Source organism: Pezoporus flaviventris, unplaced genomic scaffold, assembly GCF_033815535.1.
Source record: "Pezoporus flaviventris isolate CSIRO_AGI_PZ_B2104156 unplaced genomic scaffold, CSIRO_AGI_Pfla_v1 ptg000079l, whole genome shotgun sequence".
NCBI lineage: Eukaryota > Metazoa > Chordata > Aves > Psittaciformes > Psittacidae > Pezoporus > Pezoporus flaviventris.
The window spans coordinates 2,637,308-2,857,794 of record NW_026892627.1 but is presented as its reverse complement, the minus strand read 5'-3'; the positions used below and the strand labels follow the sequence as shown (position 1 = coordinate 2,857,794).

The following is a 220,487-nucleotide window of genomic DNA, read 5'->3' as shown; positions in this document are numbered from 1 at the left end:
AGAGTTGATTGTGAGGAGGAAAAAAGATTGTGTGAAAATAGTCAGCTGGTCCGTACACTTGTCTGGTCATACATCAGACAAGTACACCGGTAGATACATCCTGCACCTGATGAGCACAGTCTGTCCCTATTGTCTTACTAAAATCCTTTCCTTAAAGACCTTGAGTTGGAAGACCCATGTGTCCATGGGGCTGGCAGCTGACACTAGTGTGCAAACAGTGATCAGGCCAGATGAGTTGTCATGTAAGTGAAGTGTCCTGGGAGCCTGGGGGTGAGCCCAGCTTCACACCAGCATTGGGACTGCATTATTGTGTTGCCAGCTCCTTACCAACTAATTTGTTTTCTGCATGAATTATTATTGCAGGATGGCATCAGCTTATAGTAAACCCTTGAAATGGTACAGAACAACAAATATCCTCTCTAGATATGTAAGAATTTCCTTGGGGTTTCAAATTGTCTTGTCTATAGTCCCCTTCTTGTATGAGAGGAGATCCGCAAGGGAGCAGAGGTGGAATGTACTCAGCAATGACATAGCAACAGCTCCTTCCCATTCCATGTTTAAGAAAAGGAGAGATCTTGCCAATTTTGTTTACCACATCCATGGAAGAGAAGGGAATTGCAAGCTGCTAATAACCTACAGTACCATTTCCACATATCTGTGAGAATGCATGCAGTCACCTGCCTTTCCAGGGCTGCAGGAGGCTGTGCATTCAAGCTCTCTGTCTTATTTCTGGGGATAAAAAAAAGCTGTCTGTGTGTGTCTGGTTTCATCCTACTGACTGTAACACATCTGGAGCATTGGTACGTACAGCCGAGGCAGGATCACACCCAGAAGCAAACCAGCCCCTGCTTTAACCCAAATCATTGCACAAGCCCAGAAATTTTGGACTCTGCCTGCTGGCTGGGAACAGGTGTGCTCCTGTGAGGTTGCAGGCTGTCTGGACTGCAGTGCTCGAGCCTTGGTCAGGGGTGAGCTCTTCCACCCTCTCCTTGAGTCACACGGGCTGATGGTGTATCCAGAAAATGCCTATTGAAAAGTGCCTCCCCCCCTCCAAATTGAGACCTCATCCTATGCAAAGGAGGCTATAAGGAATGGAATGGGGTGATGGGAAGAGGCTGGAAAACCAAAGTTGGGCATGACAGAGTCTTGGGTGACATGGTCTAGTGTGAGGTGACCTTTCCCATGGCAGGGGGGTAGGAACTGGATAATCTTAAGGTCCTTTCCAACCCTAACCATTCTATGGTTCTATGAGAAAACAAGCTCACTCCCCTAAAGGCTATAGCCACTGAGACCTTATAAGCCCCCAAACATCTCTTTTAGCCCCTGGATCTAGTGCAGGATAAAATTTTGCTCTACAAGTTCTGTGTCGGCTTTTTTCCCCTTCAATAATCAGGGCTCTGGCAACACCAGTCCTTACAGAAGTTAAATCACAGCCTTAACCACACAGACAACAATGGGTTGATTTTAATGCTGATGCTAACCTTGGACATTAGAGGTTATGTGTGACTACAGAACGAAACTCAAACATTTGCACGTGTGTCCAAACATCACATCCAGATTGTGTTTTGTTCTGCAGAGGACAGGCTTATGTTGTAACTGCATGCCGAGGGCAAACTATCTTGTAATGGCAAACTGGGCATTAGCCCAGACCTTACAGTAGCGCAAATTCAGCCAAAAACTTATCCAGTAGCTGTGGCAAAGCCAAGGAAAACAAAAACTACCTGCGACTGCACAAGCCTTGACTGTGCCAGCTAATATTCCCATTAGCAATTCCAGCACCTTTTCCCGACTTCCATATTCCCTCTCTACAGTTCTTACCTCTTTTTTTGTCAGCTCTGGGTTCAATTCTTTCCTACCAAGAATTAAGATGGAGTTCTTCCCATGTTCTGGTCAATGGTTTGATCTTTGCAAGCTCCAAACCATGCGCAGGAATCCTTGGGATAGCTGGGCAGGTCAGAGCCATAGTGACATCCTGCCCAAGAGACATCCTCACTCCAAGGCTCTAGCAAGAGGATTCTTTGTGTGGACGGTTTGCATGAAGGTTGTTCACTGCTAAGGCACAGGTATCCTTTGTGGTTATCCTTTGTGGTTATCATTTGTAGGGACCCCAGGTTAGAGTTGAGGGATGGGTCCCTTGGGAAAGGGATATAAAAATAATGACTATGACCATGATTCAGCAGAAAAATCTGATTTTACTTTGTTGTAAGAATGGCTTATTTAACCAAACAATATTGAGTGTGTTATGACTTCTGACATGCTCAAATGGGATAAACAAAAGGAAAAAATAAGACTAACTTAATCTGAGTCATAAACAGAAGAGTGTGGAAGTTAATCTGCAATGAAGTTTTATGCTTCGATGGGCTGTCCCAGGCACTGAGTTTTCCACCCCAAAGTGTACCAGCAAGAGTAAAGAACCAGCCTGTGCCAACAGAAACCTTACTGGATTTGTAAAACGTTAAATTAGAAGGAATACAGTCTTGAAAAGCTTACTGGGGAATGGACCTCACTTCAGTGTGTGTCTCGTCTAAGTCATCTATCTCCCCAAGAGAACTGAGCATGGAGTCTGGCCCTAAACCCCTGGTTTTCAGTTATGTAGTGCATAGTGAAGACAATTATTACTTTGGCATTCAAAGCTTTTTGATGTATTGAGTTGGCGTCTGCTCTCTGCAGCACAGTGAAAACTCCTCTGCTGCCAGTTACAGCTCTTCCTAGGCACCCTGTGCAAGGGAAGGAGTCATAATGCTGCATGCTTCAGGTTTGGAACAATATATTTGAAAAGATCACCCCTGGTTAAACTGCACCACTTCTAGTATTAAACTGCAATGCTTTAGGAACTGTGTTCCTGCTCCTCTAAACACAGATAAATACATCATTCACTTCAGAGAAACTCAAAGGAACACTGAGGTTATAAGTACAAAGTAATGACACAGCTAACACCATCCATTGCAAAGGAAAGCAGATTTTGAAGGACAGAGAGAAACATGAAAGTTCAGGATTTTTTATTTTTTTTTAAGAATGAAACCATGCAGCATTTATTTATTTATTTATTTATTTTAAAGAATTAAACCATGCAGCATTTGCCAGTGATGCTGCTGTCACATCTCCTGGTAGATATGCCTCTGCACTCCCCAGAGAAGAGTAGCCTGGCTTCAAAGTGGCAAAGTCTCTTAGTGGCACAGCATCTGCATGTAGTGACTTCATTGTCATTGCTGCCTTTACTGTCTGGTGGCCAGGTTATTTCCACACATTGCTGTCTAATGTTAGCTCCTCAAAAGTGCTTCACTCTTCCCTGTTTTCGCTTCATAACTGGTCACTGAATTCTTTTGGATTGGAGGCAGGTGAGAAACACACTAGTCCCTCAGACCCTGCTGCAGTGGCATGAGCAGTAACGTCTGAAAGCGTTACCATGTCTGGGGCCAGGGGCAGAAGCCAGTGCCCACCATTTGTATGCATGGAGTCTTTCTGACCTCAGGGAAGGGTTTGCAAAGCTGCTTGGGGCTGGTGGCTAGATACATTCAAAAACCTTCCCTGGTTATTCCAAGGGGCGTGACACATGTATCGTCAAGTTACCACGGGGCAGCTGAGCCATGTTAACAGTCTATATTTCTCTTCTTACCTTGTGGCAATGATATGGATTAATTCGTTCAGTTGTGTTAAACTGCATTCACAGAGAGTAGTTACCCCAGCTCAGGCAATGCACAGCAACTCAGCAGGACTATTTGTACTGTCGTGGTTTAAACCCAGCCGGTAACTCAGAACAATGCAGCTGCTTGCTCACTCAACTAAGGTATAACACAAATCACTACTGCTACCACCACTAATAATAATGATAAGGGAAATAACCAGGGAAGAGAATATAACCGCTCACCACCTCCCGACCGATACCCAGCCCGACCTAAGCAGTGATCTAACCTTTGTGGGTGACTGCCCCCAGTTTATATGCTGGGCATGACATGCTGTGGTATGGAATACGTCTTTGGCTAGTTTGGGTCAGGTGTCCTGTCTCTGCTTACTCCCGGCTTCCCCTTCTCCCTGGCAGAGCATGAGACTCACAAAGTCCTTGGTCAGAGTAAATGTTGCTGAGCAGCAACTAAAACCATCGGTGTTATCAGCGTTGTTCCCAAGCTGAAAGTCAAAAACACAGTACTGCACCAGCTACTACGAAGGAGAAAAATGACTGCTACTGCTGAACCCAGGGCAGGTACCAAACACTAAATGCAGAAGGGGAGAGGGAGACATCTGTCGCCGCATCCACGTCACTGTGCAATCATGAGGCCATACTTGGAGCACAGCAGGCCCCTTTTCTTTTCCCGTTCAGTGAGGAAATTCCTTAGTTTGGTAGTGGGGAAGGTCACCAGTGCTTGCTGCCTGTTGTCCAAGCCTGTCTCCTGGAGCCATGGGCTCTGAAGGCACTCTGAGGCTGATGGCCTTCCCCTAGAACGAAGAGAGGTGAGTAGGTCAGCTGGGGATTTGTGCTGGTTGAGGAGGCTTCTTGCAAATGGAGAGAAAAAAAGGGCAATAGCCTGGGTCCGCACCACCTGTGCTGTTGGGAGAGCAGACATCATCTTACCAGGGGTTTGCACACAGTGTGCTCTGGAGAAAGGATACTGCTCCCCCGGAGAGACCCGCGTAGCATCGTGTGAGTTTCACTTTACCCTTCCTGGCCATTCTCAGGAACTCGCAGGCTACGTCGGAGCTGACCGGGTAGTTGGCACTCAACCTGCCCCAAAAGAAGAGAATTGATCAGCATGGAGGGCATCATTTCTTCTCCCAGGAATTCCCACCCAGCAGTGAGAGGAAAATCACAATGATGCACAGAAATATCGTATGGGAAAACAAACCCCCAAAGGCCACTGTGCTTCAGTGAGTTTCATTACTTTGGCTGCTTTTCCACTTGCTGTGATTTAAATTTTCTTGGTAAAGTCAAGGCTTTTCAGATGAGGCTGAGTGAGGAACACCAGCAGCTGCTGTGCTGTAAAACTGTCTCCTTACTCTATGTGGAGATATCTCTGGGACTAGGCATCCTTGCAGCCAGCTCCATACTGTCCATCACACAGCCTTCTGCAGCATTGCCAATGACAGGGTGCACAACTGAGGTTAACACTGAGTCAATGCATCTCCCTTGGTTGATGACTCTCAAGTTGCACTTTTAAAGCCACTTGTAGGGTAGGGAAGGATAGATTGACTTACATGATGAAGGCTGTGATTCCAATGGACCAGATATCAGTCTGTGGGAGGGCTCCTTGCTCTGTCAGCAGTTCTGGAGCTAGAAAAGCAAACTGGTGTGAGCCAAGCTCCTTTTCAATGCACTGAGACCAACACAAAAGCAGTAGGTAATTTTATGCTTTGCTGCTTTCCTAAGAGTGAAGAAGTAAAAGCTTCTAGCACTAGGGAGCTGGTTGAGGTGGACAAGTTCAATGAACATGAGACCAAATGGCGGTAATACTATACCCTGAGCTCTGGGCACATGTATGCCAGCCATGACTTCTAGGTGGGAGGGCTGTCACTCCAAGGTGCTCCCACAAACTCATACAGTTACAGAGAGCAGTACATGGGAGACTGCTTGCTGGGGCCAGCTGCTGCCTTGACCAATGGCTGTGTTTTTCTGTCTACCACAGATTGGATAATACAAGGCCAGGGTTGCAGTGATTGAACTCTACTCACCCATGGTTTCAACATAGTCCGTGCACTTGTCCATGATAATAACTTTGTCTTGTGTGTAGAACTGTGCGTTGCCAAAATCCAGGAGTTTCAGCAGGTTGGGCTCAGTGACGATCATGTTTTCAGACCTGAGATCCAAGTGCAGGATGTTGTGTGCATGGAGGTACTCAATGGCACTGAGGATCTGCCACAGGTAATCTCGGACCTCCACTTCTGAGTATGATGTTCTGGTAGAAGGAACAGAAAACAGAGGTGTCCCATCTACATGCCGAAGAATGTTGTTCTATACCCACTGTCATCCTCCCCTGGATATAAAATCCTATGAGGCCCCTGAGAGTCAAGAAGAAGCAGCTCTATTCATTTAGCAAATCTATTGTATATTTAGAGGCCAGTCCATACTGTGAGTCAGGTTTACAGATGCAAGTCCAGGAGGTTGCAGAGCTGTATGACAGAGAAAGCAATGGTTGTGCAGAAATCAAAATGCAGGTTTGATGCTCACCATTCCCTCTCCTTTAGTCAGAGGATTTCAACAGATCCATTTTCTGCCTCTGTGAGAAACAATGTGGAGGAGAAATGAGGCTTCCTGAGCTACATGTTATGGGACATGGGGGTACATATCAGATACAGTAAACTGCTTTCAACTTCTCTGCTGGGTGGGCCTGAATTGTCCGCTACCCCAACCTAATAAGGAGCTGAAATTATTTTTGTTTATCACAAGAACAACTGCATCGCAAATCCTGTGTGTGATGACAGCACATTGTAACACATGAAGAGAGATGATCCAGTTTGTCAGGCGAAAGCAATAGGTGTTTTGCTCCCTAAGCCAGCCCTAACTGGAAATCTCTTCCATCCACTCGTTATTACCGTAATGCCAAAGAGTGGAGTAGCTCTGGTCCCACACACATCTCCTGTATCAACACTAGGTGCCGTGGGCTGATGTAGGCTCCTTTCAGCTGAGCAATGTTTGTGTGATGAAGCTTCCTCAGGACTTGGTACTCCAGGAGCACATTCTGCTTGTCCTCTTGCCAGTAAGGGATGATTTTGGCAGCTAAGGTCTTGCCACTTTCTTTTTCCCTGCATTGTCGGACGATGCTGAAACGCCCCCTGGTACAAAGGAACACAAAGGCAAGTTAAGCTTCTCTGCTACTCCCGGAAGAGCCAGAAGCTCCTGTTCATTAAAACCACCAGGATCTCGTACTGTATTTTTCATCCATGCATGGTGCAGAATTATCACAACTATTGTCACAGTTTGCACATCCTCCTGAGACTCCTGAGTGTACAGTCACTTTCAGTTGCAGGAGTGAGAACTTCTTTGGAGAGAGATAAGGTGGCTCATTCTGTCTCAAGCAAGAGAACTACCCCCTGTTGGCAATGGAAGTTGATGCCTGTCTTCCAGGCAGAGAAAGTTGGATCCCACCCCCGTGTCTGAAATTAGTGGCTGCAAAGACTGATGAAGAAAGAAAAGGAGCTGTTGACTGCCTTGGGCTTTCTTCATAATATCTGATGCTGCCCAGCACAGAGTGCTCAGAACAGACCCTTTTGCTCTCCCAGAAAATCTGCACCTACCAAACCAAGATGACAACTGCTCAACCAATAAACTCAGGTTTATATGTATTACTGTGGAGGTGTTTTCAACAAAACACCATGACACCAGGTGAGCAGCACGATTATTTAACTGACTTTTCTAAACTCCAGCCACATGCAGCATTCCCCTCTGGCTGTTTGAGAGCTCAGCTGGATTCACTACCTTTTGATCTCTGTTTGGAAGGCATAGGTCTGGTAGGTTGGGAAAGGCTCAGATGGTGTGATTATTTCACTCTCTTCTTCAGTAGCAGCTGATGGAAAGCTCTGCATTGCAGCATGGAGCTCTGCAGAGAAAAAAACAACAGGGATTACAAAGGAAAACATCTCCGTGTGGAAACTGAAGCCTTTCTAAGCTACCTTCTGCTATCTATGAACAATTCCAATGGCTACAGCAGAGCTTTCTCCAGGCTAGCCTGCAGGTTGTCTCCCAGCGGCAGTACCCAAGGCTATTTGAATGCAACAGATTCTGGACTGTCCACCCAGTAATTCCTTGGTGTGACCACTCCAGACTACATGAGATGGATTGTATGTTGTGTGCGATGATAGCAAACATCTTAGCTATGAGTCTCATCTTCTCACATAACAAGTCAGCAACTGAAACATGTTGCTCTGGTTCTGGTATGTGGTTGTGTCCAAGTTCTCCCTGAAATACTAAAGCATCCCATGGCACATTCAAGCATTTGCTTGGAAATGCTAAACACATTGAGATATGTTAATGAATCCTGGGAAAGCAGAGGATTTGGAGTGAGTTAAAAATATCTCTGAGAACTGATTTTTACAGAAAAATCCTCTCCACTGGGAGGAAGTTCCAGTTAGACCATCCTTCCACTTCTTGGCAGAAAGGATGCTTCCCTTGCTACAAGATTATATTTGCTGTGGGGTTACAGATTCCTTAATTTTAAAAACATGTGAATAGTACAAAGTATTCAAACAGGTGAAAAAAAAAAGTAAATCCAGTTCAGAAACAAAATACAGCTGAAAATGCGTCACAGTAGGGTGATAATTCCCAGTAGCAAACATCAGAATGTGTAATTTAACTACCGAACTTAGGACTGAGTCCATAGCAAAGAGCAGGTCCAGAGCTTTCACCTGTGGCAGCTTTATACCAATAGATCAATGCCTTCAGTAACACATTCCTTGGCCCAGACCTGTTTCTTCATGATTTCACATAAAAAAAAATGAGTATGCCTTCAGTGGGTAATTTAGATTTTCCAGATTTCTATTTAATTATTATTTTTATTTTATATATTTACATATTATTTTTATTTACATAGTTATTATTTTATTATGTATTTATTATATATTTGTACTTAGTCCCCTGTGTCCAGAATTAGAAAATAATTTCCTTTTAAATAAGAAAGCCAAAGAGAAGGAAGCCCTAAACTACACACAGCCAAGTAGAATTGGTTTTGATTCACTTCCTCTTCTCTTCTGGACCCACATCCAAAAGGATAAAATTGTTTTGATTTAGGGAAAGCACAATGCTTCCTTGGCATTTGAACTTACCCATTTGATCCTTCCCAGTGATTTTTACTTTGGCAGATGGGTCACTGTAAGGGCTCATTCCAGCTTTACTGGTGCAGGCTATCCTGAAGCAGTAGATAAACCCCTTGGAGAGACTTTTGGCTCTGTAGCAGCAGTCAGCAATGTCAGAAGCAAGGGTTGTCCATTCCCCATCTTAACCAAGGAAAGACAGAAATCAGATTAGGACTCATTTAGTATGGTCACACTGGGGGCTGTGTGTGTTGAGGTTTTGGGTTTTGTTGGTTGGTTGTTTTTCATCAGCTTTATTTATGTGCTGGGAATATGGGGAAACACTGGAGTCTTATAGAGTGAAGGAAAAGTTGACTTGCTATGACCAACTTCTGTGCATGGTGCTGCTTGCTGTACCTGTGCCAAACTCATTTTTTGTGAAATCAGTCCAAGGTGTGGCAATATTGCTTCAGATCAATGGTGAAATTTTCCTGTATAGTTTCTGTTTATCTAATTCATGCCACCAATATCTAATGCAAATATACATCAAGAACTCCAAACAAAAGCCTAGCAAAATAACTGCTTTTTCCCTTTGCCCTTGTCTTGGATCCAATTGAAAGCATGAGGTGCAGGGTTTCAGGACAGAACTACCCACTAACACCCTCCTAGCAAGCCCAGTGTTTAAAACTTGGGCAGGTTTAATCACCTTTTGTGAAACTCAGATGATTTCTCAGGGAACTGAAATTGTACATAGATTCTGGACTCATTACTCATGGAACTAAGGTGTGAAGTAGAAAATCACCAGCAAACATTTAATGATCATTCATTTCACATGATGCTGTATCCCATACTTTGCTGTTGTGGTCAAGGTAAACTTCAATTCCACGAGACTGCCTGAGATTCAGTCCATCCTTTCATTCAAATAAACACTGGTAGAGAGCCTCAAGCCATAGGACAAACAAATATTTGTCATTCAAAACAAAGGTGTCAATGTCTTTGTAGAGTACTGGTTGGATCAGGGTATATGTGTAAGCAGGAGCAGATACAGCTTAGAAACAGAGAAAAGCATCTGCAGAAGCAGCATGCAGAAGCCTACTGTCAAGTAATGGATAAAACAAGGAATTGTTTTTTTGGCGATTATTTTAATCCTGTGTTCAGGAAAGCAGGACTTTGCCTGTTCCTGCCAAATACACAGAATGCAGTGGAAGATTGTAGATGCTGCTTCCTGTTTTTCTTCCTAATTGGAACAACCTGTGTTTGTATCCTCCCCAGAGCCTCTCCTACAGTTGAGGTGAAAGGAATACCAATAGAGAGAGTTGTCTTGGAGGAAAAAAAACCAATAGACACCAGCTCCAGAATGAAAAGGCAGAAAGCTGTTATCCCTGCTCATGCTAATACAGAAAGTTGTGCCTGCATGTTTGGAGAAGTGAAAAAAGGAACATGGCATGGAGCAGTTGAATCCAAAGGGCTGTATATGTGACTGTGGTAGAAATTACCATTAGACATAGCATTCATAATAGTAATAACAGCAAAAGCTACCCCAAGAGAGATGGAACAGGCTTGGGGATTTGAGTCAAAGTTCATGGAATTAAACAAGAAAACATCCACTGACTTCATCAGGCTCTAGACCATATCTTGGAAGAGAACATCAAAGGAATGATGTAGTTTTGACAAACTTTTGTTATCTTGTCCTACATGTTTGCCCTAAGTTTCCTTCCTGTATAATCAATGGAAAAAGAAAGCATGGCTTTTTAGCATAGGATGAGTATGAGAGACCTTCTTTCTCCACAGACTGTACAGAAATCCTGGGTATAGGATAATATTATCTGTTGATTGTTGTTGTTGGCCATTATTAGTTTGTAACATTGACAGGACTGTAACTGGTGAGGATTAGTCAGGACTGTGAATCTGGCTCCAGCCATATATATTCTTCTGCAGCCGTTCACTTTTTGGTAATAGCTTCCATGTAACCCAGTTAGATTCACACAAATGTATACTTACACAAAAGCTTTGCTGATTTAGCCAGCACAACATCTAACTTTTAGATGGCTAAAGGATGGCTGTATTAATTTCATCCCTACATCTAAACTATAGGGCTAAAATCAGGCTGGGGAAGAGACTACACAAATTGAGATTTCTTTGCATAAGGCATAAGGGCAGCATTCCACTTTACCTTCGCTCTTGCACTGGACACTGTAGTGGACAAGGGTGTTGGTTTCCACAGGTCTCCAGACCATCTGCACTCCATCCTTGTAGATCTCCACAATGTCAGGAGGTGAAGGGCTGGGAGGAACCTCTATTGAAAGGAGGCACAAGACCCAGTGACTGTTAGCAATAGCACTGCTGCGATACATAAGCTCTTACCCAGCATTTCTCAGTTATAGATATTCTTTATATATATATGTATAAAATATATTTATTTTTAAATATATGTATGTATACCCACACACCTAGTGGAACAACAATTTAACCATGCCTAATTTAAACTCTGCATTAAGATTTTGGAGTTTAGTTCTAGAACCACATGGTAACTGGAGTGTCTCTGGATCCAGAAGAGAGACTAAACAGAGAAGAAGAGGAAATGAACCCTGCAAAATGTGCCATGCTACCAACACGGCAAGGGCTGTGGACTAGAGCAGATGAGAATTGTCCTCTGAAGCTATCTGCAGAAATCTCACCTGACAGATGTTTACAGTTCACACTTTTGGGCAGAAGTACTTGTAATGTCTTTTTCTGTAGGTACTTTTCTTACCTGCTTTTCTTATGATGCAAGAGGTGGATGTTGAGCCCAGGGAGTTTGTGGCCACACAGGTGTAAACACCAAAATCATCAGCACTAACAGAGAGAATAGTTAAGAGCTGGAAGTTTTTGAGGGTGGCCGAGATGAGGATCCGGCTGCTGCTTTGGACAGGTAACCCATCTGAAAAGCAGAAGATAGGAGAGATAAGTACCCTAAAAATTTATACTAAAGTGTCTAAACTCTTTCCTGCCTGTCTAAACTTGTGTTCTTGATATTAAGGACTCCCTAGAGGGATGCCAACATCACCTCTGAACCAGTTGATGTGCAGGGAGGAGTGAGATGCAGTCCGGCACGACAGCGTCACACACTGTCCGACGGCAGCAGCCTGATCCATGAGATCCTCAATAAACAGTGGTGCTGCAAAAAAAGTGGAAAAGCAGTGATTCAGAGTGGTCAGGAAGGCTATGTGAAAAATAAGTGCACACAGGACATCAGAAAGCATTTTTAATTGGTTCAAGATCATTTTTGATTCAAGTTCTTACATTCCACGGACCACCAGTTGGAGAATCCCCTGGGCATTGGGCACACAGGTGCAGGAGCCCTGTTCAGCCCCATGGGTGTATTGCGACTGCTCATACACAATAACCCAGATGGATCTTGTGGTTCCATGGGAATATTTGCATTTAGCCTGGAGAAGAGAAGGCTCCATGGAGATCTTAGAGCAGCTTCCAGTAACTAAAGGGGCTGGCAAGATATCTGGAGAAGGGCTTTTGACAAGAGCCTGCAGGGATAGGACAAGGAGGAATGGCTTTAAACTGACAAAGGCAGATTTAGCTTAGATACTAGGAAGAACTTCTTTCCTGATTTCTTGACCATATGCAGATCCAATTTGTCTATGCCTGAACAAAGAGTGAAGATTTACAGCTAGCTTCAGCTTTGGAAGTCTTCTACTTTTGACATTTTGTAGTGTTAGCTAACATTTGTTCTTAAAGGACCTTTCCAACCCAAACCATTCTATGATTCTATGATGTTTCCCTCTGAGTATTTCTATTTATATCTAGCAATAAATATATGACACCTGGTTACTAGATAGGAGATGTGAAACATTTGTTCAGCCTGGAGAAGAAAAGGCTCCAGGGCCTGCAAGAAAGGTGGAGAGGGACTTTCTACCAGGGCATGTAGGGGTAGGACAAGGGAGAATGGCTTTAAACTGACAGAGGGGAGATTGAGATGGGATCTGAGGCAGAAGTTCTTCCCTGTGAGAGTGGTGGGGCCCTGGCACAGGTTGCCCAGAGAAGCTGTGGCTGCCCCATCCCTGGCAGGGTTCAAGTCCAAGTTGGACGGGGCTTGGAGCAACCTGGTCTGGTGGAAGGTGTCCTTGCCCATGGCAGGGGGGGTTGGAATGACCTTTAAAGTCTCTTCCAACCCAAACCATTCCAGGATTCTATGGTACTGCTGGTACATCTAAGGCAAGCAGAACAGCTCAGAGGAGAGAGAGAGCATGTCACAGCAAGAGTTTTCTTCTTGACTAGCTTAAATGTGGGGGCAAAACTAAATGACAGTATTTCAAGGACAAGGGGGTCATATCAAGCCAAAACAAAGAAGAGAGAAGGCAGCATAAAGGATGGATATGGAAGGAGGAAAAAGCCCTATGAAGCACCAAATCTGCTGCTAAGTCCAGGTGAAAGGAGAAGCTCAGGTTTTCTGTGTTTGTCCAGGGTTTTTTCTCCACGGTGGCTGGGAGCTGCCAGCCCACACACATGCCCTTTTGCAGTGCTTGGCTGGGCTCTGTTGAATAGTGGGGCATTAACCTGACCTCAGAAAACACTCCTGCTAGAGTCCAGGAGAAGTGTGTGTGGGGAAAAACGAGTTCAGCTGTGCTGACACTGTTTCTGACTGCCCCAACTTTTTTCATTTTATAGCTATACAGTAGCTTGTGTGGCCCTTACATATGGACACAGGACTGGAGCACAGGAATTCACAATTACCTGATTCTGCCGTCTCACCCTTGAATACTTTTTATTCTCTTTCTAGTTTACACATAGATTTTAATCCTTTGCAGTGGCTTACTAGGATGGCTCTAATTCGCAAGCAATACCAAGACAAGGCAGTCTTAACAAGGGCATAGCTATGATGTAAACATAGGAGACTGGCTCATATTGCATGTGTTGGTCCAGGTCATCTCCAGACATTCATTGCAGATCCATCCTTAGAAACTGGCCTCACACAGCACTGTCATGTTCATTACTGATACTTCATAGAATCATAGAATAGTTAGGGTTGGAAAGGACCTTAAGATCATCTAGTTCCAACCCCCCTGCCATGGGCAGGGATACCCCACACTTAACCGTGTCACCCAAGGCTCTGTCCAACCTGGACTTGAACACTGCCAGGGATGGAGCATTCACAACTTCTCTGGGCAACCCATTCCAGTGCCTCACCACCCTAACAGGAAAGAGCTTCTTCCTTATATCCAATCTAAACCTCCCCTGTTTTAAGTTTTAACCAGTTACCCCTTGTCCTATCACTACAGTCTCTAATGAAGAGTCCCTCCCCAGCATCCCTATAGGCCCCCTTCTGACACTGGAAGGCTGCTATAAGGTCTCCACGCAGCCTTCTCTTCTCCAGGCTGAACAGCCCCAACTTCCTCAGCCTGTCTTCATACGGGAGGTGCTCCAGTCCCCTGATCATCCTCGTGGCCCTTCTCTGGACTTGTTCCAACAGTTCCATGTCCTTTTTATGTTGAGGACACCAGAACTGCACACAGTACTCCAAGTGAGGTCTCACGAGAGCAGAGTAGAGGGGCAGGATCACCTCCTTCGACCTGCTGGTCACACTCCTTTTGATGCAGCCCAGGATACGGTTGGCTTTCTGGGCTGCAAGCGCACACTGAAGCCGGTTCATGTTCATTTTCTCATCAACCAACACCCCCAAGTCCTTCTCTGCAGGGCTGCTCTGAGTCTCTTCTTTGCCCAACCTGTAGCTGTGCCTGGGATTGCCCCAGCCCAGGTGTAGGACCTTGCACTTGGCATGGTTAAAACTAACTTTCATGGTAAAACTAATGTAATAACAATACCTTTCTCCCTTGGCATGAGGCTTGGTAACTTGAATGAAGAGAGTGCTGATTTCCTCTTTAGAGATCCTTCAGCCCCTGTTAACAGCTCTTTCTCTACTGCCTCACTTTCCAGCTCACCAAACTCTGTTTTGACAAAGGATGAGAAATCATTCTAGGCCATCCTTTTCCCTGGGGTATCCATTTAGAGCACACAGTTCTGCTCTTAACACATAAATAGCTCAGCAATCACAGGTTTCTTTATTAACAAGCTCTCAGTCAACAGAGAAAGCTATTACAAACAGAATGCTGTCCTGAAACAACAGGGCATATCTAGGGGTGGCAGAGAAGAACAGACAGATTCTGTAGTCCAGTGACATGAACTTAGTAGTCAGGGTGAGCTCACCAGCTTCTCCCAGGAGCTTTAGCTTTAAAGATTTACCATGGTCAGATGATAACTGCAGAAGAAACTGCAGCAAGGAAAGCATCATCCAGCCCTGATCTGCTTTTGTAGAAACTCAGGGGAATTTAAGACACTTCCATCAGCAGATTAACCCAGCTGACTCTGCACTGAAGTGAGCCAGTAACAGAGCTGGTGGAGCTGAAGACCACTGATTTCATAACCTGCAACTGCCAGTTTTGCAATCACAGTCTAACCACAGCCTCAGATATGCTGAGGAAAAGGGAAAAGGCAGATCTAGCAGAGCCCAGTTATAGCAACAAATCTATGAAATCACAGAGTAAAATACTTACCTTCCCCTGCCTCTGGCTCGGGAGATATCTTTCCTTTTAGGATTCTTGAAATATGGGCAACAGAAGCTTTTACTTTTTTCTTCAGACTCTGCTCCACTGGCTGCTCCACTGACTGAGACCTTGCATATGGCTTAAAGAGTCCTGGCTTGCTGTAGACAGAGCTTTTCTGCTTACCACTTGAGTCCTTTTGGGGGCCATACATTTCCTTATGACTCTCTGACCCTTTCCCAGTGGCTAATAAGTTAGTTGCCTTTGAATCCTCAGATATTTCCAAATGGTTCTTCCTTTTCTTGTCCTCTGCCTGTTCTCTGATGCACAGCCTTTTATCCTTATGCAAATGTCCTGCAGGAGGGGATCTTGCCCTTTCCCCAAAAGGAATAAACCGTCTACCAGTTGGTTTAGGTGGAGCCTTCCTATAGTTCATAAATTCAAATGGAAAATAGACAATGTCATACAAGTCAGAGAAATTCAAATAGGCAGGCTCTACTTCTGATATGTCAAATTTTGGAGTTCCACTGCCAAGGCTGGGTGTTTCGTCTGACAGGTCTTTGATTTTCACTAAAGAAACTTCTGGATGTTTAACAGTGTCCTGGCTCACTGACACTTGGCTGCGTCTTTTTCCAGTGTCCAAGCTATCTGTTGAGGAAACACTCGCTTGGCTAGAAGTGGCGCTCTCAAATGCCAAGTCCTCCAGATGCTCACATTCATGAGGAACCATCTGTGTTCCCTGCCCTTCCAGAACCATTGACTCTGTACTCATGACAGGATAGGGTTCTGCAAGGTTCAGCTCAGAGACTTCTCCACTTTTACTTCCTTGTACAGAAGGGAAGGAAGTTTCTGTGGGTGCTTGGCTACCTTGGTAGATCATTTCTGTGTGAGGAGAGATGTTCTTTCTGTTTTCCTCCTCACCAGAAACTGAATCTGCCCAAACATTCATCTCTTCAGAGAGGGAGACCATCTCATCCACTAAGCCCTCCAACGCAGCAGATTCCTCATCACTGTAAAAAGAAGACCTGTGATGTGAGATCTCCTGTCTTCGATCCCTGTGGAGCAATGGTGGGACAGTCTTTCCAGCATCACAGCTTCCCCCTTCTAAGGCAACATCTCTACCCTCCCCATGATTCTTTGGGTATTCCTTATGTTCTAGCTCATAGACTGAAGCTGGAGGAACTTGTGTTTGAGAAGCAGTTAAGTCACCTGGAGGTCCACCTTCCAGGTCATCAGAAACCTTGCCACTGGGACAGAAGGCCTGGTGCTGCTCAGACACCTGATGTTCACTCTTCATGCTTTCATGGTTTTGAGCTGATGATGCAGCTACATCTGAGAACTGGGCAGTTAGAATGGGACTTTTGCCTTCCAAATCATCAATTTCCTCCTCAATATAAGTAGCTTTTGACTTCTTCAGTAAAGGTTTCTTATTCTCGCTCCTATGAGGTGACACTGGAAGTCTCTCTAGCTGTTGCACAAAAACTGTTGGACACCCATTACCCTCACATTGTGTGGAAGGAGGGGGCTTCTCTTCTGAACAATCCTTGCTCACTCTCCTTAAGTCCTCTTGCTTTGAAGCGTCTACAGAACATCCCTTACCAGGCACCACAGAAATGTCACAGTGGCCACTGCCTTCAGGGCAACTTTCCTGTGGCAGTACATCACAGTCTTCTTCCAAAATATCTTCTTCCCTCAGTGATCTTGAGGCTCTCAGCCTGTAGTCATCCAGGGAACGGCTTCGGCTAGCACCAGCAATGGCAGGATGTGGTGGTTTCCTTGCAGTATCAAATGAAGCTGATTTGGTCAAGGAACCAAGCAGATTTTCCCTGTGATCACCTCCATAATCAGACTTTCCTTCTTCTTCTTCTTCCAGTTCAAACTGCTCTAGAAGGGGTTCACGGAGACCACTGAGAGGCACCTTTGAATATCCAGCCTTCCGGAAAGTCCTTCTGGCTCTGTCCAGGTGTCTCCTAAACTCCCTGCCTGGTGAGGAAGGCCCCCTTGCAGGTAGCTCAGCTGCTTGGCTGTAGAAAGTGCTTTTAATCACACTCTGTCTAGGAACACAGATGGATGGCTTTTCTGTCCCATCCTCAGCTTTTTCAACTCTGTCCTTGTCAGGTAAAAATACATCTGTTTTTTCTTTCTGACATAGAGGTAAAGTGCTTTCTGTGGAAGTCCTCACTGATGAAGGCTCAGTACCACCACTTCTTTGGGACTGCTCTGCTCTTTCATCTTGAAGTCCAGGGTGAAGCCCCTCCTCTTTCTCCGTTAAGATACTTGCCATGAGCTCTTTGCTTTCTGTAGGTGATTTTTCCCTCACCTCAGCTTTCACTGAAGCATACTTCCTCCTTATAGGTTTTACTGGAGGGACTGAGTGCTTCTCTTCACTTGCATGTTTTGGAGGCTCCTGGTGGCTTGGTGTGTCAAGTATGGACAAATGGAGTTCGGGTGTAGAGCCAAAGTGCCTCTTCTTGGGGAAATTGGAATTTTCATTGTCTGAAGAGGAGCCACTGGTACTGGATGAAGTGCTTTCTTCAATAAGATGTCGGGAGATGGCCAGGGAGGTGTTATCATGAGTCCTCTCTAGGATTTCTGGGATAGACTGCATTACCAGTATGGATTTATAGCACATCAGAGACCGCTGAAAAGCAGAGCAAAATATAGCACGATCAAATGGAAACGTGGTGGGGGTATGGTAAAGCAAACACACCAAATGGAACTTCTGCACTCTTAAATACCACACATACTAGTTTAATAGCACATTGCCTTGTACACCCTTTTGTACATATCATCAGTCCAGGCAGGCCTCACTGCTCTCTAAGTCTTCCTCTTCTCTCATTCACAGAGGTAAAACTATACTGACTTCAGGGGACATACTTGCTGTTGTTAACAAGGAAGAAGGACCAGGACCCTGCATGAGGTTTTCAAACACAATCTGGCCACTCAAAGCAGCAGGAAATGTGTTTTTAATGGAACATGTCAGAGGAGAGCCTAGCTGGAGTAAATGACCTTTAATCCATTAACTGCAGTACAACCTGAAGTGACTTAGGTCATACTGTGGGAGGTAAGATTCATCTGCTCTACGTTCTGCCATGTAAGACCTCTTAGTTATAGTTGAGCAGCTGGCTTCCCCTTACTGCTAACAGAGAGATACAGGCATCTTCAGAAGGCAATCATTCTGGTTATTTTAGAAAACTTTAGGAAAAGAGGAGTCTTCTTGGGACCTGTCTGTTATTCAGCACCAATTGCAAAGGTGGCTGAGGGTGCCTAACTTAGGCATAACCATGCATTTCACAAGCACCTGCATGAAATCAGATGATTTTCAGGCCGTAAAAGCATAGATAATTTATTCCTGCCACATCCATTGCCTGCTCTCTCCTGGGCTTATTCCCCATTCATAGCCAAGCTGAGATCTCTGCTGTTCATGCTGTTCTAACGTGATAGACTTTAAAAGTACAAATATAATTAAAAATATGTATAACTAAAAAGAACCAGCATAGATTAAGGCCAACTCACCTGCCACTTGCTCCGAGCCACAATGAATTTGAGCTGCTTTGTATTAATGAAATGAGCTGCTTCCAGGGGGGGATTATGCTGCCAGGTGGAAAGATAGGAAACTAAGATTGAAAAATAATTGTTTGAACATCCTGACTGCATTACCTGAGAAGATTTTCTTTTTTAGGATCCCCTTCTTCCAGAATTGTTTATTTCAGGAAAGTTACAGTAGACTAAATGCTACAATTCCCTCTTGGCTAAATTGTAGGCAATCTCAGCTTTTCAATGATAAAAGCAAACCCTGTTGAATGCATGCCATTAAATTATTATTTTTTTTATTGTTATTGTTAGCTTTTAGCTTTTCTTTTTAGGCATTGTAATATAGACCATAACTTTGCTCTGCAAAGCCAGTTTCCTTTCTATACTGAAGTGTTATGTCAGCTCATGTCAGCAGTAACCTTTATCTTTTGAAAGGAAAGATACCTTGGCATGTAAGCACCAATGTATCTTCTCTTTCTGGAGAGCCATGCCTGAGCTTCTCTGTAGGATAAAAAGTAGGAGACCAGAAGAAAAAATGAACTGGCAAATAATATCAAGCAACTTTAAAGGCTGCACTTCCAAAGGTCTCTCTCGACCTCAATATTTCTTATAAGTCTAATAAAAACCCAGGACAAACTTACCATGAACCACTTGTGTGAAAGACAGTCCAAGGCACTAGGCCGGGCTCTGATAAGAGAAAAGATCACTATTTTAGTAGCAAGTCACTTCCAACAGCAACCATAAGATCTTCCTGAAGGTGCTGCTTCATTGGCACACACACATTTTTATGTGTATCCTTAGGCTGCTGTTTTAGAGCTAGAAGCCAAAGAGACAGAGGCTTTCAACCCAAGATTTCCTCCTCTTGAGGTGAAACAATTCTTTTTCAGTCTGAGACTCCCTACAGATGCCCAGGAAGACCCCATGGCACTCTGCAGGGAGCCTGTTCAAGAGTGTCAGGAGCAGCCCTGAGAGTGACTCTGACTTTTTAGGTGGCCAGAGCAAAAAGAGCTTTGGCAGCAGGCAGAAAGAATAGAAATTAAATTAAACAGCAAGTGCCTGCAAACATGCCTTCAAGCTGCCTTTTGTACTTGAAATTACTTAAGGAATGTGGTTAATATTATTTAACTCTCTCATAACTCCCTCTAAACCAGTTCTTGCTCTTTTCACTTCTCTCTGTCATTTCAGAAACTCCTCTGCCCTGAAGACTGAGTGAGTAAGGACATCACCATACCAGAACTGGGCCAATTTCACAAATTGCTGAGTTGTGCTTTGGGTAATGGGGAATAATAAAGAAGTGTTAGAGCATAACACACCACATCTCACTCAGATTTCTACTTTCATAAACAACCACAGCTCTCATGAGCTGAGATCTGCCTGCTGAGACACTAACATCTTTGCACACTGGCTGTAGGAAGAACAAAAGTGCACTCACTTGGGGTGCTGCTGTAGGATCCTTTTCATAAAGTCCTTTGCATCTTCAGTCAAGTGAACAAAATCAGGAATGGTCCATGAAATTTCCCCATTTTGGATATTTAGAAGGGTTGCTCTGTCGTTCTCTCCAGCAAATGGAGACTTACATGTTAGGCTTATTTATCAAACAACATAAAATAAAAGGAGACAGACTTTAGACTTTTATTTGCTAATCAAATGACAGAAGAACAAATGCTTACAAGGGACTTTAAAATGCTTGAGGGACTCCATGCGTAGGACTTGCAATGCATGTGAGCAGTATGTCCACTAACAGAGTATCTTTTACCTCAGCATTACATGGCACTTAACAGAATTATTTATCCCTGTTTCACAGATAAGGAATTAAGAATTTGCTTTTGCACAGCTACAGTAGGGTGTGAGCTAAAACAGTCAAGGGGAAGTCTGAACCTCATCCACTGCTTTCATTGCTAACTGCAAGGAGAGCAACTATCAGATCTTCAGGCAGGGACAGTGACCCAAGCCCTGGGAAACCAGGAAAGAGTGAATTGCCCTTGTTATAGAAGGACTCAGTGCTTCACTCAAGTGCTTCACTTGAAGGTACTGGAGGGCTCTGGCTGACAAAGGGATATTGAATGAATCTTCCCAAGAAGATTTATTTACCTTAAATATGTGATGACTCCAACAGCCCTGAGGAAAGAGGAAACAGAAATGTTTTTGTCACTATTTCTTCATCCTTCTTCATCCTCCTCTCCTTTCCAATCAAAATAAATCCCAAAAGGTATGTTTTTCACCCTTCATTTTTTTTCCATTTAACATTTAAAAAAAAAAAATTGTTCTCAAATAATCCTTCATTTTTAAAACACAGATAGAGGAGAAGACTAAAAATACCTCTTTTGTGTTTGTTTGTCTTTTCTAAGAAACCCCTTAGGATCATTCTCCCTAGTTGCTGCCTCTGATAAAGATCATTCTCTCTAAGATGCTCCTTTCATTAATTAGCTTTCAGAGTTCAATTATGGTTGAATAAAATAGACAGAAGGAGCTTAACAGAGCCCTGGTGGGTTTTGGGTTCTCAGTATTCACTTTCAGTTTCTTGTGTTATTACCACTACTCAATTTACCTATTAAAAACTAATGGATGTTCAGGCTGTCTAGGGCAATAGGTTTTTAGAAAGATGACAAGTTACCAGATATCAGTTGCTTTTGACACTGGAGATTGAGTAACAATTTCTGGGGCAACAAACTCTGGGGATCCGTATTTGCTGAACTGGGGCTCAAAGGGCATGATCTTCTGAGCAAATCCGAAGTCACAGAGCTTAAGGTCTTCCCTTTCAGGATAAACCATGAGGATATTCAGTGGCTAGTAAATGAAATAAAACAAACGGAGAAACTTTCATTGAAAGCAGGCAATATTTTCAGTTGTAAGTAAGAATAACTCAAATAGAGAACACCCATTCCCTGATCAACAAGAAGTTATGACAAGCTAGACCTGCCATTGCATTTTACCTTAATGTCCAAATGAAGGATGTTGTTGTCATGAAGATATTTGATTCCTTCCAAAATTTGCTTAATATACAATTTGACCTAAAAATTAAATCAATTATTAATTAATTGTTAAACATTAATAGTAAATAAGAGGGTTCCTGATTCCAGCAATGTTCTTACTATATGAGAGTGGGAGAGATTGAGCTAGAAATACTTCTAAAACCAGAATGAAATTCTTATATTAGTCTTGCAGTTGAAAGATGTGAACCTAACCTGTGGAATGAAGCTGTGCCTCTTGTGTGATGCACATTATCCTACTGGAACCTTCTACATGTGAAAAATCCTTATTTTTAAAAAAAACACAACCCTACAAACATTCAAAAAAGAGATATGGAAACACTCAAGTTCAATGACCCTTACCAACTGTTCAACTTATCTAACTCAAACTCAGCTCTAGCTTTGTGTAAATCAAACGCATTTAAAACACAAATACATTTTACCATTTTGCAGCTATGTTGTAAACCTGTTTTCTTGACCATATCTAGATCCAATCTATGACTGAAAAAGGAGTGAAGATTTACAGCTAGCTTCAGCTTTGGAAGTCCTCTACCTTTGACATTCTATAAGGTTAGCTGACATTTGATCTTAGAGGTCCCTTCCAACCTGAACCATTCTATGATTCTATGATGTTTCCCTCGGATTATTCCTAAGAAAAATCCATTTTAGCAATAAATACGGTACACCTGGCTACTAGATGGGAGGTTTCAAACATTTGTTCAACCTGGAGAAGAGAGCTGGGGGTTGGAACTAGATGATACTTAGGTTCCCTTGCAACCCAAAGCAGCCTATGATTTTGAACTTTGAGCATGAAGAATCTCAACAAAACTGTAGAAACTGTAATTTCAGCTCCTGGTTTGGAGACTGAAAGGGAATAGATAGAAGTAAAATTGCAAGGGGATAAATTGGTATTAAGCAAGTGAAGGTGCAGGTGCTCCAGGTGATGGCTAGCAAAAAAATTATGCTAATAGAGCAAATGTCATCTGTATTAGGCTGAATGCAATGCTACTGGTCAAAACCACTGTCTCTGTCTGGTTATTCCCCAAAGAAACTCAACTCAGTAATGAACATTGATGGAAAAACCTTTTAAAGTCTGACTCTGTTTTGACAGATTATCAGTGGTTCAAAGACATTCCTCATTCAAAGAGGAAAATGCATCTGGAAGATGCTCTGGTGGTACCCACCAACTCTGAACTTTCAAATGAGAAAGAAGGATTACCTCTGCTTCAGTAACAACACTCTTCTTAAATAAACGGTCAAGGAGCTCTTCGCTGGAGCATCTGACAACAGCATTAAGGGAAAATAGAACTACAGTTAAATGCTTATTTTTACTTTGTAACCACCTCTATCCAGCTAACAGCAGAATTCACAAGGCGATCTCAGGCAACATGATGTGCATGTAATTCATTAAAATCTCTATTACAACCATGTCCTTGCAGAATTAGGCTGCTCTAAACTTGTGCTCCCTGTAAGCAGGAACATGGTGTCACCTGTGCTAACATCTACCTGTTGGCTGTGGGCTTTTCTGCTCTGCAATGCATTTTCCTCACGCTCACCCAGACTGGATCTCATGGAAACAGTCTTTAACTTCCAGACATCTCAGAAAAGAGTTTTGGTGCTTAACAACTCATTTACACTTACATATACAAGTGTATTTTTTTCCTAAAACAGCAGAAACATAGTACTTCGGTGAAGATCTTAGGGAGTTATGCCATTTTATAGTGCAGAGAAAGATTGTGCATGTCCTGTTACCTCAGGCAAAACAAAAAAAATGGTTAATTGCTTAGTTATTTAATAAATGAGCTCTACCTAGTACTCCCCAGACTCCTCAGACAAGCAGCACAGAAAAGGATACAACTCCAGGATCAAAATCAGTGTTTTCCGTGTTTCAAACTGATCCAGGAGCCTGGTTATTCTGTCATGGGACAGAGAGGCAAGAATATCCCTCTCCTGATGTGCTCGAGCCTTAGTTTTGCTTCGCAGAGGTATGAATTTGGCAGCACAAGACACTCTGTTCCCCTTGTGTACAACTCGTTTCACAAAGCTGAAGCAGCCCCTGTGAAAAATCAAAGGACAAGCACTGTTCAGACTCGGTTCAAACCCCAGCATGTGTAGACTTTTCCACATCCCAGCCTTTGAGAGCTCCCTACTGCTCAGGGCTTAAATTCTCCAACATAAAAAGCTTATTTTCCTGATTGTGAGGTGCTATTGCCCTCTCCTGGCTGTCTCCAAATCTAAGCAACGAGCTCACTTCAAGGGAAAAGTTGTTTCAGGTGACAGCCTTGTGCTGACAAAGGCTGATGCTCTTGGATCCCTTGGATGGACTCAGTGTTTGTCCATACATTGGTATAGGCTTGTGATGCTAACACTGTCAAGAAGCCTATTCTGCCAGCCTCTGGTTGGTATTTTTCCTGGCTGGAGCTACCTAGACCTATGTATGGGTTGTATGGACTCTCCCATCCTCTGTCAGAAACTTCAGGGAAGTGTTTCCAGCATACCTATAATGGGTAACCTTCCAGTTCTTCCTTTCACCTTTCCATATTTTATTACAGCAAGGCCAACCACTGGTTACATATATACTCAGCAGCTCATATGGGCAATTATATATTTTCCAGCAGTGATGTCATGAAGTTGGAAAATTCATTTACCTTCCAATCTCCTGCTTAACCTCATACAGGGAATGGAGCTTTCTCCTAGTGGCCACCTTCTTTGCTGCTTGGTCTTTCTTAGCTTTGGAAATGAAGGAATATAAGTGTTACTATTCAGACACCGATGTCTTGCTAATAGCATGCAAAGTTATAAAAGAACAATTTAGGGCAAGTAAAATTACAGGAGTCCTCTAAACTTGTACACAGAATTAAATGGAGCCGTTCAATGACAGAGCCTTTTAATACAAATTCTTTGGCTGCATCTCCACCTAAATAAATAAAAGAGACAGCCTGAAGAGCAGAACACCACCAAAGACATAGAATCACAGAATGGTTTGGGTTGGAAGGAACCTTAAAGCTCATCCTATTCCAAACCCAGGGACACCTTCTACTAGACCAAGTTGCTTCAAGCCCCATCCAGCCTGGCCTTGAACACTGCCGGGGATGGGGCAGCCACAGCTTCTCTGGACAACCTGTGCCAGGGCCTCATCACCCTCACAGGGAAGAACTTCTTCCTCAGATCTCATCTCAGTTTCCCCTCTGTCAGTTTAAAGCCATTCCCCCCTGTCCTGCCCTTATATGCCCTTGTCAAAAGTCCCTCTTCAGATTTTTTGCAGGTCTCCTTTATGCACTGGAAGCTGCTCTATGGTCTCCCTGGAGCCTTCTCTTCTGCAGGCTGAACAACCCCAGCTCTCTCAGCCTGTCATGGCCCCACTTATTTCTGTGGCCCATTGTACCAGTTCATCATGCAGTCTGAAGCAGAGAAAAAAAATCTCAGTATATGTGGGGTATGTATATATGTATACCAGTGCCATACTGGTAATAGACAAATGCTATGCAGGAATACAGAGAGGATACCACATGGGCACCAGAAGAAGCAACTCCTGCAGTGGAAAGAATGACATTACCTTCACGTACGATAAGCTCTGCTTTGCACAAAACCTCCCCTCCTGCATTTTTGGCAACACAGGTGTAAACACCACCATCTTCCAAGACAGTATCATAAATAACTAAGAAATACATTGTTCCTTCATTCCCTTGATGGAGCCTGTTGCTGTCTGTCAGCAGCGAAGTGCCCTGAAATAATGAAATGACAGTTTGGCACTGGAAAAAACAAGATGGAAATGGATGTTTCTTCTCTTCAAGAAACAGGATACATGAGCAGAGCTACAACACAGACCATTTAGCCTAGGAAATCTCACTAACAAAGAGCTGGCTGAAGAAGTCCTCCACATCTAACTTTCTCTGCTTTCACATCACCCAATGATGTTTTCGTTTCATAACCCATTCATAGGAATACAGGCTTGGGAGGAATCTCCAGGGCTATTCTTCAGCTCTCCCAGCACACTGTGCCTGAGCAGTCAGCCCAGGGAGCACAAGGATCAGTTTCTGTGCTCCTGGCTGGTCCCCATGTTGTGCTGGCACTTGTGCTGTTCAATATATGCATAAATGCTATGGAAAAAGGGACAGGAAGGAGAGTGTGTGATACAGTAGATATGAAGATTTACAAAAGGACCTTATGAAACTGCCTTTCTGGGCAGTAAGGTGCCAGATAAATGTATATAATACAATAAATATAAAGTCATGCAACCCTATTCTCCCACATGAAATGCTGGTCCCAGAGCTGTTGCTTATTACACTGGAGCAAAACTTCTAGTTACAGTAAATCGCTCAGTGGCAGCCCCAGCTCAGTGCTTGGTGGCCATCAGAAAGTACCAGATGTTAGAAATCATTAGGGAAGAAATTATGAACAAGACAGAAAGCATTATCTTATAAATCCTTGGTTTGCCCAGTGCGTGGTACTGTTGCAGCGATGTTCTTTCTGTAGTATCTTCAGGATGCGGGTTGACAGAGCAAGTTGAAGCTCTTCAGCCTGGAAGGGGGGATCTACCAATATGACATGATAGAGCTGTGCAGAATTATGAGTAGCTTAGTGAATAGGCAGGGATAACTTTTCCTTGTGCAAGATGTAAGAACCAGCACATGAAGCTGGTGGCAAATATGTACACAACAGCCACAAAGAGGTGGCACTTCAGGCAGCATACTGTCATTGGGCTGAACTCCTTGACAGTGGATACTGTACGTGCAAGGCATTTGCATGGGTGCAAGAGGAAGAGATAAGCATGCAGAGAACTTTACTGTGTAGAAGTTCAGCTTGCCTGCCATAACTCTGAGCTGATAAATGTCAGCTATTGCAAGAATATTGACAAGGTGTATCATACACTGTTGTCTTGTTATTATTCTTTTCAAGCTGTTCAGGTGTGTGCGTGTGGGAGAGGGTTCTTTGTATTTTTGCTTGTGTTTTTAAAGGTTATTTTATTTGTCTGAGTAGCCCATCCTTGTACTTCCCATACAGGAAAAGAAAAAAAAAGGAATAAAACTGTGTGTGTACAAAACAGTTGAACAGAAGAGTTACAGACAACACTGGCTCATTTTAGGGACATGACAACATTCTGAGGAATCATCAGTTACTTCTCCTTCCTTTCTATGGGATATTCATTGTCCTCAGTCACACTTTTCTTACCAATTAGCTGCAGAAAAGATACAGTGCCTGGAAGTCACATTGACAACTGGAATTAACCACTCTAAATCCCTTCCCTGCCCCTCAAGCTACAGCACACATCTCGCTGGCTCTCAGAACAGGAACCAATCTCTTCTTCAGCTCATCTTAGTTCCCAAAATCCTCTTGGTTGCCCACTTGGCAAAAGAAGCTACAGTGTCACTGGAGGCAACACAGGATGAGACACATGGCTGGTGAGGACTGCAGTTGGTTCAATGGAGTCTATATATAGGACCAAGAATCAGTGTAAGATTGTGTGGGATGAAAGAGCAAAAGAAATTCCCCACAGAAGTACAGCCCTACAGTCCTTTCCGCAGTCCTTACTCAGCCAGAGAAAAGTCTGCACTTACCTTAAACCACAAAACAGTGGGCTGAGGGGTTCCTTCAATGACTGCCTGAAATTTGGCACGCTCACCAGAATTCACCTGCACATCCTCTATTGTCACTTGCATATAGGGAGGACCTGGTGAGACACAAGATTTTGCTGCAAGCACGACACAATAACTTTACTCATAGTGTGCTTACATAGGTTGAGTTAATCAAATGGGGTTTATTGGACTGACCATTTATGATATGACATTAGCTTAATGTCAAATCAAGAGATATCACAGTAATATTTTTACATTTCTTTATATCAGCATTACTTTTAGGCTTCTTATATTCATGATGATTTATTACTTTTTGTTTAATAAACAGTTGCTGCTGAAGAAATGGAAGCACTATTAAAAAAACCCAAATCACAACAGTCACCAGAATTTATTACCCAAAAGGAGGACAAAGACAGTTCTTGGAGTGGGAAAGGGAAACAAGGTTTTCTTACTTGTTGGGGTCTTCTCCTCAGTCTTATACACACAAGTTCTTTCTGTGGTCTCAATATAAACTTCACTGTGTACATCCCAGACCACATCTCCTTCTCTTCTGTACCAGTCTCCTGTCCCTGGTGATGTTCTTTCACAAAGCCCAAGAGAAAAGAACATTACATAGTCACATACAACTACAGACATGCAGGATTACACCCTGCCGTTGATCTGTGTGTTTAACCACCACACAAATAATTATTTACTTAAAATTAATGCAAAAGAATTGTGTTTTGGGGGAATTGTTTTCTCTTCAACCTTTTCTATCCTTCTTGCATAACGCATGTGTGAACTCTAAAATAAAAATAACAAACCTACAAGAATCAGTTCAAGTCACCACTTGCTTCCTCCACCACAGAGGATTTGCTTTTCTTACAACAAAGCCTGCCACATTTGGGAATCTGTATATTGAGATGGGTATTTACCTGGTAATAGGAACAGTGTGCTCCTGAGTGCTTTCCTCACCGTCAGCTGTCTTTTCACTGGAAGGACTGGGAGTGGGCTTTGGCACACTCGGTTCTTCAGCTGGAATCTGCCTTTGTGCTTTGTCTGGCAGCAGAAATAGGGCAAGTTATACACATCATCTATGACAGCACACCTGAAACCCAGAGCAAACCTTTGGAGCCATGTCTAGCCTGCCTTGTGTCAGAACCACATCGGTCAGCTGACCACATTAAGCAAAGGGCTTGAATAACACCAGCGAGACTCAACAGTGGCACATTGCTGACTGGGAAAAACTAAATATTCTGTAAGGAAACACACAGAGACAAAAATAAGAAAGGCAGTCAGTAGGGACAAGAACAAATGGGATGACTGGAAGGATAGCATGAGCTCAATGCATCCTTTATAGGAGATAATTTAATGGTACTTGAGTTCCAGCTTATGACTATGATGAAATCATAGAATCATTTAGTTTGGAAAAGGCCCTTAAGATCATCAAATCAAACCCTTAACCCACCACTACCAAAGGCACCACATCTACACATCTTTCAAATACTTCCAGGGATGTCCAATGTTAGCTTCGTACACACGAATGCTTCAGTTAAACGATGCGTTCTTGACTCATTGGTGCAATCACAGACAGCATCAGTGAAATGAGTAGGGTTACATCAGTGTAAAACTGATGTGGTCATGGCGGGTCCTGGGTGGGGATACAACTAATACAGAGATAAGATGGAGGTTTGTTAATGTGGAAGATGTTAGATGTTAGAAAGTCAGCATTGGTGCACCTCTGCTGGGTTCTTTGAAAATACCCTCATACAACTCTTAAGTTACACTAGAACTAGGTTTGGCATTTGGAGCTTATAGGAACAAGAAAACAAAAGGGTGGTGCAGCTTGATGGTAGTTCAGGTATTGTTCTTCTTTTATTATTAATTATTTTATCAGATGTATCTTCAAAACCTGGTTTGTTCTTCCATTCCAGAAGTACCTGATTGTCTTATATTGTTCATTGTAGTTACTCTACAGGATAAAGTGCATCATCTCTTTTTTCATCTGAGGAGAAAAGGTTAAATCAAGAGGAGTCTTGTGCCCAGCAGGAAGGGCCTCTTTAAGTGGCACTTGAGGGATGTTTGGAGCTGTCTGGTTTTGGAAAAAGGGTATCAGTTTTCTAGAAATCATGGAAAACATGGTTATATAAGGCATTACTGGCAGGGTGAGAAATCCCAGGTTGGTGGGATTGTGCTTTTCTATTGCCAGCATGATCAAAATATTTGCCTTCTTTTTATTCAAAGCATGTGATGATAGGGACAATTGTCAAGTCTCCTTCTTATTAAAATAATTCTCCATGTTAATAATATGTTCAGTTTTCTCTAAAACTGAAAGGATGAAAGGACTGCAAAACCACCTCATTCATTGTCATACTATCTCTGTAGTTTTGACTAAGGAAATAATCTGATAGTAGACATATTAATTATGATTTTTGAGTCACCCCGTTTCACAAGAGGATTATTTTCATAGATGATTTCCTACTAGAAAGGAAAAAAGGTTTTAAAGCTCTGCTATTTTTTAATGTTGTTATTTTGTTCCTGATTCCACAAAATCTATTTCTACCCTTGTTAAGTTTTAGACAAGAATATATATATATTTTTTTTTTAAAGCAGCATCTGGAGTTTAAGGGCTGAAGGCTACTTGACATTGTCGTTTTAAGTCAACGCTGGTGAAGGACAGTTACTCTGACTTGACACAGAGACAGCTTAGACAAGTAGGTATGGCAGAAAAGGAGGAAAACTGGAAGGGTTGCTGCTCATTCATGTTTTAGTTTTGTTTTTTTTTTTTGTCAATAATGCCAAGACCAAAGACTTGTTCTGGCAACACAGTCACACGTAATGGCTTTAGTCACACAGAAACTGATGAGTCTACCAAGGCTCCAGAGCCAGTAACATGCAGGTGAACTTGATACATTCAACATCCTATAAAGTCTGAGAGTTGATATAGGAGTGTTAAACACATTTCCAGCTTGTTTATGGCAAACTATAAAAGAAAAGCAACCCCCTTTACCATGCCTACCAAATAAAAAAAACAAATGACTTCTATAAATGGAAAGGTGGAATCCCACCCCTTTTTCCCCCAAAAAAGTTTGAAGCAAGCCCTGGGTCAAAAGCCTAAATGTGGAAAAAAGTCCCCTATCCCTCCATTTTGGTCAGGTGATGAACCAAACTCTACTTCAGATGCAGTTTTCTGTTTCCAGAAAGATCTGCCCCAAACTTGTGTTCAACCTAACCCTAACCCACATTCCCATGTTTCTTTGGGTCTGAATGTCCTCTCTTTATCTTCAACTGCTCAAAACACAACAAAACAGAAAAATGAGGGGGAAAAAATCATTATTGTTTTTTTCTTTCTCTTGATTCCCATGAGACATTTTCCAGATTCATGCCAAACCTACCATGCCCTCCAGCAGTTTGGGTTTGGGTGCTGGCTTCATGAACTACCCCAGAGGGCCGAGCTGCTGTTTCTGAGTGGTCTGAAGGAATGTACCCAGGAAGGCCAAGGCCACCAGTTTCTTCTTGCATGCCTGGGGGAAGAGTCACCAGCATTGATGCTGTGTCCACGAGTTTCTTTAGAGCTTTCTTGATCTCCTTATCAGCACGCTGAAGTGAGGCCTGGACAGAGGTCTCCATCTCTGACTGTGGGGAAGTCATTCCTACAGACAAGAACAATAGCTTTTCTCTCTTTAGGGTAAAAAGAAAACAGCAGTATCATCTAACCAATGGAAATATTTGCAGAAGTATCATTTTCCCTTCCTGGAGCAAAGAGCTGATGCAGAAATGCTTAGTCCAGCAGGAGGGAACACAGCTAAGACTTAAAATAAGAAGGTTGGCACAACACGCTTCAGAAAGACATATCTCACCAGGCTGAGGACACTGCACACACACATACGCACACCCTCTCTCTGACAGCAGAACAAAGGATCCATCTTCTTCAGCACTATGTTGGCTGCTCTGTCAAAAATACCTTTATTAAGATCAATGAAATGAACCCAGCGGTGCCCCATTGCACTGATACATATCCCGTGTGCAAGGAGGATGTTATTCTCACAGGAAAGGAGAAGGAGTTAGCAAGTACCAGCCTCATCAATGACTTTGGAGAAGGGCAGAGCAAAGAAAGGAGGGCTATTCAGCTTTGTGAGCTTACATGTGAGAGAAATGCTACTCCTTGCTCTAATGTATTTTTCCTACTTTACAGTATCTGAATATTTTTGGTGGGATTTGCACTAGAAGGTACTTGGGACTTTGAAATTAGTACCAGACTATGCTTTTAGACTCATGTTGCAAAGTCACCTGGTTTGTACAGTAACTCACAGCAGTTTTGTATAAGGAAGCATGATACAGGGAAAGATATAACTCCTGCCTCAAGAAACTCACTATCTTGAAGGCAGAGAGAAGACAAAAGCTTCCCACACATCAAGATGGATCTTCAAGCATATGTCTTTTCATAATGGCCACCCAGGAGAGAAATACCATGGTCTCATCCCCAGTCAGTACTGGCAGAAGAACCTAGGCTAGGCTAGGATCATAGGAACTCAGGAGCTCATCTCATCTGATCTCCTGCCCAATACGCCTTCTGCAAGAGGCACTACAAAGGGTCAGACAATATCTAGGACAACCCTCAAGTGACCATTAAGACAGATAAATGCATGTCAAACTAAGACAATTTATCATGATCATGATGTGATTGCCTGACAAGAGTGCAAACTGGAGTCATCATGTGGTTCAAGAAGAAATAAGAGCACTTGCACACAAATGGCTCTGACTTAATGTTGTTCACACAGGAGCATGTCTTGTAGCTGTTTTGATTCTGCTGCTATACCAGCCTTAAGAAAGTAAATTCCTATGATATGTTTAGCACATAAAGTTGAAGGTACATTTGGATCAGCTCCCTTTGAAGATATCTCACTTGATTTTTGTTTTCAATGTCCTCCCCGTGAGCATAGTGGTTATGAAATATTTTGGTTCTGGGTTTGTTGATGGAAAAAGCAAGTTTTGCTCACATGATTTCCCAAGTGAGACTGCCCATCAGTGTTCATCAGCACTGGGCTGGGCAGAAGATCTTTAAATATTTTCCTAGATAACTACTTTCATTGTCTAGTGTTCCTGTTATGCTTGCTGTATATGTCCTATGCAGCTGGGCAGCTGCCAACATGTGAACTGTTTGGAAAGGTATAAAACACTCTTGGTATCTCTCAATGAGAAAATATATTCACAGGTATACGTATACAGGTTATACATAACCACGGGTCTCGCCCATGCTGTTTTCCTCCCTGTTTAGAGATGTTGCACACTATGAGTCAAGCTGCTGACCTGAGGAACTTTAAAACTAGCTGAGGTACATCAAAATAATGTCACAGTAATGACACACCTGTGATGGACAGTCTGTTTCCCAATTCTAAAAACCCCACTGACACATATTTTGAAGTTCCAATACAGCCTCAAAGAAGGACCCAAGAAGATGAGCATAGTTAAAAATTATTGACTCATAGATCTGAAAGTATGTCTAATACCAGGCTCTTTCATGTGAACACTTCTGAAGCAGTTAATAAAAAAAGGAACCAGAGCCCAAGTGCATTAATGTTCTTTAGTTTGCCACCCAGATCTTGCTGAAGTCAATGGGAGAAGAGGATGAGAGGACTATCAAGTGCCGTGGACAGAGAAGAACACAGAAACCCAGTGAATTCAGTGACAGCTGATGCAATATGTTTATTGACATAAACTCAGCATCTAACAGCATATTTGATTTTTTGTACGTGTTTTTCCTTTTGTATGTCAAGCAAACTGAAGTTTCCACTTTATCTATACCCATTTACCTGCAGGAATTTTAGTAAAACTGTATTAAAATTTTTAATACAGCTGCATGTTTTCATCTACAAGAAATAAACCCCCACACGTCTCATTAGTTATCTACACAGTTTAATCACTTACAAGCATAATTTTTAACCTCTAGGAAAACATTTTGAAAGTATATGTAATGAACTTTTCATAAGCCTTTCACTTTTTGAACAGTCCTGCATAGAATTTTAAAAATTCCTTTCGATTAAATTTCAACAGAAAATGTAAACAGATGTTAATTGCTTTGAGCTAACAGATGAAACTATAGTTATTTCTTTTAAAAACATCTGAACTGTAACCTTTTAACTTCTTTAGAGAAACCTGAGCATCAACCATAACAGGAGGAAACCGCCACATTCCTTTACACAACTTTATTATCTTTTGGATTAATACTATGTTTTCGAAGTCTATCATAGGGCAAATTCTTTCTCAGCAGTATCTCTAAATCTGAATGAAATCCACTTCCTTCTGTGAAATTATTCTAGATAGATACTGGAATAACTGAGATCAGAATTAGGCCCAATATAAAAGAAATAATTTTAGTTTTGAAAGTATTTCCCTGTTGTATGTCTGTTACTTTCCAATGTACAGTGCAATATACGAAAAAAGCACTAATATATATCCATCATATTGCTTAATTATAAAACAAACAGTATAAATCAAGGAGATGTTATAAAAAAACCAGGAGAGTAACATAAAAGAGGCTTGATTTCTTTCACCATATGTAATCACCGAAAAAGCATCCTTTATCATGAGGGCAGTGAACACGATATTACATGTAATATCTTATTTGGATATTGAAAGTAAAAGGCTGTGAAAGCAATATGTTCATTTTAGTCAACACATTATCAAGGTGCAGCCACAGAAGGAAAAGAAAAAACCCAACTTATTCTTTTCTGCAAGCACCTTTTGTAAATTCAGTCCCTGTTAGTGGGAATATTCCCCATAGGACTCTGTAACAAGCTCCACAGAATTACCTAGCTGGGAAACACTGAGACAACATCACGCATACATTTCCGAGACAGAAACTCACTCAATCCTTTCTCTTTATGCTATTTAGAAATTCAGCTGTGCCTGAGCATTTCTGGTTTCCCTACACCATCTAAATGAAAACATCTTCTATTGCAACAGTATACACAACTCAGCTGGGACAAGGTGTTGGGAATTTTCACCCCATATCTTTGTCAGATAAAGAGGGCCAATGCTTGGTCCTACTGAGATCAATGACAAACTCTTCAGCTGACTTCAACTGGGAGCGATATTTGGGTCTATGAGTTTGCTTCTTTCCAGGGCTGAGCAATTTGAATGTCTGTGCAACATCCATTTTTGGTGAAGCCAACAGGAACGGGCCATGCTCAGTGCATCTTAGCCTTCCCCTCAACCAGTGATCCCACTGAAAAGCTCCAGAGAAACTCAACAGAAGGAAGCACCTCTACAAGACGAGTCAGCCTACATGGTTACAGTAATACGATGCAATTGCAACTGGCAGTGCTTCCAAGCAACCAAATACATTTTGAACAGATGTATTTTTCAACAAGGCATTTATAGTAAAGAATTATTTTCTTTTTTATCTTATCTTTTTTTTTTTTTTTAACTGTCTTTGTGCTCCTGCTACTTTGCTGTAGCTCAGCAGTGAATTCCTCTTAGCATGTACAGCAGACATTATCCCTAAATCTGTTAACAGCAATATTTCACCACTGGCATGTACAGGAGACCAAATATTCTTCTGTTAATAGTTTTTGACAAAGACCGCTTCTGTGGTTCTTTGTGTTAGCATTTGATTACAGATGCAGAAGTAATTTTGTGCAGCACTTTAATCTTTTGCTGCACATTAAGTAAATTGGTATTTTAAGATATATGACTTATAAATCCACTACACTAGAATGCAGAATAATGAAACCTGCATCTTAGGCAACTGGGAAGTGGACTTGAAAATAGCAGTCATTTAAACAAGATAGACTTTCGTTTTTACTTGAAGTAGAAGAGAACAACAAAATCCTTGCTTCCTCAGTCAGTGGATCTTTCACCACTGACTTTAGTCAAATTAGGAATCCAACCAAAAGGTATGAGCAGCCCTTTGCATCCCGAGTAAATGCAGTATTTTCTGTATTTTTCATTCTGTGGCAGAAGCTTAAAATAATGTAACCTGACTATGTACATTGACAGGTTTATGAATAAAATTTGTTAGAGCTAATTGGTGTCAAAAATGCATAGCAGAGTCAAGACAGTGTGAAGCTTCATGTCCTTTGGGCACACACAGTGACAGGAGATTGTTTTAGCTGGAAACAGTCCTCCTATCCTGGGCTGCTGAAGGATGCTGAAAAGCTTAGATACTTTCACCTTCTTGACAAAATAATGTACAAATTGGCACTTGAAATGATTTCTTAGTTCATGGACAAAACCACACTTACTCATTTATATTTCTGTCATAGGCAGGAGAATCAGGCTTTCCCTAAACCTACCATCACTGCTCCACTATGGAATGATATATGTTCACCTTGACCAAAACTTTTAAAATTACAAACTGTTCTGACAGACATGTTCCCTTTAAGACTAGAAAAGCTCAACATGACGTATTTAAATATATTTCCCTCAAAGGTATTCCCTTGTACATGTTACCTTGTAATCTTTGCCATCAATTCCCCTCACCTACAACAATTTTGATCATTACTTTTTCTAAAACACTGCTTTCTTTTGTGTTGAAAATTATGCTTGCATCTGCTCAGCTTTGGGAGAGGTCTTCTGTGCTGATGTGCAAGGTAACTGGCTCGCCAACAGTCCCATAGCTGAGGGTTCTTGTGGAAACTTCAGTTTTAAAGCTTGACTGTCCATTGTCTGCTGAGAGTTGGACTTCAGTGCAGAAAGATGGTTTCACTGTGAAGGTGGGACCAGGAGAAGCTGCTGCTGTTGCTGCATGCACTCCGGGTGCCACTGACATGCAGGTATCACTCACATGGAAAGAGATGTTTGAGGCGCCTACAGACTGCACACCGGTTACTCTAGACGCTGACGTGAACATGCCCCCAGGAATGTGCTCCTCCAACTGGCTGAAAAACCTTTGCCTGGGCTTGGACACCACAGGTCTCCCCAGATTCAGCAGCACTGGCTTCCCAATTGTTGGCTCATTAATCTCTGTCTGGAGCACGGAGATCTCGCAGGGTTTCTCTGCCGTACGGTTCTTGTCATCACACCTGAAGGTCTCACCTTCTTCAGGAACATAATCTTCAAGATCCTCCAAAGTTAATAATTTTCCATTGTGGGTTAAGATTTTGCGGTCCCGGGTGCTAATGTCATCTGCCTGTAGTTCGTCTGGTTCATCTACTATAATGACATTATCCTCTTCTGGAAGGACATCTTGTATTACTTCAGGTACCTCCTCTTCAACAGGCCAAGATATGTCTAATTCATCTGCCTCTTCCTTAACCTCTGGACTTGCTAGTGAGAACAGAAGTTCATGCTGGTCTGCAGCAGTTGTCTTAAATCTGAAGATCAAAGGCTCACCCCCACAGGCAAGCAGTGGGGAAGCGACGTCTGACCTGCAGTGAGCACTTGTTTCCTGTGGGAAGCTCTTTCCTTCTGTTCCATAATCTATAAATGAATTATTCCCTAGTTGTTCGGACCCACAAGGGAAGCTTCTGTCCTCGTTGCTGACTTGAGGTTCTTCCTCTTCAGTTGCGTACACCAAGGGCTGGATATCAGCTTCAGAAAGGCTGTCACTAGGCAAAGATTTTGACTGCTCCACCAATTTATTGTTGGAATTGTTTGTGTTTGGATCATCTTCTGGGGAATGCCTGGGCCTTGAGCTAGGAAAAGTGAATGTTAACACTCCTGATTCATCTTTTTCTTGTTTTACTGGGGAAGAGCCTCTTTTCCTTGCAGGTTTTGGTGATTTTTTCACCTTGAATTCAATTATTTCTTCCACTTCAACCCATTTGGGCTTTTTCTCTTCTACCTTGGTCTCTTCAGTGAAATCTCTTGCTGCTGCTCCTTGCCTGTCCTCTGGTTCTGTGACAAAAAGCATGGGGACAGCAGACTTTGGTGTTGCCTCCTGTTCATATCTGTGAACAGGCTGCCTGATCTTTGAAACATAGACTGGCTCTGGAGTTGGCTCCGCTCTTGGGGAGCGGGAAGGCGAATGACCTGAAGAAGAACGTGCAGGAGAAACCCTTCCCCTTTGTCTTGGGCTCTTCACCACAGTGGTTATCGTTTCCTCTCTGATGACAGAAAGGGTTGGAATGGAGTTGGCAGGAAGATGAGACTTTTTGGGGAGCCACACTCCATCAGCACATGCTATTGTTGGTCAAGGCGCTACAGTGGGGTTAGTTTTGTGAGCACTATAGCTTTTGGTGAAGCACGTCATTTTTGGAAGGGATACACACGCAACACACACACATGCCCATCTCCACTTACTTTTTGATCCAGTGAAAACATCAGTGCCCTTACCCCAAAAGGAACTGTAGCTCCGTTAACCTCCTTTAGTGCATGAACACGCAATGAGTATGTCCATCTAAGGAATGTTCTTCTGGGTGTTACTATATTTCATGCGACTTCTGCTTACCACCCACTACACTACTTTGTACCCATATAGCAGTTTCAGTCAAAGATTTTAAACACTCAAAGAATTTAATCTTTTCCTGAGTATTCTTGGTTGAAATCCTGATTTCATCAAACTCAATGGCAAAATGGCCTTCATTACAGTAGGGTCAGCATCTTGTCTTTTTAATTAACGCAATGTATCTCTAATTTGTTTATTAAAGACTTTTGAGACTAGAGATCTGCATTTTCACATGAAGAACAGTTATATTTAAAGGGCATTCCTAAAAACAAGTCATCTATACCCAAATACACTTATTTTTCATCTTCATAATATCATTATTGCAGACACAGCCTGACCTATTACCGCTGATTGACATAGGAGTACCAAACCAACATGGGATGCACAATTATAATTTCTAAGTATATTTCTGCTGAGCTCACTTTAAATGTTTTGACATATTCAAAGCAGCTGGGGCTTCTCAGCATCCGTGTACACACATCTTGTGTCGAAACAATCTTCTGCTCCCATGGCAGGACAAACTTTGACTTTAAATGAGCTACAGATGAAGTTGGATCAAATAGCTTTAAAATATGGGGACAAGAACACCTCAGCTTAGACTTCAGTCCTTCTAATTTATATGTTTAACATTCAGTGTTTCCTGCAGGTTTTTCAGTGGCATTTCTTACATGGAAAAGCTTGAAGGTAAAGACAGTGTTTGCTTTGCAAGCACAAGTAAGCTCTACAGCATAGGTAGCTGGTTCAGTGAATCTAACAGGCAAAGCTGATTTTGTTTCCGTGTTGAGATTCTGTCGCTACCTTCAAGCAATAGGATTAGCTGAAGTGTAAAGACAATGAGCTAGGCTGGGATTATGAATCAAGAGAACAGCTTTTTCATTTCTCTCTTTCTCCTCACCAGCCTCTTATCACAGCACACAGAGCTGAAAGTCACCAGCTACCTCTGCTCTGCCTTTTGCACTGAGATACAGAGAAGGTGGAAGGAGTCCTTGTGCAAGGAAAGCCTGTTTCTCCTATTGCATTTGTCTAGCCATCATGGAAGACTAATCCTCTTAGATATATTGTAGCCTTTCTCATCTGTTGGTCTAATTTTTGACACTATTATTGTCTTCTCCTGTGGAGATCAGATTTCTTTACATCATCACTCTCTCCCTTTGAGGATGCAGTGAAGTTCAGGGCTGGAGCACCTACAGTCAGATTTTGTCCAGAGCACTCTCTCTGCCACTGCTCATTTCCACTGCTTTATTCTTCCCCCCAAGTTTTCTACAATTTTTCTATAGAGCTTTAATGTATATGCAGAGCCTTCATTATGCCCATGGTGCCTTTCTGAATTACACAAGTTAAACCATTTTAGATAAAGACAAGAATGAATCCATGTGTGCTTGCACTTGACTGCTCTACATTGCAAAATTACAGTGCATTTTGGGGTCTGGGATTTGCATATGTAGACACTGTTAAATCCCATCTCTAAATTATCCATTATTTTCTGCTAGTGGTTTCAAAGCTGCTTCTGTTTCTCAGCTCACTACATATTAAGGAGAACTGGGATGTGCCCTTAGAGAGTTATTCCCAAACTTTACCTCTACCACACCACTATGCTAATTCCAGCTGAGGTCCATTCTAATAAGTTCATGACCACATCCACTAGCAGAAGGAGGGGAATTTGTGTTGTTCTGAGATCCCACTCATAAATATACCAATCTCCTTTAAGACTGCAGCCTTCAATTTAGGAATTACTTCTTGAGCTGTCCAAAGCAATAGTCTGTGGTATTTATGTGTCAGAAATTTAAAAATCAGCTTAATTGATGATATTTTATATTAGTTTAATATTATTTCATCAACTGTAATGTCGCTGCTTGTTATTTGAAATCATGAAGCTGACCTGAGAAATGTAAAATAAAAGTATCTCTCCAGGTGACTTACAGGCACACGGATGTAGATAGATGAGATTCACTAAGCTTTAGACATGGTCTGACTCTGAGCGATCCGTTGACTTTCTCAGGATGTTTCTGAATGTTGCATCAAAGAACATTTTTCTGTTTAGCTACCCCACTGGTATCTGAATCCTGATCCTTGAGACAGTAGAGACAGTACAGAAACACCTTTATTTTCTGGTCTTTGCAAGGTCAAAAAAGTCTAATGACTAGAGATGTTAACTGAAATGAGGTGGAAAGGAGAGGGGCAAAGGCAGAACCCCTTCCTGCCTCTCCTGTCTGCTTAGGAGAGGGCAATATGTCTTCTTATAAGCCACTGGCTCCAAATGGGTTAAGTGTATGTATCATAAGAAATAGTCATAATAGAGAATTAGATAAAAGTTAAGCAACTCTTAACCACATTATAGTTGTCATTTTACACATCCTCTTCACCATCCAAAAGGAGTTAATTTTAGCATCGTGTCCAAGTCAAGGACTGATCTTAGCAACAGTACAACTCTTGAGGGAGTGCATTGCCCCAAAATATCTGTTTATAGTCACCCGCTACCATTTGGTCATGATTTGAATAGCTTAGAGGTGCTCTGAAGGCCTGCCACAGAAGGACAATGTCCCCTTTCCAGCACATGAAATAATTTTGTTATGTATTTGTCTATGATACTTAAGAAGATGCATAAAGATTTTCATGGCTGATCAGCTGTTGGTCTACATATGGCTGAGAAAGTACTGCTCTTTGCTGAAATTAATCTTTCTATGTTATAGGCACCCACCCAATATAAACCAGGCTCAAAGTATGCAAGAAGAAGAAGGAGTCATTATCAGGGCAAAATTTCATATTAGAAATACAGAGGCAGAAGGAGATAAAAATATATATCTTCCTTCTGCTTCATCATAAAAAGCTTTCCTCAAGAATTAAAAATAGAAAGCCAGAAGAAATTGCTGTATATTATGATATACTTATTAAATTTGTACAGTTTTTCAAGTAGCCACTTCTCAAAGCTAGTTTTTTTCAACATTGAGAATCAGACTCTACTTCTTGAAGTCTTGTGCAACTCTTATCAGCATTCTGTGTACTTTTTCCACGTGTACTATCATAAAAAACCTGACCCAGACTGTATCTAACACCAGTGCTGCTGTGTTTTAAAAGGGATAGCAAGATTTTTTTCAGGTGGTCACTTTGCATAGCATAGAATACCATGAGATCTGGTGGGATGGGAATGAACACACTTGCATGGCCAATAAACACAAGCTTGTTATTGGATCATGCATAGGCAGCAAGGCAAAACACAAATGTTACAAAAAAAAAAAAAATAATTAGCACTTACATGATGATGGTTTTCTTGGGCACTTTAGTCTCTTGTTCAGTGACTACAAAGAAAACAGTATGAACAGCATGGGGTTAAAGAAAGGCAAAAGCTGAAATGATTAAATTAACTTTGCTCAGTTAATCAAAACAAACTGGAGTGAAAAAAAACTCAACTGTACCATCCCATCCATGCTTTCTGTGGTTACTTCCAGCATCGTCTTAGTGTTTCTGACCAAGAATGAAAACTGCTTTCTGAACAGTGAATGATTTTAGCTTTGAAATCAAGTATTTTGTGGAGAACAATATTGCTAAGTCTGTTTATTGTACCATGAGATTCTGACATTTTTGTTTCACAGGTCAAAGCTATTTTTTTCTCTAATAATGTAGTGATGGTGTGAGAAACTTGGAAGTGCATTAATTTGGATAATCCTGGAGAGCTGAAATACTTTAAACTGTGATTTCACTTACTAGAAAAACAGTTTCCCCAAACACAGAACAGTTTCCAAGCTTTTGTGGACTAGATGCAAAATCCAAGCTGATAATATGAAAACTAAAATCATTATCATCAGTACAGAAAATCAATATAAAAAAAAACCAACAACTAGGAAGCCCAGGAGAGCCCTGTAATATATCTATGTCTACTCCTTCTCTTTTTTGCTATAATTTGCAATTTTTTCTGACCCTTGCCCAATAGCAAACTAGAAGCTGTTGATGCATATCAAGATCATAAGAAAAGTAATAATTTCATGATTTTTTTAAAATAGTTCTTAAAATTAACATTTAAAAAAAATAAGAAAGATACCATTTGAAGAGCTAATAGATATTTTTGACAGGTTCCCATCCTATCTGCTGAAATAAAATTGAGACACCGCTTAAACCAGACTGCTTTGAACACACTCTAAGCTGCTGAACCTATCTGAGATCTAGAAAAAACAGCAACAAGCCCCACTTTTTATTTAATAAACTCGTGAAGTTTAAAAATACCCCTGAATTTAATCTTAAAGTAATTTGTCGAACATTAGGTTTTCAGTCTTCCAGCCTATCTTTCTATAATAAATAAGCTTTGGTAATTTTCAGTTGGTAAGTGAACGGCAACTTAAAAATGTATCTATAAAATCACAAACAGTTCTTGCCCAGGGAACTTGTAGGATCTGTATTATTTGTTAAATAACTCATGATTAGTGTTTATGTTTTCAACAGTGCTCCAAAACTGCACTGACTGAAAATTAAAAACACATTTACAATATTAGATGGAATAATTTAACCTAATTTTCTTTCCACTTAACTTCCAAGGGCTCTCTTCTGTTGCTAGGCATAACAACAAATCCCAACATAATGAAAACTAATTTTGTGCAAATGTAGATGTTAATATCTGATGTAGAGCAACACGTTTTCTTTGCAGGGCCTTGTCTCATTTATGTATGTAAAAATCTTGAATAATTTCTAATAGAGTCAAAGGAATTACTGTAGAATTAGGTGGTTTTAAACAAAGTCTCTTTTGAAATTAGAGTTTATAGCTTACTGGCAAAGTCAAGGGCATGTTTATTCTTGAACACAATTACAAGTGTTTACATATCCTTACCATTTTTTAAATAATTCAAAACCATTTTAAATGGTACAATAATAATTATACAATGATGGAAGATGAACTGAGTGCTTGAACAATTTAATGCACCCAGGTTAGAAATTTTTACTAAATTTTTAAACTCTTAATATAGAGACATTTTTAGAAAATATCATCAAATAATATCATAGGATTCAGCCATAAGCAGCAAGAGTATCAGTTCTGATGTAAATAAGAATGAATTTGATTAGGCACATAAACATAGGCGTTTTGTACAATTATATTAACAGCAACTGTATTTAGATGAGAGTGAAATATGTATTTAATGAAATATGTTTTGAATTAAATCTCCCAACCATCTTTAATGTTTACTCAATGTTCTGAACTCCTCTCAAATGACATGGATCAAAATATTTCTATATGTAGCACATGTCAAAGGGGTTCAGTATACAAAAGTTCAGCTGGCATGGGATTACAAAGCCATAAATGGCATATAGTGAATGGGTCCTGATGACTTGCAATTTAGTGCATGACAGATACATTTTATATGTGCTATCCAAAGTGTGAGGGAGGATTTAAACGATCCTATATGAAGGATAGAACCACATGAAAGTAGGATGAGAGAATTTGGGTTTCTTTTTCTTTTTTATTTTTTTTTTCCCCTGATAGGAAAATATTCTGCATCTGTTTTAACACTGGATTTATCATTTCAACTTGTTTGGTAGCATTTTAGGAAAACAGCTTTGCAAAGCAGGAGCCCCTGATAAGCAGGTTAAAAGCTATAAGCATTAGGATCAGCCAGTGCTTCTGTAGGACCTGACTCCGTTTTGGTTAATACATAAAATCATTCACTTACAAGTGATTAAACATTTAGGGTAGGTCAGTTCTTGGAGCCCTGAAGGATGAAGGGTGATTTATGGCCTTTATTACAAAATTAAAGTCTGCTTTCTCCACTCGGAGAAGCATAAACCTGTTTTTCCTGCCCAGCACATGCTGCTGGCATAAGCAATGGGAACACTGCTCTGCTTTCACCCATCTTCTGCTATGCTCTGGAGGTTAATCTTCAACAGGGGATGCACAAATCTGATGTGAATTGCTAAAGCTGCTCTTAAGATGAGCAAGTCATGGCCAGAATGCAGTTTGCTAAATTGTGTGAATGAAATTTGCAATTTGTGTGAAAGTGGTTTGTGTGAAAGTGGTTTGCACTCTCTCTAAATAAAAGGCTCCACTCCTGCAGCCACTGAGATGGTTTTAATGGCAGATTGTGCTCTCTTAAATTTGCACTGAAAACCAAATGGCCAGGACAAAAATAAGACTAACCGATGATGACAACAGAAAAAAAAAAAACCAAGATAAATATCCTAATTATCAACCTAGCCAGGGATCTTCAAGGACAGAAATGTAATGTTCCTCTGTGTTTTAAAGAATCTTCCATTTGAAAGCCTCAAAATATTTGAGAGCTCTGTAATGCTTAGCTTTTCCCTGAAACGTGGATATCACCAAACAAGGCAACTAAAGTTGCCCAAAGCTCTGAATGAGATCTAAGTTAAACTGTGAAGAGACTTCTCTTCTGCAATTGCATGTGCTCTTTTTCTTTGTAAGTTTTGCTTATCTCCCATTGTGGAGCTGACTTCTTGCTCTACTGTTGACTGTCTCATGCTATGTCCTGGATCTGCCCAACAAATGAAAATGCAACAGTTTTCAAAAACACTGGGCTTTATTTTTCTTAAAAAAAAATGAGCAAGTTAGTGAGCCTGGGATGAATGAATGACAACAGCAACATGTTAAAAAGGGATGCCAGAGCACATCAACCCAGATCTGCCATGTGTATGTTAAGCAGCGAGGAGCAAAGCAGTCAAGACAACTTCAAGTCAAAGAAGAAGATCTTCTTTCAGTTACATTTTTTAAAAACATCTAAAATATTTCCAATGTCCATAAAAAGGGATTTTTAAAGCAACCCTCCATTGACTTCAGTGCAGCGACAGTATAGCTGAAGGCAGATCTCAGCATTTCAGGCTGGCAGCTCAGGCTGCAGCTGCTCACAAGGAGACCCCTTAGTCCAGTGATTTCCGTCCTTTTCAGATTTGGTCCTTCCAGTGGATCTGCAAATTCCATAGTGTGAATTTCATAGAATCACCTAGGTTGGAAAAGACCTTTAAGATCATCAAGTCCAACCACTTAAACATAATGACAAGCAGTTCGGTTTTGAGACCCATGGTGCTGGACTGTGGACCACCACTAACTGCAGGTCAGGGCTCGAAAACCACTGTACTAATGGTATCCCCAGATCGTGACAGTAGGTTTGGTTCAGCATAATAAAGAGTACAGAAAGGCAGGATGACAAACACTAAAATAGTTGCAAGTAGAGCCACTTGGGTGCTTCAGAAGACTGACAATAGAGAGCCAGTGATAAACCAGGTAAAACTTGGACACACCAGATTGGTGAACTAGGAAAAAGACACAGTATCAATTTCCTGTTGTAATTACACCACAGCAGTAACGTTGTCCTCTTGGTGAAGTTACAAATAATCCCATTTTCACAAATGGAAAGGTTTGTAAGGATGGAAAGAGAAAGCCTGCATGAGATCCATCCGTCCTCCAGTTCTTTGTCAGATGAATCTGATTTTTCCATAGGTAGTCAAGGTTGGTTACTGATTCTCAAGAAAGCAATGAATTCCCTCCTTGGCCAAGTGTATTATGCTGAATGCATCCCTGGTGTGATTCTGCTCAGAACAATCGTCTTGCTCCATGGATAAGCCTGCTCTCTGCTCCATTGGCTTGAAACAGCTTTCCCCCTGTTCCTCCCTGGAGGTAACTCTATTTCCTTCCCTATTATCACATTCAAGTAACTGCACATCATGGAACAAAAATGATTTCATAACATTTCTGAAGCTTCCAGGCAAACTCCAATTGTATTTCTTCAAACAAGCTCACTTTTTTTTTTTTTTTAATTTATGATAGTAGAAGAGTAATTTGGGGCTGAACATATACACATTTGCAACCCCAAGAGCTGAACAATGCTCCTAACACTGTTTTACAGTCCTTGTTGATTTTATAACCTCTTCCACCTTGGTACAAGGGAACTTCATCAAGATATGCCACCCTAACAGTGATTTGCATTCCTCTGCATCCTGAATGCCACATATATTTTGTCTATTTATGGCATAGCAGGGACAAAGTATTTAAGTACTTCAAGGTTTAAGCTGCTGAAACAATTATAGTGTTGCTATACTAATACCATTCTCCCTCTAGTGTTTCTGAATGATTTGATGGTACTCTGGGAAAGGACTGAAAGGAAAGCAAGTATAAGAGGATGACAAGCGAGTACATAGAACTGGATGCTAATCTGATAGCCTAATTGTGCCTGAATACTCTTAATGCAATAATATAACATTAATGTCTCAGACAGGGCCAGGAGAGAAGGCCCACAGAAAATGATGAATTAAAATATGAGTGGATCACCATTTCCCCTGAATACTTTTCCAGACTTCAGTCAGAGTGCCTTTATATTTGATGGCTTTTACTGAATGTTGGTAGTAACACTTATCCACTGTCAAAAGCACACCTGAAAGCCTGTTGTTATCACAAGACAATGTAAAAATACTGAAGATGACAAAGAAGGTTCTACAGCCGTTTTCAAACCTCTGGCTTTTTTGGCCATGTCTCCACTAACCACGTCTGGCACCAAGTTTTTCTGGCATAGAATAGCCTCTGCCTATCCTAGGCCTCTCTCTTACCCTCCAAAATGGTAAGCTATCTATTATCTGTTATAAGATAGTCCCTTGGCTGTATTATCTCCTGAACTGCTGCTGGAACTTTTCGAGAGAGACAGTGCTGGCTGGCCCATCCTCAGCCAGCCAAGGACACTTCCAAGATGTACGAAGAACCAATTTCCTATGCCAACAAATGTGCCTTATGCAGCTGTAGCCACTGATTTAAATTTGGTTTTGATGGGTTTATAGCAAGCATGTCTAACACTGCTTGCGGAAATCCCTTTGATAAGGAGGTAACTTTAGACAGTCGCATCCTAAAGGTGTGAAGAAAGAGATGCGTTGTTGGATGGATGTTCATATCACTCTACCAATTCAGGTGAAACATGCAGAGAAAAAAGGAATAGACTATAGCTATGTGGTGTGTAATACCTGAACAGGACTTAACAGTCCTAGGTTCAGTGGATGAACTAATATTACTCTGGACATACTGCTGTCAGTTCTGCTTTCTCAGTCATTCCAGATAGTCTTCAGTAGTATTTCAGAAATGGTCACAATATGCCTGCAGCTTCACTTACTGGCCCCTGCTTTGTCTCAGCAGTACATAACTCATGTTCTGTGAGGCTGACACGCATTTTCAAGTGTTCAAACAGGAATAGAAACATTTTATTTGCACTGTTTGTGGTATGACATACCCTTCATACCTGCTCCTCCTTTTTCATATAATGCATTTATGAGCATTATATGATGAAGTTGATTTGCCAGGTTTGCAAATCAACAGATGGTGATGGGTATAGAGCTGAGCTGCACTATACCCATGCACATCTTGATAGACATACAGATACGTATACACCAACAATTAACATGGATAAGATGGCAAATATATTTGATCCTCAATGAGGTGGTTTTAGAGTAATTCACTGACATACTTACAGAGCTGGTCAAGGTTCATACCTTCTATAGTAATGGCTTGGTCTCCTCTCCTCTCCTGGGTCAGGGCTGCAGCACTGTGATGATAAAGTTCTGCCCCACTTTTTGCAGACCCTAACCTGTTCACCAGCTGAAGAGAATCATGCAGTACCAAATGAAATGCAGGATGTTTGGGTGGTTTTTATATAATAAAAACTTCCTATACTACATTATAAATTCATTACAATTACATGGCAGCTGAAATGGATGAAGATGTGACCCCAAACCTAAGCTAGAGTCTGAATGAATGCACTGCTGCTCAGTGGAGTTCATGATAATGCTTTACCAGAAACGATTCACAAGGAGAAATTACAGCACATTAGCTACCTTACAGTTACTTGCAGTTTGCTCTGTGGCCTATAACATGGTCCTGAGGCAGCTCTGTCTCTACCAACAGGTACAGATTGCTGCTGGATGCCATTTAGATGGTCATTAAAGAGGAATTTTTTATTTATCTTCTGTTAATCTACTGAGTCTTACTCAGCCAAGGGAATGGGATCATCCTGGACCATGGGACCTTATCCAATGGCACATGCAAGATAACCTGGTTTTGCTAAAATTCTAGTAGAAATTTTTAAATGCTATCAAACGTCCTAAACATTTCTGTGGAATAACTGTGAAGCCACAGCGAGCTGAGCCATTTACCATGAACAGCGACCCATGCTAATTTCCTAAACAAGGAATACTGCTGACCTGTTTTATTACAATGAATGCATAGACTATGGCTATTTTTTATAAAATATTTTACAGTACATTTATTATAATTTCTTGGATGCTTCCACATATGTTTGCTAAACAAACAGGAATTTCAGTGGTTTATACTTCTGTTCAGATTTAATTTCTCTCTTTTGGCTTTGGATGATTTTTATTTATGTTTTTTTTTAGTAGCATGAATCTGTCCTAATTTAAAGACAGTCCAGAAAAAAAAAAGATCACACCAAAACGGCCTCAGACTTTGTAAAAGGTACCTCTAGAGATCTGAATGTGAATTTAAAGTATAGAACAAGCTCACTCAATTACAATTTGAACCACCAAACTCTCAAATCAGAATATTATGAAGCTTTTGATGTCCACAATCCAGATCTGGTTCAGAAGAACTTGACTTTTGACTTCTATACAACAGGAAGCAGCAATTACTCAGCCACTAATCTCATGCAACAAAACTCTCCCAGTAAAATTAATTCTACCCATGTCATGTCAGACAGCAGATCTTTAAATCTTTCCATACTTACCTCACATTCATAGTGTCCCATGTCTTCATTGGAAGGGTTCTTGACCACCAGGACTACCACTCCACTCCGTGGTTCACTGAAAGTCTGGTATTTACTTGTGTCCTTCAACAATACACCATCTTTGTACCACCTGCATGTTGAAAACACTGAGTATAAGCCAAGAAACAATATGCAGTGTCAAGAAGTATCCTCAGTAATCTGCCTATCAGACCAGTTGGCAAGCAACTCAAGAGTTAATCATTAGACAGACTTCTGGATCCTGGAAGATAGGTCTGCGGGTGGGTAGATCACACATGGATACTAAACTGCACAGGTTTATGAGATTTTTCTTGTAAGTCAATGCAGGAAAACGGGCTTCAAATCATGAGAAGATATACTGAACTTTTTGTCTGAACACCCTAGACTAATTGCTGATAAAATCAATCCAGGTGTAAAGCAGGGAGGATGAAGAAATGATAAAATGTTGTCAGCGTGTTAGATCTCATACAGTCTCATGTCAGGGATTATCTGTAGGCACTTCTTTTTGGATGTTTGCCAGAATAAATTGTTAAGAATCTCAAGAATGTTTGGATTGGGAAAAGCTAGCATTGGGTTGGGATTAAGGTGGAAGACACAGAGCAAAAAGGGTCAAAACCTTGAAATAAAGGGTAGGAGACCCTCCTGACCATGCAAGATGGGAAAATGGGATTTGTTCTAGTGTGACTTGAAGTACTGACCTGATTTGAGGCCTAGGTGCTCCTTCAAAGGTACAGGTAAACTGAGCATCTTCACCCTCAATCAGATAAGCATTTCTAACCTTGTTCACAAACCGTGGTGGCACTGCAAGGCAAAGATAGATGTAGCTAGTAGCTGAAAATATGACCAGAGATGAAGGATGTGTCCCTGACCAGGTAATTCTCATGATGTCTGCACACAAGACACTAAAGACCAAACTTTTTGACATAAGACTAATTGATGGCACCTGTACATCAAATGATTATTTTTAAGTATTATTCAGCATATGTTATATAGAACTTCTGGAACGTCATATTATTTATGCTCGAGGCATTTTATAGCACACCCCTTTAAAATAATGCATCTATGATGAACTTTACCTTGAACAAGGATCTTTCCTAAGGTACTGGCATTTCCAGCAGGACTGGAAGCAAAGCACATGTACTGTCCTGAGTCAATGCCTGTTAGGTTGTCCAAGATCAATGTGCAGGAGCCGTCAGGATCTTCTATTATAATGTGATGGGGATCCACCTCTACAGGCTTTCCATCTTAAAGACAAAGGGAAATTTTTTTTTAATCACTTTGGTATTGATTATGCTTTCTCCTTGGAAATTCCATCCAGCTTTTCAACTTGAAAGGTCCAAGAGTATAGAGCTTGCTTTATTGCCGCTGATGTTGGTAGTTAAGGAATGAGCTCTTCAACTTTGTCCAGGTCTCTACAAAACATCCTCTGGGCAAAGCACTGCTGAGGGACCTCATCAGTCCTCATTTAAAACTGAAATTCTCTCAAAGTATCTGCCATCCAGTTATAGCTCTGATTTGCTAGCCAAAGGAACACTTCCAAAGTGACTGTAAACATGCAGAACACATCTTTACAAGATGTGAACTTCTAGCAAAGCTGGTTCCTCTGTAATACAGTAATATTTGTCTGCACAGCTGCCTGTGCTATGACATAGAAACATCTGAGCTAGTTAAAAGAAGTTGTTCATTTACTAGAAGTTGTCTAACTGCCACGAGATGTGGCTTACTAGAGGTTAATCGGCAAACCTGAAAACGAAGGGCATATTAGCTCGTAGGTATATGTACGTTACTTGGGTTGCTTAGTAGCTAGCTTTCAGACTAGATTTGGGTATCTCTAAGTGGTCAACTTTTAGGTTAGCCACTAACCAATTAGTAGAAAGCAATATAAATTTGAAGGATGCATTTCAAGACTTGCTGTTCATACCTTTGTACCAGCTGACAGATGGCTTGGGAGCTCCTGTAACTTTGCAGGCCAGCTTGACTGTCTCTCCCAGCTCAGCTGTACAGTCTGCTAGCTCTTCCTCAAAGTCTGGAGGTACTGAAACATCAGAACAAACATGTTAGTCTAGAAGAAGGGAGATCTGTCCATGAGATGGCTGCTACAAAGTAGAAGAATAGATTTACTTTTTGGAAAACTGTAAGGTTCACAATGGAAAGCTGAACAGAAAATTTTAGCAGCTAATAGTAAGCAGCTGATAATAAGCGATAATAAGCGACATGCTGTCCTTGCTTATCTGAAACTAAGTTCAGTCCATCAAATGCCTGTTGTTGGTTATAAAGTTAGGCCATAAGAAAAAAAAAAAAACAAACAGATTTGTTGCTGATTTGGAAGTATTTTAGGCCATGATTTTAATAAGCGCATCCACACATCCATTATTCACACACCATAGAGCTATCACAGTTAAAACAATTCCCCAATTAAAATGCATATCCAAACTAGTATCCTGTTGGTCTCCCTAAAATAAAATCCTTCCTCCTTTGCTGAATTCCTTCCTGAATTAAGGAACTTTAACTTATTATTACCATATGAAACTATACAAAATTATTCTCATAATCTTTCTCATTAGAACACCTCACTAAAACCACAAAAATAAAATGTCCAGGCTTGTCTTCAGTGCATTTACACTAAACCCAATTCCGTTCTGGCATTTCAGGGTGCTAAACTCTCTTATTCTGTAAAGGACACCATTTGTATCCTATGCCTGAACAATAAAGATGTAATATTCCTGCAGATAAATTTTGTCAATAAAAACTTGGTGGAATCTCTAATGACAGTGTAGACAAAGCAGCCAGAATGACATGATAAAAATCCAAAGCAAACACATGCGCCCAGATGCAGCAACATAAGCCAGAGGACAAAGGGAGGATTTGGTACTCAACAGAGTCATAGGAGCCTTTATACAAGCATAAGTACAACTCTGGTCAGGTCCGGAGACTACTTTTCCCTCTGGCTTCTTATGCTCTTTACACAGTGGGCCAGGGCCTTTACCACCAAGCTCTGTGGTCATCTATCTATCTGCAATCCCTACCAGACCAAACACATAGAGTCATAGAATAGTTAGGGTTGAAAAGGACCTTAAGATCATCAAATTCCAACCCCTCTGCCATGGACAGGGATGCCTCATACTAAACCATGTCACCCAAGGCTCTGTCCAACCCAGCCTTGAACACTGCCAGGGATGGAGCATTCACAACTTCCTTGGGCAGCCTGTACCAGTGCCTCACCATCCTCACAGTAAAGAACTTCCTCCTTATATCTAATCTAAACTCCTCTGTTTAAGTTTGAACCTGTTACCCCTTGTCCTATCACTACAGCCCCTAAGTGCCATCTCTGAAATTTGTTTAGAAGCTTCAGTAACGTGTTTGCCTTCCCCAGTGACACACATTTTCTGGGCTATTTTGCTGGAAAACATCATCCTCTGCTCATTGACAAAAATGTACAAATACGAAGACAGGGAATAGAGCAACTCCATGAGTCTCTGATTAATCCTCCATCAAAAGCAATCCACATAAGGTGAAATAGCCAGGGATAGCCAGCTCATCAGTTTGTGTTTTCCACACTTTTGTTATGGACATTGAAGAGTAATTAGAGAGCTACTCATGTGCTCTGCTATTGTTTAATAACTCGTACAGATCCTGTAGGACCTCTGTCACATGAACATAATCAGTTCAGTGATACACTGTCTTGGTTCCCTTGATAATAAATGGGAAGTCAAACACCACCATCCCATTCTGATAAAGATGCCTTCCCCAGCTCAGGTGGAGGACCTGCTATAACCATTCCAGTTAAGCTTACTGCTTGCTGTCAAGTCCTGTCAGTTATTTACAGCAGTCTGTGATATAATTAAAGGAAAACCTCCAACCCAAGTTCAGCTTAAGAGGTGGCAGATGGTCCTAAATGTTTTTCTTCCTCCTTTGCTAAATTCCTTCCTGAATCAGGGAGACTAGCCAAGAAACAACAAGAAGGTTTGGGCTATCTCAGGGCATACTCACTCCAGAGAGGCTCACTGATCCGCTGCTGTATGCCACAGATCTCCTTCACCCAGGAGTTCTTGATATTCACTGTACGTGCCTGAAGAAGGTACTTGCGGACCAAATCTTCCCGTTCATGCCAGATCTCAAATGCCCGGTCATCCCCTTCCACAAGGTCATTCACATCTATGTTGTTCAGCTGCATGACAGAAGGACAACTAAGTCAATACACATCTCATGTTCCTAGGATTTTCAGCCAGAACCTTTCCACAGCTGAAATCCCAGAGTTTAAGGCAGTTCAGATCTGGACCTAGCTTTTGTGAACCAGAACCATCTTAAAACAAGGTTTGAAATGGAAACAGCTATTAAACACTAGCAAGTCTCCTGCTGTCAGCATGTACCCTCTCCAGTGGACAACAGCAAAAAGGGAGGGTAATTTACACTGTTTTTAAAGATTTTTCAGATTGCATGAGCGACACAATGTGGCTTTGGCTGAACAGCAATTAGGGTCGTTTGGCAATCCTTTCACCAGTATACTTGATTGTCTGGTTGCCAAACGCATATTTCCCTGGGAGTAATTCTGATTTCAGGAAAATAACATCCAGCAAGAAAAGGTATCCCAAGGGTGGGGCACACTGTCCCTGCAATGCAGCATTGTTGGGCCAAGGATCTGCACAATTAGGGATACATGAAAAGGCATTACAGAGCAGGCACTCCCCAGACAAGTAATCAATATTTTTTTTTTGGGGGGGAGAAATGAACTCTGCCTATGAATGCCGCAGAGGACAGAGATAAAGACTTTCAGAAGGTCCTGACTGGGCTTGGTCAGGAACTCCTTGGTGGGTTTTGTTGGTTGGCTGTTTTTTACTGGAGTTAAGCATCTACTGCCTTGGGAGAACTCTTTCTTCAACTTCCTGCATTTTTAATCTCAGCCTTGAATGTTCGAAGGTGAGCTGGTCAAATCCTCTCAATTTTTCTTTTCTAAACAGGAATTAGTGTCAGGAAAAGACATAACCCACAGAGAGAATCACTAGGAATTAGTTTATGACTAAAACATCATTTCCTCCAGTTTATTACCAAAGTTACAGCCTGCCAGAACCAAAGATCTACAAATGCTAGCAAATATTATAGACAGAAAAATTCACATCAATATTTCATACTTATGCAATTAGCTGAATGAGGTAACAGAGATGAATAAACACTTGTACATGTAATCCCATTGCACTGTAAAACTCCACCCATGCTTCTATCAGAAGTTTCTGACATGTTTCTGACAGGTTTAGAAGAGAGATTTTGGGATAGACATAGATCTTACTTGTGCTTCAAATACTTTTGGAAACAAAGGAATAGCTCAAAAGAATAGTAAAATGTCCAAACTGGATATAAGCATGAAGTTCTAAATGCTCTAGGTGAGGATAAAGTCATCAGACCTTCATGATGTTCTTGAAGATGTAACTGTAGGTGTCTGTCCTTGTGTCCCGTTTTGGTTTGCAGATCACAATGTAGTTTTTGAAGAGGAAGACATGTCTTTTGTGTCCTTTCCAGGCCATTCTAGCTCCTGGAGCTCCTTCCCACACAATGAAGTGGCCCTGATAGGAAAAAGAAGGAAGCATACATAGCAATAAACCTGGAATGATGTCTCACTGTCATTTTTCAGTGAACATATAGCAAATGTTTACTGTTATATTGTCACCTTATGTGCCTCTGTTTTATTGCAGCACAGCAGATTGCTTCTAATGCTAAAGGTGATGCATCAGACTGACAGCACCAACAGAGGTGCACACGGTGCTTGTCATTATGTTGTCCTTTTGAATGGCATTATTTGTTGCCAGAAAAACAGAGAGCTCCTGTTGGGTAGGCACACTCTTGGAAATGGAAATGCTAATGAAAATTGTCTTTTGTGTGTTAGGCGGACACTTTGTATGCTCACTCGTTTTCCTTTACCAGAGCAGGACATTCATGCTACACACCACAGACATATACAGCTCAGTTAGTGACATGGGCTTCCCCTTGACATCATTAGGCAGAAGTAAGCAGTCTGGGGGTGGGATTGGACTCTGTTTCACATGTCTAAATGTGGATAGATGAATGCACACCGAAGAATTACTGTAATTTAGCCTTTCTAAAGGAGTTTCTTGTAGGACCTAAGGCTACTTAGAAACTAGTGAGGGCTTGCATAGCACTAACACCAGCTGAGAAATTCCAATTACCTGTCGGATGGGTTCACCAAGGCTTTCCAGGGTGCCTGGATAATTCTCAATGAGTGAGACATGGAGGTTGTTTTCTGCTCTTCGGGTGAGTGCAGACACAATGGCATAAGCCTGCTCCAGCAAAGTGCAGTTTTGGCTGTTTCTTGCTTTGTTTCGGATTAATTCCTGTAGATGAATATGAAAATGTTACCAGGCAGTCAGAAAAAAAAGAATAAATTTCATTGAGTTTCTCCATATCTGTTCCAGGTCTTTCATCTGAGCAACTTTTATCCCATTCTTTCACCATGTGCTGCTTAGCTATTGAAGTCTCTTCTTTCCTACCCATTCTGCAGCCTTAATGATTAACCAGTCTGGCTTTTCCTCATATCAGCTGATATTAGTCAAAGTTGAAGCAACTACCAGATATGCTTCAGTGACTGAGAACCAAAAAACCTCCAAAACAATCCTAAATGTATCCATTGCATTTCTCTGGTGCTTACCCTGATGACACCAGGAGGCAAGCAATGTGGCAGTTGGCTGTGCTAAATGAAAAGTCAATACTAGATTAATAAAGAGGGGGTGGAAAAAATACAACATGGCAGTTATCTCGTTCTTCTTGCATTTGTTCCTATTCCTCTCTTTTAGCTCATGGAAAGTCATGGAAAAGTCATGGAAAGTGCCCATGCTTGCTCTCTCTTCTAAGAGACCCTTTAAAATGTTGGTGTTTGTGTGCAGGCATGTGCTCAAAATTGGAAAGTTAATGTACTTTGAACTATTCAGATGTCTCACTCAGGTCACACTAGAATACAGAAATACATTGGCATGACTGTCTTCTTCCTGGATATCCTAGCTCTGTTTCCCATTAAAAATACTATTTTAAAGGCTACTTTTAAATATTTGTTTGTGGCCTGGGTTAGAACCTGAGATAACAGGACAGATGAAAGCTTGAACGATGAAACATTTCAGGATGGTGGAATGAAGCAAAACTTGTCACAAAACAAAAATTTCATCTTACTATAATATCAGTATAAACCAAAAGGAAATAAAATGGCAAGTCAGTATCTTACACATTGGAAACTGCTTATTTTTATAACATACCTATTACTGTGTGCGAAGCAAATTCATACTTGTTATGGATATAGGCATACACGTACTCATATACAGATGTAAACAGGCATATATTTTTATATATGTATATGCATATATTTACTCATATAGAACTTGCTAAACTTTATGGAGTTGGAGACCATGAACTTCTATCTGGTTTCACATTTGAAAAACTGTTTAGAGAGCACCATCACTGGCAGCGATTACTGTCTTTCTTACTCAAGCAGCTTTCAGTTGTAGTTGCATCAGAAGAAAGCTAATAAATACGAAATAAAAATGAAGTCTTTTTCTACACAAGGTGCACAAACCAGAACATAAACCTATCAGATATACACGCGTAACAAAAGGTCTTCACCTTGATTATAGTCTGATACTGCTGAATTCTGGTTATGGGTTTTTCCAGGTAGTGCTGCAGTGGTGGGATAAGTGGCTGTGAAGGATCTTCATTAGTTAAAATTTCATCTGTGTATCTCTGAAAAAATACATAGAAGAATGAGGAAATGCTGTCATAAAGAACAGTGGAAAAGATTACTCCCTGGAAAATACTCATATATGCTATACCTAAAAGTCAAAGTTGGATAGCTCTACCAGACCTTACTACCACATATTTTGGAAACCTCTAGCCCTCCCCCATCTTTTCTCAGCTAGTTGTCATTTTACATTGCAAGAAGGCTGCAATTCTGATTTTTTCTGGTTTTCCCGTGCAGGATTGACACCGGGGATATGTGATCCAAAGCTTGCAGAACTAGATAGTGTGATGTGAAAGATGAGTGCTTTCAGCAGGTGGGAGGGCAGGAGTGAGAGAATTCGGTGCCAGAAACTGGTGCCAGACCTCAGTTGAGGGTGGTCTGTGTGTTTGTAGTGCCAGCAACTGGAGAGATGAGGGTCTTGGCACCAGCACCTAGAATGGGAAGCACAGGTCACGGGGTCCATGTGCTGGGATGTCAGGCACTTAGCTGGATGCTTATCCTTTCCCACTGACCTGGTGTGTGTGGATGCAAATGTGTGAAATTCACCAGCAACCTTCAAGCTGAACTAGACGCAAGTACAGGACGCAGGGTCCAGCATGGGCATTAGGGAGGTTGGGAGTTTGTGCTGATAATTTGAAGGATCTGCGAATGTGGGGGGAATGTGAACACATGCATGTGTTTTCTAGCAAGCATAAAGCTGGACCAGGCGCTGAGCAGGAGCCACATGGAGAAGGTAAAAGCCCTGAAGATATGGACATGAGTATTGGACGGACAGAGGGGCAATGCTTGCTGCTCAGGAGACCCATAAACATGCATGTATTCTTGGATCTGGATTATTGTGTGTGTGTTTTCACTAGTGAACTCCAATCTTGGAGCAGAGAAACAGGATTTGCCTATCCTTCTGATTTGTGTGAGTTTGCTTGGTTTTATAATGTGCTTGTCCTTAAAATATCCCTTAATTACAATTACATGTTCACAGCCACATTCGTGCCTGTATACTTCTTATAATATCCATAAATACATAAGTATACATAAACATGTTCCCATATTGATTGTACCCACCAGGAAAACCTAGACAGTGAACATGGAATTATTATATTTAAGAAAGATTTCCCACCAAAAAGAAAAATCCTTTTCAGGATCACATTTGTGATTAATAGCTACGTTTCTTGTTGAAATGGATTATAGGATGCATGCTCTGCAGGTACTTTCGCTATCGTTTACCCTGTAGAAATCCTGGACAGCTTTGCTGACAACAATTGACTCAGCCTGTACCCTTCCCACCAGGTACTGGATGTACTTATTAAACTCTGCTTCACGCTTGATAAAGCACATGGCCACATCATCATCAGTGTCACATTTCTGCAAGCCTCGGAGAAAGACACTGTGGAGACAAAGGAAAAAGGACATCTAAGGAGAAGGGGATGGAATGAGACTAGAGCACAGCCCCAGCAGACAGACTTAAATCAGGTTAACACAGACTAAAAGAGGTGACTGGGGAACATGAGAGACATGACACATTAAACTCCTCAATGCCTCTTCATCCATCATGATGCTGTTCCTCTTAGCTTGAATGTATGAAATGCCCTGCAAGGAAGGCAAGGATAACTTTCTAGGGCTCAGTTCAAGTTCTGAATTAAGTCCTCCCTAGACCCTTATGCCTCAGTTTAAGGAGCAATGAGCCATCCACGTGAATGAAGACAGATATCCCCACTCTGTTTTACAAAGGATGTTGAAACAGATTCACATGCACAAACATTTTCAGCACTGTCAGCTGGTAACATGCAACACCACTCACAGTTGAAGTTGCTTTGGGGGGAAAACCAAAAGGATGGGGAAAGAGGAGAGAGTGAGGAAAGAGAAGGGAAATCTATTCTCATGGCCCAGGCAGGAAGAGTGCCAGTGTCTCACATAAGAGTCCTCCACATTACGTTTTTCCCAGAGTAACTATATACTTTTCATTGTAACATGCTTAAACTCCTTATTGGTTGCTCTTGCTTACGGTGCTATCAATACTGATCAGAGCACACGCTGACTGAGGAAGACACTTTGTGCGTGTATGTTATTGACCCTTTCCCCAAGGTAAACCAAAAGCGATTCTCATGCTGTTGGCAGGGACTTCCCATGAGAACAATTATCTCCTATGAGATAGGTGCAAAAGGAAGCCCCTCAGCAAAAGCCAAACTCACATAGGACATTGCACACCACCTCCTCTCTCCGCAAATAAAAGTATTTCAGCCTGGATGTTGGCAAGTCATTTTTTGAATAGCAGATCTTCATTAAACCTTTCTTGGAGTAAGCAGAGGCATTGTGCCATGGCACTGTGCCTGGGCAGCCTGCTACAGCTGGATGTGTTTCGAATGCATGGACACTAGCATCAGTTTTGGATGAATGTGTGTCTCTATGAAGATACCACTAAAGTGACTATAAGACCATGATGCCTTTTAAAACTAATTCATTGCTTTTTAAATTAATTCACTTAAAAGGGTAAGAAATAAGCTGGACGTATGAAACCTTGAAGCGCTGTAAGATATTATAGGAGTCCCAATCCTGACATAAACCATGCTATCCTATCACCTATCATCCCAAAAGGACTGTCAATTCCCTTGCACCTCAGCACTGCCAGTGCTCCACATCCTTCATAGTAGTAATATTTACTGTGGCTCTGTATGTGAGACACTCTTTGGTCTCAAATAAAGGCACATGGGAATGCCCACCTGGAATGGAAGTGAGCAATGTCATCAATATTTCTGAAGATGGTGGATTTCTGACTAGCAACAGCTCCTGGGACATTGGAACAGGTCTCAGTGTACTTAAGGTGATGAGTCAGGAGGAACTGTAGATCTTGAATGTAATCCTCTTCTGAGATCAACAGTTCTTGAATAAGAACACTGAAGGGAAAACAAATAGGCAAAAAGAAATCACAGAAAAATCATCATCATTATCCTTGACATGCTGACAGATTTTGAGGTTCTAAAGTAGAGATGCATGATCAGAGAAACAGACTCCCTGGAGTGTGTTGACTAGATATCCTCTGACCATAAGAAGAACTTAGACACCCTGCTCCCTCTACCTTACAGGTTGCTACTATTAGGGCAGATAAAAGAGAGAGTGAGCAACAGAAGGATCTATGTAAAGTAGATGGTAGCAACTTTGATGCCACTTTATGCAATCAAGAAGCAAGTATCTCCATGAGAGCACACTGAAATAGTGTGTTGCACTGCAAGGGAGTAACATCGGGTTGAATGCTTTCACACCCTCTTTAGACATCATTTTCAGATGTAAGGCATCCCAAAGCACTGAAATTCAGGATGTGGTAAAATCAGAGAGCTTCAGAATTGCATAATGTAAACTCCTCCTTTCAAGTCATCCAGTCTGGTTTAGATTGCCTGGAATATTCTTTGATGAAATCAATGGCAAAACACAATAAAAGACCACAAATTACAAGTCTGAGAGAATCAAGGGTTTGCTTGATTCTGGAAAAGGGGAGGTGGCAGGGCTCAGAAGAACAAAAGCAGTGACTCTGATAGGAGGGACCTAGATGCCAACATTTGTGTTAGTTCAATAGGTGGGAAAACTCAAAGGCACAAATACCAAATGACATGAGCCCACCTTAGCTTCCTTTTATATTCGTCTTCAGAAACAAATTCTCCAGGGAACTCAGGAGCTTCTGTTGTTCCCCACTCTGGTGACAACTAAAATACAAGAAAAAAGAAACCTTATGCTTTGAAGTTAACAGTGCTTTTATGAATGCACATTAAGGAATATCCTTTCTGCGTTCACTGTCCCTTTCAAGAATTCCTAAGCCAGAGTGAAATTTATTTTTTGCTGGAGGATGATTAGGTCTTTCAAACCCAGCACTGCTGCAAACATATGGAAATTGTCTAGTCAAAACATGGAAGAGACCAGTCATGTTACAGACCCTTTCAACACCTCTTGACATATATATCACTCCTGGCGAAAGGGATGGCTCTAAACTGCATCACAAAAATTAAACACAGCATGATCAGTTACCTTTAACTTCTTGTCCAGGTAAGCTGGAGATACCCAACCCTGTCGAGAGGGGCTAGATTTTGTGGGTTTGGTCCTGACCAGCCATTTCAGAGGATGAGCTGAATCGAGGACTTCTACGTATTGGCCTTCCTTCAAAGTGATGGCCTCCTTGTCAGGTGCAGCAGGTGAATAGTCAGCTGTGACCATGTAGACATCAAAGATCTGCAAGCACAAAAGGACAGTTATTTTGTGCTCTGAATATAGAATACAGTAACACCAGCGGAACATAAGTGCTTACTGGTGCTTAATGTTTTATTCTACAGCCCTTGTACGGCAGAGAAAATCACTGTTCACTTTGGCTCAGACCATATTTTCAAGTCTGTCTCTCTGAGGTGTTTTGGATTTATACAATAAAACAGTACTGCCTTTCTCTCAAGGCAAAACAGTCATCCTGAAAATGACAAAATTAATTAACATTTCCAAATTCTTAACTTTTTTTTACCTTTTTTTTAAGGAAATGTTTGAAATTACATCCCCCAAAATTTCTAATTCTCACAAAATTCTCATTTTTCTCAAGAAGAAATTCTTAACAAAATTCTTCTGACCAACTATCCAAGGCCACAAGGCCACAGAAAATCAGGCTCTGACTTTCTTAGGATCAGCCATGAAAGCAAAAGATGCCAAATAAGGGATATGTTGCCTTGAACAACTTGTTCAAGATCACACAGTGAGCATCAGAATTTGATTCTCTGTGCTCTGTATCACAGACCCAATATTTACTAAATATAGCTACTGAAGTGAAGTACATCTCTAAAGGTGGTGGAAATCCTTAAGCCATAGGAGACTGGTCATTCTAAGTAAAGTTTTCTCCTTGTGAAAAATTGTCAATAAGGATACCATACCTCTCCTCTGGAATCTCCATCTTCAGATTCAGAGGAGGACTCCTGAACAATAGAGGAAGGTCTGGATCGTCCATGGCGAGGTGATGCAGAGGGTGTTTTTGACTCATCATCACTTTCTGCACCAGGCACTCGAAGCTTAGCTGAAAAGCAGAGTAAGAACAGTGCATGAAATAAAGATATCCTATTTTAACATGAACTAAATCTATAATAATTTTCAATTTCATACAAACAAATATTCCCTAGGAAGAGCATTTGTAATATTTAGTGTGAAATCCTATTTGTATTTAGGATTAAACAAATATTTGAAATGTTTTAATATGTTAGGCTGCATCCCTACTGCATGTATTGCCACTGCATTGCAAGAATGTTCATAGGAGACTTAAGGCCTCTCTTTTTTGCTTGAAGATAAAACATTACTACAAGATAATAAGTATATGGTACACAAACCAGGATTTTTCATTTAATTCAACACATCATTGGATTACTGCCCAGCTGTGAACAGAGTTTTCTGCCTTAACTTGATTTTAAAACCCTATTGTGAGATAAAACTTGAAGATGGGGGAAGTCTTCAAAATAGGATTGCTTTCAGACTCAGGAGTGATGAATTTCTGAAAAACTTAAAATACCTTAGAGGTTCAAAATACACTACCATTTTTACAACTTGCCCTCCACTCTAAAGCTTACAGTTATTCCTGCTTATTTAAACAAACACTGCATGCATAAAATTTCATTTTTAGCCATCAGCCATCTTCATTTACTGTAATAGGTTTTTTCTATCTCAAAACTGTAGACTAAGACATGCAGTTTAGATGGACTTTTACTAAAAGTCCTTAGTCCTAACTACTTACAAATACTCATATACTTACGAAGCAGTTTTGAGACAGTCACCCTGCTCACTGATATTTAAAGCCCAAATGATACTTAAAAAAAAAGACTGTATATTTTTCTGCACTAATTAAATTGTGTTTGACAGGTTCCTTACCTTGATTTAGTTTTGCAGATACCATTTCTGAGATGTGTGAGGTGAGTTTCTGAAAGAACTCTTCTGAGCCAACATCAGCTAATGAAATAGGGCTTTTGGGTACACCTTCAAAGTCTCCTGAAAAGAGAGAATTTGCTATTAAGCAGGAAATGCCACTGGAAAGTCATCTTTTTTGAGTAACAAAAGTGTCTGTGGAAGGAAGGTTTAATTTTCTTCACTTTCCATGTTTTTAAAGCTGTGCTTGCTCACATTTCATCCAAATAATTCACCTTGAACAGAGACCAGTCCTGAAAAGTTCCAACATTTCAGACAGTTTTAAGAAAACAGGATGAAAGTAGGTGGTAATTATGAAATATATAGATGATCTCAACCGTAGATGTGAAGGGCAGGAGTAGGAGAGAGAAAATAGCCTCTTACCTTCTCTTGTTTCAGAGGATTGAATATCTCTGAAAGAATAAAACAGAGTTAAAAGTTAACATAAAATCTGTAGCAAAGAGAGATAAATAAGAAACATCCCCTCCTTCTAACACATTGTATGTGAAGTCTGGGAATATGTAAATTAGGACTCTGCACTTGACTGCAGGTGTTAGTAGTCAATACTCATTAGGGCCACTGTGACAAAGGAGAACTGGGGCATGTGGCTCTTAAGGGCACAGAACCCCTCATGTGTCTTAGTCTTTCAGGCAAATGCCATCTGAGAATTCTCCTTATTCCTGACTTTTATTACAAACTGTTGCTTGGCAAGATCTGGCTGCTCAGGGAGTGGATTGTAGAACCAAGTAACCTCCACCTCCGTGGTACTACTGGACTTTATTCCCAGCTGACTCTGAAATAAAGCTATTACAGTTGAAGACATTATGTCAAGTGGGATCTGTAGTCTTAGTCAGTTTTCAGTGAACTAATACTTAACAATTTGCAGTGGTTTCATCAGGAAACCAAGGATCAGAGAACATGTAGATGCTGTGGTTGCCCAAGAGATCTGCTCCCGTCACATCAGGATGCCTGTGTGTTGGGAAACAAGCTGGCTACTCGTACTGCAGTAGTTCTGGGGTCCAAAGAGACCCTTGCTACACTGACAGCTTTTACCAGGTTCAAATTAATTCATGCTAGCAGGAAAGGGGCAAGAGCCTGTATTGTTAACACTGAGTGAAAATGACTTCATCAGCGTGAAAAAATACCAGCATTGTTTCCATCTGATGAAGAGTGTTTGTGTTGTTTCCTAAGACTACAGCTCTGCCAAAACACTAAAATATTGAAGTCAACATCTCTGCTTTCCTCCTGTTTTTGGAGGCAGGATATAAACTTTCATTGCACAGGCTGATCTCCCCTAATTCTCTATTAGTACACAGGAGGCAATCCACTTGATATGTGATGAACTATATACCACTAAGTATGCCTAACAGAGCCTGGACACAACCTTGGGAGAGGCTGCAGTGGAACAGCTGAATTCACACTGTGGCTTTCTTCACACTTCAGAGGAAGACTGGTCAAGGGTTTTAAGCTAGACATATTCTAGAAGTTAACATGTGCTCAGGTGGATACTGCTTTTCAAACTCTCTCTGCCTAGTATCCAAGCCAAGGATGGTGAACTGAAGAGGTTATTCTTCAGATGCGTTTGTAAACAAGAAGTTTGTGAGCAGACCCTTTTCAGTTTCTTTTTCTGTGAAGCATCGATGTTGGCAAGTAACAGTCAGAAAAACTTGACCCTTAAATTTGGGGTTTTTTTACATTCTGCTTAGGAGATGAAATAGTAGCAAGAGTTTTATATGACCCACCCATTTCTTCTCTTTCCTTTCCTTGTCCCTATCATCCCTGATAATCAAGCATAAATGACTGCCACTAATATTATATGTATAATATACAGTACTAGATATAGTATATAGTATTCATAGCATTTCCCATCCTAGGAACTCAAACTATCTTAATGCTGGTGCCAAGACATGAATATGAGATGTCCAAAGTGAACACAGCCTAAAAGTGACTCATGGGAACTGGTACCTGCACTGCTCCACTGCACCACAGGTGACCAACCACTTACCCTAGTGTGGTCATGATGGCTTCTGACACCATCACACGCTCCTGAGTCAGAACTTCAGCCTCTTTCACTGCAAGATCAGGGTTTATCATTAGAGGACGGAAGGCAGAGAATGTTTTATTTTTGTGTGTGTGTGTGTGTATTTAATGCAGATATGTTTTCTAGACGTGGATTACTGGGAACACTGAAATAATGGATCTGCCCTATTAGCAGCTCCTGACCTGGAAGACATACTCCCACTCAATATGATGCAAATAGTTTGCTTCTCTCCCTGTTCATGTAGATGTATGAATGCCTTATTTGTCTACATTGCTCAAACTATGCTCCTGTAGCTCTTGGTACAGTAAAAATGTGGGATGCAAGGAAGGATAACAGAAAAACAGAGTCCTTCACAGTGCTGTCCCTACTCCCAGTCTGTATTTGCTTGTCTCCTGTCTTACCAAATGAATTGTGACAGGAGAGGATCTGAAAAGGTCTGTAAAAGGGGAATCAAATAACTCTAGCTGCCTTAAGACAGCTCTACAATGCAAAATACCCTAGCAGAGAAACATTTTAAGTGATTTTTCAAATTATGACTTTTGCTAGTTACTTTGCATTGTCTTTCTTCCTTTCTTTTTCCTTTGTGCTTAATTTGGTTGTTTCTTGGAACTTGCCTTCTGTTTATATAGAAAATATATTGCTGTTAATCCAAGATAGGGTCAGAAATCTTAAATAGAAAAAAAAGAGTGTAATCCTTTGCAAGGCATGCAAAGCCATGGCTAATCTTAGGAGAATGCTTTTTTTTTTTTTTTCAAGTTGTAATTTGGTTAATTTCCTTACCAGTGACACTTGCTCTTCTCTTAGGGACTGTATAAAACATCAAATAGAGAATGTGTTTGTATTGTAACAAAGATTTACCATCTGAAACTTCCACGGTGGCTGTGCAGATGGACTGGCCAGCCTTGTTAGTAGCAATGCATGTATAAGCTCCACTGTACTTCCTTTTGACATCCAACAGGATCAGACTGTGATGCATATTTGAACTGGCAAGTTTATACCCAGGAGTTTCTGGTTTGATCCACAGAATATCTTCCCGAGACTCTTCCTTCAGCCAAGTAATGGTTGGTGGTGGATGTCCTAAGAAAAAAACAATGCAAAGAGCTTTAATTTTCATAGTGGTGTTCCTGCATTACAACTATAAGCCATGCTGTGAATAAATGCTATTTTGATCTGTTCCCTGACTCTTTTCCAACAAAAAAAGGCATAACATATATTAAAGGATGTCTTTAGAAAATTATCTTTCTACAACACACTCAAAAGTACATCAAACCTTTTTCTAAAATCAAAACTGCTAATCAACACATCTTCAGAAGACCAGTAAGTGCTGTTATCCCTGATTTTACACACAGGAAAATGGAAGTGAAGATGTATAAGATGCTTTTTTGTAAAGCACATAAAAGTATTTTACATATCTGGGAGTAGAGTCCCAGTCTTCAGATACAAGAGACAAGGTTACAATGACTTGGGCCAGAGAGAGTCTAGAACGTGCTGTGAAGTTATGCAATTTGTTATGCAGAGAGGCAAGGTATGTATCCACTTACCTTCAACTTTTACAGATAATGTGATGCTTGCACCTTTTTTCACCTTTTTATTAGTAAATCTTTCAAGGAACCGTGGTGGTATCAGCTGCTCATGGGAATCTGAAAATGACATTATTGATGAAACATGGCGAGTTTAGATGACTGAAAAATTCGTAGGGGTTCTGTTATCACCTGCTACAGCTTCTCTCACCTGTTTCTGATGGCTCTTCTTTCTCATTAGGACCTGTAACACAAGGAGGAAAAAACAAAATGAGAAACACAAATATCTTTCTGCCCATGAGTTTAATTAAAAAACAACAACAACAAAAAAGTGACTGCAGAGGATTACTCTTTGCAGAAGATGCTACACAGAAATGTCAGTATAATTTACGAGAGGCCCTCAGTTTTAATAAAATGAACAATTAAATTTGCTGAAGTTGGGCAGGAATAAAATGCATGTTTATGAGATGACAGGCCCTAGAGAAGCAAAATCTTTGGGACACAGAATTTATAGGTGAACCAAAATTAAAGCATATATTTTTTTATCTACAGACTTCCCACTTTACTTGACTTTCTTTCTCAAGAAAAATAACTTTACAAAATAGAAAAAAAAACTGGAAGAGAGGAAAGCAGATGCCAAAATCAGTGCCCTACCTACCTTTGACTACCAGTCTTGCTGATGAATATGCGGAACCGGCAGAGTTGATGACAAACGTTGAGTACTGACCAGCATCTGCCCTAGTGACATTGCGAATTTCCAGTGAGTGGAATTCCTGTTTATCAGTCTTCAGGATGCGATCTGAGGCCTTTAATGGCTGTCCATTTTTGAACCAATACAGACGAGGCTGTGGGTACCCTGCAAGAAGCAGTTGCAGACATGGAGGACAGAATGCATTGGCAATATTGATTTGGTAGCATCTCCAAAGAGGCAGGTCCTTCTGAGCAAGAGCCAAGGGATTCTCAGCTCTGCCCATGGCTGCAATTTCAAGGATTTACCTAGTTAAGAATGTCTGCAAATTCATTAAATTCTATTGATCTGTTAAAGTTCTTTCCTGTCTTTTCAGTTTCTGGCACTCCCCATTATTGACTGCATGTGCAAGTACCTTTCAGGTTGGACGGGTAACACTTAGGTCTGACTTGCAATGTACACAAAGAGAAAAGTTGAAGCCAAAAGAGTTCTCACCATTTATGGAGAGAACAGGAAAATCCCTACCTCTCCCTACCACAGCCCACACCAGGAGGGTGTTTTTGCAGTTTTAAATTGTAGCAGCAACCCCCTCATAGAGTAAGGCAAGTCCAGGACTGTTCATTTACTAAAGAGAATAAAGGACACCCTTGCTATGTTGTTTTGGTTTTTTTTATTCCTTATTGCTCCTCCATAACTAACATGCTCAGAGAATTACAGGACTTAGTTTTCAGGAGTAAATGCCTGTAATTGTGTCTGGAGACATGGACACAGAATGAGACACTTGATCTTTCTAACTCTGCTACAAAAGCCAATGTTCATCAGCATGAGCATCTTCTTCTAGCTGTGTGGTGTAAATGTGATGCAAGATCCATGGGCTGGGGGCACAGCTGCGGAAAAGCACATTGGAAAACCTTGTCCAGCACTTCAATCTGGCAGCAAACTTGGAATAACTGACAGTGCTGTGAGCTTCCCTCACCTTTCACCTTCAAGTGAAATTTAGCCAGTGATGCTCCAGGTGCCACATGAATATCATGAAGCTCATCAAAGATCTGGGGCAATTGCTCCTCCTCAGTGGTAGATTCCTCCTGTTCTCGGCTAAGAAGCAATTAGATTCAGAAAGAAGAAAGTCAGCAAGCAAGAAAAGAGTCAGGAATCAGAATTAACTAGTTTAAGTTAATTTGGTCTGTGGGCTTTCTCATCATGGCAACAGATTCAGCACCATATGACATTAAAAGTAATAGAATGATACTGTGAAGAAATATTCAGGCTAGCCTGAAAGCAGCCAGAGCAAGTGGTAATGATAAATGATAAATTATGATAAAAGACATGATAAATGTCCAGCTGTTGCAGTTACTGCATCTCAGCTGGTCTGGCTGTTCCTTTATGACATTAAACTGGCCCTGCTAAATACAGCAAAACCATAAACATACATATTGATCTTACCAAGTCAGAATTTAAAAAGAGGTAGAGTTCTATATTTTACCTTGAAATATATTCTTTGGCACTGTAGTAAGAAGATGTCTCTGTTGCATCTGCTGCTGTCTCATAGTCAGTGCTGGTCACTGTTAAATGGAAAAGGATGTGTTTTCTATAATCTGTGCTTTGAAACTATTTTTCTTACTATAATTATCTTTCCCTACTAATTTGAGTGACAACAGATTAATTTCACACTGCTACTGCAGCAGGACCCCATACACCCCTAGATTACAGGAAACATCTGTTTATCTGAAAAGTTTTGCTCCGAGCCTTGCCTTGGAGTTGGCAAAACCTAACTGAACCCAAGAGGTTTGCAAGTGAAACATTTCGTGGACAATGCATATATTTTCTTGATGTAAATGGTGCTTTCCTTGGGGAAAAAGCAAACAACCCAGCAAACTAAAAAATATCCCCCACTCCGCGGGACCCCTTCCCTTGTTTCTTCTACAGTGATTTTGAGACTTACAGTCCACTCGAAGCTCAGCCTTGGTTGAAGCAACTCCCATGTTGTTTTCAGCAAGGCAACGGTAAACACCCATGTCTGTGGGGACTACAGCTGTGATAATCAGCTGATGGCACCCCTCCTGGTCCTCGTTGATCATGTAATGATCATTTTCTTCAATAGCTTTCCCATCCTTGAACCAGCGAACTGTGGGAAGCGGTTTGCCAACGACAATGCAGTCAAAGCTGACTGGATATCCATCTTGTACCTCTTGGTTTTGGAGCTCAGTCAGAAACATGGGAGCTAGAGTCAGGGTTGTTAGGAAAGAAGATAGGAAAAACTTGGTTGTGATAAAAGATATATTTTAAAAGCACTGCTGCTCAGTGCCTGAAGACTTGTTTCTACTTTTTTTCTTTATTGCAGTGTTATCTTTTCTCTATGAAAATACTCAAGTACAAACTACATCTAAGTAGAAATAAACACTATGAAGATATTCCATAACACCATAAGCATTGCAATACCACAGCTGCAAACTATACATTGTCTCTGTTCCTCTCTCTGCCAAAATATCTTGTTTCCCTCAGGAAGTTTTGAAAACTGTGTCATTTATTTGAGTATACTAATCATAGCATAGCCATATTATTGTAGTAGGGGACATTTTTATTGTGGAAAGCAGCTTTGTAGATAAAGCAATACTTTGCACCCTCCTCCTTCATCATTAACCTCCTTCTCCCTCAAAACTAGAAAGAATAAAAAAATCGATCAGTTTTTGCCGAAGTGCAAAGTTTCCAGGAAAATATCTGCTCCAAATGAAAAAAAAAGGCTTTTTGGGAGCTATTTGTGAGTGAAAAGGTAACACTGTGACCTGCTCTAGCTGTCTTTTTCAAAGAATAAACTGGTTTGCTTCACCTACCTGTATCAGAAGTCAGCAAAGGTGGTGGAGGTCTGGCTAATGGTGGTGCAAACTTCCCATGGGTAGGTGGTGTTGCTTTCCCGATGCGTAATTCAACTTTTTTAGGGCTTTGTTCCAAAATGTCAATCTCCACAGGAATTCCCAGAGCACCAAACATCTCTCTGAATCGAGTGGCAGCAGTTTTTGCCTCAGACAAGATTTCAAACTTAATGTAGATGTACTGGTCATCCTCACGATACGTCTGATGGTCAATCACATCTATGTCCCCTTCATCTGCACTGACAAAGAGCTCTTCCTCCACATCAGATATCTCAGTTGAGATCTTGGCCCTGAAGAGTCTATTAAGTCTCCTTGCTGCTTTACGGAAAGCATCATCCAACTCACTGCCGGAGGAGCTCTCTGTCTCACTGTCAGTGCTGTGTTTAGCCTGCTCCTCCTTATGAAGAAAGTGAGGTTCTTGAGTGCCAATAACCACCTTAGCACTGTGTGAAACCCTGCCAAATTTATTGGATGCTTCACAGGTGTATTTACCTGCATCTTTCCTGTCCAGGCCAGTGATAATCAAAGAGCAGGTCCCATCAGTGTAATTGTCTATGTGATAGTAGCGACCATCTGAAAGCTCTTCCCCATCTTTCAGCCAACGGACTTTCATGTCAGTTTTGCTGTGGGCCACACACTCAAGATGAAGAGTACTTCCAGGCTCACCAGAGAAATCTTTGAAGGTCTCAGTAAACACTGGGCACTCTTGTTGTTTGATCTCTTTCCTGACTTTGTAGCCTTTGAAAGCAGCTTGGATCTTCACAGCGGCCTTGTTCATGGAAGGGTCATCTAAATCTGGCATTTCTGGTTCAGATGGCTTAGCAGCTGGGGCAGGCAGAACAGCCTCCACGCTGGATTCCTCCCACTGCTTCCATAATTTGCCTGTGGAGATGGACTGAACCTTGCTAGTAACACTAATACTTGTCTTCCCTGCCTTCTTGAGGTAGTTTACTAGTGAAGGAGTTCCAGCTCTAGATTCATCATCTGAGCTTGTGAAAGAGAAATCTGCTTCTCCTGTCCTAGCCAGCTCATCACATGTGGAGTACTCCTCTGAGTAATAGTGAGACATCTCTGCCTCCTCCTTCCTCAACTTCTGAAGCTTCTCATCCTCTTCAGGCACCTCGCTGATGGAATCCAAGGTGGGTTCCCGGCTCATCCGTCGTTTCTTAGCCAGGGCTTCCCACAGAAGGTGAAGATCTCCCTCCTGAGCAGCCTCAGGGGGCAAGCTGGGCTGGACATGACCATCCACCAGCTCTTCTGGTTGATTTGCAGGGGGTGCTTCCTTGGCAATCTCTTTAAGCATTGATGCTGTGGGAACTGAGGAGAATTAAATTGTTAAGATGTTAAAAGACAAAGGTTGTGAGTAAGCTTTGAGAACACACATAGAAAGCTTATTCTAACACCTGGGAAGGAGAGTATCAGTGGCATTTAACTATGCATTCTGTTGAGAACAAAGTGTAAATTTGATACATCTGGACATGGTCATGGGCAACTTGCTCTAGGTGACCTTGTTTGAGCAGGAGGGTGGACTACACTATATTCAAAGTCCTTTCCAACCTCAATTATCCCATGATTCTTTGCAGGTACTTAAAACATGGCCAAACAACCTTTTTATTCTTCACAGGTTTGAACCCAATAAATAAATTTCTGCCCTTTTAAAATGGTGCAGTTGACGAATATCTAGTTAAGCCTATCAGTGCAGTGTGGAAAACTATTCAGCCTCATCCTGTTTTACAGGTAGATAGGGCTTCACTGAGTGTCTTGAATAGATCTCCACTGGCTATAACAGGAGCCAAGACTCCCACTTGAGATGGAGACACCTGCCTGTTCAGGTGTGTCTAAGTCTGAAGGTTGTAACTCACTCCCCGGGACACACTGACTTGTTACTGCATAGTGCCCAGTGCTTTTTGAGATGTTCCAGGCTTCTGAGACATCCATGTGTGGCTGTTAGATACAACACAGGACCCATGGGTGCTCTAGGTTCCTTTGGAGAAAGAGATGGAGGCCAAGGGTGATATCCTGAAGTGCCTCAGTGGCACCAGATGCTTGTGTGTAGGCCACTAAATCCCACCACAGGGGCAAAATTCAGCTTCCTAAGCACTATGAGCCAAAGGCATTTGGGATACCTAGGACAGGGGGCTGGCAGATACCATGCAGAATATACAAAAGAGCCCTCACTTTCTGAAATGGCATCTGAAGGCCAGGCAGAATACCCTGGTGTCAAACGACACCAGAAACCCATGTAGAAACAACTGCCTTGCAACTTCAATATATGACTCAGTAAAATCTTATCCAAGTAGATTCAGAAATGTACTGGGCAATACTGAACAGAAAGACAACAATTCTTTGTGGACTGCTATCACAGCTTGTAAAAGAAAACTAATTCCAGTCCAAGCTGTGGAGATGCCCTGGGATGTCTGTAAACAGAACTATTTAACATCACAGAAATGCATGCTCCATACCATCAAGACACAAGGTGGCAACAGATTTGACTTCTGGAGAAACCATGCAGGTATATGTGTCCTGGTCTTCAGGTTTAAATGCATGAATAATGAGTATCTGCTTTTTCCCATCAGAGAGGATCTCATATCTCCCCCCAGCTCGTATTTGTTCTTTTCCTTTGAACCATGTAACTTTCATTTCAGTTTCACTTGATAATTTGCACTCCAAGCGAGCCGCCTCTCCTTCTGAGACTGATCCTCCCACTAAAGGATGGGTGACTGTAACTGGAGGCTCTGTAATTACAAAAAAATAAATTAGCAGAAAGAACATACAGTAATTTGGCCTTAAGACACTCAAGATCACTCTATAAAATATCCAAGCACCCCATCCTCCATTTATAGATTCTTTAGTTCTTGTAGACAACCAAAAGGAGAAAAAAAAAATATGGTAACGTTCAAAATTTGCACTTCCAAAGATAACAGCGACATAACTTTACAAGATTGCCCAGCGGGTAAACCAGCTCCATTTAAATATATACATGCAAATTGGTTGCATTTTTCGCATTCCTGTGTTTATTTGCTGATCTTCATTTACCCATCACCAGTATTCAAGCAGTTCTACAGATTCTAGAAGATCTTAAAGTTTAGAAGTGAAGCAGTTCTGAAGACAATAAAGAAACAATAAAAAAGAATTAAAAAAGACATTATTAAAAGCATTCATCCCACTCTTGAAAATAAAAAGTAATAAAAAGAAATTACACTAGCTTAGGAAGAGTAAAAATTCTCAAAAAGCATAAACAATTTAAAAATTCTCTCTATATCTTTTGTCCTTTGGAAGGAGGCCTGCCAGCGGCATGCTGCTTGCACAACTGTGATACTCAGAATGAAGTCAAGACAAATGCATGAAATGTGGAGATGTGGCCTGGGATGTAAAGTACACAGATAAATTACCAAAAGCAGCACACTCCTGAGTGTGATCTGCCCCTTTGCACATTTCACCAGTGTGAGGGGGGCCGCTGCTGAAAATGCTTTGGGTTTTTTGTAGGCAGTCAGCATACACAGATTTATCAGGGTACAGCACTGGCAGCTGTCATATTGTGAAAACGTCATTGTCTGAGCCTTAAGAAAAATATTTATTTATTATTATTCTCAGTTTGAGGAATTTTTTGTGCACTCTGTTATCACAGAAAGAGTTGCAGGAAAAGAAAGATTGAGGAAGTGGTTCTCTGTCCCACTGTGGCTTCCAGAGTTCCACCAACAGACCGCAGAACTGCATCCTCCATCATTTCTTTGTGGGAGTTATTGAAAAAGATACACAAATAATAAAACAAAAGAGAAAGATGGGTGAAGAAGTCAACACTGTACACCCACAGCTTTTGTACCAGGGTCTTGGTACCCCTGAATGCATCCCAACATGCTCCTTTTGACTCATACCATCCTAACTCCACCTGAAAAGACCAGGCAACATATGGATGCAGACAGCCTGTTGCAGGTTGGAGAAAATAAGTGTTGATTACTAATAACGCAGCCGGTTTTGTTCATGGCAGCCCAGAACAATTTTTCCAAGCTCTTTCTCCTCTATTGTGTTGGTAGCAAAGCACTGAAAGATGTTGCAGACTGAACTCTTCCAGGAGATGCCTGGAATGGATGAAGCAGGCATGCCATGCAAAACACAAGGTCTACAGCCACTTGCAGTCCTCCATGGGTGCATCTCTCTGTTCTCACCTAGCTGCACCATCTGAGGGAAGTGCACCGGCTCACTGGCCCCAACTTTGTTTATAGCTGAAACGCGGAATCTGTAGGGTTCACCTGGGGTGAGATTGTCCACCATAAACTCCGTGTTCTGAATAATGCCCTTGCTGCATGACTGCCAGCCAATACCTGGGATTTTCTTCTCCACATTGTAGCCTAGGATGTCACAACCACCATCGCTCAACGGCTTGTACCAAGACAGAGTTACAGAGTGGCTGTTCTTACTTAAAACTTCTGGTTCTTCAGGTGGATCGGGGTGGGCTGAAGGCACAACAGAAGTCCCGAAATATATGACATGAGCAATAATGCTTTATACTGAAACAACCAAGAGCCTTCTACAGGCAATGAGAAGGAAGCAAACAGTCAGTATTTGTCTTATTGTAAAATTGAGTGGGTACATGCCCATAACCATGAGACATACATGTGCACGACTGAGTTTTCCTTTGATCTACGTTGCTAATGACAAACATCCATTTTCCAGCTGTCATCTCACATACTTAATGTCACATATTGTGAATTTTTCCTGATGCTTTGTCCCACCTAGCTCAAAATAAAGATAACCCTATCCTGTCCATATTATCAAGGAATTTAGCTGAAAACTTCAATTACATTTGGGCCTTGATCATATTAATTTCATGTTTGGCCTTAATGGAATTCAAGTTATTATTTGACTACAGAGTAACTTAATAGCAAGTCACTCAATTTCTGTGTACTTGCTATATAAGTCACAGCATCAGGCACTAACAAATAAATACATAATGGGAATGGTCTGCTGTCCTACTAGACTGGCTACTGATGGTCATACTCAGTACACTGGAAAATGTTCCTCACTTAATTTATGCTTTGGCTTAGAAGACAGAATAATTCTTTCGGTCTCCAAGTTCAAGGCATTTACCAAGTAAGTAACCTGCCTCAATGTACCAATCCAAGAAGTTAACAGCAAGTAAGGTCAACAGCAAGTTCTTAAATTCTGGACACCACAAACATAACATAAAAGGTTCTTTTTCTGTATTTTTTGCCAAATTTCATACAGAAAAAGTGTCAACAGGAGGAATTTGTGAAGGGAGTATTTTGCAGCTCCTAAATGGTGGTGTCCAAAATAAAACAACACTGCTTTAAATCTGTCAGCAATCCTTTTTTGTTTGTTTGTTTGGTTGGTTGGTTGGGTTTTTTTTGTTTTTTTTTGTTTTGTTTTTTTTTTTGTTGAAATGACTGGAATATACCAGAGACCTCTCAAGTCTCAGAAATCTTTGGACAGAAGGACTACCCATAATGATTTAAAGAATGGATGGTCAGTCAGTGGCTCTTGAGCATCTCAGCTGCAGTGTGCAGCTAAAACACATTGCAATTGTCTTACAACTATCGCTGGAGCTGTGCTGGAGTGACCACTGGAGGATGACCCACCTATACCACCATGGGAAACAGCCAGACTGTGGGTGCAGGAATGGACATGGATGAATCATCGGTATAAACTGCACCATGATGGAATTAGGGAACTATCATTTTTTTTTTAATTGTGAAGTACTTCAAGAGCTATTAACTCTTATATCTCTGAAGTATAAAGTACATGTTTAATGACTCTCACCCACATGAAGACTTTAATATGCAGCTCATTAATCTGGAAAACTAGTTGTCCTTCACTTGCTAAGATTAGCATATTTCAAGGGGTTCTCTGCCTTCTGGATAGTTTTTCCACATGTGCTCTAGTTCAGATCCCTCGCTGAGGGTGACAAACTGAGTAAATTGATTTCCATCAGACTCTACATTTTACAAAAGACCGCAGCTAAAGAAAGTTGGTGAACATCTTTACCAACACTATAGCCTGATGTAATTTTCTTCTGATGAGGTGGACTACTTCTGGTCAAAGAACAAGTTACCCAGCAGCATCTTCTCTGACTAAGAACACTAGCTGAGGATGCAAGGCAAAGATTAAAGAATCAGCAGAAAGATTAGAAAAATCAATGTTGTAGCTCAATAAAGTCTGAGATTTCAAGCGCCATTGGTCTTGAACAACAGACACTCACCTATCACAGATAATTTGGCTGATGCAATTGCTTCCCTCGAAGCAAAAGTCACCTCTCCAGAATGATGCGGTTGGGCATTTTTCAGAACAAGTTTGTATTTGTTTCCATCTGCTTGTACCTCCCAGTCCTCATCTGACTGGATCTCTACATCATTACTGTACCAGGCAACTTCAGTAACTGGCACAGCTTCACTTAGAACGCAACTAAATGTAGCTTTCTCCCCCAGAGGGACTTCTACATCTGTGAGAGGCTGCAAGATCTGTAGGCGCCATTCTGCAGATAAAAACAGGTGATCAAGCCCTCAGTTAGAGAAACAAATAAAAGCAAGAGATTTTGTGAATATTTATGCTGAAGCTCTGGACAGTCAGGCCTTGAAAACCAATGTATCATTTAAAGAGAGGTTATGTAGGTATGACTAGGACAGAAGGTATCACTGGGGACTGAAACTTCCCAAAATTTACAGGAGCAAAACCCAACCTAGCAATGTATTTCCTTCCCAAGCAGTAGAAAACCACAATGAAGATACTATGCTATGACTAAGGATGGCTGTTCTTGTACTCTGAAGGGATTCTAATCTCCACAGGGGTCTCCAGTAATGGCACAGAAGACAATCATGCAGAGATAATGTTGTTACTGATATAACTTTCACCTTTAAAGTCCTCAAGTACTTACAAACACAACCCAACTCAACAGAATAATGACAACTGTAAGGCAGTCCTTTGCTGCTAACTCATGACCAGCTGATGCTGCTTATATCTATGTCATAGCATTTGGAACAAGGGGAAAAAAAGGAAATTGTAAAACATCATCTATGTATTGTGTGGGAAGAAGATTTAGGTAAGAAGCAAGTAATAAATGCAGTTTTTCCTCTCTGCTACTCATCATGTTTTCCTGTTTCATTTGCTCTTTCCAACTGGAAATTAAGATTCCCTGTGCATGAACACTTCAGTTACCTTTCACTGTCAGGAAGGCTGAGGTCACTGCGTCGCTGCACATAAAAGTCACCCTGCAACTGTCCCGGGGAGTTAGGTTCTTCAGCAGCAGAAGATGCCTGAGCCCATTTTCAAAGTAAACCATTTCAGTGTTTTCTGTAGTTTTGGCAGGTTCATCATCAATCAACCAGTTGTAATTGTAGCACTCAGGCTTGGAAAGATAGCATTCAAACAGGGCTTCCCCTCCTTCCACAGTTTCCACATTCTCCAAGCCCTGGACAATGCTGTTCTTAGCTAGCAAAGAAGGACAATGAACGGTATTAATTGTTTGGCCATGCATATTTGAATTTAACAAGCCTTGGAGCACTGGATGACTCCCACTGCTGGAAAGCTGACAGAAAGGATGTAGATGTGATAACCTGTGCTTGTAGGTTTAATTACTGATTTCAAACACTCTCTAACACAGTACTGTATTTAAAGGCATCTTAATGATAAACCTTTAGAATGTCTAGTATTTAATCTAGGCTTCCACCTGAAACCTGACTTCTGTTTTTACAAGTGAAGAACAAAAGGGTGGTATTTATATGAATCAGGCCAATAGTCAATAGGAATGGATAGCTCAGGAAGATGAAGTATAATCAAACTTTCTGTCCCACAGTAGGAAACACTTCCCACATATGTGCCAGGGAGCACAATACTCATCATAACTGGGGATATTTCAATCCACTGACAGCTCATGATGAAATCTTTCTACCTTTCTTGCAAAGCAAGTATGAAAGAATATTACAGCTGGCTAAGCCATAGTGATGGTAATCTGCATTAACAAGTCTGCCTCTAGGAAACTCACAGGAAGCTAAAACCTGTATTAACAGTATTTTGCATGGTAGATTTCTGAATTATTACAAAGGCTCTGTGATAATGTATTAGGTTCATTTTCACATGCGTGTGTAGTGAATTGTGTGGTCAGAGACATGCATGTATCTCCATAACCATTTGCATGCATTGGTTGTCATTTCTATCAGACTGATACAAAATTAAATGTGGGCTGGTGCATGCCGATATCATTTATGTCAGACCAGCTACATGGACAAACACATGCACAACAGTGGGAACACACGCTTGAGTAAATACAGTTTACACAAATACCAATGCCATACAATGGTCAGCATGATCTATGATATAAACCAGTGCCCTGAGACATTCCTTTTTAGATTTCTGTAATTATTATGTGAAATTATTCTAATCAAAAAGGAAAGAAAAAAAAAACCTGAACAATTTATTTAATAGGAAAAAAAATCATTAATTATTTTTAAAAAATCTGTATTTTATAATAATAATAGTTATGGATAGCAATGAGGGGTTTGTAAATCCTTGAAGGAAGTATAAGCTTTTTAAAACAAATCTAAGCTGCTTATTTGTGCACTTTTTGAGTGCTGGTTTCCCTAATCACAAAAAGCAGCAAATTGTAAATCCTGCCTCCTCTGGGATGCTTTTAGATTACATTCATTAACATCTGTTAAAATTCCTAAAATGAAAAGTGCCTGTCAATGTAGAAAATATTATAATAAACAGTACTCTTCTCTTCTGTACTAACAACTCTGGTTAAGCAAGAAGAATGAATAATTGTCACAAATATTCAGAAATGAAATAAAAAATATTGCTTCATTGGTTACATTGACCCACCTGCTGAACAAAACTAATTATTCCATAAACAGCAGGGAAAGAAAAAACAATAAATATATAAAACCATTATCTTATTGTTAGTATTTTTATTTACTGTTTCTCAGGGCCCTCACAAATGTTGATGCCAAGTGAGAAGGAAGGTAATTCCTGAGTGATCAGTATTTGAAATGAGTAAAATATTAAGCTACTTTAGCTTAATTGAAAAGAAAATGAGTGTACACACTACCCATTACTGTGTGTAAAGGGCACTCTGGAACAGCAAAAAGTACTCTGATCATTCTTTTGGACCAACATTAATCTGTGATTTTGCAATAATTCAGCAGGACACATCCCATTGAACTGATGTTCCAGTTCATTGTAGAAGAGGCATAATGTGCAACTGCTGTAGTGAGTGTTAATTAGAGCTAAGCTTCAGTCAAATGCTGCAGTTTCATGTTCAGTTCCTATTGACTCCCAGCTTTCATCACTGTTACCAGTACTGGAGTGGACACCAAAGAGCAGGTGTCTTATGTGTCACTTATTGAGAGGTGCTGACATGATTTTTCCACCTCTTTTATTTGGAACCCATGATAGTCTTCCTCTTTGGCTGGAAGACCTCACCTTGAACATCAAGTGTAGCCATCACTTTAATGCCTTCAGCTTCACATGAATAGATGCCAGTGTCTTCTGGTACCGTAGGTTTAATTTTTAGCATGCTTACATTCCAGTCCTGATCGATAATCACTCGCTGCCCATCTGCATGTATTTCCTGATCATTTTTCTTCCATATGGCGTGTACTGGCCTAGAATATTGGCATATGAACTCTGCTGTGCCATCTTCATCAACAGTTATATCCTGCATGGGACTGACCACTTCAATGGTTGGATCTGTTAACCAACACGTCAGGAAGGACATGCATTAGTGGATCCTCATGGAAATTGCAACTTAATGGTTTTTGACAAGCACAGAGCCTGTGAGGAGCAAGCAGAATGACAGTGCAAGCAGGAAGCTGACTGGGCACACTGGGGATTAGCAGTTTAGTCTGTGCTTGTGTCAGCCTCAAGCAGGATTGAAGCAAAACTGGTACATTAGAATATAACAATCACACTGGAAAATGGGCCACCAACAACTAAGGCTTGTGCTTTAACAGTCCTGAATATGAACTTCTGTGCATAACATCAGCTGAGTTCCCTTATTTTTTCTCCCACCATTGCTGAAATCCTCTAGACGGGAAGCACTGTATGTGAAACACTTCTGCTTCCCAGAATGTGGCAGGAGCTCATGTGTGAGACAGAGGACTGCAATGAATGGGCTGCTGTGAATGGTTCCTGCAACTCTCAACCTCACATAGCAATAGGAAAATGCCACAAACTCTACTGGAGGCCCTGTGTAGGAGCAAACTACAACCACTCACTGGAAAGAAATGCAGTACTCAAATGCAAATACTCATTCCTGCCCTGTGCTGGCTATATATCAGGAGTCACTGGCAGCATGAAGAGCAAAGATCCAAGACAACTGTAACAAAAAAGAGCACTTCAGGAGACGGGTACTTATTGCTTTGGTTAACCATGTGTTCCTCTGCAGCAGAGACATAGTTTGGGGAAAAAGTAATACAATTTTATTTACAGCAGCTGAAAGTAGAGTTGTGGCATAAACCATTTCAATCCCAGAGAGCCTATAAAATGCCAAAAGCAGCAGGATATGCAGCTCCTCTGAAAAGGTGAGATCCATGAGGCTGCTTTTAAGCATGCAGTCTTTCTCTTAAAATACTAGTTCTGCTTCTTGGGAGGTAGCTGTAGGGCACAGCAGATATATCTAACCTCAAAATATTGTGAAAGCACCCAAGGAGTTCCTCCTGAGAAATCAAACTGAACCATCCACATACAACTACAATACATATGCTAAGAGAAAAATCTCAGGGAAATATGAAAACAGAATTCTCCTTGCAACATCCTTCTCAGGAACCTATGTCAACTTGGCCTCCAAATTGATAGGGCTATAATGGGTCATAAAAAGATGACAGAGAAACCTGATCTACATCCTTATCTTTCAAATAGTTGTTCTGATCATAAGCAGCTATAATAAACTATACCGGACCTCTGTCTGGAATGCTCCTCTTGAGACTGATGCATCAGGCTGAGGATTTGGGATGCTACTAGCAGACTTTGGGAAGCAAAGATGGTGTTGCAAATGTCTTTTGTAAACTTGCTGCAAGGTTTGATCCTGCTCCCTAATGCTTCCTCTGCCACTTTTCTGCCGTTTGTGTTCATGGAAATGAGGTATCAGTGGCAGATTGTGGGTATGTTTTGATTACACCAGGACTGAAGGAGCCAGGAGGTATCCGTGCAGCTGGGGAGTAAAATACCATCTCCTTTCATAAGATGCAGATGTGCTCCTCACAGCAAATGTCACCTGTGGTCTTGGAGAAGGAAGGTGTCCTGGTTCCATTGTCCCATTCTCTTTGCCACCACTAGACTAAGACCCAGGTGGTTCACTGATGCAGAATGGCAGAAAGCTCTTTGGGATTTGGAAGCCGGCATGTACACTGGAGCCTGCAATTCCCACACTGCCCAAAAGGGTCAGAAGGCAGCGGCAGCTCCTTCAACCTTTTCCATTTTCCCCACCCACACATGAAGATGCCATCATGCTGTGCTACTGAATGAATGCAGTTGTAAGGCGATGATATTGTGAAGGCCCAATAGGGAAAGCTGTCATGAGGTCTCACGATAGAATACATCCAGTTATAAGTATGCTTTACACCAGGAGAATGGGGCACATGAAGTAGAGAGAAAAACAGCTTGTTCCTTGATGAAGAAAAAGGCATGGATAGCTAGACAGACTGGAATATACCTAGGTCAGTCAAAGACAGATCTACTTTTAAACTTCAGGACAAAATAAAGTGCATTAAATTGGCTGTTAACACAAACACAAATTTTACTTTCCTATTAATTCAGGTGTTACTGAGCACAGTGTAACTGGGTTGTTATTTAAGTATCTTTCACATTCTTATCCATTTATAGTCACATACTACTGTGATTCATGTTTACATTAATGCAATCCTGCTTAAATAGAAGTACAAAATATCCACATACGAGTACTTGCATGAACTATGGGATTGGCCTAAATGACATTCAGAAGTCATTTCCAACATCAATAATGCTGTGATTCTGTGAAATGAAAACTTCTCAGGAGCCCTAACGATACCTAATGATGCATTTATTTTTAATTTATGTTTTAAGCCCAGTGGAGTTCTTTGCCTGGATAGCTCAGAACCAGGTTCTGTCTCTGAAAATGTGAAATTCGAAATTGATACAAATGGACATGGGATGTGTGGGGTTTGCACTCTATGTTGCTGCTGCTTCATTCTGTTATTAGGAAGAAGTGAATTTGGCATTTTATCTGACAGCTAAGTATAGAGGGCATATACAGAGAAGGAAACATCAACCACCAAGTACAATCCCATGCTGTGGATCATTCATATTATGGTAGACCAAATTATGGTCTACCATATTACGGTAGTCCAAAACCAGGACAGACAGTCATAGCATTGGTGTAGATTCCAATAAAGAACTCTTAACCCTTCATATCTCCATTATATATAAATCCATTTTCCAAGCTAGGAATAAGTATTACTTTTGTCTGAAAAATAAAACCTTTTCCTGATGGCTATAAAAGGACTGGATGTGAAGGAGCTTGCTTTGTCAAGTCTGGAGCTCAGTGTTATTTGCAGCTTGTGGCTACCCTTACCAAATGAGAAGAATATTTATCCAACAGACCAGAAAGCTTTACTAGTGCAATGATGACCATTACTATTCTGGCAGTCAGCAAACAAGGCTCATTTTATCAGTGTTACCACAATGTCCTATACTCTTTGTTTTCCAAGAAGAGCTCTGGAGCCATCAATATAACAGCCTTGTTTTAGGACCATGCTGAGCACAGCACCAGGAGCCTAGTCACGGAGCAGCACAGTGGTAATTTTGTGAACTTCCAGCTACATAATATTTGTGGTATTAGAGAAACAGTTGCAGGGGGAATAAAAGAAATCAGGTGTTATCACAGTGATTTATGTTCATCTCTACTTAGAAGTCAGGTGAAAGCAGCAGCCCTGATCCTGCAACCCTTCCTCGCCTGAACCACTATAAAAATCGATGTGGTTGTACCTCTAAGACTTCTGGCATAAGTATGGGTGACTTGCAGAAGCAGAGGGTTGCAGGACACAGAAGAACTATTAAGGGATTTGGTAAGGGTAGCCTGGAAGGCAGAAGCACTAGTGCACTGAGCAAGTCCAGAGGTGGCCATGTGTTTCTCTCTATGAAATACCTTTGACTAATAATTTAGCTGTAGATATAAGGGACCCAGCTCTGAAGGTGACAGTGCCGGAGTCATGGCACGCCACATCATTTAGGGTTAAAGTGTGGATTATCCCGTCCTGCTCAGAGATTTCAGTCACAAAGTTGTTGTGAAGGGGAGATCCATCGAGCCACCACTGCACGTTCTTCACGCCCGGGTGCGAGAGCTCACAGGTGAACGTGGCTGACTCACCCACAAAGACGTCTGTGTTCTTTAAACCAGAAACTATGACTGCTGCTTCTTCTGTATAACAGAGCAAGAGAAGGTGCCAAAGGAAAACAAAAACATAAACATAATGTTGCTTCCAGCAGACTAGCCCAAGCAACAGTGCAAGTTATCTGGAAGAATTAAACTTGTAATCCTGTTCCAGGGAAAAAAGGAGCTAAAACTTTCTTTAAAGGATTTAGAAACCACCTTCCATTCTTCACCTTCTTGCAAGCGCAGCGTGTGTGTCTGCAAACACTGTTTCATTGGGAGGAAAATCCACTCCATGATCATCTGCAACCATCTGCATTGACATTGTATGAGGTTGGAGGCAGAGAGGTAGCTCAAGATTTAAATATTTACTTGCAGTACTTTAAAAGAGTACTAAGAATATCAGTGATAGAAGCTGTAATCAGTAATAATAATAATTCCATGACTTTTTATGACCACTGCTCGAGCAAATAGTTTTTCAGCAGTACCACCATCTACTATGGTACATGGTACGGTCAGTACTTTGAACTATTTTAACTTGAGGTTGGTCCAACCTCAGCCTGGAGGTAAGAGTTTATATCATCACTGAAATCAGGAAAGGAAAGGACTGCCAACTCTTTGCATCTGAGACAAGTTTGGCCAGTTACTGTCAAAGATTTTGGAACAAGAAATCCAGACAGCAAAATCAGAACATTTCCACCACATTTCACCTTACCTTGCACATACACAGAAGCTGTAGTGATCTCGTATCCAGTGCTACAGGTATAATCCCCACAGTCATCAGGCTCTACACCATGGATGATCAGCTCAGCAATTCTGCCTTTCAGCTTCATCTCATACTTGTCACTGGGCTGAATGACCACCCCTCCTTTTCTCCACTCAACAGGGGCATCAGGCTTGGAGATCTCACAGCGTAAGACAGCTGTTCCCCCTTCTTCAGACTCTACGTTTTTCAGCTCTTCGTTAAACAGCACAGGTAGTACTGTAGTAGAGAAGCAGCTTCATTAGTAACACTGCTCAGAGGTGAGAAACTTGCTTACAACTTCTCCAGCTTCACAGTTCCCCTCTTTCTGAACCACAATTTGCCTGTTGGTAATGTCAAGCTCAGAGCAGGATTTTAAGCTGTGCCATAGCCAGACACTCATGGGATCAGCTGCTGATATTATAAGGGTGTCCACTGCTGCTCCATAAAGGATTGCCATAGGTCACAGGACCTCTAAGGAGGTTCACATGGGCAAACCCACAGTTTTCAGTGTGAGCAGGTAGGGGCACAACAGTAACAATCACAACATTTCCTACCTTTGACTTGCAATGATGCAGTGGTCTGCTGATCCCCTGAGTCGCATGTATAATCGCCAGCATCCTGAGCCTCAGCATCATAGATGATGAGCTCAACACGTGTCCCCTCTTGCCGGATCTCATACTTGTCACTTGACTGCAGCACCCTATCTCCTTTCCTCCACTCCACGGGTGCATTGGGTTTTGTCAGCTCACAGTGTAGCATGACTGTACCACCTTCTTCCACCTCCTCGTTTTTCAGCCAGCGTTTGAAAAGCACAGGCAGGGCTTGAAAGGAGAGATGGTGCAAAGAGAAAAAAAAAAACAAAACAGGTGAAGAAAAAACAGAGGAATGTTTTACTTTTAAGGTACTGATAATGCCATTCATTAAGTTCATGCACAATTCTGGTTGCATTTACCTAAGGAGATTGAGGCATCCCTGCTACTGTCAGCATTAAGCCAGAGAAAGGAGGAGGAGGGAGAAGAGTTAACCAGCATGAAATATTTCAGTTCTACAGGAGCTGCATTTCTTCCCCTGAAGTTTAGGCTTCTTTTCACAAAGAATTCCCAAATAACTTCAGTAATAATTTCTGAAGCCCAGATGGTTTTTCCTCCCCAAAATATAACAATGGAACAGGATGAAAGCACACAAAGAATACATAACTGCAAACTTAAGGCTTCAGATCATGAAGCTAGGGATGAATTCCGAAATAATTAAGGCTGACAGGGCCTTCAGTGGTCTTCCATGGATTCCTCCACCCCTGTGGATCCCAGTTCCACAGTCTGACCACCCCTTCATTGTGAAAGGTTGGGTTTTTTTCCCCAGTCTGGATTTCTCTTGAACTTGTTGCCTCTCATCTGTTTTCTGAGCAAGGAAAATCTGTCTCTCTCCTCTGTAGACCCCTATTAGGAAGCCATAAACAACAGCAACTAGGTCCCCCCTCAACCTTCTCTTCCCTGGACTGAACAAACCCAGATGCCCTGTCCTCTCCTTATATATCATGTGCAGCCCCCTGATAAACTTGGTGGCCTCTACTGCATTTGCTCCACTGCCTCAATGTCTGTTTTGTAGCACAGAGCTCCAAAAACAGACATACACATCTCTCACCACCGCTGAGCAAAGAGGAAAACATACCTTTAACCTCCAGCCTGGCAGTAGTCTTCCCATCAGCTGTGTGGCAGCTATACTCCCCTGAGTCTGCATGGTTCAAATCATGAATGACTAGTGTGTGCACATTCCCCTCCTGCTTGATGCTGCACTTCTGGCTGGAGCGGATCACTGATGTGCCTTTCTTCCACTCCACTGGGACATCAGGCTTGGACACTTCACAGGACAACTGAGCTGTGCCACCCTCCTGTAGCTCCAAGCTGTGGAGTGCCTTCACAAACGTGACTGCAGCAACTGTGGGGAAGAGGATACCAACACTGCTGCAACCGCTTAATCCAGCATTGTCCCCACATCAGAACTGGGTACCTATTTGTAAGAGCAAGTAGTGATAGGACAAGGTGGAATGGCTTTAAACTGAAAGAGGGTAGAGAGGGTAGGAAGAAATTCTTCACTATGAGGGTGGTGAGGCCCTGGCACAGGTTGCCCAGAGAAGCTGTGGCTGCCCCATCCCTGGCAGTGTTCAAGGCCAAGTTGGACAGGGCTTGGAACAACCTGCTCTAGTGGAAGGTGCCCCTGCTCGTGGCAAGGAGATTGGAACTTCATGGTCTTTAAGGTCCCTTCCAACCCAAACCATTCTGTGATTCTATAGTTACATTTTGAACCAGATTAAAAAGGAGAAAACAACATAAGATACTGACATGGCTCATCTTTCAAAACATTCTACATAACTTAATGGAAAGGTTTTTCAGAGTTTTCACATGGGTTTTGGAGTAAGTATGATCTAAACCCACAATAAGTAGGAGATTAATTCAGTGACATTCTTGACATTCTTTAGATTCTAACATATCTCAGCTGCTTGTTTCAGGATAACTTGGAAGGTCTTCCAAGGATGTTTGCTTTACTCCATGGACTATAAGAAGGACTGAAATGACTGTCTCAGATGAATATCTCTGACTGTTTAATGCCTAAATTAGGTTATCAGAATCTCCCAAAATATCCAAGACCTCTCCTCCCAAATGCACCTCTCCAGAAACTAAAGTTATGTTGACAGTGCTTATGAGTACCTGCTCAGCCCCTCTTCCTAGGAGGGTTCCTCACCTTGGACTGTTAGCTGTGCTGTTGAGGTATGCTGCCCCACTTTGAAACTGATGGGCCCACAGTCTTCTAGTGTCACCTTCCTCAGGATCAAAGTGTGACGTGTTCCTTGGACTCTGATCTCATTCATTTCATTGGACTGCAGGGGAACATCTCCCAGGAACCACTGGGCCTCTTGAGTTGTTTCCCGGGACAGCCTGCATTCAAACACTGCGTCTTCTCCTTCACGCGAAGTGACATCCTTCAGCATCTCCACTATGGTGGCTGCTGGTTCTTTATGGAAAGGTCAACAGAGTTTGATATCTACTTTCAAGTGATGCTTCTTAGGTTAAACATTTTGTTATGCTCTTTCTTGGCAGTACTATATTATTTGAAAGAAAACCACAAAGCACTAAGCACTAAATGCATAGAAATGGAAATGTACTTACACGGATATGTAGTAACATGTTACATTCTTACAGATGCATAATGCATGTGTGTGTATATATTACACACATATATATGATAGTCTATAGAATATGCATGTTCTACTGCATTGTGCGCATAATAAATATAAAATACATATTTATAATGCAACCTATGTATTGTGAAAAGAGTGTAAACAGATTTTAGTGGGTGACATTAACATTAAACCACAGAATCATTGAATAAAGACTCATTTCAGATCTCTAGAGATAACTGACCCAGTTCTTATCCCTTTGAAATCACTCTTGTGTCTGAGATCTACATGATTCAGTTTGGGCATAAGACAATGTCTGGCTGCCAGATTGCTTAATCATGTTCCCGATGACTGGGAAAAGGGAAATATAACCCCCATTTTCAAGAAGGGGAAAATGGATGACCCGGGGAATTACAGACCAGTCAGTCTCACCTCTGTGCCTGGCAAAATCTTGGAGCAGATTCTCCTGGAAGGCATGCTAAAGCACATGAAAATCAACAAGGTGTTTGGTGACAGCCAGCATGGCTTCACTAAGGGGAAATCCTGCCTGACCAATTTGGTGGCCTTCTATGATGGGGCTACAGAACTGATGGACAGGGGTAGAGCAGTTGACGTCATCTACCTGGACTTGTACAAAGCGTTCGACACTGTCCCACATGACATCCTTGTCTCTAAATTGGAGAGACATCAATTTGATGGATGGACCACTCGGTGGATAAAGAACTGGCTGGATGGCCTCACACAAAGAATTGTGGTCAATGGCTCAATGTCCAGCTGGAGACCAGTAAAGAGTGGTGACCCTCAGGGATCAATGTTGGGACTGGTCTTGTTCAACATCTTTGTCGCTGACATGGACGGTGGGATTGAGTGTGCCCTCAGAAAGCTTGCCAATGACACCAAGCTGTGTGGTTTGGTTGATACGCTGGAGGGAAGGAATGCCATCCAGAGGGACCTTGACACACTTGTGAGGTGGGCTGATGCCAACCTCATGAAGTTTAACCATGCCAAGTGCAAGGTCCTACACCTGGGTCGGAGCAATCCCAGGCACAGCTACAGGTTGGGCAGAGAAGAGATTCAGAGCAGCCCTGCGGAGGAGGACTTCGGGGTGGTGGTCGATAAGAAAATGAACATGAGCCGGCTTCAGTGTGTGCTTGCAGCCCAGAACGCCAACAGCATCCTGGGCTGCATCAAAAGGAGTGTGACCAGCAGGTCGAAGGAGGTGATCCTGCCCCTTTACTCTGCTCTTGTGAGACCTCACCTGGAGTATTGTGTGCAGTTCTGGTGTCCTCAACATAAAAAGGACATGGAACTGTTGGAACAAGTCCAGAGAAGGGCCACGAGGATGATCAGGGGACTGGAGCACCTCCCGTATGAAGATAGGCTGAGGAAGTTGGGGCTGTTCAGCTTGGAGAAGAGAAGGCTGCATGGAGACCTCATAGCAGCTTTCCAGTACCTGAAGGGAGCCTACAGGGATGCTGGGGAGGGACTCTTCATTAGGGACTGCAGTGCTAGGACAAGGGGTAACAGGTTAAAACTTAAACAGGGGAAGTTTAGATTGGATATAAGGAAGAAGCTCTTTCCTGTTAGGGTGGTGAGGCACTGGAATAGGTTGCCCAGGGAGGTTGTGAATGCTCCATCCCTGGCAGTGTTCAAGGCCAGGTTGGACAGAGCCTTGGGTGACATGGCGTAGTGTGGGGTATCCCTGCCCATGACGGGGGGGTTGGAACTAGATGATCTTAAGGTCCTTTCCAATCCTAACCATTCTATGATTCTATGTGCCCATGCCAGAGTATCAAACTGTTCAGCCCTTCCCCATGCAAAGCCCCACCTTTCACAAGTACAGATGCAGTAGTTTGCTGGTCCCCTGTGTCACACATGTATTCCCCAGAATCAGCTTCACTCAGGTTGTGAATTGTCAGCTCAGCCATAGATCCAGCTTGATGCATCTTGTATTTGTTGCTTGGTCGCAGCACTGTCCCGGCCTTCTTCCACTGCACAGTGATATTTGATTTTGAGATTTCACAGCTCAAAGTGATGGTGCCACCTGCTTCAGCTTGCTGGTTCTGGAGTGGTTGTGTGAAGGTTACTGGCAAAGCTATACCAAGATACATCGGAGGAAAAAAAAACATATGTTTCGTTGGTGGCTGTGTCACTAAGTCTTGTGTTTAATGAAACTGTGGTGCTATTACAAAGTAAGTCCAAACTCAACTCCAAAAGCCCAAACAAGTAATAACAAAAAGTGCTGGGTTTCCAGAAGCACTAAGCACTCTGCACTCCCCAGGAGTCACTGTACACCTCTCAGAATGTGTTTCTTCTTACACAAAAGCAGTCATGGATATGAACTCTTGAGCATCTAAGTACAGGTATCTCCGAATGTCCAAAGGTACAACTCAAAAGCCTATGCCTGATATTGAAGCTCTTGGGTATCTGGAAGGGTGCATGGGGAAACATATGATGACAGCTGGACCAAGAAGAGAGTTGGACTCTGGAAATCTCTGCACTGATGGGTATCACTGATGGTTAAGATGATAGGGTTTTGATGGGTTGACTTACAATGTGCCACATACAGAAGTTTAGTTCCTCTTGGGTTAGGACAGCACATAGAGACACAAACAGACAGCCACCACCAAAGAATCTGCTTACAGTACAACTGTTCTGGTATCATTGAATCCTGGAGTTAGTATGATAGTAGGCAGGTGCGTGCCCTTCATGGGAGAGCCCTTAAAGTATATTTGAAAAGATGGCAGTTCTCAAAAACATCCTGGCTGCTCTTTATATTTACTGATCTTATAGCTCAGAAAAAGTTGCCCGAGTATTGTATTGGTACCAGAGTAAATTTTAAATAATTGACAGATTGGCACATTAAACCTATTTTTAAGACCCTAAGGACTGGAATTATTTAGATCCCTTTCTCATCAGTTGGAGTTGAGTGCCCAAGTAAGCTTGAGCACTTTACTCTTGTGCACCATTTGCCCAGGTGGAACTTAAAGGTTGATTAAACATCAGAAATGGACTTATGCTAATTTCAGTTCCAGCCTTGGTTTTCTGAGTTACCAGAAAGAGGCCCTTGGGTCTAGGATTCTGGAAGCGGTTACTGCATTTGGATCTCTTCATGTTCATTGCTGAGGACACCACAGTACATAACTTCTCAAAGCAAAAGCACTTAGCTGCTTTATGCCACCAAAGTACACGTGAAATCAAGGACAGTAGATAGCACTCTCTTGCTAGTACTAAGCTACGGAAGTGGAACAAGTTTCTCATCTTAAAAAAACCCACAACAACCTACCTTTAACAGTTAAAGTGGCTGTTGTTTGTTCATTTCCATTATCACAGGTATATTTGCCAGAGTCTTCTGGGTTTAAGTGATAAATCTTTAAAGTATGGATTGTTCCTTCTTGTCTGATTTCATACTTGGAGCTCGGTGAAATCACCTGAGTGCCCTTCTTCCACACCACACCAGCGTTAGCCTGGGAGACCTCACAACAGAGGATGGCTGTTTCTTCTTCCTGCAGTTCTAAGCTCTGTAATTTCTCCTTAAAGACTGGAGGTGGCACTGAAATTACAGGCACAGCAAAGGTATTTACAGTCACCTTTATCTAGTGCTAAAGCTACAGTTTGTGTATTAACCCCTCTTTAATTTCTGTATTACATACTGTGGGGTTAAAACAAACTTCAAAGAGAGATGGAGAAGGATGCTTGACTAAGAATTTCTTCAAAACAGTGTTTAGAGAAAAGAAGTTTTTCTTCCAAAAAAAAAGGGGGGGGTGGAGAGGGAGCAATTAAAAATAGAGATCTATCCATCCAACTACTTGAGCGGATCTTTAGAAACCAGTTAGCTTTGAGACCTTGGTGACATATCCACTGTCTATCCATGGGGATGACAGTCTATGAGACCATATGAGTATATCATGCATACTCTGAAGCACAAGCACCCTACTCACATGAGTTAACAAGGGGTGAATAATGACCTTGAATTATATTAGCATAAGCAAAAATTCACCTTTTCTCATCAATCCTGTTCCTTTCCCACAACACAGAGGGTCTTACCTTTTACCATGAGCTCTGCTGTTGACATGTGGGGTCCCACTCGGAAAGTGACAGTGCCAATGTCCTGCTCAGTCACCTTCCTTAATGTTAGAGTGTGGATCTTTCCTTTTTCCACTGAGATCTCATTCATTTCATTATCTTGCAGAGCAACATCCTGTAGCTTCCATTCAACATCCCTTGCGTTCTCATGAGAAACTTGACACCGAAATGTTACATCATCCCCCTCGAACACCACCATGTCCTTTAGGCCACTCACGATGGTTACGTCAGGCTCTGTAAAGAGTCCATCAGTCAAGCCATGAAAGGGCAAACACAGATCAATTGACAGAATCATTTAATAATATAGGTTGGAATGGACTTCTGGAGGTCATTAGTCCTGCCACTGCTCAAAGCAGGACCAGCCTACAACAGGTTGCTCAGCACCTTATCCAGTTGAGCTCTACTTCCAAGGATGGAGATAGCTCAGCCTCTCAAATCATATTTCAAATTCTACTGGCTCACTACTTTCAGTGTAGCTGGTAACATGGCCAATATTCTTCAGTCAGTGCTTTTATCACTTGCCCTTTCTCAGAGATACATTGCATATTGATTTTTATTTTACTTTTAATTAGATGTTTCATACTGTAATTGGGTGATTAAAGCACAAATACCAGATGCCAAAATCAAGATTTTGAAATTTGTTACATTTGCATTTAGGTATCTTCAGAGAATAACATTAAAACCTGATCACCTCTACTGTCTTTTCAGAAACAAAATTGCATATACTCTGTGCTGATGCTCCAAACTGGCTGTCTCTGTGCTCTCAGCAGGTCTTACTGGATTAGCGTGAGCACATTTGCACTTCACTTAGTTTGAGTCCATCTTCCAGGACAGCTGGGCCCCTGCAGATCTGTGCAAAGATCATACAGAGTGCAACAGGCAGAAGCTGTGTGTACCCTGAGTCTGCTGGAGAACACCAGAGGAAAAACAGTGCAACATTCATCTGAGAAAACACAGTGCATATTCATGCAACTGAGGTCACCATCTGCATGAAAAATGGTGCAGCTGGGCATGATGTTTTTACAACATCGAGTAGCCTGTAGAGATGCTGGTGGTGGTTGTTCCACACTTGTGGTCCAAACTGAAAGCAAGCTCTGTCTGTAACAACACTAAGGCCAGATGCAGTTGCCATGTGACTGGAAGCTGGGAGTGAACCATCTGTTCCTTCACATGCATGTAATGTCAAACAAATATTTCAAGCGAGTCAAAAATTACAGTTGCGTTATCCACTCCTGTCCACAAAGCAAATTTTTGCTTTGGTCCATTCACTAATCATGTCTTTTTTTTGTGATACCCTTCCTATGTTCTGTGTTATTTACCACAATTGGTAACAATTATGTTGCAAAATCTTAGCATCCAACTGTGAAAACCCCCTTGCCCCAATAAACGGGTCTTGCCTTTCACAGTCAGTTTTGCAGAGCTTGTCTCATCTCCAGCCTTGCAAGAATACTCTCCAGCATCACCAGGCTCCAGGCGGTGAACACGCAGCTCACGGAGGGTGCCGTCCTGCCACATTTCATACTTGGAGCTTGAGTGAAGGAGGACTCCATCTTTCCTCCACTCCACTTCTGCTTTGCCAATAGAAATCTCACAGCGCAGCCTGGCCGTTCCTCCCACTTCCACTTCTTCGTTCTTCAGCTGCTGCTTCAGACGGGGTTTGATGGCTGCAAAGCAAAAATTAATACGTGATGCATTAGTTTGAATGCCAGGTCTGCACAACTCAGCATGAGGCACCTGGGGCCTGATGCTGCAGACCAAATTTTGTATTAAGTGGTTATATGGTAACAACCCTTTTTGCTCTATAAACAGATCTACATTCTGTATATGCGTACAAGGAGAAGAAACACCAAATATGTTTGTTTCCCACAAAGTCAAGGGCATCCACGTGACACCCTTTATGCATCTGCTCTGAATACTGGAAATGCCAACACGTATAAAGACCTAAGCAAAACCTGGTACTTTCTGATTAAAACTAGATAAAATCTATTAATTTTTATAGAAATGCTCAACACTGTAAAGATTTTAAAGCTTCAAACATATTTCTGATTTCTCTGCTATCTTTTCATGACCCTAGATGATCAACAGTGAGTCCTTCCAGATGACGCACAAATAAATGGACCACATTTATTCAAGCACTGCATGGAACAGCTCAGACAACAGCTTGTCACTAATGAAAACAAGAAGGGAATATTCATCACATATGCGTGCCAGCAGTTGTGAGAACAAGAATCTCAGTGCTTGTGGTTCCTCTGGCTAAATTCTATCATGATACATGTAAGGCAATCACAGGGCTCTCACTTGCAGTTGACCCAGTGGTTGCTGATGTAGTCTGAAAGGCTGTGGCTTAGACCATAGCCACAAGTTCCATCCAGCAGTTTGAGATGACCACAGACTTTTCACGGACAGTATTCCTGATTTGTGTAAACACAGTGTCCTCTGGATCTTCATGGGAAGACATTACAGAAATTGAAAACAGTAGATTTTTAACTGCTTTTGTAAATTACTTATGATTAGTTATTGATTCAACTGAGCCAGCAATGAATGCAAACTGCCAAAAATAAAGATCAATTAGAATTTCAAAATCCCCGTGACGCAGAGTTTTTGCTTTTGTCACATAAGAGGAAATGGCCAATACACTGTACACTGTGCTTTACAGGCTTGAATAGCCATTCTACAAATCCTGTCCCACAAGATCCACTGTTCTGTTTTATTCTGGTTTATGACTGGGCACCTGCTTTCCTCGTTATCTTAACTTTTGGAGAGGCTTAGTTACCAATAAAGAAAAGAATATAATTCACACAGTTTCACAAATCCCTTTTATCCTCTCTTTCATCTTGATGCAATGCTAACCATTCACTCTGAGGACCGCTGAGCTCTGCTGGTCTCCAGTATCACATGTGTAATCAGAGGCATCTTCTGGTTCTACATTATGAATCACAAGTTCAGCTTTGCGACCACTTAATTTAATGTCATATTTGGCACATGGGAAGAGCTCCATGGTGCCTTTCCTCCACTCCACTGTTGCATTATCCTTTGTCAGCTCACACTGGAATTTCACCACAGCTCCTTCTTCTGCCTCCTTGTCTTTCAGCTTCTTTTTGAAAAGAACTGGCAGAGCTGAAGGGGATAAAAAAAAAAAAAAAGAAGTAACAGGAGCTTTTATTGAAGCCTGAGTCAAGTCCTGGTTAACACAGTTAGAATGACACTCTGGAGAACAAAATACTGTGCTTCAAGTGCTATGTTCCTAGGCAGGATCCATGTTTTCTAATTTGCCTTGAGTCTTCAGGAGATCTTGCTGTGTTAGAGGCAGCCCTCTGAATTTACAACATTTATTTTCTTTGCTCCTTGGCTCACATAAACTTGCCAGGGTGGGATTTCTGAATTTATCCTTCAGTTGGCCTAACAATGCTCTCAAGACAAAGAAGTTCAAAATTTCATGAACAGCCTTGGTATATCAGGAATGTCGTTGTCAGTCTTCTTCCAGGATTTGGAAGAAAATCTTTTTTAAAACACTTAAACCATGTCATGTAATGTCCAGATGTTATGTTAAAGCATTGCGCTTTCTTTAATTTCTCCCCAGCCATAAAGCAAGAAACTATTTCTCCTTAGAAACCAAAACTCAAATCCAGTACTAGAAGGACAAAGTATCATTCTCTTCCATTCTCATACAACCTACCTTTCACATTTAAAGATGCCTTGGTTTCCTGATCCCCAGTATCACAGCTGTATTCTCCTGTATCTTCTAATTTGAGATTATGTATTAAGAGCTCTACCAGACATTCCCTCTGCCTCATTTCATATTTCTGGCTGGGCTGCAGCCCCACTCCTCCTTTCCTCCATTCCACTGCAGCACTGGGTTTTGACAGCTCACAGCAGAACGTAGCTGTGCTTCCTTCCTCTGATTCTTTATTTTGTAGGGGTTGCTTAAATGTGACAGGCAGTTCTGCAAAATTTGAGAGGGAAATGTTTTAAGAGTGATTTAGTCTGCAAAGGACCCAGTCCTACCATCATTCTTCAAAAATGGGCTATCCTAATGATTTCATAATCCTTGGGCTGCAACCTTCTGCCTTGGAAGCATCCTACTTGAACCATTATGTGAACAAGAGCTCAGGACAGATGGTGAAGTTAAGAAAGATCGGGTCTTAGAATGCTCCATAGAATGATCTGGTTTGCAGTCTGCAGGAATCAGGGTTTCCTAAAGAAGTGTCTCCATGCCAGCTACAGATGCTTTACTTAAAGATCACTGGGATATGCTCTCTCTTACACGGACCCTTACTCCTTAATAAAAGTCTGCAAGTTTGAAATACTAAGTGAGAGTATTTCCTCCCCTTCCACCCCCCCCCCCCCCAAGCTTCTATCAACATATAAAAGGTCAAGTTATCACGCAAAACAAAAGAAGAGGCAATATAGTAAAAGATGACAATAAAGTGATAAATGGGAGAGGAAATTCAGATTTCCAGCGAGGTCTTGCCCTTGCATGGTAGAAGGGGTGGAGGAAAACAGATGTGGATGCAACTGAATGCAGCCAGAGTTTATACCTGAGGCTCAAAACTTCAAGTAATAATACAGAACATTCACATATTATAGAAATCTTTTATCCACCAATTATTGCATCTCATATCATCCCAATCAGGCACTATGCCCAATTTGGGTACTGAAGCAATCAACAACCCCAAAATAACCATCAGCCTGCCTGGCTTATTTTGTTATTTATTTCATATGCAGCCACACTCCCTTCACTCAGAGGGCAGGGGGGTTCATCACATCTTGACATCATGATAACATTTAATTGCTTTGATGATGATTAATCACTCCAGATACTTCAAGAAGAACCTTTCTAACTTGGTCATGTGTCATGCTCAAGTAGAATATGTATTCTGGCATGGACCGGCAGCAAGGTCATAAATGGCTGTAGACAACACTAAGATGCTCCTTTCACTTCATCTTGTAGAGCCAAAGGTCAATACCCCACCTACCATGTACGGTTACCACGGCTGTTGTCTGCTGATGTCCAGAGTTGCAGGTGTACTTTCCTGAATCATCCAGTTCTAAGTCATGAATGACCAATTCAGCAGCAGAGCCCTGCTGCTTCATCTCATATTTCAAACCAGGGTAGAGAGTAATATCTCCTTTCCTCCACTCTACTGGAGTGTTGGGTTTGGTAAGCTCACACCTCAGTGATGCTGTACCACCTTCTTCTGCCTCAGTATTCTGAAGCTCTTGTTTAAAAAGTGCTGGTAGGGCTATAAAATAGAAACATATCTTACAATATACTGTAGATGGGGCTTGGGAAAGAAAACATAGAAGAACAAAGCACCAGAAGAGCTTTTTTTGCAAACATCTCTAAACCTCAATGCTCTAGATTCAAACCAAAAGGCTATTTCCCCAGAGAAGTAAATAAAAATATCTGCAGAACAAGAAGAAATCAATGTCAAGAAGTTATATTTGCCTTGAAGTATGTAGAAGCTTAATCAAATCTATGATCTAAAACTGGCAGAATATTTTTCTTACTATAGAAATAGCCAACATGTTTTCCTGATCACTGAAGAGGTATGCTGAAGATCAGCAGGGAGTTGTAAGAGTTCAGATTTCTTCTTAAGACAGACCACTTGCAAGAGAAATTACAATTGACCTGACCATAACATACTGACTAAACGCATTTAGTTCTGCGTTGCTATTCCCATTTTCCTCCTGGTCACTCTATTAGGCTGTACAGACTATGCTGTACTGCATGCCTTCTGAACTGCAGTGAGCTCTTCTCTGTAAGCGACACTAAACCACAGGTTTTACTTTTAATAATACAAACTTTTCCTATTGTTTTTTTCTTTTTTTACCATTGACTGTCAGAGTGGCAGTTGTCTGCTGATCTCCACACACACAAGTGTAAACTCCAGTGTCCTCCACATCCAGCTCATGGATAATCAGCTTTGCAACAGCACCATCTTGACTCATTTTATATTTCCTGCTTGCTTTGAGCACCTCCTGCCCTTTCTTCCACTCCACCACAGCAGGCTTAGTCAGCTCACAGAGCAGAGTAGCTGTCCCACTTTCTACAGCTTCTAAGTCCTTCAGTTCTTTCTTGAATTCTGGAGGCAGAGCTGAAGAGTAAAAGAGTTACTACAGAGAGAGTGAATATCCCTTGAAAAGCAACTAGGTGAGGTCCTGGCGGAGAGGATGCATGATACACTACTGAGCCCTGATCCAGGTCAGTGGAGCACATGGGGAAAATTTTCCACAGCTTCCCTGATCGCTGCATCAGGGCAAGGAAAGTGAGAAGAACCAGCACAGCTGAGGAGGACAAACACCAGCAGGCACCTCTCTTCCCTATTCTAACACAAGGAGGAAGCACACAAGCAAAGTCCAGAAGAACACAAAAGCCCAAGCAAACAGAAAGGGAACAGGACAGACCATAGCAATAGAGACTGGGGTAGGTCTAAGGTTTGGAGGACCTTAATCCCAAGGATTACTTTACCATGCACTGTTAAGGCAGCTGTGGTGCTCTTGTCTCCACACACACAGGTATAATCTCCAGTATCATTCAAGTCTAAATTGTGAACTACCAGCTCCACAACACAGCCTTCCTGTCTCATGCTGTACTTGGTGTCCGAAGTGAGGACGCAATGGCCCTTCTTCCACTGAACACGGGCAGATGTCTTGCTGACCTCACACTGCAAAGTGGCCATTCCACCTTCTACCGCTTCCTTGCTGGTCATTTCTTCTTGGAAAAAGGGAGGCACAGCTGAAGGATGCAGGTGAAAAGTATTACAAACTAAGGATATCTCCAGGGATGGGTGAGAGTAGGAAGTGACAGGGGAAAGTTGTGATGGTTATGGAAGGACAAGGATAAGCAACAAAGAGAGGCAAGAGAAATAACATCCTAGTGGGAATATACATATATAATATTAGGTGGTTTTATGCTGTCCTTCTATTAGCAAAATTGCACAGTCCTCAAGAGATTTACATCTGCTTTCTACCAGATGAAATTGTAACTAACACAGCTTTGCTCTGGATACTGCTTTTTATGCTATATTAAAGTGGTAAGCATTGAGAATGCCAGAAAGGAATGGCAAAGAATAAACAGATTTGTGGTATAGAACATAAATGCAAGAAAGGAAAGACAAAAGATTAGTGGGTTTAAATGATAGGAAAGGAATGACAGAAAGGAAAGATGAAAGGATAGCAGGTCCATGTTTAAGGAAAGAAAAGGCAAAAGGATGGCACAGAAAAATGCAGACTGGTATTTTCCAGTAAACACAACCTACGGGTCATTAAAGGAAGGGAATACCTTCAAATGAATGGGATTTCAGTTAATAAGGTTGAAAAACAGACATGGAAAACTGAACACCTTGTAGTAAAGGACAGATGTTTCCAGTTAGAAAGTAGGAGGGTCAAGATAGTTTTTACCCTGTACTGTTAAGACAGCCGTAGTCTGGTGCTCTCCACACACACAGGTGTAGTCTCCTGCATCCTCCTCAGCTAATTCATGAATCACCAGCTCTGCCTTTGTCCCTTCCTGCCTCATTTTGCATTTCTCACTTGCTTTGAGAACCCTCTGGTCCTTCCGCCACTCCACTGGAGCAGCCTTGGTGAGCTCACAACGCAGGGCAACTTTTCCACCTTCTTCTGCTTCCTTGTCCTTTAGCTCTTCCTTAAAGAGGGGTGGCAGAGCTGAAGGATGTAACATGGGCAAATGGTCACCAGAAAACCAAAATTAAAATCTTAATTTCTTTTTCATGCTTGGGATTATTTCCCCTCATGCCTCCTTTTTTCAAACTGTAATAGACGTGCATGGCTACAGCCAAGTTCTGGAACTCTGAAAGCATTCTTCTTCTAGTGTATTGTGGTTTCACTTGATATAAGACATCAGTTCCCTGGGTGTCTGTCATTTTTCATGGTGAAAAAAAAACAATACAGAAAGATCCAGATCTCAAGTAAACATCTCTCACGAATAACACTGCTGGATACAGTACTATTTTACCTATACAGGCATAATTTCTTGGAGGCTGGCATTGATATTTTCTGTTTTGTTTTCACTAGAAATTCATAACCCCACCTACATGAAAGCAGTTGGATTTCAAAATAAAAATGCTTTTAGTTCTAAATAGAAGTTTGAAGGGCCATTACATGCAATAAGAATTACAGATTCTTACTACTTCCCTATTTGGAAATCGCAACCCAAAGACAGAATAACCTACAGGAAACAACCTGCAGGAAAACAAATTATTAATATTTACCCACAAAACTGCCTTGTGCACAACTGCTGTAAGCAGGTACAGAATACAAATAGTACTCCCCAAATGCCTCAGAAAAAGTCCAGGCCTCAGGACAGCCCAGGGGATGGTCAGAAGATTTTGGGGAAAAAGCTGGATGAAACAGAACTGGATATCTGACCAAGTTCCTCAGAGCCAAGGACTGTTACTTCATTAAAAAGAATACTCATTAATTAAATGACAGCAGAACATGAGATAATGAGATCATTATCATAACTCAAGGATTTCTTTATGGGTTGGTTTATTGGTTTATGGAGTGGTTTATAGGATAAAGAACATTATAGCTCCTAATAATTTCTGTTGAATTTGTCCCTAACTATTAAGGTAGACCTGATCCCCACATAGAGGTGTAAACCCCTGCATCCTTCAAACCTAAGTAAGAAGCTCTGAAATGGTAACTCATATCTCATTCTGCATGTCTGACTCACTTAAAGAGTCTGGTACCCCCAAGAGCAACTATGTCCAGGTCACCCAGCAGCACAACATCTCCTCCTCCTGCTCCCTCAACCCTCACTTCTCCTTTGAGCAGTGCTTGGAGAGCAGAGGACCTGACCACCTATACATGCATGTTTGGGCAAAAACTGTGGTTGGATCAAATGAACCATGGGGATGAGGGAGGGAAAAGAGATGGGAAATATAAATGTCCAAGAAGAGCAGACCTGAACAGAAAGAAACATTCAATTTTCTCCTTTTCAAGGGTGACAGAGTAATAATGACCCAAAAATTCGTTCTGACCCATTTTTAATCTGTAAGAAATGAGCTATACACAGAATGAAGGAAAAGAAAGGGATAAAACCACAGACAAGTTACTGACCCAGGGCAGAAACAGATGAATTTCAGAGTAATGTCTATCTATAGAGCTATTTATCAATTTCAATAAGGTCTTTTTACCATGAACTGTTAAGGCTGCTGTTGTCTTCTGGTCACCACACACACAGGTATAATCTCCAGCATCTTCTACTTCTAGATCGTGAATGACCAGCTCTGCGGTGGTGCCAGATTGTCTCATTTGAAATTTGTCACTTGCTTTGAGCACTCTGGACCCTATTTTCCACTGCACTGGAGCTGCTTTGGTTAATTCACAATGCAGGGAGACTGATGTTCCTTCTTGGACTTCTTCATTCTTCAGCTCTTCCTTGAAAAGCACTGGCAGGGCTGGAGATGAAAAGTCAATAGAGAGTGCATTTAATCTAAGACCTCTTAATTTGTTATTCATGATCAACATCATGAAATATCAACAGAAGCTCAAATCTGGAGGAGTAAGGGTCTTTGGCCATTGAGGATGAGGTTACAACTATGATGATCTGGAAAACTAAATCCAGCAGTGACACAATAAGAGAAGGAAGTGTTGAGCTGACAGGTCAAAGTACAACAGGCTGGATGAGTTTGAGGCAACCTAAGTAATTTATCATAGGGTCACCCTCCATCAGAAGGCAGGACATCTCAGTTGGTCCAACAGGAGCATTTCCTAGCTTCTATTCCCTTAAACTTAAAACATAAGTTTGTCCGCATGGAGAAATGGTCATGTCCTCAGCTTCTTTTTCAGGAACACGAGACTAAAATTAAATGCCAGAATAAGCTGTTCTCCTTTCCTGAACACAAATTAATTCCTAGGAAAAAGCTGAAAGGTGAACACTTTGTACAGCAAAAGGACGCCTCAGAGAAACAAGAAATGAGCAGTCATCTGCAAGATGAATTTACCATTCACTGTCAGAGAAGCCATGGTGTGTTGGTCTCCACACACACAGGTGTAATCTCCTGCATCCTGCAGCTCCAGATCACAAATTTCCAACTCAGCAAGGACATTATCCTGCCGCATGATATATTTTTCACTTGCCCTGATTATTGTGTTTCCTTTCTTCCATTGGACATCTGCAGCCTTGGTCAGCTCACAGCTCAGAGTGACTGTTTGCCTTTCCATGGCTCGCAGGTCCTTCAGTTCCTCTTTGAAAAGTGCAGGCAGGGCTGAAGGTCACAAAACAGACACAGGACATTAAAAATGACACGTGGCACATGTATGAAGGGAAGGATGAGGTGGTATAGAGGCAGGCAGGCGACATTTTAGGGTGGAAAGAGTTTGCTTTTCTCATTATTACAGGATAATGGACAAAATAATAGACAGAAACAGAAAAGTGGCCTGGATGCAAGCAGACAAGCAGATCTTAGAGACAGCTTGGAAATTTAAACAAATTCAACCAAAAGTGAAAACACAATCAATAGTAATGAGCTGATAGAGAAACACACAATAACACAGATAAACGTGTATGTTTTTTACCATGCACTATCAAGGCAGCTGTAGTCTCCTGTTCTCCACACACACAAGTGTATTCTCCAGCATCTTTCATTTCTACATCATGGATAAGCAGCTTCATGACTGTGCCCTCCTGCCTCATTTTGTATTTGTCGCTGACTTTGAGCAAACTATTTCCCTTTCTCCATTCCACTTGAGCAACCTTGGTCAGCTTGCAGCGCAGAGTGGCTGCTTGACCTTCTGTTACCTCCTCATCCTTCAGGCTCTCCTTGATGCGTGCAGGCAACGCTGAGGATGTAATGGACACAGGGTTAAAACAGAGCAGCAAACACAGCCTGCTGGTGAAGGGTAGGGGTGGAGGAAGGAAAGGCAAGGCCATCAGTGGGGAGCTGTCTCCAGGACTGGTCTCACATCTACTTTAAGGAGCAAGTGCTAAAACCACTTTGTATATGGAATTGGGGTGTGAGTTTTTCCCTTTTATCACAAAAAGCAAATTAATTCTCATGACTATGACATGCAAAGTCAGACTCAGAGGAACTATGCAGAGATAACAATGAGCATGAAGAAAAGCTGAATTCATACCATAAATTCGATAATGAGGACATCTAGATGAAATTGGTTATTACCATGTACTGCTAAGGAAGCTGTGGACTGCACGTCTCCACACACGCAGGTATAATCACCAGCATCACTCTCATTTAGATTATGGATCACCAGTTCTGCAGTGACATCCTTCTGCCTCATTTTGTATTTCTCGCTAGGTTTGAGTACTGTGTCCCCCTTTTTCCACTCCACTGAAGCAGTCTTGGTCAGCTCACAGCGCAAAGTGACTATTTTACCCTCCATGGCTTCCTCATTTCTTAACTCTTCTTTGAAGAGAGCAGGAAGGGCTGGGAAACAGAGGAGGAAATGTTTTCATGACAAACAGTTCTTGGCCACCAAAAAAAATGAACTTGATATTTACCATTATCTATCCATGCCTAGTTATTGATATGAGGATCATCTCACAGAAGAAGGAAACTAATGTGCATCATACAGTGGCCATTTTTTGCTGATTGATTTAGAGATGTATGGAGAATAAAGAGTGGGGGGGGGGGGGGGGATTCACATACAGGCAAAAATGTAACTTTCTCTGTAAAATTAAGCCTGGGAAATTGATATAGCAGGTTACACCATGATCAGGAAAAATAGCTAAAGGAAAAACTAAAAAGGTTTTACCTCACATATTAAGGATATCTATAGACAGCCTGAGAGTTAGAATGAGGCTGAAGAGCAGAATCAGAGAGACCTCTTGAAAGTGTTTTGATAATAATAGAATGAAAAAAGAAGGAGGATGCCTCCATTGTGGAAATCTGATATAAGACCCTCACCTAACACCCTATCCCTTTTGGAACAACTAATAGTATCATTCAAATCATAAACTGAAACCAGAACAGACTGGATAGCACCATGGAGCAGTAGGATGGGACAAAACCTCCTGTCTTTGTAATGGGGTGGGAACCACTTTTGGATATAGAATAGATATGAAAAAACATGAGGATCTCCAGGTCCTGACTCTGACCAGCAAGAAATAAATGTATTAGAATATGGATGAGGAGCATAATTGGGAGACACTGATTATGAAGCAGGAGCTCTTGGATTTTAAGACAAGTAGTGATGGAGAAGAGCAAAAGGGAATTCTGTGGGCAGCAAGAAAGTAAGCTTCAGTAATTCAAGAATTGTTACTTAACATCAAGCAGATGCAAACTTAAAGGACAAGGTAGTTTAAGAGAGTGGAAAAATTCTCAAAGAAAGGTCATAATTATAGAGACTACCTCACTCCAAGGACCATCAGGAATAGTCTGACTAAATCACAAATATTTTAATGTCCTGAAGCTCAAAATACCTATAAAATACAGGGGGTTGATGTGAGTAGGGAGAAAAAAACAACTGCAGAATGTAGAGGGAAAACCAGAAAGGAGGGGTTCTCTGCATATCTCAGGAAGGTCAAGGGCAGTTCTGCATTCCTGGACTCTGTCATCTCATGGACAAAGAAATCAACATGAAAGAGGGGCTGAAAGGTAATTGCAAAATTATGCCAATATCAAATGTCTCCAGAGAGAGATGTGTGCTGTATGTAGCTGTGTCCAGCAACTGGGTGGCAAGATCACTACTCCAGGAGTTTTCTGTGTCCTCAACTCACAGTTCAACTTGTGGCTCTTGGCTTTATCAAAATATTAGCATACAAATTCTAGGAAATCTGGCCAGCCTGAACTAGAAAGAAACAGAAATAATACTACAACATTAGGTAAGTAGATTAGAAGGAAGAAAAACAACAAGGGAGTATTTGGTTTAGCTCTTTTTCAGGAAAGTAAATTGATGGTGGGTGACACAGGGAAAGTTGAAGTGTTTACTTTGATTTTCTTCTTTAATATAAAAGATAATGATAGCTAAGAAGGTAAAAGGAATTCTGTCTAGGAAAATCAAAAAAGGGTTAGAGAACATTTAAATAAACCAAATATTCTCAAAGCACCCTGGTATGATGAAATTTATCCTGGAATACTTAACCTACAAGCTCAACCAATATCAGACATTACACTGGAGGAATCAAAGAGAATGGGTGATGCTTCACAAGTACAGAAAAAATAGCAACTCAGTGGTAAAAAAGGAATTACAGATTGAAATAGACACATTTAGTTCTTAACATGTAAACCAAGAGTCTGAGCTGCCAGACAATCAAGAAAGATCCAGGCAAAGTCAGCAGAGCCAATAGAACTATCTGCTGACCAAATGTAAAGGTCTGCTATAAGGGGAACTGGATGCCTCCCTGAGTTCCATCAGCTGTGTTGACTAGATCTCCATTGACAAAAATGCAAATTTAGGAGTACTTACCAGTCCTGATTTACAAGCTGAATCCCATTCACAGTGCTTGTCTTGGAAAAAGACTGAAGAAGGGGGTGGCAGAGGGAGGATCCAAGAAATTATGGCTATTATTTCAGCTTACCTTTAATTCTTTGAAAAACATTGTAGCAATATACATGGACTTGACAAAAACTTTTCTCTTAGTGAAGGAGTGGACCAGTGTAATTTTTCTTGGCATAGATTAATAACCTCCACTGATAGAAAGACACAGTATATGCTGTACACTTTTATTTTAGTAAAGCTCTTACTTGAACTTAGGTATAGGTGGAATTGCAGTAGGGAGCACTATTAATTTGAAAAACACAGTCAAATAATATTCAACTGTGATTTAAACTCACAATGAAAGAACAAGCTGAGCAGACTTCCTCAGTGCTCTGGAGTCCACTGTTATTCAGCATTCTCTTTAGTGATTTAGACAATGAAATACAGAGCTGTCATTAACTTTGGAGATGATCTTAAGGTGGGAAGGGAGAGAAGGTGAAAGCACTTTGTTAAACTGAGTTAGGATAATAAGATCTTGATGAAGCAGCAATGAAAATAAAAAGCCTGCAATTTAGCAAGAGCAGGTGCAAAATACCCTATTTAGGAACAGTAAACACAAATACAAGGTGGAGAACAAAAGTTGGCAGCAGATCTGCAGAGAGGGATTTGGGGTTACAAGAGATCATGGAGCAAATGCAAGTCAAAAAAATGCAACTCTGATTTGAACAAAGCCATCATCATAAGAGGGATGTATAAAATCAAGTGTCACATGCAAGACACATGAAGTCCTTCCACCCTACTCCACTCTGGCAAAGCCCTGGATGGAGCACTGTAGCCTGCTTTTGGTCACCACATTTCTACAAGGATGTGGATTAAAAGAAGATTGTCCAGAAAGCAACAAAGATGATCTGAAGTCTAGCAAACATGACCTATAAAGAAAGAGTAAAAGGATGGAAGGGGCTTAGTCCAGAAAAGAGAAGACAGATGGGAGACATGATGAAAGTTTTCAAATCTGTAAAATAGTTTCACAAAGAGGAAAAAAAGCAAGTATTTTGTCCATTTCTACTGGGGGACAAGAACTAATGAGCTTAAGAAAGACTTTTATTGAAATAAGGAAGAACTTTCTGCCAGTAATGATAGCCAGGCAGTGGAATGTGTGTCCAGGGGAACTGCAAATTATTCACCACTGTAGGTTTTGAAGTGCAGGCTAGATAGCGATGAATGTGACTTGGGGTTCAGGGATGGACTAGATGACCTGTAGAGGTCCTTTCCAACTTTTTCTTTCTATGCTTAAATTGGAAGTTCAAGACTGAAGCCACCCTTGTTTATTGGTAAATATGAACATAAAAATGTCTGGGCATCTTGCAGTAAAGCAAAGCAATTTTAAAGTGGGAAGGAAAGAATGGACAGTAGATGACCCATCCCTGGCAGTGTTCAAGGCCAGGTTGGATGGGGCTTGGAGCAACCTGGTCTAGTGGAAAGAGTCCCTGCCTGCGGCAAGGGGGTTGGAACTGGATGAGCTTTAAGATCCCTTCCAATCCAAACGATTCTGTGATTCTATGAAATCAATTTATTAACCTACTGAATTTCCAGATGAGAAAGATAGCTAAAACTACTTCTTATTGTCCTGTGTTAATAGTGGAAATAAAGTTTCTTTCTTTCAAAGAAAGTTTGCAGATGAATTTGACCGGGTACTGTGAAGTACTCTTTCACTATAACACTAAGTATTATGCAATACCAGAATACATGTCTACATCATCCTTGGTCAGAGTTATATAAAAAAGTTGCATTGAGTCAAGTTTTGTTTGCATTATTTAAAAGTATCTGTCAAGTTCTGCTGTAACTTGAAATCTAAGATTGCTCTTTTTAAGAAGTTCGAGTGTTCCTGCTGCTCCATCTCTCTGGCTCAAGTCTAAGTAAAACAGAAAAAAAACACAAGCACGTGGCATCCTTTAGCCTTCAGTGTGGTGCAAAGTAGTATAGCCATACACCAACAAGAGCAAGGAAAACAGGGAAAATGTTAGTATAATCAATGGAACTACAATTCTTATCAGAACCAGATTAAAAAATCACAATAAACCCAAGAAAATCTGTTACTAACAGAATTAGTGATGGCAAGATTAGAGAAAGAATTCATTGTGTGTCAGTATTGAGGCTTCCAGAGGAGAAAAGAGAAATATCACACAAAAATTGTTCATTTCTGTTCTTTACCATGCACTGTCAGTGCTGCAGTAGTCTTCTCATCTCCACACACACAAGTATACTCCCCAGCATCCTTGACTTCTAAAGTATGGATCAGCAGCTGTGCTGTAGTACCTTCCTGTCTCATAGTATATTTTTCACTAGATTTGAGCACTTTGTGTTTCTTTTTCCACTCCACAGAGGCAGTCCTAGATAGCTCACATTGTAGAGTGGCTGTTCCACCTTCTGTGGCTTCTTCATCTTTCATCTCTGTCTTGAAGTGTGCAGGCAAGGCTGAGGAGTTCAAAATGAGCAGAATGTATGACAGTGACAGCTATTCAAGTAATGATTTATCTGTGGTCTATCAACTGCTATCAATCATATGTGATGAGCAAAGCCTTCCCTAATCAAGATTGAGTGATAACCACTCTAAGAACCATAAACCAGTGACCTTGGAAAGCTGGAAACCACCTTATCCATAAGCCAGAGCTTTTTTTTTAATGGTATGGTCTATGGCATGAAATGGAGAATCAAACCAGTCTCAACTTCTTCAGACTCTATAAGACTGAGCCCTACCTTACTTTGAGTAATGCTTACCATAATGGAAAATAAAGCACCTAAGTTCTACCACAGTGCAAATCATTACCGAAAGCTCATAAATGAAACTATATGTGAGGCACCAATCTCATTTTCCATGAGATTTCTCCTCAGATAGTGTTCTAGCAGAACTTGACCATCTAATTATTCTGAAACCCTAAAACCATATCAAAAATATCTCATCACCAAATGGTAATATTCTCAACTTTAGGATTGTAGTACCTTTACAACCAACATCATAACAATATGATTTTCCTTTCTTAGCAACTACTACTGAACATGAGAATCAAAGAAATGAGTTAGTACCCAGATGAATATCTGACATTTTTGCAATGAACACTTGTTCTATGTCTGATACTGACCAGTGCATACAGGCATTCATGCTCATATCCAGACACATGTTACTAAATTCATCAGAAATGGGGCTGCAATTTCAAAGCTGATACTACTATATTCTTAAAAACCCAGCTGGTTGAAAATTATCCACTTATTTTTTTTATATATATATATATATTTATTTTTTTTTTTACCATTCACTTTTAGCATGGCGGTGGTTTTCTGATCTCCATAACAGCATGTGTAATCTCCAGCATCTGTCAGATCTAAATCACAGATCACCAGCTCAGCAACTGTGCCCTCGCATTTCATGGTGAACTTCTCATTCGTCTCCAGGGCTCTGCCTCCTTTCCTCCATTCCACAGCAGCTACGGGCTTGCTCAGTTCACAGCAGAAAGTGGCTGTGCCATTTTCTGTGGCTTCCATGTTCTTCAACTCTTTTTTAAAATGTGGAGGAAGGGCTGAAGATCACAGGTGAAGAGAGAGCACTTTAAAATCGACTAAATACTGTATCTTGACTGCTCCACTGGATTAAAAGCCTTTAATCTCTTAACAGTTTTACACTATACAGTATCTGAGAGGCAAGCAATGATTTCAGGGGCATCCTTGCCTTATGCTTTGCAACACACCACATTCAGTATGTCACAACTGAAAACCAAAAATTTCAGTACCAGAAGGTATGCTTTAAAGTCATTTTAAGATATAACAACAGAAAGCTGATCCCAGGCTTTCAAGGAACTATGCACAGCTCTGTCTTAAGACCATATTAACAATAAAAATGAACACTACGTTGTGTCCAATTACAAGCTGCAATGCATCGTGCTCACCTGCCTATCTCATTTGTTATCGTAACAGAGCACCTTTCAATTCCATCCAAGAGAAAAGTTGAATCTCAGTGATATGACCTAAGTAAATTAATTAACGGAAATACTACAAGTGCTATTTACGACTACATCAAGTTCTTCATTATCTGCTTCCAGATTCCATTTACAGGAAAGAGAATGGACAGAAAAGACTACATGATGCTATTTACCTGTCCTAAGTGAATGACTTTCAGTAAAAGATATTCCCAATGATTGATAGAGCTTTCATAAAAATTTAAAGTAATAAATGAGATTAAGAGCAGTTTGTGATCCTGCATGAGACCACAGATGACAAAGAAAATTCCTACTAAATTCATGTATTTTACCATGCACTGTCAGGGAGGCAGTAGTCATCTTGTCTCCGCACACACATGTGTAATCTCCCGCATCTTGTTCCTCCAGGCTATGGATTGTCAGCTCAGCAATGGTATCCTTCAGTCTCATTTTGTACTTCTCACTAGGCTTGAGGACCTTTAGCCCTTTCCTCCACTCCACTGGAGTGGATTTAGTTAGCTCACACTGTAGAACAGCTGTCTTGTTTTCTGTGGCTTCTATATTGACAAGTTCTTTTTTGAACAGTGCAGGCAAAGCTATGGGATGCAATATAAACAGAAAGGATGTCAAAACCATTAACCAGACCTTGAGGAACTTAGCATTAGGTCCTGCACCCAGTCCTTCGCTACTAAAGGAAAACAAATCATATAGTCTTGAAAATTGCATCTGTTAGAAAACTATTGCAGGATCTCATAGAAATAACTGCCACCATGACCTGCTTCTAATGTTGACTTATGCAGCATGCTCATTAATTCCCAGCTGGTTCCAGTAGTCCTCTCTACCTATTTTAGCCTGAAATCATCTGTCTTCAACATTAATGGCTTGACTTTTGATTGAAAGTTGTTGCCCCAGTTAACAGCACCGCCAGCGCAAGATCTCTACCTGGAGATCTCTTCCTTTCCTGACATCATGTTTTATGTTCCTGGGTCAGAGAAAAAATTAATAATATAGCTTCAGGTGAACTTTTAAGCCACAGTTTCCAATGACATAACTGCTCTAATATCAGGAACACAGGACAGTTATTTTTTAGCAGCAGCATTAACCAAGTTGTCTTGTGGTGTGCCACTAAAGCAAAAAGGGAGCAACTTGCACAGGGAAGAAAGTGCCAGCTCAAAGGAGGGGAGGAACAGCTGGAAGAAAGAACCTCCAGCTGGGAGAAAGAAGAAGCAAAAACATGCAGAAAATCTGTGCATTTTGCCTCCACAGTGTTTTCCCTGTTCTTCGAAGCACCTTATCTTTAAGATGTATCTCAAATCAAAACTACCCTTTCATCTACTGGAACTGATTCTTCTGGAGGGGTAACTAACGCTCATCGCTACTCACAGAGATTGGAACAAAATCTGTTTCACTACTCCCTAAATCAGGACCTTAGGAATAATGATTTGGGGTGTTGTTTGGATTTTTGGTGGTTTTCTTAAGTACCATTTCCTTGACAGAATATATCACAGTCCTGCAGAAGACAATAGTCATTCATTCCTGAATGGAAAATCCTCTCACTAAGTGAGCTCTGCATTTTTAAATAACTTTCCTTCAAGTCAAGGACCAAAAGCCACTGATGCTAGTGAGACATAAGGACAAACCCTCTGAGCATAATCTTGCTGCTGGAAGTATTCTCACTCTTGGCCTTAGATACAGGTGCCTTTTTCACTCTTAAAAAGTGAACACTAAGATAAGAAATTCTCACAACTCTTCTTTACTTTGCTTATAAAGCCATCAATTTCAAATTAATAGACAGATGGGATGAAACTAACAGAAGTGGGATGGAACACAAACAGAAATCCAAGAAAATCCTGCAGAATCAAAACAAGTGGAAAAGAAACTTCTCGGAGAAAAGGGATCTCCTTGAGATACTGCTATCATAATCGAGAATGGCTTTTTTACCATGGACTGTCAAGACAGCTGAGGTCTTCTGATCTCCGCACACACAGGTATATTCTCCTGTATCTTCTACCTCCAGATCTCGGATCAACAGCTCTGCAGCAGTATCTTCTTGTCTCATCCTATACTTATCACTTGGTTTGAGTGTTTTGTCCCCTTTTTTCCACTCCACTGGAACACCGACCTTGCTCAGCTCACAGTGCAGAGTGGCTGTTGCACCATCTGTGGCTTCTCTGTTCTTCAATCCTTCTTTGAAAAATGCAGGCAAAGCTGAAGGACAGCAATATGAGCAGTGAGATGTAATGCTCCAAAAAGATAAAATTAAACATCGATGCCTAATTTTCCATGTCCATCTTTTCTTGAACTGATTTACCAGTACAAGAACATAGACACGCAGTAGTCTCAATGAATTAGTATGAGCAAAGAAATGTCATAAACAGGAAAGCATTCAATGCTTGCAGTAATCTGTAGAGGTGTTTTACATGTACTCAGAGGAAAATCAATACAAACAGAAGTAGAAAACCCAATTTCTTTTCCTATGAAATTTCAAGCAAAAAGAACAAATACTAATTTGAAATTTCTGGGGGAAAAAAAAAAAGGTTTTCTTACATGACTTTTTAAACCAGAATGGGAGGGCATTTGCTATGTTTTCACATGCTTAAGCAAACAGAAATACATTGTACATTAAAAAAATGAAACACTAGAGTTTCATTCTAAATGCCAGTTTGAAATGAAATTGTTCATTTCAATACAAACAAGGATTTTCACCTGAGCTGACATATACTTTCAAACATGTCAGTCGCAGTAAAAATCAAAGATCTCCCTAAGAATAGTCACCCCTTAGAACATTTGGGCTTCCTTTACACAGGACAACAACTGAATGCAATGACAACTGGGCCATAGGTATAAAAGCACCTTGTGGTCCCAGGAATGGAGTACAGGAATAAGATTCCAGGGAATAACCTACCTTTCAGAATTTTACTAAACTTTAAAATCCCTAAGTCATAATCCCTTTGAGGCAACCCATTTTAATGGGCTTGAGAATAATGGGAAGTCTAATAAAGGAACTTCCAAGGCAAAATCAAAATGATGGATCCTAATAAAAACAGTAGCAGCAATCCTAGTTGCCTATACTCTGAGCTTTGTACAGATACCTCTCTTGTGCTACGCACCCCAGCTGCACTGACACCAATGTGAGCACTTTATTGGTGTCAGTAAGCTGTGGATAAGGGTCTGATAGAAGGAAGGAGATGGTAGTGTAACCAGGTATCTCTCCAAATGAACAGAGATAACAGGATAGTTAATTTCAGGATGTGTCTTATTTTGTTTGTTTTACCATATACTGTTAAAACTGCCATTGTCTGCTGGTCTCCGCACACACAGGAATAATTTCCAGCATCCGTTGCATCTAGATTTTGAATTATAAGCTCAGCAACACCACCTTCACGTTTCATTTTGTATTTGTCACTTGATTTGAGGGTCTTGAGTCCCTTCCTCCACTCCACATTAGCAGCAGCCTTGTTCAGCTCACAGTGCAGAGTGGCAGTTTTACCTTCTGTGGCTTCTTCATCAGTCAGTTCTTTGGTGAAAAGAGCAGGCAGGACTGCAGAGTAAATGTAATACAGACATGGCATCAAAGCTGAGAAAGCCTGACCTACAGTCTACTCACTCTCATCTCCTTGAAGCTGCATGTCACTGAAGCCACAAGACCTTCATACACCAGAATTTTGTTCAAATGTCTAACATTTCAAATGAGATCTCACACTGATTTTTGATTTTTGGTCTTCTCAGTTTAAAACTTGCTTTAAAAGCAAGTCTGTCTATCTCCAAACTTAGTTGATGTGCCATCTACCCTGTACTTTATACCCCATAAAATCAAAGGGGAAAAATTAGAGGCTGCATTTCAACATGAGACACAGAGCTTTCCCTTGTTTCCCTTGAGAAAAGAAGCAGTTCTACAGAAGTGCCTGATTCATGGCACTGTCTGTATTTTTTTGTAAATAGAGCTCCTTGAAAAAGAGCAGTAACTAATGTGCTGTCAGCTTTCTACAGAGATAAAGTATATGGTTCAGAACAGGAAGGCCAAAATTGGTTTAAAAGGGCTAGGAACAGCAAGAGCATAAAAGGCTAAAATAGTCCTTGTGTATCACCTTACATTGACAAAACTTCTAACTCTTAGGAGCTACAAGTGTAACAGTGTAAGTTACAAAAAGTAAATTTAATTCCCACTTTTGGACCAATCCCCATGGGAAAACTTTCCGACAAGTAGCTACACAGGACTAGAGAGATTGTGTTGAGTTAGCGACCTGTACTCTGCTTATCATTTGAATATAGCACCTAGGAAGACAAATAGCACATCAAGAGGGCACCGTGTGAAAGGAGAGAAAAAGAAGGAAAACAGGATAGAAAAATTAATTAGCAGGATGAAGGATAGAAAGTGTACAGGGACCAGATGAAGCAGGAGAGAAAGAGGAAGGGAGGAAAGAGAACTATACAGGTTTACTTGGAGCATGGGTGAAGAATTTCTTTTTACCATTAACTGCCAAAGCAGCTGTAGTCTGTTGATCTCCGCACACACAGCTGTAATCACCAGCATCTGCCAAATCCAAATCCCGGATCATCAGCTCCACAAAGGGACCATCCTGCTCTATTTTGTATTTTTCACTTGGTTTGAGGACCATATTCCCCTTTCTCCACTCAACCACGGCTGATTTGCTCAGTTTACAGTGCAAAGTGACTGTCTCCCCCTCTGTAGCTTCCTTGTTCAATATTTCTTCTTGGAAGAGGATAGGCAAGGCTGAAGGGTGCAATACCAACAGAGAAGGAATCAGCACTATAGTGAAATGAACTGGATTTTGCTGTGAGTTACTGAGCTGTATTATACACATTTAACAAAAAATGCACTACTGCTAGGTGGACACAGTTGAAAGGGGTTAAAACCTCATAGAGTAGAGAGAAATAAATTAGAGAAAACAATATACAATATAGCTGTGCTGTCTCAAAGCAAAAAAAAAAAAGTGCAAAGGAATGTTCTCTAATAGAGTAGCTCTTTCACACCACACAGCCGAGAGCATGAAACCTCTAAGAAATCACGCTAACCAAGTTTTGGATGACCAACAAATACTGCCAAATATGCTAAGTTTGAGGCTTAATGAGAAACATGGGTAGAATGGTTACCATTTACTCTCAAAGCAGCTGTTGTCTTCTGGTCTCCACACACGCAGGTATAGCTCCCAGCATCTGTCAAGTCTAGGTCTTGGATAACCAGCTCAACGAAACGCCCTTCCCGTCTCATTTTGTATTTGCTATCTGGCATCAGCACCTTCCCGTCTTTCCTCCACTCTACCGAGCCCGCTGCCTGGCTCAGCTCGCACTGCAGTGTGGCCGTCCCGCTCTCAGTGGCTTCCTCATTCTTCAGCTCTTTCTTGAAACGGACTGGCAGGGCTGAGAGATGCAGAATGAAAAGGGGTTGCAACCCCAGGCCCTGCTGAGATCTCTGGTCAGAGGCTGAATCATGATTTACAGTACGACTACCTAAGCCTTATTCCAACACCCTTATCCTTAATCACATCCTGCCTTTCTTTTCTTGTAGATGGCAAAAAAAATTATCTAGTAAATTGTTCTGTAGGAATCAAAGCATGCATGATCTTGACTGGGATCATGCATACAAATGACAAACTCATTCTCATCATTAAAGGCGATGAACCCTCCCTAACAAAAAATCCCAAGGAATCTTATGTTTCCATACTAGTTCAGGAACACATACGTGCATGTTAGCACCCTTCACTTGAGGAAAGGTAAAAAGACAATGAAACACACACACGTTCAATAGCAGGCATAATGAAAGCTGAGTGTGGATGGGAATTGGGGAAAGAAGTGACATGGCAACATGAAAAAGTAGAAAGATGAAAAAAGTAGAAGCAGGACATGAATGACATGATGCTGTGAGGGAAGGTACAGTGAGGAGGAGAATGTGAGGGAATGTACAGAGAGGAGGAGAGAAGAGACGGACAGAAACTTTCCAGAGTTTCACAGGTTATTTCTGACTTTTTACCATTCACTGACAAAGCTGCTGTGGTTTTTTGGTTCCCCACTACACATGTATAGTCTCCAGCATCCCTTAGGTCCAGATTGTGGATCAGCAGCTCAGCCACCGTGCCCTCCTGCCTCATCTTGTACTTGTTACTTGGCCGGAGAAGGGTGTGCCCCTTCCTCCACTCCACAGGGGTCTCTCTGCTCAGCTGGCATTGCAGGGTGGCTGTCCCACCTTCCACAGCTTCTACGTTCTTCAGCTCTTCTTTAACAAGCACAGAGACAGCTGAGGAATGAAGCATTCTCATTTTACTTTAGGAGCATCATTACCAACTGGTGACCTTATATGGGACCTAAAGTAGAAACAAATTCTCTTGGCACAGCTAATAAGCTCTGACCTACCTGCATATCCAGGACTCTACTTGCGCTTACAATAGCACACCATGAGTTTGGGGGGGGAATAAAACCAAAACAATGATTTTCCAATAATTAGAATATCAAAGTAATTACCCCTTCTGCTACCCAAATCCTGCTGGTCACAGAGGAAAGCACAGAAATGAATTGCATATTCTTTAACAGAACACGTAACTGAAGCCCTTCTTTTACCTCCTGGCTTAGAGCTCACCCAAACACCTCTATCCAGAGCAGAAAGCAAAACAGTTATTTCAGAAGGAAGGAAAGATATTTTATCATATATATTTGTTTGCTATGTTTTAGCATGAAGTTATCATCCTAGAAAACACAAAAAAACAAGCCAGAGCTGCCTTTTGTTTGTACTGATCCCTTTTCTCTGAATGTTCAGTATAAATATGCAGGAGCTAGCAGGACCAAGGCATGAACAATAAGAAATGGTCACAAGCAGGTGTCATATTCCTACCATGGACTGTGACTTGGGCTGTCGTCTGCTGGTCTCCCGTGTCACAGGTGTATCTTCCCGCATCTTCTGGTTCTGCATTATGAATCACCAGCTCTGCCACTGTCCCCTTCTGCTTCATTTCATATTTGGCACTTGCCTGGAGTGTGGCTTCTCCCTTCTTCCACACCACAGTGGCATCAGCTTTTGTGAGTTCACAGCTTAAGGAGACAGATTTCCCTGCTTCCATTTCTGTGTTTTCCAAGGCTTGTTTGAAAAGGACAGGCACAGCTAGAAAATCAAAAGAACCAAAGATTAGAACATGCCCTCTTGACCTGCTGTATAGCAAATGGCCCATTACAGCTGTTACTTCTTAAAACCAGCCTTTTTCCACATGAGCTGAGCAGCCCTAGACCCTCCCTTGGCATCAAAGTGCACTTCATGTATGTGGCATCAAAGTTATTCTGCTTGGGAGCAGGAGGAAATCTCTCCCTCAGATGTTATCACCTCACTGTAGATTCTTGGGAATATGTTGGAGGTTTCTCTCATCTTTAATAAGGACCCCTTCATAGTCTTCTCGGCATCCTCACCTAACAAAGGCCAGGTCAGATGGGGCTTTGAGCAACCTGGTCTAGTGGTAGATGTCTCTGCTCATGGCAGGGGGGGTGGAATTGGATGAGCTTTAAGGTCGCTTCTAACCCAAACCATTTGATGATGATGATACAGCTACAGGGCTCCAAGACAACATTCATGCCCTATATCTCTCCTGCTTTCTGCTCTAGCACATACTACTTTTGCTATACTATTATAGGAACTGTATTTGTTTAAGGTCATTGGGGAGTGCAGATGGCATCTGAGAGCCTTTTAAGAGTATGTTTTGGGTAATTAAGGGGCCTAAACATTCATCATTTCACCACCTGCAATTTGCAGTGACTGGACTTCTGTTTTCATCTTCTTATGCTCCAATGCTCCTGGTCTCCATGTCTGACTCCAGTCTTAATCACAGCCATGCAAAATAGCTGATAGGTCAGGAATTATGCAATGTAAGATATAGAAAATGAACCCTCTGCATTACTTACTTTTTGCTTTGTGGGAAATTACATATTTAAAATCCCAGGCATGTAACGTGAGATTACATGCGTTATATATATATAGAAGTATTTACAAGTATGCAGTGTTACCTGTGAATGCTACATATGACTTTGTAGATGACATTGCCACAAAATAACACAGAGAGTTGCTATGTGACTTTTTAAAATAGAAGACCTATTAACCAATGTGTTAAAAATGTGTGGAAATGTACGTAAATCTGCCTACCATTTACTTTCACCTGAGCAGTGGTCTTCTGTTTCCCAGTGCTGCAGGTATATTCTCCAGAATCTATCGATTTGACATCTCGAATAATGAGCTCCGCCACAGTACCATGCTGCTTAAATTCATACTTCTCACTAGCATAGATAACGGTGTCTCCTTTCATCCATTTCACTGGGGTATCAGGTTTGCTGAGCTCACAGGTCAGCTTGACTTGTTTTCCTTCTTTAGCTTCTTCATTTTGGAGCTCTTGCTTGAAAAGAACTGGTGTTTCTGAAAAAGAATATTGCAAATGTTTAAGGAAACACACAAGATCAGAAATACTTTTTCTGTTTTTATTTCAGACTTTGTTATTAAGCTAGAAAACCACAGGAACGGAAAATCACTAACAAAGAGTAAGCAGATTCTGACATCTGCCTGCCAGCACTCTACAGCAGCAAAACAGAATTTGAGACCATACGCTTGTTTTCCTTTTAACCACTATCTGCACTATCAAAGACTTTGCTACTACTACTGTTGTCATTATAAACATTAGTGGCAGGTGCTGCACTGCACTGGATATGCACTATGCACATATTACACAAGCAGTGCATTGCAGCGTTGCAGGTGCGTGGTGAGAACTAGACCACTGGCACAAAAAATGTAAAACTTCTCTGAGCATAACTAACACTAGATATAAGGAGGAAGTTCTTTACTGTGAGGGTGGTGAGGCACTGGAATGGATTGCCCAGGGAAGTGGTGAATGCTCCATCCCTGGCAGTGTTCAAGGCCAGGCTGGACAGAGCTTTGAGCAATATGGTCTACTGTGAGGTGTCCCTGCCCATCGTAGGGGGTTGGAATGAGATGATCTTTAGGTCCTTTCCAACCCAAACCATTCTATGATTCTGTAACACAGAGGACATGGGAATGAGCAAAGCACTCTCTATCATGACCAGCAGTATTATCATTGTAAAAAAAACACACAACATAGTTTTATTCAACATGAATACAAACTTAAAACCAGCACAGAGCAAACATGGAGAGGAAAGCACAGCTGCACATGAAAGTGTCCCTGTTAAGATTCCTATGCAGGCTCTGTCACAGCCTGCATTCAGGCTTTAAGGTGAGCTAGTGTAGGAAAAGCACTTATTGGGGAAAAAACTCAATTGAAATTTTTTTCCCTCAGATCATGAAACACCCCCAGTTTCTTCCGGGCTTCTGCTTACAAATATGCAAGTCAGCTACTGATTCATTATGTTGTGTCCTGTGACTATTGGAAAACTGCAGCCTATTCTCTATTACCTCTAGTTTGGGACACTCAATCTCACATGGCTACTGACTTTATTTTTTTGTGCTATTTTTGCACCTTGCTGTTCCGATGTCACCCTAGTATATACAGGAAGATACTCAGTGTCATTTACGACTTGACATCTGCTGGTGATTTGAATCCATGTGTTTAAATCCTAAATCCATTCACACCCTTCACAGAGAAAGGAAAAAATGGACTGCTATGTAACATTATGAATGTGTTTTTTTTCCAACAGGAAACTGTTCTTGGCCATGGGTGAGATCCAGCTCCTACTGAAGTCAACACAGATCTTTCTATTGTGTGTAACATGTATTTAGAAAACATCCTAGTGCTACAGAAAGACGTGGCAAATTGGGACCGTTAACCATCACCATTACATCATCAAGGTCTTCCCTTCCCTTGCACAGCAGATCTCAGCTTTAGGTTGGCTTGCTTGTGCTCTGGATAAACAGTGTGAGCAGCTTGCCTTCCTTCTTCATGTTCTGAAGTTCCGGTTAGCTATTCCAACAACCCAAATGCTTTTTGTTCACACTGAATACTTTAATCAAAGTGCAGCTTTGGATCTGCCCTTTCCCAAGTACATTACACCAGCTGCATGCAGGATACCCACTGGCCAGGCTAAACACAGCCTGTGACATTAATAACCTCCCTGTACCTGCTTCAACCTGCCCATATGAACAAGTGATTTACTCACAGAAACCCAAGCTTCTCCTCAACCTGAAGGCTAGGCAGTGACTCAAGACAAGCAGGAATGATTGTAAGATGCATAGTAGGCGAGCCCTGTTCTGACACAGCTCAGACCCAACGCTTACCTAACATGCTCATCCAACTTGTTCAGGGAACTCTTGCTTTGTTTCAGACAACAACCCTTTAGATAGCACCTCCTGCATGATGACATTCTTTGGGTGCATTACTCTTGATAAATTTGGCTGGCTAAATCAATTACCCAGACAAGTGTGGGTGTGTGAGCTCCATTCTTTTAGAAAGCCATTAGTGGAGACAGCGTCAGAAGACGATTCATCCTTCCTCTGGACTACCTCTGATGATGGGTAGATCTCCTACTGAACTGTGCTTGGAGCAACCTGGTCTAGTGGAAGGTGTCCCTGCCCATTGCAGGGGTTTGGAGCTAGATCATCTCTAAGGTCCCTTCCAACTCAAACCACTCATGATTCAATGATTCATTCTATGATTCTTTAGAGAGCTTAGACACTTAAATTTCACATAGTTAAAAACAGGTAAGATCAAGAATTTTCCTATTTCATATTCTGTCACCTATCTGGGTGCTGTTCCATATAACTTGTCCTGCACTGTGATGCAAAGTCATGAGGGTTTTTTTCAGTGTAGCTTCACATTTTTATAATTTAAATTTTTTACTCTGACCTTGGTGTTAGATGATGAGTTAGGACCCAAGCCATCACTTCAAATGCTCTTACCCTTGACAGTAATAACAGCACTACTTTTAGCTGCTCCAGCCTCACACTCATATCTGCCACTGTCTCTTTCTTCTGCCCTGTGAATGACAAGCTTGGCTTCAAATCCCGACCGACTGATGTTATACTTGGAAGAATTCCTAAGGCTCTTCCCATCTTTGCACCACTTTACAGGGCTGTCTGATTTGGAGGTTTCACAGTGAAGGATCACATCCTCTCCCTCAGTGACTTCAGTATCAACCAGCTCCTTTGTGAAGATGCAGGGCTTCTCTAGAATCACATAAAAGCCATCTGAGATGTTTCAGAAGAGGTGTGAATTTTCAGATCAGAAGTAATCTGCGAGATTTACATTCAAGATTACTTGTATCAAAACTACAGATCAAGATTAACAGCAAATGATTTGATGTTCACGACTATAAAGTCCTCAAGAAGGCACCAGTCATGCCATAAAGTGTTGCTTAGTAAATACCCAATGCCATCTGAGACAAACCAACAAGACAATATTCCTGTTGAAGAACATAAATAAAACCTCTCTCACATTTCACTAAATAGGAGCAAGGTGAAGCCATGATGTTCCTAAGCCCTTTTCATTGGGAGCTGATTAGTTTGAACACTCTAACTGAACATGGAAAAGTTAATTCTGCATGAAGTGTTGAAATACAGGTTTCTCAATGCCAGTCATTTAAAGCAGGTCTCATCTCAACAGTACTCTCTAAAAATAAGGCAGATAGTTCAGACTGGTCATGTAGGGTATAAGAGGACAGGTGCCTTCAGAGACCAGATATTCACTTCCAAAATAGTCTAAGACAGAGAAGATTAACAGTTCTCTGGAAGTGCTTGTCTTCTACACAGCTTATAGAAGTAGCCTAAGCTAGATACCGATAGCCAAATTGACCAAGGTAGATCTTATCCCCCCTGGCTCAACACTTTTAAATTCACAAAAGTCCAATAAATAAGGAGACCAAACCCTGATTTTGGTACTAGCTGTAGCTTCATTATATAAGTAATGCTATTCTTGAACATATACAGTATACATATGACTAAATCTGTAGATTTTTTGTTCTTTTTTTCACCTACCCACCTTAACCCGTGCCTATTTCTACCCATTCTTTCCTCTCTTGCGGTTTTTATGATGGAATTACCTTTAACAACCAAACTGGCAGAAGTTTTCTTATCACCAGCTTCAAATGTAATGACCCCCGAGTCCTTCAGTGAGAGTTTTTTCAATGTTAGCAAGTGATATCCACCAGGCTGAGACTGGATGTCATTAAGTTCATTGGTATGGAGAGGGGTTTTATCCAAAAACCACTGCACTTTGCTATAGTCTACAGGAGAGATTCTGCATTTGAACATGGCAGATTCTCCTTCTAACACAGTGACATCTTCCAGGTCTTCTGTTATTAGCACTTTCTGGCCTGAAAGGAACATAGATATATCAATTACTGGATTCTTCAGTTTCTAGCATGAAAATCGACATGGAAAACTCCAAGATTTCCCATGCAAGTATTTCAAGAAAGAAATACGTTCATGATACAGAAGACTGAAACACAATTCCTATGTTATTGAACACAAAAACCATTCACAGGAGGCAATTTATACAGGACACACACCAAAACAGGATGAAGACAACTTCAAAGCACCAGAACACATAGCAGAACAACTAGCCAACACAATACAAATCTAGTGTTACAGAGTTTCCCCTAATGAAACTACCTGTAAAGACTGAAAGTATGCTGAAATAACAGCATTACTGGGCTCTAAACATCACCAAGCATCCCTTCCATGACAGCCCCTCTGTTTTTCTAGAGCAAACATAACTTGCTTTCTATGAGACAGGAGCACCCAGCTGCACCTTCTTTGAGCTTAGTCCAAAAATAAATACAGTGGGAAGTGGAGAGAGCATCTGATTGCAGCTTTAGTAAAAAGAAGCAAAACAACAGCCCCCAAAACCTGCCTGTATAGATATAGATGTACACTTAATTATTAATAAATAAATAACTTCATCATTAATAAATAAATAAGACAAAGCTATCACTATACAAAGATAAATCTGATGTTGCTCTTACTTACAGAACTGGTACAGAGTTTTTTTTTTACTTTTATCTTGAGTTTTGTTTCATAAAAACATTTTTTTCACTCAGAAAAGCTGGTATTAGAAACCTTCCAGAGAATTCAGGTAAATCAGATCCTGAGGCCATGATGGGGATTAAGCACACTTTTTGTTTCACAAGGCTGTTCTATCAGATGACCAGAGGTGGAAGAGCCTGCCTTTACCCCCTAGTTTTTAATAACCAACTATAACAATGAATAAGTGCACACCAACACTGCATCTCCATGTGACTATTCTTGACTTGTTCCTACTATTCTCTTCACTGTTTCATCAGTTTCAGGTCTATGATTTCTCCCAGTTGGGGCTCCAGTGAGGGAACTGTGAGGAACAGTATCAACCAAACCTCACTCCCTTCCCTTAAACACTGCCCTGCTGTTAACAGCGGCCACCACAGCTCATTTGCCACCCATAGCTTCAATTAAAAGCTGTTGGGGTGTACTTTTCAGCTGGAGATTGTGTTGTACCCTTCATCTCTAAGGTGCAGATCCCTGGACCACTCATTTACCCATCCCATCTTAAAAACTACTAACAGAAAGATGCATCAAGGGACATGGAGAAAAACCTAGAGGCTGAATAATTTTTCCTTCATCTAATAGCAGGCACTCTGACTTATATCTATCACATCTTCATACAGGAACACCAGCCTCTCCTCACATCAGTATTTTGGGCTTCAAATCATACCAAAAGTACTTCTTGTGTAATTGCTTCAAACTGACTTGTCTGCATGTTCCTATGTTTTTGTCCTCATGTTCTGGGCAGTGTACATACATCATGAATGAGACAGAGCCAGAAATCAGTGGATTTGTTACCCATATGCTGAGAAATAGCTCTGTCTACACATACGATGTTTTCTGCTGGAGGAACGGGATGTACAAACACATTCCTCTCATGCATACCTTGCACGACTAGCTTGGCCCTGGACTGGGCATCACCAATGTCGCAGGTGTAAGTGTCACTGTCACTTTTCTCCAAGTTTTTTATGGTCAGCTGCAGGACTTGTCCGTCCTGTATGATCTCGTATTTCCTGCCAGCCCTGAGTTCAGCCATGCCTTTCCGCCAGACCACAGAGGATGCAGCTTTCTCACTCTGACACATAAAGACTGCAGTTCCACTTTCATCAGCTTTCAGATCTGAAAGCTCTTTGACAAAATAATTGGGTTTTTCTGGAAGAAGAGAGAGAGAGTGCACATAAGATTCTTCAGTAACTACAAGGTGTTTTTTCAGAGGTTTGTGTTTTTTTTTAAAGTTTTTTAATCTATGATGTTTTAGAAAACTAAAACTTGTTCTTCTATCTCCCTAAACAGGATCATTTTCCACAGGTTTTAGATATTTACTCCAGCTTTTGTACCAGTCCTATGCAAGCTTCAACTGACCTTGCACTGTGATCCTTGCTTTTGTTTTAGAGACCTCTGTCTCACAAGTGTACTCCCCACTGTCCTTGACTGTGGAGTCATGGATGATCAAAATGGCCCGTGTACCCTCTTGGTGCAAGTTATATTTCTGACTTTTTCGGATTGCTTTTCCATCCTTGTACCACCTGATGTTCACATCAGGTTTTGACAATTCACAACTCAGGCTGATGTCCTGCCCTGCTGCTGCTGTTTTATCCTCCAGCTGCTTTGTAACCTCAGTGGGTTTTTCTGAAGGGAAGAAAGGGGGAAAACAAACAAATAAACAAACAAAAAAAGGCACTTTTGACTAAAAATCATACTCACTATATGGCTGAGGTTTTTGCAATTCAAATATCCAGCAAGTTTTCACATCCCCAATGAGTCATCCATTTTGTGTTAGGAAAGGGAGGGGAAAACCATTCTTGCTCTTTACAAGATATTAATTGCAGTTAAGAGGTCTCAATGCATATCTTGATGATTACAGGAACTGAAGACTTGTCCTGATGTCATTCATTTCAGAGGATGACATTTCACCATCACTGAATTTACTAGAGGCATGCATCTCACTGAATACAGACATCTACACTATAGAGAGCAGAGGCACTCAACCCAGGACAGCAGATCACTTCTGGCTGTATAGCAAAGTGCAGGTAACAGAGTTCAAGGAACAATTTATTTTGTCCTAAATAGGTTTAACTGTGGATGATGAACTATGTTTGAAAACTACCTATTTCTTCTCTCCACTAACTACCTGAGGAGCCTTGGGTGATTGTATCTGATGCACAGAGTCTGGGTGGTAATTGTCCGTACAATTATACTACCCAGTGTATTCTGTCATTCTCAAATATCTATAAAAGGTTTCAGCCTTGCATTTGTTTTTTAAGGAAAAATAAATAAATCTCAGTGCTTCAAGGCTCACAGGAAAGGCTGCTATTCACTTTAATCATAACAAGAGTTTTCCTTTAAGGTTTACTGACCCCTTATGAAAAGACACCCAAGAAATCAAACCCCAGAATCTTTCTGATCTCATTACCTTTCACAACCAGAGAAGCCTTGGAGGTTAGACCACGGGCAGTAAAAATGACTTCTCCAGCATCATCAAGCGTCACACTTTTGATATTTAGTGTGTATTTTCGACCCATGTTAGAGGCTTTAAATCGCCCTCCACTTTCCACTTTTTTCCCATTCAGTGTCCAGTTGAAGTCATCAATGCTTTCATGGGACAGAACACATTCAAAAGTGCAATCTTCTCCCTCCTGGATTTCAGTGTTCTTTAGCCGTTTGGTGATGCCAATGTTCAGTTCTGGAAAAAAAATGTAGGTTAATACAAGGAGAAAAGACTTCTATGATTGACATGAGTAGTAGTATCAACATTTTAATTCATCACACTGGTTTATCTACTAGATTGGCAGGGCATCACTGCATTCCTTACAGATGTATTTGACATGGGAAGGATTTCTCAGACGTTGTCCACTCAGTTACCACAAAGCTATAGGAAAGGGGACATGTGAATCTCTTGGCTTTGCTCTGGAAGGCCTGCATGAAGAGGAGCTCAGTGGAGAAACTCAAGATTCAATGAGCTAGAAGGGAGAAAAGCTGTCAGAGGAAACCTTTGGGATGTTGTGTGAAGTTTTTCTCCATGCTGATAGAAGAAATGGGATGTTTGTTAGCTTGTCACCACCATACCCCCTTTGTGTTCAAATCTGACAAATTCAAAATTTATCTCATTATCATTATAAATTTGAAACCCATGAACAATTCTCTGTCCTTCAAGCAGCCACAAGGATTAGAGGACAGGCTGAACTTCTGGGTTCTTCAACAGACAATGGTGTTGTACTTTGTGTTCCCACAACAGGGGCTTTAAGCCACTTTTTTTCAGATAATAGCTTAAAATGTGAAACACAAGCCACTCGGGGTTTGTTTGGTTTTGGGATTTCTTTTTTTATTGGCTTATTGTTTGTTTGTTTGAAATTTTGTTTGTTTGCTTGTTTATTTTGTTTGTTTGGTTTAGAAATTTTTCACTCTTCTGGGAGGATTTCTGCACCTTAGGAATGTTCAGGAAGGAAAAACTCAGTACATTCTTGAGAAGTGATTGTCTCTGAATCACCATATATACTTCCAACAAAGAGTAACAGGGATTATTCAGACACCACTATGTTACATGAAGCTAATGGAGAAATAGTGTGAGACCAAGTGTCCAAGGCCACTCATATTTGCAGTATCCCTTGACTGGGCATCATCTACAATACTTACCCTGAACGCTGACCTTTGACTTGGCAACATCAGTGCCAATATCACAGGTGTATAAACCTGCATCTGTCTTTTCAAGGTCATGGATAAGGAGGCTCAGGGTCTTCCCAGACTGCATCTGCTCATACTTGTTATCAGACGTGAGCTTCACACCATCCTTTTTCCAAACAGGTTTGACCTTCTCTTTAGAGACTTCGCATTCCAGTTTAATCATACCTCGCTCCTCACCAAAAACATCGTCCAATGACTTCATGAAGACAGCAGGCTTCTCTGAAGGTTAATGGGCAAAACAGAATAACCAGGATATTTAAATCAAGACCTTTTCAGTTGATACTAAATATTTAAAAAGAGCTTAAGTAAACCTTTGGTAATGCTGCTGGTACCAATGCAGAACCTAGAACAGTCTCACACCTCATGACTGGCACAAGTTTTAGGGAAATCAGTATTTATTAATGGGAGGATGTAAGAAAGGAGAGAGGCAGCCCATATTGCATATCATGGGTTGTGATATTCAGTGCTGTAATCATGGTCTCTCTTTTGGCTGTGCACATGTGAGATTGTAATAACTCTTTTTTTCACTGTGCTGGGCATCTGTCAGGGACATGAGATCCCGTCACAGGGCATGGCGATTGGAGATGGCATGCATGGCCTTGCAAAGGCCAGAAGGGTGGCTTTTATGAAATAGCTACTCAACAAGATAGACTACATTTAAGGAAGTCTTTGTCTGCATCATGAAAGAGCAGATGTTCTCTGGGAACATCCCTTCTCCTTGCAGGAGTCTGCACATGGAAAGGAGTCAGGTGGTTAGAGAAAATACATGTGAAGGAAAGTAATTGGGATGTAGGTCTTTTAAAGCCAGAGAGCTGGCACTGTCTTTTTCACAATGAAGGACTTATGCAGTAGGAACAGCAGTAAAAAGATATGCTGCACTCCTTGCTCTCATGAACATTTTTCTTCTTGCCTCTTTGACTTATTGATTCCCATTGTCTAAAATACATTTGACATGGAAGATATTTATAAAAGGAATTTTTGACCAGATATGAAGAAAAAGAAGAGGAAATCCTTCAGACTCTCTGAGTGGATAGAGTAAAAGAGTTAAATGATTGTTAAATGGGAAGAACAAATTAGGCATGATCAGGAGGAAAAATGCAATGGAAATGAGACAGATGATTCTCCAAGCACCTTCAGGTGTGTCAACCACAATACTCAACTTGGTGTTATCTGCAAACTTGCTGAGAGTGCAGAAGAATATGTGAAACCACAGCTACTCAGTTATGTGACAGAACTTCAAGACGTATGAAGGACAGCAGCAAACTGCCTTGTTCTTGCTGCTGGAGTCCAGCTCCAGAATTGATTACTTAAAGGTGTGCCCTACCCTTAGAGGTAAACTGAAGCTCAGGTTCCTGCAGTCAAAAACCTTTAGAACAACAGTTTATAGATCATACACTATTGAAGAGACAAACAAGCAAAGGAAATTGCTCTTGAGGCTAACCTGACAAGTAAAAGGATTATAAACATTTATGGAAATTGTTGGCAGAATAGCAAAACAATCTTCCTTAGAAAAATCATCAGCTATAGTAGAAACTTACACTGTAAGAAAGCCCCTATACACCTACTGCTTGGCCCCAGAGAGGTGAAGCTTATGAGCAGGTTTGCTGCATGGATATGGTAAATAATATCTCCTTTACATCTCTTATTCACACTCAGGAGGAGTGTAATCACAACCTACCTATCACCTTCAGACGCACACTCTCTGTCACTTTGTCTGACTTCATTGTCACTGTGCCAGCATCCTCAGGCTTGACGTGCTTCATTGTCAGCATGTAGCAATTGCCAATGTTCCTGATGTCATTGAAATTGTTGGTGTAGAGAAGGGTGTCATTGAGGAACCATTCCACATCCTCGTCATCATGGGAAAGCTCACAGGAGAAGACAGCAGAGCTATCTTCTTCAATTTCCACGTCCTGCAGGTGTTTGCATACTTGTACATTGCGGGCTGTAGAAAAACAAGGTGCACCATCACCACTGTTACTATAAATCAGTATTGTTACCAGAAACAGATTTCATAGTGTTTAGAGTTTATTATGTTATTCACTCATCCCTGTGTGCTAGCCACTGCACGCACACAAACACATTATAACTATATCGTCCCCGACTCACTTCCAGGGAAACTGTGACATAGAGGATGCGATGAAGACAATGGTTTTGGCTACAAAGAGTAAGAGATTAAGCAGCTCATTGAAGGTTAGGGAGCAACATGAATTAAATTCTTTCCTTTCTCAGTCTTTGGCCAGAGGTTTCTCTTTGCAGCTATTCTGCTCCTGAAATGCTGTTCCTCAAGGACTTGCTAACTCAGAGGAGGGTTTAAGAGTATTAAATAATTTTGTCATTTGGATGAACCTCTGCAACACCAAATTGTTACCAAAAGTTGCTCACTGGACTTCCAGAAATGATTCTGTGGCTCACCTCCAAGTCTTGCTGAAAGTGACACTGTGAACGTCTTTTCTTACAGTTTTACCAGGGGTGAAGAATTGGCTAAAAATAGTTCCATACCCAGATGAGGTAGAATATCGTTATGAATGACAAGCACATAGCAGCTATAAAAGCTGACAGCGTCAGGAAATTAAAACCACAACCAAGAGCACCAGAATCAGAAGCCTGTAACAGTTTAACATAAGGGACATTTTTAAGTGGAAGTACCAGAATACTAGTTCCTTGGACAAAATGAAAAATAACGTGCCTTGACAAAGATGCATGAATTTCTGCCTTACCCAGATGGTGTGCTTCTGCCTGCATTTCCTACTTCATAAGAAGCGCTGGAATATCAGCACAGTGCATAATACAATCAGTTCTCTTGTGATACTGCATATATATAAAATTAGCAGAAGGTAAGTGTGGGAATCTACCTCTACTCAAGAAGAGAAACCCAGAGTGAAATACTGAACTATACAGACATGCAACGGGCAAGCTCCCACTGCTGCAATCCACTCCTACCTTCAACAGTGAGCGTGGCTTCAGTCTCTGCGCTTCCAGCCCTGCACTTGTAGACACCAGCATCTTCAGGCTTCACCTTCAAAATCTTGAGCTCTGCTGAATACTCTTCCCGCTTGATTTTGTACTTCTCAGAGGGCTCGATGAGCTCATGGCCCTTGAACCATTTCACAACCTTTGGAGAAGGCCTGAAGTCGCAAGACAGGATGACTGAATGGCGCTCCAGAGCTGTCTTGTCCTCCATCTTCCTGGTGATCTGGATGTGGTAATCTGCAAAGCAGAGGTGGGAAAGAAGAAAGGATCAATCTGAAGAAAAGTTTCTAATCTGTTTCTAGACATGCCTATGAATTTCATGTATGTCATTCACAACTGCTTTGTGAACCATTCAGATTGTACTACAAGTTTCTCTTACGGAGCTGATGTGCTTTGAAGTTAAAATGGCATGATGATCCATAGGAAATGCTGGGTTCTATAAGACAATGCTGTATATTAACTACCAAATGCATGGTCCAGTTCTGTTCAGTGCTTACTGAATTGTTCTCTTATTGAAGCTTTTATTCAGGTAAGGGCAAATTAAAAACAAAACAAGGACTTCAGGACATGATTGGAGATTTTTACTGTGGTGACAGTGGAAGATAAAAAGCCCTGAAGCTTTGTCCCAGATCAAGTCAATGACAAAGTGGATTAAGTAAATGAGCTATCAAACTTGTCTAGTTCAGAAATAAACTCCCCTGGCAAATTTCATATACTTTGTCCTCTTTGGTAATGTCAAAAAGAAAAGAATAAACCAAAAATTAATTCTAGCTCAATAGATTTGAATACCAGACACACCAAAATCATTTAATGAGATCCCTTCCTAAAACATTGCTTCATTGAGTGCATCCAACATTGCCCCCAACAATTTGTAATTAGGAAATAAGCAGATCTTCCAGGCACACAGCCTGGAAAACACCACCCAGCAGACCCTCCACATTAGACAGTAGGTATGAAAAATTATTTTGCAGGGACTATAGGAAGGAGCATCTTTCATGATCTAAATCAAGCCAGGGCATATAACATTACCTCTGACAAGCAGGTTTGCTGTGGATTTTGATTTGCCAATGGAGAACTGAATGACGCCTGTCATATCGGTACTTGTTTTCAGTATTGTCAGCTTGTGGATGGTACCTCCTTGATACATGATGATGTTTCTGCCTGCCTGTAAGACTTTTCCATGTAAATACCATTTGGGGGGCTTCACAGATGGAATGGATATCTCACATTCAAAATTGGCTTCTTCGGGCTCAGTCACATCTTCATCACACAGCTCCCTTACAATATTAATGGCTTGCTCTGGATAGAATGAGAAAGCAGGGATTTATGAGTCACAAAGGAACTCTGCCATTATCAGCCCACACACTCATGCCACCTTTTCTGCATTTGAATACTGCACTTATTAGATTGATAGGCCTTAAAACAGCCTTTTTAATATAAAATCAAATATATATTGCTGGTCATAGGTCAGACATTGAGACTGTGACACTGCCTCAAGAGAATCTCCATCTACTGATTTCCAGTCCTATTTCTAATGCCACCTTCCTGTCCTTTATCAAACACTTGGCACTATAAAATAGACAGCAAGATTCATTGGAATGCAGATGTCGATAGTAGAAAAGATATTGGTGAGCTACTGCAACTTTCCTACAACAAACTTTCTTCAATACATTTCATAAACTTCTCTGGAACAGAAATTTCACCACATTTCTTATGAAACTATATAGATATTAATTTTCCTGGACGTTCCTGATTTATAATTCTGAAAGAATTCATTACCAATGGATTTCAGAATAAATCAACATTGAATCAAAATACTTTCAAAGTGTTATTGTTTTTTCAAAGTAAATGACAAGGATTTTTTGAATTGGCCAATCCTCCTTCCAGTGCATCCTATTGAGAAAAAAAAGGTTTGCTACCTTCAACAAAGAAATTAGCACTGCTTTTGTCATCAAAGGCATCACAAGTGTATACGTCCTCATCTTCATAATCTGCATTGTTGATGATGAGTTTCCGATAGACATCATCACTCACGATTTCATATTTGTCGCTAGGGTGAATTTCAACGTCCTTTTTATACCATCGAACTTTGGCATTGGCGCGAGACACCTGGCACTCCAGGAATCCCCGATGCTTCTCAAGAACAATCTTATCTCGCAAAGGCTTCACAATTTTTACAGGCAGCTCTGAAAGGAGTAAAAATGATGGAATAAGAGGTACAGTTTCCATGAAAGGTGCCAATCAAAAGCTTCATTAGCTGTATTTCTTTTGTACTCAGTTATCTGGGACGACAAGAATTCTCACTGTGCTAAGCACTCAACTAACACACAGCAAGTACACAAGGAAAATTTTTAGCCAGGTTTTACCACTTGAGTGACTGAACTGTAGAGATAATAGGTAATTTACTCAACGCTACACAGCAGTGTTATGGCAAGGACTGATCTTGGATTTTCTGAGGTCCTCAATGTTTTAATTCAAACATCTTCCTTCTCTCTGTCTCTACCACACTGTTTAACGCCAAAACCAAAAATAATAGCAAAAAATGCTGTGCTCTTTTTAAACATACACCAGAAAAAGGAAATGCAGGAGAAAGTCAAGATACAGCTTTTTGTCCCTTGAAGTTCAAACATGACTTTTAACACTTTGGGTACAAAAACAACTTCCTGATAAAATAAACTGTGGTTTTTAGCAAAAGTAAATTCCCAGGCTGATATTTAACATGCAGTAAGATAGGCAGGAGTTTTTGCTTTCTCTGAAAGCTCTAAGTGTTGGTTAACCTTCTTCACTTTAAAAGTGAGGGAAGTTGTTTGGTTTGTGACATATAAGAGCATAAGCAGTACTAGCATGAAAGATGCAATTACCTTTTACTGTAAGCTGAGCACGAGATTCTGCCTTTTCTGCTACAAATTTGATTTCTGCTGCATCTTTGACTTGGACGCACGTGTAAGTCAGTGAATAGGTCTTTCCTGAGAAGAGATGCATAACCAGACATAGTTTCACCCAAGCAAACAGCTTCGCTCTCCAAGATATTTTGCCAGGTTAAGCACCACCCATCTGGTTTCAGCATCACCACCTGCTCTCATGGCAACAAGTCCTACCATTCCCCTATGTCTACATCCCTTCATCAAAGGATAACCCAATGTCAACCCCTCCAAGGACGGGTAGAATGTGAACCTCACCACCATTGCGACAGTACTTGAAACAGAAGGATCCCACCCACTGCCAGATGATAGAAATTCCTACCTCACTGCTGGCAGCATGGGATGGTAGGATAACACCAAACTTGCCTTATTAAAGTTACCACCGTGTCACTAGCCCAGCCCAGCTGCAGCCATGGAACAAAAGTGGAACTCACTGCTGAACCTTTTTAACTCAGTTCTGGAGGTCAGACCTCTCTGCCTAGTCTCCCATACCAGCATCTACTCCAACCCCTCCCCATTCAAGAATGAGATCCCCCTTTTTCATCTTACCATCTTGACGCATTTTAATATTGTCAGCAGCCTTCAGCTTGTTGTCATTTTTGTACCACTGGGTTTGGACCTCATCATGTGAAATCTCGCAGACGAAAGATGCACTCTCAAATTCATTCACTTCCACATCTTCCAGTGGTTTAAGAATCCTGATATCTCGGGCTGTGAAATTACAGAGACAGATATTTATTTGGGTTTCTCCATAACTGAGTGTGGTATGTTTACATTCTGCATACTTGCATGGAAAAAAAAACACAGGGATTGTGTTTTATTCTAGATCAATCTCCCTCCCTGAGTAGTTTCTTTCTTCAGCACAGTAAGTACATTTATTTTGCTTGAACCTACAGGTAAAATTACAAGCTATAGTGGAGCTCATTGCAAAAGTGTTTTATGGATGCCAGAACTTCATACAGTCTTTAACTTACACATTAAATGAGAAAATATACCAATGAAAATTAAACAGAAGTCTACAATCTCTGCCACGTGTTTAACAAGGAGATACCTTTTACCCAGACCCCCGAACTCAGTATAAACCTCTTTAAAACTGCAGCTTTGAACTAATTTATGCAAGAACTGACTCATATTTCCATGCTGTTGCAGCCTTTTCCATTTGAAAAGCAACCCCTTGATACACCTCAGTTTAGCCTCAGGAGCAGAGTTCCAATGAAAACCAGCCAGCTTTCAAATAGCAACCCATCCCAAACACATCAGGGAGAAGAGGGGGAGTCCAACAGAGCAGTGGAAAGGACAGATGTTCATGAAGATGTTACTGAACCTAAGTGGCCACACGAGGACAGTATCTAGTAAGCGATAAAAGCTGGTCTGTCTTCAGATGTCCTGCTCAAAAAAACCAACTGCAGGGCACAGCAGACCTGTCCAGTATCTGTTTGTTAGCACTGGTTTCTCTCTGGTTGCTTCAGAGGCTGCTGATAAAGTATGCTGATGCTTGACCAGTTGCACAGTGCAACACACACAGGAAAAAACTGTCTTGAGCATAAAGAGGAGATGAAGAGTTAGAAATCACAATCCTTTCCTTAAGATTTACAACATAAAAATCAGAGCAATTCCTGAAATCATACCCAAGGCTTGTCCAGTCCTTATTCAGGCAAAGTCCCCCTGTGACAATAGCAGAACCTAAACCAAATCATGTCAGCACCAGCCATTATATACCTGCTCTGTGTCAAGTTATTTGGTGTTTACTAACTTGACAATCTAGAAATGCCACTCAAACTCCAGAGAACAGAAATCACTTATGAAAAATGGAAAAACTAAGTTAGCACCTCTTCCAAAATGCTCCTCTAAGAGCACTGGACAGCTCTGCCAGAACTTTCTCACTAAGAAGATCAAGTTGAGCAAAATGAGTAATTGTGAGATACATGAACTGTCCACAAAGCATTTCTTGCTGCGTAGTCAAAAACACGCCAGTAGATGTAATGCCCTACTTCAGTGAAACATACCATGAACCTTTAGGGTAGCTGATGTCTTCTCTTCAGCTACTTCACATATATAGGTTCCCTGATCTTCATATTCACACTTGTGAATAATAAGGCTTCTCTTAGTTCCCTGGGAAATAATCCCCACTTTTTTACTTTGCTGGAGCTCCTTCCCATCCTAGAAGGGAAAAAGCCAAACCATATCATTGTCAGCTGTACTGTGCAGTGAACAAAACAAACATTCAGATCTGTACTTAATTCACCTGTTTCATTGGACTTAACGGAATTGTGCTTGCAAAACGTACAAATGGCTGAAGAACATGCACAACTTTTGGTTGACCTTAGATGCCTGTTTGAAGGTTTAAGGCACTGTAAAGGGTCGGCAATAAGGCCTTTCAGACATTACCTTGAAGAAATGCAGACATTACCTTGAAGAAATACTGTTATCCCCATTTAAGGGAAGCATCAGCTGAGCCCAAAGGAAGGTACATGAAATGCCTAAGATGATCCCCAAAATGACTATCAGGTGTAAAGGCAATTGAGATTTCACCTTAAACAGTTCCCAGAGAGGCTATAAATCCTGAGTGAGAACTGCTAGGCATGAAACTCAAGACTCCAAGAACAGAAAACATTAACTTTTAAGCCAGTAAATACATGCAGTAAATAAATAACAGTGATGGACTGGGCAAGTAAATGAATGTAAGGACAAAAGAGTAGTGCTAAGAGCTGTATAGCAAAGGTGGAGGATCACACCCCCTGGAAGTGAAATCAAAGGCTCCCATTCCCTTCCAGAGAAGTTAGAAATTAAAATACCACTCTACAGTAAGTGCTGTACCTTGAACCACTTGACAACCCCGCTGGGCTTGGACAGCTCACACTCAAATGTGACTTTGTCCTTCTGAGTTACATTGATGTCTACCAAAGGCTTGCTGATTCTCGCAGGCAATTCTGCAAAAGAAGAGGAAGTCCAGTTAGTGGGGAATTAGGTCTCCCGGACCATTTGGCACAAGCAATGATGGATATAGTTAGAGCCTAGGTTCCACGCTTAATAATGTTTGTGAGAACAAAATCACATTGTTTTGATCACATTATCATGAGTTGTTCCATGGACAATGATGTTACAATAATCCTGTTGACATTAGAAGGATACATTACTGATGATAGTCTACTGCTTAACATCCCTTGCAGTTACAAGGAAAGCTTGTTGCCCTCCTAGAAGCTCACTCTCTGAGACAGAAGACAGCCATGCCCCACACCAACCAGGGGCTGAGATTTTCAGGTTTGTGTACCTGTCACAGTGAGCCTCCCTGATGAAAAAATGCCTTCTGCTTTGAAGGAGATGAGTCCTGCATCTTCAAGAGTCACCGAAGAAAGAGTCAGTGAATGTTTCTTCCCCAGAACACCAATATTGATATTTGATGCAGGGTTCAGCCGAACGCCATCCTTCTGCCAGGTCCCTTCCACATCCTCATGTGACACCTCCACTTCAAAGGTGACAGTCCCTTTCTCAGAGACTTCCAAGTGCTGAAGACCTTTCACCAGCTTGATCTGCCTCACTGGAAAACAAACACAGGCAGGTTGGAGATCTCACACCGATAGCTGTGAAATACTCTGAGGACTTCCAAAACAGGTTCTTTCCCTGTTTCTCGTGCAGGTACCTGCCAATTAATTGGTATCTGCTAATTAAACAACCACCATTGCAGGAAATAAAACTTGTCTGCGGCTATACTGCTCACATGGCTGCTATTCTTAAAATGGGTGTTTTCAGCTGAGACAAACAAGTCAAGCAAACATTGCAGAAAAAGGGCAAACTGTCCCTTTTTCTACCAAGGTCCACCACACTCACTGGCCAGACCAGAAATAAGCTCTGAATTTGTACACACACACAAAGAGGACTAGAAACACTCATGAGCTGGGTGAGGTGGTCACCAATAACCATTAGGCAGAAACACTCCAGAATAAGATAACACTTATTATTTATACATCCCTGCGCTGTACAAGAGAGATGTTGCTGAAAATACTTTAGGTATGATTCAAGAGAAAGATGATCACTAATAGAGCATGAAGGAATAAACAATATTGTGCAGTTCTTCAACTAGGACGAAAAAGGGCAGAGAGGGAAATAGTAGGAAGAAGAAAAAGCTTTTGGCAAAAGGAAAAAGACCAACCAAACAAAAAGTAACCCATGACATGGTGTGATGTGTGCTGACCCGTGACAGCATCTGTTTTGAGTGAAGATTATCTGTTGCTACTACAAGACATTAATATTCCATCATTCAGTAAAATGCATTTATCGTTTAGACTTTTCTCACCCTTAAAAGAAATTCAGTTGACAAATATAAAAAACCCAAACAAACAAAAGACCTCTACAGACACATAAATTCACAATAATTAGTCTCCTATTTTGACCTTCCTAGTGCATGTTTAACAGAGATAATCCCCACTCAGCCAGGATCTGAATGCAAACATCAGCAGGATGGGCTGTGGGCTCTGTTCTGTGGTGGTGGTCTAGACTCAGCTCCTGAGCTGATGACACCACAACCTCTCTGAGGCTCAAATATCTACAATTGGCACCTGTCCTTACACTACATGGTGACAAGAGGACACAAGCTATTTCTCCAAAGGTCCCACAGAGGTGATGTGAATACACTATGGCCTTATCAGCAAACTGGATAGAAAGAAGCACAGTTTGGCTATCTCCAGGAGGGTGGCAGCAGACTCCATGCAATGCCATCTCCTTACATTTTTTGTGTCCCCCCTGTTGCCTGTTATACGTCATAGCACCTTTAGGGGAACGCACACATCCTTTGCAGGATCCTGTGTAATTCCTCTCTCAAGTAAACCACACTTGATTCCCTTCTCATGGTCTTCTCCAAGGTCACAAGCACTTAAGCTCAAATTTGCACCACGAACATGTCTCAACCAGACAAATGATGGACGTACAGACACTTGCAGCAGCTTATTCTTTGCTTTGCAAACTTATACACCAGCTCTCCTGGCTTTTCTGGTCAGAAGCTGCATCAGCCCCCGATTTCTGATCTGATTTTGTGGCCAGTACCTATCCCCCACAAGGGACCTTATTCTCTAAACTGAACACAGCGTGTTACCATCTAACCTTTCCCTTAAGTTAGTAAACACTCCAACCACTCAAACAGTGAATGGACCAAAGATCAAACTGAAATTATTCCAAAGAGATTGTGAAAGGGACTTGCAAAGGCATTAACTAAATAGCATAGCAATTTCTAACTCAGAAGGTGGCCTCCTGGATATATCCTCACCTGGTTCTGTACATAGCATTGGAAAAAAAAAAAACCTACTTTTTCCAAAAGTCTTGTCATAAAGCAGCAACGGTAGATGGTTAAAGCTTTCACAGGATTTCTTTTAATAGACAATATTTTATGTCAAGAAATTTGAAATTTCATACTCATGTTCCCAGTATAATTTCTACTATAATTAATTGACCTAATTAGGCTGTTCCCTGCTGAACACTTAGAGGTGAATCAGAGGAAGGATCACTTTACCCATGACTGACTTGACTTAAGTCTTCCACAAACATCTCCTCTTGGTAACAACTGAAAATAGATACTCAATCAGATATGTTGCTGGTTTGAGAAGCTCAGTTGTTTTTAGGACCTCCTGGTATCTTAAGATAGTTACAGATGCTTATCTTTTGATGAAGCAGCTTTCATACTGGAGCAGATCAACACATTTTCACATAGCTATTCATTATTTACCTTGCTCCAAAATCAATCCCAAACCAAACAGTATGAGTCCAGCTTGGTGGTTTTCTTTTTTAAAAAAGCTCCTCTGAAATCAGGCTTCTTAGACTAAAGCTGAGCATCAAATAATAGTAGCTTAATTCCCCAGACTGTGAGCATTTAAAGAACTTCTGCTGACCTCAATGTAAGCTCTTACACATTCTACTGAAAAGAGGTTATTTGCTTTTATGCCAAAAAGTGGAGCATAGTTTTAGACTTCTAAAGTCTTGCTTTTGCTGTAAAGCAGAGTGAGAGCTCGGTGCCACCTCAGTTGGAGGACTTGGATGCAGAATCCAGTAAGTCTAGTGAGGTTCTTGTATATGGCCCCTTTCCTGCTTCATCTCTTAAATAAGGCTTGGATAATCATATGCAAAAAAAAAAAATCCCTGCTATAGCAAGCTGATTCCTGTTTTTTATCATGATCCATGAGTTTCCATCACTGTGTGAAACCATCTCAGTTCATCAACAGAGGAGCTACTTTTTCCAGTGACACTAAACACAAGTGATGAGAATGCAGCTGGCTACCTAGGAAGCACACAGCAAAATCCTCTGTCTCCATCAGAATAGGAAGTTTATAAACCAGAGACAGATACACATTTATGCTTGCGTAACTCACTTTACACAAAATACTGTTGGCGGTTATCAGGACTACCCAAATACTTCCTATATAAACAGTTCCATCATTTTTGTTTCTATCACTTAGCTGTAGCAACAGTCAGTGATTAAAACCAGGTGTAACTGGATCTACAACTAACTGCTGAAACGTCTTGCTGGAAGGAAAATTAGTATCACCCAGAGTCTGAACAAAATGCCTTGAGGTGCAATGTTTGAAAGAGGATGGAGCAGCAAACTGCACTGTATTCTTCCAGCATATTGTGACTGTAGAAAGGCTATATTTCTATCTTCTGCTAACCCTCTTCACCTGATTTAACTGACTCAGTAAATCTGAATCTAGCTGTAAATCAGGATCGTAGTCATGCAACATTCCTTGAATCTTAGACACTCAGAAGATAATTCAATTCATTATCTTTAAACACTCTCCAGAGGTTTCTTCTTTCTGTTAGCTACAAAAGGAGCTGAAAGTAATGACCTAGATTAAGGCTTCATGAATCCAAGACTAATCTACAAACTACTAGCCACTGCTATTGTTTGGTTTTTGATAGAGCCATTCAGTTTGGATATAAAGATGAGTAACCACCAACGCAAGTGATAACTGCCCTGTGTGTTATGGATCCCTGTATGGATGCTAAACCAGTGGGTTTTTGACAACTGTAAGCCAGGAAGATTTTGAAGATTAAACTGTCTTAGCAATGCATGAATGTGATTTGACAAACCCTGCTCTGTATGAGGCAGCCTGTTATTAATTTCTCATTTCTTTGATTCCACCAGAAGACCACAAGTTTATCAGGCTGGAAAAACCTAGAAAATTCATTTCGCTCTTCTGTCCCATTCTAGGGCACACTCAGCTCTTTACATCATTGCGACAGATATTTCAGTAACATTTTCTTAAACCCATGATGAAAGCTCCAAGACCTCTCCAGACAACCTATTAAATCATCCAGCTACTAAAACCTCTTTTATTGTATAACCTGGATCTTTCTTGTGATTGAAGTCCATTATTTCCCATCATTATTTCCACATGGAGAACAGATTGTTCCCTTCCACTTTATAACATCTCATTTACCTGAAATCTGTTATCAAGTCCTCCTTACCTATTATGTATGACCTACACAGTACCAATTGGTGGCAGGGGCTTTACACACAAAATTAGATAGTCCTCAAGGGCTTCAATCCTATCTTCATCTATCCTGTAACAATCATGACAAAAGGATCCTGGAAAAGGGCAGAAGTAGAGGGCTACAGCTGAGACACCATTAGCTTACTTGAAAGGGCAGCACCTTCAAGCAGAAGATTTGTTCTGATAGTTTTTCTACCTCTAACTGAATATAAAGAGATATTCTGAAAGAGGTGGTTTAGCAGAATTAGGGCAATGGGTGGCTGAAGAGGGAATGGTTTGCTTAAAGACATACAAAGGAAAGAACAATGTGAGAAATTTCAGAGGAAAGAGAAGAATCAGCTAAGAAGCTTAATGGTCAACAGCATGACTGAGAGCTGATGAGATGAGATGGAGGCAATAGGAACCAGACAGCCATTCTCTGTTTACTGCTCTTGCTTTCACCTCCTCTCAGTCATCTGACTTGTGGCCAAGCTGATGGTTGTGTCCCTCTGTCCCCATGGCAGTCGGTTGGGCAGTAGCCATTATGATAATGGAAGAGACCAGCATCCACCTCCAAACCCTCTCCAGGGTATTTATAGAACTGGAGATCATTCAACTTACTTTCCACATTGATCTTGGCTTGGGTCTTGTCATCAGGACTTTCACAACAGTAGAAGCCCCGGTCTGCAAAGGAGATGTCCTTAACTACCAGGATATGTTTTGTTCCCTCAGCTTTGATCTCTATTTTTTCACTGGGCTTCAAGACAATGTTGTTCCTCATCCACTTCACCTCTGCAGGCTTGGTCAGCTCTACCTCCAAGGTCACTGTATCTTTCTCTTCAACTGTTTTGGGCTCCAGTTTCTTCTTGAATGAGATTGGGGCCTCTGTGAAAGGAGAAGAAATATTAGTAAGAATGCAGAGGATCCAGAAAAAGACTTTCAGAGAAAATTTAAATAGTGGCTCATGTATCTCCAGTCCAAATGCACTCTGGGCTTCCCTGTTTCATGATGGAAAAGCAGAATTTCCCTACTAACATAATCAGAAGGAAGACTACATGACAATGTAGGTTGTAGCACCAGTGACAGGGGCATGATCACCTCTTACCTCGGACTCTGAGATTGGCTGTGCTTTCTACACCCTCAGCATTAGCAGAGATTTCAGCTGCATCTTCCAGTGTCAGATCAGTGATGGTGAGGCTGTGGTTAGTGTCCTTGTGTGAAATCACGTACTTCTTGCTGGCTTCAATCTTGACACCATTCCTGAGCCAAGTGACCACGGCATCACTGGGAGAGACAGTGCACTTGAACACAGCTTCTTTTCCTTCCTCAGAAACCACACTGATGAGACTGGTAACAAATTTCACCACTCTGGGAGCTGATGGATAGGAATAAAACATTTAGGAGACATAGCATAAACACCTTCACAGAGCCAAAAGCTTTGACGATTTTATTGGAAACATCAATTTTTCTTATTTAGAGTGAGTGATCATAATAATGGATCATCATGTTTCCCATGTCTAAGTTTTGTGTCTGAAGACACCAGAAAAGAGAGGCAAGCAAACAGGGGGTAAAATCTCATCTTAAGTTTGGGATACTTAATTGCAGCCTCAAATGCAATATAAAGGTCAGTTTACCCACATATTAGAAGGCCTGAGCTCAGCATGTCTCAAAATCATTATGTTCTTCACAAGTAGAGTCCACTGACACTGAGAGAGTCACTGACACTGAGTTTTGTATTTTGCTGTTAACACAGCAGACAGCACAAACACTGAAAAAACTGCAGCTTTACAGAGTTGTAATAGGTGAGGACAAAACCCAAGGACCCCTCTACATTGTCACCATTGTAGACATACCTTTGGGGGTGATGGTAATGGTGCTCTTGTCACTTCTGGACTCGCAGGAGTATTCTCCCTCATCCTCAGCCCGGATCCCTGTTATTGTCAGGGTTCGCTTGATCCCCTCCTCATGAATATGGAAACGCTTGCTGGGCTTGATCTCTGCTTTGTTCCTTCGCCACACCACCTTCCCTTTGGCATGGCTCACATCACAGGTCAAAGTGACACTGCCTCCAATCTCTGCATTAACAGCTTCAAGCTTTTTGACAAACTTCACTGGGATTTCTGAGATCCAGAAGAAGGAAAAATGATGAGAAAGGAAAAAGATAATAAATGTGTTCTAAGAAACTGGCTCCAGCCAGCTTAAAAAATATAAAATAAACAACCCCAGAAGATTCTGGGGGATCAGGGTAGGCAGAAACAAACCAGAAAGGTTTAAATTTAGGAAGATTCCATTAGCATGGTATCTTAATATAATTATGTAAAGCAAGAACAGTGTCTAAAAACATGGCTAGGTATTGTCTTTCTAATCTTTTACCTGATGAGACCACATGGTGCTTTAGGTCAGAGCCTGATTTGCCTGACTGAAAATCTGTACAGATGCATAAGCCACAGCCACCTTTATCTCCTCCATCACTGGAGACAGAGCTAATGGACTCAGAGAAATACAGGGTGTGATTTCTATACTCTTGAAGTGATACTTTAAAAGATCATGATCTACTAGAAACTACGTTTCTGCAATGACTCCAAAGGGAGCTGAGGGAATGTGTCTCAACTGCTGACAACTCCAGTGTGAGTGTCTGAAGAGAAGAAAGGAGGGCTTTGCTCTGGGACATTACCCCTCTCATCTCCACCCTTGGATCAGCTGTACTTAACTATTCTTGTCAGTTTATAGCCTTAGCCTTGACTAAAGAACAGCATCCAAGGTGCACCACCCCACAAAAAGAGGAAGATACAATTCAGATCCAGTTCCCCCTTGTGACTAACTCATACACGCAACATCCCTCTAGATCCTCATCAGCTTTGTCATGCCAGTGAGCAGTGGAGAAGACCTAGGGCTCTAATATGCCCCAGCTACTGTGGGAGGAGGAAGAGCAGCACGATGAGAGTGGAGAGCAGATGCCAGGAGAAGCACTTGTCACAGGCATCCTTGACACCCTGAGTGGCCAGCAAAGGGTAGAAAACGGGTTTTTGGAGCAGAAGAACTTTGCTGGCCTATGGTGGGGCAGCCACAGCAGCTATAACAGCAATTCAAGCCTTGAGGTTGTAACAGTTTTAGAAGGAGTTTGTACTTCACCTCTACTCTACCATGGGAGAAGCATAGCTGTTGGGTTGAGAAATGACCTGTGTAATGTTCTCAGCTTACCTTTCACCTGTACTTTGAATTCTTGCTTGTCACTCTTTGCCTGACATGTGTATATGGCAGTGTCTGTGCTCTCAGCCAGGTTCACTGTCAGGGTCCTGGATGCACCCTCACTCTTGATCTCATATTTCTTGTTTGCCTTGATTTCTGTTCCATCCTTGAACCACCTTACTGCAGCAGTTTCAGGAGTAATTGAAGTAGTCAGTGTGATATTTTCATGTTCTTGAACAATGAGAGGCTCTTTCTGGACAACTTTATTTTCAAATTTAGCCTCTGGTTCTAGAAAAGTCATTAAAATAGGAAAATGAACAACTTAAGGATTTGAGCATTAACACAGCATTTTCTATTACTCTCTTTTCCTGACTCATAACATCAGCTCACCCATAATTCGTGATAACCCAGGGAATATGGCTGGGTATTTGTGGCTAGTATAATAATTTGCTGAGGGGGAAGAAAGAAAATAATCTGTCAAGCAAACAAAAGCTTCTGCTTAGAAAAGAAGCAAAGGAAAGGAAATGCAAATATACATTTTATCTACTGCCCCAAAAATACTTGCTTCTCAGACATAAGATGACCTGTATAATTCTTTCCTCTTCCATTTTTAGGATTTTAGATCAAATGAAAAAGAAATATTAATGTGCTAACTTTGAATTTATGGCCTGTTTTCTTTTCTGTTTTCTCTACTGTCTTTCTCTTTGCTTCTTCTTTATCTTGTACAATACTTGGCCACAAAACCAGACAGTTTTGGGGTACACACAAGCAGCACACCAGCTTTACTTACTCACCTTTCTCACATCTCAATTGCTGCTCTTCAAGATTTCTTACTCATACTTTCAACTCCCCACCACTGTAAAAAGTTGGGCAACAGGGTGTATGAAGGAGGTAAGCAGAAACCTACATAGCATTTCCATAGCCAAAACCAGTAGATTAAAAAGCACGAATTAATGTGTGATGGGGTTCACTGGTGTTGCTTCAAGGAAAATGGTGGTTGTACTATGGCCGCTGGGTAGGGAATATCCAGCTTTCTTCTAAGCCATACAGATTTCTTCTTAGAGCCTCAAAGTGAATACTCACCAGTTGGTTCCACCTTGAAAGTCAGCCGCTGGCCTGCAGCCTCACAGATGTATTCTCCAGCATCTTTCTTCTCCAGCTGCCCTATGACAAGGCGCCGGGTTTTACCGACAGATTCTATTTTGAATTTCCTGGAGGTTATGAGCAGTTTTCCATCCTTGAACCATTTCACTTCAGTTGCATCCTGTGCTACCTCACAGCTGAGGGTGGCACTTTCTGTCAGGACAGCATTAACCTCCTTCTGGACTTGTTCCTGGTTTATAAATGCAGGTTTGGGCTCTGAATGTAGAAAGGAAGAAAATATTGACTAAGGAATTCAAATGAGATCAATCTTACAGATTTCTGTACACAGGCTTGGAAAATATTTAGATTGCCACTTGCCAAAACTAACTGCCTTCACTGGGCAATATTTACCCTCCTGTGAAAATAGGGAAGAGTCAAGGAAGGCAAGGAACCAAAAGGGTCCTTGACATCAACACAGAACTATTGGCTTCTGGAACAGATTCTTCATGGTCTTTTCCACTGTCACAATGTGACTGTCAAAACAACAAAGGAAATATTATCTCCCTGCAAGTGCTCAGGTAGGTTTCAGGATCACGGCTGGCAAGGTAACCAAGACTGTTGCAACATCAAAACTCCTTTTAGTATCGCATACTAGAAACAGTTTGGGCACCTTGTGAATACTGTTCCAAAGCACAATTGCTGAGAATCTTTCATGACAAAGGGATATTTAGCACCTGGCAGAAATACTAGGGCATCTCAGAAGGCTGAGACCTCAAACAGACAACAGCCCAAATTCGTAAAAAGTGCTGAGTTTTCAACCCATCTCAAGGCATGCTGCTGCCGAAACTGCAAATGACAAAACACATTCCAGCCTCTCAGATTTAAGAAATGGGATGAGCAGTCTAACAGGAAAATGATTTTTTGAATGGCTGTTTCCTTTTAAGAAGTTCAGTGCATAAGAATAACCCTTTGGGATTCCAGAAATGGGAGAAATATGAATAATATATTGATTATTATTTCTATTATATTTATCTGTGGCTATTATTATAAACAGAGAATGACATAGGCCTTTGTGTCATGTTAAATCCAAATATTCCCACTTCTAGAAATCCAGGCAATAAGGTACAGAAAATCAGATGATGTCTCAGCTCTACAGTCTGAAACAAGGCCCTGATTATTCCAAATGATTATTCCAACTCTATAATCTTCTTCTGTAATTCAGACACAGTGTGTCTCACCTGTGACACTGATCTTGAAGGTCAGTTTCTGGCCAGCAGCCTCACAGCTGTACTCCCCAGCATCTTTCTTCTCCAGCTGACCCACCACCAAGCGACGCAATTTGCCCTCTGACTCCACCTTGAACTTCTTGCTGGACGTGATCAGCTTCCCCTCCTTGTACCACTTCACATCAGTCTTCTCCTGAGCCACCTCACAGCTCAGCATAGCGTTTTCTGATAGCGCAGCTTTCACCTCTTTCTGCACCTTCTCCTTGTTTGTAAATACAACTTCTGGCTCTGAAAAGAGAGAGAAAATCAGTGTCTCCAAGATATGATGTTGCCTAATCCCCTTATTGTGGCTTACAGGTAACACTGGAAACCAAGCCTGCGATTTGACAATGAACATCCAAAGCTACTGGAAGAACATGCGAACCATTTTGTGCTGGGGGTTGACTGATTAATTTTTTTAAAGCCTTTTGTTGCTTTGTCACAAATCACACAAAGATTAGTATATAAACATCAGTTAGCTAGAAGATCATCTGCATGGTTCATAGGAGCATTGTATGGCAGGATCTAGTCATGACAGGAAAAGTTTTGGTTGAAGGTGAATGTAGTATAACATAGTTTTAGAGGCAAGAGCTCCTATGCTGTCTCACAGAACTGTATCGTTTGCTTCTTTGGTTCTCAATAGCTGCCTCTGTTGTCTCTCAGGTCATTTTGTTAAATGAGAAGGGTGCTAGACCAGGACTGACATGTTCAGGACTATGTTAATACTCCTTACTGTGACCTTGAAAAAAGCTCAGCTCATGTTACACCCAAATGTTGAAATTCCTTTTGTTCTCTAGAAGACATATTAGTCATCCAACTTAAAAGAGGATCGGGAGGTAGAGAGGGAATTAGGAAGCTGAATCCATACTACCACTCTACAGCCCCAGTAGGGTTATGCACCTGGAATGAGTTTCCACAACAAATTCTTTCCCTAATTGCCATTTCCCCGATGCCTTAAAGAACTTAACATGTATCAAGTCTTATTGCCACATCTTTCCCTCAGGCTAAGAGAAAGAAAAGCAGTACAGACATTGAGCAGATACGTAATCACTCTTCACCATGAACCTGATCTAAAATGCACTGAGAATCAGCTGCAGTGCAGGTTTGTTCTCATTGCACCAACATGTGAAGATGGGGATGTGCAGTAAGCGAGTCCTTTTTCATAGCCCTTTTCCTACAGTGATGAGCAGCTCCCAAGAATGCAGCTCCCTGTTTAAACGTCTTACACAGTTTTACATACACACATGCATACATATATATAAAGAGAACTGTATTTGTAACTATTTGACTGATTTCCACATTATAGCTAGGCCATCCAATGATGGTCTCCAAAAATATGAACAGTAAAAGGAAAAAAACTCATGAAATAATACTAATTTTTCTAAATATCCTAGAAATGGGAATGATGGGCCAAAGAATCTCCTCTCACCGGTGACATCGATCTTGAAGGTCAGTTTCTGGCCAGCAGCCTCACAAGTGTACTCCCCAGCATCTTTCTTCTCCAGCTGACCCACCACCAAGCGACGCAGTTTGCCCTCTGACTCCACCTTGAACTTCTTGCTAGAGGTGATCAGCTTCCCCTCCTTGTACCATTTCACATCAGTCTTCTCCTGGGCCACCTCGCAGCTCAGCGTGGCATTTTCTGATAGCGCAGCTTTCACCTCTTTCTTCAGTTTGTCTTTGTTGATAAACGCATCTTCTGCTTCTGTGGGGAGGGAGAAGGAATTTAAAAATCACAGGTTTGTTCAGGCTGTGCCTGAACACTCACAGTCAAATGCAAAATCCTGATTACAAGACTTTCCAGCAGCTCTGTCTCACCCACAGCTAAGATACACTCAGACAGGACACAATTCTCTCTACAGTCTAGAGCTGTGCCTCAGAATTTCTGAGGAAAATGAATCAACGCCCAGGAGTTAAGGTTCTTCCAACCCCCATGAATCCATAAGAAATCTGACTTTTTGTTCCTTAATGTAATGCACAAATAAACACCCAATCTCATCTGCCACAGGGACCCAGATGTAAGCCTTGCCTGCTCTAGGGACTTCTTGAGAATGATTCCAGATCTATTTTCCCACACATACAGGAGATGGCCATAAATCCTTATAAATCACAACAGCATATGTAAATTTGACTATATTGTCCTTACTGGGAAATCAGAAAACAACATGGACTGTTGAGTGGATGAAGACATCTAGCCATAGGCATCTGTGTGACAGTGGATGCACGCAAGCTGGCTGCCTGATCAACCTCAATACTTAACATCCAGTCTACATGGTTCCTGAAGCCCAGACAGTGGTTCAGTTTTGCCTGTTGTAAACGAAAGTAATGGACTGCTCTGTGATGAGAGCCAACATGTCCTCTCACCTGTGACACTGATCTTGAAGGTCAGTTTCTGGCCAGCAGCCTCACAGCTGTACTCCCCAGCATCTTTCTTCTCCAGCTGACCCACCATCAAGCGACGCAATTTGCCCTCTGAATCCACCTTGAACTTCTTGCTGGAGGTGATCAGCTTCCCCTCCTTGTACCATTTCACATCAGTCTTCTCCTGAGCCACCTCACAGCTCAGCGTGGCGTTTTCTGATAGCGCAGCTTTCACCTCTTTCTGCACCTTCTCCTTGTTTGTAAATACAACTTCTGGCTCTGAAAAGAGAGAGAAAATCAGAGTTTCTTTAAAACATGATGTTGCTCAATCCTCTTACCTTGACTTACACATAATACTACATATAAAGCTATTGGAAGAACGTTAAAACCATTTTGATGAGTGCTTTTTTGGGGGGAGGAGGAAGAGAAGGGGGTAAGTGGTTGTGGTTGGTTTTCAAAGCTTTTTTTTGTGTATTGTTTTGGTGAGTGCAGCCACTGGACTGACACACTACTACTCTCCACTGTGCCCCTGCCCTGCTCTGAAATTCACTGAAAATCACCTGCACTGAAGACTTGTTCTGGTTGCACCAGCATGTGGGGATTGAGAAGCGCAATCAACACATTCCTGTTCACGGTCTTGTTGCTTTAGAAATGCATAGCCCCTTAAGTTTAACCAGGATGGGTCCCCATCTTAAATATTTTATATTGTTTTACATAGAAGATACATAATATTTTTTTTTTTCTAAATATTCTAGAAGCAGGAAGGCCAGGCCAGGCAATTTTCTCCCACCTGTGACATCGATCTTGAAGGTCAATTTCTGGCCAGCAGCCTCACAGCTGTACTCCCCAGCATCTTTCTTCTCCAGCTGACCCACCACCAAGCGACGCAGTTTGCCCTCTGACTCCACCTTGAACTTCTTGCTAGAGGTGATCAGCTTCCCCTCCTTGTACCATTTCACATCAGTCTTCTCCTGGGCCACCTCGCAGCTCAGCGTGGCATTTTCTGATAGCGCAGCTTTCACCTCTTTCTTCAGTTTGTCTTTGTTGATAAACGCATCTTCTGCTTCTGTGGGGAGGGAGAAGGAATTTAAAAATCACAGGTTTGTTCAGGCTGTGCCTGAACACTCATAGTCAAATGCAAAATCCTGATTACAAGACTTTCCAGCAGCTCTGTCTCACCCACAGCTAAGATACACTCAGACAGGACACAATTCTCTCTACAGTCTAGAGCTGTGCCTCAGAATTTCTGAGGAAAATGAATCAACGCCCAGGAGTTAAGGTTCTTCCAACCCCCATGAATCCATAAGAAATCTGACTTTTTGTTCCTTAATGTAATGCACAAATAAACACCCAATCTCATCTGCCACAGGGACCCAGATGTAAGCCTTGCCTGCTCTAGGGACTTCTTGAGAATGATTCCAGATCTATTTTCCCACACATACAGGAGATGGCCATAAATCCTTATAAATCACAACAGCATATGTAAATTTGACTATATTGTCCTTACTGGGAAATCAGAAAACAACATGGACTGTTGAGTGGATGAAGACATCTAGCCATAGGCATCTGTGTGACAGTGGATGCACGCAAGCTGGCTGCCTGATCAACCTCAATACTTAACATCCAGTCTACATGGTTCCTGAAGCCCAGACAGTGGTTCAGTTTTGCCTGTTGTAAACGAAAGTAATGGACTGCTCTGTGATGAGAGCCAACATGTCCTCTCACCTGTGACACTGATCTTGAAGGTCAGTTTCTGGCCAGCAGCCTCACAGCTGTACTCCCCAGCATCTTTCTTCTCCAGCTGACCCACCATCAAGCGACGCAATTTGCCCTCTGAATCCACCTTGAACTTCTTGCTGGAGGTGATCAGCTTCCCCTCCTTGTACCATTTCACATCAGTCTTCTCCTGAGCCACCTCACAGCTCAGCGTGGCGTTTTCTGATAGCGCAGCTTTCACCTCTTTCTGCACCTTCTCCTTGTTTGTAAATACAACTTCTGGCTCTGAAAAGAGAGAGAAAATCAGAGTTTCTTTAAAACATGATGTTGCTCAATCCTCTTACCTTGACTTACACATAATACTACATATAAAGCTATTGGAAGAACGTTAAAACCATTTTGATGAGTGCTTTTTTGGGGGGAGGAGGAAGAGAAGGGGGTAAGTGGTTGTGGTTGGTTTTCAAAGCTTTTTTTTGTGTATTGTTTTGGTGAGTGCAGCCACTGGACTGACACACTACTACTCTCCACTGTGCCCCTGCCCTGCTCTGAAATTCACTGAAAATCACCTGCACTGAAGACTTGTTCTGGTTGCACCAGCATGTGGGGATTGAGAAGCGCAATCAACACATTCCTGTTCACGGTCTTGTTGCTTTAGAAATGCATAGCCCCTTAAGTTTAACCAGGATGGGTCCCCATCTTAAATATTTTATATTGTTTTACATAGAAGATACATAATATTTTTTTTTTTCTAAATATTCTAGAAGCAGGAAGGCCAGGCCAGGCAATTTTCTCCCACCTGTGACATCGATCTTGAAGGTCAATTTCTGGCCAGCAGCCTCACAGCTGTACTCCCCAGCATCTTTCTTCTCCAGCTGACCCACCACCAAGCGACGCAGTTTGCCCTCTGACTCCACCTTGAACTTCTTGCTAGAGGTGATCAGCTTCCCCTCCTTGTACCATTTCACATCAGTCTTCTCCTGGGCCACCTCGCAGCTCAGCGTGGCATTTTCTGATAGCGCAGCTTTCACCTCTTTCTTCAGTTTGTCTTTGTTGATAAACGCATCTTCTGCTTCTGTGGGGAGGGAGAAGGAATTTAAAAATCACAGGTTTGTTCAGGCTGTGCCTGAACACTCACAGTCAAATGCAAAATCCTGATTACAAGACTTTCCAGCAGCTCTGTCTCACCCACAGCTAAGATACACTCAGACAGGACACAATTCTCTCTACAGTCTAGAGCTGTGCCTCAGAATTTCTGAGGAAAATGAATCAACGCCCAGGAGTTAAGGTTCTTCCAACCCCCATGAATCCATAAGAAATCTGACTTTTTGTTCCTTAATGTAATGCACAAATAAACACCCAATCTCATCTGCCACAGGGACCCAGATGTAAGCCTTGCCTGCTCTAGGGACTTCTTGAGAATGATTCCAGATCTATTTTCCCACACATACAGGAGATGGCCATAAATCCTTATAAATCACAACAGCATATGTAAATTTGTCTATACTGTCCTTACTGGGAAATCAGAAATCACTACTTAACATCGAGGCTGCACAGCCCCTGAAGCCCAGACAGTGATTCAGTTTTGCCTGTTGTAAATGAAAATCATGGACCGCTCTGTGATGAGAGCAAACATGTCCTGTCACCTGTGACATCGATCTTGAAGGTCAGTTTCTGGCCAGCAGCCTCACAGCTGTACTCCCCAGCATCTTTCTTCTCCAGCTGACCCACCACCAGGCGACGCGATTTGCCTTCCGACTCCACCTTGAACTTCTTGGTGGATGTGATCAGCTTCCCCTCCTTGTACCATTTCACATCAGTCTTCTCCTGAGCCACCTCACAGCTCAGCGTGGCATTTTCTGATAATGCAGCTTTCACCTCTTTTTGTACCTTCTCCTTGTTGACAAATGCATCTTCTGCTTCTGAAACAGGGAAACATCAGGGAAAAAATATGTAAGATAAAAATCACTTGCAACAAGTAGATACTACATGTATTTTGTGTCAGCATTCTTGTAAGTAACATTGCTTTACAGTTTCTTTTATCACATGGAAGAACACACCCTCAAAACATAGTACATATAATTATCATACCTCTCTGACTAGTTTTTATGAACAGCTTGAGCACCTCATATTCTTATTTTTTATAATGAAGACAAAGATAAAAATCCCTCTGGTTTTTTTGGTGTTTCTACACCCCACATTTAGAAGTCGTTAAACATATCACAATTATGAGTTGCCATTTTCACTATCACATTATTTACAGGAATTTATATGTCCTATTTTGGATCAAGACTGGGTGTTGTTCAGAAAATATCTTCTAATTCAATCCCCCCAAATATAATAAGGGTTCCTCCATAATATGGAGAAATACTTGGGCTACATTGTACATAAAACATCCATATAAAATTTGAAGTATACTTTTCTTTCCTCAGAAACCTGATTTTTCAGAAAACTGGCCATAGGTAATCTTCTCTTAATACCGAACACAAGCAACAAGAATGAAGTGTTAAAAATCATGTTCTTCCACAGTACCACTTAGAACTTCCATCTCAACCAGTATAGTTGGCATCAAGAGGATATCTTGTGTAATTAATATTTAGTTAGGTATATGCATTGAAAAGATTCAGTTGTCACCTTGCTAAGTAAGACTGATAAATTGCATCTTTTAGCAATTACTATAATGGTTTTCCTTTTGGCGACAACTGGTGTGATCACTGTTAGTTTTTATATCAGTGTTCATTTGACATGTGGGAGGACAAACAGTCTCTAAATAAATTGTCTGCCATATTTTTTCCACTGATTTACTGCACAAGAAATATAAAATATTTTTGGTATGACTCTATGATGGATATCACACAGCAACAAGCATCCAGGAGTTAGCATAGGTGTCTATGCTGATTTAGTGTTGCATTTGATCACTGAAGTCCATGATGTCAGTGCTACAGAATCACAAATTCCAAAGATAAACTGACTACCAAGCGTATGGGGTTTCCATTGCCATTCAGTTGCAACGCAGTAATGAAAGATAGTTCATACATCCAGCTTCAGACATCTGGGTTACCTGGTTAACATGACCTGGAAGGCTCTTTGTTCTCCCTGATAGCCATGGTGAATCCCTTCCATAACCTGTTCTGCAGCCTTCCTACCCACAGTCACTCTGCAGCCTCCTAATGCCAGTATTTTCTCCTCCTTGATGACTTTCTCCTCTGCATATCATCTCTATCATGTCTGTACCCTGGCAGTAGCTGTCTGGGAGGGTAAGGAGTAGGTGTAAGTCCAGGTCAGGTTCCTACACTACTGATCATGGCACTACATGCAGTTCTGGGAGCCACATCATAGGCTTGCCATCAATAAAACACAGTCCCTGCAGAGATGTCCTGCAGGGAGCAAGCCAAAGCTGGAACACAATTTATATGCTTTAAATTTGAGCTTCTCTGCTTATATTGGCTGTAGAAAGGGTGTGAGGAGAGATTATTGTCATTAAGGTGTCATTAACTGGGCAGTGCACATGGCCTGTGCTGGCTGATGCAAAATTTCTCAAAGGCACTGTCGTGGTTTAAACCCAGTCAGGTAATTCGTTCGCTCACTTCCCCCCCTTTCTTGCCCTCCCCCTGCTCTCGGAGGGACGGAGAGGAGAATCAAAAGAATGCAACTCCCACGGGTTGAGATAAGAACAGTTTAGTAACTAAGGTATAACACAAATCACTACTGCTACCACCAATGATAATAATGATAAAGGAAATAACAAGGGAACAGAATACAACACCTCACCACCCGCTGACCGATAACTCGCCCCCCAAGCCCGACCAAGCTCCGACCGATACCTCCTCCAACCCCGCAGTCTCCCAGCCCTTCCGGCTAACTCCCAGTTACATCCTGGGCATGACGTGCTGTGGTATGGAATACCTCTTTGGTCAGTTTGGGTCAGGTGTCCTGTCTCTGCTTCCTCCCAGCTTCCCCTCCTCCCTGGCAGAGCATGAGGCTCACAAAGTCCTTGGCCAAACCAAAACATCCTTGTTATCAGCTCTGTTCCCGAGCTGAAAGTCAAAACACTGCACTGCACCAGCACCAAGAAGAAGAAAAAATGACTGCTACTGCTGAACCCAGGACAGGCACCTACCAGTCCACTGAAGATTAAGCAGCATTTTGGTATGTAAAAGGGCTTGAGCACACACCACGGTTTGTATTCAAAACTGGTTGCAAAAATATAAACATTTTAACTTCCATCAACAGCTTGGACACTAAATACGCAGAGGGCACTAAACAAGTTAAACTAGTCTGTTTGAATGGGGGCTGCATTTAAAATTTTATGTTAGCAGGGCAGGAATATGCCATAGGGGTTGCTTACTTGTCCTCTGCATTCTTGCCCTTTAATATAAACCATTTTCTTAGGGATAGGAAATATGACTAAAACTTTCAATAAGCTTATAAAGTGACTTACACTAGCCAGTAATTTGTCTTATAAACTTATTTTTAAGTGAAACAAGCTGTCAGTATGGATGACATTTCCAACTTCTGTTGAAACTGGTTAGTGAAGTTACACTGAAATTGAGGAAAGCCGTTTTCAGGACACAGAGCTTTTGCCAACTTCAAATCAGAATTTCACTGCATACCACGAGTATTGAAATAACAACATTTCAGGATCAGCTCTTGGTTACAAATCTAACCCTGTCCCAAGATGTTAAGCAACTGGTTCTTTTTGTATTAAGCAAAAAATCTATGGCCGCATTCCAGTATTAAACACTAAGCATCTAACCTTCAAGTGGTCCTCAAATATGGAAGGTTTTGTGCTACTAGTGGACCCCTGGAGTACAGGAACCCTGAAAAGCTTTCTGAGTGCGATGGTAACAGGATAAATTAAGACCCATAAAGCCACTGCACTTTGGGATAATCTGGTAAAATAAGGATTTCTGCAGCAAAAGAGCCAGACACTCAGAGTACTCATAATCCCTCCTGACTTTCACATCAGATCATTTTCCAGTGAGTGTGGGACTTGCATGTCATGTTACAGTTGTACACACGAGAAATACAGCAACGGTAGCTAGGCAAGCACTCTCCACTTACAACAGAGGGGAAGGTGTTACATTACCCTGCTCATCCATTTTGAAAAAGAATTGAAAACCTTTGGTTTCCGAGGCAGACAGCTAAGACTAGCCCTCAGGTAGAGGAATTTAGTGTAAAAGCACTAAATTTCTATAGTTTTTTTTTGACTACCCCTCTGCAGTAATGTATGAACTAGTTTCATCAGCTAAGCGTGAGCTTGTCGTTAACAGAAAAAAAACTGGTATAAGCCCATGTTACATTTTCTCTGAAAGATGCCTCTCAAATCTAGCCTTACCATAATCCATCCTTCACTGAAACTGGCAGTTCCCTGTGCCAAAAGCATGAGCTACAGAATTCATGATAAAGAGACAGTACCGCAACTCACATTCTCTGTATACCACTCAGAGTGGGGATTCATAACATCTGACGGTTTACAATATATGCTATGGGGAGAAGTAGAGCTTTTTGCTATAGCAGCAGTTGCACATTGCACATAAGAAATGGAAGGAGGAGGATGTCCCAAGGCAGTGGGAGAGCAGTATAGCTTTTACAAGGGGACAGCACTTGACCTATGCCCTGAAGCAGGGGCTTCAGGTCCACAGCAAGGCTGCAAACAGGAAAGTCAACAGACTCCCAACACAGTTGCTCTTCTACATAGCTGATAAAATGCCAGACCTCTGTCAGCATTGTGTGTTGTATGCTGTAAGAAAGCAGAGGAGAAAATAGATTGCCTGTTCTGATCTAACAGAGGCTAACAGAGAGGTATTTGGCTGCAAAGACAGTGAAGCATTATAAACACGAATAAAACAAAACCAAACCCTTTCCTATTATCCAGTTCAGAAATGATCACTCAGAATGTACCAGAGACATATATGGCTGCCTGGAGCCTGAGATAACATTTACTGAACCTCTTGCAAAACAAACTGAGACCAAAGAAATCTCTAGTGTGGTCAGAGTGAAAGAACAGCCACAATATTAAATTCTCAGACTCCAAATCATGTTTTTTATCATTGGGGAATGCAAATACAAATAAACACTCCTGGACTTGTGAATGGTCATTACAGGTGTAGAAATTGCAGTGAACAGTCATTACCTTTGGTTCAGCAGATGTGTGGTGCAGCTGACGCCAAATTTCAAGGATCATACACTAGTATCAACTCCAAAACATTCTCAATGCAGCCACAATAAATTAGGGGTCTTGTAAACAATACTGTTTAAGTAGTACTTGGTAGACAAGTATATTCACCACTACTCTTAGCCTTACAAACCACAACTGGGTATTCAAGGACAGATTAAAAAAAAAGGGAGAAGGAAAATCTGGGGGAAATGTTGTTAAATACAAATCGTAGTTCAAGTTGCATAGATCTGTATCCATTTCTGTTCATCATCCACAAAAGTTTCATGCTGCATGGAGTTACGAGGCTGTGCTCACACCTGTGTTTGCACAGCCAGACTGGAATAATTGAAGCAATTCTCTGTTTTGGGAAGTAGGACATTGTGTAGAGAAAAGATGAAACAAAAAGGGAAGAATACAATGACTTTCAAGGAAGAATAACAAGAGGAGGCATACCAATAGTGATAATCAGATTGGAAAATGTCCTGTAACACAGTACCCTCAAATGAAAAGTCTTCATTCCCTATCTGAGCCTAAGGAGATAAACAGTGAGTTGAGGAGCTGGTAACAGAATATCTGCATGTAGCCTCTGCCTGATCTACCTCTCTGAGAGGGTAGATGAGACCAACATCAGAAAGAATTTTAACATCATTTCTAATATTTTGACAGTGAAAAAAAAAAAAAAGGAGAAAACACCCAGACAGAAAGAAAAGACAATGAAATATCAACCAAAATACATCTCCCACCTATGACAGTGATCTTGAAGGTCAGTTTCTGACCAGCAGCCTCACAGCTGTACTCCCCAGCATCTTTCTTCTCCAGCTGACCCACCACCAAGCGACGCAGTTTGCCCTCTGACTCCACCTTGAACTTCTTGCTGGAGGTGATCAGCTTCCCCTCCTTGTACCATTTCACATCAGTCTTCTCCTGGGCCACCTCGCAGCTCAGCGTGGCATTTTCTGATAGCGCAGCTTTCACCTCTTTCTTCAGTTTGTCTTTGTTGATAAACGCATCTTCTGCTTCTGTGGGGTGGGAGAAGGAATTTAAAAATCACAGGTTTGTTCAGGCTGTCCAAAGTGCACAAAGCCAAATGCTATGCCACATTCCACAGCCCTGTCATTTTGGAATGGTCTCACCCACAGCTAAGATACAGTCAGACAGGACACAGTCTCTGCACCACCTGAGGACAACACATCAGCCATTTCTGAGGAAAATGAATCAATGCCCAGGAGTTCAGCTTCTCCCCTTCCCCACAAGAAATCTGACTCTGTTTCTTAATGCAATACACAAATAAACACCCAATTTCATCTGCTACACAGACCCAGATGTAAGCCTTGCCCACTCTAGGGATTTCTTGAGAATGATTCCAGATCTATTTTCCTACACATACAGGAGATGGCCATAAATCCTTATAAATCACAATAGAATATGTAAATTTGTCTATATTGTCCTTACTGGGAAATCAGAAAACAACATGAACTGCAGAGTGGGACTGACCTCACAGTTGAAAACATCTAGCCATAGGCATCTGTGTGACAGTGGATGCACGGAGGCTGGCTGCCTGATCAACCTCACTACTCAATCTGCTACACAGGCCCTGGAGTCTAGAGAGTGATTCATTTTTCTCTGTAGTAAATGAAAGTCATGGACTGCTCTGTGACGAGAGCCAACATGTCACCCACCTGTGACACTGATCTTGAAGGTCAGTTTCTGGCCAGCAGCCTCACAGCTGTACTCCCCAGCATCTTTCTTCTCCAGCTGACCCACCACCAGGCGACGCGATTTGCCTTCTGACTCCACCTTGAACTTCTTGCTGGATGTGATCAGCTTCCCCTCCTTGTACCATTTCACATCAGTCTTCTCCTGAGCCACCTCACAGCTCAGTGTGGCATTTTCTGATAGCGGAGCTTTCACCTCTTTTTGTACCTTGTCCGTGTTTGTAAACACGTCTTCTGTCTCTGTAAGAAACCCACAATAGCCACACATAGCTTTTTTGCAGTTGTCCTCTCAGTGCTTAGTCAAGTTCCCCATATTTCACTATACTTGTCCTGACAGGTAGCATCATGATGGCTCATCAAGAACAGAAAGCACCTTCATCTCTGTTTTGCTGATAGGAGGTGAACAGGTGTATGAGAATTCTGGGATAAAGTTAAAAATCTGTTTGAGCACAGGTTTGAACCTAGGACTTCCAGCACCTATACATAGTGCCTGAATCCTCCTCCATTTTCTCTCTTTTTCTCTTCCTATGTCTCTCTAAGCTTCCAGTGAATTAGAACACAACAGCCCTGATATCCTCATATGCAGGAACCATTGCTCTTTTTCTGCCTATTTGAGTCACTCAAATTCAGTCATTCTCCATCTAAACAGAGCTCTTCAAACACCTCTTTCCCTGGACTTCTGTTATGTCCTTACGCTGAGATCCTGCAGGTTTCCTGCAGACACACCAGCTAATTGTGAGGGGTGCAAAGGTTATCATTGTTGCCCACAATACTTTTGTGGTTACAACTAGTCATGGGTGCAAAAGTGTGTGTATAAAATGTTGATATGACAGTTGGTCTAAAAAGCAAGTTCTACAGCTGAAATATTTCATCACAAAGAGGTTGTGAGATGATCTTCTGATTGTAAGATACTACCCCAATGAATATTCATTTATCTTTGGCATTTCTATCATTTTCTCACCTCTGACTTTGACTTGGAATGTTGTTCTGTCATCCTTCGTTTCACAGGTATAGCTCCCTTGGTCTTGCTGTGTCACCTTCTTGATGATGAGCTTGCGGTGTGTCCCCTGGGAGACAACTGTTGTCCTCTGGTCCTGCTTCACTTCTCTTTGATCCTTCTTCCATACCACAACTCCACTTGCAGCGGACACCTCACATACCAGCTCAAGGTTGTCAGAAGAATTGACTGATATTTCTGGGGTTGTTTTGGGCTTGTTGACAAAATTAACAGTTTCATCTGGAAAGAAAAAGAGAAAGCTGAATTCAGGCTTATCAGCACATAGTTAAGATACAGTAATTACTGGTCATTATTTCATTGCTAGTCCCACTTGGGTGATCAAGTTTCACCTCTGGAGGTATAAATGTACTTACATGTGCATGATCCTACTGCAACATAACTAAGAGAGAGTGTTAACAGCTATGGCAATAAATGGTGTTGATGAGTCAGAAAAGTCCCTCCTGAGAAACAGCAGTGTTAGAAGTGATGAGGAGCCTTTAAATGTTTCTAAGCCCATTCCTGCAGCCCCATGTTCACAATATCAGTGCCACTGAACTAATTCTTCCCTAGCCTGGATCAGGGCACACATGGGATAATCTCATTGACATGATGTTCTCCAGCTTCAAGAGGACTAAGTTAATATATGAGCCAACAGTGTCACATCCTTTTGTTGAGACTGGTCTTCGCAGTAGAGAACTCACAACTGCTCACAGCTCGTATAGCTCAAGCAGAAGATGTTCCTGCTTTGACACCTCAGCTCAAGCTCTGCTGACTGCACAGACTGGTGGCCACACATATGAGCTGTGCACACACAGTGTGCACCATGTATGAAGCAGCAATACAGCATTTTTATCAATTCAGGTTTTTTGCAAGCATATTCATAGAGATAAAAGCAAAGGTAACTAAGTAAGTGGAGACAGGCACCTTGCATGTAAAATGTGAGCAAACCTATTCCACATACCTTGTCCCCTAAGCTAACGAGCAGTATTTGATGAGCATGTCAGGTTTTTCATACCCTTCATTCCATCAAGGCAGCCCTTGCCTGAAGAGCAAGCTAATGGCTGTCAGCTATAACCAACCTTAGCTTAGTATTGCATTTCTTTTAGCAGCAACTGTTGCTTTCAGTCACCGAGTATCTCAAGGACAATTGCTATACTACACCCATGCCAGGCCCATCTGTGGCATCAGAGAACAAATATCTCATTAAAAATGGTAAGCATTAGGACTGATCTATTCTTTAAAAAATGAGATGACCAAAGAAGGGAAGTCCATCCAGAATCCTGCTGTTCAAGATTATTGGGGTAACTCATCACCATAAAGACAGATTACTTCCCTGCCGTAAGACCCTCCCAGTGACTGTGCAGCTTTGCTTCTTATCTCTTGAAAATGTTTATGGTGGTGTGAAACAAGGTGGAAGTTGCCATAGCTAAGGTTTTGTTGACAGGTTGCAGCTTTATCCTTGTTCATCAGAAAGTTATTGGGGGCACACAGTGATAGCAGATACCAGTTTTCTTTGCCTGAGCCATGTAATGTTTTACCATAGGTGAGACTCACCTAACCTGCACATGGTCATCACAAAGTTAGGTATCCAGCCTCAAGTAACCATGCAGGCTTTCTCTGTATTTGATGTTCAGACAAAGGCAGGTCCAGAATGGGTTTTAAATCCATATTAGATAGCTCTCATTGGACAGTATAGATTAGATTACATAAATTTCTCTTTGCGGGGTCAGGTCAGACTGGTTGGCTCTTTTAGACCAGTTTTTCAACGGGTAAAGTCAGGAACTATGAATTACACTCAAAGTGAAATTGCATAATGCTGGATTATTAACCAAAGAGAACTGGAAATGAGATGCAGAGTGAATACCTGAGGCTTGCGACATTAACCCACTTTTAGAAATAAGGTTCCCACCAGGCTATGCAAATTGAATCAGTTGAATTTCTCAGATACAGAATTTCACAGATAAATTCTTGTGTCATTTGATACTCTGGCTCCATCCTGGATTGGAACGCATCAGTGACAAACATTTCTCTCTAGGCTTGACCTGACAGCCACATGCTTTAACACGTGCTTCATGCTGATGGGCATGTGCCATGAACTAGCAGCTTCACTTACAGTACCACAGGGAGATGTCGCAGAGATCATGACAGTGTCCTTTGGGAACAGCTGGAGACACTTAACTCTCAGAATCAGGAGTTAAACTTGTCAAAGGAGCATTTTCACAGATTTTAGGACTACATCAGGCAGGAGGTTCAAAGTTGATATACACTTTGAGCTAAAATAATAAAGGCCAAATGTGGCTTTCAGCCTGTTCAACCAGTGTGGTGGTTGAGTCATGACTCCTGACATAGTAAAGCTTCTGCTGATTTGAATACATAACTGTGTCATTAAATTATGTGCCCATATCATGAATTTGCATATGGACCACACTAAGGGTCAGCCTCTGAAATAGAGCTGTGCAATATTGGCCCCAAAATCTGGCAATTTACAAGGTAAGACAAGTATAATGATCAAAGTCCTGAGTTTCTAACATAGACTCAGATCCCATACTTGCATCACAGACTTACCTGAGACTTTTAAATCAAAAGTAAGAGTGTCATCTCCAATTTTGCATGTATATGTTCCTTCATCTTCTTTCGTCACGGCTGATGCCACAAGCTTGTGCAGTTTTCCTTTATCTTCCAAAGTGAATTTCTTGCCGGCTGTAATTTCTTTGCCATTTTTGTACCACTTAACCATGACGTTGGGCTCAGAGGTCTCGGAAACCAATTCAACCTGTTTTCCAGTGATGGCCCTGATAACTCCTCCACTTTTTTCTTTGTTTATGAAGTTTGCAAGTGCTAAAACAAAATATAGATGCATACTGCTGGTAAATAATTGGGGGGGGACATTAGTAAATATGTACACTTACATATACATTAGGTATTAATTTATCATAAGACCAAATGTGCATGTTTAATTATGGATCCAATTGCTAGATTCTAATTAAGAGCAGCCTTTATAAACCATATATCTGATTATCACATGTCCAAAAACCATAGCACATAGACAACTAGAGGTTGCGTGAAGTGGCAATGAAGCTCTAAGCAAAAAGGCTTAAAGAAAATATCGGAAAGGTGAGGAAAGAAGTGAAACAAGCAGACTGGACGGAAAGCAATAAAACTTTTTCAGTCATTGTATTGTAACCACCTGGCAAAGAAATTGACTCTAAAAGAAGCTAAAATGTAATCTAGATATATTAAATTAAAAATCTATGCAGATATCACATAGGGCTGAAATGAAAAGCAATTTCTTCCTGGAAATTAACTGGAGCAAAGATAAACAATAAATCTGGCACCATACTAACATGTAGTGAAATAATCAAGCCACCAATTGCCTCAAAGCACAGATTGAAAAACCCACCAATATCCTAGCTAAAAACATCTTTTCTATGTGACTCCTTGTAAAAGGGGAGTCTCCATCTTCTTTGTAGCCACCTTTTAAATACAGGAATGTGATGATAAGGCTTCTCCTAAGCCTTCCTTTCCATAGGCTGAACAAACCCAGCTCTCTTGGCCTTTCCTCATACGGCTACCCAGTCCTTGGATCATCTCTGCGAGTCTTCTATGAACCCTCTTCAGTCTTTCCACATCTTTTTTGCATAGTGAGGACCAAAACTGAGCACAGTATTCCAGGTGTGTACTGACAAGTGCCTAGTAGAGTGCCGCTCCATTAGCATTACTACAACTTAGACTACAGGTTAAAAGTTTGGGGATGAAGAAGAGGGTGATAGGTTCATTCATGCACCTTTCACTTCCTCAGAAAAATAGAGAGAAAAATACAACTACAGAAGCCTGAAGGAGCCATCTCAGATGTCTTGTTTTAATGCAGGAGGTCATGTGTTGGGGGATGCCTGGCATGTGAAGCCTCATGGCAGTGGAGGGACCGCAGTGATAAATGGCAAGTACAATTTCTAGCGGGGCTCATTTGGGCAGGGGGCCCAGGGAGTGACACACCTCTGGCCATGGCTTGGCACGGTGGCCTCTCGGCAGCCACATGATGCTCATGAGCCAGACACAGCTGACCTCATCAAATGATTCACCAGCTAGCTGTGTCTGATTTACAGGAGGTACAGATAAAAAGGTGGCAATGCTGAAATGCAAAATAGTGGAACAGCATTTGTGAGCCTCATCCTGCAAGGGTGAGAAGCATCAAAGCTGATTCTCCAGGAATCAAGCTACAAACAGCAGTTGTTTAAGTTACAGCTTGTCAACACATATTTTAAAATGATAGCATTGATTACTCATTTTATGATCACATTACAGTGAAAAGTACATGGAAATGTCCAACCGCTAATTCAATTAAATCTGTGCGTAGACCCACCAGCATGAAAAAATGATGCTAAAGAGGCAGAAAGAAGAAAACCAAAATGAAGAGCAGCTGCCAAGTGTAGACAGCACTTCCTCCATGGATTTAGTCACACTTTTTAATTATTTTTTTCAGCTCTTTTGAGTTTGCTTTCTGAGAATAACCAAGTAAGTTGTCAAATGTAAAACACACAGATTATTCTGAGGCTTTGTTGTTTCCACAGAGGCCAAGGGGGGCAAGAAGCCAGCAGAATACAATGATGAAGCACCTCATGCTTACTCAGTATATAAACAGTGTGATCATTGATGGGAAGAGGGTGAGGTATGGTATGGAACACAGAAATCAAACAGCTTTCCAAAGTGAACTTGCCAATTCAAGGCAAAATCACTACAGATCTCACCCCAAATGATGTCTGGCAACAGGCTAGACTGACCTGAAGTCAGGTTGTACACTGCAAACCTCAGCCAATATCCAGATGATACCCATGAGGAAGGGTCTAAAGACACACTAGAGCTTTTAAGCCAAAATCTGTTCCCATTCAAGGCAGACAAAACTTGTACGAGCTAGTTCACAAAAGCTTGCACAGATGGGAAGGCTTGTAAGAGGGAAGCTTAATGCTGTGGTTTCGGGGTAAAAAGGTTCAAAACTCCATGTTTTGCTCTGGGAGTGAAGTGCCCATGAGATAGATAGCAGGCAATCTGGATGGAAGTGATTGTCATGAAAGCAAAAACAGCTGAACAACAGGGCAGCTGCAAAAACAGCACTGGTTCAAATCTAATAAGCAGAAAACACTAAAATAAAATTATATTTTGCTATTTATACAGCCTTCCATCTGAACACCTTGCACATAACAATCATAGAATTCTTTAATTGTTTGGATTGGAAAGGACCTTAAAGCTCATCCAGTTCCACCCCCCTGCCCTGTCCAACCTGGCCTTGAACACTGCCAGGGATAGGGCAGCCACAGCTTCTCTGGGCAACCTGTGCCAGGGCCTCACCACCCTCACAGGGAAGAACTTTTTGCTCAGATCTCATCTCAATCTGGAAAGGTATTTACCACAAAACCAAACAGACAAAAATCAAACAAATAACAAAAAAAAAAAAAAAAGTCCCGCAATGCCAAGATGATCTTGGTCCATCAGAACTTTAATCAGAGCTGAACTAGCTCTTTAGTGACCTGATATCATGTAGCAAGTATAGGACAGACATGGTATAATGTACATCCTACCCCTCCAGCTGAATTTCTTCACCACAAGAGCACCTTTTCACTACCCAGCACTCAACCTCAAGAAGTGACTCCGAATTTCACATGGGATATCGAGACACCAATTCTTGTGAACACACAGCTCTTATCACTGAGCCAGTATGAGATCTTGCATTCACTCTCAAGTTCCACTCTGGGATGACAGACACTGTCAAGGCTAGATGTCCAAGGGAGTTATCACAACTCCGTGCACTACTTGTTGATCATTCCATTTCTGTCCCTTGATGAGTATCAGCCTAGGGTAGGAAGAGGCCATTAAAGCAAAGCAGCCCTGACAGTCACGTACCTTCCACTGAAAGCCGATAGAGCATTTTGTCCCCTTCACAGATACACTCGTAAACTCCAGCATCCTCTGTTGCAGCGTTGCGAATTTTCAGGATGTGCTTCTTCCCCACAGTTTGGAGTTCATATTTTTCACTGGCCTTAAGCTCTTTGCCATCCTTCATCCACTTCACAGTAGCGTCTGTGTCTGAAAGCTCAGCCTGAAGTTTGGCTTCCTCCCGCAGCCGAGCAGAGACCTTTTCTACGTCTCTGCTCTTGTTGGTAAATCTCACTGCAGCAGCTGTCAGGAAAAAAGGCTTTGTTATTTCAAGTTGTTTTCAGATAACACCCCTGATACAAATCTGCTATAGGCTGTGATATCTCTGAAAAAGCATTAGGTCCTGTTCCTGCCCTCAAGCCCGTGTCAATACTGAGAATTTTTTTCTGGTTCAGGATATTTGATCTGGATTTATTGGCAGAGTCATTAAGGGAAAAAAATGCACACCTTTCTGCTGAATAATAATACTCTAAACATGCTTCCGCAGGGATTTTCACACAAAGTCAAATAAATCCTTCCACAAGGAATGACTATTCACTACCTTTTGCCATGCAATGTAGGCACATACAAATGTTATTATCATTCCATAGAGGACAGCTGAAGCACCCAACTCTCAATGCTAAGTCAAGTTACATTATGATAACTTGTACATCACATACATCTGTGGTAGACTGAAAAACCTCCAAGGAAAAAGAAATCTATTAGTAATTAATACTGCTTTACTTTTGAAAGACTTTACTACAGTCAGAAAGCCTAGCCAAACCTGGAGCTGAAATTACTGACTTAAAGTGACTCAGTGATAGATCTGGTGACAGAATGCACTGACTGATGGCTGCAAACTACAGAAATTCATGAGCTGATGTTAGGCAGTCCAGTTCAGATACAAACCAGCTGGCTAGATCGACTCGTTTTGAAATCAGTACTATCATGGTTCATACTATGACCCACATTAATTCACATGGTGCAATTTCAGACACATCATACAGACCAGGCATCTGTGAAAGCCTCTGCCCCAGACGTAATCATCAGGTCACAGGAAATGCCCTTTCACAGGAAGAAATAAGGACAATTGATGATATGCATACCTTTCACTCTCATCTTGGTGCTGGTGTTAATGTTATTGGCAACAAATTTCACTTCTGCTCCATCATCATTCTTGGTAACATTTTTTATGATTAAGGTGTGAGTAGTTTGGGTTCTCTTAATGATGTAGGTCTCACTTTCCTGTAAGACTTTACCATTAAGGTACCAAGTGCCGGAACATGTTGTTGTAAGGTCAAGAGTAAACACAGCATCTCCTCCAGGTACAACTTCCACAGTTGTCAGGGGTGTTTTCACAGCTGGGACTGGTTCTAGGGAAGAACAACACATATCTCTGAGGCCAAAGGACACAAGTTCTCTGTGTAAACCAGACAGAAAATAAAGTTGCACAGTCTTAGACTATCTCTATGCACTGAAGGCAATACACAGTTGGTCAGCAGGGTTTGATTTCTACAATTGCAAGTAGCTGACCTCTGGTAAGGTAAGGCCAGTTTCTGCAGGGAAAGAACAGGCATATATTACTTATTTTTCTCTAAGATATTTAAAGGCATAACAAGCCTGAAACACATTGGTTCCCGACAAGTATGCTATTTATACAACTACTATTATTCTTAGATTACAGAAAGAGCCTAAGGAGGTCACTCAGCCTACTAGTCAATTCTAGATATTATAGGAAAACACAGGCATCCTCAGACAGGTAGGGAAAAGGGTGGCAGTAACAACACACAACATCTGTGCAAAGTCTGTGTGGATATTGTCTAGTGCGATGAACCAAAGACAGAAGCAATCCTGTTGTACACAGTGATTCTCTGGAGGAGAGAAGGCTCTTAACCTTAACACAGCTTCCAGTGCCTAAAGGGGCCAAGAAAGCTGGAGAGCGACTTTTTACAAGGGACAGGACAAGGGAAAATGGCTTTAAACTGACAGAGGGAGATTTAGATGAGATGTGAGGAAGAAGTTCTTCCCTGTGAGGGTGGTGAGGCCCTGGCACAGGTTGCCCAGAGAAGCTGCGGTTGCCTCATCCCTGGCAGTGTTTGAGGCCAGGTTGGATGGGGCTTGGACCAACCTGGTCTGGTGGAAGGTGTCCCTGCCCATGGCAGGGGGTTGGAACTGGATGATTTTTTTAAGGTTCCTTCCAACTCAAACCATTCTGTGATTCTATAATGGTTTTATGCTTACCAAGGTGCATGCTCCCTGGGAACTCCAAGTAGGGGCTCTGTCCATAGGCGTTGACTGCAGACACTCTGAACTGATAGTCAGCCTCTTCCAACAGGTTGCTTACAGTATACTCTGAGACAGTGACATGAGACTCATGGCACATCACCCAGGTTAAGCCACTTAGTTTCTTGCATTCCACGATGTAGCCATCAACTGGAATGGGTCGGTCCATCTTCGGAGGGGACCATACTAGCGTCACTGAGGTTTCTGTTTTATTTTTCACTACAGGGTCAGATGGGGGTTGGGTGGGAGGTTTTTTGGGAGCTGCACGAGGAAAAATGGAGCAAGAAGTTTATGTCAGAATGGAAAAGCCACTGTGCCTCACCTAAAATGCTTACACTGGACTAAAAGTTATTCTTGCTTAATAAACCTCCATAAAACACTGATGTGAGATGGAAAAGCAACAGAATGGACAGAAGATGTATTTAGGCTACATTACACAAAGATATACAATAGCCCTACCTCTACAGCTAAACATACATGATTTCCATATAATATTACAATTGTCTGCACAAAGCATCTACAATGAATGATTCGCAGGCAAAAATGTTCAGGGCTAGACACAGAGCCACACTGCTTCCTGTACAGCTCCTGGGCAAAGCAGGCTATTACTCAGCTGGTTATTTTCACTCAGAGGGTGGGTAAAACCACCCAAAAGCTGTTCAAAATTCTGTGCACCAAATTCCTAGTCCACCTCCCTGGTGTGAATTCAGACTAAAAGAAATAGAATTAAAATACCTCAGTGGGATTTCACTGGCAAGGTGACAGAGTTTTGCCATGCTTACTAGACATTGTTGTACAGGGATAGTGGCACTAATATTCTAAGTCTGTTGGTATTTATCTTCTGTCAGATTTTCAACCTTACACATCCCCAAAAGTCAGGAATGTAGATGTGCCTGTGAGAGCCAATGCAAGGCAGGGCACCACCGCATCCAGGAAGAGTGTGGCAATATTTTGCCATGCTTTGCACACAGCTGTGGCATCCTGTGCAGCAGTGGGAATCCATTCCATGAAAGCAGCCTGTGCCATTTCTTCTGGAGTACCTGTTCCAAACATACACTAAAACATTTCAGCCTAGGTCCTCAACAGGTTTCCACACAGAGCAGCTAAACGTCGTAAAACTGGGACATTTCAGAGATGAAAGAAAGATAGATGTGAATAAGCAGTGCATGGGGTTTAGAGTTATGGAGACCTCAGCTGCTTGTTACACAGGCTTGGCAGTTCTCTGTGGCCACTTTCATCTGGGTATCTGTCCTCTGTCCTGCTTCTGAATTTTATGTTATCTCCCCCTTAGAAGGTGCGTTGTAACTTTGCCTCCTAAGAGCGATAGCTTTCACTGGGGATCTCTGTTTTAGTAATTTATGCAGAGCCAACTTTGGGCACTGAGCAATTAACTTTAAAAAGAAATTACATAAAATCTTGTCTCCACTGCAACACCTTACCATTGAGGAGATGTGGCTGTTTTATGGTACCTGAGGTGACAAATGTATCCTCGCAGGTATTTGCAAAATGAAGATTTATATTCACCCTCTCATTCCTCCTGAACCCTTTAGAGGAGGCTCAAGTCCCATGAGGGTTATTCACTGAGTGCTGCCACTGATACAGTCAAGAGGCCAGGAATTATCTGATACGCTCTAGTTACACATCTACTGACGTGCTAAAGGATTTATTTCATTTAATTATGGCTGTCTCAAAGGTGTTCAGTTTAAGGCATTCAACCAGACGTCAGCTGTAATCCCACAGAGAACAGCATGCTCAGGAGCAATTCATTGCAACTTAAAGAAGGTGTGCAAGGTGGCTGAAACAAATTGCACATTACAGATACTCAAGTATTCATGACTACAGAGGGAGCCTGTATGATGAGCCTACACTAAAAACTGAATTTAGAGATAACTGATACTCTCTTTGCTTCAGCTTACCCATCTTTAAGAAGGCCATAGTAACAATGCAACGAAGCAAGTAATATATAAATATTTATTGCCTGATAAATCCTATTAGAACAGCCAACACCAATCTTGTCCAGCTAATTGAAAAAAATGTGAACATAGTATACAGGGGTCTTCAAGCAGCTAATCAATCAAGTATGCATGAAGTGTAAAAATAGAAAATCTCAATGTGGTACACTTTTATTTCATTACATAGTCACCTAAGTGTTTTGGGGTGCACAGTTACCAGGCTGTCAGTTACTGTTGGTCAGAGCTAGATGCCAAAGGTCCTATTAGCATCTCATTAAGCTGAAAACTAGACCCTGGAATCAGATGTCTTGACCTTACCATGAGAAAGGTAATGTAATATTTTTGAGAGAAATCTGTTTGTGGGAAGACAGCTTCTTACCTCTTTCTATTCCATGAATCAATACTGTCCTTCACAGCTTAAACAGCAGAATCCAAAATCAAACTGAACTTTGTCGTTCCTAATTAATAACTGCTTGGTTGGACATTATAGCTTTCCAAACACCTTAAAAACTGCCACAGTGCTAAATGTGACACTTAACCATTTTTTTTTTCCTCTTTTTAGCTCAATAGGATCAGAATGGCCCATCCAATTTTAGGTAACACAGCAGATATAAACCTTTAATTAAGTATTTCTTTTTACCACTGACTAATTGCAGTTTGGAGGTGGTAGTAGGAGAAAGTATTATTCTTCCCAATTAGTGACTACAATGGATGATTTGTCCACATGCAAACCAGAACTTGAGCAGAGCCAGAAATCACGTGTAGTTCTCCATCTTAAAATTAAGTAGTTTCTGCCTGGGAAATGCAGCACCATAAAAATAAAGTTAATAAAATTAGCCAACTTAACAGAAACTTCATTTCAGATCTGATCTCAACTAAATTGCACCTGCTCAGGTCAGGTGTGCGAACTGAAGTAATTCTCCAGCCTGTATGTTATAGAATAACATGTAATAAAGCTAAACAGGACAAAGATTCTTTTTTTCAGCATAGTTACCATAAATTCACAGGGTCCTCCCAACTTTTTCATATTAAAGAGAAGATGAGAGAGGACATATGTTTGCTGGTCTCCACAAAAGGAAGGAAACTCTATTTTCAGTAAGAAGCATTATTCCCCCTTTTTCTTGCAGTTTTGGTTTGGTTTTTATATATATATATATGTATAAACTTTAATAAAAACTTTAAGAAGCTAAAATCAAAACAAGATGTTTCAAGTTCAGTAGACATCTGACTGCCCAAAACGCTTCATCTGCATGTGTGTAGATGTTCCTCCCCAAATCTTTTTCCTTGCTAGACTGGTAATAAGCTTCATATTCTGACAAAAGTATTTAGGGCACCTATGTACTTTCCTGTAAGATCCAGCACACCTGCGAGTTACCCTCATGTTTCTGTTGACTCAAGACCTGGGGAAGGAATTGAATGTTGACTGACTGTCCCCTCCAAATCCTCAGTGAAGAGAGGGAAAGATAAGTGGGCCCTATTTGATAGAAGAGGTATTATCCCAATAGCAAGAATTGATAAGTGCTCCACAAAGAAACTAATGATTTTGGAAAATGACAGCATGTACATTGAGCACTTGCAGTGCTCTGCATACAATGAAGCAAAGCAACTGGAATGTCTGCAGCTTACACATTGGGGTTTTTAAGCACCTCCTGGTGGGGAGAAGGCACGTGTCTCTTACCCCATGCTCTACTCTGTTATCATTTTATGTTCATTCCAGCATGAAATAAGAATGACGCAGAGAAGGTACATGTTTGTGCTATGCTCTTCCCCCCTCTTTCTCTCTCTGTTTTGATCTCTCCATCACATCTCATAACACTCATGAGCAGGCTGTTGGCTTTATGCAGCAGACATCAAACCTTCTGCTGTATTTGGCCAACAAACTCACCATGGCAATACCTGAAACAACAGTACTACCATGGGAATATGTGCCTGCTGGGGAAAGAACAGCACCAAGGCCAAATAAAAGTGAAGCTTACTGGTCACAGTGAACTGGGTAGAAGTCCTGCTTTCATCAGCCAGGAAGACAATTTCACCAGCATCTTCCATCTTACACTCTCGGATGATCATGGTATGTTGCTTGCCAGAGCGTGTGATGGAGATTCGATCACTGGATTTCACTTCTTCTTTATTTTTCAGCCATCGAATATTCTGGCAGTCATTGTCCAGCTCCACGCAGAAGATGGCTGTATCATTTAAGAAGACCGCAGTCTTTCGTGGAAGTTTCTTAATGATGTTCCCTTTAAATAAGAAAGTCATTACGATCAGCAAATAGTAGACATTGAAGTCTCTGGCAACAGACTGCAACAGGACTGGTCAAACAGCTCTCACCTAATCAAAACATTGTAGACACTATGCAGACACCCCTGAATGAATTCCTAGGCTCTGAGTTGTACAGAACAGATAATCCCCAAGACTCATTTTGGCCTTCAAAGAGAGAAAAGCCATCTTGTTTGACTACAGTCGCTCATGTTTCTAGCCTACTATGTGGAGTCTGCTGTTGGGCAAACACCAGATATGTAGCCTTGCCAAGAACAGATTTGACAGGGATACAACTTTCATTACTCACATATGCTGGGAATTCAAATTAAAACATTGCTGAAGTGGGTCAGTCTTAAACTTGACAGATGTCTCATCTGTCTTTGGTATTTTGCCTCCATCAGATTTACCAATAAGTTAGAAAACCAAGATGGCAAACACACCAGTCATCTGAATTGATAGAAAATACTCGAAAACCCTCAGACGTATTCTTGGAGACAACCCAGAAATAGACATGGAATGAACTCCACTTATTTGTGTCCTTTCCAAATGACTATTGGAATAACCTCACTTATTGGAATAACCTCAAAGTTATTCCTTGCAATTATTCACAAGACAGCTTGGATTTATTCATCAGGATACCACACCTAGTGATAGATGGTGACTAGCTCCATCCCTGTAATAGTCCCTGCGAGGCAGAAGAGCCCTCACCCAGGCACAGCACCTAAAGCTATCTAATGAGAATCAATGCTGAAAGCCTTCATGAAGCAATCAGACACACATTTCATCAGCAGGATTCAAGACCCCAATTTTCTGCTCACATGTCTGCTCCTTGCTGCCCTCAGCAGTGTCCCCATCCCCACAGCCCTTTGCACCCTGCCAAGCTCTCGCTTCCTCCCAACCACAGCCCGCTCTCTCAAACCTTCTCCCCCCTGGCAGGCACAGGTCTCCCACAGGAAGGCTCTGCCTCCTTTCCCTCACAGGAGCTCCACCTGGCTCAGTCACTCTCTTTTTAATGGAACATGCCACCATAGCACAAACAAGTAAAAAATACCAGCTGTCCTACTGGGGCCAAACACACTGACAGAGTTTGGTTGGTCTCAGCTTAACAGAAGGCAGAACAGAAAGATGTCTACATGAACTCTCCCACATCTCCAGGCTAAATTTTCCCTTCTGCCTCCACCCATATGCACTCTCTACAGTTTGCCTATGATAACAAATGATGACAAAAAGGAATCTGATCAAGGATGCATGTCACCCAGCTGTCTCGCACCAATATAAGCAGTGAAGAACAACTTCTGCTTTCCCTGGGAGTAAAGTCAGGCTTCAGATGAGGGAGGACAAGCGTAATCTTGTAGCTATGAGAGGTCTCCAGTTCATGCAACAGGAGACAAAAGGGAACTACAAGAAATCTGGAGAGGGACTTTTGACAAGGTCAGGAAAGGCTAGAACAAGAGGTAATGGCTTTGAACTGACAGAGGGGAGATTTAGATATTAGGAAAAAAGTCCTCACTATGAGGGTGGTGAGGCCCTGGCACACATTGCCCAGAGAAGCTGTGGCTGCCCTATCCCTGGAAGCAGCCTGCACCGCATACCAGACAATCAACCACAGCTTGTAAACCAGGTTCCCAGTGTGGTCAGCACCTCTCTTGGACAAGATTTGCTATTGTGTTCACCAGGCACCAGGTAAGATAAGTGCGAGACAGTGCCAGGGAACACATCTGATGCTTGGGATAATGTTAAGGAGTCTACAGTGTGAAGCTAAAGCTTATAGGCCTTACAGAGAGCTCCTTTAAGCACAGGTCCCCAACCAGGTGACATATCTTCTGGAGCAACACCATCTGTCCCCCGCGTCCCAGAAACCCCTGGCAGGAGACCAGGGACCCACTGACCCGACACACATGGCTCTCCTCTTGCACCACAAGGGAGTCTGCTGTCCTTCACTGCATACATGCACGGGGTGAATGCCATTCATAAGGTCGACTCTGGAGTGTCATGTATGAATCTCATACTTGGTAGGCGAGAGCCTTTCTTACCTTGGACAGACAACTCCGCGATGGTCCTGCTCCCTTCCTTCATCTCACAAATATAGACAGCATCATCGTCTGCAGTGATGTCCTGGACAGTGAGGCGGCGATATGTGCCCTCTTCTTCGATGTTGTATTTCTTGCTCTGCCGGAGTTTGGTTTCTTCCTTGAACCAAGACGTCTCTGTACTAGGAACAGGCACTTCACATTGGAAGGTGGCAGATTCTTTCTCCCTCACTTCAAGATCCTTCAGTTTTTCCTTGAAGGGTATCGAGGGTTCTTAAGAGGGTAAAAACACAAAGGATAAACAAGAGAGTTTGATGGTCTGTGGTAAGGGCTGTGCAAATAAGTAAGTCAAAAAAGAAAATTTAAACAATAACACTCCTTGTGTTAGTAATTTGTCCTGGGCCACCATCTAAACCTATAATCAAGCCTTACTACAGCAGGTGTATTGCTCTAATGTAAAAGGAATCTTAGATCCCAGCAGAAGTATTCTAAGGACTTACCTAAACCAACGCAGTATCAGTCTGAACTGCAGTACTTGCCCCACAACACCACGCAGAGGTGTTTGCTCTAATCCAAAGCAACGCAAACAAGGTGGTGACATACCAGGTTAATAAAGTCCGCTCTTGTGGCCTGCTTGACCTCTAGCATAAACACCTCTGCACTGCACCTCCTCATTTAGTGATGCCAGTAAGATGAAGGGTAGGGCCTCCCAGCCTAACTTTATAGGTAGCAACAGCCACTTCATGTCAGAGTATAAGCCTTTAAAGTAATCATGCTACAGGTGGGTAACAGCAAACAAGCCTGTTACAGGAAAAGCAATTCTAGGTGAGGGTGTGAGCATCTGAACTGGTCAGCTGGTGCAAGAACCAATGTTTTTAGGGGTCTTGCAGCAGAAGCAAGCTCAGCAGAGTGATCTAAAAGGCACAGGAAGATGAGCAGTGGCTGTGTACAAGACAGATAAGGGGGAAAGCACAGGAGTATCTAATTGAGGGGTTTTCTGTTCTCCCAATCGGCAGCAAAGGCTCTGTATCAGCTTTTGTCAGCAACAATAAAAGAACTAGAAAAAAAGCCCAAGTCTCCTTCCTGCCCCTGCTTTCCAGCAGTGAAGCTGCTGTGTTCTGGCTTGTGGAGAAACCAGAGTGTAGATCAAACATGTGAAACAGCTGCATGGCAGTGAGAGAAGACATTTTGCAAACAGAACAATGTTTAATTTCAGTGACAGCTGCACTGTGAAATCACCCTGGCACCCCAGCACTAAACTGGAGAAAGGGGATTGGGCTGAAGAGGACAGCCGGTGGTCACAGCCACAGGACTGGTGTTGTGGTCATGTCACAGACTTGGATGAGTCAGTGCTGATACATCATCACTCATGCTTCATGAGAGATCATGTCTTGACATGTACCTTCATCTTCTAATAACTACTGTACCAGCTCCCAGCCCTCTTTTGTGACTCCATTCTCCCTCTCCCTGACCACAAACATTCTCCCATGCTGGTAATTTCATATGTTTACTAAGAGTTGTAGTCAGCTAGTGAGTAGTAGTCACTAATGCCAAGTGTTAGTCAAACAGGAGTAGACCCTCACAGGGAAGAACTTCTTCCAAATATCTAAATTCCCGTCAGCCCATGCAACCAGAGGGAACTAAGCAGTTGTAATTCTTATGCCATTGGAACAGGCAAGAGGATGAGATCAAGAAAGCGTTGATCAGAAGGATGTCAGCCCCTGAGAGCTGGATGAAATGTTGCTGTGTGAGATAGGAAGGAGTCTGGAGCCGACACTGAGAACACATGGACATGCCCAAGAGCCAAAATGTAACACAAGATGCACCTGAGAATCACAGAAGTGTATTCTCATACTTGGAGCAACTGGCAATATCGTTAACCCCTCTCCCTTTACAGCCACTAGGCAGTATCTAAGGTAAAAATAATAATAAAAAAAAAAGATATAAAAGAAAATCTACTCCAGGAAATAGCTCCTAAATGTACAAACAGAATTGTTGGTCGACTCTTCAGTCTGTGTTGCTGTAACAGCATTACCTTTCCAGACAGAGAATGTAGGTGCAAGGCTATATTTGACAACTTGAGGTCAGAGATATCCTCTGAAAACAACTTTGCTTTCATACTTCTGACATGTGCACACACGTCTTATCTCACTCTGAATGGAGCTTCAGAGACACAGCAGCTGATAAACTGAATCAAAGCCTGGGATTCACCCAGCTCACTGTTTTTTATGCTTTGGAGATGTGAGAGAGGCTCCAAAACCCACAAACCTCCTCTTCCTGAATATATCTGCATGCTCTTTACATGGTCTAACTTGTACCTGGTCAGAGAGAGGGGGTTAATATTGGTAAGGGGACTACAGAAGGACCACGTTCCAAACAATTCATCTGGTCCATAACCAGCCCCTTACCCAGGTCAGAGAAATGCTGAGATTGGTGGCCAGGAGGGAACAGAGTTTCCAGCTAATCAACAGGCAACCCAGATCGCAAGGAAAGGTCTGTGAAAGGCAAGTGGCTCATCTTCCTTGCTAATGAACTAATCAACACAGAATAATAACCAGATAATATTTACATGAAGAAGACCTATTCTGAGGAAGAAAGCACTAAACTTTACACCAGCATTTCAGTGTACTTTCCACTTAACTAGCTAAATGTGAAAACAAATACACTTACTCTACCACTGGCCAGCATAGTGGCAACCTCTGTTACTGTCTTTCAGCCCATGTTGTCATGCAGTCTGTCAGATTTTGACATTTACATTGCAAATTCTCTAATGTAGGTATTCTCTCTTACTATTTGCACAGCACCCAGCACAAGTCAGAAATATTCTGGGCTGTAACTGCTACAGGCACATTGGAAAAAGCTGCTGTAGATAGTTTTTAATATTAATCTGGTTTTAGTCAAAGCAGAACAGAAATTCTCATTAAGGCATATAATGAAGGCAGTAACATTTCTAAAGAAGGAGACATAAGAAGTAAGAGTCTCAAATGCCTGCCTACTGGGAAAAATGTGAGATAGAAACAGCAAAGCAAAACCCTGAGGGAGTATAGAGCAAGAGCAGCTTATGGAGTTAGCAGAAAACTGCAAGAACTTAGATCAGACATGAATTTGGCTGCTTGTCTTGAGAACATATTTCTCCAAAGAGTCATAGGCTTTTTGTTTGGTCCATACCAAGCAAACTAGCAATGAGATGATGTTATTTTTTAAAAGCAGGTCCTGCTAACACATATTTTGCTAAGAATAGGTGCAGCCTGCAAAGAAGCCAATGTTTTCTTAACCTTCTCAAGGCATATCTGCCTGCTTGACCTGGTCTTCTCACTCGCCTACATTTCCCCTTGCTTATTTCTGGCCTACTCAGAGGCTCACCTTTTATTATTCCAAAGGCAAGTTTTCCCTCTGCCTATCAAAAATGGTCCAGTGAGAGTATTATGGAAAATCCTCCCAGTAGGAGCTCTCTAAAGGTGCACAGACAAGATTCCACCACCTTGTTACTTCGGTCTTCCTAGTTATTGTGCTTTCGAAGTTTCCTTTCTGTCTCCAAATTTCTCAAGTTGCAATTCTCTTTCAGATCTCAAATGTGACTGTCATGAAAATGGTCATCCAAAATCACTCCAGGTCAGAGGTAGCATGGAGCAAGAGCAGCTCATGGAGTCTGCTTTTCCAGTCTCTATCCTATTTGGCTTGCAACCTTTAACCTTTTCATACAGTATCTGATTACTGTATTGAGGGACTCAGATTAACATTGCTTGGCCCAGGTCCAAGGATAGAGACCTGTATGCTGCTCTCACTAACTTTATACATGGTTTAGAGACATCTCCAAAGCCTTCAGGATATCCCAGTTGGTTATTCATGTTCCTCCCATCCTCTCTGCTCTTCATCAAAGAGGTTTACCCTTGTGAACCATTTACTAACTTGTTCTACATCTATTCTACATCTTGTTCATCAGCTATCAGGGAATTTTTCAGTGCATGGCTTGTGATTTCATCCCTGCTTGAGACACTTTTCTGAATCAGAGCAATTAACTTTTAGGTTTCCTTAATTGTGCAAATGACACTTTGCCCTGAAGCCTCTCCTTTGAGATTCATGTCTGATTCACTACATCTCATTTAGAAACAGCCCAAAAATTGCTTTTATTTCAGCTCTATGTTCTCTAAGGCATGGGCACAGCACAGTGCTTACAAATGGGTTAGGGCTCTATATCTAGGATCTAGATTGACAAAAATTAGGCAGTTTTTCTAGAGGTTTGACCTGTGCTCAAGTCCTATGCCTTGAGACACTTCTAAGAGCCAACTTATAGACAGGATGCTGGGCTAGGCAGTCTTTTTCTATTACTACCTTTAAAAGACGCATAAATATTCTCACTTGCATTCTTGTGTTGAAAATCTGTGAGTCAAAATGTCAGATCATATTTCACCCCATGGTGCTTGTCTTTCTTGGTACATGTGCGTACAGACACATACTACAGGCACAGCATCACAGGATTACCTGCAGAAAGACCAACACAGCAGCATGGTGCTCACTAAGGGTGGCTGCTTAGAGAATTTAGCCTCTTTTGCATGACTGAGCAAAGGGAGGTTGTATGGCAAGATGACCTATCTCTCTAAACCCAGTCAGTACCAGATGAGCTAATGGCATCACCAATGGCATAAACAACAGAATTAAAAGCTCACTTCACTACTGCATCATTCTGAGCTGTCTTTGGAGGGCTGAGAAGGAATTCTGGTGACACAAAGGAGAATCATCATTCAGGGCCTAAGTATAACCAACACACATAGATTTTCCATGGCAGCCTTGGTCAGAAAGCCAAACATGGCACAGCGTAACAAAGAAACAAACCACAAACATTTCCATTTAAGACCTCTGACTCACAGGCATATCCTGACAATGGACATTGATTGATAACCTTTTCCCATGGCTCTTGCTCCCAGACTCGCTGCCTCGCATGCTTTCCCCATCTCCTGGGGAACAGGTTGCACCCATGGAGAATAATCAGATAAGCATGGGCAGAGGGGAGGGGTTTGTCTCTGCAAGACAGGTGCTGGGCAAGTAACAGAGCTTGAGCCATCCTCAAAGCGAACATCCACCAAAGGGCCAGGCTCAGTCTTCAGCTCCGAGTCCCGACTCATGAGGTAATCACAGATTCATGGAAGAGGACAAATGCCCTTCCCAACGTCACTCAGCACCTCCAAGAGATAGCAATGAGTGGGACAAGTGCCAGTGAGTTCCATAGATCAGGTGTCACTGATGGACATGGGCACTGAGTCACTGACGGGAAAGATGGTGAGTATGAAAGAGAGGTCCAGAAAAGGGAAGCCAGAAAAAGAAGTAAAAAACGAGAGTCTTAAATACAGACCATTCCTACTCATTTGGACTTCTAATTTATTTTGCTGCCAGTCAAAACCCACTACTTTCCACTCAAGTGGCAAAGCCTTTTGCGCCTGAGAGTTAATTTACAGGTGCTGCCTGGGTTGCAAACTGTAACCTTGCCAAATGGAAGAGCAGCTTGAAAATTTAGAGCTTCCTTTGTGCAAATGTGTGTGTCACACTTTTTGTCACTATTTTGAAGAACTTGGCCTGACCTCCACCAGCACTGAAAGACCTTCTGAAGGCAAGTTCTTCACCACTGACCACAGCAAACAGAGGCATCACGGTCCTGGTAGAGTTCTGGGAGCATATGAGGACTACAGGCTATTCAGCAACACGAACTGAGAAAACTCAGAAGAACCTGGCAAGAACAAGGTTGCTGGTGGGTCACTGTACAGGAAAACTGAGATGGACTGTAACTAGAGTTGGAGTAGGAGTGGGTCCCCCAAGGGATCCAAGGCAGCCTGACACACTCAGCTTGCAGGGCGGAGTTTCCTCTACTACTGCTTAAATGGCACGTGTAGGACAGTTTAAGTCATGTGGTGAATATAAATGCAGATGTGATTAAAGTCTGGAGGGTAAGTTGGGGCTTCAGCAGTCACTGATCCAGAGGGTAGAAACATGTTTCCTAGGTTACTGTAAAATCAGGACTGATGGGAACACTAGAGATCTGGTTCATCCTAGGTGCCCACAACCAGCCAGTTCTGCAACATCCATCCCTGACTGTGAGGGTGATGAGGCCCTGGCACAGGTTGCCCAGAGAAGCTGTGGCTGCCCCATCCCTGGCAGTGTTCAAGGCCAGGTTGGATAGGGCTTGGAGCAACCTGGTCTAGTGGAAGGTGTCCCTGCCCATTTTAGGGGGTTGGAATTAGATCTTTAAGGTTCCTTCCAACCCAAACCATTCTATGATTCTATGGTTCTATGACTGGTGTTCATTTAGTCCCTTTCCTAACCCCCCTCTAGTGATGCAACTCTCTCCCTAGATCACTTATTCCAGTGCTTAACCCTGTTTACAGCTGGAGGTTTTTAGCTATGTCTAACGCACACTCCTTTGCAGCAGTTTGGTGGCAGAAGTTTTGTTCATCCTCCCATCCCAAGGGCTGTCCACTTGTAGGCTTGTCCACCCCAGGGAGAAACACAAGCACCTACCTTTGACGGTGACAAGCACAGAGCTGTACGTCTGGCCTGCCAGGTTGGAGGCCGTGCAGGTGTACAGCCCATTGTCTATCTGCTTGCAGAAAAGGATCTTCAGCACAAAGCTCTCCTGATCATCCTCATAGATGACATGCCGCCGTCCTTCCACAATGACTTCATTGTCCTTCTTCCACACAATCTCTGGTTTGGGTTCACCCGTCACATAGCAGCTCAGCTTGGCGTGCTTCCCCTCCGTCACACTGCACACACGTGTCAATGACCCAAAAGTTGCATTGCGAGCCCCTTTGGTGGTGAGTCCTGCAGCCCTCTCATAATCCCGGGAGAGGCTGTAGCCAATGCTAGACAGCCCTTCTGCCATGGAGTAAGACTGGGCAGACATCGAATCAAGAGTTCCATGGGAGATGTCCATCTTCCTGATCTCCTCCCGCCTCTTTTGCAAGTGAGACAACAAGGACGTCGACTTGCCGCAGCTGGTGTCGAAGTGGCTGCTGCTGCCCGGGTTGGAAGAGCCCTGTTTTTCCACTACCAGCGCAGCCGAAGCACTGGCAGAGCCGATGGGGTTCTCTGCCCGACAGGTATAGGTGCCACTGTCCGTCAGCCGGGCACACTGGATGGTGAGAGCGTTTGATTCCCCAGCAGACTCAATCTGGAAGCGCCCAGCATCAGCCCGGTTCCGCACGTGTTTGCCATCCTTCTCCCAGTTCACGTAGAGAGGAGGGCTGCCCTGGATTTTGCATTTGAACATGGCATCTTCTCCCAGTGTTACTTTGATGGAGGAGGGCTTCTGGATGAAGTATGGGGCTGACTCTGTTACTGTGGTCTCTTCTCCAACTTTGATGCTGACAGCTGCAAAAGCTTCACCAATGGTGTTCTTGGCTCGGCAGATGTATTGGCCACTGTCTTCCAGGCTCAGATCATAGATGGTTAGCTGATAGAGATCCCCATCTTCTGTGGTTTTAAACCTTCCCCCAGACTGGACTGGAAGTTTATCCTTTTCCCAGCTCACAGCTGGGATGGGGTTTCCAATGATCTGGCAGCTCAAGGTGGCATCCTTCCCCACAGACACTATAAACGCCTTAGGCCGGGTCAAGAACCGGGGAACTCCACTGAATGAGCTGTAATCCATCCTGGTTTCCTTCCTAAAGGGTGACAAAGAAAAATATCAAGAGAAAGCAGATTAGATGGGGAAGGCAATGAATTGCTGTACTTCACTGTATCAGGGGGCTTGAACTGGGATGATCTTCAAAGTCCCTTCCAATCCAAACCATTTTGCGATTCTATAATCAGGATGATTGTCACCTGTGACAATCATGGTTTCATTGTCATTCTCATTAGGCCTTGGAATATTTTAGGTCTTGCAGATTCCTTAGATTTGAGCTCAATAAACTGCTGATGAAGAAAGTCACTCACTTCCTCATGGAAGTCACTGTATAAAATACAAGTCTTTGGGCAGTTCATACAGAAAGAACACACTGGTCCCTTTCAGCTTTGGCACTAGGATAGTGACCTGTACTAATGCTACATAACATATGGGCTGGCTCTGTAGCCATAGAGAAAGAAACTGACATTCAGCTCTGAGAGATGTTTCTGACTATCAAGATACCTCCTCCATCACGCTCATCTCTTCATTTTCATTTCTCTTTTTCTATCTTATTGCCCTTGCTCTGTTCAATTTTTGTCTTTCTCCTTTCTTTTGGTCTCTGATCATTACCCATCCCTATGTCTCGTTCTCTGAATCATGTTCACACAAACCTTAGAGTAAATCTCTCTACTGAAGGGGCCAGCCTTCAGGAGGACACGCAGATATGCCTGTCATATTATTGAGGATATTTCTCTTTATTCCTAGCTTCTATTCAACAAAACCACTGAGATGCAGCTATTTTGATAGTGATGGTAGACGATGAGTATCTATGGCTTAGAGACAGCCTCATCCAGGTGGTGTAGGGCTGACACAGCTATAGTGGGGATGGGCATTTGTGCACAAGTATGGCTTGGTGTACATGCATCATGTTCCTAAGAGTGCAAAGCCACATGAAGGAATCACTACAAGGGATGCATGTAGCAATCCAGATAGTGCCAGCCTTTTCCAAAAAGACCCCGTGCGGCTTAGGGCTTACAGGAAAGATGTCTCATTGCCTGCTTATTCACAACTGGTCTCAGAGGGGCTATGCACCAACCTGAAGCTGTTTGATGACATGGACCAGCCAATGGGATGAGTCTTAGAAAGTGTTCAAAACTGAATCTCAGAACAATTCTGGCTCTGTTGTGTCCTGAGAAAGTCAGAAGCAATCAGTGGCACTAATCCTTGCAGCTATGTTCACAGAATCAACCCATCCCTGTGCAGCTGGAGAGCAATACAACAGCGCTTACCACCTTCAGGGTCCCCTGAAAGTCCACAAACTTTTCTTGCTTCCCCACTACTCCTTATATGGACCCCTGAGTGTACTTTCCCTTCTGCTGGAGTGAATCTACTCCTAATCCTCCAAGAAGACCTTTTCCGTGAATTGGCTAGCATTTACTTTGATAAGTATAGCACAGCTAAAGCCCTGGTCTCAACCCCATTAACACCAGTAACCATGCGCCAGCTGCCTCCCTCCGGGAGCAGGATTAGACATGGTGATAGTGCTGTGTAAGGAAAGTAGGTTTCCCAGCTCCAGCACTCTCTGGAAGTCCTACTCAGAAGACTGAGTGCACCATTTCTCTCCAAGCAACTGTTTGGCCTTGTGATGCCAGACACTCCTATCTTAGCAAGCTCATGCAGATGAGCTATATGAATGGTCTCTACTCTGGGTGACTTCAGTGTTACTCTCACATCTGTGCTTTTTCACCTTCAAAACACCACACAAAGCGAAACAACCAGGGCACTGCGTGTTGTAACTCAGAAAGGAAATAATAACCAGTGACCGCGACAGAAATATCCTGCTTAATCCTACAGCAGTTTGGCTTCTTCGCTGGTCACAAATCCACCCACTCTCTCACCCAATGGCAGATGCTCTCGCAGTCTGCCCCCACCTCCAGCAGAAATCAGCAGGAGCAGCCAAAATCCTGCTTTAATTTCTTGAGTCACAATCTGAGCAGAGGTTTCGTTATTTTCTCCATCCTCCTCCAGCTCCTCTTGCAGTGCCTTAACTTTAATGTGCAAATCACTGATGGCACCAGGAAGGATTGGATTGAGCGTAGGAAAATCACTTATTTTCTCTGTGTCTTGGCTCCCTTCTCATTTCTTCTTCATATCAAGACAGGGATGGTGTCATAAATAATTGTGTGCATAGTGTATATATGACAATGTACTCACTGAAATATATGACAAATCATTTAAGAAAATTAATAATAGATTATAATTTTGATGGTTTAACAGATTACAATTTCTGACTGATGGTATAGCTGAGTTAGTAAACCTTTAAGCTTAATTTTGGCCACAGATATAAGACAAAACCATAGTCTTCTTTCTATATTTAACAGAGAAATACACTACCTCTTATCCTTTCCTGTCTCTCCCCCTCCACAGAACATACAAAACTCATATTCCATCAGAAATCCTTAGAAAGCTTAAATCTGGGGGCAGGGGGGAAGTAATGGGGAAAACTGATTCTTTGCATACACTAAGATCGCAAAGAATGATTGACTTGGGGTCACTAGTGTGAAGACCAACTGACTTTCTATAGAGTGGTCACCTTCAGTACTAGTTGCATTGACTATTCAGAACTATTTTTCCCTTGGCCTTAAACTGGTCTAGAACTCTGTGAACTAGTTTGCACTTCTATTGTCCCTCTTACTACATCAACCCTCAACTATCTCAACAACTACCTTCTTACTACCTTCAACCTCTGTCCTCACTTGAGCTTTAAAATGTATTTTCCATAAGCACTTGCAAAGCTGCAAGCAGAGAAGCTGCATGAATGGTTACAAGACACAGACACAAGCCTTGGGCTTGAGCCAAAGTACATAGAAGTCAGTGGAAATTTCCACTGATGTCAACTGATTGACAATCAGAGTCTTCTGCTAATTTGGGGGAGGACCATTTCAATGTTCAGAGGGGGATGCTGGGATTCAACTCTGGAGAATCCAGCAGTAACATTCACTACATTAGCTAAGAATTAACAATCAAAACACGGACTCAGAGCTCATGTCCTAATCTTTCTCAGCCATTTCCTTGAATTTCAGCCTGCACTGTGTCATCAAAGCACTTTCATCTATCTTCAGAAGACATTACCATCTCTCATCCTTCCCAGATCCTGAATTGTTTCTGACAGCTGTGTCACTCTGACTCGTTTCCATCTTCAAATCCATAGCATCTAAAAGGGCAAAACATAAAGTTCTCCTTCAAAGTGGGCTCTGCATTAACACGGAGAAGTGCCTGGAGCACAGAGATGGCTGCAGATACAGCAGGTGCCAGCTTGGAAGCCAACTGGTGACCTTTCAGCAAACAGTGGCTTCCCTAAAACCACCTGCCTGATGTTTTCCTCAACATCCTCCTGCTCCCCAGGAGATGTATCCACGTCTGGAGGAGAGCTCTGCTCTGTGGGAGTGTGGTGGATGATCTCAAAGCCTGGCTTTTACAAGGGTGAAAGCAGGAATGCTGCTCACTTCCTAAACCAATTGTGCATCCTCTTCTCCCACCCTCCTGTGATAAACAGTGCCCAAACAACCCCCAGCTGCTCACTGGTATCTCTGGTAGTCAAGAACAGCTAAAACACAGGCAAGCTGCTATATCAGGTGCCTGTTGTTTTTGCTCCTGAACCATATTGGTACAGTAAAACCATCCAAGACTCTTCTTTCCAGTGGCCATAGCCCCAAGGTTCAGCATCCCTCTCCCATTGCTTCCAAACACTCGCCTGGTGTTTGCAACTCACTTCTCTCTATCAGGTACAAGCCACTGTGTCCGCAGACTTCATAGCGCAAGGTGAGACACCCACGTCCTGTGCTGTGATCTACACCACACCCTGCTCTCTACCAGCTTTCACCATGTGCCATCATAATCAATGGTTCTTATGTTGGTATAAAGCAGGCTTCCCAGGGCAGTGGTAGAATGTTCAAAACACACACAGATGAGGCCCTCAGTGACATGGTTTAGTGGTGGACTTGACAGTCCTGGGATAATGGTTGGACTTGATGATAAAGGTCTTTTCCAACCTAGCTGATTCTATGAGTCTTTAAGTCTATGGATGGCTGGGATGCCCGAAGAAAATCCAGGGATCAGTAAAAACAGTGCATGCTCATCAATATTATTTTAGATTCGTTTCCAACATGGTGGGAAAGCACAAGAGAGTTTATTCCTTGCTGGGCCACTGGCTTACATTGATGAGCATGAAAAAGTCACTCAAACTCTCATATCTTTAGTCCCTCTCTGAAAAAAAGGGTAAAAACCTTGCGTTACGGATGCCAAGAGCATCAAATTGGTAACAGGCAAGAAATCCTAACCTGTGGCAAGGATGAAGCTGCATAAGTAACTAACACTCAGACAGATCAAGCACTTCAGACAGGCTGCACCAGATAAACTACATTTTATAAGTCTAAATGGCATAACATGCAGTGCATTAGATTAGACTGATAAATAGATTGAGGAGGAAGAGGTAAATGAAAATACTGAAAGGATGAGGTTTAACATTTCTGCAGTGTAACTTGCTAACCAGTTTGGTAAACACACTAATTCAGATTCTTTATATGTACGTTCAAGTGGTTTAAAAAAATAGCGTCTCCCTGCAAGGGCCAGGACAGCTCCCTTGGAAGTGATAGAACTGACAACAAAGCATGAATAAACCTAGCCAGTGCAAATGCCCTTTCCAATTAATCTGAGGCATTTACCAGTGTCATATTTCTCCTTGTAATCCCTCTGTGATTAATCATATGCAGCAGAGATCACATTCTCCCATCTGGGTATTTCTGAGCATGCCAAAGGCAAAGTAGCAGCACTTGTAATTTTACTTATGTCTTTATTCATTCAGATTTTCACTGGTTTATGTTTGGGGGAAAGAGGCACAAGTGTACAAACCTGTCCGATAACGCAAATACATCAAATCACTGCCAGGCACCAGCACACAGCCATGCAGTCAGTAAAGGCCTCCTACCCGTTCCTGTCCTCACCATTTTCAGTCTCTGCCCCATGCCTGCTTCTCCACAGACAAGTAAACAAGGGCCTTGCAGTGGGAACAACACAAACGACTCCAGTTCCTGCTGCAGTAGTCTGAGGTGGTGCTCATCAGGAGATCCATCCAGAGACAGAGGATCCTGATTGCAGAGCCATCACTCTCCACCTCCTGTGATTCATTTTGCAGTGCTGACTGATGGGTTGGTTTCATGTTGCTTCATCAATGCTGAGCTGCATCTGGAAAGCCTTCAACAGCTTCTGAGAAGACAGAGGTCCCACACCATGGGATATTGCCCCTCAAGCAGTCAGCAGCCTGTGATGATGTTCTTTGGCATGAGAGCAGGTGGCAGATTATTCTCTGTCCAAGCCTTTCAATACAACGGTTAGAAAGGGAATCCTGTCCACCATGACTCTGGGCAAAGAACAAAGAGCACCACGGAATCTGTCTCAAAATACTCCCAAAACAAATGTGGCCATAGGTAATCACTGGCATAATCGGAGATTTTGAGGATGCAAAGTGCAGGTAAAACCAGGCATCTCAACCTAAGAGACCACTGAAATCCAAAATCAGGAGCACATATGTTCTCTTGACACCACATTAAGATCTATCACATGCCTGATTGTTCATTTTCTCAATCTTCTTTCACCCTTTCTTTGCCCAAGTAGCAAACAGTTGATTTGGGTCTTTTGCCTGCCTTTAGAGTTCATGTTTCCTGGACTTACTCTGCAATGCCAACTGCTAAGCCTTCCACTCCTGCTCCTGATGGGAAAGCCATGATTCGCAAGGAATCTCCCACCTCTGGGTCCTGAGCTTTCAAAGAACATCACTAAAACAAAAGCTCCAGATAAAAATCAAGGCAGTGCTAGTATTACTGCAGTTTACATGACATATCTGCATGTATTGTTCCATCTAAAACCATCAGGAAACGGAATCTGTGGGTGGGAAGTTGATGGGTCATCAAATGGGAAGTGTGGGTTTTCTTTGGTGTTTAAAGTTCTGCTGAGGGAAAACAGCAGCAACCCTGCTGCCTTATTACTTCTAACAACCTCCCAGGGAATGGACAACTTTGAAATAACACAAGTATTCGGTGTCAGCTGCAAGCTTAGTGACATCAGATGGGCACTGATGGATGCCTACAAGCCATTACACCAGACGCCGTGCTTTAAGAGTGAAATGCACACCAGCACATCCAGTGCTGCATGCCCATTACATCTCTAAATCAGATGTAAGTAGAGATTTGTGCCAATGCACTCATACGAGATGGCAGAATTTATCTGATGCCCATTTCATCAGAGCAGGAACAGTATCTGTCACCAAGGAGCTGCACTTGCAGCTTAGCTTGAGCTAGTCTGAATTCCACTTCAGTGAGGGACAACAGATTCTGGCATGTTCAAAGGTCATTTGATGAGCAGATGGAAGAGCTTTCCATGGTGGTTTGGAGGATCGGTCTCCATGCTCTGTAGGAGATGTTTGACACAGAGTACCTACAATAAACTAAGCCTATTGCAATAAGCTTCTAACTCAATTCAGAGTAAGGCTCGTTTGCACTGCTTGTCATCTACTGCCTCCATAGCAAGCCAAAGTCTGCCAGGGATGTTAAGGGAAATTTCACAGCAGGTCTGTGGGTAACATAGCGTTAAACATGGTGAGTAGTCCTCAACAACTAGATAGCTAACATCAAGCCAAGACAATCATTCCTGACCTTCAGGGTAGGGCTGAACATGCACCAAATCTCTAGGAAGGGACCTGCATCACCTTGTGATTGCAGTACTAATCCTTTGCCAATAACCTGAAATATTTCCAATGACTGGCAGCAAGCAAAGGAATTAAACAAATATCAGAACATTCCAACAAGAAAAACAAAAAAAAAAAAACAAAAAAAACCAAATTGCATGGTTTGTGCATGCTACCAGGCAATGCAGTCAGATCACCTTCCAGCCACATATCTAAGCATACACATCAAGTAAAACATGGAAGACTGAAACCACTTAGATTACTCAAATGGTAAAGCACATGTTATCTCTTCTCTTTCATAGAGAGAAAGACTTACCGCTCATAAAGCTCTTTCCTCTTTTAACCATATAGCCAGCAACCATTTTCCATCACCACCACAATAGTTTAAAGCATTACAGACTGGTTTGGGTTGGAAGGGACCTTAAAGCTCACCCAGTTCCAACCCCTGACATGCAGGGACACCTTCCACTAGACCAGGTTGCTCCAAGCCCTGTTCAACCTGGCCTTGAACACTGCCAGGGATGGGGCAGCCACAGCTTCTCTGGGCAACCTGTGCCAGGGCCTCACCACCCTCACAGGGAAGAACTTCCTCACATCTCATCTACACCTCCCCTCTGCCAGTTTAAAGCCATTCCCCCTTGTCCTGTCCCTTCCTGCCCTTGTCAAAACCCCATCTCCAGCTTTCTCGTTGGCCCCTTTAGGCACTGGGAGCTTCTCTAAGGTCTCCCCAGAGCCTTCTCTTCCCCAGGCTGAACAACCTGTCTTCACAGGAAAAAGCTTCACACAACAAAGGGACTTTCTACTTGTTTTCACTGTAGCATATGTGCTTCACTTTGGATTCTCCTCTTGGTGGAGCTACAAAACAACCCAGAAACTTCCACAGGGCTAATACTGCTTGGATCAGCCCCTCAAGACTCCGTGGCAGTACCTTTTCCTAAATGCACCCAGGCTGCTCTGACAGTGTGTAAGAAAAGGCTACAGCACAAGGGAGATCTTGGGCATACAGTGATGCTCATTCCAGCTCCATGGGGTGAGAAGTCAGGAGACAAATGGAGGGAAAAGACAAAAACTCTGGGTTTGCTTCCCTGGGGACAGAAAAAAATGTGAATTATAACAATTTAATCATAAATTTCACCCAATTGGATTTTGCTTTAGGTACAGCCCCTGGAGAGAAGCAGCTAAAGTAGAATCCCAGGCGTACAAACACACCCTGACAAAGACTGACAGCTTGAGCCAGGTGAGCTTTAAATGCTCAGAGAAACACTGGATTCACACAGATTTACTTTACTGTATTGGCCTCATGGTTTAGAAGGCTAGACCTTTTGCGTCTGAAGCTGGCAGAACTATGCTACAGCTGTATTAGTGTTTCCTCCCCACGTGCACACATGCACAAGTGCATGCACCTTTCTCCCTCTTGCACAAATAAAAAAGGCTCCTACCAGCACCAAACCAATCCATCACAACTCTTCAACTCTTTGCATTCACAGAAAAATAAGCTCCCATATATTAAACTAGAAACACCGCCTCCAGTTTTAGCACATGTGTTTTCCTACACAAGGCAGTTGCAGGATCATGGCTTCCATAAGGACAAAGAATTCCCTTGGTGACAATTAGCAGCCAGACTCCAGCCTAAGCCCTTGTATTTTAACAAGTGGACGTCATTGTCATTACAGCCACTCCACCCCATTGAGCTGTAGGGCTGAAAATAGCCTCAGCTGTTGGGCTCCATATCTCTCCATATCTTGTCAAGAGCCATATGCAGAAACGCGAGGAGCGGGAGGGGGGGTTGCAGTGTGAATCGGTACTGACACCAGAGAGGAGCTCAGAGTTAAAAAAGCCCTTAATGAAGAGGAAAGCAGCACTAAGATTGTGTCCTGGAAATAGAACTCGAAACACTCCTTGCTGCCACCTCTCCCTGGGAGCCACAGTTTTTCCAGGGTCTCCATGCACAGTCCTACCTCCAATCTGGGGACAAAACGTATCATGCAGAATTAACAACTTTAAGCTGGATTTTCCTCTCTTTTCTCTTCTCCCCTGAAGGCTGGTGTTTGCTCTTTTAGTAACATGTCCTAAAGTAACTAAGCAAAGCAGTCCACACTCAGTTCAGACCAGAAGAAGACTGGGTTAACTCCCTGCACCTTCATCTCCATCTTCAAATATGTTTCATAAAGCAACACATACTCCAGCTTGACATACAAATAACCTCTCCCCTTTCCCAGCTACAAACAGCAGTCTCCACTTTCTGCTGGACACCAGCATCCCCAAGTCTACTTCTCTTTAGCTGAAGGTTTCGGTCTTACCTGGAGTCTTGTGTGAGTCTGAGGAGAAACAAAGCTCTGGGCAGGGTAAGAAAAGCCGATTCCTACTGAGATGACAGAAGGGGGAAGGGGGATAAGGGGAACAGAGGACATGGAGACACCATGTTGGGTTTGGTTCCCTCCCCTTACCCCTCCAGTAAAATAAAACAGAAACCCCAGCGATGGCAGTGACGTGCAGCAGAAGGTCCCCCCGAGTCCCCCAGCAGTGGCTTTGCTGCCCAGGGTTAGGCTGTGCCACCCCCCTGCCCGACCCCTCCTCTGGGTTGTCCTCCTCCAGTCAAATTGCTGACGTGCTTTGCTTTCCCTCTGCAGCCCAGATCCAAAATAGCTCTGGGTGTCATTTACCGGGGAGATTAGGTTTCCTGCAGGAGAGAGGCAAAAGGGCATCGTTTTAGGGATTCAGTGGGGTGGTCCAGCAACAGCGGGGGGAAGACATCAGACACATACGTGTTTGGTGGTGCGGGTGCAGGGGACATGTGGACAAGGGGACAAGGCTGCAATGACCATGTGGATCAGAACGGCTCCCAAAGGGTCCATCCCAAAGCCAATTTATGAGTGTGGTGTGGAGACCCAGGAACAGGCAGCTACCAACTTACCAGCATCGCACATTGGATAGAAATTCTTTTCCAAAGGCATCAGATCAATAGTAGGTTTATTTATAACCTCTCAGGCAAGAGTGGTGACAATGGTGAATAAATGGCAAGTTAACAAACCTAACTGCATCTCTCCCTTTCTTAACCTTAGTGTATGTCACCCTACTTTTTCACCGCATCAATCTGAAGCAACTGCAAAAATGGCATGGGTTTTACACACATCACATCTCAAAGACTCATAAACATATTTTCTGTATTTGCCAGTAAAACTGCTACTTTTTAAACAATTTCTTGAACACAGAGTTCAGGAAATTGTTGAAACCAACACCAACTCTTATTAGCAATCAAAGTATTTTGAATTTAAAAGTAATTTCTGCTAATGATACAGGTGCTAGAATGGAGTCCAGAGGTTCCTCCACAACCACTTTACCACTGTGTGGCAATCAGGAGTGAACTATGAGATAGGCTAATTTTTGGCAGTAAACAAAGCAGATAATGTGCAGCATAGTCCAAGCACATGGATAAGCTGAAGACACAACAGCATGTTATGTTTACTCACTTTTCAGGGCACAAAAACACCATTAGGGAAGACAAAGGGAGTTTTATTTGGGATTTCAGAAGCAGGGGTTGGAAAGAGTCAATGGGACCAAAGAAAGGGAAGGGCAATAGCTGCGGAGGAAGAGCTTTTTCTGCCTTGCGCCCAATAGGAATCTCAGCTCTTGAAGCCTTCAAGTCTTGCACTGGGTTCGCGGGGCACTTGGCTACTGAAAAACAAAAAGTGGAAGAGATCCAGCATGACCTGAGTGCTAGTGGGATGTCCTTGAAAGCAGAGCTCAAGGAGGAATGACAAGGATGAAAAGCAGTGGGACACCATTAACTTCATGCAATGAGATAACCAAGGAGAAGGACACTGGCCAGCAGGAGACACTGAAGCTAACCCAGGACTGGTTTCTCCACAGGGAAGAAGCTGGGCAGCGGTCTGATCTAGAAGCAGATCATCTTTCAGATGACCTGCTGAGAGCAGGACTGTCACCTGCTGGAGAATTGACTCAAGGATAGAAGGGAAACAACCTCAGTGAGTGTAAGATCTATCATCATCTCCCAAAGGGGGAAGGGAAAGGGTAGCATCAACCAGTGACTCTCTGATGAGGGAGATGGAAGCTGGCATGCTGCTGCTTCATGCTGCCCGCTCCTTTCCAGTCAGAAGACAGTCAGAATTTACATAGCATGGACCAAAACCAACCATAAAGTTACAGGATTGAGGGGGGGAAATGGTACAGAGATTGCAGGTGACATCTGAACTCCCTGTGCATTGGCTGAGTAACTTCACTGGATGTTTAAGGACAGCCCTGTGAAACTCCTTTCCTCTTTTAAAGACACTGGCCATTTTGCTCAGTTCTAAACCTCACTAATCGTTATTTGAAGATGTTAATTGTAAGACAAATGGAACTGCATCAGCTCTACTTGGCAACCCTGGTATGGAGATAGAAAAGCCTCTGCCTGGCTTCCAAACCACAAGCTCTGATGCAGCTCACTTCTGAAACAAAGGCACATTTTATGGAAGGGCTTCCTTGCAGCTTATTTCTGTGGTTCACCTCATGCCTCTCAGAAAGACGGACTTCTATTTTGTCTTTAGCCAGCAAGTGAAAAATGTGGAAGGTGGGTTTTATTTTAAGGAAGGCTTTGAAGTGTACTTTGGTCAGCAAATCTGTGCAGTCCCTTCACACTGGGAGGACAATCCTTCCTATATGGTCAGAGGAGAAAGTTGCCCAAACTGCTTAATGTCCCAACGTATTGTCACCTGTTCACCTAATGGGAAAAAGTATCCTTGTCGGGATTGCCTCCCACCTTGGCATAAGGTCATGGAGCATTTATCTTGCCATTTAAGATCCTTGCAGCTCATCTTACGGTGTATGCCAGTACTCAGCACTAGCATCTCCTAGGCAACCTGCCGATGAGTGATAATCACTTCTGTTTCCCCCTTTTTGGGTGCTGGGACTTGCCCTAACTACCCTGACAGAAGAGGATTACCCAAGATACCCTGAAAGGTCACTAAAAGCAAGATGAACTGAAATATCTACAGTACCAATGAGTTATTTATCTATACAGGACCTACAACATGTCACAGGTTTAAAATAAAGGAAAATCTATATATGATAAGCTAATAAAAGTTGGAATTCATAGAGAAAATGATGAAAGGGTTGAAGGAACCTGCATCTGAATGAAAACAATTAAATGTCACCAGGCACAATATTAGTCCCTTATTCTTCAAAAAGCCAACAGACAGCTTTTCCATAGGCCTGTTTTCTTCCCATTCCAAATATCTGAGAAATGTGTGTTAAATAGCTACTTATATGGCTCTAAAATAGAAATATCTTTCCTCGCACTTGAAAGCTGTATCTAAAATTCCAAAATTCAAACTCTAAAGTTGAAAGTAAAAGGATACCAAATGGATTTAACCATTGTCTACAGACACTGAAAAAACCTGCGCTTGGTTTTCCTCCAAGATATAAATTAAATTCTTTGAGTTACTATAACTGGTAAGGCCTAAGCCATGTCTAATTCTGACAAGTAAAACCACCTCATTCTGCGTTAAGCATCACTGGATCACAAGCAGATCCCTAAAGCACTTCTAATGTAAGGGAGCATATTCCCCCCCAAAATGTCACATATACGGGGCAGTTATTAATTGATCAGAGTCAAAGAGGAGACAGAAAGTTGAGATATTACCAACACAAATATGAGTTAAAAAAAAAAAAAAAGAAAGGTACTGGCTTAATATTTTTTCTTTTAAACTCAGCTTTTAAGAATTTTAGGAAAAACTGATTTGTGGGCAAGAGCAAAAGGCAAAAGTGACACAGCATGTGATTGCCTGCCGCGGTATTAAAGGCTTCAAAAAGCTTATAAAGGTTCCTACATATTCTTCTGTGCTTCCCTGCTCTTAACATTAAACTTTTCTCTACATAGCTAATCCAAATGCCTAACCTGTAGAACTCCTCCTGTAATTTAACCCTATACCCCCTGACTAGGGGAGACACGTGGTGCCCTTCCACGCTGGCAGGATGCCTGGAGATGCTTGGAGACCACTGTCTCCAGTCGCTGCCTCCTCCTCTCTGGCATGAGCACCCCCAATTCATTTCTGACTTGCTGATGGTTTCCGTCACTCCCGGCTGGACTGACTCCAGCTGTCTGCATACATTTGACAAGTGAGCACCAAACCCAGGCCAGCTCCTCCAGCTGCTGCCTTATCAGGGAAGATCACAAGGATTACTTGGGACACGTTGCTGCCTACCATTGCCTTTGTACATCCCGCTATGGACTTCTGCCCATTCCAAAGCAGCCAGGCATTGTTGATCCCAAACCTTACTCAGGCTTCCCAGTAATCCTTCACAGAACTGCAGCCGAGCAGTGTTTTCCTATGCTGTCCTTGAGCAGTATATTACCTTTTAATGCTTAGAGAACTTACTGTATTTTCTTCATTCATGAGCTTCCAATGATGGAACTCCAAGCCTGACTTACCAAAGTCTCAAGAGACCCTACCAAAATCATATGTTTGGTAAAATTATCATCAGTGCACCAACAGCACAACCTGCTTGATAAATCCTTCCATTAAATCTCCAATAGCTACACACCGAGGGAGGCTCTGCACCCATTCCACAATACTCATTTCAGATTTCATTGCAAAGCTATTTACAAGGCTGTCATAGAAAACAGGACCAAGTTTATTTATTTTTTAATCCTATGCACATTAGTTTCTGCCTATAACACTGTCACGGGGGGGAACTGCAGTGGACTGACAAAGTTTCACACATATAAACTGAAACTCTCCTCTTTAGCATCTTTTCAGTGCTACAAGATAGATTTTTACTTTTTGTTTCAATACCTTTCTGTGATTTGAAATCCAAATTCCTGGCCTATATTTTTCCCCCTATTTTAAGGGCAGAAGTACACTTGCCTTTCACTGGTTTCCTGGCAGGCTGGCAACCATCAGGGGCTTCATCATTCATATTACCTCAGATCTCCTCACCGGCTGAAGTAGCACAAGTACTCTGCAACAAAGTTTGTGAAGTCCAGCCCATTTTAAAGCATTTTTCGGTTTTGAGACAATATTAGCACATCAGAAGATGTTAGAAGCTGATTTGCCTTATGGAATACCTCTTGTACAAGAAGTTGCCTAAAAGTAATGTCTATTTTTAAGTGCTTAAGTAGTATCACTGATGTTAATGGGATTACACAGACACTCTAAGATAGTCATATGCATAAATCTCTTCCTCAGTAGTGGCTACAGTAAAGTAGTGTCAGCATTGATAAAATTGTCCCATTTCCTCATCCTAAACCTTCTCCAGACCTTGCCCAATGACTCAGCTCATCCCAGTGCCTATAAATCACCACTGTCTGGCTCCAAATAGACAGGTGCCCAAGAAATATGCCCGGGTGTCACATCAGCTTTTATTCTACCTTTTCAGTTCCCTCCTCTCATACTTTACCAAGAGCAGAGCTCACAGTGGCAGAGACAGCATTTTCCTTGTTGTTAATCCACTGCCCTGTGATCAGTGATAATGACTGTTTTGATCAAAAATAAAGCTTTCATGACTACATTATTATTGGGTGAGTTCTGCTTTCCAGGGATCACCTAACTGAGTGCCCATCCTACTTATTACTTGTTGAGGACCATGCTGGGGAAGCTACTTCTGATGGCTAACCTCTGATTTCCAGTCTGTGTTTCAACAATTCTCACTGTGAACACGGATGGGTGTCATCGCATTTAGTCACTTCTGTAGACCTGCAGTCACTTCTAAAATACCTGGGGTGTGCCTTTGTGTGCTTTGACCTGCATGCCAGTGTAAGCTTGGCTCTTGTACCTTTAGTGTTTCCTTAGGCTTTGAGGAAAAATTTTTGCCAGTTATCTAATGCTAGATATTTACATACTTATTTATACCACTATTGGTTGTAGTCAGTGGCACTTACAGAACTTTAGTGTGGTTACGTCCCAAGAGGTTGCACATCCACGCTTAAGCAAATGTGTGCACAAAGGACTCATAATCCTAGCAAGGCAATTTCTTTCCACATCACAGCAGAATTCAATCCTTAAGTTCTCCTCCACTGGAACCCAGGTCAATTATTTACAAGGTGATTAAGTAGCCACAAAAGCCTTCATTTACACAGCTATAAATCCACAGACCAGCTTTTCTTTACAATTAGTGCCAGCACCTGTCTTCAGAGTTCTTGAATAGTTGGACTGAATTTTGGGTTTATTCTGATTAAAATGGGACATAACTTACTGGTAAGTGATGCCTCTGCTGAGCAGAGGGAAAACAGAAGCTGTTGCTGCCATACACTCTCAGCTGAAGAGAGGCCTCAACTGAACTACACTAACTGCCCTGTTTGGACAGCAACAGTAACTCAAACAAAAGAAAATAATCTAAACCTACCCTCTTGTCAGTTTAAAACAATTCCCCCAGCAATCCTTTTTGGTTTACATTTGTTTATAATCCATTTGCAGTGACATCGATTTTTCAGACACTGCTGCTTTTGAGATTACAAATTCTTCAGGAGTATTTATCTGAATTCACTACTTATCGAGGCTGTGCATCTTTTGCAACCCAACATTCTTGCTCTATCCACAGCATGATTCACCAGCTAGAAATCAAAGGTCTACTCAGTTAGATTAAAGAGTTAGCACTGTGGAAACACAGTGCTTTCATTTTTTATATGGAACTATTATTCAAATCAGAACAGCACAATCAAACTACATGGCTTCACAAAGGCCAGCCTATCAAATATGCATTTCAAATGCTTTCAATCAACATTATATAAAAATCAACATAAGATACCAGATGTTATCAGACTAATTCAGGGGTAATAGGCTACGAGGAAAACATTTCACTGCAACTGTTTTCCAAAGTAACTTCGCAGGCAAGCTGCCAGCATAGTTATACTAAAATAGTTGCAACTATTCCATTACAGGTGTTTTGGAACAAGTATCAAAGCAACCAAGCTACATCTGAATAAACGCAGAGATACCCATCAGTGGAGAGATGTTTCTCAAATGATCTGCTGAACAGCAATGCTTTGGAAATCCTCTTCTCTGCGTAAAAGAAAAATAAATAAGGGAGTGAGGGAGCTTCTTGTAGTGTCCCAAAAATTAACTTAGAAAACACAGGTCCAAAACAGCAATAACAACAGAATCTTAGAATCACAGAATGGTTTGGGTTGGAAGCAACATTATAGATCAACTAGCTCCAAACCCCCTGCCACAGGCAAGGACAGGGACCTGCTAAGAGCAGATAAGACAGCTTATGTCCAGAAAACAACAAATCTGATTTGCCTCCATTATCCTAGTTAAGACATTTTCATAGAAAGACTTCAAATTTGGTTAAGTTATCATGCAGGGCTAGGAGGGCACTGAGGCTATTTGGCAACCACAACTTTCACAGTTTGCCAAAGGTGACAGCCCTTGATAATTCCTGAACTAAAAAGCATGTGCATCCCAAACCCCCCAAGGAGCAGTGGGACGGACTTCTCCAGAGCCCCCAGCGATCCTTTCCGTGACCCACCCCTGACACTTCTGCCCTCAGTTGCCTGGGGTACGCATGTGTGCACCCTGCAGTGTCACAAAAGCTTCTCTACATCCTTCCTCTGTTACTTACATGATATCAGAAATGCAAAACCTTACGGACTTGGGATGGGAGTGAAGGGAAAAGGGAACCAGAAATTTGTCGGATGTTGATTTGGGAGGAACTCTTTCACAAATGAGCTACAGAAAAAGAGCTCATGTAACTTCATATTGAGATATCTGACATGTACAGGTCAGCTGAGTAGGGAAATGCCCTGAGTGCAAATTACATTGTTTAAGTAATTTAAAGCACCATGAAATTTACTGATTTTGCACTAATAGAATGTTATCAACTATTTTTACTATATTAAAGTCCTTTCCAACCCAAACCATTCTATGATTCTGTGAGTTTTTTTCTGGAAGTCACCAGAAAAGGAAACGCTTTGAAATTGTGAACTGTAAACTGAGGAACATTCCCCCCCCCCCCCCCCCCCATCAGGTTTGAAATTTCACACCAGACTCCAGAGGAACTACAAGCCCAATTCCGATGCAATGCCTGATTTGCAACTGGTAACGCATTCACAGACTATGCAGGATAGGATGAATCCCATCAACAATGTCAGTAACAACAGTCAGATTATGCTTCATCTTTTACTAGTGGCAAAAAGGCAAGGCAATCCCAGCCCACCCGAGCTGCTGGACTGGCACCATGTGTCTGTGTGTTACCAACAGGAACCTCTCCCAATGCTTTCAACGTACATAAAACAATGGATGTTACATGCAGAGCAGAAGGGATCCTCAGAAGCCTACAAAGAGCAGCACAAATAACAAAGCAAGCATTTGCAATGTATCAACAGTGTATTTTTGGACCATCTGTACCTACCTGTTGCGCACATGCAGACACACTATGTGCAATTCCTTACTATAAAGAGTTTCCATATACCTGAGATCTGCCTAAATTCATCTCATTGAAGAAGGGAGAGGAGAATTAAAATCCAGATGTTCATGGTTTGCAAAGCACATTGTCTTTCAGCATCTTCTAGAACATTTGGCATAAAAAGTTCTGTTTCTGCTTACAGCTTCCAACCTCCATGTCAATAAAACCAGACTTCTCTGACACTTTTCAGTTTGAGAAGCATGCCAAAGTCACCAAAACTTTCCACTCCCGGAAATGCTCTGTGAAGTACTTACTAAAGATTATCCTTTGTTTCCAACGACTTGAGGCAATTCTGCATTTTCAGAAGTTGTTCGCGTGACTCTGCATCCAGATCAAGGGATATTCCTCAGACCCAAGCCCAACAAACGGCAACGCAAACTGCTGGCTCCTTTTCCACAAAATTTGCTGAAGTAATACAAACCAGTTACATAAAACATGAAGAATTTTAATTTTTGTAACTGTGTTAAAGCGGAACAAGTAACGTGTCTTTTCAAGGCAGAATTACCAAAACCAAATTCACCTCACATGGAAAACAGCAGCTGACAAACAGTGTCAGTTGAACGTAACGAAGCTGGAACTGTTTATTAAGGACATACATACAACACAGTTGATTATTTAAATAAAAGGAATCAGAGCGCATAAATCACTAGAAAATTACACTGGACATGATTTATTACAGAATGATCGTATTTTTTGAGACTTTCATACAGGTAACACCAACCTTACAATCTTTTGACCATTGTACCTTTACAGAAACTACATGTTGGTGTGCACAGCCTGCCTGAAGCTGCAGATGTAACCCAGCTACACCCACAAGGCATCCCAGTGTTCCACAGAAACGACTAACAGGGACAAAAACAAGAAGGAAAAGCAAATAAAATTCACAAGTTAAGGTGTACCAACACTGTGTAACATCAAAGCATCAAAGTACATCCCAAAGACATCTGTGAAGTGTAATTGTAAGAATGTTACACAAGAGGTAGAAGTAAGATTTCTGCAGCGTTTGAACATCCACAGTGGTTTTACAGAAACACTTAAGCAAGCCTGAACTTATTAATGATTAAATCTTGTATAGACAACAACTTTTTTATAAGCTAAATTAGACCTTCACAACTTTCTGTTGGGCCTACCGAATGGATCACCTCACAACATCCTCCTTCAGTAATATTTCACTAGTAGTGTAAAATTTGCTATTTTAAGTGAATGAGTTTGACCAACAAACATGTAAAAGATATACTTCAGACATCAAATTGCATATTAAAATATAGACACTCTTAATCTTTGTATATCTGTCATAAAAAATAAAAGGAAACTTATTTTTCCCATATATATATTGGAAATAGTCTATTCTGTGAAAAAACTATGCTCATTAAGTTATTACTGTGCATTAACAAGTTTTAAACTGGCTGTATTCTCTACAGTAAAAAAAATGTAAATCAATCTTCCCAGTCTTTCTCTGGCAATGATTTTAAGCTGACTCTTGATTTATTCTTTTATTCTTTCTAACAAGCTTTTTTTTTTTCTTCCTTCCCCCCACTATATGAAAATATTTTCCTTTATAAAGCTTGTCTGGCAAATAAGCAAAGAGGATTTATAGCTCCCGTTCCTCAATAACCTGATACATTTTCAATCTCTAACAGCAGAGGCTACATACATTAAATGCATCAATTTCTTTTTTGCACCTCTGATTACAGTATTGCTAATGAAGAAAAATAAGGACTTTCCATTCCATATAACTGACAAAATTGTTTGGCAAAGTTATTATCTAAAAACAACCACAAACAACAAATTAGAAAGCAGTATCTATCAAAAAATAAGAGATGGCTGATTTTTATATAATGTGCTACAGAATCAGAAAGTGCTGGCATCCTAGATGGATAAACTGCACAGGAAATATATCAAGTTCTTAGCATGGTTAAGGCTGTATTTCCATTGAAATAGATCAGGACAAATCAAGGTGCAAAATTCTCAGAATGCCACAAATTCAATTCAAAACATCTGCAGTAGGTACCTTCCTCAGCTTTAAAAGAAAGCAAAATTATCCTGCTAATTCAACGTTGTCAGTCTAGTGAGAAACCTTATTAAAAAGGTTGGGAATGCATCCTTTTGGAGTTTCTTGATAATAAATGTTGAAGGCAAACTACCAAGTATTTACTAAGAGCCTACTTAACCCAGGATATTATGCCAGTAAAGCAACAAAGCCAGATAAAGAGAAAAACCTGTTAAAGGTACTGGCTTCGGTGGAAGCAGGACCACACCTGCCTCACTAATTGCAAATGCACCTAATTAGAAATATATATAGCTGGAACTATATGATCACCAAGGTCCCTTCCAACCCAAACCATTCTATGATTCTAATAACTATCAGGGAAAAAAAACAAAGCAAAACAAACAAAAAAAACAACCAACCAAAAAAAAAAAAAAAAACCCACCAAAAAAACAAAACCCCAACCCTATAGATGACTGTAGTCATAAATAAGATAAAACTCAGTTTTACAGCTATGACCACCGTACACTGTCAAACCAATGAAGAGACAAAGAAGATCACTAACCCTCCTGCTTTGGGCTGCTCCAACATGAAGTGTTCTAGCATCACAGCTCCCAAACAGAGAATAGGAAAAACAGCAAATAAACAAAATAAACAAATAAAACAGCAAATAAACAAAAAATAAAAATAGCAGCAACAAAAACACACAAGCCCCACATAAAAATGCAAAATAATCAAACAAATTCCAAAATAATCAAACCCCAAAATGATCAAACAAAACCCAGCTTTCAGAGCAGTGAACAATATAACTTTAAAAAAATACACATAGGCTTAAGGTCTGTTAGTCTTTAAAGCATTTAAACAAACAAAAACCATCCAACTACCAACCATGGAATTAGAGCTGTGATCCAATACAAATTGTGTGTCTGAGAATATCATACCGAGCGAAGCTTAATGCTGTCACTTGAGGAAGAGCAGATTTACAACCCAAACAGCTCAATGGAAGTTTTATGCTAAGCACTCCTTGCCATTTATCATTTTCTGTATCTGGAAAAGCTGAGCTTTACTCCTACTTCATTGTCTTCTCTCAGAGTTGAGAGGCAAGAGGTTGTGATCATGATCCATGAGGGATGACCATACCTGGCCAGCTTGAACCAGCAGTTCCCAAGCCCTTTTCTAGTCCCTGAAGCTCATATGCAAGTTTGATTCCATAGGATTAAATCACACAAAGGTGGAAGGATGGCTACCAGAGACAAGTTTGCTACCAGAGACAAGTTTGCTACCAGGGCAAGAACTAGCCAACTCTGCCACAACTCTCAGCAGCTGAACCCTGCTGGCATCTGTGAGCAGACGGGGAAAAGGGAAACACACTTTAAGCGAAGGAAGACTACTGACCGCTCAGGCTTACACCCTTCTGACCAGAGGAGCCCCCATGAGGAGTGACCCTCCCCACTGAACTAGGGTTTCCAGTGGCTCAGTGTCTTCTTCCTTTAAATAGCTCCCCTTGTCTTCTTTATTTCCCCAAAGCGAACAGGAGAAGGCCTGGGTGGCAGGTTGAACATGGTCCCAGGAAGCTGCGCTCAGGGTCACAGCTAGAAAAGTGCATAGGAAAGCTAGGAAGTTTTCCACAAAATTAGAGTATCTCCAAAACACTTCTCCGAAAAGGCAAGTACCTCAGCAAAGCCTCCCACAATCTTCGATTATTCATTTACTTTACCAAAGAGAAAAGTACCAGGAATAACAGTGAGACTTCTTATAGAGAAGAGAGCATCAGTTTCCAAGCTGTAAGGCAAATAATTTCCAAATTACATGTACCCAGGTAAAGACAAAAGATTAGTCGTGGTGGTAAACACCAAGAAAAAAGAAGACTATTCAGTCTGGAAAGAAAATTGCCTAGTTTGGGAACTGAAAGTCTTACACTTCTGAAAAGGCCCCAGCAAAACACACGCCATAAACTAGACAATCTCTCTGTATGCTGTTCTAACTAAAATAATGATGAATTAATACCAATTTCTTAGTTTTAGTTTATATAGATACCATCAGACTAACTTGATTGCCAGAGGGATGATTTCTATACAGAAGAAAAGCAGAGATACCAAACCTGTAACCAGGTAAAAGGAAGTTCTTACTCTGAATGCTGGCCTGTTTTCTGGGAATCAGTAAGGCTGAATCACCAGAAGCCTCTGGTTATTTATACTGAATACAGAAATCACTGTAAATCTATGTTGTACTGGACTATCAATTGGAGATTTTAAAGCATTAAAGATTCACTACCAACTATCAAAACATACACCCTTAATAATAACTTTGACTTGAGAAGGGACCCTTAAGTATCGTGTTTCCTTAAAACGGAGCAGTCTAATATCACTGTTACCACGACCAGCAAAAGCCATGCTAACCTTCACCTCATTCACAAAATTAAACTGCTTAAATCAAAACAGAAAAAAAGAAGATAATTAAATCTCAAAAAAGAGGGAGGGAGAGGATTAGGGAAGGGAAGGGAGAAGGAAGAGAGAGGAGGGAGGAGGGAATAAACTAAATTTTACCTGACTGCTCCACAAATCAGGTGAGGAAATTTCAAAAATTAGATTAACTCCAAAACAAAACCACTTCTCTGGCTTAGGTGTGACCTAACATCTTAACACTGTTTCCACTGACACCAGTAAAATACAAACACAGTCAGTCCCTAAAATCAGAAGCACTGTATTTATTCATACCAAAAATTCAGTGCAATACTTACAGAATTTGTAAACTGCTGCCAAATTAAGCAGCTAAAAAAAATGTTATGACTAACCCAGCTGCGGTAACTCCAGGTGCTTATTTTACAAAATACAGTGTTTTTTCCCCCTGGAATATAAAAGGGTGTGTAATGAAGCAACAGAACTGAGGCATTCTGAAAAGACATTTGTCTTTATAGGACTCATGCTGTCCATAATCAAACCATTTAAAGAAAAGGGCACAAATCATGGTAATGTGAAACCCCAATTTTTTATGAAGAAAACAGAGCAAGGCAAAATGAAACACAAGCTGCTTGCATTTGTAGGGCACAACAAGGAAAATCTGATCTAACACATCTGGACTTTGGCCACTCTCCACAGCTACTGTGCTTCATGATTGTTAAAGAGCCTGTGACTGAACAATCTAACAGGATGCAAGAACCTCATTAACAGTGTATGCCAATTGTTAGCTATAGTCAAATGCAGCCACAGTGTAACTGTTTTAAAATGCATTTTGAAACTGCAATTGAAAATGGACATGAGCATACAGCTAGTCGCCATTTTTGAAAAATTAAACTGTTAAAGGCACATTAACTATATTATGAACCATTTAAGACCACACTCGTTCACAACAATAACGCAGGAGCAACACAAGGACCTACTATACCCTATACATTCACCGTTACAAAACAAACCTGCAGAACAACAATTGTTCTGTAAACCGAAAAGCTGACCAAGACTTGCAAAATTCTGATTTCTTGTTGTCACAGAAAGCATAATTAAAATCCAAAATCATCCACTGACTGAAATACTGCAGACTCCACTTTTTAAACCATGGAGTACAGTTAATCAGTTTCACAAACGCAAATTTAGCTTTCTTAAGCTAGTTTGAGGAAATAAATTGCACATGAGCATAGAGGAACCACTCACGCTAAGATAGCTGTCTCCACTACCTGCTCTTTAGGCTGAAAATATTCTTTTAAGCTGAATTAACTTTCTTTAGGAAAGAAAAAACATAATCTTGCTGTACTAGGATTCTGATTTGTACTGACATTTTAGACTTTATTCAGTGGATTGGTGAGGCTTGTGTAACTTTTCTCTATAAAGTTATATAGCTGCTGCCTCATTACAGTTAACAATGGCACTACTGAGACTACACCTGCTCCAGAAACATCCACAGATCCAAAACTACAGAACCGTATTTGGAACATTTGGCAAGTACATTTAGATATGGAAACAAGCACAGATTTATCCACAAAATGTCAAATTCAACATCAAACACTATGGAACAGAAAAACCTTCATTTTTGTCTTTCAAATGTTGCTTATATCCCCAACTTAATTCAATTTTAAAATAAGAACAACTCTCCAAAATATACTCACTAATATACTGATACCCAAGAACCTTAGTTGGTTATTAGTACATGTTAAGAGATCATGTGACAGTAAGACATTAAAATACCTGTAAGAGCCCTAAGAACAAAACTTGAATTACTCTTTTCTAGTTCTCACCCTGAACATTCACATGTATACGTAACACTCTGATTGTCTAAGCCACACAATGGAGACAAGTTAACAGCAATTAAACTTACTAAATCTTCCATGCAAAAAATTAATCAGTTAAACAGCTTTGGTAACCTAGTATATAGTTAGCTTTGTGTAAATATTTTGCAAATATCCCTTCCCCCAAAAAAATCTCTACATACTATGAGTACATTTATATAATAATATACATATTTCCTGAGTAAATCGTTAAATCTGATTATTCCGAAGATTTGGCAAAATATCCAACTTTATATTACTAAAATAGATTTTTAAATAAACATTCAATAAAGATATTAAAATAAATATGGAATGTTTTTGAAAATTATAGTACCATGAACTTATATTAACAAACAGCAATTTTCTTTAATTAAGTGCATACTATGTTATATAGTTACTGTTTTTTAACCCACTGAGGAATCCATAAATCTAATTTCTAATCCTGAGTGACAATTTTATATCACCTGCTAATGTATACTTCAATGCAGTACTCGCTGCAAAGCTACAAAACCTTTTTCCTTTTTTATGAAGAATTTAAAATGGACTATGGTTTGGAAAAGCTTGGTTTACACTGATTTAGCTAGGAACTGAAGCGGCAGCGTGACTGCGGAAGCATCTCACACAACCAACATTAAACACTGATTATTCTTGTCAAACTCTTGTTAGCGCTAATCTGAATTACCCAAGTCCCTGCCACAGGAAACACTACAGAAGTGTGGACTGCTCTGCACAGTGACGGGATGCAAACTACTTCATGATCACTTTGGCACTTAAAAGAACCACATAATGGTGCCGAAAAAAAACCCTGAACAATTCTGAAACAGCTTTCTAATGGATTTGTTTGTTTTAGTATGCTAAATTGTATTATTAACGTAAAAAACAAAACTAATAAAAAGAGAATTAAGTTCTACCACACTCTAGTTTCTCAGGTCATGGCTTGACTCACAGTTGATACATAGCTTTGGAGAAGCACACAAGGAAACGCTACTATTTAGCTCATCTTAATAACAAGATTGTTATGTAGCAGACTCTGCAATACCAGCAATATTAAAATTGCATTAACACTATTACAAGATGTGTGTCTCAACATCAGAATCACAGTAATAGAAATGCAGCACTAATCAGTAATGGTAACCCTTTCGCTTTTTTTGATAGCTTTTGATAGCTTATCAAAAACACCATCTGTGGTACTGGGCAGGACACTTTGCCCTTACCTCCCCATCCTCAGCCTCCCTTTTGTTGTTGTTATTATTATTATTAGCTATTATTCCAGAATCCTCTTGGGTTCCTCAGGTTTTTCTTTTTTGCATCATTTGTTTTCATGCTCCGTGCTGCTTTTTTTCTTGTGTGCTTGTGTTTGGAGGACAAAGCTCCTGCAATGCCCGTTCAACAACTTCTGGTTTTACTGGACTGCTTGAAGAGTTTTTTGGCAAGGTCATCTGCAGTGCACACCATAAAGCGGTACGAGCCTTGCGTGTAGAAGCAGCCAAGTCTCTAATGGCAGCTGCCAGAGCCAGAACATCTACAATGGAAAAACACGTTACAGGTTACGCTCGTATACACTGGCCTGGTAACATTAATACATTTTAAAAATTAGTACATTTGTTCAACCCATCACTGGTACACAAAGTGTGCTAAAGAAACAGCTAACAAAATACACTGGTGTTGCATTGGTTGAATTCCATCAGTTAGCTGTTAACATCTCACACTAACAGCAACCATAACTGTGTCCAGAATTCAGTGGTATAACCACCACACCTGTGATGAAATAATTAAGCCTATTTAATTAATGTTACCAGAGGGCACTATCTTCAAGTATAGAATCGTAGGATCCAAAGTTGGAAGGGACCTCAGGGATCATTTGGTCCAACCTTTCTTGGCAAAGCATGACCTAGACCAGATCACCCAGCACCCTGTCCCAGCAAAATCTTAGAAAGTATTGAACACTAGGGAATCCACCACTTCCCTGGGGAGATTATTCCAGGGGCTGATTGTTCTCATTCTGAAAAATTTTCCTCTGGTTTCCAACTGATACCTCCCCAGAAGTAACTTGTGCCCATCACTCCTTGTCTTTCCCATGTGATCACTTGTCGAAAGGGAGTATCCACCTTCTTTGTAGCCACCCTTTAAATACTGGAATATAGTGATAAGGTCTCCTCTGAGCCTTCTTTTTCAAGGCTGAACAAACTCATCTCTTTTAGCCCTTCCTCACACAGCTGCCTTGTCCTTGGATCATCTTTGTGACCCTTCTCTGGACCCTCTCCAGCCTGTTCACATCTTTTTTGTACAGCAGGGACCAAAACATGACACAGATTTCCAGATGTGGCCTGATGAGCGCTGAGTACAGTAGGATAACAACATCTTTATCTCTGCTGGAGATGCCTTTGCAGATGTAACCCAGCATCCTGTTGGCTTTTGTTCCCCGCAGCTGCACACTTTTACTGAACAAGCAGAGTTAGTAAAACTGCCCACTCAATTCCAGCCAGATAAGCTTAATGCAATCCTTTTTAACTCCTTTATCTTCCTTGTGGTGATACCAATTCCCACCCAACCTCACAGTGAGGAAAGGCTCACTGCTGAACTTGGGATATATAAGCACTAACAGCAGAACTCAAACATGTTTCACAGTGAAGAAAACATGCTAAAGGCTTTTCTGCATGTGATTTAGATTGTACTTAGACAACAGCAGCACATCTCTTCTTCAGAAACGTAACTGCACTGCAGATGTTATCACTAATTGTAAATGACTAATTGCAATTTTTCTAACTCCAAGTAGGATACAGGATGGTTTAAATAATGCTTCCATACACCTTTACTATGAAGCATTATCAAAAACACAGTTTGTAGGAATTATTTTATTTTTTTTTAACACCTACCTGTTTCCTGGCTTATGCCTGGGGCTAACATTGTTACACAATTTTAGGAGTAATTTTAGAAGCTGGTTTGCATCTAGGACTATCATTTTTAAGGATATGACATCATGATTGACACCTAACTTGTGAAAGCAAAACATATTGACTCTCTTTACAGTCTATCTTCTCCGTCTTACATGGAAGAACTATCCCATACATGTTGCTGGAAGCCAAAGGAACACCACATCATGGCAGCAACAGGAAATAAGACAATACAGGACAGCGCTGAGTAAGGATCCAAAAAATGGATGGGAGAAGGCAGGAGATGTCCATTCCTCTTTGGAAATAATTCCCCGGGACACAGGCATTTTCTGAATTAAAAATAATACGATCTTTACCTCCAAACCCTGAGTTCCTATATGTATCAGCTGTATGATCACTATACTGAATAGCAAGTTATCACTCCCACTGTGGTGTTGAAAGGGAAAGCAACTGTCCTCATTTTGCATTACTTCCACATAAGTATATATTGCTGCTACAAATTATTCTGGCTTTACTTGAGCAGATACTGGAATTCACGAAATGCAATTTCTGGTGGTTTTGTGATTTAGGTAATTAGACATAATCAATTAACAAGGCAGCAACTTTTTTTTGGTGTGTTTTATAAGCTGAAAAGAAAGAGTAGCAGTAACACTAATTAAAAAAAAAAATAATTCAACTTGTTAAAAACACATACATTTTCACTTTTAGGACAACTACTTAGTTATATGACATCACCAGACAGTTTTTACTGCTCTTAGTGAAGAGGAAAACGTTTCAAAGTATTTAAAGTACCAATGGAAAAGCAGAAAAGAACAAAAAAACAGCTTAAAAGTTGTTTAAAAAGTAACAGGTGTAGGTTTACACTTTTTTTTTGCTGCAGTTACAATAATTGCTGCCTATTTCTAATTCCTGTATTTCAAATGGCCTATTTCTACAATTAAAACTTGCAAAAACCTTTTAAAACCAAAGGAATGGAAACCAGTTACCTTTCTCATTATTATAACGCAGTGCTCGCTGTCTCTGTGGATTAGCAGCACTAACAATCTCATCCTTACGCCTCGCCTGTGTTACATGAATGGCTTCCATATGGTGTTTCAATGTAGTGGATATGTTACTGTGTACAGGGGTACCACGAAGCCTTTCCATCTTTCCTACTAAGGTGAGCACCTGCCAGACATTGAAAACACCAAAAATCACTAAACATATATAAATCTTCATTAAACAAATGGAACAACAAAAAGAAATGCAGGAATTGGAGCTCAAGAAGACTTACCCTAGCTTGTTCTCTTAACTGGTCAACGATCAAGCGATCAACTCGTGATGGGTTAGCAGGAAGGCGGGACATGGGAGTGGTATTTGAGCTTGATATGCGCTTTCCTGGGAAGTTTCTTGCAAGGTCAGCTTCAGTCTGAAAGGGAAATAAATAGCCATTGTACATGTTTGAAATTACTACAGTATTGCAAACCATATTTTGGGGCCATTTAGAATTTTCAAATACATTAGAAGTGCACTTCCTATCTTTACTTCTGACGGCATCTGCACAACAATGCTCCCAAACACTTGTTTAGATGTACAACCAGCTGCCAGGAGACTGAAAATACTTCTGTAATTCAGCTCCACCTCAGAGTACAATGCTCACTGGCAGCTTTACAAAGCTGTACAACTTTATTTTAATCCATCCCGGACACAGACCACAGGCAAAAAAAGTCTTCTGCAGCACCCCAGGTATGCCTTTCAAATGTCACATAGTATGATTATTATCAAAAGAAACAAGTGATCACACCAACATAAGCTGTATTTGAAGTGTATCAGGATTAAGCCAGATTTAACATAAACTGGTATCAACTCTGAGAAGGTCACACAGCTGCTAAACTCCCCACTGAAAAAGGAACTGGTCAAACCACTATACAGTGCAGGAAGTGACTAAACATCACCTACTTTTAGACAGGAGCTTCTTACACCTGAAGTAAAAAAGACACAATTAGCTAATGATTCCCTATCTCATACCTTCTTTTAATGTTCAACAGACTCAGGAGAGAAAGAGTAGTACAACATTGCAGTTCAAGGCAAGGTTAAGTCCACATTCATACTATATCCATGTTCATACTGAAAATATGTGCTTAAGTTCATTTCTTTTTGGTTTACTGACACATCCATATTATTTAGTCTCTGCCCTCACCTAACATGAATTAGAAGAGCCAGCTGACTCCACCTGTATTCATCTCAGAAGCCTGACATTCAGAAAAAAACATAAATTCGTATGACACGAGGTGTTCAGGTATTTAACAACTAATAAGCAATTTCCAGTATTAATCTTTATGCACATTTAATATCACAGGCAATTCACAATGTTTTTTTTAAATGTGAGATGCCTAGAAAGGTGAGATTTATACAAGTTAATAGGTAAGTTCACTGTTGCTGTGAACTCCAAAGCAGTTGCCCTGAACAGGTTTCTGAGAGCTGAAAGGGTTGACTGATTAGACAGATTATATAGACTTATATGCAAATCCCACTGGGGGGAGTTCTCTGTCAACACTTTTAATAAATTAATGTAGGGTGAGAATATCAGAAGTCTGAGAATGTCAGAAGACAGACCCTTCCCATACACATAGGTACAAGTGAGCTATAGCATTCTTCAAAACTGTACCTACAAGCAGGGATTAACACAGCCCAAGCACATTATTTTCAGGCAGTCAGGATGCAGTCAGCCCCTTGTGAGGAGTTATTATTTTGGCTGTAGGAATGTGAGCCATGTTATGGCAGCTGGGACAGAGAACAGTTTATACTGTTAAAGCTAACTGCAGGTGTAGCCTATAACTACAAAACCTAAGGACTGAGGAAGCCTGTGTAGACACTAGGCTGAAGTTGGATCACTGAGAATGGACTAGATCCAAGTTAGTCTAATACAAGAAAGACACTACTATATCACTGCCAGGAAAAACAAACAAACAAACAAACAAAACTACAACAACAAAAACAAAACAAACAAAACCCAAACAAAACCCCACAAAACAAAAAAAAAAACCCACGAAACAAAAAACCAACCAACCAAAAAAAAAAAACAAAAAACCACCACAAACCCAAAAAAGAAAAAACCCAAACCAACACACAACAAAAAAAAACAACCAACAAAAACTAAAACATACCACAAAAATTTCTCTCCTTAAACAGAGAGCCTGGGTACAGAATACTTGAGTTAAAGATTTAGTTGGAGACAATTATGGGACACGAAAGGAAGAGAAATCCAGCTAACTAAACCGTGCAACATGAACCTTTAAGAGCATTAAGGGCCATAAACCGCCAGTACTTTACAAACCACTTGTGGCAGTGAGGGCCATGATATATCATCATATCATCTAGAGTCATAGCAAAGGCCTATGGAATTAATAACAAATAGATAATGACTTTTTATTGACCATATTAATAAAAACCATCCAAGCTAACAGTAACTGAGTGCTTTGGCCAGTGACATTGCTACATTTCATGTAGCAAGTATAGAAATTTAGAAATAAATTTCTATAGAAAAAATAGATACACAAACACAGAAATGTTGTATTCCAAGGGAAAGTGATTCAGACACTGAAACTCAAAGCCACACACAATTTAAAACCAGTCATGCCAAACAATACGAGCACTGTATTTAAAGCAGATGCTGCAGATGTTGTTCTAGTTATTTAAAACTAACAGCGTGATGTCAGAATTCTCGCCTCCTCCAAAGGACTGACAGCTTCGGCAGGAAGTTTGGTCAGTTGTGTTTTACCTTCTTTCTCTCTTTCTCCAAAGCTCTCCACTGCTCGTAACACTCCTCCAGTCGGATGTGAAGCTCATTAGCAGGTCCACTGCGATTTCTCAGAGGTCTGTACTTGTTAAATGGTGTTGGAAAGGCAAAGTATGGTGCAGCTATTTCTCCACAAAACAGATCATTGATAAAGGGATACAAGTGGCTCAAGTCATCGTAATGAAAAAGATCAACAAGTTCTGAGAATGGAAATGGTGATGGAGGGAAACTGAAATTATTTGCTGATGAAAACAGGTGAGAATTAAGTGAAGGAAAGCCAGGATTTTGTTTAAAATCAGACATCAATGGGAAAGAAGGAAAAAAAGAAGGATTGATGAAATCTGACATGTTACCACCATTCTGTTCATGCTTTTTTCGGAACATATTGAATTGCTGATGATTTGGGGTTGTATATCCAAAATGAGGAGTCCAATTCCTTCTGCCTCTTTTATCATCTTTATTACTATTTTCTTGGGTCTGTTTTTTTGGAAATCTGTGATATTTTTCAGGGTCTTCACTTACAGCATTTTGCTGGGTTAACCGGTCAGATGGAAAATCAATGGGGTATTTGTGGTATTGCCCCTCCTTATTAGGCAATGAATTGTGCTGCAATCGTCCAATCGCTTTCACTTGCTTCGGATTTTCTGAGATGGAATTAGAAACTCCTAAATTTTTAGAAACACCACTTGATATTTGTGACCTTTCATCCTTCCCTGAAGGGAAGACAGGTAAGATCTGTGGGTAGTAGGACTGCATTACAGACTGATGTGTGGGATAACCAACAGACATGGCTGAAACCCCTGAAGACAATTGCGGACTTGTTACCACTTGCTTTCCACGTGGGATATCTGATGTAGCTGTTTTCCCATCCAGCCACGTACATCCATGGTATGATGAGTAACTCCCATTTTGCATCACATTTTTTAGAGATAAATCATATTCTGATACCTTATGAGAGCATTCTTTGGGACTAATATGGATCTTACAGTCATTATTATTAAGAGCATCCCCCGAAGTAAAGCTATGATGACCATTTTGCACATGGGTTTCCTGTGCTGTTTTGTCAGCTCCTCTAGAAAAAATATTCTCTTTAGGGGGTTGATTGAAAAAATATGGTGATGGATGAATAGATGACTGTAATTTATGAGCAGCTGTAAAGTTTCCATATCTTTTAGAAAACAAGTGGTTGCCCTGAGACACTTGATCCCAAGAGTCATCAACAGGCTGATTAGAAATATCAGGGGAATACTTAGCTTGTTCTTGAGTACAATTTTTCAGAGCTTTGCTTCTTGCTCTTTCAGTTTTCCAAACCTCTTTCTGAACGCTAGTGCCCTCTTTAACTCTTTTCTGAGAAGAAAAAGTGCTAAAATTTGAGCTGTTTTTGTCATAGTCTCCATTTAACCTTATGTGGTCGTAACTGCCCAAATGCTGATTATAGTCTACATTTTGAAATGAAAATCCTTCTTGATGAATTGCATTATTATTTTGCGAAGAGGAATTGCCAGGGTAACTGTTCTTCAGAATACTATCAGGCTGAGTGCAAGGGCCAGATGGAGAAAGCCAAGACTGTATGAGATGAAGATCTTCCAAACCTCTGTGTAACATCTCCACATCATGTGGCTTCTGCAAGTGCTCCTGACAGCAGTTCTGTGTACCCATCACAGTTGAAAAATCCTGATTTTCAACAGAGTGCTTAGATGAGAGTCCTGAGAATTCACCGTTGCTTCCAAGGTCAGATGCCCACATAGGTGGAAACAATCTTGAAAGAGAATTCCTGTAACAAAGTTAAACAAGCCTCCTGTAATAGTTTAAGAAATTTCTTACATTAAAGCAGTTCATGTATCACTGTCATTCCCTCAACGTGCATGTTTCCCCCATTACATTCGTGGCTAATCGTACACAGCCGTCCTCTAAAACATAAGCTGTGGAAGTATTCCTGCTGTAGCTGAGTACATGCTATGTGAAATCTGACTACTAATGCTGTTCTCTAATGTTTATAATCTGTATATTGAGAACTGCAGAGTTTATTCAGATTTATTACATATTTTAGATTTGACTGTATTCAGTCAACACCCTACCAGTTAAAATGAGATTTTTCCCTCTCCTCCCAAATGCTGTAGGTTGATAGAAGACTAGAAAATTTGCATTTCTAACAGTTTGTTGCCTTATTTTTTTAATGGCAACTGCAGTAAAGAAGAACACCTCTACATTTCAAGGGGTTTTATAAGACCTTCATTACTCAACACTGTGAAAGAATTAAAAATGTGTATCTGTGTGATAAAGGACAAAAGGCCATACGCACATATAAGAACTTTCAGATCAAACTTACCATTCTGTAACTGGTTCTGGCTTGCTTGGCTCCTCTAAAATGCTTGACACTAGCCCAAACATATCAGGGCCACTGCCAGAATAAGAAAGGTTTACTGGTGCCCTAAAAAAAAACCAAACCAAAAAAAGCCTAGAAAGTCTTTTTCTCCTTAACAAAACAGGCAAAAGGAAAAGTAAAGCATTAAACCTTTGATTTATTTCAGCAGCATCTTCTAAGTGTTCTGCATTTAATGTAATCTCAGGACACATATATAGAAATCTCCTCCTGCACTCATGAATTCTATAGCTTAAATGAAGCAGAACAACTTCCCTAACTTCTTGCTTCACCAGACACTTCTCAAGCTGTTATGTGAAGAGTAAGGAGCAGCAAAAGATTTTTCCCTCTTTTCAAACAACATAACTTAGTTTATAGACATTTCTTCACATCTTGAGTGTGTCCGTCAGAGGATTAATATGATCAATCTTCTCAAAATCTCAGGGATTCTAAATTATCTATTTCCATAATTCAATAACTGTAATTTTAATCTCAAAACATTTAAGTTATATTTAAATTGAACCACTTTTTAACCCCCTTTAGAAAGAAGTTGGTCAAAACTGTATTAAATATTCCAGATAAATACCAAAGTTGCTCAATCATCACTACTCTTACACAGGCCCAACTTTTACTTAAGGTGCAAAATGAGATCTTTAAAGAGCTGTTTAATGACATCTAACTCTTACTCAGCAGTTAATTAAAACATCACACCATTAAGATCTCCTTCCCTCTAACATGCATTGTTTTGCTCCAATAAATTTCACTCATCATTCTATTCTCACTCAGCTGATTCATTTCATTGTCCCTGAAGATCTTTCAGTCTTCCCTGGTGTCAGCTTATCCCAACAACTACATCATCTGCTAATGCTACCTCATAATTACTCATGCTGATTTTGCTGATTAACGACTATAAAATGTGGGATAAACTACTACAACTATCACCTTGTTAATCTCTTGACACAGTGAAAATTAGACAGTTATGCCTTACTAGCTTTTAAGACCTCACCACATTTTGACTCCTAACGACCTTATTATTTACTTTCTGACCATTCAGTTCCTTCTGGAAGGAATTTGGTGTGTGTTTTTGTTTAGGATACACGTAAGTGCAAGAATTCTTGAAAATGTTTTATGAATGTAGAACTATAACTGCTCCTTGATCACTAGATCTCTTCTTTGCTTTTGTCAGATGGCAAAGTTTTTTTTTCCTTATTTTTTGTAAGGAGGCCTATTTATTTCCAATTGCTGCAACCAAATAGAGATCAGATATGAAAGCTTGCATCTAGATGATGATTTTCAGCAAGGGACAGGTCAATTTACAATGTGGCATAGAAATTAAAATCACTGGCCATTTTAGAACCACATACAGGTCAGAAGGAAGCTGGAACGACTATAAATGAAAAAGATAATCTTAGGAAAGAACAAGCACAGGACAGCATTGTCTAAAATTGCCCAAACAGATTTTACACACTAGATGGACGTGAGATGAAATGTTTGTGTGTTCCTTCTGGTACATGCACCAGAAACATTAAAATGCAATTCAAGGCAGGAGAAACTGAACACTTGACAAATCCTATTTCTTAATGCAATCACTTGTTCAAACAAGGGACTAGAAACACCTCCCCTTGCCTTTTGTCTCAAGCCAGCACTGTTTGCTACCAGCAACATGAAAATTCTTGGTAATATGACATGTCAGGAAGCATCTTGTAAGGTAAAATCTCAATATACCCTGACAGGAAGATACTTCCCATGAAATACACCAAAAAAACATGGAAAAGAAGTCAACTACATTCCTGCCTTCTGGTCTCTGAATAAACTACCCTCCATCAATCACAGGACAACTGAATTCAAAACCAAAAATCCCAGTGTAACAGTCATTCAGTTTTCTCAAGCCCAAGATAGGCAACTATCCTTTCTGGTTTGTACCAGAAAACACTTGCTGTAATATCCCTTAGTTCTGCATCATCAAGGAATCAAATCTTTAGCTCCTAGTTCCTTAAGAGAATTTTCTGCCTAGCAAGGCAGAGCAACATAAAAAGAATCCATGAATATCCCTTAGTTCTGCATCATCAAGGAATCAAATCTTTAGCTCCTAGTTCCTTAAGAGAATTTTCTGCCTACCAAGGCAGAGCAACATAAAAAGAATCCATGAATAACCAGCACACAGGAAAGGCAAAGCCATGCCAAATTGCTTACAACTATACCAAACAGAACACAAACGTCCAGCCTGGCACCAAGTCTGTGGCAGCAAGGAAGCCTGCTCTTGCAGACAAAGAACAAGAAATAGGACAAATGAACCAAGACCTACAGCTCCTCACCAAAACTTCCAGGATCAACCTCCAAGGCCCTCCAGGGTGGGAGGAGGAGGGCTGCAGAAGGTGAAAGATCAACAGGCAAATGGAAACGGTACCTTTGCCCCATCTGCGTGCTGTTCCAGCTGTTGTGATTAACTTCAGAACTGAAGCTGAGGAGAAGTCCACAGCCTTTGAGACAGACATTAGATGTGTTGTCTTCATCTGGGGAGATACTGCATTTGCTACCTTTTATTTGCTACCCTACAATAATCTAAAGGCTGCTTTTAAGAAGAGATTGTATATTTTTATTAGTGGATTGCCACTCAGAGCTTAAACTTCACACTTACAGCTAGTACTAAAGCTATACAACCTTTTTAAAAAAATGTAGTGTATATATCTTTTTTAACTGTAGCCTTTCAGCATCTTTTGAAGCAGTGGACTCCCCTTTCTCTTCACATCAGACTTCCTCTTTCTTACTAGGCAAGCGATAAAAAAAACTGCAGTGAGACTGATACTATCAATGCTAACAGCATCACCACAGTGTCAAAAGCTGCTGTGCCAGTCTGTACCAACCAACCCCTCAAAAGCAGTATTAGGTTGCCAGCACTTGGCATTAAGATGGAAAGAAGAGAGAGGGAAGCCTAATATGAAATCATGGTTTACATTTTAAGGCTGGAATAGTTCTAATGTTACAATTTCAATGGCTGTGCACAAGCCATAAAATCACCAATATGAAGGAGAGAACCAATTATTTCAGTGGGCACCTCCCAGTTTCTATAATCATTCCCTGTTCCTTGCAACCCTTGTATCATTCATGATTTTTTAAAAATCACTCCTCAGCAGAGCTGACTCACCAAAACTGAAGTTTTATTTACTCCCCACTGACATAGAAACTTTCAAACCCCTGTCCAGCCTCACTGCCCTGCTCTGCACCTTTACTAATTCTACTGCATTATTAAGACTGGATGATCAGAAGTGCCTGCAACAGTAAAGAACTGGGCAGAGTGGAGCACTCCAGGGGAATAAAAATGTTTCATGATTCAAGTAACAAAGACCCTTTGCATTCATTCAGCATCCAAAACGGCAACTGATTTTTTTTTTTTATATATATAAAATCAAACTTGAGTGCATTATATCAAGGGAAGACAGAAGACCGGCATATTTTCAAGAGTAGTGGTATGTATATTTATGCTTTCAGTTGCAGAGGCACCACTTACACTTGACCTGTGCCTAACACTCTCTGCATTGCTCATGTTCCAGGAAACACTCTATATTATCAAGCAGGATCATAACGAGCTATGGTACTGAGGGGTGGGAGGCATGGAAGGAAAGTATTTTCCTTAAGGAGTTTTCAATTACATATGGAATTTTCCCATTTCATTCCCTAAATGTAGTATTCTTTCCAAATTTTAAAATGTTTTTACATGTAAACATACACATCTATACACATACAGACCCCCTACCTTTTTCACAACCGTTATAATAACTATTACAGAGCAAAAAAAAAAATTCATTGAGTTTCTAGTTATCCCAGAATCAATTCCTAAAAAGATCCAGATTCCATTTGCTCTGCTCCATAATATCAGTATTCCAGAACACCACCATAAGATTACACCAAGAATGCTCATACCGTTTCTTTGTGCAGTCCTGAAAAGAAGTTTTAGATCCAATATCCTCTTCACATGTTGACCAGTTACTATACATATGGGAAGATTCTAGCGGAGGTGGTGTACCAGTAATTGCTCCTAATAATGGGGAAAATAATTGAGTGTCCATTGTTTGTTTCTTGCTATTTACCTATGTTGAAAAGACAAAGAAACATTTTTAACATCAGATGTTTACATAAATGAGCAGTAAATGCAACAAAGCAAACCCTTCCTTTTATATCTTGAGCTACATAACTTTTCAGGAAAACGGAATGTAGCTATGATAAAAGGATAGAGTATAAAATTGCTGCATCCTCTGCCTTAAAGTAGGCTAAAAATAAATGATAATAAAAAATTACTTACTGTACAATAACACAAATTGTCTACAGGTTTCACATTGTAGGTGTCTGCATGTCACGTTCACAAGCTCAGAATCTTCTGGCCTAAATGACCGGAAATGCACTTATCACAGGCATACACATCCCTTCTGAGAAAACAAAGGGAAGAGAAATTATCCCTGAAAACAAAATATTCCAATAAAGTGCCCACAATTAGCACAAAGAAACACTTCTAAACTCCACAGAGAAAACATGGGCAAGGAAAGCCATCTGTCTTTAAGTGATGGCCCAGAAAAGACAAATTATTTATTCAAAGAATACATAATACGGAATCTAAAGAACATGGGGAACCGCACCTCACACAGTATCTCATTGCTATGACAAAACCTGTGACTGACAAAGGTTTACGCTGAGTATCAGAAACCTACTTTGAGTTAGAAGGAAGCTCTGGCATCATCTAGCCTAAATCCCTGCTCAGAGCAGAACCAGTTAGGTCAAGCTACTGTGTTTTTGAGATCCCACTTGAAACCCTAACACCTTTCCAACCCTAACTATTCTATGATCTAATTTGAGTCAGGAGGCACTGACTCCTATGACCCTGTGGAGGTTAGACACATATTCTGTAACATTCCATAAAAACGCACCATCAATATCTGCATTATTAAATAAGAAACAACAACAACTTCCTGGCCCAGAGACTAAATGACACAACAGTGCTCTTACCCTGCAGCAGAGGAGTATGGTGGTATCCACATTATCTGCTACAAATGACTCCTGAACCACATACAAGTGTCTGACCAAGGCCAACATCTTAGCAGTATCAACAAGCACAAAACAATGCCTAAGCCTTGGTTTTGTTTCGTCTATTAAGAAGCAACACAGAGATAAATTATGCTCCTTGGTTACAGTAGAAAATATTTTCACATAAATTAAAAATAAGATCTGCAGCTAATGGATTTATTTATTTTCAGAGCCATTAATCACTGCTAATGTGAGCTGTGCAGGACAACGCGACTAAATCAGGTAAGGAGGTACTTCATGTACCCGAGATACAACCTTATCATTCAGCACTTCCAAACCACAGGAGTCTATCATTCTATCTAGTCATGCAGAATTTCAAAATAACTGAGGAATCCTTAGCTGGGCTGTACATATGAACTACTAACAAGATACGGTAAAAGGAAAGAGGGATAAAACTGTGTTGCCTCCTACAGGTTGCTTTGGTTTCAGAATTCTTCACTGAATTTCAGGTAGTCACAACAACTAATAACCTAATGGCTTTACAGAGAAAGGACTGACTACAGAGGCACAGAGGTGTTTCACTCAGAATGAATTAAATGCTGCCTCAAAACTAGAAAAAGTTAAAAATAAGTTAAAAAACAAGCGATGACAACTCCAGTCTTCAGTAGGGCTTCACTTCATTCTTTCCACCCTGCAAATCATGGGAAAGCTGCTGCTTTAACTGAATTACCTCCTAAAACAACAAAAAACTTACCATATCCAAAACCTGAAGAGGTTTATCTCAATGGATCTTTTTTTTCTCCCAAAGCACAACAGATACAGCTTCTGCTCTTTCATGTAAAATGCAAACATGCATGTTCTAAACTCTCTCCCTCTGTACGAAACTGAACACACTGTAAAATCACATCTTATCTTCTAATGCATGCAGAGGGCTTTTAACTTCTGTAAGCAGATCATCGCAACTGAGGAGTAAGCCAACAGAAGCATTTACTAAAAGCATCCACTGTTTCCAAAAGCCTTACACAGTTCTTTGTATTTAGAAACTTTTTCAACATTTATTTGGGAAGAAATAAGATGGAAACTCCATTGGTATAATGTTAACATTTCAAATATAAATATGCATGAAACTAAACAGTATCAAAGCTATCAGGCACTGATGGTATTACAGTACCTGAAGGCGAGTCCTGTGCTCCCACTACACGCTGATGCCCTTTTGATTCCTGGTTCCTTCGCTCCTGTTTCACCCAGGCTGCATGCTAAGGATCTGCTGTTACTATGTAGATGGACAAAGACCTTGAGGACAGCTCCTCTTCCTACTATCCTCCCATTCCCCAGTCAAGTGCCACACTAGCACAGCTGCCAGGCGGGACAAGGCAGATGCAATCTCCGGATCTTAGTACTGGGCTGGATAAACAGTAAATTGCACCAGAAACAGAGTCCTGCACAGCAGAGAACACAAAACAGCTGAGGTCTGAGGGGACCTTGGGAGTCAAGGCCACTACTCTGAGCAGAGAACTCAGGAGCTTGTGCAGTCATGTCCTGAGCACTGCCAAGGACAGAAGACAACCAGACACATCAATGTGCCCACACTGTATCTCCAGACATAGATAGGAGACAAATTTTCCAGAGACACACACTTCTGCCTATCTACCACTGCTTGAGATGGACAGCTAGGAGACAGAGACCTGTGACTGCTGGAAATCCGCTGTCTGAAGACTTAACTGCACTCTGAAGACAGCAGAAGATTCAAATATTATTTCTCATTACTGGAAATATTTTGTTTCTTATGCTGTCCAGCTAAGTACTGGAAACAATTCAAGGCTGTAACTGTCTATTCTGACATGGTAATAGCTGCTGACAAAGCAGTGAAGGACCCTCAAGCAGACTAGAGGAGTTCTAGGGATTTTGAAAGACAACTACATTAAAACACCGCACATCTTTGTCTCTAAACATATGCAGAGATATGCATTTGACTGTGGATTACTCACTGGATAAGGAACTGGCTGGCTGGCCACACTCAAAGAGTTACAGTCAATGGCTCAATGTCAAAGTGAAAACCAGTGACAATGGGCATTCCTCGGGGGTTGGTGTTGGGCCCGATCCTGTTCAACATCTTTGTCAGCGACATGGACAGAGGGATTGAGCACCCTCAGCAAGTCACCAATGATAGCGAGCTGTGTAGTGCAGTCAAACACGCTGGAGGGAAGGGATGGGATTCAGAGGGACTTGGACAGGATGGAGAGGGGTGACAGTGCAAACTGCATGAAGTTCAACAAGGCCAAGTGCAAGGTCCTGCAGCTGGGTTGGGGCAATCCCAAGCACAAACACAGGCTGGGGGAGACTGGATTGAGAGCAGCCCTGAGGAGAAGGACCTGGGGGGTTGGTTGATGAGAAGCTCCCCATGACCCAGCAGTGTGCGCTTTCAGACCAGAAACCAACCATGTCCTGGGCTGCATCACCAGCAGCGTGACCAGCAGGTTGAAGGAGGGGATTCTCCCCCTCTGCTGTGCTCTGGTGAGACCCTTCATTGCAGTCCTGTGTCCAGCTCTGGGGCCCCAACACATGAGATGTGGAGCTGCTGGAGCGAGTCCAGAAGAGGCCACAAAGATGCTCCAAGAGCTGGAGCACCTCTGCTATGGAGACAGGCTGAGAGAGCTGGGCTTGTTCAGCCTGGAGAAGAGAAGGCTCCAGGGAGACCTTAGAGCAAGAGGAGAGGGGCTTTTGCCAAGGGCACGCAGGGACAGGACAAGGGGGAATGGCTTTAAACAGACAGAGGGGAGATTGAGATGAGATATGAGGAGGAAGTTCTTCCCTGTGAGGGTGGTGAGGCACTGGCACAGGTCGCCCAGAGTAGCTGTGGCTGCCCCATCCCTGTCAGTGTTCAAGGTCAGTTTGGACAGGGCTTGGAGCAACCTGGTCTAGTGGAAACGTGTCTCTGCCCATGGCAGGGGGTTGAAACTAAAATGGTCTTGAATGTCCCTTCCAAACCAAACCATTCTGCTATTCTATATGATTCTATGCCAACTATACAAAGCGTTTGTGGTGACATTATGTCTATCTGAGGTACACTGCTGAACTACAGCACTGGGGGGGGATAGACTGAAAAAAAAATTCAATAGGCCTTCACTCTCTGGTTCGGAGGTGAGAACAAAGGCTTACAGAAAATTTAACAATTCTCTGAAAGGACATATTATAAGCTTAAAAAAATATTATCAGAGCTAAATATTTGCTTCATTTTATAATTAGAAGAAATAAGTTTTACTGACATGAAGTCCTGACAAAGTTGGTTTTTTTTTTCCAAAAAGCATCTGAGCTAAATTAGGAGAATGCCTTTTCACAGTCAGTTACCATCAAAAACTGCAGGAACTCACTGCTACGGAACATCACTTACAGATACTTTTCATAAACATCTATCATAACAATAAATACAGCACGGCACAGTATTATTACTTCTATGCTGAATGCATTCATCTCTGATTTCTTGGCAGGATAAATATTTGCTGTTTATTTCTTGTTTTTCTTGGCATGATACAGCAAACATAAGAAAAAGCACTCTTCTGGCTTTTTGACTTAAAACTTCTAGTAGGTCTTACCTACAGACATTTTAATTTGTAGCACACTGAAAAAGGCTAGCTTATGCAGGATGTGCTGATATTAATTCTCTGAAACTAGTGGGTAAGAGTAAGTAAGTCAGAATTCTATAAATTGCCTTCTTGGGGTACCTGCGAAGCTAAGCGGCAGAAGTAAAGAGGTGACAGGGGTATGCAGAAAACTAAAACCAAACGAGAAAATAGGTCAGTTATTCAGATATGTCTCAATATCAGGGACTAACCCTCAAAAATAGCAGATTACTGGATACTTCCTTCTAAATCCAATTTTGAAAATGCTTGTTGCAGTAGCAAAGGGAAATGTTATTTTTCAGCAGTCAAAGAATGAGGAAACTTTTTTTCTGAGAAAATGGAATCAAGTCTGTTAGACCTCTCTTGGAGAGTTGGGTCAAAAATCATACAAGAAAGCACCACCTCAGACAGTGCATGGAGGGAGAAGTACATTTATGAGATGCTTATCCAATATACGGGGTTTATAGCCAAATTACAATTGAGAACAAACATAAGCCAATAGGCCATTTCTTCTGTCTGTTTTAAATGCTAGCATCTAAATACATTCATTTAATATAATCAAAGATATTTTTTTTTTTTGGCCACGGTAAGTTCCAAGAATTATTCTTCAGTAGACCACGGTAAGTCTCACAAATGCCCTTGACAAGTGGCCCTCAAAGCCAGACTGAATGGGAACTGCTGGTTTGCACGAAGAGAGGATTACTCTCCTCCACTGAAACAGAGAGTAAAAGCTACTCCATCTCTAATGCAGCATCCTCTTGAGGTGCAGAGGACTTTTGTTATGTGGTTATTCAACAGACTTTATTAGAAAATCCCAACATATCATACAAGTATTTATCTCTGTTTACCTGAGCAAATTCACTTTTTTGGACTCACCTGTGACTTGGCATGAGCATGGGTGACACACTGTTTGACCATGTCTGTGTTACCAGTACACAAGTTGTCTTCTCTGAAGTATGCAGCATTGCTGTGCAAGCAGAAA

The 220,487-nt window shown here is 41.5% G+C and overlaps 3 protein-coding genes across 6 annotated transcripts in view; all 3 read right to left on the bottom strand.

Moving 5' to 3' along the window:
* Positions 1–6,433: 6,433 nt before the first annotated feature.
* On the bottom strand, positions 6,434–21,583 carry LOC133280014 (obscurin-like). The gene is made up of 13 exons (XM_061474298.1): positions 21,400–21,583; positions 20,877–20,903; positions 20,218–20,370; positions 19,427–19,472; positions 18,768–18,845; positions 15,264–17,892; positions 14,535–14,657; positions 11,765–11,875; positions 11,471–11,638; positions 10,892–11,014; positions 8,752–8,922; positions 7,409–7,529; positions 6,434–6,765 (listed from the first exon to the last, which is right to left on the bottom strand). The coding sequence occupies exons 1-13, from the start codon at positions 21,555–21,557 to the stop codon at positions 6,522–6,524; spliced, it is 4,152 nt and encodes a 1,383-aa protein (XP_061330282.1). The 5' UTR covers positions 21,558–21,583; the 3' UTR covers positions 6,434–6,521.
* Positions 21,584–32,990: 11,407 nt separating this feature from the next.
* Positions 32,991–187,712, bottom strand: OBSCN (obscurin, cytoskeletal calmodulin and titin-interacting RhoGEF). Of its 3 annotated transcripts, XM_061474399.1 has the most exons (98): positions 187,487–187,712; positions 177,358–178,502; positions 170,851–171,120; positions 168,535–168,795; positions 164,565–164,867; positions 163,430–163,696; positions 162,312–162,587; positions 158,982–159,254; positions 156,381–156,656; positions 155,384–155,659; positions 154,448–154,723; positions 149,191–149,466; positions 148,344–148,619; positions 147,557–147,832; positions 146,622–146,897; positions 145,835–146,110; positions 144,900–145,175; positions 143,444–143,719; positions 142,206–142,481; positions 141,135–141,410; positions 139,787–140,053; positions 139,039–139,308; positions 138,555–138,818; positions 133,748–134,014; positions 133,294–133,406; positions 132,483–132,636; positions 131,026–131,187; positions 130,417–130,521; positions 129,475–129,741; positions 128,585–128,854; positions 127,526–127,792; positions 126,261–126,527; positions 124,535–124,801; positions 123,315–123,584; positions 122,264–122,530; positions 121,787–122,053; positions 119,923–120,195; positions 116,069–116,335; positions 114,776–115,042; positions 113,921–114,184; positions 113,044–113,310; positions 112,400–112,663; positions 111,203–111,469; positions 109,870–110,136; positions 108,261–108,524; positions 107,266–107,532; positions 106,169–106,432; positions 101,701–101,964; positions 101,099–101,362; positions 100,525–100,788; positions 99,715–99,978; positions 97,958–98,221; positions 97,026–97,292; positions 96,388–96,651; positions 95,530–95,796; positions 94,230–94,496; positions 93,404–93,670; positions 91,951–92,217; positions 90,515–90,787; positions 89,754–90,020; positions 88,296–88,562; positions 86,032–86,301; positions 84,961–85,227; positions 83,847–84,113; positions 83,263–83,529; positions 82,323–82,595; positions 78,623–78,889; positions 76,361–76,633; positions 75,408–75,680; positions 73,357–73,644; positions 71,653–71,925; positions 69,152–70,507; positions 68,263–68,541; positions 67,804–67,882; positions 67,297–67,415; positions 66,291–66,488; positions 65,844–65,876; positions 65,654–65,752; positions 64,971–65,189; positions 64,077–64,143; positions 62,456–62,484; positions 62,039–62,155; positions 61,057–61,196; positions 60,176–60,376; positions 59,774–59,856; positions 58,879–59,052; positions 57,386–57,545; positions 56,047–56,163; positions 54,606–54,770; positions 53,826–53,984; positions 52,417–52,594; positions 50,348–50,461; positions 49,503–49,670; positions 49,125–49,227; positions 48,409–48,538; positions 47,162–47,267; positions 40,953–40,995; positions 32,991–37,358 (listed from the first exon to the last, which is right to left on the bottom strand). In XM_061474399.1, exons 2-98 carry the CDS (start codon positions 178,487–178,489, stop codon positions 35,867–35,869), a joined length of 25,341 nt encoding a protein of 8,446 aa, XP_061330383.1. In that variant the 5' UTR covers positions 178,490–178,502; positions 187,487–187,712; the 3' UTR covers positions 32,991–35,866. The 3 variants fall into 3 exon arrangements, with proteins under 3 accessions (XP_061330383.1, XP_061330382.1, XP_061330384.1); XM_061474398.1 differs by lacking the exons at positions 97,026–97,292; positions 97,958–98,221 and adding an exon at positions 118,784–119,050; XM_061474400.1 differs by lacking the exons at positions 97,026–97,292; positions 97,958–98,221; positions 100,525–100,788 and adding an exon at positions 118,784–119,050.
* Positions 187,713–202,991: 15,279 nt separating this feature from the next.
* LOC133280134 (meiosis-specific coiled-coil domain-containing protein MEIOC-like) overlaps positions 202,992–220,487 on the bottom strand; it is a 17,710-nt gene continuing 214 nt past the window's right edge. Inside the window, exons 1-8 of one of the 2 annotated variants that reach the window (XM_061474553.1) lie at positions 220,382–220,487; positions 215,170–215,293; positions 214,791–214,957; positions 210,837–210,938; positions 208,490–210,281; positions 206,003–206,137; positions 205,716–205,896; positions 202,992–203,357 (exon numbers count right to left, since the gene is read on the bottom strand). The exon at positions 220,382–220,487 is cut by the window's right edge and continues 214 nt beyond it. In XM_061474553.1, coding sequence (XP_061330537.1) covers positions 203,155–203,357; positions 205,716–205,896; positions 206,003–206,137; positions 208,490–210,281; positions 210,837–210,938; positions 214,791–214,936 — 2,559 coding nt within the window. In that variant the 5' untranslated portion in view covers positions 214,937–214,957; positions 215,170–215,293; positions 220,382–220,487 and the 3' untranslated portion in view covers positions 202,992–203,154. The remainder of the gene's footprint in view (positions 203,358–205,715; positions 205,897–206,002; positions 206,138–208,489; positions 210,282–210,836; positions 210,939–214,790; positions 214,958–215,169; positions 215,294–220,381) is intronic. The other variant, XM_061474552.1, reaches the window with a different exon arrangement.

Coding starts and splice junctions, on each gene's coding strand:
- LOC133280014 (XM_061474298.1), bottom strand. CDS start 21,557: ATGGTTTATCCTGAAAGGGAAGACCTTAAGCTCTGTGACTTCGGATTT. Junction 11,015..11,470: donor TTGCATCATAAGAAAAGCAG/GTAAGAAAAGTA, acceptor TCCTTTCAATAG/AGGTTCCTCCCAGCCCTTCA. Junction 8,923..10,891: donor TGTCCAGTGCAAGAGCGAAG/GTAAAGTGGAAT, acceptor TCCTTGGTTAAG/ATGGGGAATGGACAACCCTT.
- OBSCN (XM_061474399.1), bottom strand. CDS start 178,489: ATGGATTACAGCTCATTCAGTGGAGTTCCCCGGTTCTTGACCCGGCCT. Junction 141,411..142,205: donor TTTCAAGGTGGAACCAACTG/GTGAGTATTCAC, acceptor TGACTTTTCTAG/AACCAGAGGCTAAATTTGAA. Junction 47,268..48,408: donor TGGGACACTATGAATGTGAG/GTAAGTATGGAA, acceptor GATTCTCTTCAG/CTGGTGAACAGGTTAGGGTC.